This window comes from Schistocerca nitens, chromosome 5 (genome assembly GCF_023898315.1).
Source record: "Schistocerca nitens isolate TAMUIC-IGC-003100 chromosome 5, iqSchNite1.1, whole genome shotgun sequence".
Classification (NCBI taxonomy): domain Eukaryota; kingdom Metazoa; phylum Arthropoda; class Insecta; order Orthoptera; family Acrididae; genus Schistocerca; species Schistocerca nitens.
In genome coordinates, this window is record NC_064618.1 from 512,029,061 (window position 1) to 512,317,418 (window position 288,358).

General features: G+C 42.4%; 1 protein-coding gene across 1 annotated transcript; it reads right to left on the reverse strand.

Moving 5' to 3' along the window:
- Nucleotides 1–31,210: 31,210 nt before the first annotated feature.
- LOC126259598 (lon protease homolog, mitochondrial-like) lies at nucleotides 31,211–202,240 on the reverse strand. Its single transcript, XM_049956507.1, has 17 exons — nucleotides 201,771–202,240; nucleotides 159,988–160,076; nucleotides 145,401–145,564; nucleotides 121,468–121,721; nucleotides 91,329–91,520; nucleotides 89,119–89,334; nucleotides 88,809–88,897; nucleotides 68,576–68,715; nucleotides 66,287–66,408; nucleotides 54,800–54,960; nucleotides 52,820–52,925; nucleotides 52,559–52,726; nucleotides 49,734–49,823; nucleotides 32,394–32,559; nucleotides 31,861–32,066; nucleotides 31,557–31,721; nucleotides 31,211–31,465 (listed from the first exon to the last, which is right to left on the reverse strand). Exons 1-17 carry the CDS (start codon nucleotides 202,176–202,178, stop codon nucleotides 31,295–31,297), a joined length of 2,907 nt encoding a protein of 968 aa, XP_049812464.1. The 5' UTR covers nucleotides 202,179–202,240; the 3' UTR covers nucleotides 31,211–31,294.
- Between the last annotated feature and the right edge of the window lie 86,118 nt (nucleotides 202,241–288,358).

The window sequence follows — 288,358 nt, forward strand, 5'->3', positions numbered from 1 at the left end:
TCACCAAGAGACACTGTGTGCTGAAACAGTAGAGCTAGGTGGCCTAATGAAAGATGGTTTTGCTTCTGGTTTGAAAAATAAACTCAGGGACGAATTCGGGAAAGACATTTTGACTCTTCATTGTTTTGTTCACCAAGAGACACTGTGTGCTGAAACAGTAGAGCTAGGTGGCCTAATGAAAGATGTCGTGAAATGTGTGAATTTTGTGCGGCGTCACGGTATGAATCATCGTCAATTCAAAGGATTCCTGAAAGATATGGAAGCGGAATATGGGGATATACCTTACCACAGTACAGTTCGTTAGCTGAGTCGGGGAAAAGTTCTTGATGTTTTCTTTGTCATTCGTGAGGAAATATCCCTTTTTCTTGAAATGAAAGGGGAAGAAATGCGTTGTCTGAAAGATATAAAATGGATATCAGACCTGGCGTTCCTAGCTGACATAACTATGCATCTGAATAATTTAAATCTGTCATTGCAGGGCAAAGGGCAGCTAATCGTTGACATGCACGATCAGGTTAAAGCGTTCATGGAAAAGTTACGTTTATTTGAGAGGCAGATGAGTAATGGACATTTAACGTTCTTCAATCGTTTTGCTTCTTTAAAACTACCTGAAGGTACTACTTTCGGCGATTACCAAGCAAAGTTAAAGCAGCTCAACACGTCGTTTGAAACACGATTCCGAGACCTCACTAGTTTGGAAATGGACCTTAGGGTGTTCAGCACTCCTTTTTCAGTTACGACTTGTCATCGTCACTTCAATTGGAGATTATTGATTTGCAAAATTCAACTTTGTTGAAAGAGAAATACTACAACACGTTGGATTTGTCACGATGGTATCGTTCATTACAGCAAAAAACATTTCCCAAGCTTCACAACAAAGCCACTCAGATCATCTGCATGTTGGGATCTACGTATTGTTGTGAGGAGCTTTTCTCAGCAATGAAAAGAGTAAAAAGTAAGGAACGATCGTTTCTTCAGGATGCAACAATGAAGGCCATCCTCTGCATTAATGCTGCGAACACTTTGACGCCAGATATTTCCGATCTTGTAATGAAAAGAAAATGTCAAGCTAAAGAGGCCCAATAAATTTGTAAAACAGTTTTTCCTTATTTATTTCCTGAACATCGTATTTCCTGGTGTAGCATGTCACCACGTCTTAGCAGGCAAGAGTATGAGGTTCTCGATCTTGTAAGACGCAGCTGGCACATCAAAACACTTGCCTTGCCGCCTGCCTTAGCCAGCCGTGCCACGTGCCGGCCCACTTGAATGGTCACAGCGAGCGACATGGCTCCCTGGAGCAGGGAGCACTCCGCGGCTCAAAACGGAGCCGACGAGCTGGAACAGCCTGCCATACATGAACATCTTTACAAATGTTATTTTAAAGTCATTAGTCATCTCCAATGAAAAATTATCACAACAATGTTGTAAAAGACCTGCAGCATGTAAATTTCTTTCATTAGGAAAGCTTTTAATAGTGACACTAGCCCACATTGCCCCCCCCCCTCCCCCTCTCGGCCAACAACCACCACCACCACAGCTATTGATAAAAGTTTGAGTGCAATACCTCCTTGTAATCCTATTAACTTTCTACTCAGATACAATACATTACTTTTGCATTCCTGTATGTTACAATTAACAGCTTTCCTACATCATCAACTTAGCTACTTGTAGTAGCCACCAGAAAGATCGCGGGAGGCGCACATTGGCACGGCGCGTCACAGGCGGTAGTTGCCGCAAGTAGAGTCCCGTCCACCAGAGGGCACGCGAGAATTCGGACGCGAGATCTGCCGGCGTAACAACAAGAACAACAACAACAACTCCGGCAGCACGGGCCGTGCCCAGTCAGTTAACATCGGGCATGCCTAGGACACAGTCCCGGTCTACGCTAAGTGAAGTGCGACGTAACGTGAACAGTGTTACTACACAATTGGCGACGAGTAGGGTCGTTCTTTCGCGTGTTGCGTCGTTGTTCCGGTTTCGCAGATGCTTCACGGCATGGAGGATTTGGTGCGGGTTTTGGTGGCGCAGCAGACGAAGCTCATGGCCACCATGAAACAAGTGCTTCCGGCGTTGCTCTCCACGCCGTCTGCTCCGGCGCAGTTCCCTCCTCCCTTTCCCCCGTATGACGGGACGGCGGAGGATTGGGACGCATATGAACATCGCCTTCGGCAGCATTTCCAGGCGTTTCATGTTGCCGATGCGGAGGTATGTCGTGCTCTCTTCTTGTCTTGGATATCTCCCTCGCTGTATCAAGTTTTGCGGCAGCTAGTGCCATTGCAGGAACCCTCGTCCTTGTCTTTTGACGCATTGTGTTCATTGCTGTCTTCATATTATCGCCGCCGCACGCATGTTGTGGCGGCTAGGGTCGAGTTCTATCAATGCAAGAAACAGCCCCATCAGTCTTACCGGGCGTGGGCCGCTACCCTGCACGGTCTTAGTCGCAAGTGTCATTTTGTCACGGAGCAGTCGCGAGAGTCGTATGCCCACGTTATGGTACGCGACGTCATTGTTCGTTCGGCCCCTGATAAGGAGGTCCGGCAACGGGCCCTGCAGTTAGAAGACCCTTCCCTCGAGGAAGTCCTGTCCATTGCTCAATCGTATGAAGTCTCTCACGCAGCAGGTCAACAGCTGGAAGCGTGGTGCGACGTCGCGGAGGTTCAGGGCGGCGCGGCCGCGTCCACTGTGTCCGGGGTGGACGACGTGCGAGCGGTACAATCCGGCCGTTACGACCGCTCCCGCCCGGCGCGTAAACAGAATTCCGGCCGCCGGCCCCTGTTGCCATCCTGTGCGTCGTGCTATATACATCATGATCGGTCAGAGTGCCCCCGGCGTTGGGCCGTTTGTCGTAAATGTAATAAAAAAGGTCACATTGCTAAAGTTTGCCGCTCAGCCTCGAAAGAATCGAAGGAAGCAAGTACAGAGGACATGGACGTTGACATTCAGGAAGTTTTATCGAGGTGTCGGTTCGGTCGCGCCGGTTACAACTGCAAGTAGATACGGGCACGGCAGTTTCGTTGTTGAATGCACAAACTTATTCTGACCTTGGATCGCCCCCGTTGGCGCCAGTTTACCGGCGTCTACGCGGTTATGGTAAACAGTTCATTCCCCTACTGGGTCAATTCACTACCGACGCGACTTACAAATCAGTCACTCGGCCTAGTACTTTTATTGTTGTCAGTGATGCGAGCTCCGCTAACCTTTTTGGCCTGGATGCCTTTCAAGCTTTCGGTTTTTCTATTGCTGACACCATACAGTTGGTCTCCGAAGACGTTCCCTATCACTCATTGGAATCTTTGATCTCAGACTTTCCAGATATTTTTGAGGAGGGCCTGGGACGTGTTTCCGATTTTGAAGCTCACTTAACGTTGAAGGCGTCGGCTCGCCCGCGTTTTCTACGCGCGAGGCAGATCCCCCTGGCTCTCCGCCCTCAGGTAAGGGAAGAGCTAGACTGGCTGACAGCCCTAGGGGTCGTTCTTCCCGTTTCTTCCAGTGAGTGGGCTTCGCCCCTCGTTATTGTCAAGAAGCCCTCGGGAAACTTACGTCTTTGTGGCGATTTCAAGGCCACCATTAATTCCCAGTTGGTGGTGGACACCTATCCTTTGCCTCGTGCTGATGAATTGTTCTCCGCCGTAGCGGGAGGCCAATATTTTTCGAAAATCGATCTTTCGGAGGCTTATCATCAGATACCACTTGATGAGGACTCCAAACGACTGGCGGTCGTCAACACCCCGTTTGGCCTTTACCAATACCAGCGGTTGGCTTTTGGAATATCCAGTGCCCCGGCGATATTCCAGCGTTATCTTGAGCATGTCACGTCGACAATCCCTCATTGTATTAATTACCTGGATGACATAATTGTCACAGGCCGCAGCATGAAGGAACACTTGCACAACCTTCGCACCCTCTTTCTCAAATTCAGGTCTGTGGGCTTGCGTTGCAACCTGCATAAGTCAACCTTCTTCCAACCGTCCATTGAGTATGTGGGCTACACCATATCTCGGCATGGCATCCAGCCACTAGGAAGTTTGGTCCAAGGTATCGTCAACCTTCCTCGGCCCACTTCGCTGAAAGAGTTACAAGCTTTTTTAGGCAAGATAGCCTATTACCACCGGTTCATTCCCAGGGCTTCCACTATAGCCCAGCCCCTGTACTGCCTTCTGCACAAGGGTGTTCCTTTTGATTGGTCGCCTGCATGCGAGCGAGCGTTCACCTCGTTGAAGGGCCTCCTCACTTCAGCCCCTTGTTTGGCTCCTTTTGATCCCCATAAGCCGTTGGTCCTGGCTACAGATGCTTCACAGTATGGGTGGGGGCGGTCCTGGCCCATCGCAATGCAGATGGTTCCGAGCAACCACTGGCGTTTGCGTCTAAAACGCTTAGTCCCGCGCAGGCCCATTACTCCCAGGTGGAAAAAGAGGCTTTGGCCATTGTCTACGCTGTTACCAAGTTTCACCCTTTCTTGTATGGCACGAAGTTTCAGTTAATCACTGACCATAAGCCGTTAATATCGTTATTTGGCCCCGCCTCTCAGATTCCGGATAGGGCGGCCCACAGACTACAGTGCTGGGCCTTGTTCCTCTCTAAGTACCATTATGACATTCATTTTCGCCCTACAGGACAGCATGCCAATGCCGACGCTCTTTCCCGTCTTCCGGTGGGCCCGGATCCTACGTTCGAACGAGAGGAGATTATGTGTTTTCATTTGGATGTGGCGTCCCGCCAAGCAGTTGATGGCTTCCCGATCACTAGTTCTCGAGTCGCCAGGGAAACGGCGGCTGACCCGGTTCTCCGGCAAGTAGTTCGCCTCATTCAGCAGGGGTGGTCCTCCCGCCCTCTGGGCCGGGCCTCGGACCCTCTTCGTAATTATTTTCTTCTACGAGACTGCCTCTCGGTCTTGGAAGGAGTTCTCCTTCTGGCTACCGATGATACAGCTCCTCGCGTGGTTGTTCCTGCAGGTTTACGAAGGGAGGTCCTCACGTTATTACATGCGGGGCACTGGGGTGTTTCCCGTACTAAAACCTTGGCTCGCAGACATGTGTACTGGCCCGGTATTGACAGAGAAATTGAGCACTTAGTGGCCGCCTGTTCCCAGTGTGCGAGCCAACAAGCATCTCCCAAGGCGGCGTTCTCTTCATGGCCGCCGGCAACCCAAGCATGGGAACGTGTTCACATCGATTTTGCAGGCCTGTTTCTCAATGGCTTTTGGCTCATTGTCATTGATGCTTATTCCCGATTCCCATATGTGGTTCGCTGCTCCTCAACCACTTCAGAAGTTGCAATCCAGGCACTAGCAAAAATCTTTTCTGTGGAAGGTCTGCCAATCACCCTGGTCTCAGACAATGGACCGCAGTTTATTTCGCAGACCTTCCAGGATTTTTGTAGGTGCTTCGGTATTCGGCACATTTGCTCTCCCCCCTTCCATCCACAATCGAATGGGGAAGCCGAGCGCATGGTGCGCACATTTAAGACGCAGATGAAAAAGTATGTGCACGAATTTCCTGCAGAGGAAGCCTTGACGTTTTTCTTGACGGCATACCGGACCACACCAATGGGCGAACGCAGCCCCGCAGAGCTCCTCCGTGGGCGTCAACCTAGGACTCTGATGCACCTCCTCCGGCCTGGTCCTCGCCAGTCTTCACAAAACGGAGTACTTGGCTTTCCACTAGGTATGTCGGTCTGGGCCCGTGGGTTTGGTCGCAATCCACGTTGGATGTCAGCGGTGGTCCTGCGCCGAAATGGCCGCCGGCTCTATACCTTGCAGGCGGGGGATCGGGTGGTACGTCGTCATCAAAATCAGCTACGTCCACGTTCGGGCACCCACCCTCCGACCTCTCGGACGCCGGCTTCCCCATTGCCATCACCTGCATTGGTTTCACAGGGGACGTTACCTCCTCTCCCCGCTGTGACTCTGCCGCACTGCGATGGTTCTCAGCCTTGGCAGCCTCCAGTAGCTCCAGCACCGGCATCGCCATCATTCGAGATGCCCCAGCGAGAGCCGGCCCCCCTAGCAGGCCCTGTTTCTCAGGGGGCTAGTTCACCTGTGGTCGTCCCTTCCCCGTCGTCCCCACCACTGGGTCTTGCCCCTCCCGAGGTGGAACAGGATCCGGAGTTAGACAGCTTGTCACCCGTTCTGTCCCGAGCTCCGGTTGGGGGATGACGGGGGCCTCTTCGTGTGGGTCACTTCCAGCCGTATTCGAAGGTTCCGGCTCGAGGATTGGCAGATCCCCTCGACTCCGGCCATCCAATGGATGTGGAGGTCATCGCTCCTGCCCGACGCTCCACCTTCCGACGCAGTGGATCACAGTGGCTTCACCCCCCGAAGGAGGAGGAGTGTAGTAGCCACCAGAAAGATCGCGGGAGGCGCACATTGGCACGGCGCGTCACAGGCGGTAGTTGCCGCAAGTAGAGTCCTGTCCACCAGAGGGCACGCGAGAATTCGGACGCGAGCTCTGCCGGCGTAACAACAACAACAACTCCGGCAGCACGGACCGTGCCCAGTCAGTTAACATCGGGCATGCCTAGGACACAGTCCCGGTCTACGCTAAGTGAAGTGTGACGTAACGTGAACAGTGTTACTACACTACTACTTACAGAAATTTGTTTGTGAATGTGACTTTTGTAAGTTTCCTCTTTTTCTTCCAAACATTGTTTAGTCTGTGCAATCTTTACTTTCAGGTTTTGGTTTTCCTGTTTCACGACATTATTAATGGTTTCCAAATTTTTCTCTATCTCTTTTGACAAATTTAATTCTTCATTTTTGATTTTACAATCTATTACACCCACATGAGCACTGAGTTGTCCATGTCCTGGACTCTACAGTAACTTTCAGCTCATTAATCTCATTGACTCATTTCCATAATCTGATTATTGTTGTTTAGTATCTCTCTCTTTAGCTCAGTTATGACTTATGTAAGTCTTTAATCAATTTTGACATTTTTGTCATCCAATTCACTTTTGAGTTTGCTTTTTGTGACTCCGAGTTTCATTTTTTACTTTGCTTTTGAATACTCTATGTTACTGCTAACCTCTTCTAGTTTTTCTTCTATTTCGAAACTTAACTCATCTTTCATTTGAGTGAACATTCTAATAAACTGTTTAAACATATCATCATTTACTCCTAAAAACAGACTGCCAGTCGTCATATTTCCACTTGTCGAGGACCCACGAAGCTCTGATCAAATCCTGAAACAATCATGCTGGGTCCATTTAATGTACCACTGTCCATTTCAGTTATCATGTTGCTGGTGTCCATGTCAGAATTATTGTCTTTAATTATTATTTAAAATTCCTGGTGGACATTACCTGGAATAGTTTCTCATTAAAAAAAATCAGATTCACACAAACATAATCTGCTTGTAATATGGCTAACAAGGACTCAAAATTAAATGTGCAAAACTCAAGTAACAAACTCTATTTTACAGGTGTATGTAATGAAGAATTAAGTTTTAACAATGTAGAATACACATTTTAGTTGAAATTGTCAGTAGACATCTGATATTTTGCTGTTGTCTTCAACTTATACTGGGGTGTCATCTGCAGATCACTGGCTTGAATAATCAATAGCATCACTGTAACAATGAAAACAATCCATTTTTGTCAATGTAATGTAACTGGATAGATAAAAAATATACACACCAAGCGGCGGCAGAACACACACACAAAAAATCACTTCTTTGCACAGAACAATCACTTCTTTGCACAGAACAAAATATAAATTCATGTAATTTTGAAAAGAAATGATAAAAATATGAGATATACTTACATGGACCCTAAGCAAATTTTGATACACATACAAGCATGGCTGCCTCTATAGCTCTTGCTTGTATAGCTACTAATAACATTCTTGAATGATTTACATTGTTGATTTTACAAAATAAATATGTTTACAGTTACAAGTAGACAATTTACACAGTGTCACATACATTAATTGGATTAGATTCAGTTTTTGTTCCATAGACCCAAAAAATGAGATGATTCTCATGGGTGTGGAACACGTCAGAAAGTATAACATAAAACATTTGAATATAATACTTACTACCCTGATCATTTGTCAGAAGATCATCAAAATAGCTGAATACAATTAGTTACAGATAGTTTCATGTTGCATGGATCATTTTGTGCCAAATTTTGTATCAATGTTGAACAACTCATTTTACATTCTCATCAGAAATTAACTTGTAAACATGGCTACATGCTGAAAATACATCATTTTTCCCCCAGATTTTATTTTGCTGTCTGTTAGACTTTTATAGCGCAGGGTAAATGATCAAAAATTTTAGTTGCAGCAGTGTGCACTCCTTCCTGTGCTAAAGACACTCTTAATATGGAGTAATGAATGTCATCTTTACTTCAAGTATTGTAATTATGTACTTCCAGTACTGTAATTATGTACTTGCAGTATTGTAATTATGTACGCCACTCTTTCTCTTGAACTTTAGTGGACTCTTTACAACAATAATAATCATGAGAATAAGATTAGAATAATCATAGCATGCACAGAGGCACTCAAAAAATCATTCTTCCTGCCCTCCATATGCCAATGAACAGGAAGAAACCCTAATAACTGGTACAATGGGATGTACCCTCTGCCATGCACTTCGTGGTGGTTTGTCGAGTATAGATGTAGGTGTAGATGTAGAACTTCACGAGGGAATAAATATTATGAAGCAGTAGTCACAACGCCCAACTCCTTAAACAGATGCTTACAAGTTGATTGTGGGTGAGCACCATATGTTATTCTCATACCACATTTTTGAGTCATGAAAGATTAGTTACCCCAGAACATTATGCCATACGACATTATTGAATGAAAATATGCAACAATTACAGCAGGAAGTCACTCACCATGCTGTACATGGACAGCTTAGTTCAACTTTATGAGCAACAATGCAGTACCTGATTAGGTTGTAGAAAGTGCAGAAGGAGCTGCCACCCAAGGGTCACACAAGCAAAATTTATTCCTGTGTGATCACACAGCAATAGTAGAAGTTAGGACAGACAATGCACAACTTTCCATATTGGTTCTTTCCTGGTTGTGATTGGACGTCAGGGTTCTGGTGTTTCACCAATCATGTTTATCCATTAAGGAGGGGGACTCTCAAAAAGTTTGTACAGACCAGGACAGGGGAAATATTTCTAATACTGGAGAACAGGGATAGGCATATGGTAATGACAGCACTGCCAGAGGAACAGGATTACAATCTGCCCAACCCCAGCTACCCAAACTGGCTTGGACACATGTGCAGTTCAGTTGTACCTAAACAAAACAAATGCCCAGAATTGTCTGTGTGACATTCAGGAGCCTCAACCCTACTTCCAGCAAATGGAATAGCACTGGATCTCTTCCATGTATATCATCATAGTGGCAGTACTGATTGCTATGAATTGCTCATGGGGGCAAAGAGACTGGAAGTGTATAGTAATGTGTTACTAATCATTGGGACAGCTTGCGATAAAATCAACATTCCACCTGTTTACGGGGATCATCAGACTGAACATAACATGGCCACAGCTCTACTGACCAGGGAAACCAATGGATGTGTTCCCAGCACACACTTTGACCTATCTCAATAACACTGAATCGTGACATAATCCTCTCCCTCAAACAGCCCATAGGCACACAAGAAGGGTGTATCTCAGTACACCAGATGTTTCAGCATGTTGTAAAAAAACACAATTAATTTGACAAAGAAGAGAGGTATAATGCGAAAAGCATAATCAACAGTGCCTGTCGAAAGTTTTTCTTTTACACAAGCACCATGTGGGGCTTAACGATAGGTACTGCTTTCAATCTTCTGCAACATGAAGCAGGGATAAGTAACTTTGAAAGTTTTCTTCTTATTAATGATAATTACCTCTTCTCTCTTGTAGAATGACGATACCAATGACGATGCAGTAATCATCTTCTTGAAGATTATTCCTGTGCATCCAAAAATTTGGTGTATTGGTTCATGATGCACAGGAGGAGAACAGGTGTACTTGAAGTTCATAGAAATAAAACACTTTTTAACCATGAGCTAGCTACTTTGTATTCATTAGGTACATATAGAACAAAATACATCTGTACACTACAGCAGACAAAAATACAATAGCTATTTTACAAGCATTAAAACAAGAGAGGTATTGTTAAAAAAGTTGAAGGTACAGTGTTTTTAATTTTCCCGCCACCTTCTCAGATTACACTAATGCAACATAATATGAATTAATGCATCTTTGGCACATTCACCTGGCACCTATATGAATTAATACATTTTGATTTCTATTCAGGTGAACCTTATAGGTACCTACACAAATGCCCTCCTACTGTATACTGACATGTTCCATATCACTGGATGACAGTATTCAGTAGTGGTGCAATACAACATCTTCAATTTTCTATTTTTAAACATTTTAAATTATGATTTATGGCTCATGTGAGTAGGAAAGACCTTCATTGGTGGGCTGATTTTTAATTTGTTCTTTGCCAGGATGTGTTGCTTGGTTTGTTGTTTAAAGGGACTAAACTACTAAGGTAACCTGTCCCTTTTTCTATAAACACACCCATCTCCATTCGCCAGCTATTCTACAACAGACTAAAACCTCTGGCCTAAAGCTTAGGCTGAAGTCCAGACACATCTCAAAACGAAGTTGAACAGACAATCCACAACGAAGAGGAAGAGTAAAAATTGTGGGTAGGGTGAGGGCATGAGAGACAAGGCCAGGCGTCTACTCTTAGATTGGGTGATAAAAGCCCCCCTCTCGAATAAAACTTAAAACTAGATCAGCCATTGTCACCTGACACCATAGGTCGTGTGTCAGGAAGGCTGAAAGTTCACCTCAGTGTGGCTAAATTGGGACAGTCCAACAAGATGTGGACTACTATCAGCGCCGGATTAGCCGAGCGGTCTACGTCGCTGCAGTCATGGACTGTGTGACTGGTCCTGGCGGAGGTTCGAGTTCTCCCTCGGGCATGGGTGTGTGTGTTTGTCCTTAGGATAATTTAAGTTAAGTAGTGTGTAAGCTTAGGGACTGATGACCTTAGCAGTTAAGTCCCATAAGATTTCACACAAATTTGACTACTATCAATCGAGAACTGCAGTGGCACTGCAGTGGGTCCTCATGTTGGAAGAGATGACCATGAGTCAGCCAAGTATGGCTGATGAGAAAACAGCAAAGGACAATGGAGTTCCTGTGGGTGACCTCCACATATTTGTTGTCTTCTTTATAGCACATAATTTATTGGGTATAATTAGGGCGTGCCATTCGGTATTTCAGACCCCAAAAACTTTATGCCGTAATACCGATTGGAGATCAGTTTCCGGTGCACCGATCTCCAGAGTCAGTTTACAGGTAGCCTGTTTGGCCAGCCTGTCAGTAAGTTCATTTCCTGGGATTCCAATATGACCTGGGGTCAAGATGAAGGCTACTAAATGTCCACATTGTTCAAGGGCATAAATAGACTCCTGGATAGTCATTACCAAAGCATGGTGAGGGTAGCATTGATCAAGAGTTTGTAGGCTGCTTAAGAAGTCATTACAGATGAGGAAGGACTCACTGGTGCAGGAGCAGATATGCCAAGAGTGCTAGGGAGGGCTACCAACTCTGCAGTGAAAACACTGCAGTCATCCAGCAAGGAGCACTGTTCAGAACGTCCAGCTTAAGCATAAGCAAAGCCAGTGTGCCCATCTACCATCAAGGTATCAGTATAGACTATATCTGAGCCCTCGAGTGCACCAAGAAAAGAGAAGAATTGACAGCGGAGGGCCTCAGGATGACCTGAGTCTTTTGAGCATTGTGCTAGGTCTAGACAAAAGTATGGACAATAGAGGTGTACATAAGTGGACCTGGATGAAAGGGTGGTAGAGGGAAAAACTCAAGTTCAGAAAGAAGGTACCGAATGTGGTCTGCTATCATAATTCCTGACCCGGGCCAGCATCATGGGAGATGGATTACCCTGTTTGGGAAGATGAGGTAGTAATTCGGATGCTCAGGTGAACTAAGAACATGTACGGCATAATTAACAAGCAGTTGTTGGCACCTGATCCACAAAGGGAGGACCCCAGCCTCCAAGAGTAGGCTGTTGACAGGGCTAGTCCGGAAAGTTCCTGTCACAAGCCAAACCCCACAAATGTGCATTGGGTCCAGTATCTGCAGTGCTGAGGATGATTCTGAACTGTAAGCCAGACTTCCAAAATCAAGGCAGGATTGTATCAGAGCTTTATGGAGCTGCAGAAGAGTAGAGTGATCTGCTGTCCAGCTAGTGTTACTTGGACAGTAAAGAGTGTTAAGATGCTGCCAGAGCTGTTGCTTAAGGTGATGAAGGTGGGGAAGCCAAGTTAGATGAGCACTGAAGACCAGACTTGAAAAGCAATAAGTTTCCACTATGTTAAGTAGTCGGTCATGGAGGTAAATTTCTGAATATGGGGGGACAGTACAACAGTGACAGAAATTCATGATGCAAGTCTTGGCAACTGAAAACTGAAAGCCGTGAATGAGGGCCAATGATTGACCCTTTCTTATGGCTCCCAGCAGCCAGTGTTCAGAAACACCAATACTTGAGGTGCAAAAGTGAATGCAAAAATTTACAGCGTGTAGGGAAAGTGATACTGAGGACCCCACAGCTGCTGCTAGACTGTTAATGGCAACTAAAATGAGAGGAACACTCAATACAGAGCCCTGCGGGACCCCATTCTCTTGGATATGGGCAGAACTGCAGAAAAAACCAACTTGAACTCGGAAAGTATGGAGCAGCAAAAAATTCTGTATGCAGATCAAGAACAGGCCCCGGAGACCCCACTTGTGTCATGTAGTGAGAATGTGATGTCTCCATGTTGTGTCATAAGCCTTTTTTAAGTATAAAAAAAACAACAACAACAATGTAGTGTTGAAGGGCTGTATGGATTCCAGACTGTACCAAACTATCAGTGGTGGAGCAGCCTTGGTGAAATCCACCCTGGGATGGAGTCAGAAGGCCCCACGACTCAAGGAGCCAACACAGCTGCCAGATCACCATGCATTCAAGCAACTTACACAGAACATTGGTGATATTAATGGGGCAGTAGCTGGCCATCTCTAGGGGTTTCTTATCAGGTTTCAGCACCGGGACAATGACACTTTCCCACCATTGTAACAGGAACTCGCCCTCGCTCCAGATGCAGTTGAAGATGGCAAGGACATGGCACTGGTAATCCACTGAAGGATGTTTAAGCATTTGATAGTGAATACTGTCCAGACCGGGAGTTGTATCAGGGCAATGGGCAAGGGTACTGAGGAAATTCCCACCCACTGAATGGAGTATTGTACGGCTCAAGGTGGCATGTAGTAGAAGATAAGAGAGTTCATTCCAAAGATATGAAAGGCAAGCTGATAATTCTCAGGCACATAAGTTTGAGCACAATGTGCAGTAAATGTTCTGCGATTGAGTCTGGGTCTGTATAGATAGCTCCATTCATTGAAATCCCAGGTACACCTGCAGGGGCCTGGAATCCATAAAGACATCTGATATTTGTCCAAACATGAGGAGAGGTACGTGATCCAATGGTTGAAATGTACCGTTCCCAGCACTCCTGCTTCTGCCTCTTTATTAGTTGGTGGGCTCAGGCACAGAGCCGTTTAAAGGTAATGAGGTGCTCCAGTGATGAATGCCACTAATGATAGTGGGCATCCTGCTTGAGAGCTCTAATGACCTCAGCGATTTCTGGCGACCAGCATGGCACTATCTTCCATTTGGGGGGGTGGGGGGTGGGGGGGGGGATATCCTGAGGGACAGGGGATTGTCAAGTCAGCAACAGAAACAATGGTCATAGCTGTGTTTCGGACCACCACACTGATATTGTCATGTGGTAGCAGAGATGAAAGCAAACCAGTCAGCCATGTTAAGAGCCCATCTGGGCAGGCGGCAAGGGGAGTGATGCTGGCTGGGGTAGAGAAAGTGATCACTTTCACACAGGTCATCATGAACTCTCTAGCAAATAGATGGAAGAAGACCAGGACTGCAGACTGAAAGATCAATGGCTGAGTAGGTGCCATGTGTCACACTGAAATGTGTGGAGCACCAGTACTTAAAAAGACTAAGATTGAGTTGTGTCAGTAGATTTTCAACATCTTTGCCACAGCCAGTGCTCATAGTTTCACCCCACAATGGTTATGGACATTGAAATCACCCAAAACTAGGAAAGGTGGAGGGAGTTGAGAAACCAGTGCAGCCAATACAGATTGAGGTACTTCACGATTTGGGGGAAGGTAGACATTACATACGGTAATATTCTGTGTTGCCATTACCCTGACAGCCACAGCCTCTAAAACTGTTTGGAGAGATTCGCTATACACAGAGTCAAAGATATGTATACATATTCCAACAGACACCCTGTCATAGTCAGTATGGTTCTTGTAATATCCTCCGACAGCTACGAAAGGTGGGGTTCCGCATTGCTGGAAACCAAGTTTCCTGAGGTGCAGTGCAGAAAGCAGGTGAAGTGCTTATGAGTTGCCATAGATCAGCCACATGGTGGAAAAAAAACCTCCACAATTCCACTGGAGGATTAAGCTTTCAGTGTACTGGGAGGGCGTGAAGGGACTAAGGAGGCAGCTTATACCATAGGGTCACCTGCTGTCATGTGTCGAGTGCTTGTGGTCTCAGGCAATACTAGGATCTCCATCTCATCCTCCCACAGGAAGTGGTGGTGTGAAGGCCACCGGGATCTCTTTATTCTTTACGGTTTTCTTCTTGCTGTCCTCTTGCTTCTCTTTTGGTTTCTGTGGCTGGGAGGGCTTCTCTGAGTCTGTCTAAGGAACAGACGATTAACGTGAAGCCCTACAATAGCAGTTGATGGCTCCTTCAGCCTCTGGCTGGTGTCTGGCTTCACAGCAGCAGAAGCCTTGGAAGGTAGTATCCCGAGGAACCCCTTCCTTGCGAGAGGAGCCACAGAAGGTTGTTACTTCTCTGCCTGATGGGTGGGGACCGATGTCCCTAATAGCGGGGAGGAGGTGGGGAGGGGGGGATAGTGGCGTTGCTTCCAAACTACATGTTAGGGTGGTAGCAACAGGTGGAGGAGTGCTGCCAGCCATGAAGTGGACAGACATAGTCTGGTGGCCCTAAGGGCCCACTATATAAGGCACAGCTGGCAGGTTTACCGTCATCATAGCTACAGCATATGATATCACGTACATAGGTTTTAGGTGGTCAAATTTCTTTTTCGCTTCTGTATAGGTCGATCTGTCCTGGGTCTCATATTCCATTATTGCCATCCTTTCTGAAGAACACTGCAGTCTGGCAAACAGGGGGAATGGTGCTCTTTCCAGTTGATGCAAATGGGAGGAGGGGTACAATTCATTGCAATGCAAGAAAAGATCTCTATGGACTATAATCCCCTGGACCATGTTTAAGCTCTTATGGGGGGTGATGGAAACTGGGATATGCATGTGACTGTGTAGGGGATGCAGTTTTTATCAAAACTGACCCATTCAGCATTTTGGACATTCCGCCACTTCCCGAAACTTATCCTCTAAGTGCTCTACAAAAAACAAAGGCTTTGTTGTTAAAAAGGATTCCCCATCAGACCTGGCACAAACTATTGAGGAGAATATGTTTGTCCATGATCTTTAGCCCTGCGTCACTTCCGTGGTGTAGTCAGGAAAGGGAATGATTTGGGATCATATCTGTCAGCATTGTACCCACCTTTTCCTCACTTAAGAGACTGCAGGGGCCATTCGATCAGATTAGGGTCTGTAACACTCAGCATAATGTTTACAGATGTCTGCAAAATAATCAGGAGAAAGGGAAACTAATATGGCCTGGTGCAGGTGAAAAAACAATTGCTGCAGCTGAAAATGCAAACTATAAGCATCACACAAAAAAGGAGGGACTACAGAATATGCTCTCAAAATGCAGCCCCAACATGTAAGTCAACAAAAGACAGTTATATAAAAGTACTATATCAGAATATTCAATACGTTGGTAACAAGAAACTAGAAGCAGAAGTAGTCTTTAAGTGAAATACAACCAGACATAGTATGTACCAGTGAACATGGTCTAACTGAAACCCTGACAGCTAACACAACAATAAAGGACTATATCTTATCAAATTACTTCTGTAGATGTAAACATAAAGGTGGTGGAGTTTCTATATAGCCTATATTAAAACAGGAAAGCCCATAAATACTGCAAACAGTAAAGTTGTCAGATTACCAATAGCTAGAGAAGACTATGAAATTACTGATGACTTTAGATTGTTTTGTATGTACACCAAGAGTCAAGATTAAAATCTTTCTGAAAAAATAGCCAACTTACAAAGAATGAATATGAAGAAACACATTGTTATATGTGGAGACTTCAATATTGATATGGGTCAAGAATCAAAATAAAGACAAGATTTTGAAGAATTGTTAATACAATACAATATGGAGGCAATAATATCTGCACCAACAAGAGTGATTTCTCAAAGTCGGACAGTTATTGACAACAGCTTTACTAATATTAGTAGAAATAACTATGAGTCACATGTAGTCAAAACAGAAACATCTGAATGTCACAGACAGCTGGTCAGCTTCTGCAGAAGTAAGAACATAATATCTGAACCAAAACAAACAATCAAAGAAATCAGGAACACCAGTGAACAAAATATTAACATCTTTAAAACAGTATTAAGCTGAGAAACCTGGAATGAAGCCCTACAGATGCGGAATGTAAATGAAAAATGTGATTAATTTATTACAACAGATAAACACCATTTTAATGTAGCATTCCCCAAAGTAGAGAGACAAGAAAAGATGCAGGATCAGACAAAGTGGATTACCAATGAAATAACGGAACTTCAAAGGAAGCTGCAGGATCTGAGACAGAGGGGTAAAAAAAGTTGAAAATTATAAAATGCTACAAAAGTATAGAAAAATAAAATGATAGGCAAAATCAAGAGCAATTAATGCTAGAAATAAGACAAAGGCAACTTGGAATGCAATTAATGATGAAAGACAGGAAAAAGCTGGACCAAACAAAGAAACGGATATCATGTCAATAAAAACAAACAACACAATGGTTAGAGGTGGTACAGATATACATAACATACTCAGTGATAACTATATAAATGTGGTAGAGAACTTAAAACTGGAAAGAATTAGTACACAAAAAAGGGCTACCAAGTTATCACAAAAAGCAAGCAGAACCATATTCTTGAAACCAGTCACAGAAGATGAACTGAGGAAAATTATACAGAAACTGAAGTCCAAGAAATCAGCTGGTGATGACGAAATATCAAATCATGTAATAAAGCAAGTAAGTGAGCAAATAATGTCACCATTGCCGGGCATAGCAAGCAGCTCTCTCGGAGATGGAATTTTTCCAGAAAAACTGAATACAAGCCGGGTGGTACCAGTGTACAAGAAAGGAGATAAGGATGACCCCAACAACTACAGGCCAGTTTTACTGATATCAGGTTTCTCAAAAATCCTCGAAATGCTTATGTATAATAGATTAGTTCATTACCTGGACAAATACAACATTCTCATACCATCACAGCACGGTTTCAGAAAGAGTACATCTACGGAATCAGCAACTGCCAGTCTGACAGAATACGTTATACGGTCCTTAGATGAAAAACAAGTTGTATCTGCAATGTTTTTGGATCTCTCCAAAGCAGCTGATACTATTGCCATGAAGTACTGATAGGAAAATTTGAAAACTATGGTATTCCAGGGCAAGCAGGGAAGTGTATAGAACCACACCTATGCAACAGGAAGCAATATGTGTCAATAGGGGATGCATTATCAGTCAGAAACCAAAACCATCAAATATGGAGTGCCGCAGGGATCGGTATTGGGGCCATTGCTGTTTTATCTGTTTGTTCATTGCATAGGTGTCGAAGAGAAAGGGGAGAAAATATTGTATACAGATGACATGACAATACTGAACAATGACCAAACTGTGGCACAGCTTGAGAGAAGAGCCTACATATCTCCAAACACCACAGCCAATGGCCCCTGGAAAATAGACTTATTATAAACCTAAAAAAGTGTTCAGAAATAAAGAGAATGCTGTGCACCTGGGTTTAGTGGTAGATAAAATGAGACTAGAAGAAGCAGAATCCACTAGATTCTTAGGTATTACTGTGAATAACAAACTGAAATGGAAACAAAATTTTAATTCTGTCTATAAGAAACTCTGCTCCGTCATATTTATAATGAGGCAGCTTGCACAGTATGCAAACAGCTTCTGTGCACAGTATACCATGCACTCTTCGGATCACACCTGCAGTATGGAGTGGTATAGGGGGAAACTCATTCAAGAAATGAAAAGGGTGTTCACATTACAACAACAAAAAAGCAGCCAGAATCATATTAAGAAGAAAGACTTCTGAAACATGCAGAAACTGCCTCAAAAGACTAGGCATCTTAACTTTTCCCTTCTTGTACATACATGAAACTATACTATGTCACAGAAGATAGTGCAGAGTGGACTACAAATGCTAGTGAACACGCCCGCAACACATGGAGGAAGAATGGCATACGAAGCATATACCACTGACTGACAATGCTTGAAAAAGGACGCCAACATTCAGGTATCAAATTACTAAAAAGTCTGCCTAAAAAACTGCGTGACAATGTATGCAACACTAAGTTTTCAAAGAACTATCGGTGGAAAAGGAATTTTACAGTGTTGAGGAACACTGCTCACATTTAATCTGTAAGTACTGTTCACTATAATCAATGATGTTAGAACAGTTAGGAAGTACATGATAATGAACGATTTTGTATTTTTGACATGTCCTAATTACATGCACATTCACTGTACACCATGAAATCCTACAGGATCAAATATAATTCTACTCTATTATCAATCATTTATAATATACGGAAAACAGTGCATTATGTCACAGAGTATCTCACGCAAAAAAGGAACTTTTTCTTATAGCAGAACACATTTTAAAACAAATTTAGTTTATTATTAATATTTGCATTAACTGATATCTCACTTTCAACTGAAACTTTAGCCACACACAGATGTATGGGCTAGTGCATTTTTATGTGGAGAGCTTAAGTGTTCTCATAATCCACCAGAACATTGGTATGCACACAGAAATGTGTATCATATAATATAATGCACACACACTGAAATAGTTGCCTTCAGGAGGATGACATGGTTAAGGATGGATCAATACCTCCTGAAATGCTGTAAAAGGCTTAATAGTTTTCTGTTTTGTAAGAAACACAGCTGGCACTGACTACATGTTCTATGATATTTCCTGTGTACTTTGTAGCATAGCAAGCTGGGACCACCTAAACCTGGTATCATTTCACTCTTATTATGAATTTATTTTTATATTCATTTTTCACCTTGCACTGAAGTACCTGTGAAGCATATTTGTAGTGTGTAACTTAATTTATCAAAATGTTGGACAGACTTCACTTCACTTAAATACATTATCCGGATTTCCCATTTCAATGTGCTGATTCCAGTAGTGTATGTAGTTTTCTTGGAAACATTGATAATTAAACAATAATGTCATGTAGAAGAAGGTGTAATTAGATGAATGACAAACACTAACTTCACTTAGTGAAGGTTTATTCAGCACTTGCACATACAAGAGCATGGAGCGAACTGCCTCCGGCCAGAACACATACGGTATATATACAGCTAAAGAACATTCCAGTGCAGTGATTCTTGACATTTGTGGATACTTCTAGAATGTACTCAAACCGAATATAGAAATTAAAATCGGACAGTCCAGGTGAGTTCTACGACACTGCTCCCTCCTTAAGAGATCAGCATCTCGGTGTTATGTTGTCCTAGTCCAGGAATGAGTCATCAGTCCTGCATACTCCGACTTCCGAACTGATGCTCACCCTGGTAGTAATCTTCTTAGAACTTCTTTTGCCGCTATGCTCTTCGTCACCTTTCTACTTGTTGCCTGTCGCTGGATCTTCTAATTTACCCAAGGTGGCAGGATCCTTGCACGGTTTCATTCGAAGTATGTGGACCGTATATCTGATCTTTCGTCATCTTGCGTCGGGGTCGAAATCTTCAACTTCATAAGTAACATCAGACAACTGTCTTACAACCTTTTAAGGTCCAAAGTAGCACCTGAGGAAATTCTGAGAGAGACCAACCTTCTGAACAGGAGTGAAGATCCAGCCGAGGTCACCAGGCTGGTAGACAACAGGTTGGTGGCTCACGTCATACCTTCAGCGATTGTTTTCTTGAGTTTGCAGCATGCAGAGTTGAGCTAACTGCCGAGCTTCCTCAGCTCTGGTTAACAACTGGCCGATGTAGCCGTCGTCCATGTCATCAAGATGTAAGGGAAACACATCGTCGTAGTCTCCTCACACCCATGCACCAGGAAAAATGTCATAAATCCTGTGGTGTCTTGTTTGGCGGTGTTGTAGGCAAACGTCAAGAAAGGTAGCACCTCATCCCAGCTGCTCTGCTCAACACTGACAAACATTGATAGCATGTCGGCCAAGGTCTTATTAAGGCATTCAGTAAGCCTGTTAGTTTGTGGATGCTAGGCAGTCATAATGTGATGAGTAATGTTTGCACAGATGGTTTATCTCTGTCACAAGATTTGATTGAAAAACTTTCCCTCAATCTGTAATTAACGACCTTGGGGCATCGTGTTTTAATACAACGTCTTCCATGAGAATATGGCTACCTCAGATGTTCGGCTATTTTCACGGCTTTTGTAATGACATAGCGTGTCAGATAATCAGTGCAAACAATAATCCATCTATTGCCACTAGCAGACATTGGAAATCGTCTGAGGAGGTCAATCCCAACACGGTGAAAAGGCGTTTCGGCTGGTGGAATTGGTATGACTCGGCCAGGTGATTTCTGAGGAACTGCCTTTCTCCTCTGGCACTATCTACAGTGCGACACATAGTGACAGCCACTCCTAAATAAACCTGGCCAGAATCTCTTGGAGATTCTATCGTATGTCTTAATAAATCCTAAATGTCCGGCCTCAGGTGTGTCATGGAATTTCTGTAGAACATCTAAGCACATGTGTTTAGGAATCACTGGTAGCCACCTCTTTCCAAACGGATTGAAGTTTTTCTAGCAAAGTAATCCATTAACTGCCTTAAATTGCCCTTTCACATCCTCTGACCGATTTAAGGCAAGCATAATTTGAGGTATCTTGATGTCCTGCTTCTGCTCAGCAGAGAGATCCTGGAGTGCAGCGAGACAGTCACTATCTTCATCGAAGTCTTGAGGGTCTTGCACAGGGTTTATTGAGAGACGGTCGCCAACTTGTTGTTTTCTTCTACTTTTGTACACTATGGTAATGTCATACTCTTGAAGACATAATGGCCACCTGGCGAGTCGTCTTGTTGAATCCTTAAGACATGTCAACCAACAAAGTGAATGATGGTCTGTAACAACTGTGAATGGCCTTCCATAGAGATACTGTCGAAATTTTCACATGGCCCAGATCACAGCAAGACATTCTCTTTCTGTAGTTGAGTAGTTTCTCTCTGCTTTTGCAAGTGTCCTAAAAGCATAGGATATAACCTTCTCTTTTCCATCCGAAATTTGCACCAGAACAGCACCAATCCCATACCCACTGGCACCTGTGTGGTGCTCTCTCATCATACAGACCAAGTACAGGATCAGTCATTAGAGCTTTTCGCAGCACATCGAAAGAATCTTGTTGAGCACCACCCTAGATAAATTGAGCATCAGCTTTTAACAACTCTTGGAGTGGCCTGGCTTTGTTACGAAAGTCTTTGATAAAACGACGGTAATAAGAACATAATCCGAGGAAGCTGCTCACATCTCTAATACTTTTAGGAATAGGAAATTCCGTTACAGATCTCACCTTTTCTTGGTCAGGCCGCACACATTCGTTTGACACAAAGTGTCCAAGTATTTTGATTTATTTTGTTTCAAAAGAGACACTTTCTTGGATTAAGTTTCAGTCTGCCTTGTTGGAGACACTTAAGAATGGCCCTCAGTCTTTTTGTGTGTTCATCAAATGTCTCTGAGAACACTATAATATCATCTAAATAACAAAGAAACATTGTTCACTTCAGGTGACATAGAAGATTAGCCATCACCGTTCAAAAGTTGCTGGTGCTTTATACAAACAAAACAGCATTACCTTACTCATACAGGCCCTCAGGGGTGAATGAATGCAGTTTTCTCATGATCAGCCTCAGTAGTTCGATTTGTCAGTATCCCAAGTACATGTCCATGGTTGAGAAAAACTTAGCCCCCTTCAACAATCTAGTGTATCGTCAATTCGTGGAAGAGGGTAAAGATTCTTTTTAGTTATCTTATTAAGCTTCCTGTAATCAACACACAAGTGCCAACTGGCATCCTTCTTGACGAGGACCACTGGTGATGACCATGGGCTCTGCGAAGGCTGAATGATGTCATTCTTCATCATTTTCTCTACATCGTCGCGAATTATTCGAAGTTCTGTTGCTGACACACGGTATGCTCTCTGGCTTATTCGTTGATGGTCTCCAGTGCTAATCCAGTGCTTCACCGTCGATTTGTCTAATTTGCTCTTTACCTGTGGATTGAAGCATTCAGAGAACTCTTGAAGAATGGCAAGTAGCTTCTTCTGTTGTTCTTTAGTGAGATCTAGTGATAGTCGAACTAGGTCTTGTCTCTTAGTGGTAGCGCTAATTTTGCCCACAGACTTGGCATGGGAGGTTTCTGTGATGCTCAGCTCTTCTTCAATTAACGACTCAGTGTTTGCTACACACATGCGTCTTGGAAGGATCTGCGGTTCTCGGCGACAGTTAACTATGCACAATTCGCTGAATCCGTTCTTAAATGAGATGACAGGGGCTGGGATGACTAAGTTATACTCCAGTGGTATGCTTCTCTTACATTCTACTACAAGATCCATGGTTTGATGCATGGCATGACATGTGACAATAACCTTTCTAGCACTGACTGCAGGAATGATCAGTTCATCCAGCACACATAGTCTCCACACACTCGGATGTCCAACTTCCTGTCCACAGTATCTCATCTCGTCTAGCATAATCTTCGAGTGACCACAATCTATAATTGCCTGAGAAGCTTTCAAAAAGTCCCAGCTGAGAATGACGTCATGACTAAACTCTTGTAAGATGATGAATTCTAAGGGCTGTGTATGGCCACTTATACCCACACAAATGACATATCTTCCTGTAGGTTTTACGTATTTCCCATTAGCCACTTTCAGCAGAGATGTTTTGCTGTCAACGAATACCGTTTTATGCAACTGGCGACGGTATGTCTCCAAAATGGCTGAATATGATCCTCCAGAGTCCAAAAGAGCTTGGTCTGGTCAGCCATCCATGAGGATATCGACATAGTTTCCTATCATTTTTGTAGTGATCAACGGCGGAGGATTTCTCTCTTTGGTGGCCTCACCTCCAAGGAAGGTCGCACCCTTAGTTTTCCCGGTTGCGCCGGCTGGAGCTTCTAAATGGCGATGGAGAACTTGATCGACGTGTTGGGGAGCATCCTCTCCAGCCACTAGCTTGTGGTGATGGTGACCTATGACGTCCTGCACCCACATCTTCCTGTTCATCTTCGTTGTCCCGGAGTTGGCGTCGGCTAAGATCAGTCTGCTGTCTTCTGGCGTGGGCGTCATCAAATATCCGTCGCCTTTCTTGACAAGAGTGCACCACATGTCCTGGTCATCCACATTGGAAACATACTGGTTGCTTATCCTGAGTCTACCAGACATCAGTCTTCCTTGGTGCCCAAACAGTTTCGTCACGTGGCATTGTAGGAACATAACTTTTTCTGGGGCCTGACTTTTACCGTTTTAAAGGGAAATGATGGACGAGAGATTGGGTTCAATGTCTGTTCCATTTCTCCCTTATGACCTCTTGAAGCATCTCAGTTTTTTGCTTGCTGTGCAAATCCAAGTGCTGCAAGAACTTCCTCTCTCAGTATCTGACGAACAGTTGTGAAATCAGTTGCTTCCTCCACCACAGAGATCTATACGACGTTTGGAAGCCATTCAAACTTCTTGCGTGCAGTTCTTTTTTGATGCATTGTCTCGATATACTGTCACCATTTTATGAAGTCGTCTGCTGTCGAAACCTCCTTCAGGAGTAGGGCTTGATACATGTCCTCAGCAATACCCTTCATGAGATGTGCAACCTTATCTTCCTCCTTCGTTCTAGGCTCCACAATTTTACACAGCTCCAAGACATCTTGAATGTAGGATGCTGTAGTTTCTCCCGGACGCAGTGCCCTGCACTTATTAATCTTCAGCCTTGCACTTCTGTCATTGTGTGTTGCTGAAATACTTGCACAGTTCCACCTGGAATACTTCCCAGCTCGTGAACTTCTCCTCGTTGTTCTCATACCATTGCTTGGCAGTGCCCTCCAAGTAGAAAAATAGGCAAACACAAGGTGTCATCCCATTTGTTAAATTAGGCTATACGCTCATGTATCTTCAGCCACTTGTTTGGATCTTGGACATTGTCACCAAAGAACCCAGAAGGATGTCTCATGTGGCAGCACACAATTGCTTTCATCATAATGTCCTCTTCTTCTTGTGTCTCCAGTAGATCGCGATCTGTTGAATATGGCTCGAACTCAGGTTTCTCACCACGTAAACGGCGGCTCTGTCGTGGCCTGACGGGAGCCACTGTCGTCGATAATGTGCGCTATCACAAGTTCCAATACCCAGTGTCTCCCTCAGAATAATGTTACGTACAAGAAGGTATAATTAGATGAATGACGAACACTAACTTCACTTAACAAAGGTTTATTCAGCACTTGCACATACAAGAGAATGGAACGAACTGCCTCCGGCCAGAACACATACGGTATATATAAAGCTACAGAACATTTCAGTACAATGATTCTTGATATTTGTGGATACTTCTAGAATGTACTCGAACCGAATATAGAAATTAAAATTGTACATTCCAGGTGAGTTTTGAACTCACGACCCTCCATGCAACAGTTTAGTATCATAACCACTACACCACGGGGCTACTCAACTACTTCTGCGACAATATGATAAGATTAGATTAGTACTTGTTCCATAGATCATGAATACGACACTTCGTAATGATGTGGAATGTGTCAGGTTAATAAAAGGTGTTTATACAAGATATTACATTACACAAAATATTACATGACACTTAATATTTATTTATTTATTTTTTGTTGGGGGTTGGGGAAATTACCCACTTGCTATATCCAAAAATTCATGTAATGAGTAGAAGGAGTTGCCATTAAGACATTCTTTTAATTTCCTTTTAAATGCTATATGGCTATCTGTCACACTTTTGATGCTATTAGGTAAGTGACCAAAGACTTTTGTGGCAGCATAATTTACCCCCTTCTGAGCTAAAGTTAGATTTAACCTTGAGAAGTGAAGATCATCCTTTCCCCTAGTGTTGTAGCCATGTACACTGCTATTACTTTTGAATTCGTTCAGATTGTTAATAACAAATTTCATAAGTGAATATATATATTGTGAGGCTACAGTGAAGATTTCTAGCTCTTTAAATAAGTGTCTGCAGGATGATCTTGGATGAGCTCTAGCAATTATTCTGATTACACACTTTTGTGCAATGAAAACTCTTTTACTCAATGATGAGTTACCTCAGAATATGCCATACGAAAGCAAAGAATGAACATAGGCATGGTAAGCTAATTTACTGAGATGTATATCGCCAAAATTTGCAATGACCCTAATAGCATAAGCAGCTGAACTCAAACATTTCAGCAGATCTTCAGTGTGTTTTTTCCAGTTCAACCCCTCATCAACGCATACACCTAGAAATTTTGAATATTCTACCTTAGCTACCGATTTCTGATCAAAGTCTATATTTATTAATGGTGTCATTCCATTTACTGCGTGGAACTACTTATAATGTGTTTTGTCAAAGTTTAATGAGAGACCATTTGCAGAGAACCACTTAATGATTTTCTGAAAAACATCGTTTACAATTTCATCAGTTAATTTTTGTCTGTTGGGTGAGATAGTTATACTTGTATCATCGGCAAAAAGTACCAGCTTTGCATTTTCGTGAAAATAGAATGGCAAGTCATTAATGTATATTAAGAACAGCAGAGGACCCAAGACCGAAACTTGCGGCACCCCATTCTTGATTGATCCCCAGTTTGAGAAATCACCAGTTATTATGTGAACTGCTTACTTCAATTTTCTGCACTCTTCCAGTTAGGTATGATTTAAACCATTTGAGCACTGTCCCATTCATACCACAGTACTTGAGCTTATCTAGAAGTATTCCATGATTTATACAATCAAAAGCCTTTGAGAGATTACAAAAAATCCCAACGGGTGACTTCCGGTTACTCAGAGCATTTAATATTTCATTAGTGAAAGTACATATAGCATTTTCCATTGAAAAACCTTTCTGTAAACCAAACTTTATTTTTACAAAGGTGTGAAGCTACTCTACAATACTTTACTTTTTTCAAGAATTTTGGATAAGGCAGTCAGAAGAGAGACTGGGCGGTAGTTGTTGACATCAGACGTATCCCTTTTTTTATGCAGTGGTTTAACAATGGCATACTTCTGTCTATCTGGGAAAATACCCTGCTTCAGAGAGCTATTACATATGTGGCTAAGAATCCCACTTATCTCTTGGGAACAAGCTTTTATTATCCTGCTGGAAATGCCATCCATTCCAAGTGAGCTTTTATTCTTGAGAGAGTTTATCATCTTCCTAATTTCAGAAGCAGAGGTGGGTGGAATTTCAGTTGTATCGAATGGTGTGGGTAAGGTGTCTTCCATTAACTGCCTTGCTTCTTCTAATGAACATTTAGATCCTATTTTCTCTACAACATTTAAAAAATGATTATTCAAAATGTTTTCGACTTCCAGCTTGTTCTTTGCCAAGTTTCCTCTCGCTTTGATGGTAATGTCGTCATCCTGTCTCACTTGAAATAATATTCAAAATTGTTTTGATTTTGTTATCAGAGGTATTAATCTCATACATGATGCACATGCTTCTGGACTTGTTAATGACCTTTCTTAATGTAGCACAGTATTGTTTATAATATTTGGCTGTTTCTGGGTCATTACTCTTTCTTGTTGTTAGATACAGTTCCCTTTTGTGGTTACAAGATATTTTTATTCCTTTAGTAAGCCAAGGTTTTTTTGCATGGTTTCTTATAATTAGATTTAACTACTTTCTTGGGGAAACAGTTTTCAAATTCTCTTACAAGTGTATCATGAAATAAGTTATAGTTTAAATTAGCATCGGGTTCCTTGTACACCTCATCCCAGTCTAACTGCTGAAGATTTTCTCTGAAATTTCTAATTCTTGAGTCATTAATTGAACGCACAACTTTGGAGGGTAGTTTTGAATTACTTAATTGAGCTATGTCAGATACTGTAACCAGCTGAGCACCATGATCAGAAAGGCCATTCTCAACAGGACAAGAATTTATGTTTTTAAACTTATCTTGGTCTATAAAAGTGTTATTTATCAATGTACTACTGTTCTTTACTACCCGAGTAGGAAAATTAATGACAGATGTCAAATTGAAAGAACTGAGCAAGACTTCCAGTTCATTCTTCCTATTACACTCTTTCAGTGAATCAACACTTAAGTCCCCACAAATAATAATTTGATTTCCCCTATCTGACAGATAACACAACAAGGCATCCAAGTTTTCCCAGGAATAAATGAAAGTTTCCTGAAGAGGACCTATACACTGTTACAATTATAAAAGAGCCCTCCTTCAGTTTAAGTTGACAGGCACATGCTTCTATATGTTGCTCTAGCCAAAACTTTTTTGTATCTAAGCTTTTCACACAGTGATAACTTTTGACATACATGGCAACTCCTCCTCTCACCTTATTCTCTCTACTCATATATGCACCTAGTTTATAACCACTGATATTTACCTTTTCCATATCCGACACAATATGATGCTCAGACAAGCATAGTATATCTATTACATTATCAGATTCAATGTCATCTAAACAAACCAGGAGCTCATCTACTTTATTCTCCAATCCCAGAATATTTTGGTGAAAAATGGTAACATTATTTTTTACTTTACTTTTGTGAGAATCTACTTTTTTCTTTAATCCACCAATATTTTGGTTAAATATGGTAACATCATTATTTACTTTCCTGTTGTGAGAATCTTGTGAATTTTGGACCTCTTTAGCACCTGCCTGCCTGAACTTCTCATTGGACACTGATAATTAGTCTAAAAAAGAGGTACATCCATGAGTACTAGTGTCCCCCCTTATGGATTTCGCTAACAACCCTGCCAGTTTACCCTTCCCTTTCCTATTGAGACGTAGGCCATGCCTTGTGAAATCCCCCCTATCAATAGCCTCGACAGGAACCAATCCAATGTCTGACAGAGTGGCCGCCCTACGCAACTGATCCAACTCCATATTTACCCTCGTGACAGAGTGGTTCAACTGGGGCTGATCATGCCGCACGTCTCACTGCAACACAACGCAGTAGATTTGGGTCAGCTGATATGTAATTTTGGGAATGTTGACGCCATTCATTAGAAATTCTGGCAGCCCACCCTTGGAGTACTGAATTTCAGTTTCTGTGAAACTAGTTGCATTACTGGGTAATTAATGCTACAAGTTCAAAAGCAACTAGATTTTCCACCGAAGACTGATCCACTGTACTTACAGATTCCAGAATTTCCTACTGTACTTTTATTGCCTGATTTTTCTGAGTCAGATGACACTTTTCACAAATTCATTCAGTCATTACAAAATTGCATAACTTTGCATCAATAATCATAAATCTCAGCTGGTGCTTTTACTCATAAATTGATTACTCCCAATGCAGATGTAGGGCAAAAATAGTTTCTCAATCTTTTATATTTTCCTAAAGCACTTCATATTTTGTAAACCAAGCTAATGTCATAACATACAGTTCACACAAATTAGTAAATCTAACCTAGCTGATTTTCCAACCAAATGTGGTTTCTGAAATCACAATATGTTCACACACTTTATAAGGCCAGCCTCACCCCACTCTTCAATGTGCAGGTACCTACCATCATGCCCACATCTCAGAGTCCGTGTTCAGCTAACACATGATAAACATATACATGTAAAGAGTCCGCATACCACTCTTAACAAGTTAACATGTCCGTGAAAGTCTGCAAATAGAAAACACATGAGGAACATCTAAACAAAAGTTCAGGAATGCATGGCTTGCCTGAATTACATTAGTCTGTTCCAAGGCTGTGCTCATGCATTACTCAAGTGACATCACATAGAGAAGTCTATTGCCACCATCCATATTCCCAGTTTTCTGAGTGACTCAATTACGATTTTCACTAGTAACTTGTGGCATTGTTTATGCATTTCTCTTTTGAACCAATGTGTGAATGATTTGGACTCTGACCACGTACTGGGACAGCGTAAATATTCATTCCATTGAGTTGTGTGTCTTTTACTATTTAATATAGCCACTGTTTTCATAAACTGAAGCCACTGTTGTGTGTTTATTGTGTTGAAGGCTGCATGCAAATGGACTGGCCCCATGCTGCAAGTGAAAATGTAGTCAATACAAAAACCTCAGGGCCAATACAACTCGGCATAAAAATGACCCAGTAATTGGGTATGCGAGCATGATTTAACCACTGTATCTCCCCATATGACGTAATTGGGTGTAGATGAAGACATAAGTGAGTTGGTGTGACATTGATATGACATGTCGACCTACATGCAAGTCAATGTGGTGTTGCGTGGCTGTTGGTTGACAGCTGCCACTTTTTATATCTGTATCTCTGACCGTGAGAGTGACACTAAGAGCACTTTAAACCTGTCTCTCATTCCTTGTGTCCTGGCTGATCGCTCTCCAGGTAAATCTGCTATTGAGCTGTCAACACAGCTCTACTATTCTAGCCACAGAGGTCACTTGCTGGCTCCCAATACACATGCACTGTCTACTATCAGCACTAATTAAACTATATAGAGGCAGCATCCAGAAATGTGGGAGTAAGACATTGGGAAATAGCATGTGACTCTCTAAGCAAGACCTAGCATGAAAATCTTCTGAAAGGATGTTCTGTGCGATTTTCAGAACCATCACAGAATTAATCTGAGTGAACTCAGCATGAACTCAGAAACATCTTCAAAAGCTTTGAATGAACTGTCCAGAATCAGGATGAAAGTTTCAATAACCACACAATGATCTCTGAATCAGAGTTTCACAGCCTGAACTCAAAATCACCACAAACATCTCTAATCATGTCCAAACCACCCTCTCAACTGCTCTTCAAATCACCTCCAAATTTCCCCAGAACGATCACAGACTGTCCAAGTTCAGCAGATCTGCTTTTCTTCCCTCCACTCTTGTCCTCTGTGGGTCTGAATTTCCTGTCTTATCCTTTTGCCACTGCTGGGTTCAATTTGGAAAGAATAATCAACAGTGAGTACTCCCTTGTGTTAGTATTGGATACAGGCTGCCAACCTTTCCGATCTAGTTTTTAAAAGGGTGTCCACCTCCGTAGCATAGCGGTAGCGTTACCGAATACCACGCAGGGGGCCTGGGTTTGATTCCCAGCAGGGGACTGGGTGTTGAGTGTCTTTCATCATCATTGACTCGCAAGTCGCCGAAGTGGTGTCAACTAAAAAGGACTTGCAATACGGCAGCTGAACTCACTCGAATGAGCCTCCTGGCCAACAATGCCATACGATCATTTCCATTTTCCATTTGAAAAGGGTGGCAGCCAGCGTAGAGGACTGGAATTCAGGTGATGTTCTCACACTCTCTCCCAGAGTCTACCACTGTTCATGGCCAGTTCCCTAGCAGTTTACACACTGGATTTTCTTAGGAAGACTACTGAGAATGCCTCCAGGTGTTTTTCTGTATTCGTGAGCCACCGAGAAGGCTGTAGCTTTACAAGATACCCATTTGTCCACAGTGGAAAGGCCTCTAAGGCCACTCAATCCTTGGAATTTGCTGTTGTGCCTCAGCTGCCAGTCAGTCTTTAAATGGGACACTCCACTCAGCACAAAGCATAATGCCTGTAATAAACAATAACTGCCCATCTTTTTTTGGCTTTCAGAAAAGTTTTACAATAACAAAGCACAGCTTAACTGGAACCCTCTGTCCAAAGCATTAGGATGCAAAGGATTACAATATATGTGCAACACTGAAAAAAAGGTTAAGATTTGTTGACTATTCCTTTTATATATACTCATGACTGGAGTATCCAGTTCTTCATTTATTATTCCAACTTCTCACAAAATTAATTAAAAATATGCTAAAATGTTTCCCATTAAACATTTCATATATAAAAAACACTCAGTTTCTTTGTATATAAACAAAAAATAACATTTTATTTCACATATATTACAGTATATATATGTATAAAGAGTTATGCACAATACATTCATACAGAGGCTGTACTGGCATTTGCCTCTGGAAAAACAATTGGAAAAACATCCTTATAATGATTTACAAAATGAACTTCAAGTCCATCAGTTATATATTTGGCAAGGTCGTTGAAGTCTTTCTTATTTTCATCTGGCAGGATAATACATTTCACCCCTGCCCTTTTTGCCTGTAATGAGAAATTAAACAAGTATTCAGTTTTTATTTACCACCCATCTCACAAAAAATCTTATTGTTGAGGTAATGCTTCAGATACATACCGCAATGGTTTTCTCTTTAATGCCACCAACTGGCAAGATTTTGCCTGTGAGAGACACTTCGCCTGTCATAGCTACATCCTGTCGAACAGGAGTATTTTTTGCTAAGGAGATCAATGCTGTGACAATTGTACAGCCCGCACTTGGTCCATCTTTTGGTGTTGCTCCCTGCAAACAAATATATACTAAAACGCTGAAATTTTAAGATATCATTCAGTATAAGATGTAACAGATAACTACTACCAGTCCAAAACAGAAAATGTCCCCTTCTCAGTGAGTAACTTAAAGACACTCTGAAAATACTCACTTCTGGTACATGAAGATGTAGGTGACTTGAATTGAGGAACTTTTTAGCTGCTTCATCATTTGCAACAAAATGTCGTGCAACGGTCAGGGCAATGCGAGCTGATTCTTTCATGACATCTCCCAAGTGACCAGTTAGTTCCAATGATCCCTCACCATCAGAGTCTGGTGGCCTACGTGTCATAGTCTCAATGAACAATGTCGATCCCCCTGAAATACAATTACATGATAACAGACATGTGCAGACTCAGAATCTCTCTCAATCTCTCTCAATCTCTCTCTCTCTCTCTCTCTCTCTCTCTCTCTCTCTCTCTCAAATTGATATTATGTCCATCTACAACTGACTGAAATGATGCAAAATATTGGTTAATCAGGACTGAATGCATTTCAAATAAGAACTACGGTTATTAATGTTATCATTTTGTGTGTATTTGTTATGGTACATATAATACACCATAAAATAATGAAGATTGTATCGAAGTGCCTGATAGGATAGGGAAACTGTTGAAATAAGAAATGTATTATGCAGCTACATACCCATTGCTGTCCATGCCAGACCCATGACTACACCTGGAGGTGTGACATCATATAAACGATCATGAGTGAACACAGGTTTACCGACAAATTCTGCTAAGTTCTCTGGTGTAACCTTCACTTTTTCTGCTTCCTTCCTGACAATCTTGAATGCTACTTTGCGAAGAACCTGTTAATAATTTACTTAAATGTAGATGTTAAAAGCAAATGGATACAAATAAGAAATTAAGACACACAATTAGTGGAAAAAGTACTTCTTTACGTCTCTCACACATGACCCACAACAAAATTTTCTTTTTAAAATGACAATGTAAGCATTTCTAAAAAATGACACTTGCTCCCATGAGACAAGGAAAAATTATCAAGGGTTAAAATCTGTCTACAAGTCATAATAGATAGAATACGAACTCAAACAGGCCACATATCAGGTAAACTGGCTATGGCCTTCTTTAAAATATCATCCCAATGATTCCTTGTATGCTTTCAACAAGCAATGGAAAACCTATATTGGGACAGTTCATCTGAGATTTGAACTACTCTCAGTCTGAATGCTGGCCCAGTGTCTCAACCATTGTGTCATCTTATTTGGTTACACAAGAAAGAATCTTGTTGTTAGTCTATGTGTGAAACAGTAACTATTAATGTGCAGCTTAATGTAAAGAGCTTTACATACTGAAAAAGCTTACTATATTTCACAATACAAACATCATTAGGAAATTATGAAGAGAATGGCATTATAGCCAAATTATGCAAGACATTCAGTTTAAGAGAAGCCTAAAGGATTTATTGGTGGCCAACTCCTTCTACTCCATTGATGAATTTCTTAGTAAAACCAACTGATTTGTATATAAGTACAACATAACTTCTGCACAATTTCAGTGCAGTAATGTGTTCATTGAAAATTTGTGTGTGTGTGTGTGTGTGTGTGTGTGTGTGTGTGTGTGTGTTAGTATAATCTAACTTCTGCACCATTTCAGTGCAGTAATGTGTTCATTGTAAATAAGTATTACAGTAGTTGTATTACCTTATAAATAAATAAAAAACTTTTTTATTTTAAATTCAGTGCATTAGTATTTGTAAAATTACTCTTAGTGTTCATTAAAAAATGACGATCATTCCACTTGGGACCTGTGGAATGGTACATTAGCTTATTTGTTTTAATTGTAAATATTTGTCATGTATTGTTGTTTTTCTGACATGTTCCACATCCTGGAGGACCTCCTCACTATGGATCAATTGGAATGAAGTAAATCTAATCTAATCTAATCTAATCTAATATGTACCACAAAACGTCATAGTTACACCTGAGAAACAAACAGGAAAGGAAGTAATAACACACACACTAGTAGACTTACAATTGGAGTGCTGTCACATATTACACATCTACACACCAATGCCCGGCAAAGTACAACAACCACTAACCAGTACTTTTGTTTCACAACACTTTGTCACAGACTATCATTTCCATAACATTTATTCAGAGTGTAATGTATATGATCCACATTTCTGTGTGAATATACCATTAGTAACTTTAAATCGGATGCTTAGTTTATTCATAAAATTCTAATGCAGTACACAAAATCAGACAGTGGAAAACAACAATATGAAAGGTCAGATGGCTTCTCACCATACAGAGGAGGCACTGTGTCACAGACAGGCACAATGAAAAAATCTGAAAGATATTACAGTAGTAGTGCAAAACACACTGTCTCAGAGAGCTAGAGCCTTACAGCTGACAACTGGGGTCTAGCACCCTGACACAGGCCTTTTGCATCAGTCATGCTTGTGAGAGCACAAACTCTTGGAGACAGGGAATCTCACAAGAAATAAAATTTGTTGGCTACTCATTATTAAATTTGTCAAATATTCTCACTCAAGAAGTGTGTCTGGCTAATCGGTCATCAGCAAAGGCAGCTGAACCCGCATACCAAATGTCAACAACGCATCTAACTGGTAAAGTCAGTTCAGCTACGTCTGTCTGTATTATGACGTTATGAGTGTGAGCTGCACTAACTTCCTTGTTTGTTAACTGTGGTGGTGGTGTGTTATGTAGTAATTATGAATGTTTGATAATCAAAGTTATTAATTTTGCCTCACAGAGTATGGAAATACACTGTGACAGTTAACAGAGGGTGTATACGTGGGCAAGGAAAAAATATTTCCCGGATTTCTCAGTTAAAAATACACTTTCTCCTGGGTCAGTTAAGTGACATTATACTTTCCCTTGGAACTGGAAACCCTTTGAATGGTTATGGTTTTATATACCGGCATAGAATTTCCTGGCGCTTTAGAAAACAAAACTCATGGGGGAAAAAAAAAACACGTTTTGGAAAGATCTTTGATGTGCAGTAACATGTACGCTGCTTATTTTCGTACTAAGAAAGTATAAATTCGAATTCGACCAATCACATGTTACTTTCTGAAGCACTGAAATAGAGACTGCGATGTACTTTTGCATGCCAGTCATAGCTCATGTCACGTGATCTCGCCAGTTGATGACAGCAGATATTCAGAGCATAGGACATGTGATGTAGTCAGCCAATTGTGACATCTCTGTTAAGTAGCGCGAACACACAAACAGCAAAAGCTAATGGTAATTAATATACATAGTGGTGCTACAAGAAAAGCACAGCTTTCGCATATAATATTGGTCTCTTAAGATTAATAAGTTACAAGAGAAGCTAAACTTTCACATATAATGTTCATCTTTTTTGCGTGAGTTACACTTTAGAGATATCACACAAATGTGTCAGTAAAATTTTTAATAACAACATAAATGTCTGATCTTCTGGGCTCAAAATTCTTCTAAATGGCTCATCATCAAAGAGTTGTTTTTTTAAATGAGAGTCAAAATGCTCTGAGATTAATAAATTCATCATACATTCTCCCACATAGTTCATTTTGTGCAAAGGGAAGAATACTTTGCTAGCAACAATTTTCAAACCACCATTCCAAATATTTTCCAGCAACCTGTTAGCAATAGGTTTGTTTTAGCAGTCACCAGAGAGTGCCAAATAACAGGCGTAACCGCGCTCGTGCAGCTACGATGACATAGGAAGCCCATATGTTCGTATGTGTAAAACATTAAAAGATCTTACATTATGTCATAAGAGAAATAAGACATCAGAGGATACTCCATGGGCATCAGAATTTCATGAACCGTACTAAAGTGCACATTTGCATGTCCAGATTCCCAATGAAGTAGGCCTCGACCTGATATTAAGCTTTTCAGTGCGGTTTTCTGGATGCAAATTTTCTTGGAGTACCAATACTGTATTATCTCATGTTTGACTCTTTATTAAGGCATAATGCCATAAGTACCAGAAGATGAAAACGTGCACTTGAGATGCAGCGAACAGTTGAAACTAGCCAATAGTGTGGAATTAAACAGTTCGTTTCAAATAAATTGACTCTCTCGCGGAAAAGATTAATAAAAGCCAAATTTCTTAACTTGATGTTTTGTGTAACATAAAATGAAATACAGAATACATAAAACCAGTAAAGACAAGAGACACACAAGACAGTACACATTTCATCAAACCTTAGGTCCTAGCATTTTTTTTCTCTGTTATGTTGTTACAGCTTTCTGCGAAAGAATCTATAAATTCTACAAAGTTCGTCAAACGTTTAGCTACACGAAAAATCAAAATGTCGTCGTCTAATACCAAAAAAGCTGTTAATACAAATAGTATCCAAGACTGGTGTGGTTTCTCTACCTGATTAAGTCTATTTTGTCACTGTCTGATGGATAAAACAAAATAGGCCTTTCTAATATTGCAGCAATTGTAACACACACCAAATAAACATGACTTTTGGCACAAAAGGTCGTTTTTATACCATGACAGAACATAATTCACAAAGTACCAACATCAAACGGCTACTGGGCCTACTACAATCAAAAAGCTTTATGTTAGGAAGCAGTTTCACATTTCATTCATACGCTCCAGTTTCTCAGGCATGAGATCGTAAAGTAGTAGTACAAAATTTTCATATAAATTTGGAATCGTCATGTTCATTCATAATTTGTGAGATGTCCCTGTTTCTTCTCCTTCCTCGTTCTAACAAACAATCTTGTCGTCACTAATTCTGTAACTATTCCTGTCATTGTCAAAACTTATTCTCCAGTTAACTTCACTAACCCTGCCACAATCACCAGTTTAGTTCTCCCACAATTACTCTCCGGTTCGCACAACACATTTTCCGTGCTACTCCCAGAATAAAACTTAAGTGGCTGCTGGCCAGGGACTGTACAACTGGACCTTACTAGTGTAGTGACGTGTCCAAAAATTTTCTGTCAAAATTTCATTGTCTTGGATACATCGAGAAAATAATACATAATCTTTCTTACCTATTATTCCTGTTAGTCGTTTATTTCCACTCTAGTAGTCTGAATTTATGGATTTCGCTAGTAATTACAACAACGATGACAATTCACAAACTCAGTCAAGCATATAAACAAAAAGCGACTGGCATTCATACGTTCGGTTTTATTCCGCTCAGCTCATATAGCCCCATCCCTCTTTGTGGGCAGGAAAGTTTATTTCTAGATGGGATGAGGATTCCCCTGTCAGAGACATCACGTACACTATGCAAGCATTCAAAAATGTTTAAAAACCAACAGGGATGGGTTTAAAATCATATGAATAATCGATAGACCAACATGCGCTGGATGCTAGGAGCTTTGTGAAACAAGGTTTTTTCCTCAAGAATACGAATTAACCCCCTTCCAAAGATCCGGGCCCACTGCGCATGCGTGAATCTGGCAGCTTTGGCGCACCAGTAAAATTTTTCGAGGTAGCATCTGGCTGCTTGCTGCTACTACTTCATAGCCAATGATCACATTTCTGTAGGCAGAAGCGAGAAAAGGTACTAGTCATATGCAACTCAACTGTGCATAGGCATGACCCTTCTTGTAAGTGATCCAACGAATCTAATGTAAACAGTTGTGACGTCACACTCATCAGAGGCAATTTGTTGTTATGAAGCACTGCATAGTATTCTTAAAGCCTTTGACACAGTTTACTGTTGGCAGATGCTTGTTTGAGCACTGAGTTTTGTTACTGTATATTGCGAATTTCCTTTGAAATTTAAGTTTTGTTTTCGGTTTTTCTCTCATTCATGTTTTATTGCTGCAGTCTGCAGTAGCGGGATATAGTAATATCCTTTGTTAGAGTATCAGTTGTTAGCAGTCAAAATTACAAAAATTGAACTGAAAACTCAGACAATGAAAAATTCCCGGAATTCTAAAAAATTCCTGGGTTTTTCCCGGGTCTCCCAATTGTCCCAGGTCGTATACAGCCTGTAATAATATTATGGGGTCAGTGGTAAGTTAATTATGAATCTATTATTGATGTGATTGTGTGCCCATGGTGATGAGAGACATGGAGGTGAGTGTGTAAGAGTGGTTTAAAACTTCTAGTGCACAATTCAGTACCAATATAAAGGAGCTAATGCTAGTATCCAAGCTTAGGTTGGAGAGATATAAGCCAAACAAAACAGTAAAAAAGCTAATATAGGCACTATAAATGCTAGCATAAAATTTCTTGGCGTGAATTTGCAGTTACGATAGTGTGTACATGCAATAACTTAAGATTAAGTGTTGCATAACGAAATACAAGAGATTAACAATAAAAGATCATCATTACAAACTGCTCTGTCTACTTAAAAGAGGACTTACAGCCAGACAATGTAACCTGGTAAGAAACGAAGTCAATGAACAATTCAGGAATATAAATAATGACCTGAAACAGATTAAGATTTTGTGAAACGGGAATTTCCTGATGTTCATGGGCAGATATCATACACAGAAGTCCACTTAAATATTTTAGAATATGGGAAAGATTCTGATGTCACTATACTCGCAGGATCCACTCTTGCAAGTTTGGAGGGGCAGGTTAATGATTTAATAGAACAAGCAGTACAGGAAAAGATACAATCATGTCAGTACATATTATTCCACTGGGGAGAAAGACTGAAGGGCGAAATTCAGAAACTCTGGAACTAACTAAAAAAATAAAATAAAATAAAATAAAAGTTTAAGAAAATGAGAGCGAATGTAGACTGGTATTCTTAACAGAACTGATAGAGGAATTACAACTGGGAGGAGGCACTTATTTATCAAAACAGTTTCCAATGTTTAAACTGGGCGGTGATGTTCATACAACTTATTTTTCAAGAGTATTTTCCAAGTTTCTTCCTAACTGGTGGGATGATTCAAAGAAAGTCGATTTTGCACTCAGTTATTTGGAAGGGGTTGCAACCAAATGGGAAACTGCTGACTCAGAAGAATTTTCTTCCTGGGACAACTTTCAGGAATAATTCAAAAAGAAATATCAGTAAAAAGTACACAAGAAAAGTAAAAACGGAAATTTCAGATATTTAAGTAAAATTAAAAGAAAAAAAGGCATGTTTGAAGTGGAGTGTCAATGGCTTTGTGCATATATTAAACAAACTGAAATGTGATCAACTGATATGTCCAGAAAAGCTCTCTGGGGTGCATTTTCAATGCCATTTGCATGTAGGAATAATATTAAAGTGCCTTAGATCTCAGGAGAGTCTATGTTTATATGGACTAGAGGGAGCAGTGACTGTTGTTGCTGAATTATCTACTACATTACTTCATTTCTGATTTTCCATGTGGCAGTTTCTTTTCCTCCAAAAAAATGGTTCAAATCGCTCTGAGCACTATGTGACTTAACTTCTGTGGTCATCAGTCGCCTAGAACTTAGAACTAATTAAACATAACTAACCTAAGGACATCACACACATCCATGCCCGAGGCAGGATTTGAACCTGCGACCATAGCGGTCGCTCGGCTCCAGACTGTAGCGCCTAGAACCGCACGGCCACTCCAGCCGGCTTCTTTTCCTCCTCCCATCCTATTTTCTATAAATGAGTTTCCTTTGGACTGTCCTATTACATAGATATTATCTAGCATCAGTGAAACACAAAGGATAAATACTATGTGAGTGGCAATGTGTTCCTGAGTCATAATGAAGAGGACTCAGTAAAGCTATTGTGACTAATTTACATGACCTATATCATGAAGGATAACCCAGAAATTTTGATTAAATGTGTTATAATTGACATTTCTTATGTTTACAGAACCTGCTCTAGATATTGGTATCACATAAAGGGGATTACAAAAGTATCTCTCCTCTTCAAAAGGTAACAGGAGAGATGATGTGATCTAATGGTATATTAATCGACTGTCATCTCCACTGCAGGTAAATGTTGCAGGCAGGATATAAAAATAAAAACCTGTCCCAAACTAAGCTTAGAGGCATAAACATTCAATTATTAAAATCCTGGGATATTGGATCCTTTTACATACAACATATATTGCAAAGGTTAAGTATACCACATTAAACAAATAATGTAAAAACTTTGTGAGCAGATGGCATGCAAACTATGGCTGTTAGTGATGTCACATTGAACGGGGTAAGAGAGATTGGTAGTACCCCCACGAAGTATGATGATTTGAGGTGCTAACAGATAGCTTTAGTTTCTAATGCCTAATGCAACTCAAATAGGGCCATCTGAAACAGCAGCATCTTAGTAAATTTATAATAAAAGTGGTTGGTAGTTACGTATGAACCTTTGTACATAAATTGAAGTAATAGTCAAGTGTATGGATGGACAAATAGATGGAAGACCCACAACACAATGGAGAATGTAACGACATATATCACTGTAGAAATTAAGTATTATTTGAGAATATCTTTCTTTGACGGTTACTATAAAAGGAGAATACCATTCATTTTTGAAGCTTACTCCAAAGTTGTAATGTAGATTACTTTACCTGAGCTTGAAGCTGGATTTTCAATATTGGCCTAAGTATCTGAGCTTTAGAAGGGAATTGTAGGGTGACAAACAATCAGTAGATAATGTTCAGTCGAATCAACAAAAAAGGATAAGAGTTGTTCTACACATGTAACGTCTCTGGGTAAGTGGCAGTGCAGCAACAAACTAAGGTATTAGATACCTCTGAATGTTCTACAATGTCTTGGAGGAGGAGGAGATTAGTGTTTTACGTCCAGTCAACAACAAGGTCATTAGAGATGGGTCACAAGCTCAGATTAGGGAAGGAAGGGGAAGGAAATAGGACATGATGTTTTGCTGTTTGTCAAAGGAACCATCCCGGCATATGCCTTAAGTGATTTTGGGAAATCCAGGAAAACCTAAATCAGAATGGTTGGAGCTGGGTTTGAACCGTCATCCTCCCAAATGCAAATGCAGTGTGCTAACCATTGCGCCAGCCCACTCAGTCTGCAGTGTTTAGCAAAAACATCTAGTAAAAAAGTAGGCCAACAATACTGCACCATTGGATTTTTTTATGGTGCTTTGTGCAGGTGTAATACACAAATATACTTTTGCATATTTTGTAGTAGACTGCATATTTTTCACAGGGTTAACAGTAAGCTTGTTTTCTAAGAAATTTACGCTAGGGATTTTTGTACCTTTTGTGATTGAATAAGGATAATGGTTGGGCTGATACGACTTTTGTAGTGGACGTGACTGTAACTATGACTAAGGAGGTAGAGGTCCAGTAAGAGGTAAAGCTTGTAAGTCAGAATTTTCCCAGACATTAACTTAGTGAGCAGTACAGAGGCTATCACTGCACCACTACTCTCTCCACAAAATATCAATAGTAGGGCATCAAAGATAATTTCCAGGGCCTGTGGAGGCGAATTCGGATAGTCTGTTCTGTAGAATCGGCATATATCTTTATCCTCCAGGCCTCCCGGTGAACTACCTCTAAGGAAGGGGTCTTTGGGGTGGTGTGTGGGATGGGTATCTGTCTTTGGAGTATGGATTCTTGTCTTCTTTGGTTCCCAAGTTCCTAGTTCTCTTTTTTCCTTTCTGTCTTTTCTAACTGGAGTACCATGACTATCATCTCTCTTTCCATATGCAATAGTTTCCATCACAAACATCCTTCAGTTACCCGTTTAAGTAAAACCTGTTTTCATAGGACCATCAGAGTGTAGCATGCACCCATAACCTCCTGACAATGTAGATAAAAGATTACATAAGCAATAATAACTGATCATTACATCACATACAAGTAGACAGGGCCCGGTTATAAATAATTATCCTCAATATATTACTGAATTAGAAATTCTCTTGCTGACTAGTCCTTGAATAGAGAAAAATTGACAAAAAGCATAAATAATTTATGACTGAAACATTTAAATACAATTTACCTCATGAAATGCAATGCACAATGAGGAATTAATTACTTTGAAAAAAAGTTTAAGTAACTGTGTGCACAGTTGAGTGCATGAGCAGAATTCGAATAAGTGATAAGATGATGGAGTTAAATCCATATAAAATACCTAGGCAACTTGTTTGCCGTTCTTCTGGGTGAGTAGTTCAAGCAGATAACATCAAAAGAAATGAAGTACAATCAGTTCCTAGTCACTGACTGCAGTGACTATAGCTTCAGATGTGGATGACAGTTCATAAGGAAGGACTAAATGACTAATGAAGGCACTGAGGTACATTCAACCCAAGTTACTCAGTGGAAAATATAACACAGGGATTAATGAATATCAGTCTATGTTGCAATAGTAAAGGATTTCATAAAATAAATACTGTAAAAGAACATTTAATATCTCAAAAGTGAAATTTGTATATGGTTCCACTTATGCAACTATTCAATGTTAGAAAATAAAAAGTTTGTTAGAACTCAATACTCAAGAAAATCCTTTGTTTATTTAGATGACAGAAATGTCATGACATTATTTGTCTCAGTGGGAGGATATGAAGTGTAAATATCACTTCAAGGAAAGTGATGTGGTATACCACGACTGATGTCCGTGACTTTTGGGAGTATGTTTTCGTGTTGGTTATGTATGCCATTTTGATTGGTATTCTATGGGGAGAATTTTTGTATTTCTTACATGCATCTTAATGAGTTGGAATGGACACAGCTTATCTACCAGTCAGGGCGATGTGGATAGTTATCTGTGTACTGTGGCACTTGCTGTTAGGAAGTTTACTCCATACCACCGCCATCTCGCCTAGGAAGTGCACTGAGGGTCCATGGAAGAGAGGATCGTGACATCAGCATTGTCACGGTAGACGTGCTGAGTCTAAAGAGTTTGTCCAATAGTCTTATGGGTTACATGGAATGTCACGACATGCTTTTTACATTACAACCTGTAAATAATGTATAAATGAAATGTTCTTATGTGCGTAACAACAAGAGGCAATATATGCATACATGTCAAAGAAGAGTTTAGTGTCATTTCATAAAAGTGCAGCTAGCACAGATGAAGTTGCAGTGGTGACAAAGTCTGAAGATACACAGAAGACATACTGGTAAATTCTGACAGTGAATCATACACCATGTCAGAAATTAATTAACAACAGTGACCAAATATATAATTTGCAAATTATATACCAAAAATAACATGGCACATTTCAACCAATAATAGCAAAACCTCATAACTGTGTGTCAAGATCACAACAGCTTATGCGCGCGATTTTCCTCACTCAACAGCGACCACTGGCCACCCATCGACAGGTGCCTTGATGCCTGGACAGATGACTGCAGCATGGCAGACTTCAGTACATTTCTGCTCTCACATTGTCAGCATTAAAGTGTTTCTTACTATAGTTTTAAATTGTTTCTTCTTGTAGTTTGATTTTCTGCGCAAAATAACTCTGATAAATTGAGTAAACACTGTGCAGTTACACAAGGCATGTAGATTGCTAAATAAGTATTTATCACGTGTCATTTCCCTACTTAGAGTTATAGTACTTGTCACGCAATAGATTTTGCATACTTCAGTCTTATGAAAGTTGTTTAAGTGTTATAAAATTGTTGTAAGTGGAATAACACTTGGGATATAATGTCTGCTTTGGGTTTAATGCAGGTAGCAGAAGCAGCTGGATACATTTTCATCATGGGGGGGGGGATGCTATTGGACAAATCAGGTCAGAAAAGGATTATCCTGTGTCAAGGATTGTTCTGACATGAATGAATTTCCATGTTTAGAAAATCCTGATAATTGGCAAGTGTAAAGAACTATGACATTTTCGTTCAATAAGTGAGATGCAGAGGTTGGGGTGTAGAAGTACTGCATGCCCTGGGGTATTTATTACTAAATTTTTGCTTGAATGTCATCAGTTCACTCACTGAACATTGCTATGCAATACTGTTATTCATGACAAGTTCTAATGCCTTTATGTTAATTTTTTAAAGAGGAATTAATGACTGAGCCCTAACAAAAGACATGTCCTCGAGGAAAGGGCAGTGTGAACACCTAATATTTGTTTGTTAGTTTGTATATAGCTGGTTTTCTCTAGCAAATACAGAAGAAGATAATCTACAAACTGGGAGAATTTACTGTGCAGACATGAAATGTGGACTGCAATCCATAAATGGAAGAGGAATAAGGGAATAAAAGTGTAGATGAGGAAGAATTATCACAGTGGAAGACTACACCTTTGTTCATGAATAACACCAATAAAATATAATGTTAAATGCACTTATAATACTTGTAATTATACTTGGAGAGCAAGAATATGACTAATATAATATTATGAAAGTGAAGTCCACCTTATTACAAGGTCACCTTGTATTAGAAAGTAGGCAGTTCCACACCTAAGCTTCTTTATATGGAAGCCATATACAGGGTGTTTCAAAAATGACCGGTATATTTGAAACGGCAATAAAACCTAAACGAGCAGCGATAGAAATACACCGTTTGTTGCAATATGCTTGGGACAACAGTACATTTTCAGGCGGACAAACTTTCGAAATTACAGTAGTTACAATTTTCAACAACAGATGGCGCTGCAAGTGATGTGAAAGATATAGAAGACAACGCAGTCTGTGGGTGCGCCATTCTGTACGTCGTCTTTCTGCTGTAAGCGTGTGCTGTTCACAACGTGCACGTGTGCTGGAGACAACATGGTTTATTCCTTAGAACAGAGTATTTTTCTGGTGTTGGAATTCCACCGCCTAGAACACAGTGTTGTTGCAACAAGACGAAGTTTTCAACGGAGGTTTAATGTAACCAAAGGACCGAAAAGCGATACAATAAAGGATCTGTTTGAAAAATTTCAACGGACTGGGAACGTGACGGATGAACGTGCTGGAAAGGTAGGGCGACCGCGTACGGCAACCACAGAGGGCAACGCGCAGCTAGTGCAGCAGGTGATCCAACAGCGGCCTCGGGTTTCCGTTCGCCGTGTTGCAGCTGCGGTCCAAATGACGCCAACGTCCACGTATCGTCTCATGCGCCAGAGTTTACACCTCAATCCATACAAAATTCAAACGGGGCAACCCCTCAGCGCCGCTACCATTGCTGCACGAGAGACATTCGCTAACGATATAGTGCACGGGATTGATGACGGCGATATGCATGTGGGCAGCATTTGGTTTACTGACGAAGCTTATTTTTACCTGGACGGCTTCGTCAATAAACAGAACTGGCGCATATGGGGAACCGAAAAGCCCCATGTTGCAGTCCCATCGTCCCTGCATCCTCAAAAAGTACTGGTCTGGGCCGCCATTTCTTCCAAAGGAATTATTGGCCCATTTTTCAGATCAGAAACGATTACTGCATCACGCTATCTGGACATTCTTCGTGAATTTGTGGCGGTACAAACTGCCTTAGACGACACTGCGAACACCTCGTGGTTTATGCAAGATGGTGCCCGGCCACATCGCACGGCCGACGTCTTTAATTTCCTGAATGAATATTTCGATGATCGTGTGATTGCTTTGGGCTATCCGAAACATACAGGAGGCGGCGTGGATTGGCCTCCCTATTCGCCAGACATGAACCCCTGTGACTTCTTTCTGTGAGGGCACTTGAAAGACCAGGTGCACCGCCAGAATCCAGAAACAATTGAACAGCTGAAGCAGTACATCTCATCTGCATGTGAAGCCATTCCGCCAGACACGTTGTCAAAGGATTCGGGTAATTTCATTCAGAGACTACGCCATATTATTGCTACGCATGGTGGATATGTGGAAAATATCATACTATAGAGTTTCCCAGACCGCAGCGCCATCTGTTGTTGAAAATTGTAACTACTGTAATTTCGAAAGTTTGTCTGCCTGAAAATGTACTGTTGTCCCAAGCATATTGTAACAAACGGTGTATTTCTATCGCTGCTTGTTTAGTTTTTATTGCCGTTTCAAATATACCGGTCATTTTTGAAACACCCTGTATGAACTGGCTGGGTCAGATGAAGATTTCAAGTTGGTTGAGATGCTGGTTAATTTTGGACATTACTAGTGTCACCTCAACGCTTCAGACTCTTGGTGACATTCCACTGCTCAGTGAACCCAGTGACTGAGAATTAATGTTCACCCATGACTAATTTTGGCTGATTTCGTTCTACCAAATATTGTGTATGCCAACATCACACTCAAAAGTTCTGGTTCAATACTCGCTCCCATCTCCACTAGTCTGCCTTGATTTAAAGCCAAAACAGCCTACCATTTTGACTAACATATGTTAGTCAAAATGGTAGGCTGTTTTGGCTATGTTTCCACACCCCCCATGAACCATGGACCTTGCCGTTGGTGGAGAGGCTTGCGTGCCTCAGCGATACAGATGGCCGTAACGTAGGTGCAACCACAACGGAGGGGTATCTGTTGAGAGGCCAGACAAACATGTGGTTCCTGAAGAGGGGCAGCAGCCTTTTCAGTAGTTGCAGGGGCAACAGTCTGGATGATTGACTGATCTGGCCTTGTAACATTAACCAAAACGGCCTTGCTGTGCTGGTACTGCGAACGGCTGAAAGCAAGGGGAAACTACAGCCGTAATTTTTCCCAAGGACATGCAGCTTTACTGTATGATTAAATGATGATGGCGTCCTCTTGGGTAAAATATTCCGGAGGTAAAATAGTCCCCCATTCGGATCTCCGGGCGGGGACTACTCCAGAGGACGTCGTTATCAGGAGAAAGAAAACTGGCGTTCTATGGATCGGAGCATGGAATGTCAGATCCCTTAATCGGGCAAGTAGGTTAGAAAATTTAAAAAGGGAAATGGATAGGTTAAAGTTAGATATAGTGGGAATTAGTGAAGTTCGGTGGCAGGAGGAACAAGACTTTTGGTCAGGTGATTACAGGGTTATAAATACAAAATCAAATAGAGGTAATGCAGGAGTAGGTTTAATAATGAATAAAAAAAATGAGTGCGGGTTAGCTACTACAAACAGCATAGTGAACGCATTATTCTGGCCAAGATAGACACAAAGCCCATGCCTACTACAGTAGTACAAGTTTCTATGCCAACTAGCTCTGCAGATGATGAAGAAATTGATGAAATGTATGACGAGATAAAAGAAATTATTCAGGTAGTGAAGGGAGACGAAAATTTAATAGTCATGGGTGACTGGAATTCGAGAAGGAAACATAGTAGGTGAATACGGATTGGGGGGAAGAAATGAAAGAGGAAGCCACCTTGTAGAATTTTGCACAGAGCATAACTTAATCATAGCTAACACTTGGTTCAAGAATCATAAAAGAAGGTTGTATACCTGGAAGAATCCTGGAGATACTAAAAGGTATCAGATAGATTATATAATGGTAAGACAGAGATTTAGGAACCAGGTTTTAAATTGTAAGACATTTCCAGGGGCAGATATGGATTCTGACCACAATCTCTTGGTTATGAAATTCAGATTGAAACTGAAGAAACTGCAAAAAGGTGGGAATTTAAGGAGATGGGACCTGGATAAACTGAAAGAACGAGAGGTTGTAGAGAGTTTCAGGGAGAGCATAAGGGAACAATTGACAGGAATGGGGGAAAGAAATACAGTAGAAGAAGAATGGGTAGCTCTGAGGGATGAAGTAGTGAAGGCAGCAGAGGATCAAGTAGGTAAAAAGACGAGGGCTAATAGAAATCCTTGGGTAACAGAAGAAATATTGAATTTAATTGATGAAAGGAGAAAATATAAAAATGCAGTAAATGGAGCAGGCAAAAAGGAATACACACATCTCAAAAATTAGATCGACAGGAAGTGCAAAATGGCTAAGCAGGGATGGCTAGAGGACAAATGTAAGGATGTAGAGGCTTGTCTCACTAGGGGTAAGATAGATTCTGCCTACAGGAAAATTAGAGAGACCTTTGGAGAAAAGAGAACCACTTGTATGAATATCAAGAGTTCAGATGGAAACGCAGTTCTAAGCAAAGAAGGGACAGCAGAAAGGTGGAAGGAGTATATAGAGGGTCTATACAGGGGTGATGTTCTTGAGGACAATATCATGGAAATGGAAGAGGATGTAGATGAAGATGGAATGGGAGATATGATACTGCGTGAAGAGTTTGACAGAGCACTGAAAGACCTGAGTCGAAACAAGGCCCCGGGAGTAGACAACATTCCATTAGAACTACTGATGGCCTTGGGAGAGCCAGTCATGACAAAACTCTACCATCTGGTGAGCAAGATGTATGAGACAGGTGAAATACCCTCAGACTTCAAGAAGAATATAATAATTCCAATCCCAAAGAAAGCAGGTGTTGACAGATGTGAAAATTACCGAACTATCAGTTTAATAAGTCACAGCTGCAAAATACTAACGCGAATTCTTTACAGACGAATGGAAAAACTGGTAGAAGCCAACCTCGGGGAAGATTAGTTTGGTTTCCGTAGGAATGTTGGAACACGTGAGGCAATACTAACCTTACGACTTATCTTAGAAGAAAGATTAAGAAAAGGCAAACCCATGTTTCTAGCATTTGTAGACTTAGAGAAAGCTTTTGACAATGTTGACTGGAATACTCTCTTTCACATTCTAAAGGTGGCAGGGGTAAAATACAGGGAGCGAAAGGCTATTTACAATTTGTACAGAAACCAGATGGCAGTTATAAGAGTCGAGGGGCATGAAAGGGAAGCAGTGGTTGGGAAGGGAATGGCAGTTATAAGAGTCGAGGGCCATGAAAGGGAAGCAGTGGTTGGGAAGGGAGTGAGACAGGGTTGTAGCCTCTCCCCGATGTTATTCAATCTGTATATTGAGCAAGCAGTAAAGGAAATAAAAGAAAAATTCGGAGTAGGTATTAAAATTCATGGAGAAGAAGTAAAAACTTTGAGGTTCGCCGATGACATTGTAATTCTGTCAGAGACAGCAAAGGACTTGGAAGAGCAGCTGAACGGAATGGACAGTGTCTTGAAAGGAGGATATAAGATGAACATCAACAAAAGCAAAACGAGGATAATGGAATGTAGTCAAATTAAATCGGGTGATGCTGAGGGAATTAGATTACGAAATGAGACACTTAAAGTAGTAAAGGAGTTTTGCTATTTAGGGAGTAAAATAACTGATGATGGTCAAAGTAGAGAGGATATAAAATGTAGACGGGCAATGGCAAGGAAATCGTTTCTGAAGAAGAGAAATTTGTTAACATCGAGTATAGATTTAAGTGTCAGGAAGTCGTTTCTTAAAGTATTTGTATGGAGTGTAGCCATGTATGAAAGTGAAACATGGACGGTTACTAGTATGGACAAGAAGAGAATAGAAGCTTTCGAAATGTGGTGCTACAGAAGAATGCTGAAGATAAGGTGGGTAGATCACGTAACTAATGAGGAGGTACTGAATAGGATTGGGGAGAAGAGAAGTTTGTGGCACAACTTGACTAGAAGAAGGGATCGGTTGGTAGGACATGTTTTGAGGCATCAAGGATTACAAATTTAGCATTGGAGGGCAGCGTGGAGGGTAAAAATCGTAGAGGGAGACCAAGAGATGAATACACTAAGCAGATTCAGAAGGATGTAGGTTGCAGTAGGTACTGGGAGATGAAGAAGCTTGCACAGGATAGAGTAGCATGGAGAGCTGCATCAAACCAGTCTCAGGACTGAAGACCACAACAACAACATGTTTCCACAAAGGTACCAATAATCAAGTCTACATATGTATTGAATGTGCCCTGCAGAACAGTCTGCTTCACCACAGTAACAAACAAAACATACAGAACATTCAGGAACAGTGTGGTCACCTCACAAAGATACTATTTTGGATGGTTGGTGTTTTTATTATTCTGACAAGTATCCATGTATTGAAGCTTTCTGATTAATTAAAACTGTGTGCCACACTGACACTCCCACCTAAACATTTGCTTTCATAGCCAACAACCTTATTTATTTGGAGGTTTCTGAGATGAGAAAGGCTACTTTGATGTCATCATGATTCGGCACGAGGTTCAAATTTCAAGAGAAAGGGTACTTTGGAGGTGGCTCTCCAATGTAATGTGCTCCCTACAAAACTGACCTCCAGTTAAACGGTTAAGTAGCTATCACTTACATGCATTAATGTTCTACGTTCCTGAAAACAAGAATCACACATGGGAAAACTTAAGTAGCAAAATATACTCACTCACCTTCTCAATGTACTTCTGCAAATTCCGCACACCGCTCTCTCTACAGTACGATTTTATTAAAGTATTAAGTGAACTGTCTTCAAGAGTTATCTGAAACATAGATGCTTTAAATTAATGTTGACCCAGTTACATGTTCTATAGGCAATTTGTGTAACAAATCATAGTCATATAGAAGAGTGTGAGAGACAGATGAATCTGTGCCTGCACAACAAGGCGAAGAGACAGAGTAGGGAGAGGGCGGGGGTAAAATAGAGAATGGTTGAGGTGTAAACGGAGATAGGCAGTGGGGAGAGAAAGAGGATAAGGGTGGATAGGCAGTGGGGAGAGAGGAAGGGCAAGAGGGGGGAGAGGGATAGAAAATTTCCACATGTGAAGGGGGGGGGGGTGAGGAAGAATGGTGGGAGACGGCAGTACAAGATCTGGACAGGAATAGAGTGGTAGGAATGACAACAGAAGAGAAAAGGGAAAAGGTAAGATGGGACAAAGGAAACAGGTTAGCAGAGGTTTACGCCAGGGGGATTGCGAGAATGTAGGATATGCTGGAGAGACAATTCCCACCTGCCTATTTCAGATAAATTTGTGCTGGAAGGGAGTATCCAGATGGCATACATAGTGAAGTATCTATTAAAGCCATCTATGTAGTGGTGTGCAGCATGTTCAGCAACTGGATAGTCAAATTCATGGTCGGCCACCATTTGGCAGTGCCCATTCGTGTGAGTAGACATTAGGTTAGCTGTCATGCCCATATAGAATACTGCACACCAATTGCTGCATAGCTTATATATAACACGGCTGCTTTCACACTTGGTCCTGCCTTTTAAAGAGTTGAAAATGCCTCAGACTAGGTTGCGGTAGGAGGTGGTAGGTGGGTGTATGGGACAAGTCTTGCACTTCGGTCATGCACTAGGGAATGATCCATTGGGTGTAGGATTGGGTGCAAGCAAGACTGGAAAAGGGACAGACAAGGATATCTACTTTGGGTGACATGGGTAGTATTTTTAGTAGGATATAACTCACCTCATGGCATGACGAGAGGTGGTTGAAATCCTAATGAAGGGTGTGGTTGAGCTTTTCCTGGCCAGAGTGATACTGGGTCATCAGAGAAGTGGTGGTCAGTGACTGTTTGACAGGATTACCGGTGTCAGAGGAGAAGACTACATGGGACAGATGGGTAGGCTATTGGCTGTCAATAAAGGAACTGACAACGTTATTAGCATATTTGACAACTCCTGCTTTCTACTGCAGATATGGCACCCACAGGGGAGAGGCTGTAAGGAAGAGACTTTCTGACATGGAACAGGTGACGGCTGTCAAAGTGGAGGTATTGTTGGTGATTGATGTGCTGATATGAACAGGCGTATTTATGGAGCCATCTCAAAGGTGAGATTAACATTTAGGAAGCTGCCTCATTGAGTTGACAAGGACCAGGTGAAGTGGATTTGGGAGTGCATGTTGAGGGTATGGAGGAAAGTGAGGTTGTCCTCACAATGATACAAAGTCATGAAAATGTTATCAATGAATCTGAACCAGAAAAAGGGGTTTTAGTTTTGACTGGACATAGGAAGTATTCCTCCAGATGGCTCACAACTAACTTGGTAAAGGATGATACCATGCGAATACCCACAGCAGCAGCACGGATTTGACCTTCAAAAGTGAAGTAATTGAAGTGGTGGGACAGGAGGATTATGAAAGAGATGGTGGTTTGGTATCAGGATGACACTGGGAAAGGTTCCATGGCCATAAGGTCACGGGCATGGCGTTGGTGTATAAGGACATCACGTGCACAGTGACCATCAAGGAGTCAGGTGGTAATGGGACAGAAATAAGTGAGAAAATGTGTAAAGGAAGTGAGCAGTGTCTTGGATGTAAGAGGGGAGATTACAGACAATAGTTTGGAAGTGTTGATCAACAACGGCAAAAGTTTGTTCTGTGGGTGTATTGTAACGAGCCACAGTGGGATGACCAGTAGGGGAAATTGTCTGGTTGGGTTTGTGCAGTGAGGAGTATATAAAAGCTAGGAGTCCAAGAGGTTCCTTGTGTGAGGAGGGAGATGGTTTCAGGTGTCAGGATTTAGGAGGGACCTAAGGCCTTGAGGAGTGGTCAAGTTGGGCTTCTGGGATGGGATCACATTTGTAAGGTTTACATACAGAGGTGTCAAGAACTTGGTGGAGATCCTCATTCACACAGTCACCACAATTCATGACCACAGTGGGGATATTTAGGAAAAGATGGTGAGGCCAGATTAGTAGTGAGGAACTCCTGAAAGGTTATCAGGTGGTGACTAGGCAGAAGAGGAGGAGGATCACAGATGGAGGGAGGTTGAACTGTTTTAAACAGGTTCTATTTGGTGTTTTGGCTGGCTATTATTAGTGGAGTGCATGGCAAAGACCTGTGTCCCCTGCAGACAACACATAAAGGAATGAGAGCATTGTACAAGTCCAGCATAGCTGCACTTAAATTTTGGGCTAAATGTGAGACCTTTAGAAAGTACTGAGATGTCTGCAAAGGTCAGGGTTTTGACAGAAAGGTTGACGACAGCATTTTACTTTTCTTTAACCCACATACAGCTATAATGAGTGATTCTACAGTACACAATGAACTAACTGTATATGCTCCTTAGCTTGCTATTTTCTTATTGTAGATGCTGTTGCTTGGTATTCTATTGTGTGGACTGAACGGCATTCTTCATTAAAATGAGCATTTATACGAGATTTATGGGTCATACTATTTTGTTAATATAGCAGATTATATGATTTAAACATATCACAAACTTATTATTTCACACAGTAGTAATTACACCTAATCTGAGTAAAAGTAAACCATACCTGGTCCTGAGTTAGACCACACTCTGCCATTGCTTGGGGAACAAGATATTGTTTTGATATAGCAAGCTTCTCTTCAGCGACATAACCTGACATATCTATCATTTCCATTCGATCTCTCAATGGCTCTGGAATTGTTTCTGTAACATTGGCTGTGCAAATAAAAAGCACCTGAAATATAATTGGCAGAAAAGTAAATTTCATAAATGTGCTCACCATAATACAAGCGTATTTTTCTAGATAATGCTAATTCATGTGAATTACCTTTGAAAGATCTACAGGAACATCTAGATAATGATCTAAGAAATTGTGATTTTGTTCTGGATCCAATACTTCCAGCAATGCCGAGGTGGGATCTCCTTGATAACCCCTAAAAATCAAATCACAAATGTCTTATTATTTTTTGAGTTCACATAACAAGATATTATGTTATTAAGCTATATAAATGTCAATGGCTGACCCTTGGATAAATAGATGTATGAGTACTAGGTGATGCAGCAGAACAGAGTTAGTTCTACAACTTAAAAGCAAGGAAGAAGAAAAACACCGGGCTGCAGCAACTCCAAGCATTTCCCGCAAAACATTCAGTTTAGTAAATGACAATTTTTGAGTCTTGGTAACCTTTTACTTATTTTTTCAGTACTTCACAAAATGACTTAATGTAAACAAGCTATGTAAGTTTTGCAAGCAGAAGGAATGAAATTTATGAAAATAAAACTATGTCCTACCAATACTCTTCTTAAATGATAACTTCAGTTAATCTGTCCCATCCATCTCTCTAAGCCAATCCTCTTTTTCCCTTGTTGCTCACTTACAATACACTGTGTATGGAGTTACATAATTATAGTACCGTATCAGACATGACCAGGAGATGCTGGCAGACCAGCCGAGGGCATCAATGGTGAGATGCCGAGAAACATGGAAAGACAACAACAGTGGTGAACAGACAATGAAGATAACACGGCAGAATGGTAAGTCAAGAGAAAGAACCAAATAGAGAGCCTAGGCTTAGCAATATCAGGAGCCAAACACCAATGAGTGCAAATATCAATACAAGAGCATAGTCAGAACATGACAGATGTCTGGGACCCTGGGCAGCTAGCTTTACAGCACAGCCACGAGCAGCGATGGGCTGGCACGAGAGCGGGGCCAACGTGTAACGCTGAGACGGTGACAGCAGTGCTTGAAAATTTTAGGAGCATTAGGAGCACCACCTACTGGTTGTCATCTAAGCCTGTGTTTTCTAGCAGGCTTTCAAGCCCATTGGGCCTGGAAATTGGAATAATAAATGGTAAAAGCCATAAAATTGAGTTTTGCTGCAAGGACTGGACAACATAAGTATCATGAGAATTCTCTTCCATAATGCTCTTCACAAGCACAAATAAACCATCAGCTATTGGGGAAACGTCAGCATGCATGCACACACGCAGCCCCCCCCTCCTCCCCCCACCCGCATATGCACAAACAAGCGCGCGCGCACGCACACGTGCGCACACACCACACACACACACACACACACACACACACACACACACACACACACACACACACAAAAGAAATGACTCAACTCACTAAATTACACAAACATGATTGTGGGCTGACTAACAAATTCAGCATATTAAGTAAAATCAAAACAGTAGTTAGATGGCTACATACATGAGTCTGTATTGCACTGTGCACTGTACAGAAATTCCCAGACAGATTTAAACTCTGTGTCAGATTGGTACTCAAACTCAGAGCTTTGTCTCACAGCCACTATACTAACAAATTGGACTAGGCCTATCCACACTCAACTCGTGACCCATCCTCACAACTTCCTTTCTGACAGGAAGTTCCAAAATAGTGCACATAAAATAATCATTCTGCAAACAAGCCCTAGGCAAGGGCTAAGCCTGTTCTTCACGACATCCTTCCTTCCAGAAGTGTTGCTCAAAGAAGCTCTTGAGAACAACTATTGTGAAACCTGGAAAGTAGCAGAAAGGTACTGACAAAATTGAAAATGAGAGACTGAGGTGGGAGTTGTGCTTGTAAGCTCACGTGGTACCAACATTGACTGTGAAAGGTAAGGTCCAAGAAGTCTGATGGTAAGCTCCTTACTGAAGCTGGGATGTTCCCCCACTAAATGAATGGCAGAACTAAGCCTTTATCTTTACCTCACAAACTGATCTCGTGCTACTTTTTTGCTTTTTTAAATTTCACATGTCTTAGAATTTAACAGTGGTCATATTATAGACTAGAGCTTACTTGCCAATCTTGTCCACTTCATCTATCAGTATGAGAGGATTCTCTGTCTTTGTTTTCTTCAAGCACTGAATCAGCTTTCCTGGCATAGCACCTACATAGGTTCTTCTGTGTCCTTTAATCTCAGCAAAATCAGTCATACCTCCAACACTGAATCTAAAATACTGTGAACAAGAAAGAATTAAATGATACAAATTATAACACTGTAACAACAATTACCTGAGAACACATGAAACAAGACACACAACTACTGACATTATCCTTCAACAACAACAAAGTTCTGCTTCTTATATTTAAGCTTTTGAATGAAGTCCTTCTTTTGATACAGAAAACACACAAACATTCACAAATGGTCACTGTCTCTGGGCACTGAGGCCCGACACATGGAGACCTGACAATAATATACTGTACATAGGGATAAAACTAAGCTTGCAGAGCTACTGATGTGAGTGAAACACATTGTTTGCGTAAGTGTGTATCATCAGTTTCGACTTATAACAATGAGATGTAAACACAAAAAATATTAACAAACTATGGGTTGGTCAGTAGATTGAAAGATGTATGTTGGGAATAATTATAAAATACAGGAAAACAAATAAAGGATTTAAACACACTGGATCAGATAACCTAATTATTACTGTAATGAAAATGAAATGGAGGTGGACAGGACAAACACAAATGAGAATGGATGGTCGATGGAAGATTTTTTCTGAATTTTGAGACTTGAGCAAATGGAAGATGAACAGACAACATTAGGAAACACGTAGGAGTAGCATGGATGTCAACAGCGGAAGCCCATAATGGGTAGAAAAGTCAGGGGGAGGCCTGTATTTAGCAATGGGTGTCACGTGGTGGTGGTGGTGGTGGTGGTGGTGGTGGCGGTGGTGGTGGTGGTGTTATTGATGACACAGGAACATGAAAATTTCATTTAAATGTTAACACAAAAAATTGGTAGTTTTCAACAAATATATACAAAAACTTGGCATTCTTCTTGTAGTTGTGTAAATAACTCCTGCATCTATGGCAGTTACAGAATACTACTGGCTTTTTGTTTCTCCTTATGTAACGTTCGACGCTTCTCACAATTTGTCACAATGAGGTAAATTTGGCTAGCACAATGAGGTTAATTTGGTTAGTATCCAATGTCACAGTAATAAACATAAGCCTGGCATATTACGTGTGTAACTAAACCATACTGCTGTGAATAAATTTATTAGTGTGAACAGCTGCAGGCCAACACTTAAATTCATACTCTGCACACCAGACACAGAGCACATCCCAACATATCAGGACTTTTTACCATACCATTCATGTATGGAGAGCAGCAAGAATGATTTTCCAAATGCCTCTGTGTGCACTGTAATTGTCTAGTCTTGAATCTGGTAGATTAAAACTGTGTGTGCCAGACTGGGACTTGAATCTGGAACAAGTTTGGAAGGTAGGAAATGAGGTACAGGCAGGAGTAGAGCTGTGAGGGGGGTGGGGGATAGCTCAGTTAGTAGAGCACTTGCCTGCACTAAGCAAAGATCCCACATTCAAGTCTTGGTCTGGCAAATAGTTTAGATTTGCCAGAAAGCTGCAAATTGGTGCAGAGAGGAAATTGATTCTGAAGATTGTCTAATTTTGTCTTCATGATCCCTATGGGAGCGATACATAGGGGGCTGTGATATATTCCTAGATTCATCACTTAAATTTGATCTCCAAACTTTGTTTGTAGTATTGCACACAACAGTTTGTGCGTATCTTCCAGTGTCTGTCAGTTCAGTTTCTTCAGCGCCTCCCTGACATTCTCCCATTGATCAAACAATAGACCTATTTATAACAGGTCCCACGCTTTTGAACAATATTCTTTGGAGGGTCAAACGATTGGTTTCTAAGCAAACTCCTTTGTAGATCAACTGCATCTCCCTACTATTCTACCAAAAAACTGAAATCCCCAACTTGCTTTACCCACGACTGAGTCTTTGTGATCATTGCATTTCATACCTCTCCAAATTGTTACACTGTGGTATGAGTTGACTGATTCCAATCGTGTCTCACCTATATTGTTATTGAACACTATTACTTTTTTTCATTTTGTAATAAGAACAATTTTATGTTTCTGAATGTTTGAAGAAAGGTACCATATTCTGAAATCTTATCAAGATCCATCAGAATATTTGTGGAGCTTTTTTCAGACAATCCTTCTCATCAACTGCATGAAGTCTGAGTTTATTGTCAACATTCTTTGCAACGTCTTAATGTACAACATGGAAACCAAGGATCCGAATACACTTTTCTGAGCCACATCAGTTATTACTTCTGCATCTGAAAATGCCAGTTTATCCAAGGTAACATGCTGTGACCTCCCTACCAAAATTCAGTCACAAATGTAATTTGACATCCCACACGATCATACTTATCATAATAAGTGTCGGTGTGGTGCCAATTACAAGGTTTTTCAAAAGTCAAGAAACACTGCAGCTACCAAACACCTTGATTCCTGGCTTTCAGAATGTGCATACTGGGCTTCCCATGAGTGCTGTTTTCAGAATCCATGCTGTTTGGTATGGAGGTGGTCATTCTGTTTGAGATACTTCATTTTGTCTGAGCTCAATATGTTTTCAAAGATTCTACAACAAATGGGTGTCAAAGACAATGGATAGTAGTTCTGTGTCTTACTTCTGCTACCCTTATTGTAGACATTTCTATTAGGTCAAATACCTTTCCCCTCACGATTGGTATTTCGAACTGCCTGTTCTAGGCAGTTGCCAGAAGACACATTTAATAATGTTTCTCAGGACACCTTGTTACATCAATCACTTACAAAAACGTAATTTTCTCAGCTGCTTGTTGGATGATTAAATTCACCTCTGATAATGGCAGTATGTCTGAGGAACTTACATACTACAGAACTGAGGTCTTCTCTTAATTTTTCAGTCCAGCTGTCAATAGGAGGATCCATAGAATAAGTTAATGTTCACCCTTGATACTGAGTCTTGCCCAAACAATCTAGCAAGCAGCTTCAATTTTGAGTATCTTGTCTACTTCGATTAATACATTACCACCATTTCTCATCACACTATCCTTTTGATATACACTTAAATTTTAATTTCATTTGGAGTAGGAGAGGGGGCGTGGGGAGAGGGGAAGGGGGCACCTACAATCAAACATCAATCACTCACAGGAACAGAATGTTAGCATTAAGTAACCACTTCCTGTTGTTTACATGGTAGCACCTAAACTCAATGACAACTGAACAGAGCATCAACTACATCTAGCTTTCCTGCTGAGGATGTTTAAAGGCTGAGTGTCATGACTTTTGCGACAATTTGATGGTTATCACTTGACCACTCTTGCTATGTTTGGTTTTGTTTTCAGCAGTTCTAATGTCACTGGTAATTTATTTTATTATGGACAAGCTGTATCTCAATCAAAAATAGTTTGAAGGTAGTTTCTATATTCTTGCATCAACTAAGAATAAGCTTTCATTTTGTAATACAGATAGTGTACAGCTATTTTTATAATACAGTGAAGGCAGCAGTACAATCTCTCACAAGTTAACACCCCCCCCCCCCCCCCACACACACACACATACATGCATATGCAAACAGCACCATTATAATATATATCTGTTTGAATAGCTTAAAGTGCAGCACACTGGCTTCTGAGACCACACGCTGAGCCAGGCTTACTGTATTTACTCAAATCTAAGCCGCACCTGAAAAATGAGACTCGAAATCAAGGAAAAAAAATTTCCCGAATCTAAGCCACACCTGAAATTTGAGACTCGAAATTCAAGGGGAGAGAAAAGTTTTAGACCACACCTCCAAATCAAAACAAAGTTGGTCCATTGTAACATGAGACACAATTTAGGTCGAATGGATGAAGATACAGCTGCAGTAGTTCGAGTCATAAGCTTAGCAGTTAAGCTTTCCACGTACCCATTGCTATGTGTCAGGTGCTCCGTCTGTATTTATACGGGTATCCTTCCTTTTTCATGTGCTTCATCTGGTTTGAATCGATTGCTTATTTTGCTTTGATCTGATAAGTGCTGTTCTCTTTGTTATAGGTGTTTACATCACTCTAAGCTGAAAATGCATTATTGTACTGTGTTATGCATTGTTTGTCACATTCTGATAATGAGTGTTTACAACCTGTTGTCGTTAGCGGCATGGCTTGCTTTTGTGTGCGCTACTGCCATTTAAAAAGAGAGAGAGAGAGAGAGAGAGAGAGAGAGAGAGAGAGAGAGAGGAATTGTCTCATTAGCGAAACAATGGCAAGAGACTGTTGCTTTCTTTGATAATGATCAACAAGAACCAAATAATAGACTGCGTATGATAGATGTCATGATCGAGAGTTTCATTTGTGATGGTATCACTAATCAGCATAAGAATAATACGAATATAAACATGACATAATATGTATATTCTTCCACGTTTGCTGTTGTCTCACTCTAGTTTCGTAGTTTATTAGACACACAGGATTTAAATGAGATAGCAGCAAACACGAAAAAATACATGGCATAATGTTTACATTCTTATTATTCTTATGGTGAAGAGAATACTGCATGTGATTCATGATTCATAAAAGTTCCTATTAGCAACCATCTCTTGTCACATGTAGGAAAAAATTCAGAACGTAGAGTTGGCCACATTGACAAATATCCCAAACAGTCTTGCCAGTCAGATTTTCGTAGTAGATTTTTAGTTATGACTTCAAATGCAGAGTGTGTTGTTGTTGTCCTTAGTCCGTAGACTTGTTTGATGCAGCTCTCCACGCTTTTCTATCCTGTGCAATGCAGAGTAGCAACACTTATAAAATAAGAATGAAAATAACTCAGAAATTAAACGTTGAAATTCAAAACAAAATTTTATTAGGTTTGTAATACATCTTATAAGAAATGTTTAAAATATCAGTCATGATTCTGAATCACCATCACTCGATTGTTTGTTGCTCATTTCTTCATGCAGAGCATCGTCCTCCATACCATCTAGTGCATCGGATATCGAACGTATTTTAAATGCTTGTTGCACAATCTGATTAGGAACACACTACCATGCATCATAAATTAATCCATTCCAGCACCATGTCCTCCAAAAACCACCCAGTTTCGTTTGCTCATACAATTACAGTTTTTGGAAACACTTCCGATTTTGGCGTCAACCGTATAATTTGATGGCATGTCAAAATATAGGGGAGTTTGGCCGGCATTTCCTATATGACCATGAAGGTATTGCTTTTCTGTGCGCTGCCTAATTATGAAGTGCTGAAATTCCACAAGTTTTTCTTAATAATTTTTTGGCAGCTTCAAGTTCACCTCCAAAGTGAAAAACCCCAGCGCTTCATAAACAGATCAATCCAGCTGCGACTAGCCTTAAAATTTTCGATTTTTTTTGCTCTCTAGCAATTTCATGTGCCTTAATTTTTAAAATTTCGGCATTCACAGGCAGGAATTTCTGACGCTCTTCCTTAACAAATTCATTTAAAATCACTTCTAGTGCATGGTATCTGCCACACTTTGGCCCACTAAATGCTTTCCTGCTACTTCAACATTCAAATAATTTCTCTCTCTGCAGTTGCCATCACCTGACGTTGCTCTCAGCAATCCCGTATCACAGACCTGCAGCACGATTGGAACTTTGTTCCGCAAAAGAAACAACTCCCCTCTTGAATTTGGCACTACAATGAAAGCGCTTCATTATGGTTCACTAACACCTACAAGCACTTTACAAAATTCCACGAAGCAATAGGTGCCGCTACGTGAAATCTTAATGAGCCCCAGCGTATCAACTCATGCAACAATCCTAAAGCCTTGTGCATTTTTGGTATTTTAGACTAAAGAAATTTAGTTTTGTTGCTACAAATATTTGAAAGGCTGCTACATTTGAAGATGAACAATACGGAATTTCTAATTACTTTGTTGGTTAATGTATGAAAATGTGGTGGTCGAAACTCGGGACAGAGAAAAAAAGCTTGTCTTCTCCCTATTTTTTAAATTTATTTACTGATGCAGAGGTTTTGGCGCCAGTATTTATTCTTGTGCCTGCAAAGCATGCCTGTGTAGTGTACATATATTCGATGGCAGAAGTTAGCTGTGGCGGCACCTACCAACATTTTTCAGAACTTCCGCTTACTTTGCACTCGATTATAAGCTGCAGGCAGTGTTTTGGATTACAAACACTGGAAACAAAGTGTGGCTCAGATCCGAGTAAATACATTAGACTGAATCTGCCCAAAGGTTTGACAGCTGTTGGTCGGCTGCAAATGCCCCTCTGAGTGTGGTTTTTTGGCAGGTTTTCACTTGTTTGGGCAAATTCTGGAATGGTCCCCAATTGCTGTCTCAGAAATACACTACAAAAACATTTAAAAATGTGATAACACACAGAACAAAATTTACAAGATGCACAGACAGATGGCACACATGGCACTGCTCCCCCCTTGGGTTAACTGATAAAGTTAAAATCAAATAAATGTACCAATTGTAATTCTACAATAGGAAACAACTCGGAAGCAAACTAATCGAAACTGCACAAACAATTGGTGGAAAGAAGAATGTGAACAAGCAATCCAATCTCGACAGAAAGCACACAGCAATTGGAACAGCACAAAGACTGAGCAGAATTACAAAATATTCTTGGCAGTGAGGAAAGAAACAGCCCAATTAATCAGAAAGACCAAAAGGAAATTCGAAAAGGACCAGCTACTTGAAATTGAGAAAGACTTCGGAAGAAACAACACGCAAAATTTTTACAAGAATTTCAAAGCAAAACTCACAGGATATCAGCCACAAAATCTTTGCTTCAAGAAAGGAAATGGGCAATTTGCACTGAACAATCACAAAAATTGCAAAGGACTTGCAAGATATTTTGAAAAACTGCTGAACTGCCCATAACCAACACAAAGATTTCTGCCTCAGGAACCTGAATCCACAAACCCAAACTCATAATCACCGGATGTAGAGAAAAACACCAAACAGATCAAACATCTTAAAAACAATAAAGCTGCAGGTGAAGATGGAATTGTAGCAGAAATCCTCAAATCAGCAGGCCCAAATACTATAAAAGAAAGCACCGAAATAATACAAGATATTTGGCAATCAGAACGAATTCCAGATGACTGGAAAAAAGCATTAATTTATCCTCTACACAAAAAAGGAGATAGATTGGATGTAAACAACTGTAGGGGAATCTCATTGATATCAGTAGCTTACAAAATTCTATCCCAATGCCTTCTCGATAGAGCAAAACAACTAGAACATAAAATTGGAGAATTTAGGCAGGATTCAAACCAGGTCGTTCAAGTCCAGAGCAAATTCTGAACTTAAAACTAATCTTAAGGCATCAGAGAATAAGTGGCAAAGATGTAGTCTGCACATTTGCTGACTTTGAAAAAGTTTACGACACAGTTGATTGTCAATCATTATTCCAAATATTAAAAGAACAGGGTTTAGATCTGAAAACACTTGCAATCATACAACAGACATTGACAGACACAAAATCTAAAGTCAAATTTATGGGGGAAATCTAAGAACCTTTCAGATAAAAACAGGAGTAAGACAAGGAGATGGACTCTCTCCACTACTGTTCAACTGCGTCCTTGAAAAGGTGATACAGGAATGGCCCAAACTGAAATCAGTCCTCAAGATTGACCAACCAATTACTCTCAGCAGAGGAAAATTAACAGTAGATTGCTTAGCATTTGCAGACAATCTAGCCCCCTTAACTCGCGATGTTTCAACAGCCACAAAACAGATGGAACTCCTGAAAGAAACTGTGGAAAAAGTCGGCCTGCAAGTATCTTTTGAACAAGTATCTTTATGACTTGCAACAAACAAGCACCAAAATTCATGGAGACAAAATTTTGCAAAATTAAACGAATCCCACAATTTAAATATCTCGATGAAACGATTCAGGAAAATGGAATAGAAATGAAAGCCATGAAGTCAGATGCCAAAAGATGGAAACTGCTTATCGACTCACTCAAGATATCTACAAGAAAAAATGTGTCTCCAAGAACACAAAACTATGACATTACAATACCGTCATAAAACCAGAATGCCTATATGGATCAGAGACACTAATTTTAAACAGGAAAACAGACATAGAAAACATTCTGAAAAAGGAATGGAAGATCATAAGAAAAATTTTAGACCCAAAACTTGTAGACGAACAGTATCGGCTTAGAGGCAAACACGAAATCAAACAATACTCTAATATTCACAGCAACATTAGAAAATGCAGATTAAGATTCTATGGACACATCAAAAGAATGAATCCGGACAGTCTTACAAAGCAAATACTTGAATTCTATGAAAACACGAGTAAATCTAAAACAGATCCAATGAAATGGATTGGTGAAATCAAAACGGATCTGAAACGGGGAATTACACCAGAGAATATCAAAAACAGGGTAATCTTCAGCTCCAAAATTCACAAGTGGCAAGTTGACCAAGAGGAGAAACCAAAGAAGAAGACTGGAACAACGTGGTCTCAAGAAAGAAAAGAAGCCCACAGCAAAAGAACGAAAAAAGTATGGACACAAAGAAAGGCAAATGTACGCCACTAAGTACTCTGCGTAGCCCTAATGGGCTCGCATATATATATACAACATGCCTACAAATGTTCTGTTATTCAAACAATGGAAAATCCAGGATGGAATGTAACAATATTTCGACTGTCAGATCACACACACACACACACACACACACACACACACACAGTGGCTGCAGCTGTCTTCAGCTGCCAGAGGCTGCATTCGTGTGTGTGTGTGTGTGTGTGTGTGTGTGTGTGTGTGTGTGTGTGATCTGACAGTCGAAAGCTTATATTATGACAGTCTTTTTTGTTGTGCCGATCTGAGACTCAGCATCTCCACTGTTTGGTGAGTGGCAACTTTCCTTTTCATAGTAATGTAGTGTTTTTCCTTTACTTATCAACAAATTTGTCATTCTTCCACTGACATAGCCATTGCTATTTACAACTCAACTGAAGAGAGTGTATTTTCCTCTGCAAGTGACAGCAACAATAATGGATTTTGGGAATAGTGAAACGCGAATTCAAACTGAGTCCACAAAAAAAAAGTCTCTAATGCAGTTTTCAATTACCTTAAGTAAATATCTGAATCTCAAACACATGGTGTAAATAAACAATGAGTTAAATTATAACATACCATCTAATAAAGACAACACAACACCAAAACTATCTAAGCAAGTGTTTCTTCCCCCCCCCCCCCCCCCCTTTCTGCCCCAACTTGTAGTTCACGAACTCCCACGGAGTTTGCAGAATATTTCAAGTGGTTCATCAAAACTCTTTTCCATAATGGCAGTTTTCGAGGTTAGGCCTGTTACTCTTTTCCTTAGTTTCTGTGGCATTGTAATAATAATAATAATAATAATAATAATAATAACAATAATAATAATAATTACATTAAGCTTGGATTTTCATATGTACGTGACAGGGACTGCGAAAGACAACAGTGTGTTGTTTGTGGTGACATTCTTGCTACCAGTAGTCAGAAACTTTCTCTTCTTAAACACCATTTATAAACTGAACACCCCACCCATGTAAACAAATATTCTGATTTTTTTAAATACAAAAAGCTAATGAGCAGAAATAGAGTTTAAGTACTTTTGTATCCAATTCAAACAGTGACAATAAGAATGTTCTTGAAGCGTCTTATCGTGTTAGTTACAGAATTGTTATGACTGAAAACCCCATTCAATAGCTGAAGTTATGGTGTTGCTATGTATAAATAATGTAGTACAATGAACTCTTGGAAAATATTTCACAAAGAAGTCAATATGATGCCACTGTCCGACAATACAATCAACCTCCAGATTAAATAGATGTTAAATTATGTTGAAAATAAAATTTTGGAAAGAGTCTGTGTCTGTTCTTTTGCTGTTCAACTTGACACGTCAACTGATATTGCCAATTTAATAATTTTGTTACTTTTTTTCTGTTATATTCACGGGGAGTCTGTAGAAGAGGAGGTACTATTCTGCAGACGATTAAAAGAAAGAACTATGGGAGGAGATATATTTAAGTTAACCGACAAATACTTTGACAAAAATTCAATAGAAAGGATTCGCTGTGCACGTATTTGTTCAGAGGGTGCAAAATCTATGGCAGGGTGCTACGCCAGCTGTGTTGCCAAAGTGAAACTGGTAGTGCCAAATGCTTCTTAGACACACTGTTCCATTCATAGACATGCTCTTGTTTCTAAACACACGCATAATGGTTCGAAATCTGTGCTGGACGATGCAGTGAAAATAATTAATTTTATTAAGGCTCGCCCTACAAATTCCTACATCTACGCAGTTCTTTGCGAGGAAATGCAATGCATTTATAAGTGTTTATTGTGTCACACTGAAGTTAGGTGGCTATCTCAAAGTAGAACTATTTCCAGACTGTGTGAACTTAAAGACGAAGTTTACATTTTTCTCACCAGCCACACCTATTACAACTCTAAGTACAAGGAAGGTGAAATCTGGATTCAGGCTTTAGCTTTTTTGGAAGACATTTTCTCAAAACTTAACGGTTTAAATTTACGTCTCCACAGCTCACATATACACATTTATGCTGCGCACGACATTATCAAATCATTAATTAAAAAACTTAATTTTTGGGAAATGTATTTCAATAGGAATCAAACTACATGTTTTGATACCCTTCATAACTTCCTCGAGGACAATCATCTTTCTTTGGACAAAAATGCCAAGAACACGATTAAAGAAGATTTGAAGAGACTCAGGAAAAAACTTAAGAGAATATTTCCCTGCTATGTCCAATAACAACAACTGGATTCACAATCCCTTTGAAGAGTCAACAGTTTTAGAATACACATTAAGCGTAAATGAAAAAGAGCAACCTCTTGAAATTTCCACTGGTTTTCAGTTACAAAAAAGTTTGTCATTAATTGCTTTTTGGTTACGTTTAAAGGAGCTCCCAGTATTAGCAAATAAAGCCATAATGGCTTTATTACCCTTTTCATCCACAGCTATGCGAACAGTTGTTTTCTTCACATTTCTATTTAAAAAATAAATACAGAAACAGACTTTGTGCTGGAAGTGATTTGAGACTTTATTTAACTTCTGCGATTCCTGACTTCAGGCACAACCTTCTCACCGAATTCCAAAGAAGAGGCGAGTAGTTCTAATGGAAACCAGGCCCACATGTTGCATAACTTTTAAGCTGTAACTTTAAGTTAAGGTTTTAAATTAATTTAAGATTATTAAATCTTTTGCTCGGAACTGAATTTTATGAATGTCTACTGTATGTATATTTAAAGGCCAGTGGTTCACCCAACACAGATCGTTGTAGAAGGAATTCGCGAGTCGAAAAAGGTTGGGAACCGCTGCAATAAGGCTTTTTTCAGGGGCCAATCACATTTACAAACTACAACGTTCTTTTACAACCAAGCTGGAAAGGTAAGTGAATTTGGTAAACTGTGAAGCTGCTGTTTCAGGTACAATTAGTATTATTAATAACACTGTAAGAAATAATTACATACCTCCCTGTTGAGAGCACGTGCTATTGAGCGTGCTATGCTTGTTTTTCCCACGCCAGGAGGTCCATGGAAACACAAGATTTTGCCTTGTGTTGATCCTTTGAGCTGGCTTACAGCAATAAATTCTGTCAAATAAAGAACACCAAACATCAGAGATCTATAAAACACACACACACACAATTAGCTTGCAATAGATAGTGTATGGCACATTAGGGTCATTTCATACAAAATATAGATGTATATGTTTTATTAAGTACTGGGAAAAAATTGAGTCTTCATAAAGAAGAAATCACCTTGTTTAAGAACAGAACATTTGGCACTGTGCGACAAGGTACAAGAGAGTGAGAGGGGCAAGCCATGTCGCTAGATGTCTTGTGTACATTGCAACTGAATAACAGGCTTTCTCATTCTTACATACAGTCTATGATCAGCATTTCAAAACCTATGCAGCTATGCATTACAATTAACCCATTATGAGAGTTCAGTCTTCTGTTAATTACGTGTTCTTACAACTTTAAATCATTTGTATGAATGCATACCTAATAAAGGAGAACTTAAAAATGTGTCCACATGGCTGCACGCCTGTGTTCCTCCACGTGAGTAATTAGGTCACCGCCGAGTCCCTCGACAGCCAGCTCAACTTTAGCTTTCAGACAGATCACCAGCCACATAGTGAAACTATGCCAAGGGCACCAACAGTGCCGTCTTGGCTGTCACCAGACTCCCAGGCAATGCTGTGCAACCACTGATCTGGAAAACCCTGCTATCACTGCTAATCGCCTCTACCAACAATTAGGACATCGTCCTTGTGTGCACTGGCAACATAACTGCCACATAAGGTAATTTCAATTGTATTATTTAATCACCACAGAACGTCACTTCCGTTGTATTTTTCAATCATCACAAAAGCACACTTGCAGTTTTACAGCATGCATGAACTTTTTCCTCAAACTGTACTCAATTGAGTTCATGTTCAATTAACTGTGTTGCTTCAAGTACGCCAATCTATCACTGCCTTAATCCACCACGCAGCAGGACACTTAAAAAAGCAAGGCACTCTAAGATGTGCTTAATGTCTTAGACCTGGTCACATTCAAAAAGAACATTGTATTCATCATTGAGGTCCCAATCTTGGTAAGCTGGTCTTCATTAGTATCACAATTGCTCACTGAGAGTCTTTCTTCATTTTAGTTGTGGTACAACAAATGTCTCCTCTGATCAATAAATGGCATGCCTTTCGTGAAGGGGATGTCTGGATTTCCCATTGTATTTTATGAGCTGGTCAGTGCACTGTGGAAGCAGAAGTGTTTGTTGGTTTGTACAGGTTGTAGGGATATGGTGTCTCCTTGTAATCAGCTACTACACAGCACAATGTCTACTTTCTTCACATGGGCAGATCTTTTCCAGATTGGGCAGGCATATTTGACTTCAGAGAAACACAAGCCATTGGTTTTCATTTTATCTTCTGCGCATCAATTTTTTTAGTATCCTTTTTCTTGCTACAGCATTTGGCTGTACATTCATTCATAATGATCCTTGTTTTTGATACCTATCTAAGATAAGGTTCAGATACTTCGATGAATGTGCACGCTTTACTTGGATGAATATGCATGCTTCACCCGCTGGTATTGCCATTACAAGTTAAGTCTTTGTAATACTGATCTTTAGGACAGATACAAGACATATACAACAGTCTCTGAAGGATTTGTCTCAGTGCATTATCCCCATCATATGTTAGCAAATTTACAACCATAATGCTGGATGTGTATGAATGCATACCTAATCAGAGGACTCAGAAATGTGAACATGTAGCAACAACATAGAGAGAGACACAAGTTACTAAGGCACAGCATAAAAATCATAGATGTCATGCAAATTTTTTACACCCTTTAGTTTGCACAAGACAGTACTAATCCAAAATGTAATCGAGGCTCTATGAATAACAGGAGATAAACATAGTAACATGCTTTACCTAATTGTAGAATGTATATACCATAAAACAAATACTTGTTATGTGACTAGCCAACATTGTAAAAAATTAACTTCTACTACAGCAGTCATGGGCATCCTACAGCAGGTTTTAAAAATTACACATCAGAAGAACCAATCACATAAACACATACTTAATATACAACAACTATTTTCCAAGATCCCACTGCTGGGCAAGTAAAGCTATTTCTTGTTTGTGAGTCCTTCTGATGCAGAGTAACAAGCCTCCCTGCTGTGAGTAAACCCTTCTAATTATTCCTTTTACTATAAATTAAACTACTTTCATAGAGAATCTGAACTCACCAAGCACTCTCTTCTTCACATCTTCCATACCATAGTGATCTTCATCCAAGATTTCCATTGCTCTTTCTATGTCCAAGTTTTCATCACTTGTTAAACCCCAGGGAAGGCATGTAAGCCAGTCCAAATAATTTCTCGTTACACTGAAACAGATATTGCAACAATAATAATAAATTATAGCATACAATGCACAAAACAGAATTATCCATAAAATAGTCACTGTTGTGGAAGAGTTGTTGAACCACTTCCCATCACACTTGCCACACCATATGAATTTGTAATTATACGATTGCTTAAGTGTAGTTCTCCATTGGTATTACTCCTTTTTCACATCTTGTCCAAATAACACATTTTTTTTTCTCCTCTTCATCACCAAATACCTAATTACACAAGTGAAAATCAAGCTTTGCTCTTTTCGAGCTCAATCTGTTTACCTTAAGCTCGAAATTTACAAAAAGATAGGGGAGCAGAAAGATGTGTTGTTAATGTTTCATCTGCTGCAATGTAAAAATTAGTTACCCTTGTTCCTTCATTTCCTACATTTATTTCAAACAGAGTTTGCATATGTCTTGTCATACATAGGGAATGTTTGGTGGTCTTTCTATTTCCATTAGTTACTGATAAAATTATGATCAAATGGCTGACATTGCACAGCCAATATCAGTCAACATGTTGATCTCCAATCTTACCACTTAGTTTCCACAATAGGAATTATCAGCTCTTTAATTCCTACCTGTTCTTCGTAGCACAAATCTTGTAATACTTTGTCAGGGATGTTGTCTGTTAAAGTCTGTCCAGTATGGTTTTATTCGTCTTCATGACCCTTTCTGATCCAAGTAATGGTCAAAGCACCCATTTGTTTATTTCCAGCTCTCTCAAATACTCTTTCATATCTTCCTTCTTGCTACCATATTTGGTGTAACAGCTGGTCTCTCTCGACTGAATCCCCAGGATGGATTTCTCTCTTACTGGTGCAGCTGCTTCTCCCCTGCTTATTATCTTTTCATCCATAATTTATTGTGGGAGCACATCATGTTGGAAATAATGATCTTCACTATTTCATGACCCCAAATATTTCCCATCATTCATAGTACTTTTGGTCTAACAGCTTCGCTCATGATTGGCTGATTCAATTTTACTCGCAGTAAACATACGTTTCAGTATCTCAACATATAATCATAGCCAGTTCTTCTGCAACTGCTAATTGTGGAGCCAAACTCTTACTCTTTATCTTCTACTTGGTCCTCAGATATGAGTTTTTGTCCCAGTATTTACACACCCCTTTGATGTGATACTGGTATGTGGATTTGACCCTGTATTCAATAATGCTGAATTCTCTGCCCATTGTTTGGTTGAAATCCATTACCAAAACAAGAAAACGTCTTTGAATGCTAGACAGCTATTCCGATTTTATGTAGTTAGGACAGCCCGTGCACCCGATTCTTCCTGCAAGTATCCATTGACAGAATTCATCTTATCTTTTTCAGTTCACCAATACAGGAAGACATAATAAAACTGTAAAGCATTCTCTGAGTAAATGCTACCTGATGACTTTATTTGCCAGAACTGTAACACACTAAGAAAACTATCATCGGAATTACCCCCCCCCCCCCAATTCTGCTTCCCTCATCTCCGCATATCTTTTAGCAAAATCTTCCACATGCCTTGCTACTTAAATGCTTATTTTCAGGATATTGCTCTGTCATATCTTGGATTTTGGAAATCGGTGTCATTAGTATATATTCTGGAGCCACAGTTGGCAACTGGCCCTCCAAAATTTATTTGAAAGTATAAATTACTCAAGCAAATTACTTAAAAAATATTTTCTTGTGTATAACAATTCATTTGAGCTCCACCATTATCATTTTATAGTATTTTGCAAGTAGTTGTGTGACTGATTTGAGTTGTTAATGGTTAGTATGTAGATTAAATACATAGTTGCTACATTTTGTAGCACAGGAAAGATGGGGACAGAAGGGAGCTTGCTGGCAAATCAACACAGCATGTTGTGTTGATCCACATAAAAGCTCTTGGCACCCAAAGAATTTTATGGAATGAAGTAGTAAATTTTATAAATCGATCTCTGACTCTGGCAACCTATGAATCCTCTTTTAATCCTAGCACACAACTTTAACAAAAGCCTAATGTCACTTTATTAAACTTTGATGTGAAATTCCAATTTTATCTTCTGGACACGCATACAATGTGGCAGCCTGTAATATGGAAGCAACTCTTTGCAGTGCACCGACATACACTTTGACATGGAAGCAATTCGTTTATTATGCAATGGCATGCACTCTGTGGCAGGTGGCAGTATTTTTATAAAGAGCAAAATAACAGGGTAACAATTATTGAACTATACGAAATAAAATTGTCATAACCTCCAAACGGTTTGCAGTAGGATGTTCAAACTGGGCGGTTTGCTGCAGGGCATGATGGGAGTTAGTATGCGAATTATGGTACGGTTTAGCGATGAAGCCTACTTTTATTTGGATAGTTTCACCAATAACCATAATTGGCACATTTGGGGGACTGAGAATCCGCATTCCGCGATCAAGAAGTCTCTTCACACTCAACGGGTGACAGTGTAGTGTGCAATGTCCAGTCACAGAATAATCAGTGTGATATTCCTTGATGGCACAGTGACTGCCAAACAGTACGTAACAGTTTTGGAAAATGATTTTATCCCCATTACCCAAAGTAACCTTGATTTCGCCAAGATGTGGTTCATGCAAGATGGAGCTCGACCCCATCGAAGCAGGAGAGTGTTTGATGTCCTGAGGAGCACTTTGGAGGTGGTTTTCTGGTTCTGGGGTACCCAGAGGCCACTGGCATGGATCTCGATTGGCTGCCATATTCTACAGATATGAACACATGCGACTCCTATATTAAAGACAAGGTGTACATCAATAACCCCAGAATCATTGCAGAGCTGAAAAGAGCCATTCATCAACAGCATCGATGTTCCAACACTTCAGTGGGTCATGCAGAATTTCAATATTCATCTGTGCCACATCGTCGCCAATGATTGCAGGCATATTGAACATGTCATAACCCAACACTGTAGTTTGTAACTAATTTATTTATTTTCACACAGTTCAATAACTATCATCCTGTAAATACAATACACAAACTTTATCGTCACTTCGTTACAGTTGTTGCGATCTTGTACAGAGCTGTTCTCAAACTGTTTTGTTATTGTCAAGGCTTATAACGTTTTTTTGCATCTAGATGACTGCTAAAAAGTGTAAAGTTGATAGTGACACTAAGAAGTTTTTGACTGAATGGACTGAACAATATTGTTTTATGTCACCTGATAGGCCTCAAACTGTTCCAGTTTGCCTCATATGTAACAAAACTGTCGCTTGTGTTGAAGTGCCAATTTAAAGTGACATTATGAAAAAACTCATCACCAGTGTCATCAAAATTTTCCTCCGAGTATTTAAGCTTATCCAGAGAAACTTCAGACATATTTAGCTTCTTAAAAAATAAAACTGGCTTTACTAAACTGCTATATGAACAGGCAAGAAAAATCTACTGAAGCAGTGTTGCATGCGTATTGGATGCTTAATGAACACCGGATGCCATTTTCAGAATCTGAGTTATTATGTTGGAAGTGGCCGCGATAGTTTTAGGAGCACCGCAATTCGAAGTATTCCATTGTCGGCAAGAAGGAATCCAAGAAGAACCAAAATTTTGGCTGCTGACAATAAAAGTAATTTGCTCAACTTCTGCAGACAGTTCCCTGCTATGCCATACCACTTGATGAATGATGTGACGTCACTGAAGACGAACAAATTCTACTTTCAAATGATTCTTGGTTATTGAAAGTAAAGCATTTAGGGAAGAACTATTAGCAATATTGCTGACTTGCGGAGAAGATTCATTCAAGGCTTCTGTTGACTTTGACAAAATCAAATATTAGTTATCATAAAATGGTGTCACTTTCAACTGACAGTGCCCCAATGATCGGCAAAGAAAAGGGCCTGAAAAACAGAATCAAGGATAAGAATGCTGAGCTGCTATCTTACCAGAGCATTATTCACCAGGAAACCCTTTGTGGAAAACTTAGTGGCACTCTAAAAGAAGTAATGGACAGCTCGATAGAGGTGATTAATTTTATAAGGTCTCATTCTGCTCTTCATCACAGACAGTTCAAAGAGTTTCAAGAGTTCATATCTGAGTGTGATTCAGTCATTCTTTCTTACTGCAGAACAACAGCGTTTATTAGTGACTGCACATTTTTGGCAAATAAAAAAATAAAGTTGCTGCAATTCTTAAAATCACCTCCTGAAGTTTCTCCAGTGGTAGAAAGGACTGATGTGGTTGTGAGGTTCTTCTACCTTTTCAACAATTTACTCCAAATGGAGATAATAGAATTGCAGGAACACATTTCCTCGCAAACATATAAAATTTCATCTGCCAAAGAATTTTGGAGTAAACATGTCCCAGAACAATACGGAAATTGCAACAAATTACCCATTTGCCTGGCTACTATGTTAATGAAACTTCATTTTCAAAAACGAATTTTTTGAAGAACCAATATTGCTCCCTCAAAATTAATATCCGCGCCCCTTCTAGACACTCTCCACATAAGCTGCTCCCTGTGTAAATATAAATTTCAAAATCTGGTTTAAGACTGTACATAAATACAATTCCACCAATCTAGTACATTTCACATTATCTCATAAGTGAAAAAAAGATTATTTTTTGATAAAATATTTCGAATGTATCCAGACAACAAACTAAAATTATTTGCAAACCCCTTTTCTAGAGCATTGCACCTACTTCCTAAGGTATCTTAAACTGATTTACACATTACTAGGCCTATTTAACTTCCTAATTTTCCTTTGTCCCAGATTTTTCCGTCAAGGCATTGTACTTCCGCAACATGCTGTTCTGTCTGAGCTAAAAAGTCATCTGTCATCTTCTGCTAACTTTGCTTCTGTTACTGCAATTGCCACTTTAATTTCAACATCTTTATATCTTTACTCCATAAACCTACGTGAGGGGTGCTGGAGAGGATACTTTACATTGTACTATTGGTTCCATTTGTGTATGGCACAGAGAAAGAGTGACTGCTTAAATGCCTCTGTCCTTGTTGCAATTAAAATGCAGTCTTCCATGTGCAGTAGGGGCATGCAGCCGTTGCACAAACTTGCATGGGAGTGCTCAAATGAGGCAAAGTCATACAAGTATCTAATTTCTATGCACATCAGGGTGACCATGTGCAGGCACCATAGTTTCCTCATTTCAGGTAGGGAGACTTGTGATACAATTGTGTGCCTGACTGCAGGGTTTTTGAAGAAAAGAAACTTATTAACATCGAGTATAGATTTAAGTGTTAGGAAGTCGTTTCTGAAAGTATATGTATGGAGTGTAGCCATGTACGGAAGTGAAACATGGATAATAAATAGTTTAGACAAGAAGAAAATAGAAGCTTTTGAAATGTTGTGCTACAGAAGAATGCTGAAGATTAGATGGGTAGATCATATAACTAATGAGGAGGTATTAAACAGAATTGAAGACAAGAGAAATTTGTGATGTACCTTGACTAGAAGAAGGGGTCGGTCGGTAGGGCATATTCTGAGGCATCAAGGGATCACCAATTTAGTATTGGAGGGCAGCGTGGAGGGTAAAAATTTTAGAGGGAGAACGAGAGATGAATACACTAAGCAGATTCAGAAGGATGTAGGTTGCAGTAAGTACTGGGAGATGAAGAAGCTTGCACAGGATAGAGTAGCATGGAGAGCTGCATCAAACCAGTCTCAGGACTGAAGACCACAACGACAACAACAACATGGAAACACTTTCATTTACTTCCGTATTCTCTCAAACTTCCAAAAACGTTTTGACACACTTTCTTTGTGTAATCAAGCCATCAACAACCCACAAAGAAGAAGAATAAATGTGTTGTAAAAATCAAAATATGCTGACCAGTTCATTAAAAGAGCTTAGAAAGTCATTCCTGGCCAGAGGCAGTAGGCTGCTTATTTCAGCACTGGAAGTGGCTAACCAATATTTGTACTCAACGACAGATGCTGGCTCTGCCGTTCTTGTGACACGCAATTGCGGCCTACAGGACTAGCTACCCATAGCTTACAGGTTAGCAATGTGGCGATATTCCAGAAGAGCCAAATATGGTTGTCATCATACACTAACCGCATGATCAGCCATGCACAGTGCAGCATCATCGAACCTTCCAGAGGGGTAACGTGCAAAAGAAGCCATATAAAGGGGCCCTCCTACCCTACTGGGGAGTGTGCAGTATTAGCAATGAGTGGATGATGCAATCTCCACGACACTCACCAGCAGGAACCAGACTTAGGATATTTCATATGCCTCGGTCAATGTGGGACACACAGTAGACTTAGCGAACGAAGAGTCAGTCGGTTATACATGGTCTTTATAAATTGGGAAGAGTGTTAGGGATACTTCCACAATATGTACTTACATCTATGCTTAGATATTTCCACCCTGTTTCCTAAGTAGTCCCACCAAGGTCCATACCTGCACCACTCAAATTTTGCTTTTTAGTCGTGGTTGGGATATCAATAGGCAGCCCACCATAACCTCATCGAATTCATTGACCAAGGTAAGGTCCCCTGTCACACACATCGTCTTTCTTACTCCCTCTCCGGATATATCAGATGATTTTCTGAGTATACTGATGGAGAGGTTTGTGATTAAATCATCATCTAGAAACCATGAAATAACAGTTTCGTTACAATTTTATGAACAATTCTGTAAATTATACACTCTTGGGCCCTTGGAAGTTCCATTGTTACCATCTCCCCACTACCATTCCGTGACATGCCATATCACTGTGTGATAACCTGAAGTATATAAGAAATCCTCATAGAAATATGCTTTGAACTGTTGCCACTGGTATTAATATCAATAAACTTTGATAGCAAAAACATATCATGTTTCAAGCTGGATGCTCTTCACATTATGGTCACTGTTAACTTGAAGCATGACACTGCAAGGAAGTTGGTTAAGACTACTTTGTAGTAAAATCTCTAAAACAGAACTGAAGTGTGAATAATCAATCAGGATTCATATTTACATTTTTTAAAACTAAAAATCCCCCCTTTTGCTTTTGTGCAAACAATGAATTAACAGCTATGTGACAAATTCTCATGTTAGTTTGCATTCATAAACGTGCAATGGGAAATTGATCTGGAGCTTGAGGACACACCGCCAACAATAGATTCACAATGTCGGTGAGAACATTGAAGGGAGCCATTATTGAGAAGTGAACATTACAGTAATTCAATGCAATTCTTCACCTTTCCTTATGTGACTCTAAAAACAATTGTTTCCAAAGCAAAATCAAAGGGATTTGTAACAAAATGACTTAGGCTGCAGTTATAATGGAGTGGCACAGCACGATCCAAGCAGCACAGTACAGTGAGCAGAGCAGTGCTGAAGAAAGAAACCAGTGCTGAGAAGTGCGCTTTATTATAGTGGCGCTGCAAGTAGAGTGGCATGGAGCAGAGCAGCACGGAGTGGTTTCTGAGGGTGGTGACCACAGCATTTGAGTGACTATGTGTGGTGTCACCGCCAGACACCACACTTGCTAGGTGGTAGCTTAAATCGGCCGCGGTCCATTAGTACATGTCGGACCCGCGTGTCGCCACTGTGTGATCGCAGACCCAGCGCCACCACATGGCAGGTCTCGAGAGACGTACTAGCACTCGCCCCAGTTGTACGACGACGTTGCTAGCGACTACACTGACGAAGCCTTTCTCTCATTTGCCGAGAGACAGTTAGAATAGCCTTCAGCTAAGTTAATGGCTACGACCTAGCAAGGCGCCATTAACCATTTGTAACGTTGCATGTACCTCAAGATAGAGTCTCACTTGTATCATCCAGAATGCTGTATACCAAAGGACAATATAAAAGTTAAGTGTTCTAGTAGCTACGTTCTTTTCTTTATCACATTCATTACAAATCCTGTTCCAGACTTAACGCCAGACGGCGTGAGTTGACGCGTGCCCTTTCGGCTACTTCACTGTGGACTGGCTGCCTTAACAGTCCACTACATTGGCGACGCGGATTAATCAGGATCTTGTTCTTTCTCATTGCTTACATTTCCTTGTGTCATGGCTTCGCCACATTCTCCAGATGTACTGTCCGAATTTTATCGCTTTATCAGCAGACGCAGGCGTTATTGGATGCCCTTGGCCAGCTCGTCCAGGGTCAACGTGCGCTGCAAAACGATGCGGCCGCCGCCGCTTCATCGCTACCGCAGCCACACCATGCTGTTGCACCCCCGTTTCGTAGCTTTGTGGCAGCCAACGAAACCTGGACAGAATGGTCCCGACAATTTGGATTTCATCTCGCCGCCTACAGAATTCAAGGTAATGAGCGGCAGCCGTTTTTGCTTTCGTGTGTAGGTGTGTCCACCTACCGTGTGATAGTGAAATTGTTTCCCCGGCGCGACGTAGCAACTCTATCCTATGAAGAAATTTTATCTGCTTTAGATGCCTATTTCAAAGAAACAGTAAATGTCGTTGCAAAAAGGTATGCGTTCTTTCGTACAAAACGTACGGCCGGTCAAACTAATAGAGAGTGGGTTGCAACTTTGCAAGGACTTACTAGGGAGTGTGCATTTGAATGTGACTGTGGACTCCCTTATTCAGATACTATGGTGCGTGATGCAATAGCACAGAACGTTTCTGATGTTCGCATACGGGAACAGATTTTGAAACTAGTTAATCCCTCCCTTCAACAAGTGATAGACATTTTAGATCGGCAAGACACACTTGACTTTGCTTAGGAATCATTTGAAACTTCGCCAGCCGTGTGTCACATTAACCGGCCCGCCGGGCCCGCTGCACGGAACGCTAACCTGCCCTCGCGCACGTCCGCGCAGCCACGTGTCCCGCGAAAGCAAGCAAATGCAGTGAAATCATGCCCGCGGTGTGCAACTAGACATTCGCGTGAGAATTGCCCGTCACGCCAAGCTATTTGCTTTTTCTGTAATAAGAAGGGACATGTTCAAAGTGTTTGCCGGAAAAAGCTCAGATCAGACACTCACAACCATTCCAGGCCCTTTGCTTCGCGCCGGAATCGAACCAAGGACACTCAGGCTCGTGGACCCTCGCCCATGGACATTCATGTAGTTAGTGCCACTCCGCCCAGTGTTCCTCTTGCTAACAGTGACTGTGTTCGTCCCACAAAGAGTGTGCGTCGACGTCGACGCAAATCCCGTCACGTCGCACGTGATTCTGTACCAGTGTCTGTTCACGTTGCACAAAACAGTCGCTCTTGTCAACAGCAGGACAATAAACTTTTTGTAGGTTTGGACTTTGCCGGACAAGTGATACCATTCCAGTTCGATACCGGAGCTGCAGTTTCATTGCTCAATCACGCCACGTACAAACAACTGGGCGCACCTCCGTTGCGTGCAGCAAATGTTCAGCTCACGAGTTATTCCGGACAAGCTATCCCTGTGTTAGGACAGTGCACTCTTCTTGCTACATAAAAGGAACAAACAAAACTTGTGTCTTTTTACGTTCTTCGTTCTTCTTCGGCAGTGAACTTGTTTGTTTTGGATTTATTTCAGTTGTTTAACTTGTCTATAGTAAATCAGGTCCTATCAGTGAACCAGACTGTGCCTTCAGCCGGTGTTTCTAGTCTATGTGAAGACTTTGCAGACATTTTTGCACCGGGCCTTGGTTGCGCTAAGAACTATGCAGCACGTTTGGAACTAAAAGTAAATGCGCAACCGAAATTTTTCAGAGCGCGCAATGTTCCCCACGCATTGCGTGATGAGGTCGCAAGAGCTTTACGCGATTTAGAATCACAAGGTGTAATTGAACGTGTGCAGGCTTCTCTCTGGGCCTCACCCTTAGTAATTTTGCCTGTTGCTGAGGATAAAGCATTCGATTCTTCCGAACTTGCTTGCATGTTCATTGATGCGGAAACCGATGACGTGGTCGAATCGTTTCCGATTGATTTTCGTCGTGTAGCTACAGCCACAGCTGCTGACCCTGTCCTTGCTACTGTTTTGCGTTTTGTTGCTACGCAACGGCCCTTGTCAAAGTCACGGATCGAGGATCCGTTGGTTCGCCGATTTTTTGCTCACAAGGAGAGACTTTTTGTACGACGTGGTGTTTTGTTGTTGCGTTCTGATAATGATCAGTCTCGGGTCGTGGTCCCACGTTCGTTACAGTCCTCTGTCTTAAAGCTTCTCCACCAAGGACATTGGGGTATAGTGCGAACGAAACAACTTGCTCGTCAGCACTGTACTTGGTTCGGAATCGATGCTGCGATTACGAATATGTGCTGTTCTTGCATGGCGTGTGCCGAACAACAATCCGCACCGCCGCAGAAATTCTTTGCTTGGCCGAAAGCCACTTCCCCTTGGCAACGCTTGCACATAGATTTTGCCGGTCCATTCTGGAATGCTCGATGGTTGGTTGTGGTCGATTCCTTCAGTAATTTTCCTTTTGTTGTCCGGCTGTCTTCCACGACGTCATCTGCCACCATACAAGCGTTATCTGCTATTTTTTGCATTGAAGGTCTTCCACAGACTATTGTTTCCGACAATGGCCCACAATTCCTGTCTGCACAATTTCAGTCATTCTGCAAGGCCAATGGTATTCAACATCTGACATCCGCGCCGTTTTCGCCTCAGTCAAACGGTGCCGCTGAACGTTTGGTCCGGACTTTCAAGTCACAGATGTTGAAGTTGAAAGAGTCGCATTCTCGGGAGGACGCATTGTTGCTCTTTTTGTCCTCGTATCGCTCTCAGCCCCGCGATGGTCGCTCGCCGGCTGGTCCACGGTCGTCCTCATCGAACCTTGATGTCTTTGCTGCATCCGCCGCATCAGGTTCCTGTGCAGCGGCAGACTCCTGCTTTTGCTCCTGGCGACGTTGTCTATTATCGCCACTATCGCGGTTCACGGCGTTGGCTCGCAGGGCGCATTCTTCGCTGCCTCGGCCGCGCGATGTATTTGGTTTTGGGGGCCTCTGGTGAGGTGCGTCGGCATCTCAATCAGCTGCGCCTCTGTCGTCGCCTGGGTTCTGCCGCTCCCCGTCTGCTTTCAGCGACGGTGCCGTCCAGTCAGCGCCCTGGGGACTCATCTACTGGCTCGCCTCATCCCCAGGTGTTACCGACGATGCCTTCCATTTTGCCCCATGGCGACGCGCCGCTGCCGCCGCCGCCTGTTCTCCCGCCGGCGCCGCCCGCAGTGGGCGCTTCGCTGCAGCCGCCCAGTGCCTCCCTGGGTCACGCGCCGCCGATCGCTTCCCGTGACCAGCTGTCCTTCGACATGGAACTCTTGCCCGCTCCGGCCCAGATGTCGTCATCGCGCGTCGGATCCCCCGACGCAATGGAGGTCGACCCTTCGGCCCCTCCTGTCTCATTACGGGCGCATACACCGCATGTTGACGTGCACCCTGGACTAGGTTTTCAGGCGTTTCCTAGCTCCCCTCGGACCGAATGGCCGGGTGCGGGTGGCACAGCCTCGCCTGTTGTTAGGCTCCCCACCTCATCGCATACGTCAACATGGGGTCCTCCCCACGGCGGGCGGAAGCCTTATCACACAACCGTTCGCCGATTTGCGGGGGAGGAATGTGGTGTCACCGCCAGACACCACACTTGCTAGGTGGTAGCTTAACCCTAGCATTACCAACGGGGGGGGGGGGGGGGGGGGGGGGCCTCCTAGGCCCACTGACTCAGTTTTTCTATGTTGTATCCACACCCTTTGATATATGAACTTGAAAGCAAAGGTAATTGTTCGTTATTGAATGTACTATTGAGTCATTACAGAATTTCGGAATAAAAATGTAATTAAAATTCATTTACTTGATTTAATTCTCTGTGGGCCTTAGAAGCCCACCCGTTGGTAATAGCAAGGAAAGATTTACGAGGTTGAGTCTCTCGATTCAAATTCTTACCATGAAACGAATTTTGGCATTGTTGCCTTCAGACATATTATTATGAAGCGGACCATTGTTATTTTCAGTGTTTCTGCTGCTGTTGAACCAGCAACATGAGTAGACATCGTTTACATGATAGTTCCATTGAAAGAGTGCTAGAAGAAGTTTTGAACGAATCAGATTTAGAGGAAAGTGAAGTGGATGATGATGTGGAAGAAATTAGAACTGATTCATCGTCTGAGAATGAAGATGAGGTTGAAGCCAATCCACCAGATGATAATGATACGGAATGTGATAAATTCATTGCAAAAAGTGGACGAGAGTATATTACGAAGCCATCTCGACAATATCGGCATTCTGTACAAAATATAGTGCGAGAAAGAATGGGGCTAGGACAACAAGGAAGAATTGCGTCTCCGAAAGAGGCTATAGAGCTCTTTTTTACACCTCAAATTATGAATCTAATAAAACTACACTCAAATGAAGAGGCTTCTCGACTAGGTATTCAGCACACAGATGAAGATGAGTTATTTTGTTATATAGGACTCTTGCTAATCATGGGTTCAAATCATGACAATAAGATACCTGTCCAAGATTTATGGTCTTTGCTTCAGGGCCGACAAGTGTACTATGGATCAATGAGTTGGACCCGATTTTTCGAATTGACTAAAATATTGAGGTTTGATGATAAGAACACAAGAGAAATTCGTCGCCAGACTGACAAGTTTGCTCCAATGAGGGAAATTTTTGAAAGCTTCAATTCTTCAAATGGTTCAAATGGCTCTGAGCACTATGGAACTCAACTGCTGAGGTCATTAGTCCCCTAGAACTTAGAACTAGTTAAACCTAACTAACCTAAGGACATCACAAACATCCATGCCCGAGGCAGGATTCGAACCTGCGACCGTAGCGGTCTTGCGGTTCCAGACTGCAGCGCCTTCAATTCTTCACTTCCATTGTATTTCATTGCTGGTCTACATACAACAGTGGATGAGATGTTGTCTTTGTTCCGTGGTCGCTGTCCATTCAAGGTGTTTCTAAAAGAAAAACCTGGATATTACGGCATTCTAATTCGAATGCTGTCTGATTCTGAGACTAGATATGTGATCAGCATGGACATCTATACAGGCAAGTCAGGAAATACACAGCATTCAAATGGACCGATGGAAATTGTAAAGAGACTAATAAAACCTATTGAAAAATCAGGCTGTAATGTTACCACAGATCGGTACTATACTTCAGTGGAGCTTGCTGAGACTCTATGGAATGATTTTCACCTCACACTTGTTGGCACCCTACAGTCTAACAGACGACACATACCTGAAGAGCTGAAGACTACAACTGGCCGCAGTTTACACTCTTCCATCTTTGCTTATACTGACCCTCAGACACAGAGGCCACCAGTTACTCTTGCATCAACACTAGTCCGCGAGAAGCCAAAACGACTGCTGGTGATGCTTTCAACTTATCACTCAGAAGGGGTTTTGAATGAAGACTCAAAAAAGACTAACATAAATCTTTTTTATAATTCTACAAAGGGAGGCGTGGACACCATAGACCAGATGGCAAGACACTACAGCACAAAGAGAGGAACAAGAAGATGGCCTTTGTCCCTCTTCTACACACTCATTGACATAGCAGCAATAAATGCATATTCACTCTTCCTCCTCAACTTTCCGAATTGGAAAAAGAATTTGCTAAACCGCAGAAGAGTTTTTATCACTAACTTAGGTCTCGAACTAATAAGATCTCAAGTAGATAAACGGGCACAAAATTTGTATGGACTTCAGAAGCCAGTAATAATGGCAATGGAAAGCATCACACAACGGAAGCTCAGCTGCTCTGTAGAACCATCATCCTCAACAGCAGAACCAGGAACACGTGGACGGTGCCACCTATGCTGCCAAGAAGCTGCATCTAAAAAGATCAAGTACAACAAGCTGGTAAAGTCAACTGTTACCTGCTCTCAGTGCCACAAACACGTCTGTGGGAAACACTGCAGGAAGACAGTGTTGTGTGAAAAATGCGTTGCAGAATGAGACAGTAAATTTTGTTTGCTTCATGTAGTGTATCGAATTAAAAAAGTAGTTTTTATAAGAAAACACTATTTTGAAACATTATTCCAAAAAATATATAAACTGAATCTCGTGATTTGTTCATTTTATTCCTATTATAATAACATCTTTTATTATCCAGTATACAAAAACAATGTCTAAGCATTTTGAATTGTTATTAGAGGTATCAGAAGTAAATAAACTTGATTTATGATAAAATAAATTGTGGTATTCTTTATGGGCCTTTGAGGCCCCCCCGTTGGTATTACATGTAACAAAAAATACGTTGGTAATGCTAGGGTTAAATCGGCCGCGGTCCATTAGTACATGTCGGACCCGCGTGTCGCCACTGTGTGATCGCAGACCCAGCGCCACCACATGGCAGGTCTCGAGAGACGTACTAGCACTCGCCCCAGTTGTACGACGACGTTGCTAGCGACTACACTGACAAAGCCTTTCTCTCATTTGCCGAGAGACAGTTAGAATAGCCTTCAGCTAAGTTAATGGCTACGACCTAGCAAGGCGCCATTAACCATTTGTAACGTTGCATGTACCTCAAGATAGAGTCTCACTTGTATCATCCAGAATGCTGTATACCAAAGGACAATATAAAAGTTAAGTGTTCTAGTAGCTACGTTCTTTTCTTTATCACATTCATTACAAATCCTGTTCCAGACTTAACGCCAGACGGCATGAGTTGACGCGTGCCCTTTCGGCTACTTCACTGTGGACTGGCTGCCTTAACAGTCCACTACACTATGGCTGTGTTTTGGCAATGCTGGCTGTGTTCAGCTGCTGCTGCAGGTTGCAGTCAGTACTGTTCCTGGCACTTGTGTTTCTTTAGTTGTACTGCTGAGAAAATGGTATCAGCGGAAGCTTCGATACCAGCTGTTTTTACTCAGTGTCCTTTAAGGGATCAGTGAAACAACTATCATCACAACCAATGCATTTTAGACAAGTTATGTGATGAGGTGGCAACAGAATCACAGCCTGTAAGAACAGAATACATTTCATTATTATCTTGTTTATCTCACTGTCTTACAACGAGATGTGATGATAAAGGTGAAGTAGCATAGCTGATAAATACATCAAAATCATGTTTTATTATGTGATGGAAAGTTATCATAACAGTCTCATTTGGACAACATCATCTGAAGGTCCATTAAAGCTTCATCCTGTCTGATACGTGTCTTACACAGTGTCTACTGTATGTTTCTCATTGACACTCGGGGATCCTTGCAGGTCAATGACAATGTTGTGGAGAACATGCATATTTCACAATATCATCAGTAAATTCTGGTGAAGTTTCTATTGACTTAATTAATTTTTGTGATCTGGAAAAGCATTTATTGAAATATTCATTCCATGGATCGAAAATCCATCGACATCTGAAATTTGATAGAATCCCTCAACTGTGGATATGCCTCACCTGCGATGAATACAAAAGGCAACACGCCAGAAGTCTTTTGTAGAGGACAGTCTGGCAGTATTTTAACTTCCCCTTCTTCCATCAAGCGAAATACACTAGAAGAATAAAATCTACAACCTTTGCTTTCTTCTTCATATCCCCCAATATCACCACCTGTATTTGGAAAATTCTGTACATTATATAAATCATTTAAAGTATTTAGAAAATCATCTCCTGAAGGCACCCACATGTGGAGTGGCTGGAGGTAATCCCACAACACTTTCATAGATGACTCCACAATTCTTACAACGGTTATGAATCCTGTTGTGAATGTCACAAACTACCTCTGGTTTGTAGGAACCTATAACAATTCTCATTTCATCAGCTTTGATTGTCATTAAATATTACATTATGTTAGTGGAAAAAAATCTTTAGTTACTTGAATATTAGTCATATATGGAAGTTTCGCCTGTTAATAATACTACCAAATACTCTCCTCATCACATACCATCATTTGCCACAATCTTGTTTCAATATCTCCAACAGTTTAAGACATACGAGGAATGTTACGAATATCTGACTTTTTTTGTTGGTGCGTGAGTTCAGGATAAAGTGCTTTACATATGATCCATTTTCTCGAGACGGGTGATAGATACTGATATCATTCTAAGTTTGAAAAATAATTCAGTATGTTGGCTAAATTTCATATGTAGAAATATATGACCCACCATGCACCAAATGCAAGTTCATGGTGACCTCTATTTTTCAATGCAAACTTTCCAAATTCTTTCAGTTGTTTTCATAATCACGAATATCACAATATCTATGGCCATTAACAAACTGACACTCAGTTCATCATGAAGCTGACACATGAGAATCAAACTCTTTTACCGAGTAGTTCCTTTAAAATCATTTGAGAAAGCTTACAGATCAGTTGGCTTGCATATTTGCCATCCATGCAGTGAAGCGAACCTGCTGGCTGCCGCGCCGCTTCCTGGCTCAACTATAACTGGGTGTGAAGCACCAAGCACATGACCAATGCATAGTCCCACCCTTCTCTTTTGCGCCACTCCACTATAATCCAGAACTTACTAGTGAACTTCATCAATTTGACCTCATATTTTCTTGAGAAAAGAACATATGAGCTAGATATCAACCCTTGCAATCAATCTCACAGGAAAATTCGGGCCATTATGCAGATACTACGCAGGTATGGCCCTCTCAATGTACAGCTTTTAAACATTTGTACGCTCGTGATGTTAGTGAACCAACAAGCTGTTGTGCGACTCCTCCAAGAGCATTATGAAAAGACAGCTAAACTGAAACATTAAATGTCAAAGAACTGGAAATCTTAAAAGCCATGAGCAGTAAAGATCAATGTTTGCAGTAATTGGATAAAATTCTATACATGGCAAATGAAAGCACATGACACTTTCTTTAATCGTTTCCATACGTCTTTCAACTTCATTGCAGAAATCGTAGAAAATTACACAGATGAAGAAAATAATGGGTTGACGTTTGGTGCACGTGTACAAGAGGATAACAACGGCAATGATGAAGCTGCCATTTCACAACCATTACATTCATTAAACACTTTCACTGCTTCAACGGAGCTGGGCCATGCAATCAAGCACATCAGTGATGGTGGAGGCTGTTTTGATGATGTAAAATCATCAAATATCTCTTTGCATGTATCTATAACACAGGAATATATGCAACGGGCCATTGACTTTTAGAAAAGGGGACTCTATCTTTCAAGGTCATCAAGAAGAGCTTTAAATTATTAAAATAGAGAAGGGATCTGTATGTTTGGAATAATGATGTTGAGAACAATGGTATGCATCACTGAAAGCTTGGAAAAGTGTATACAATCTGTCTAGATATATTTAACAATGTGAACAGCGATAAGTTCATGATCCGCAACGTTGACGTACAGTGTTCAAGAAGCAGTGGAGGTGGACCTAAATAATTTCAAGGCATCTGCAGGGTGGGTTTATGCCTTCAACAAGAAATATGGTATTTTATCACGAAAGAATAACCCTTGTTACAACAACAAAAAAGCTATCTAAAGAAATAGCCATAATTACTGCCTGTGAAAAATTTGTCACCAACACCAGAATTGTTACAGAACCAGTCAGTAAACAGAATGTTTACAATATTGATCAGAGTGGGTTTAATTTAGAAATGATGTCAGGTCAAACTCTTGTGAAAAAAGGGACAAAAGATGTTATAACAATCCTTCAGTCAATCAATAACATGACTCATAGCTACACAATAATGCCAACAATATCTGCAGATGGACACTTGCAGTCACCTCTGTTTTTATTTTAAAGGAGCCTACCAGATCATTTGATCCGAGTGTCAAATAAAATTTGTTTTGCAGACAATATTGTAGTTGTTGCCTATCTTCTGGAAAAGTAAACAAGGAACAGTCACAGAAGTGGTGACAAGAGATGTTTATAAAATAACCTGAGACAACAACAGATCAATTTGAATAATGGACTCTTTTTCTGGTCACAGAAGTTTGTCAGTGTATGAAGACACAGTGTACAAGACACGACCATTTCTATATTGACAATACCACCAGGTGGCAGAAGATTTGGCCAACCGCTAGACATATTTGGTTCCCACATGTTCAAGGCATTTGCCCGGATGTTTAGCATTTCTGGATGTCTGTGTAACCTTCGGTCAGCATAACACCATCCTACAAATACAGTCACTTCTTCACAGGCAGTTATGCACACCGTTATTTAGGTCAGTCTTCCAGTACACATAGTACTGAAGTGACTACACCAGTGACTGGCCAAAATACTGTGAACATCTAGTGAAATACTGTTTTGACACAGGTATTATGTCAAAGTGTGCAATTTCTAATGTGTAGCTGGTGTCAAAAATCCCTTTGCTTTGAACACTTTTATATTGCAATTCATAATTGCAGTGGTAATGAATGAGAAGGTTTTTCAACATGTAGTGTAGTGTAATTTAATTTTGAATTTCATTGATGCTTGTTATCTTCTTTGATACTAGCTGATACTATTAAAATGGAGTACATTTGTGAGAGTTATACTATATGTGCCGCATTTCATCTTATTCCAACCTCCACTTCCCTAGCTCTTCACATTTCACATTTTGGGGAGCTCGCTGTTGTCACTTCACTTCACTTCACTTCAGAGCACTGCGCGTTTGGGCATTACACAGCCGCAATGAAGTGGGGTGCTTGACAAACAACCAGAGCACGCAAATGTTAAAAGATGTACATTGAGGGCGCCATAACAGCACAGTATCAGCATAATGCCCTGAATTTTTGCTTAAGATTGGTTGTAGAGGTTGATATCTAGCTCGTGTTTTTTCTCAAGACAATACTAGGTACAGTCGATGAAGTTCCCTTGTTAGTATATTTTGTTCTGTCAGTGAACAGTTGAACTGCCCAGCATCTCTGAGAATCCCCTGTGTCTTTTGAATTTTCCAATAAATAAAATTTCCCCGAGAATTCCTTACTTTCCATGTTTCGCAGGTAAGTCATCACACTGTTTTAACTTATTGGGATGTACATATTCCTAAACATGTACGGAGGCTATCAACAAAAGTAAGCCGGGTTTAAAGTACCAGTATTCTTGACACCAATATTTTGAAGCAATTTCCCACAGTATCAGCCAGCCGCCTTGTCGCAGTGGTAACATCATACCCTGTCAGATCACTGAAGTTAAGTGCTGTTGGACTTGGCTAGCACTTGGACAGGTGACCGTCCAGTTTACTGAGTGCCGTTGGCAAGCACGGAGTGCACTCAAGCCTTTTAAGGTAAACTGAGGAGCTACTTTATTGAGAAGTAGTGGCTCTGCTCTCATAAACTGACAACGACCAGGAGAGTGGTGTGCTGATCACATGCCCCTCCATATCTGTATCCAGTGACGCCTATAGGTTGAGGACAACATGGGAATCGGCAAGTACTGTTGGGCTTTCCGAGGCCTGTTCAGATGGAGTACAGTTTAGTTCCCACAATCTCATATTAATCAAAAGTAACACCTCTTTACACACAAACCAGAGTCTTTATTAGTAATTAAAACAATTTTACGAATTTGGGATGACAGTAACACTCACTATTATCATCATTTAATGCCATCAGTAACATATGTGATTTCTCTACAAACAGGCACTTTTCTCCATATTGTCTGTTGTTCAGCCTCTCCCTTCTGCTAAGTGTTTACACTTTATTACTCTGCAAAATACCTGTGGTATCTTCTACTTTTTCTTAAAACCACTGGTGATGCACCTACACCAATCATTCATCTCTCACCTGTCACGTTTGATCACTGTGTAACTCTGCATTTCTATATTTATAAACTGTGTAAGGTCACATGAATTGACATGGTAGCTTGTGGTAGTTTGACACTTTTGATGTGATGGCAGCAATGCAGTAGTGGTTTTCATAGCAGTAAATTGAAAGTTTGTACAAAATAAATACATAAATACTTGTAATCTTCAGTTCATTTCTGTTCATATCACATATGTATACTAGCACACTCAATGTTAATATAGAGCAAATGGTATACAGAATACACAATCCATTCAATGACATACACTCTAAGACATGCAACTTCATTATGGTGCACCAATCTTGAGAAAGGAATAAGACAACAGTTTTCCTAGTCATCATTATATTGTTTTTCAGTAGTGTTCTTGGAGAGTCCCTAAACAAACGAGCCAGATTGAAAACTGAGCATAGGCCACATGAATACCATAACAGACTTTGATGCAACGACTCCTTGACCAGTCACTTAACTGCACTGAATAGTATTAAAGTGAATTACAGATGACTTGTACTTGAGGAATGTACAAAATAAAACTTCACCAATTGCAAAAAAGGAATAACTGTACATACTTGAATTCTGATGAGTGGCCTTCAAGCAGTGAGAGTTTATGCAGTTCTTCATTCAGAACATCCATCACAGGCTTCGGCACTGTTTTATCCTGTTATTTGAAAAATAAATGCAATGTTGCTAAACAAATTTCAAAAGCTTTTAATATAATGCTTTCCAATTATTTGTAATTAAATTCTACTTAAGAGTAAATCAAAGCAACACTGTCTAGAGCCAATGGGGATAAAACACAACATTAAGGAAATATGGAACAACAGAGAATCAATTATTATCCACTAAACAGCAATAAAGATGATGACCTCCCACAGTTACCTTAATTCTCTCCCTAAATTTGTCTTCAATGGCATCTTTATCATCTTTTTCAAGGCCAAGTTCCTTCTTTATTATCTTCAGTTGTTCATGAAGGATGTATTTACGATGTTGCTGTTTCACTTTCTCCTCTACTTCACGGCCTATCTTTTGCTGCAGTTTACTCAACTCAAATTCCTTCTTCAGCAGAGCAAGTGACAGCATAAGGCGCTTGGGTATCTGTATGCAAAAAACAGATGTAAAGGTACATTGTAAATGTGATTTAGTAAGGTACTGCTGCATTTCCCTAACAAGAAAGTACTTATTAACTACAAAACAGGTCTGATAATTTTGGTTTTCAATTTTTATCAAAACCTAATGCAACACACACCATGAATGCACATAATAATGGAAAAAATAATGTGAAGTAATGGATGTTGTCTAATATTACAGAGATGTATACATGATTTTATCACCAATTTCACTTTTAGTAGATGAATGAGCTCAGGAACAACTGTCTTTCCTACTTCTGTACAAAGTAATCTTCTTACCATAACACAAGATTAATGTACATTGATTTTAATTTTGCGAACAGGTAAGAAAGGTACTTGTTAGAGAGTATGGCACACAGAAACAAACTCACCCAATGCAACGTAATGAACTCAGAAACATCTCACCTGGTAGAACAGCAACAACTTTATACACCTCAGAGTGCATAACAGTAAGTGCCAATAACATTATCACTATAATTATCAAGTGAACATTTAAAGATTTTTTATGCAGTATGGTTTACCCATTTAGTTTACATTTTCTCATACTCTGAAATACACTGCTAGAAAAAAAAAGAATAGTACATCTGGATAGACAGTGTAGATTTGATCTGATGGTGTCATATGCCATCTGTGTGATAATAGATGTACTGATAAAAGGTTTCAATGCCATCCACCTACAGATAGCACAGTCGCGTAGCTACCAGAGTGCCATCTGTGTCTACCCTTTAAAAGGGATGCTCACAGCCAGAAAGCTCAGTGTGGTGCAAAGGTGTTAAGCAAGCAAGCTACAATGCCACGGATGCACTCGTGCTTCCTGCAGCCAACTAAGCGGGTTTTAAAGGGGTCAAACTGTGGCCCTCCGAGTGGTGGGCTGGTCCTTTTGGGGAACTGCCATAGATGTTTTACATGATACATTAGTTGTATAATGAGGCTGGTATCAGGGGCCACATGAACACTCTCACACCTGTAGAAGAGATTCTGGATGGCCATGCAGCACAGACGCCTGCCATGATCGTCTTATTGTAAAGACAGCAGTGACAGATCATACAGCTATCACAGCACTGATCAAACAGCTTGTGAGCCCAGACATGTCAACATAAACTATTGCGAAATGGTTATTAGCAATGGGACTATGTGCACACTCATCTCTAGCCTGTCTTCCATTCGTGCCACAGCATCGATGCACACAGCTCAACTGGCACTTGGAAGATGGAATGGTCTGCCATTGCCTTCAGCGATGAAAGCAGATTCTGCCTGCATGCAAGTGATGGTCATTTGTGCATACGACGTAGACTTGGTGAGTACTGTCTTGTAAAGTGCATTCATCCAAAACACACTGGCCCCACCCCAAGCCTTAATGGTCTGGGGTGTGATAAGCTACAGCTCTCTTATACCTTCGGTGTTTCTGAAGGTAATGCTAACCAGCACTCAGTATAACATATTCCAGGACAGTATTTGCCATCTGTACAACTGACTGGATGCCAGAGTCAGCACTCGCACTGTCGCATGGGGCAGGCTACACTGCATAGTAATATGGGTGTTGCAGCATGGGTCAATACCTGGTACCGCAGACCCAATTGTGCTATTGATCTGTAAATGTAATCATTTCATGTACTCCATATGTATTGTTGAAACAATAAATCTCGAGTGAACTAAGGGTGTACTTTTTTTTTTCGGCAGTGTAGTTCAGTTGTTCTTTACTATGAAGTTGTGTTTCTGCGGCATTAAATGGGAACTTTGTAAACCTAAGGTGTCTGAAAAATTCTTTCCTTCCTTGAATAATTTTGTTACATGGGTATGAGAGTACTGCAGTGAACAGTTAAGATACAGAAAGCAAAGGAAGAGAGAAGATTCAAAAGAATCTATTGTAGTCTGGTAGATAGCAGAATGTAACAACTTGCACTATAGCATGGTTTAGTACATACAGGAGACAACAGAAAATGTACAGAATATAGTACTCACATCCATTTCTGACAGAACTTCTTGAAGCTCCTGAGGCTCAGCACCTGTCAAAGCTGCACCCAGATCTGATAGATACACTGGATTGTCAACCACACGTTCACCTTGGTGAAGCATTTGTTGCAGTGCATCACGGTAAAGATGATTCAAATTAATGAGGTCGCGAATTGTTTTTATCAGCTCTTGTGTCAAAGCCTGTTAAAAGAAGATGATGATTTCTGAGTAAAAGCCATTTCTATATTAGTAATCCTTAGCAACTTAAATGAATTCAAAATATGGGAAGTCCACAATGGAGTAACAACGATATAAAAAGGTTAGATTGCTACTCACCATACACAGGAGACACTGAATCACATTTAAGCACAATGAGAAAGACTGTTAAAAATTTAAGCTTTTGGACAAATGTCCTCCTTCCAAAATAGACGACGACGATGATGATTTTAGGTGAGGAGCACTCAACATCATGGTCATCAGTGCCCTGATGAGAAGTCGGCATGTCAATCTTGTGGGTGGTGATGAAGGCTGTCCCCACATGAGGAGCAGTTTATAATGCATTGAAGTCTTCCTCCTCTCCTCACCAATTACCAAAATAAAAAACATACACATTCGCACAAGCACTACTTGCAGACCGCAGTCATGCCCCAGAACCAGAGACAGGGGCCGTGTGTGTGTGTGTGTGTGTGTGTGTGTGTGTGTGTGTGTGTGTGTGTGTGTGTGTGTGTTTTCTACTCAGAAGAAGTAGTTTTTTGACCAAAAGCTGCCCGTCTGACTCAAAGCCTCCTCTATGTGGTAAGTAGCAGTATGTCCTTCTCATATTATTGTTAAATGAATTCAATAATTTAATATTTCTAGTAACTTTGGATAAGGAACATTTTATAATGACAATTTATCTAAGACATAAAAACAAAACAAAGAAACTAAATTTCATATCTTAATAACAACTATACTAAGCAATAATATGTATATTATGAATGTAAAGTTAACCATTTTAGCACAGGAGAACAGGTAACTAAACTTAGCTAACAAATATTAACAAATATTATTATTCTTATACAAATGGTAGATATATCAAAGTACTTTCAGATTTTCTCAGGCGTTCAGAAACTCATTAGAGCACCCCCACCCCCCCAGAATGATGGACTAGTGTAACTGTTAGATCAACTCAAGCTGACCTAATACTGAAGTTCCGGTTCTGTTTCAACAGCACAGAGCTTTACGAGGCAACTAGGAATGATAAAGTTCCTCAACCTTTGGACTAATTTACACAGCTAATTACACAGTGTAACAATAGCCGCAAAACCAAAATATGTGGTTGTTATGTAGTTCAGTGCTATGATGACAATGGTGAAAAGCACTGTTCGCTATCATCTAAAACTTCTGGAAATGCAATTTTATCTGCACTCGGCTGCATTATTTACACTGTCGCAGCACTTATTACATTCTGTTATTTTAGGAATATTATTACTTAGTGGTGGGAGTAGAGATGGTAGTGGGAGACAGCCACTAGGGGTAGATAAAGGGAAGTTGCAGTTGTCTCAGTCGATTAACTATTGACTATCTCACTATATAATCACACAGTAACAATTCTTGACCTGTACATCCGCTGACGTGAAGAATACTCAGTGATGTCTATGACGTGTGTTAATTCACTAAGTCTTTTCTGTTATGTGTATGACGAGTTTACAACTCTCAAATATGTTCCACTTCACTTCAACCATTGTCAGAAAGGTGTATAGGTTGTATTTTGAATCAAAGGTAGATGAGGGTAAGTGCTGGGCACCACAGAACTGTTGCTCATGTTGCTCCTGCTATTTAAGACGCTGGCTGCATGGAAATCACCCGTCTATGCCATTTGCCATACCACATTAGCGGAGGGAACCTAGAGACATAGCAGATAGCTACTTTGGTTAACGAAAGTAAAAAGAAACTCAAGTAAATCAAAATGGCAATTTCTTATGCAAATTTGGAATCTGTAATTTGCCCAGTTCCACATTCTGATTCTCTCCCAGTTTCAAAACCACCAATGGAATGGTCACTGGAATATGAAACAAACGAAGGTAGTGACAAACCAACAGATCATGAAGATCTTGTGTACATGCCATCTGCAGTGTGGCTACAACCACAGCCATTGTCGTAAGCAGAACTGAATGATTTTTTAAGAGGTCTAAATCTTTCAAAGAAGCATGCAGAATTATTTGGTTCTCGTCTTCAAGAAGAGAACTTGTAACAATCAAACACTAATATTACATTCCGTAAACGACAGCTTGGTTGTTCCACTTTTTTCTCAACAACAGAGATTTTGGTATACTGTAATGACATAAACGGGCTGCTTACAAAATTTGGGATGACCCACAATCCAGAACAATGGGGTCTATTTTTACAGGTTCCTGAAAGAGCAGTTATAAAGCTGTTCTCTTACACAACACAAACAGTTAAAGGAAACCTATGAGAATGTGAGGCTACTCCTGAAGTGCACTGGCTGTTCGAATCAGAAAGGGAAAATATGTGGCAATCTCAAAGTTCTGGGACTACTACTGCGAATGCAGACTGGTTACGCAAAATACAGCTGATTCTTGTGTTACTGGATAGTAGGGCAAGGAAAGACCATTATGTAGTCAAAGAGGGGCCTTTGACAGAAATTTTCAATCCTGCTGGAAAAAAAAAAAAAAAATGTTGCATGAACCCCCTGCTGACAAAGACAGTGTGCTGTTACTGTCACTCCATCTGAAATTGGGCTTCATCAAGAATTTTGTGAAAGTAATGGGCAAAGATGGGGGCAAAGATGGCTAAGGTTTTCAGTTTTTACTATCTAAGTTTCCTGCAATAAGCACTGCAAAAAATTAACAAGGGATTTTCAATGGGCCACAGACCAATGGCTCGATGAAAGATGATATTTTTGAACAGCTGCTGACAAATAATGAGGAGTTAGTTTGGCTACCTTTTAAAGATGTATGCTACAATTTCTTGGCAAATGTAATGTCTGAGAATTAGAGGGAACACACGCTAGACTGTTAAGGTTATGGAGTGCTACATGCCTCTGAAATTACATTTCCTTCATTCCCATTTGGATTTCTTTCCACTTAATCTTGGAGATGTGAGTGACAAACAAGGTGAATGATTTCACCAAGATATTGCTGCTAAGGAAAGATGATATAAGGGAAGATGGTTACTAAACTTTTGGTGGATTAGCAAAGGACTCTCCTACAAAAAGTTTCACCATCCACCCATAAACAGAAAGTTTCCAGGAAAAAGTTCTAAATCACAAGAACATTTCAAGACTTATTCAGCTTTCTTGCACTATTTTCTTTTTATTTTATGTTTTGTAATACAAAAATTACTTTTGTTGCATGATCTGTATATTAATCGACTACAGATACCTCCTGTACTGTTACTGAGTAGTTTCCAAGTTTCTTGAAAGTGGTACATGCGGCACATCTTCACCAGAAAAATTGGTATGTGGTGGAACACTTCTGATTTTATTTTTGCAATCAGTGTATGTGATTTAGTAAAGAACACATACTCTCATCTTGTGGTAAGACACAAAGTTCAAATTTGTTGCAGCGTGTCATAAGAGGATCTTTAAATTGACAAAGACTCTGAGACAATGTGAAAATTTACATTCTGCACATACACAGGGCATCCCAGAGATAAAAGAAGCAATTGGGGCCAGAAATCATTCTCAGACAACTGAGTATTGAAACTCAAACCTTTGAATTTACAGTCGCACACTTTTCCACAAAGACATATGTTGTTGTTGCTGTGGTCTTCAGTCCTGAGACTGGTTTGATGCAGCTCTCCATGATACTCTATCCTGTGCAAGTTTCTTCATCTCCCAGTACCTACTGCAACCTACATCCTTCTGAATCTGCTTAGTGTATTCATCTCTTGGTCTCCCTCTACGATTTTTACCCACCATGCTGCACTCCAGTACTAAATTGGTGATCCCTTGATGCCTCAGAACACGTCCTACCAACCGATCCCTTCTTCTAGTCAAGTTGTGCCACAAACTCCTCTTCTCCCCAATTCTATTCAATACCTCCTCATTAGTCATGTGATCTACCCATCTAATATTCAGCATTCTTCTGTTGCACCACATTTTGAAAGCTTCTATTCTCTTCTTGTCCAAACTATTTATCGCCCACGTTTCACTTCCATACATGGCTACACTCCATACAAATACTTTCAGAAACGACTTCCTAACACTTAAATCTATACTTGATGTTAACAAATTTCTCTTCTTCGAAAATGCTTTCTTTGCCATTGCCAGTCTACATTTTATATCCTCTCTACTTCGACCAACATCAGTTATTTTGCTCCCCAAATAGCGAAACTCCTTTACTACTCTAAGTGTCTCATTTCCTGATCTAATTCCCTCAGCATCACCTGACTTAATTCGACTACATTCCATTATCCTCGTTTTGCTTTTGTTGATGTTCATCTTATATCCTCCTTTCAAGACACTGTCCATTCCATTCAACTGCTCTTCCAAGTCCTTTGCTGTTTCTGACAGAATTACAATGTCATCGGCGAACCTCAAAGTTTTTATTTCTTCTCCATGGATTTTAATACCTACTCCGAACTTTTCTTTTGTTTCCTTTACTGCTTACTCAATATACAGATTGAATAGCATCGGGGAGAGGATACAACCCTGTCTCACTTCCTTCCCAACCACTGCTTCCCTTTCATGTCCCTCGGCTGTTATAACTGCCATCTGGTTTCTGTACAAATTGTAAATAGCCTTTCGCTCCCTGTATTTTACCCCTGCCACCTTCAGAATTTGAGAGAGAGTATTCCAGTCACCATTGTCAAAAGCTTTCTCTAAGTCTACAAACGCTAGAAACGTAGGTTTGCCTTTCCTTAATCTTTCTTCTAAGATAAGTCGTAGGGTCAGTATTCCCTCACGTGTTCCAACATTTCTACGGAATCCAAACTGATCTTCCCCGAGGTCGGCTTCTACCAGTTTTTCCATTCGTCTGTAAAGAATTCGCGTTAGTATTTTGCGGCTGTGACTTATTAAACTGATAGTTCGGTAATTTTCACATTTGTCAACGCCTGCTTTCTTTGGTGTTGGAATTATTATATTCTTCTTGAAGTCTGAGGGAATTTCGCCTGTCTCATACATCTTGCTCACCAGATGGTAGAGTTTTGTCACGACTGGCTCTCCCAAGGCTGTCAGTAGTTCTAATGGAATGTTGTCTACCCCCAGGGCCTTGTTTCGACTTAGGTCTTTCAGTACTCTGCCAAACTCTTCACGCAGTATCATATCTCCCATTTCATCTTCATCTACATCCTCTTCCATTTCCATGATATTGTCCTCAAGAACATCACCCCTGTATAGACCCTCTATATACTCCTTCCACCTTTCTGCTGTCCCTTCTTTGCTTAGAACTGCGTTTCCATCTGAACTCTTGATATTCATACAAGTGGTTCTCTTTTCACCAAAGGTCTCTCTAATTTTCCTGTAGGCAGTATCTATCTTACCCCTCGTCAGGTAAGCCTCTACATCCTGACATTTGTCCTCTAGCCATCCTTGCTTAGCCATTTTGCACTTCCTGTCGATCTCATTTTAGAGACGTTTGTATTCCTTTTTGCCTGCTTCACTTACTGCATTTTTGTATTTTCTCCTTTCATCAATTAAATTCAGTATCTCTTCTGTTACCCAAGGATTTCTACTAGCCCTCGTCTTTTTACCTATTTGATCCTCTGCTGCCTACACTATTCCATTCCTCAAAGCTACCCATTCTTCTTCTACTGTATTTCTTTCCCCCATTCCTGTCAATTGTTCCCTTATGCTCTCCCTGAAACTCTGTACAACCTCTGGTTTAGTCAGTTCATCCAGGTCCCATCTCCTTAAATTCCCACCTTTTTGCAGTTTCTTCAGTTTTAATCTACAGGTCATAACCAATAGATTGTGGTCGGAGTCCACATCTGCCCCTGGAAATGTCTTACAATTTAAAACCTGGTTCCTAAATCTCTGTCTTACCATTATATAATCTATCTGATACCTGTCAGTATCTCCAGGATTCTTCCATGTATACAAACCTTCTTTCATGATTCTTGAACCAAGTGTTAGCTATGATTAAGTTATGCTCAGTGCAAAATTCTACCAGGCGGCTTCCTCTTTCATTTCTTAGCCCCAATCCATATTCACCTACTACGTTTCCTTCTCTTCCTTTTCCTACCGTCAAATTCCAGTCACCCATGACTATTAAATTTTCGTCTCCCTTCACTACCTGAATAATGTCTTTTATCTCATCATACATTTCATCTATTTCTTCATCATCTGCAGAGCTAGTTGGAATATAAACTTGTACTACTGTAGTAGGCATGGGCTTCGTGTCTATCTTGGCCACAATAATGCGTTCACTATGCTGTTTGTAGTAGCTTACCCGCACTCATTTTTTTATTCATTATTAAACCTACTCCTGCATTTCCCCTATTTGATTTTGTATTTATAACCCTGTATTCACCTGACCAAAAGTCTTGTTCCTCCACCGAACTTCACTAATTCCCACTATATCTAACTTTAACCTATCCATTTACCTTTTTAAATTTTCTAACCTACCTGCCCGATTAAGGGATCTGACATTCCACGCTCCAATCCGTAGAACGCCAGTTTTCTTTCTCCTGATAACGACGTCCTCCTGAGTAGTCCCTGCCCGGAGTTCCGAATGGGGGACTATTTTACCTCCGGAATATTTTACCCAAGAGGATGCCATCATCATTTAATCATACAGTAAAGCTGCATGCCCTCGGGAAAAATTACGGCTGTATTTTCCCCTTGCTTTCAGCCGTTCGCAGTACCAGCACAGCAAGGCCGTTTTGGTTAGTGTTACAAGGCCAGATCAGTCAATCATCCAGACTGTTGCCCCTGCAACTACTGAAAAGGCTGCTGCCGCTCTTCAGGAACCACACGTTTGTCTGGCCTCTCAACAGATACCCCTCCGTTGTGGTTGCACCTACGGTACGGCTATCTGTATCGCTGAGGCATGCAAGCCTCCCCATCAATGGCAAGGTCTATGGTTCATGGGGAGAATGTAACAATATGTTTAGAGAAAAGACACCATAGAAACTCCTGTTCCTTCCAATAGTTTGCTTGAAACTGACATACGAAGTACCGTATTATTTATTGTAGCTCTGTATTCTTAACATCCCACGTGCTTTAATGGCAGCCAGGATGCTGCACAATGCCTCTGTGTTCAGGCTAAGGAAAACTCATTAAAAAAATCTACTATTGTAGACATACACATTTTCATTAATTGTTTCATTAGTAATTAAACATACTAGTAAGAGCATGGTATACTCTACAGATAATATCACATTTTCAATTAGGAAAATGTTTTGGTCATATCTCATGAACTGAGAGGATTTCTTTTGTAATTACCCTCATATGTGGATGAAGTGCATCATAGGCACTTACGTAAAATCTAAAACTTCCAGTTTTCTGTACAATCAGACTTGGTAGCCTAAATATATCACCATAGTACAGAAAAGTTAACTTCTTAGCACTTTCCAAGTTGTAATTGGAGTACATATAGCTTGAAGCCAAGTGCCTCATCTAACTAAATCACTTGTTAATGGTAACACCTTGAAAAGTTGTAGGGCTATATGTTAGTCCCTGCACAAAAACAGATTCTCGTCTTGACACCAGGGTGAGTCCATTCCTTTGTTCTGGAGGGGTAGTTGACTCAGTTGCATGTTGCCTGCTGAGCTGTGTGCTTCTTCTGCCAGTCAGTTGTGAATTGTGTGTCACCCGCTGACTAGTGTACTTCGCACATTCTTGCTGCTTCTACACAGAATGGCATCACAGTCTCCAAGCGCAGGACATGGATGGAAAGTGATTCATAGTAACAAACGGGAGAAAGTGTGCACAAAATTTATGTCAGAGGAGACAAATGACGGAGTAAAAATCCCATTAAAAAGTATGCTAGAGAGGGTGACAACAGCCACTGTCGTTTCTCGTCACACACCTAAAGAGAATAAAGAAAGAGACAGCTACAGATACTTCGCATGACTTCGCTAATCCTGGAAAGATGTGGAAGAGAGAGAGAGAGCTTTATATTACGTTAGTTTTGATCACACAAAAACAGTGCCCGACATTAAAACCACTAATTCTGTCAATCAGAGAAAATACCACATTTAAAGGAGACAGTTTATCATTACAATCCTATTACATGAGATGGGCTTCCGAAGGTATTATTATTTTGTTCCTATTTTGTTGAGATGTTTAAATGTTCATATAATTCACATCGTACGAAGGCCAGAGTCTGGCCAGAGTAGCGGGAGGTAGCTCAATCCTGTATGTGTGGGGTATGCTTGCTTGTGTGAACATGTGCATTTTCTTTTCTGAAGAAGGCTTTGGCCGAGAGCTAACACACAACAGTCTTTTCATCCTGCCTGCAATTTGACATGTCATCTTTACAGTAAGTAGTAATCTACCCCATTCATAATATTGTTGATATTCCAACCTGGACTTTGCACTGTTTCATTTCACATTGTACAGCATTTACCAGGTGGAAGAGGGCATCAGATAACAGGCAGCTACTAGCTGAATGTTTAGATATACAATGTAATTGCTTTGACTTCTTTAAGTAGGAAATTATCGTAAAGAGGGCACATCCATCATATACAGGGTGTTACAAAAAGGTACAGCCAAACTTTCAGGAAACATTCCTCACACACAAATAAAGAAAAGATGTTAGGTGGACACGTGTCCTTAAACGCTTAATTTCAATGTTAGAGCTCATTTTAGTTTCATCAGTATGTACTGTACTTCCTCGATTCACTGCCATGATTTCATACGGGATACTCTACCTGTGCTGCTACAACATGTGCCTTTACAAGTACGACACAACATGTGGTTCATGCACGATGGAGCTCCTGCACATTTCAGTCGAAGTGTTCGTACGCTTCTCAACAACAGATTCAGTGACCGATGGATTGTTAGGGGCAGACCAATTCCATGGCCTCCATGCTCTCCTGACCTCAACCCTCTTGACTTTCATTTATGGGGGCATTTGAAAGCTCTTGTCTACGCAACCCTGGTCCCAAATGTAGAGACTCGTCGTGCTCGTATTGTGGACGGCTGTGATACAATACGCCATTCTCCAGGGCTGCATCAGCGCATCAGGGACTCCATGCGACGGAGGGTGGATGCACGTATCCTCGCTAACGGAGGACAGTTTGAACATTTCCTGTAACAAAATGTTTGAAGTCACGCTGGTACGTTCTGTTGCTGTGTGTTTCCATTCCATGATTAATGTGATTTGAAGAGAAGTAATAAAATGAGCTCTAATATGGAAAGTAAGCGTTTCTGGACACATGTCCACATAACATATTTTCTTTCTTTGTGTGTGAGGAATGTTTCCTGAAAGTTTGGTCGTACCTTTTTGTAACACCCTGTATATCAAAAGATATGTCATAGTGTTCACACTAGATTCAAAAAGTTGTCAGATGGATCAAGTGACAAAATAAACAAACCTCTTGCAAAAGGACATCTCGTTGTAGTACACACAGGTAATAGGCATATCATGTGAATGTATAGTTGTGCACAATGCAATAAATTTATTCACAGCTGAAAATGAGTAAATGGTCCACCCTACAGGAGGTATTCTGGTTTTGTTCCAAATGTGCTTTTAACATTCAAGTTGGGGAGTAAAATGAAGGATTACCATGAAGAGATAAATGTTGCAAATTTTTCAAGGTAACTATTAGAGACATTACATTCACTTCAAATGCCTGCATAAAGCAGTATTGCAGCTCTACTCAATTACTGTCTTTTTTTGTATTAGGTGTCTGGAACAGAAATTAATACGAAACTATCCAAGCAACTCCATTATTGTACTTAAAAATGTGAGTTATCTCAATACGCTAGAAGAAAACACACAAACAATGTACAAATAGAAAGCTGACATGCCAAAATGGTTAAATTCTCATAATATTAAATTTTATCAATGAAACACAAAAATTGAGTTATGTGCCTTAATAAAATGCGTCAAGCTGAAAATGCGTTAACTGTAGCAAGCCTTTGGCACTTGGACATTCTGTTCTCCGACTGACACAACATTACCCAGAATTAAATGCAACAGGATTGATATAAGCACAAGTAAAAAACTGGGTTACTGTCAAGAATGTTACTTTTAAGCTCGACAATGTCTGGAGGCTAGCCAAGGAAAAATTTGCCTCTTGTCACTGAGTTACAGTGAGAAGCAGTTTGCAGACACCTCAAAGGCATCAAAAAGAAATATACCGAGCATGAAAAATTAATGGCAAAATAAAAGTTGTTATTGATCTTCATTCTAGTGAATCCTTTGACACCTATGATGATAATGAGTTTCAATCCTTACTTTCTGACAACAGTGTGTTATCAGAAGGTCAGTAATTAATGCTCTACCTTTGCTTTATTTTAAATTGTCAGTGTTGCCTTTGAAACTTCATCCACTACATTTTTTTCTATTTATGTTTTCAGTCCAAGCTGCAGGAGATGGTGGTCATGTGTGCATGAGATGTGCTTGCTTATAAAAATTGTATAGCAGATTACGGTAAAAAGGAGAAGGTGAATACAAAGTGAAACTACTGGCAAAAACAGAAAGAGAAAATAAGACGACAGAAAAGATTTCGAAATGCAACAGTGACAATAACAAACGTAATTGTTGGGTTCAAATTACTGATATCAATATAATAGAGGGAAACATTCCACGTGGGAAAAATATATGTAAAAACAAAGATGATGTGACTTACCGAACGAAAGCGCTGGCAGGTCGATAGACACACAAACAAATACAAACACACACACAAAATTCAAGCTTTCGCAACAAACTGTTGCCTCATCAGGAAAGAGGGGAAGGAGAGGGAAAGACGAAAGGATGTGGGTTTTAAGGGAGAGGGTAAGGAGTCATTCCAATCCCGGGAGCGGAAAGACTTACCTTAGGGGGAAAAAAGGACAGGTATACACTCGCACACACGCACATATCCATCCACACATATACAGACACAATCAGACATATTTAAAGACAAAGGGTTTGGGCAGAGATGTCAGTTGAGGCGGAAGTGAAGAGGCAAAGATGATGTTGAATGACAGGTGAGGTATGAGTGGCGGCAACTTGAAATTAGCGGAGATTGAGGCCTGGTGGGTAACGGGAAGAGAGGATATATTGAAGAGCAAGTTCCCATCTCCGGAGTTCGGATAGGTTGGTGTTGGTGGGAAGTATCCAGATAACCCGGACGGTGTAACACTGTGCCAAGATGTGCTGGCCGTGCACCAAGGCATGTTTAGCCACAGGGTGATCCTCATTACCAACAAACACTGTCTGCCTGTGTCCATTCATGCGAATGGACAGTTTTTTGCTGGTCATTCCCACATAGAATGCATCACAGTGTAGGCAGGTCAGTTGGTAAATCACGTGGGTGCTTTCACATGTGGCTCTGCCTTTGATCGTGTACACCTTCCGGGTTACAGGACTGGAGTAGGTGGTGGTGGTGGGAGTGTGCATGGGACAGGTTTTACACCGGGGGCGGTTACAAGATAGGAGCCAGAGGGTAGGGAAGGTGGTTTGGGGATTTCATAGGGATGAACTAACAGGTTACGAAGGTTAGGTGGACGGCGGAAAGACACTCTTGGTGGAGTGGGGAGGATTTCATGAAGGATGGATCTCATTTCAGGGCAGGATTTGAGGAAGTCGTATCCCTGCTGGAGAGCCACATTCAGAGTCTGGTCCAGTCCCGGAAAGTATCCTGTCACAAGTGGGGCACTTTTGTGGTTCTTCTGTGGGGGATTCTGGGTTCGAGGGGATGAGGAAGTGGCTCTGGTTATTTGCTTCTGTACCAGGTCGGGAGGGTAGTTGCGAGATGCGAAAGCTGTTGTCAGGTTGTTGGTGTAATGGTTCAGGGATTCCGGACTGGAGCAGATTCGTTTGCCACGAAGACCTAGGCTGTAGGCAAGGGACCATTTGATGTGGAATGGGTGGCAGCTGTCATAATGCAGGTACTGTTGCTTGTTGGTGGGTCTGATGTGGACGGACGTGTGAAGCTGGCCACTGGACAGGTGGAGGTCAACGTCAAGGAAAGTGGCATGGGATTTGGAGTAGGACCAGGTGAATCTGATGGAACCAAAGGAATTGAGGTTGGAGAGGAAATTCTGAAGTTCTTCTTCACTGTGACTCCAGATCATGAAGATGTCATCAATAAATCTGTACCAAACTTTGGGTTGGCAGGCCTGGGTAACCAAGAAGGCTTCCTCTAAGCGACCCATGAATAGGTTGGCGTACGAGGGGGCCATCCTGGTACCCATGGCTGTTCCCTTTAATTGTTGGTATGTCTGGCCTTCAAAAGTGAAGAAGTTGTGGGTCAAGATGAAGCTGGCTAAGGTGATGAGGAAAGAGGTTTTAGGTAGGGTGGCAGGTGATCGGCGTGAAAGGAAGTGCTCCATCGCAGCGAGGCCCTGGACGTGCGGAATATTTGTGTATAAGGAAGTGGCATCAATTGTTACAAGGATGGTTTCCAGGGGTAACAGATTGGGTAAGGATTCCAGGTGTTCGAGAAAGTGGTTGGTGTCTTTGATGAAGGATGGGAGACTGCATGTAATGGGTTGAAGGTGTTGATCTACGTAGGCAGAGATACGTTCTGTGGGGGCTTGGTAACCAGCTACAATGGGGCGGCCGGGATGATTGGGTTTGTGGATTTTAGGAAGAAGGTAGGGGTGCGGGGTGTGTGTGTTTGTGTGTCTATCGACCTGCCAGCGCTTTCGTTCGGTAAGTCACATCATCTTTGTTTTATATATATATATATATATATGTGTGTGTGTGTGTGTGTGTGTGTGTGTGTGTTTTCTTACTGAAAAAGGCTTTGGCCAAAAGTTAAATGTGTAACAATCTTTCCGTTATGGCTGTCTGCAACTCAATGCATCATCTTTAGAGTGGGTAGCAACCTATCCTTTTCCTAATATTTTTATTTTTTGAGATATCCTTCTTGCAGTGTTCATTTGGACTTTTATTTTCCTTTGATTGACCCTTATTTTTTTATTTGCAGTACTTGAGTCAGATATTGTTGATTTTGAATTTTTGTATTTGCCACATTATTAGTTGTATAGACATAATCTGCAAGTACATTCATTTCCCAACTCTTCAGCTGTAGCATAGAAGTTCTATAAGATAGGTGAAAGTGTGAAGGCTTCAGCTGTAGAACTACACTTCCCTACAGCACTGTGCTATCCATAAGAGAGGCCCCATCACTACTATTGTCCCTCCCCTATCACACTGCCTGCACAGTAATTTTGAATGCACTCTACCCTCCAAGTAATTTTAACAATGGCATTGTGTAAACTGGAAATTATAACACTCACCTCAGGATACAGATATCTTAACTCTTCTACAACTCTCTGTGCAGCACATGCTGGACAAATTATATGCTTTAATTTGGGATAGAAAATAGTAAGCACTTTTCCTGCTTTCTTCAAGCAGGCAGCAACATCTGTGGCCAAAATGAAAAAGTGTTTTCATTTCCTTTATCAGAGCACAAAATACCACAGTATTTGGTATACCAGTGAAAGTAATCAATTTTTGAAAATATATTGTAATTGTATAGATAAAGAATCTACTCACCAAGTGGCTGCAGGAGAACACACATATAAAACGTATTACTGTATGTAAACTTTTGAAGACAGTGGCTCCTTTTGCTGGCAAAAAGGGTTGAAGAAAAAGAAAGAGGGGTGAAGGAAAAGTTCTGGTGAGGTTCAGGAAAAGGGATAGAGTTCGGAAAAGTCGACCAGAAACCTGGGTCAGGGAAAGGCTCTTTCCACTCCTTCAACCTTTCTGCTGGAAGGAGCCACTGGCTCCAAAAGCTTGCATACTGTAATACCTTTTATATGTGTGTCGTCCTGCCGCCACTTGGTGAGTAGATTTTTTATCTATCCAATTATATTTTCAAATTTCAACAACAATATTGATAAAAATTTTTAATACTGAAATAGGTTCTCTTTCTCTACCACACCCGTGTCCCTAGACTGTGCTGGTTGGACACACAGCGCTGGAATTGCATTTCAGCTGGAGGACTAGGGTGGGGTGGAAGTAGTGTCGGGTAATGTGGGTAGAGGGGGGGAAAGGTGGGAGGCAGGAAGCGTGGTTGGGGGTGAGTAGCTAGCAGCTCGAAGGAGACAGCAGGTTTTCGGGCTAGGAATGTGGGAGGGAGAAATGGCATGACACTCAGGCTACAATAAGATGCACAATCACTAGAGCCAGATCACTGCGGCCCACAATGAAGGTGGTGTGGAAGTGGATTGGGAGGGGTTGACAGGACAGAGCAAGGAGGAACTGTTGCTTGACGAAAGATCCTTCCCACCCCTCCTAAAGTAGTATGCCATCATCCACCAACCTACGCAATATCCCAATCCATCTCCATGCTACTCCCACTCCCAACCCATTGCCAGCGGCAAGATCATAGCCTTGGGGAAGACCAAGGTGCGAAAGCTGTCCTATCCACCCAACCGGCACTTCCTACTGCAGTTCTGTCATATGCTTAGCCTACCACATCAGAGGTAGAGTCCCCTGTGAAAGCAGCCATGTTATATACGAACTCTGCCACAGACACTACACAGCTTTTAATGTTGGTGTGACAAACCACGAGCTGTCCACCAGAATGAATGGCCACTGCCAAGCTATTGCCAAGAACAACGTTGACCACCCAGTGGCACAACATGCAGTTGAACACAACATGCTCGATTTCAATGTCTGCTCCACAATCCAGGCTATATGGATCCTCCCCTCCACCACTAGCTTTTCAGAACTACCCAGATGGGAGCCATCTTTGCAACACAGCCTTTGCTCCCATAACACTCTTGGCATCAATGTCTGATAGCTTGCTATACCCATACCCTACACCCAATAGTTTTTCTTTTCTCTATCCTGTCACAACCTCCCAATCCCCATCAACTTGATCATGAGCTGCACCCCACCGGCTCTGGTATGTGTCCATCACATATCTTGTGCGTGCACCTGTAACCCTTTCCTCCCACATTCCTACCCAGCAAACCTGCTGCCTCCCTCAGAGTTGCTAGTTACTAATCCTCAACCCCTCTTCCTGCTTCCCGCCTATCTTCCCCTCTAACCAACATATCCGAAACAAACCCTACCCTTCAAAGTGCAATCCTGGCATTGTGTGTTCAGATGGCACGATGTAAGGACATGTGTGTGTGTCTACAAGTGTATGCCTGCGTGTGTGTACGTATTGGTACTCGTAACTCAACAAAGGACTTATTCCGAAGGCGAGTAAGTTTTCTTCCTCATTTGTGTATCCCTGTTGATGACTCAATGAGTTGAGTGGTCTGTCACAACTTTTCTTACTATAATTATGTATATCTATGAAATGCACCATGCACAATTCTGGCAACAAGCACACAGCTGTTTTGCACCAGCTAGCTACTAAGAATTATAAGGTATTCCAGGTTCACTCCCATTCAACATTTCAGTGACAACATTACAAATTTATCTTCCAGGGCTCTCCTCATTGGAAATGTACCAGCGTGTTGTCCTCTGTCCTCTAAATGCCTGTTCTCCTGCAGAGAATTACCGGCCCTACTTGGAGGAGGAGTTGGCTGTATACATGTTGCTAGGGTCTTGGGTTGTTGTTTGAAGTCCACAGCGTAAGTTCGATTTGTCTGGTGGCAGAGACTGGTGCTAAAGACTAATTCATCTCTTCTTCAACATTCTGTATTACCTCCTCACGCGGGGCCGGCCGGGGTGGCCGAGCAGTTCTAGGTGCTACAGTCTGGAACTGCGAGACCGCTACGGTCGCAGGTTCGAATCCTGCCTCGGGCATGGATGTGTGTGATGTCCCTAGGTTAGTTAGGTTTAAGTAGTTCTAAGTTCTAGGGGACTGATGACCTTAGAAATTAAGTCCCATAGTGCTCAGAGCCATTTGAACCTCTTCACGCATGGTGTTGACACTCAAGGCTGCCGTCTCTTGCTTACTCTGTCCGACAGTACTGGCTGCGTAAAATGTTCCATGTCTTCTCTTCCTAGCTATTGTATGAGAGGCAAGGTATTTGTGGTGTTCCACAGTTGCCATAAAGTCTCCCATTCAGGAGTATCACATACTTCTTTCATCCAACTCTTTTCTGTTGCAGTTCCTCAATGCGCTAGCACCACTTGACCAATTCCTCTGTCACTGTGACATCCTTTAACGGTAGAGTTTGGTACATGTCTTCTGTGACACCTTCCATCAGGTGTGACTTTTGTCAGTTTCTGTCACATTCAGATTTACACTGAGGCATGTGGCCAAAATATTCTGTATGTAAGATTGTATCATTTCCCCATGACATTGTAACCAGTTCTTCAATTATTCTTCCGCTAAGCGGACTTGCTGCTGATTGCCATCAAACATTTTCTTCAATTCGGCATGGAATTTATCCCAACTATTGTGCTTCTCTTCATTCTTCTCTACACACTGCTTGGCTCTGGCACCCAAGTAAAAGTACATGATTTGCCAAATAATCTCACCCCACCTATATTGTATTTGGTGACTCGGCTGTACACTTTCAGCCATTTCATCAGATCCGGGCAGCGTATCTGATGTGCAGTTGCTTTGTTGTTGTTCTGGAACCCATTGGGACTGCTATACATGGACCTTTGGAACGATGTACTGCTTGTATTGCAGTACTTGACCATGCAGGCAATAGCTTTTATATTATATTAACAGAATCTTCCGTCGGTTCTTGGTAGAACAACATTATAATAATAAATGAAAAGCACCAGTTTGCTTTTGTTCTACAACATTACTTTTATTGCTAACCGGTTTTCGGCTTACAAGGCCATCTTCAGACATGGAGCCACACTGATGCAGATATTTTGAAGTACCTGAAACCTTCACCAAACAGTGCCACATTGCAATCACACTTGAGCCCAAATCTGAAAACACGGTCACTGAAAGTGTATTTGCTATGAACATCAATGTACAACTAGAACACAACAGAACTCCTGGACGGAGAGAGAATCTATTTATACAAACATCATCAAACATTCCAGAATGTACAAACATTACAAACGTAAGATATTTCAAGAAGCTTCCAGAAATAACAGTTGATGCTCAGGTTTTAACTGACACCCCACAGCACATCAAACAGTGCGCTAAACACCACACCACAATACAGCATGTACTACATCTTACGGCAGCATATTTGAAAATTGGCACATGTGGTTGTAGTAAGTCATCTCACGAACTCTAAGATATGACTGTAGTACTGTGATCACTAACAAAGTGGGCGAAGCTCTGAACACCTACATCAATTTGAGGCCTCACCACACAAGGAGAAAACTACTCTCTCCAACTATGTTCCTGTCATTGTACATGCACAAACTTTCTCCTTAAATGAATCAGAATCATTCTGCAAACCATAACAAGCATTCTTTAAAAAGAGTGCACTTTTTCATTCAATCATGGTCTAATATCAATGTTGCCAGATCCATAATACACAGGTCCATACATTCTCTGTTATGAGTGGACATACCGCCAACTGTCTTGAAATTCCCACCATCCGCTTCAGTGTCTGATACAGTTTACTGATGCAACAAATGAGGCAGCTGCAAACTCAGCAAATAATTGTCTTACCCACATAAATGTATTCCATCATGTAAATATTTGCCCCTATTGTGGAATGATCACTTGCTCTACCTTAATTGGTCTTTACCAAATATTTCCCATATCAACAATCTGTTGAAAAGGTTATGAAATGAAACTTTGCTGTAAATTCTTGCTGAACTGTAGTGTGTATCTAACTTGGTCCAAGGTGTCCACCATTTCTAACTAGCAGACAGGGGTAAAATGGCATGGTTGTGACATTATATGAGGGCCATTGCAAAAGTCATGGCAATTTTTTTTCTCTCGAAAATGGTATCAAATTTAAAAAATTCTGAAATATGCAAATGGAAGGTTAGTTCATATGTAAACATTACATGTAGGATGATGGGTGAAAACACACACACACACACACACACACACCACAATAAAGATATAGCATGAGAAAAAACACGAAACAAATTTTGTCATTTCAAATGTATTTTACTATCAACTGCAATAGTACGCAGCACTATTTTACTCTGAATTGCAACAGTACACAATAGTACAGGGTAGGAACATGAACCTGTGACAACTTGCGAGTCCCTCGACACAGTCTCCCAATGAATCCATCACATACCGCCAATGCCGTGGAAGATGCGAAATACCCATGACCTCACCAAGAGCAAATCTTTGTATCTCACACGTCACTGCTGCGGCAATGTCTTCACTTGTTCGAAAGCATGTTCCATGCAATGGCTCTTTCAGTTTTCATATGAGGTCTTAATTGCGAGGTGCTAAGTCTGGTGAATATGGTGGATGCTCCAGTACTTCATATCACCAATGCATGAGCAAATTCCATACACATGCTGCTGTATGGGCTCTCACATTGTCCTGAAGAACCAACACATCATGTAGAAGTTCAACACATTTCTCCTCAATAGTCCATCATCATAGGTGTCATTGCAGGAAAGTTCGATAGTAGTGCAGTGGATTAACAGTTTGTTCATGTGGTACAAAATTACACAAAATCACTCGTCTAATGTTATATGCTATGATGACCATTAACTTAGAAGGAGAGGGATTGCAATGAAATTCCTGCCTGCGTGGTGAACCTGGACGACTCCATTCCGCGGACAAGTGTTTCAGTTCTGTCCCATAGGTCCTGCTCCAGAATTCATCTATGAGGACAATTCCCACATGCTTATTGTCTCCCTCCTTCCTGTAACACACTAGATGCACATGACAAAATTCATAATGTGTTCAGTTCTCCATTTCATGCATGAAGCATCCAGTTTGCACCAACTTTACACATGTGTAGCTCGTTGCATAAAATCCTGTAGATTTGTTGTCTTCTCAATACCAATTCCTGAAGCATCCATCTTCTGTCTTCTCCAAGCATTGGGCAATCTGGGTATGAGCAGAGTCATACGCACACTGACAGGTGACCCAGATCAATGCATGTCGGCCATTGCAACTCTGTTATGTCTGAGTGCATGTACCTACTGATCACCCATTTAATACAGTAAAGCAGCATTTCCTACCACTTCCACAAGCTCCTTTGTGGCATTGTCAGGCATTCCTACCACTTCCACAAGCTCCTTTGTGGCATTGTCAGGCATTTCTTCCATGGTGAACTGCAGTCTCTACCTAAGAGAGCTGTTCAAGTCAGGTAACATCCCCTCTGAATGGGTGCTCAACTCACACTATGGTCTCTCTTCACACTTCATCCTCCTGGAAAGGACAATCATTCGGTGTCATGTCACGTTACTGTCGATTCTTGGCAAGTCTCCTGGTCCCATGGAATGCACAGAGTTTGTAATGTACTATTGTGTACTGTTACAACTGACTGTAAAACACATCTGTAATGACAAACTTTTATGTCTTTTTTTTTTCCTCATGCTATAGCCTTATGACATTGTCAGAGTTCATCCATCCCCCTACATGTAATTTTAACACATGAACTAACCTGCCATTTGCATATTTCAGAATTTTTAAATTTGTTACCATTTTCAAGACAAAAAATAGTTGCCATGAATCTTGTATAGTTGGCATACAGATTTGTATTTAACAGAAGTAGCTTTCACCATTCAGCTCAGAAGAGTTTTGCTGAACACCTTTATACACAGAGCCAGAAGTATTTATAGACCACCTTGGTTCCGAGATTAATCATCTTAAGATGGTGTTCAGAAGAAATGGGTATTCTTCTCCGTGACATCAGATCAATGCTGATGAGAAAACTAAGACACAACACCATCCAAACGAGCCAAGAGGACCAACACACAGAGTAGCTCCAATTCTACAGTGCAACCACTAGCAAGATAGGTAGTGAAACTTCCTGGCAGATTAAAACTGTGTGCCCGACCGAGACTCTAACTCGGGACCTTTGCCTTTCGCGGGCAAGTGGCCATGGATACCTCCTCTCAGGGTTACGTTCAAATTAAAGAAAGAAGGTAGGAGTACCATCTGTGCAATACATTTTGCAAGTAGAATACTCACTGAATGCAAACAGGCATAATCTGTAACACATTTCTGGAAGCTTCAGCGGTCATATGGGCCTTTAGGAAATTTGAATATTACCTATGGAGAAAGCACATGAGGCATTGTCATCCCGCCTAACTTGTAAATAGCTCTATGTACACGTGGCGTAGTGGTGTTACTTTCTACAAGAATTTAGTTTTGAGATTATTTACATAGACGGGAAAAAAAATGTCATCATGGACACCCTTTCATGTTTTCCACAAGGGCTTAGCGAGTTCACAGAACTCTTGAATCAACATGCAACTTTTTAGTCCTACTCATGCATGATGGCACGCACTGTCCATATAACCTAAAAATGTGTAAGAACATGAGCTTATTGCAAGATGATGATCTTCTGTGGAAGGTAGTTAAACAAAAATTTCAACAAAGCAATAATGGTAGAATGCATAATGAAATATTATTTCACCAACATACCCCACAATCTTCTACATGGTGTGTAGACAATTTCATCAATTACACCAATCCTGCTTGGGGACATTATGGTATATACAAGTGCACCAATAAAATTGTAAATTATTGCTATTTTCTTAACATTTGGTATTGGGTTCAGTGGGTTTTAATGTTGAGTGTTATCAGCCAGAAAAGCTTTCAAATCAGTCTTGTCCGAATGAATTACACCCCATTATTCCAACCAAACTGTTAGAACAGGTATCTTTCGATGCCAAAGGGCCATTGCCACAGCATAAGGAAGGAGTGAAGTACATCATTGCTCTAAACAATGGTTTCACAAAATATCGCCAGGTGTATGCCACAAAGACTGAACCTTGGCCCTCATTATCAGGAGAACATCAGAGGATCATTTGCCTAGAATTGGCAACAGACAACGTTTCAAATTTTATGTGTGACAAATGGAATAAATTTTTAAAGGTTCAGTAGATAAAACATATCGTGATATCCTGTTTCCATCCTGAGGCAAGCCCAATGGAATGAAAGTTTAAAAACAGACACAGTGAATGTTGGGGAGGCAATCAGGTGAAGTTATGGCAGTCTGACAATAAAGTTGAATGCAAACTGAACCAAAGTGTCCTTATGTCGCAAGCCTATCATGAAATCAAAACTAAGACCCCGAGTCACTAATCACACCTAAGATTTACTTCAGAAGAAATAAATAAAATAGTAATGTGAAGAGACTGAACATGCTTGCTTATACTGTGTGTTGTGGCCAATGACCCTTCACTGTGGCACACTAGTAGTATAGACCTTTAGTATACTTAATACATTTGAGCAAGATACCACTCTTTTTAAACATGTATTGAAAGTAATGAACCTCCATGATGGACAGCTGGTTGGTTAATTAGGGGGTGGGGACTAAACAGAAAGGTCATCGGTCCCATCAGATTAGGGAAGGATGGGGAAAGCAGTCGGTCGTGCTCTTTCAAAAGAACCATCCTGGCATTTGCCTGAAGCGATTTAGGGAAACCATGGAAAACCTAAATCAGGATGGTCGCCGGATGTGACGTAATATCTGGTTCGTGGGGTGCCCAACTGTGCGGTCATCAGCACCTGTACAAAGTCCCAATGTTTACACAGTCCAGTTTGTTTCACAGTACAATCCAGCCACTGTTACGAAATGATAATGATGATGATGATGAGGAGGAGGAGGAGGAGGAGGACAACATAAACACCCAGTCCCAGGCAGAGAAAATCCCCAACCCAGCCGGGAATCTAACCCGGGACCTCGTGATCCCAGAGGCAGCAATGCTAGCCACTAGATCACGAGCTGCGGACGCTTCTGTGCTCCCGAATGCGAGTCCAGTGTGCTAACCACTAAGCCACCTCACTTGGTGAGGTGGACAGACCTTTTTTATGTATGTATAAGAAAAACCTGGACAACAAACCTCATAATGTAAATGCACATTATCCACACGTATTAGTGGCTTAACTAGAACTACAAGGTACCGAGTACTTCACAACAAAAATAAACTTTCTTTTTTTAATGAGAAACTCATAACTTGTGATGTAAAGTTATCCACATGGTTCAACGACAAAGACAAAATGTACACTGCGAACATAATACAAGCTCACATTGAATTATAATGTGTCATAAACGCAACACAATGCAATATAAGATTATGAAAACTAAGCGTGCTGAGTATCTAATGCCTATAGAAGCTAATATAATCCTCTGCTATAACAAGTAGAAGTCTATTTCCTTGGTAGAAAATTGCATGTATCTTCTTGCTTGTAGTATTGGACTTAGCTCTCAAGTAGGTAGTACAAGTGGACTATTCTCCTCCAAGGTTTTGAGATTCAGTTATAAACTGATCAGACCTCTTCCAAAATGCTTGCTATTTGCACACAGTGTAATGAACCGGAGTATGGGTTGTGATCTCTACTTGAAAGAGAATGAAGTTTCTAAGTATTACTCGACCAACATGTTAGCTTACTCGGTGTGTGTTGACAAAGTATACATAATGAAGTACATGGTAGACATTGTGTACCCACTAAAGAATTGTGAAGAGCAGAGCCAAAATGATGCCGCCAATAAACATTTACCAATCAGAGACAAGTGTGGTGAGTAATGGTTAAAATGTTGCGCGACAAAGGTGTATTGATAAAGTGACCTTAAGTCATATCAATTATGTTAAAATATCACATGAGGACATGGGCAATATTTTCTTGGAAGTAGTGAAGGATGCAGTATTAGGCACTGGATGATGTGAAAAGTTTGGCACAAGTACAGAGTAGCTTATGAAATGAGAGCAACATTAAATGTAATAATTCAAGGTACTGTGTAAACTTAATGGTGAGTATGTGGAGCCTGCGAAGTATGCTATACTTGTGCAAGAACACTGCTGAGTGACATGTGCTCTTCATGGGTACTCAGAAGCAATGAAAGGAGTGTAAAGAAGATTGCATAGTGTATTACTTGACTATATGAGTGCCGGATCTCTCATGTCTTGTACCTCCTCAACTTTCACTGCAAGACTGTTGGGGTCATCATAGTCTCCCAGGAGGGTAATGGCATTGAATACAAATCACTGTGCTTGTGCCTGCTTTATGTGATAATGTAAAATCAGACAATAACTCTCAACAAGCCAAACAATGGTATCGGTCATCTACTGCATCCAATAACTGTAACAACCTTGTAGCATGAATGGATTACAGTATGGGGACAAATAGCTAAAACAGACAGTGACACTTCGGTGTCACACACTGATAACCAACAGAAAAAGAATAAATAAAGACTAGTCATTAACAGGAAACTACCTGTAAGATTTGCAATATTACGTGTAATTAAGATTTTCTTATTTAAGAGAGATTTATAAACCTTGTGTTTATGTTTGTACCTTCCACTTCACTCAAGGCCAAAATAAAAGTAACAACACTTGTATCTCGATCCTCATAGAATGTAAATGTGCTGCAGAAATCAATAAAGATTTGAACCTAAACACAGTGCAACACCAAACAAAATGCAAATAATGATATCAAATTAACTTAACACCTATTAACCTATGCTAGATACTTGCCTCACACAGTGTGGAAAGCAAACTGATACTAGACTACTGGCTGCTGTAACCATTCATTAACAAATTCCTGTTTCCAGTAGCCAGTGGGGACAAATGAAATAGAACAAATATGTAGGGAGCATGTAAAGGTAACAAATTTTGCATGTATGCTCATCTAACTGTATTATTTATTTTTCCTTTATCACTTAATCACTTCAATGATAATACAGTGGTATAGATAATGATACATATGAATGTGCGCCTCTAAATTCTGACGAGGCTCTCTTTGGGGAAAATGTGAAAAAAATACCTTTAAACTTTATTTATCTACTGATCCACTAAAACACGCTGGAGAAAAAGGCATAAAGGCAGCTGCCAATGCATCATCAATCATGGTGCAAAAATATAAATCACTTCTATAAATGACCTGCTCTGTACAGAGATTGTAGGAATTTATTACTTTAATGAACAGTTTTAATGAAAATGTATTTTTTCTTCTTCTCTTTATGTGTAGTGCAATTTCATGACTGAAACAGCAATAATGCAACCCACATACCTACAAAAATTCAAATTTCTTTCAATCAAAAACTTAATATAATAAAAATTATTATTTTCTTTTCAAAAATTACACACCAATGCCTCTTATTATCTTTGCATTATCCGCTAATTTAAGGTAGAGAAACCCATGCACTGGTGACAGTAATTTATATTGATGATCCAGCTCATTCCTTTCCATCATTAGCTGACAAAATTTCAGTATATATTGTTATCAGTGTCTGTTAAATTTAAATTTAGTGCTGTTCTTATTGCTCTCTAGTCATATAACTCAAAGTCTGTGTTCACTTTCTATTTCATTTCATGATCTCTACGATGTCTAATTGTAGCATCTCTCTCTCTTTCTCAATTATCATGTTCCTGTCCAACAGACATAAATTTTTATTATTTAAATTTTACAAAAAGACCACTTTTTCATCGCTCACCTTTCGCTGATGTGGTAACAAGCAAGTGGTTCATGCCAGAATAGTCCAACCTATTATCAACAAAATCAACCAATCAACTCACGCTCTAGGTCATCTGACTTGTGAGATGAAGTGCTCTCAGAGTCACGACCACAGAGAACAGACATCTCTTATGGTTTCCTCCAAGATTCATCTGAGGCCAATGAAGTTACAAACCTCCCGCCCCTCTTCCACTACACCTGGCAATCCTCACTACAAGAAAATAAACTGATATGATTTATTTTTTCTGAACATGAATGTAGTAACACTGTTCACATTTACGTCGCACTTCACTTAGCGTAGACCGGGACTGTGTCCTAGGCATGCCCGATGTTGACTGACTGGGCACGGCCCGTGCTGCTGGAGTTGTTGTTGTTGTTCTTGTTGTTACGCCGGCAGAGGTCGCGTCCGAATTTTCGCGTGCCCTCTGGTGGACGGGACTCTACTTGCGGCAACTACCGCCACTGACGCGCCGTGCCAATGTGCGCCTCCCGCGATCTTTCTGGTGGCTACTACACTCCTCCTCCTTCGGGGGGTGAAGCCACTGTGATCCACTGCGTCGGAAGGTGGAGCGTCGGGCAGGAGCGATGACTTCCACATCCATTGGATGGCCGGAGTCGAGGGGATCTGCCAACCCTCGAGCTGGAACCTTCGAATACGGCTGGAAGTGACCCACACGAAGAGGCCCCCGTCGTCCCACAACCGGAGCTCGGGACAGAACGGGTGACAAGCTGTCGAACTCCGGATCCCGTTCCACCTCGGGAGGGGCAAGACCCAGTGGTGGGGACGAAGCGGAAGGGACAAACACAGGTGAACTAGACCCCTGAGAAACCGAACCTGCCAGGGGGGCCGGCTCTCGCTGGGGCATCTCGAAAAAATGGCGATGCCGGTGCTGGAGCAACTGGAGGCTGCCAAGGTTGAGAACCATCGCAGTGCGGCAGAGTCACAGTGGGGAGAGGAGGTAACGTCCCCTGTGAAACCAATACAGGTGCCGGCAATGGGGAAGCCGGTGTCCGAGAGGTCGGAGGGTGGGTGCCCGAACGTGGACGTAGCTGATTTTGGTGACGACGTACCACCCGATCCCCCACCTGCAAGGTATAGAGCCGGCGGCCATTTCGGCGCAGGACCACCGCCGGTATCCAACGTGGATTGCGACCAAACCCACGGGCCCAGACCGACATACCCAGTGGAAAGCCAGGTACTTCGTTTTGTGAAGACTGGCGAGGACCAGGCCGGAGGAGGTGCAGCAGAGTCCTAGGTTGACGCCCATGGAGGAGCTCTGCGGGGCTGCGGTCGCCCATTGGTGTGGTCCGGTAGGCCGTCAAGAAAAACGTCAAGGCTTCCTCTGCAGGAAATTCGTGCACATACTTTTTCATCTGCGTCTTAAATGTGCGCACCATGCGCTCGGCTTCCCCATTCGATTGTGGATGGAAGGGGGGAGAGCAAACGTGCCGAATACCGAAGCGCCTACAAAAATCCTGGAAGGTCTGCGAAATAAACTGCGGTCCATTGTCTGAGACCAGGGTGATTGGCGGACCTTCCACAGAAAAGATTTTTGCTAGTGCCTGGATTGCAACTTCGGAAGTGGTTGAGGAGCAGCGAACCACATATGGGAATCGGGAATAAGCATCAATGACAATGAGCCAAAAGCCATTGAGAAACGGGCCCGCAAAATCGATGTGAACACGTTCCCATGCTTGGGTTGCCGGCGGCCATGAAGAGAACGCTGCCCTGGGAGATGCTTGTTGGCTCGCACACTGGGAACAGGCGGCCACCAAGTGCTCAATTTCTCTGCCAATACCGGGCCAGTACACATGTCTGCGAGCCAAGGTTTTAGTACGGGAAACACCCAGTGCCCTGCATGTAATAACGTGAGGACCTCCCTTCGTAAACCTGCAGGAACAACCACGCGAGGAGCTGTATCATCGGTAGCCAGAAGGAGAACTCCTTCCAAGACCGAGAGGCGGTCTCGTAGAAGAAAATAATTACGAAGAGGGTCCGAGGCCCGGCCCGGAGGGCGGGAGGACCACCCCTGCTGAATGAGGCGAACTACTTGCCGGAGAACCGGGTCAGCCGCCGTTTCCCTGGCGACTTGAGAACTAGTGATCGGAAAGCTATCAACTGCTTGGCGGGATGCCACATCCAAATGAAAACACATAATCTCCTCTCGATCGAACGTAGGATCCGGGCCCACCGGAAGACGGGAAAGAGCGTCGGCGTTGGCATGCTGTCCTGTAGGGCGAAAATGAATGTCATAATGGTACTTAGAGAGGAACAAGGCCCAGCGCTGTAGTCTGTGGGCCGCCCTATCTGGAATCAGAGGCGGGGCCAAATAACGATATTAACGGCTTATGGTCAGTGATTAACTGAAACTTCGTGCCGTACAAGAAAGGGTGCAACTTTGTAACAGCGTAGACTATGGCCAACACCTCTTTTTCCACCTGGGAGTAATGGGCCTGCGCAGGACTAAGCGTTTTAGACGCAAACGCCAGTGGTTGCTCGGAACCGTCTGCGTTGCGATGGGCCAGGATCGCCCCCACCCCATACTGCGAAGCATCTGTAGCCAGGACCAACGGCTTACGGGGATCAAAAGTAGCCAAACAAGGGGCTGAAGTGAGGAGGCCCTTCAACGAGGCGAACGCTCGCTCGCATGCAGGCGACCAATCAAAAGGAACATCCTTGTGCAGAAGGCAGTACAGGGGGTGGGCTATAGTGGAAGCCCTGGGAATGAACCGGTGGTAATAGGCTATCTTGCCTAAAAAAGCTTGTAACTCTTTCAGCGAAGTGGGCCGAGGAAGGTTGACGATACCTTGGACCAAACTTCCTAGTGGCTGGATGCCATGCCGAGATATGGTGTAGCCCACATACTCAATGGACGGTTGGAAGAAGGTTGACTTATGCAGGTTGCAACGCAAGCCCACAGACCTGAATTTGAGAAAGAGGGTGCGAAGGTTGTGCAAGTGTTCCTTCGTGCTGCGGCCTGCGACAATTATGTCATCCAGGTAATTAATACAATGAGGGATTGTCGACGTGACATGCTCAAGATAACGCTGGAATATCGCCGGGGCGCTGGATATTCCAAAAGCCAACCGCTGGTATTGGTAAAGGCCAAACGGGGTGTTGACGACCGCCAGCTGTTTGGAGTCCTCATCAAGAGGTATCTGATGATAAGCCTCCGACAGATCGATTTTCGAAAAATATTGGCCACCCGCCACGGCGGAGAACAATTCATCAGCACGAGGCAAAGGATAGGTGTCCACCACCAATTGGGAATTAATGGTGGCCTTGAAATCGCCACAAAGACGTAAGTTGCCTGAGGGCTTCTTGACAATAACGAGGGGTGAAGCCCACTCACTGGAAGAAACGGGAAGAACGACCCCTAGGGCTGTCAGCCGGTCTAGCTCTTCCTTTACCTGAGGGCGGAGAGCCAAGGGGATCTGTCTCGCGCGTAGAAAACGCGGGCGAGCCGACGCCTTCAACGTTAAGTGAGCTTCAAAATCGGAAACACGCCCCAGGCCCTCCTCAAAAATATCTGGAAAATCTGAGATCAAAGATTCCAATGAGTGATAGGGAACGTCTTCGGAGACCAACTGTATGGTGTCAGCAATAGAAAAACCGAAAGCTTGAAAGGCATCCAGGCCAAAAAGGTTAGCGGAGCTCGCATCACTGACAACAATAAAAGTAATAGGCCGAGTGACTGATTTGTAAGTCACGTCGGTAGTGAATTGACCCAGTAGGGGAATGAACTGTTTACCATAACCGCGTAGACGCCGGTAAACTGGCGCCAACGGGGGCGATCCAAGGTCGGAATAAGTTTGTGCATTCAACAACGAAACTGCCGCGCCCGTGTCTACCTGCAGCTGTAACCGGCGCGACCGAACCGACACCTCGATAAAGAGTTTGTGGGCCGATGCGTCGGGAGCCTGGCCCGATGAAACTTCCTGAATGTCAACGTCCATGTCCGCTGTACTGGCTTCCTTCGATGCTTTTGAGGCTGAGCGGCAAACTTTAGCAATGTGACCTTTTTTATTACATTTGCGACAAACGGCCCAACGCTGGGGGCACTCTGACCGATCGTAATGTATATAGCACGACGCACAGGACGGCAACAGGGGCCGGCGGCCGGAATTCTGTTTACGCGCCGTGCGGGAGCGGCCGTAACGGCCGGATTGTACCGCTCGCACGTCGTCCACCCCGGACACAGTGGACGCGGCCGCGCCACCCTGAACCTCCGCGATGTCGCACCACGCTTCCAGCTGTTGACCTGCCGCGTGAGAGACTTCATACGATTGAGCAATGGACAGAACTTCCTCGAGGGAAGGGTCTTCTAACTGCAGGGCCCGTTGCCGGACCTCCCTATCAGGGGCCGAACGAACAATGACGTCGCGTACCATAACGTGGGCATACGACTCGCGACTGCTCCGTGACAAAATGACACTTGCGACTAAGACCGTGCAGGGTAGCGGCCCACGCCCGGTAAGACTGATGGGGCTGTTTCTTGCATTGATAGAACTCGACTCTAGCCGCCACAACATGCGTGCGGCGGCGATAATATGAAGACAGCAACGAACACAATGCGTCAAAAGACAAGGACGAGGGTTCCTGCAACGGCGCTAGCTGCCGCAAAACATGATACAGCGAGGGAGATATCCAAGACAAGAAGAGAGCACGACATACCTCCGCATCGGCAACATGAAACGCCTGGAAATGCTGCCGAAGGCGATGTTCATAGGCGTCCCAATCCTCCGCCGTCTCGTCATACGGGGGAAAGGGAGGAGGGAACTGCGCCGGAGCCGACGGCGTGGAGAGCAACGCCGGAAGCACTTGTTTCATGGTGGCCATGAGTTCCGTCTGCTGCGCAACCAAAACTCGCACCAACTCCTCCATGCCGTGGAGAAACTGCGAAACCGGAACGACGACGCAACACGCGAAAGAACGATCCCATCCTCGTCGCCAATTGTGTAGTAACACTGTTCACGTTTACGTCGCACTTCACTTAGCGTAGACCGGGACTGTGTCCTAGGCATGCCCGATGTTGACTGACTGGGCACGGCCCGTGCTGCTGGAGTTGTTCTTGTTGTTACGCCGGCAGAGGTCGCGTCCGAATTTTCGCGTGCCCTCTGGTGGACGGGACTCTACTTGCGGCAACTACCGCCACTGACGCGCCGTGCCAATGTGCGCCTCCCGCGATCTTTCTGGTGGCTACTACAATGAATACATTATTCTCAAGCCCACATCACTTATAAATCCTAACTACATCCCTGACCTGAACACCGAGCGAGTGTTCAAGGAAGAGTAGGCACTTACATATTATACAACACAGTCCAGACATGTGGGTGACTTATGTTCCAAACTTTAGCAATGAGATGTTACATTAAATGAGTGTGGGAACCTCACTACAACACAACCATGTTGGAAATTTGTGGTGGTTATGCTTACCGTGCAATACAAAACACAACTAACAGTGGGGCCTATGGATAACATTTTACACATACATCAATTTCCAAAACGTTTTGGGGAAAAAAACAATAAAAAATATCTAATCTGAAATCATTAACATATTCCAATGTGATACCTTAGAATTAAATCATATTTCTATTATGCCCATACCTTGACCTCTTCTGTTTGGCGAAACTTCTCATGAGTTACATTTTCAACCTCCACCATAAGTATGGGTTTTGCCTGCTGCTTTTCATCCTCTGCAGCCTGAGCACGTGTATCTGCAGTTCCTGCTGGTGGTGGTGATGGTTGCTGTTGCTGTGATGATGGGTGTGATGATTCAGTAGCAACTATCTGTTCTTCCTCAACATTATTATTCTTCTTCTTACGGCGTTTGCGACGCCGGCGATCTACATCTGTCTCATCTAAAATTAAATTGCACTATCAGACTGAAATATCATTTAGGCTAAAAAATTACAGTTAATTCTATTGCCACCTTATTCACTAAAATATTTAGATACATCATCTTTAAGTTGTATTCCCCTACCGTTCCCCCTCATCTGTATGTAATTATTTGCGAATGTGACTTTCTGGAGCTGAAGTAAGTGGACTCTGAAGATTATATTTTAGCTCAAAAGCTGACGATACTCTACAATGCAGTAACTGCAACATTGTATGGACAATAAACAACCCCCCCCCCCAAAAAAAAAGAGGGGGGGGGAGAGGGAGAGAGGGAAGAGAGAAGGAGACAGAGAGAGAGAGAGAGAGAGAGAGAGTGTGTGTGTGTGTGTGTGTGTGTGTGTGTGTGTGTGTGTGTGTGTGTGCGGGGGCGCGCGCACAAAACAGAACGCACAGGCTACTGGATCTTTCACAACTTTCCCCAATACATTGAAATAGAGAGATGAAAAAGGAAAAATATGAAAGAACGGGAAAGAGGCTTCTGCATCCTTTCTTTTTACATTAACTTTCTACTGCTGCCCCCAATTTTTGTTTTGTATATGCTGCTACCTTCAGTTTGTCCTTTCCTTATCTCACTGACTGTTATCACAGTCTTTTTATCTTTTTTTATTTTTTGTGATTTCAAAACAAATTTTCTGAGTTTTCCACACTGAATGTCATTTGGTGGATTCCACATGTACTCCTCAAGCTACCGTATTATGCGTGAAGGAGGGCACCTTGTACCATTACTACACTTTGATTAAAATTGCTTTGTGGTTGACAGATTGCAGTGGCAGGATGCACTGTTGCCTATGTGCAATCAGCTCGCTTCAAAAGGCACTGAAAACAGACAACACAGTGAGCACGACACTCAAGAAAGAATTACAATTGGATGGTGGTTGCCCCTATTGCTCGACTCACTGAAACGTCACACGCAAAATAATTTTAATTGGAGTATGGTCACTCTCTTTTCTGTTACATTCACAAATGTAGCAAGAGAAAACTTACTAGCTGCCATCTTATAAACCCTGAATTCTCTTATCTTAGCTTTGTGGTCCTTATGTGAGATGTATATTGGTGACAACAGATTAAGTCTGTAAACTGTCACAAATGCCAATTCTCTAAACTTTGCCAATAGTGTTCCACAAATGAATGTCTTCCTTCTTCCAGAGATTCCCATATGATTTCACAGAGCATTTCTGTAATACTCCTGTACTGAACGAACTCATCAGTAACCAATCTAGCAGCTAGACTCTGAACTGATTTTAACCTTTTACTTTAAATTCCCCAATTATGTACCCATTTTGTAGTGGCTCTTGACAGTGCTTCTTGCATGGTATCTCATGTTCCGCATCAACCTGTTGTCCTTATGACAGTTGGTTGATTTCCTTTTATGTGATATCTTCGGCAGTAGTGACAATTCATGAGCTTATTCTCTCTGATTACTTTGCAGTGTGAGTGCAATCTTCAATTAACAAACGAAGTCTCTTCTGATTCACTCCTGTAACAAGGTATCTGACACGAGGAATTATAACAACAAAGGTTTTCTTTTTACCAGTAAGTAATCAGAGAAAATGGGTCAATGAACTGTCACTATTAATGAAGATTTCACATAAAAGTAAGCAAACAAGTATTTATATAGATAATAGCCCAAAAGGACCAGGACTACACTGAACACTGCCAAAACTGTGCGGTTGTGCAATGCAAAATTTAATCCAAATAATAACTAGTGTAGCAGACTGTTCTCATTTAGAAAATTTGTTTCTATAGTGACCCACACAACTCCAGTCATATTGAATGTTTACAGTTATGTGCATGAAACAAGATACATACACAAACCACTGCAGCATTTTTTTAAACCTCCTCTTGTTTCATGCAGATATCTGTAAATGTCCAGTGCGAAGAGAGTGTTATTCAGCTACTTCTGTCTCTCCCTCGTGAAACAGAGTGTACAATGAGCATTTAGTATTGATCTGAATGGTTGTGCACATGCAGGGAGTGCTTTCTAGTTACTGAAATAATTACAATGACATAAAGGAAACACACAAAAGTGTTCTTCAAAGAAGCAATAATGAAGGTTTTCTGTGTGCACCGAATTCTTTACAGATAGCCTGAAGCAGAAACTGTTTTCCTGTATGGTACAAGCTACAGTATAACCAGTTGGCAGGAGATATATATATATGTGTGTGTGTGTGTGTGTGTGTGTGTGTGTGTGTGTGTGTGTGTACATCACCACGCCTTCCTCCTTTTTCATAAACATCAGTCCATTTCTGACTATTACTTCACAACTATGCAAAATACTAAGTTGAAATTCCACAGTGCAAACAAGTTTTGTGATAGCAGGCAGGTTGACATACTTCACATAGATCTGCAAAAGATCAGAAAAATTGCTACAATGAGTGTAAAAATTGTTTTTCTGTGTCACTGCAATATCAGGTGTGAGGGCTGAGAACCATGATAAGGTTAATTGCCCTTCTTTTGTTAATAGTCTTTGAACAAAATTTTAAAAAAGTGTTCATGCCTATACAAGCAGCCACAAGTTTCTCCAGTTTCATAAAGTTTTAAGGATTCTATCTTTAACACTGTGCTGTATGTATTCTTCCATTGTACAACCAATCAACCAAATATTTCAACAACAGGAGTCTAATCCAAAGATGCTAATTTTACAGGTGAAATGGAGTACTAAATTGTGACAGTTCCTAGAACACCGTAAAGTGAGGGAAAAAACTATGTTATATGGTTAAAAAAAACTATTCTCGTAGTGTACTCGTTAATTACACCCTTTGTACTTCTAGCATATGACAAAATCAAAGATGTCTGCCTACAAGCTGGGACAGTTACTACTAAAAGTCTATCCACAGGGCTTTATCATAAAACAATGGTATGCCTATATATGGCACCTTCACCAAAATGTGAAACTGACAGCAGTGAGATTTCTGGTATAAATCTAAGAATACATGAAAAGGATAGGCTCATGCGAATGAAGTGGTGTTTTTGTTGCAATGGACGAAAAGCTCAAATTCACTAAAAAGATACTGCATACTGCATTTTTTTGGGCAATATCAGACTCAAAACTGAACATAAACTTACAACTGCATCTCTTTATTGATCACTAGACTCACTCCCATATGTAAATAAAAAGTTAACAGAAAATCTCAGCTCACTAGCACATACAATGAAACTGTTATGAGTGATCATGAGATGGTTATAGCAACAATGATTACCAAAGTATGAAGAGTATCTACAATAAGTTGTAAGATTTACATGTTAAGTAAACTGCATAAAGAAGCAGTAGTATTTGATCTGAATACAGGAACTTGAGATAGCAAATACTGCGCAATAGATGTAAAACAAAACATAAGAGTATAGATGTACAGACGCTAAATGAAATTTTTTTGGAAGTGTAAAGCATGAAACCTTTAATAACTACTGCAACAGAACTTTATCAGGAGACCTAACACAAAATGCAAAGAAATTCTAATCTTACATAAAGGCAATCACTGGCATCAAAGTTGGCACAGACACTAAAGTATGGCACAGGAACTGAATCTGAGGGTATCAAATTGAAAGCATAAATATTGAAACCCCACCCCCCTTTTTTTTTTGCATCAATGCAAAGATGTATTATTTAGTCCTAGTGTCAGTGGTATCGGGAAATTACTAAAACTGATAAAGTTACAGGGTTCAATGGAACACCTAAAGAACTTGATCCTGAAGTAGACCATCATTTAACCATAGATTAGATTAGATTAATACTAGTTCCATGGATCATGAATACGATATTTCGTAATGATGTGCAACGAGTCAAATACATGACCTAATTAAGTTAATTTAACAACATACTTAAGTTAATATAACAAATTTTTCATTTTTTGTGTTTTTATTTTTATTTTTTTTATTTTTTTAACATTTTTTTGTTTTTTGTTTTTAATTTATATCTAAAAATTCCTCTATGGAGTAGAAGGAGTTGTCATTCAGAAATTCTTTTAATTTCTTCTTAAATACTTGTTGGTTATCTGTCAGACTTTTGATACTATTTGGTAAGTGACCAAAGACTTTAGTGCCAGTATAATTCACCCCTTTCTGAGCCAAAGTTAGATTTAATCTTGACTAGTGAAGATCATCCTTTCTCCTAGTATTGTAGTTATGCACACTGCTATTACTTTTGAATTGGGTTTGGTTGTTAGTAACAAATTTCATAAGAGAGTATATATAATGAGAAGCTACTGTGAATATCCCTAGATCCTTAAATAAATGTCTGCAGGATGATCTTGGGTGGACTCTAGCTATTATAATGATTACACACTTTTGTGCAATAAATACTTTATTCCTCAGTGATGAATTACCCCAAAACATGATGCCATATGAAAGCAATGAGTGAAAATAGGCGTAGTAAGCTAATTTACTAAGATGTTTATCACCAAAATTTGCAATGACCCTTATTGCATAAGTAGCTGAACTCAAACGTTTCAGCAGATCATCAATGTGTTTCTTCCAATTTAATCTCTCATCAATGGACACACCTAAAAATTTGGAATATTCTACCTTAGCTATATGCTTCTGATTAATGTCTATATTTACTAATGGCGTCATACCATTCACTGTACGGAACTGTATGTACTGTGTCTTATCAAAATTCAGTGAGACTCCATTTACAAGGAACCACTTAGTAATTTCCTGAAAGACAGTATTGACAATTTCATCAGTTAATTCTTGTTTGTCAGGTGTGATTTACTATATTTGTATCATCAGTAAAGAGAACTAACTTTGCCTCTTCATCAATATAGAATGGCAAGTCATTAATATATATTAAGAACAACAAAGGACCCAAGACTGACCCTTGTGGAACCCCATTCTTGATAGTTCCCCAGTTTGAGGAATGTGCTGATCTTTGCATATTATGAGAACTACTTATTTCAACTTTCTGCACTCTTCCAGTTAGGTACGAATTAAACCATTTGTGCACTGTCCCACTCATGCCACAATACTTGAGCTTGTCTAGCAGAATTTCATGATTTACACAATCAAAAGCCTTTGAGAGATCACAAAAAATCCCAATGGGTGGTGTTCGGTTATTCAGATCATTCAAAATTTGATTGGTGAAAGCATATATGGCATTTTCTGTTGAAGAACCTTTCTGGAAACCAAACTGACATTTTGTTAGTACTTCATTGTTACAGATATGTGAAAATACTCTTGAATACATTCCTTTCTCAAAAATTTTGGATAAAGCTGTTAGAAGGGAGATTGGACGGTAATTGTTGACATCAGATCTATCCACCTTTTTATGCAAAGGTATAACAATAGCATCTTTCAGTCTATCAGGGAAAATGCCCTGTTCCAGAGAGCTATTACACAGGTGGCTGAGAATCTTACTTATCTGTTGAGAACAAGCTTTTAGTATTTTGCTGGAAATGCCATCAATTCCGTGTGAGTTTTTGCTTTTAAGCAAGTTTATTATTTTCCTAATTTCAGAGGGAGAAGTGGGTGAGATTTCAATTGTATCAAATTGCATAGGTATGGCCTCTTCCATTAACAGCCTAGCATCTTCTAATGAACACTTGGATCCTACTATATCCACAACATTTAGAAAATGATTATTAAAAATATTTTCAACTTCTGACTTTTTGTTCGTAAAGTTTTCATTCAATTTGATGGTAATACTGTCTTCCTCTGCTCTTGGTTGACCTGTTTCTCTTTTAATAATATTCCAAATTGTTTTAATTTTATTATCAGAGTTGCTGATTTCAGACATGATACACATACTTCTAGATTTTTTAATAACTTTTCTTAATATAACACAGTAGTTTTTATAATGTTTGATAGTTTCTGGGTCACTACTCTTTCTTGCTGTCAGGTACATTTCCCTTTTCCGGTTACAAGATATTTTTATACCCTTAGTAAGCCATGATTTGTTACAAGGTTTCTTACGAGTATATTTAACTATTTTCTTGGGGAAGCAGTTTTAAAATGCATTTACAAAAATGTCATGAAATAAATTATATTTTTAATTGGCATCAGGTTCACGGTACACCTCATCCCAGTCTAACTGCTGTAGGCTTTCCCTGAAATTTGCAATTGTTAAATCGTTGACTGAACGTACTACTTTGGAGGACTGTTTAGTATTGCTGAATGGAGCTGTCATATATTGTAACTAGCTGTGCACCATGATCAGAAAGACCATTCTCAACAGGCTGAGCATTTATTTGGTTAAACTTATCTTGGTCTATAAAGAAGTTATCTATCAGTGAGCTGCTATCCTTTACCACCCGAGTAGGAAAATCAATAACGGGTGTCAAATTGAAAGAACCGAGTAATACTTCAAGGTCATTTTTCCTATTACCCTCTTTCAGAGAATCTACATTGAAGTCCCCACAAATAATAAATTGCTTCCCCCTGTCTGACAGATAGCACAACAAGGAGTCCAAATTTTTCAGAAATAGATGAAAATTTCCTGATGGGGACCTATATACAGTTACAATTATAAATGTGCCTTTATTTAATTTAAGCTCACAGGCACATGCTTCTATATGTTTCTCTACACAAAACTTTTTTGTTTCTATACTTTTTGCACAGTGATAACTTTTGACATATATGGCAACTCCTCCTTTCTCCATATTTTCTCTCATTACATGTGCAGAGAGCTTATATCCACTTACATTTACCTTATCCATATCAGTAACAATGTGATGCTCAGACAGGCATAGTATATCTATTTCATCCTCAGCTTCTAAATCTTCTAAACAAACCAGAAGCTCATCTATTTTATTCTTTAAACTCCCAATGAAATATACTTACATTATTTTTAATTATACTTTTATGAGAACCTTTCCTTATTCTAACATTTGCAGTACTCTCCTGTCTGGGTTTCTCATTGTGCTTAGGCCTAGTTGCTAATGTATTGCAGATCCCTCTCAAAGGAAACACTGTGACCAATAGGTGGGAGAACGCAACCGTCACTCCTGTCTACAAGAATGGTAGCAGAAGGGATCCCAAAACTAATATCTAAATCACTGACATCCATCTATTGTAAAATCTTAGATCATCATCTGATCTCAAACATAGTGAGTTATTATGAATATAATAATTTCCTCCTTGCCATCCAGTAGGGATAGTGGAAGTAACAGTCATGTGAATTTTTTTTTCCTCTCATGACAGAAACATATATAGATGCACAGTTAGCATGTCATACAGTCTTTGACCAAAACTTGACCTCTTCCAGTCCCTTTTCTGTTGCTTGATGGAGGTCTTCTTCAATACCGGAGCTGCGCACAGGTGACACTGAAGCATGTGCTGGATGGTCTGGACTTCTCCACAATCACATTTAATATTGTCTTCGGTTATGTACACCCATCCTGCCAGATAAAATCTTGATCTACCCACTCCTGATCTCAGCCTATTCAAAGATTTCCAGGTCATCCATTTCACGTCATGCCTTGGAGGCAGAGATTCAGAAACTTTTTTTCAACCAAAGGGAAGGGAAGTCTTATCCCTCCAAAGCTGCACCCTGCTGTTTTCAGCAGTGGTAGTAAGTACCTTTGATGTTCTAAGGAAACTCTTCCTTGACTTCAATCACTGCGAATGCAACTTATGCCCGTACAGAGGATGGGTTTTTTCTTGTTCCACTTTCTTTCATTCTTTATTCACCACAATTTCTCTTTGAATGGGAGATGGTGCTATTCCTGCAAGATGGTAAATCCATTCATCAGGAATAGATTTCAAACCACCTGTTATAATTCTGCAGGCGTCATTAAGACCTACCTATGTCTACCTGTTTGCCACGTGATGAATTCTACCAAACAGAACAAGCATACTCTGCTGCAGAATACGGTAATGCAAGTGCAGAGGTTCAAATGGTTTCAGGTTCAGCCCCACTGCGATCTGGCCAATTTTATTAACAGATTGTTCCTGGCGAAAACCTTCAACTTGCAATTCATGCAGTGTCTCTTGAAAGCAAGAGATCTGTCCAGTGTCACTCCCAGGTATTTTGGATTGTAGAAATGTTGTAACTCAACTCCTGAACATATTATCATCAGCCTATTTCTCAAATGCAGAGGAGACACTTGAGTCTTCGAGGGGTTTGGTTTAAGCTGATTTGTGCCATAGTATCTTGATAGGTTTTCAAGGGCACTCTTGACGGTGTTCTCCACTGAGTCAAAATGTGAGCTCTGAGTGGCAAGAGCAAGGTCATCATCATCCCAGAAACTCCTGGTGTTGGGGGCAATAGGTCCGTTGTTTGTATACATGTCGAATACGACTGGAGCCAACACGCTTCCTTGGGGGAAGACTGTTTTTCTGTAGTCTTCATTGGCTGTGTTGCCCTTGAATGTCATTCAAGAACCTGCTATTTTGCAGAACTGCTATGATGAACCCAGTTAGGCTAAAATCCTTGGTCATTTGTATACCTGGAGTAGTAGTAGCCAGTGGTTGACAGTGTCGTAGGCTGCTAATAAGTCAACAAATACCACCCCTGTCACCTTATGAGCTTCAAACCTATCTTCTATGAACTGCATAAGATTCAGCAGTTGTCCAGTGCAGATTTTACCAGGACAAAATCCAGCTTGTTGAGGTATTATCAGAGGGCCAACTACAAGAGGCTATTTAAGATCATTCTTCCAGAAGTTTGTATACATGACAGAGTAATGAAACTGGTCTAAAAATAAACTCACAATTTCCTCACATGACATCCTGAAATCTAAGGATCAAGGCATTCATTCAAGGAAATGCAGTATTTCTTGACTACTGAAAAACATCTGACTCTGTATCACATCAACACTTACTAACAAAAGTATGGCCATACAGAGTATCAAAAGATATTTGTGAAAATGAAATTTGTGAATAGACTGAGCATTTCTTTGTAGGGATGATGCAGCCTGTTATTTTGGATGGAGACTCATTGAAAAATGTAGAAGTAACTTCAGGAGAGTGTGTCGGGTTCCTTGCTGTTCATATTGTAAATTAGTGACCTGACACACAACGGTAATAGAAATGACACAGTTATCTAAAAGCCAGTTACTAACCGAAAAGAGTTGCATGATAATCAGTCAGATCTTGATAAGATTTCAGAGCGATACAATATGGGAACTAGCTTTAAATGTTCAAAAATATTAAATGTGCACATCACAAAGAAAAGTATTATCCTATGACTACAATATCGGTGACTCACAACTGGAATCAATTTGGTATCCCGGCCAATGATTTCAAAATCCTGCCAAAGGAATTGGAATTTGACTGTGGCCGCTAGACAGCATTGTTTCATCTCCTAGCATTCATCTCGCTGATGTGGTGCTGGCTGGAGAGCCATGCGCCTCTTTTCAGCCACTCTGTGTTCATGCACATACTATATAACCAGCGACAACATGGTTGTGCCTTCAATTGTGTATTTGATGCACTCTCACTCATATCATTCTCACTGCACACCATCGGTTTGGTCTCAGATTTTGCTATGTCTCAGGTTTTTGCTCTTTGATTACTCATTTGACCTTTTGTTATTCTGCTGTGCAGTCTCCACAGCCCATTTTCCTCTTGTTTTTGCCCACCCACATTTCCGCCTTTTAATAATCCCAAAGAGGATTGGGGCACTTAATTTACAGTGGCTGAAACAGCAGTTCACTACTTTTCAGGTCCCTGATGACTCTCTCCAACAGTTGCTCTTCCTTTCTTGAGCTTCCCCAGAGGCAAGAGTTGTCTACCCTCTCAATCCAGTCGCACTCACAGTCTACGAAATGTGCAATGACTCGAACTTTATAAATATCACCAGTCAGTAGAATCGCTCCCAGGTTGCTGGTTTACAAGGACTGAGTCACTACCGCAATTTCACTTGTGCGAGCCCAGCTTCCAAAACCTCATATACCAACTTTAATTCGGGAAGTCATGGTCCAACTGGCTCCCGATTTTGTAGTATGCATGGCAGTCCTCAAGCTGGACAATCCTTCCTTGAACAATATTTTTAAAATTGCACAGGCAGCGAATGAGCAGCTCATGTGACCCTTGGGTGGGTGGGTGGATGGGTGGGGAATCACTTACTAGACGGCGGCACTGTGACCATCAGTTTCTGATATAATGATCACCTCTGAAGAACAGCCAGTCACACTCCGGGTGGCATGGACTGCAGGGGTCTTCCGTCATGTCCATACTACTTCACATCACAAATACGAGCGGTCTGTCTGAGTAGCTGGTCGCACTGAACCTGTTGAGGGAAAGATCGGCATCTCCAAAATATTTATCATAAGCTGTTGGGGCAAGGGGACACCATTCCCCACATGCATCATGTGACACTGCATGAACTTCAGGTACTTCTTCCCCAGAGCTCTCATTACTGACCAGAACCCACTATTCTGGCTGCCCTCACATCTTCCAGACTGGGCTGCAAAACAGCTCTAGTGTTGGGCACTCTTCCTCAGCTCCTACAGTTATACCATTAAATACAAGCACAAAGCATAAAACGCTAATGCAGATGCTCTATCTCGCCTACCTGTGTGTCCAGTAGGAAATCTCATGTTTCCATGCAGATGCGGAATAGCAACACACCTTACACGAATTTCCCATTATGACTGCTTACACTGCAGCATACACGCACCTTGACTGTTTCTTATAGCACATCATGCACTATGTACTCCATAGGTGGCCCATATATTTTTTGAAGAATGCCAAGCTGGAGTTTCAGGCATGGGCACACCTCTCCTACCATCTGTCGGTCATCACTGACGTTCTCCTGCTTGACTCTGAGGTAGATATAGTGTCATCATCCTGACCGCCCTGTGGTCTCAAGTTTTTACAACTCCTGTGTAGTTCACTCTTCCACAGATGAGGCAGAGTATGTGGTGTGGGCATTTAAACAGTAAACGCTAAAAACTGCGGGAAACACCACCACCACCACCACCACCACCACCACCACCACCACCACAGCTGCACTAACAATATTCTTGAGCACATACCGGACCACTGTCGTCCATGAACGTAGTCCAGTGGAGATGCTCCATGGGTGGTAGATGTATACTCTCCTTCACCTCCTAGCCCCACAACCCTAGGAACACTTGACCAGACATGCTGGAAGCTATCCATTGGGCACAGCAGTTTGGGCATGCTCATGGGGAGCTTGATGGGTGGAATAGGCTGTGGTGGTTACCACCCATGGGTGGTGCCTTATGACAGTTGTTACAGATAACAGTTTGTTGCTTGACATAGGCAGACAGGAACATATTTTAATCAGTAAAGTGATGACAGTGATTGTAACACAGATATGACATTCAGCATTGATTATGGTTTTATCAATTGAGGACAGCTGAGAGCTTTGCCTAGCCACATCAACTGTTATGCTGCAGCATTCTGTAACTACTCCCTATATTATATGATATAGCAAGTATAGAACCGAAAGATGCAACTCAAAAGCTGTGAAATCGACTGTGTATGTCTCTAATTGACTTAAATAAACACAGCTACAATGAACTACTGGACTTTTCATTCACTTTTATATTTTTATAATTTTAACACCTACATTTCAACACCTGTTTACTGTATGAATTGTCAATCAATCACAATAACAGTTGACACTCCAAGGGGTTTGGATAGCTGTCCAACCAACTCCACCTATGCCCTCCACCTGCATCACCTTTGGTGGCTGTAGTGGACCTGGAATGCCCACATTTGCCAATTCCACAACTGCATGTGTATAAATTGCACTCCAGGGCTCCAGATGGAGGCACAGAGCCTCCGCAACCTTGGCCACTGTTGCCTAAACTGCCACAACCCAGTACTTTGCCAGATGATTCCGGTTCCTCACACCAGCCGGAAGAACTTAAGTGGCAGGACACCAATCATGCCACCAGCCCACCTTCTGAAGCATCATTCAGAATGCTTCTAGCCCTATGCATCTGTTTCAAGTTTCCCAGCTGGTGACCTCGAAAGCCTGCTGGAGGGAATGGAACTCTACTGCGGCCACCAGACAGGGCCATGCCTCTCTTGCCCACCACTCAGTGCTCGTGAACGTAATACAAAGCTATCGGCATTGCAACTCTTGTCTCCACTCATGTATCCGCTGCACTCTCATGTCTTTTTCCTTGCACACCATTGGTTTGGTCTGTTATTCTGCCATGACATCTCCGTTGTCCAGTTTCATCTCGTTGTTGTCCTCCCTGTGCACACTCGCCACACCAGTGCTGACGACCCTGGCCAGTCAGTCCAGCCTCGGAAGGTTCTCTGGTCATCCCCGACATTCTGTGGAGTCTCTATCACAATAGTCAACTCATACAAATGCCTAGGTGTAACAACAAATAAGGATATGGAATGGAATGATTCCATAAGCTCAGTTGCAGGTACAGTAGATGGCAGACTTCAGCACATTGGTAGGATACTGGGAAAATGCAATCAGTCTACAAAGGGGAATGCTTACAACATATTTATGCAACCCACCTTAGAATAATGTTTAAGTCTATGTGAGAACCACACAAAATATGTGAAACATGAGATCTAAACATGTACGAAGGAGCGCAGTACAAATTGTTGCCAGAATGTATCACTCACAGAAGAGTGCCACGGAAGTGCTGAAGAAACTGAACTGGTAGACACTAGTGGATAAATATCAACTACAGCAAGGAACCCTGCTTCCTAATTTTTCAAGAACCAGCATAAAATATGGAAATAAGGAATATACTAAAACACCTTACGTATCACTTCTGTAGGGACCTTGAACACATGGGTAGATTAATTACAGTTCACAAAGAGGCATCTAAGCAAATATTCTTTCCAATCTCCATTAGTGAATGAAGTGGGAGGAAAACTAGATACACAGTAGAATGGGATTACTATCTGCCATGCAATTTACAGTAGTTTACAGACTACAGATGTATGTGTAGGTGGTTGATTAAGGAGAAAAGAATAAATTATTACAAAGTTATGGTTAAAACATAAATCCTGTGTACCAACTCGATAACTTAATCATATACATAGAGGAAATTGGGTCTCTTTTCCCCTCTCACTTAACTTCATATTTTGTGAATACACACGATGTAGAACATTATGAAAATGATAAATAAATGATGTGAGATGGAAGGTGGAAAGGTGTGAGAAGAAGGAGAAGCGGAAAGGAGAAAGGAAGGGAGAAGAGAGGAAGAGGCAGAAGGTGAAAAAGGAAGGGAGGAGAGAGGGAAAGGCAGAAGGGCAGAATAGAAAGGGAGGAAGGGAGGAGAGAGGGAAAGGCAGAAGGGCAGAATAGAAAGGGAGGGAGGGGTAGAGAGAGGGTGGCAGGGGAGAGAGAGAGAGAGAGGGTGGCAGGGGAGAGAGAGAGAGAGAGAGGGTGGCAGGGGAGAGAGAGAGAGAGAGGGTGGCAGGGGAGAGAGAGAGAGAGAGGGTGGCAGGGGAGAGAGAGAGAGAGAGGGTGGCAGGGGAGAGAGAGAGAGAGAGAGGGTGGCAGGGGAGAGAGAGAGAGAGAGAGGGTGGCAGGGGAGAGAGAGAGAGAGAGAGAGGGTGGCAGGGGAGAGAGAGAGAGAGAGAGGGTGGCAGGGGAGAGAGAGAGAGAGAGAGGGTGGCAGGGGAGAGAGAGAGAGAGAGAGGGTGGCAGGGGAGAGAGAGAGAGAGAGAGGGTGGCAGGGGAGAGAGAGAGAGAGAGAGGGTGGCAGGGAGAGAGAGAGAGAGAGAGAGGGTGGCAGGGGAGAGAGAGAGAGAGAGAGGGTGGCAGGGGAGAGAGAGAGAGAGAGAGAGGGTGGCAGGGGAGAGAGAGAGAGAGAGAGGGTGGCAGGGGGAGAGAGAGAGAGAGGAGGGTGGCAGGGGAGAGAGAGAGAGAGAGAGGGTGGCAGGGGAGAGAGAGAGAGAGAGGGTGGCAGGGGAGAGAGAGAGAGAGAGAGGGTGGCAGGGGAGAGAGAGAGAGAGAGAGGGTGGCAGGGGAGAGAGAGAGAGAGAGAGGGTGGCAGGGGAGAGAGAGAGAGAGAGGGGATGGCAGGGGAGAGAGAGAGAGAGAGGGTGGCAGGGGAGGAGAGAGAGAGAGAGGGGTGGCAGGGGAGAGAGAGAGAGAGAGGGTGGCAGGGGAGAGAGAGAGAGAGAGGGTGGCAGGGGAGAGAGAGAGAGAGAGGGTGGCAGGGGAGAGAGAGAGAGAGAGGGTGGCAGGGGAGAGAGAGAGAGAGAGAGGGTGGCAGGGGAGAGAGAGAGAGAGAGAGGGTGGCGGGGAGAGAGAGAGAGAGAGAGAGAGGGTGGTGGCAGGGGAGAGAGAGAGAGAGAGAGAGGGTGGCAGGGGGGAGAGAGAGAGAGAGAGAGGGTGGCAGGGGAGAGAGAGAGAGAGAGGGTGGCAGGGGAGAGAGAGAGAGAGAGGGTGGCAGGGGAGAGAGAGAGAGAGAGGGTGGCAGGGGAGAGAGAGAGAGAGAGGTGGCAGGGGGGAGAGAGAGAGAGAGGGTGGCAGGGGGGAGAGAGAGAGAGGGTGGGCAGGGGGAGAGAGAGAGAGAGGGTGCCAGGGGGGAGAGAGAGAGAGAGGGTGCCAGGGGGGAGAGAGAGAGAGAGGGTGCCAGGGGGGAGAGAGAGAGAGAGGGGTGCCAGGGGGGAGAGAGAGAGAGAGGGTGCCAGGGGGGAGAGAGAGAGAGGGTGCCAGGGGGAGAGAGAGAGAGGGTGCCAGGGGGGGGAGAGAGAGAGAGGGTGCCAGGGGGGGAGAGAGAGAGAGGGTGCCAGGGGGGGAGAGAGAGAGAGGGTGCCAGGGGGGGAGAGAGAGAGAGGGTGCCAGGGGGGAGAGAGAGAGAGGGTGCCAGGGGGGAGAGAGAGAGAGGGTGCCAGGGGGGAGAGAGAGAGAGGGTGCCAGGGGGGAGAGAGAGAGAGGGTGCCAGGGGGGAGAGAGAGAGAGGGTGCCAGGGGGGAGAGAGAGAGAGGGTGCCAGGGGGGAGAGAGAGAGAGGGTGCCAGGGGAGAGAGAGAGAGGGTGCCAGGGGGAGATAGGGCGGCAGGGGGGGAGAGAGGGCGGCAGGGGGGGAGAGAGGGCGGCAGGGGGGGAGAGAGGGCGGCAGGGGGGAGAGAGGGCGGCAGGGGGGGAGAGAGGGCGGCAGGGGGGGAGAGAGGGCGGCAGGGGGGAGAGAGGGCGGCAGGGGGGGAGAGAGGGCGGCAGGGGGCAGAGAGGGCGGCAGGGGGGAGAGAGGGCGGCAGGGGGGAGAGAGGGCGGCAGGGGGGGAGAGAGGGCGGCAGGGGGGGAGAGAGGGCGGCAGGGGGGGAGAGAGGGCGGCAGGGGGGGAGAGAGGGCGGCAGGGGGGGAGAGAGGGCGGCAGGGGGGAGAGAGGGCGGCAGGGGGGAGAGAGGGCGGCAGGGGGGAGAGAGGGCGGCAGGGGGGAGAGAGGGCGGCAGGGGGGGAGAGAGGGCGGCAGGGGGGGAGAGAGGGCGGCAGGGGGGAGAGAGGGCGGCAGGGGGGAGAGAGGGCGGCAGGGGGGAGAGAGGGCGGCAGGGGGGAGAGAGGGCGGCAGGGGGGAGAGAGGGCGGCAGGGGGGGAGACAGAGAGAGAGAGGGCGGCAGGGGGGAGACAGAGAGAAAGAGGGCGGCAGGGGGGAGACAGAGAGAAAGAGGGCGGCAGGGGGGAGACAGAGAGAAAGAGGGCGGCAGGGGGGAGACAGAGAGAAAGAGGGCGGCAGGGGGGAGACAGAGAGAAAGAGGGCGGCAGGGGGGGAGACAGAGAGAAAGAGGGCGGCAGGGGGGGAGACAGAGAGAAAGAGGGCGGCAGGGGGGGAGACAGAGAGAAAGAGGGCGGCAGGGGGGGAGACAGAGAGAGAGGGCGGCAGGGGGGGGAGAGAGAGAGAGAGAGAGAGAGAGAGAGAGAGAGAGAGAGAGAGAGAGAGAGAGAGAGAGAGAGAGAGAGGGTGGCTGGGGGGGGAGAGGGCGGCAGGGGGGGAGAGAGGGCGGCAGGGGGGGAGAGAGGGCGGCAGGGGGGGAGAGGGCGGCAGGGGGGGAGAGAGGGCGGCAGGGGGGGAGAGGGCGGCAGGGGGGGAGAGGGCGGCAGGGGGGAGAGGGCGGCAGGGGGGAGAGGGCGGCAGGGGGGGGAGAGAGGGCGGCAGGGGGGGAGAGAGGGCGGCAGGGGGGGAGAGAGGGCGGCAGGGGGGGAGAGAGGGCGGCAGGGGGGGAGAGAGGGCGGCAGGGGGGAGAGAGGGCGGCAGGGGGGGAGAGAGGGCGGCAGGGGGGGAGAGAGGGCGGCAGGGGGGAGAGAGGGCGGCAGGGGGGGAGAGAGGGCGGCAGGGGGGGAGAGAGGGCGGCAGGGGGGAGAGAGGGCGGCAGGGGGGGAGAGAGGGCGGCAGGGGGGGAGAGAGGGCGGCAGGGGGGGAGAGAGGGCGGCAGGGGGGGAGAGAGGGCGGCAGGGGGGGAGAGAGGGCGGCAGGGGGGAGAGAGGGCGGCAGGGGGGGAGAGAGGGCGGCAGGGGGGGGAGAGAGGGCGGCAGGGGGGGAGAGAGGGCGGCAGGGGGGGAGAGAGGGCGGCAGGGGGGGGAGAGAGGGCGGCAGGGGGGGAGAGAGGGCGGCAGGGGGGGAGAGAGGGCGGCAGGGGGGGAGAGAGGGCGGCAGGGGGGGAGAGAGGGCGGCAGGGGGGGAGAGAGGGCGGCAGGGGGGGAGAGAGGGCGGCAGGGGGGGAGAGAGGGCGGCAGGGGGGAGAGAGGGCGGCAGGGGGGGAGAGAGGGCGGCAGGGGGGGAGAGAGGGCGGCAGGGGGGGAGAGAGGGCGGCAGGGGGGGAGAGAGGGCGGCAGGGGGGGAGAGAGGGCGGCAGGGGGGAGAGAGGGCGGCAGGGGGGGAGAGAGGGCGGCAGGGGGGGAGAGAGGGCGGCAGGGGGGAGAGAGGGCGGCAGGGGGGAGAGAGGGCGGCAGGGGGGAGAGAGGGCGGCAGGGGGGAGAGTGGGCGGCAGGGGGGAGAGTGGGCGGCAGGGGGGAGAGAGGGCGGCAGGGGGGAGAGTGGGCGGCAGGGGGGAGAGTGGGCGGCAGGGGGGAGAGAGGGCGGCAGGGGGGAGAGAGGGCGGCAGGGGGGAGAGAGGGTGGCAGGGGGGAGAGAGGGCGGCAGGGGGGAGAGAGGGCGGCAGGGGGGAGAGAGGGCGGCAGGGGGGAGAGAGGGCGGCAGGGGGGAGAGAGGGCGGCAGGGGGGGAGAGAGGGCGGCAGGGGGGGAGAGAGGGCGGCAGGGGGGAGAGAGGGCGGCAGGGGGGGAGAGAGGGCGGCAGGGGGAGAGAGGGCGGCAGGGGGGAGAGAGGGCGGCAGGGGGGAGAGAGGGCGGCAGGGGGGAGAGAGGGCGGCAGGGGGGAGAGAGGGCGGCAGGGGGGAGAGAGGGCGGCAGGGGGGAGAGAGGGCGGCAGGGGGGAGAGAGGGCGGCAGGGGGGAGAGAGGGCGGCAGGGGGGAGAGAGGGCGGCAGGGGGGAGAGAGGGCGGCAGGGGGGAGAGAGGGCGGCAGGGGGGGAGAGAGGGCGGCAGGGGGGAGAGAGGGCGGCAGGGGGGAGAGAGGGCGGCAGGGGGAGAGAGGGCGGCAGGGGGAGAGAGCGCGGCAGGGGGGAGAGAGGCGGCAGGGGGGAGGGGCAGGGGGGGAGAGAGAGAGAGACAGACAGGGCGGCAGCGGGTGAGAGAGGAGAGGGGGGAGGGGGCAGGGGGGGAGAGGTCGTCTGGGGGGAGAGAGGGCGGCAGGGGGGGAGAGAGGGCGGCAGGGGGGGAGAGAGGGCGGCAGGGGGGAGAGAGGGGCGGCAGGGGGGAGAGAGGGCGGCAGGGGGGGAGAGAGGGCGGCAGGGGGGGGAGAGAGGGCGGCAGGGGGGAGAGAGGGCGGCAGGGGGGGAGAGAGGGCGGCAGGGGGGGAGAGAGGGCGGCAGGGGGGGAGAGAGGGCGGCAGGGGGGGGAGAGAGGGCGGCAGGGGGGGAGAGAGGGCGGCAGGGGGGGAGAGAGGGCGGCAGGGGGGGAGAGAGGGCGGCAGGGGGGAGAGAGGGCGGCAGGGGGGGAGAGAGGGCGGCAGGGGGGGAGAGAGGGCGGCAGGGGGGGAGAGAGGGCGGCAGGGGGGGAGAGAGGGCGGCAGGGGGGGAGAGAGGGCGGCAGGGGGGGAGAGAGGGCGGCAGGGGGGGAGAGAGGGCGGCAGGGGGGGAGAGAGGGCGGCAGGGGGGGAGAGAGGGCGGCAGGGGGGGAGAGAGGGCGGCAGGGGGGGAGAGAGGGCGGCAGGGGGGGAGAGAGGGCGGCAGGGGCGGAGAGAGGGCGGCAGGGGGGGAGAGAGGGCGGCAGGGGGGGAGAGAGGGCGGCAGGGGGGGAGAGAGGGTGGCAGGGGGGGAGAGAGGGCGGCAGGGGGGGAGAGAGGGCGGCAGGGGGGGAGAGAGGGCGGCAGGGGGGAGAGAGGGCGGCAGGGGGGAGAGAGGGCGGCAGGGGTGAGAGAGGGCGGCAGGGGGGAGAGAGGGCGGCAGGGGGGGAGAGAGGGCGGCAGGGGGGGAGAGAGGGTGGCAGGGGGGAGAGAGGGCGGCAGGGGGGAGAGAGGGGCGGCAGGGGGGAGAGAGGGCGGCAGGGGGGGAGAGAGGGCGGCAGGGGGGAGAGAGGGCGGCAGGGGGGAGAGAGGGCGGCAGGGGGGGAGAGAGGGCGGCAGGGGGGGAGAGAGGGCGGCAGGGGGGAGAGAGGGCGGCAGGGGGGAGAGAGGGCGGCAGGGGCGGAGAGAGGGCGGCAGGGGGGGAGAGAGGGCGGCAGGGGGGAGAGAGGGCGGCAGGGGGGAGAGAGGGCGGCAGGGGGGAGAGGGCGGCAGGGGGGAGAGAGGGCGGCAGGGGGGAGAGTGGGCGGCAGGGGGGGAGAGAGGGCGGCAGGGGGGGAGAGAGGGCGGCAGGGGGGGAGGAGATGGCGGCAGGGGGGAGAGAGGGCGGCAGGGGGGGAGAGAGGGCGGCAGGGGGGGAGAGAGGGCGGCAGGGGGAGAGAGAGGGCGGCAGGGGGAGAGAGAGGGCGGCAGGGGGAGAGAGAGGGCGGCAGGGGGAGAGAGAGTGCGGCAGGGGGAGAGAGAGGGCGGCAGGGGGAGAGAGAGGGCGGCAGGGGGATAGAGAGGGCGGCAGGGGGGAGACAGCGAGAGGGCGGTAGGGAGGGAGGGAGGGAGGGAGGGAGGGAGGGAGGGAGAGAGAGAGAGAGGTGGCGGTAGGGAGAGGCATAGAGAGGGAGAGAGAGGGAGAGAGAGGGGGGGGAGGGAGGGATGCAGGGAGGGAGGGAGGAGAGGGGGGCCGGTGGGAGAGGGGGAGCGGGGAGAGGGGTGGGAGAGGGGGAGCAGAGTATGAGTGGGGAACGGAGGGATAGGGGGATAGGGGCAAGCGGTGGTATAGGGGGGAGCGGGGGGATAGGGGGGAGAGGGGCGAGCGGGGGGGATAGGGGGAGAGGGGCGAGCGGGGGGGATAGGGGGGAGGGGCGAGCGGGGGATAGGGGGGAGGGGCGAGCGGGGGGATAGGGGGGAGGGGCGAGCGGGGGGATAGGGGGGAGGGGCGAGCGGGGGGATAGGGGGGAGGGGCGAACCGGGATAGGGCGGAGGGGCGAGTGGGGATGGAGGGGAGAGCGAGTGGGGAAGGGCCAAGCAGGGGGATAGGGGGAAAGGGGTGAGTGGCGGGAGAGGGGGTATAGGGGGAGAGCGGGATGGGGGGGAGCGGGGGTTGCGGGGAGAGCGGGGGTTGTGGGGAGAGCGGGGGTAGTGGGGGAGCAGGGGTAGCGGGGGAGCAGGGGTAGCGGGAGGAGAGTGGGAGAGGGGGGATGGGGGGAGCAGGTGTAGTGGTGGGAGCGGGTGTAGTGGGGGGAGCGGGGGAGAGGGAGAGCAGGGGGGAGAGGGGTGAGCAGGGGGGAGAGGGGGAGCGGGGGAGAGGAGCAGGGGAGAGTGTGAGCAGGGGGAGTGGGGAGAGGTGGGAGAGTGGGTAGTGGTGGGAGAGAGGGGAGAGTGGGGTATGGTGGGAGAGGGGTAGTGGTGGGAGTGGGGTAGTGGTGGGAGAGGGGTGGAGAGGTGGGAGAGGGCGGAGAGGTGGGAGAGGGGGAGTGGTGGAGAGGGGGGATAGGGGGTGAGGGTGGAGAGGGTGGAGGGGGAGAGTGGGTGGAGAGGGTGGAGGGGGAGAGTGGGTGGAGAGGGTGGAGGGGGAGAGTGGGTGGAGAGGGTGGAGGGGGAGAGTGGGTGTGGAGAGGGGGGAGCAAGGGGAGAGTGGGTGGAGAGGGGGGAGCAAGGGGAGAGGGGGGAGCAAGGGGAGAGGGGGGAGCAAGGGGAGAGGGGGGAGCAAGGGGAGAGGGGGGAGCAAGGGGAGAGGGGGGAGCAAGGGGAGAGGGGGGAGCAAGGGGAGAGGGGGGAGCAAGGGGAGAGTGGGTGGAGAGGGGGGAGCATGGGGAGAGGGGGGAGCGGGGGAGGGGGGAGCGAGGGGAGAGGGGGAGCGTGGGGAGAGGGGGGAGCGAGGGGAGAGGGGGAGCGCGGGGAGAGGGGGGAGCAAGGGGAGAGGGGGGAGCAAGGGAGAGGGGGAGCAGGGGGAGAGGGGGAGCAGGGGGAGAGGGGGAGCAGGGGGAGAGGGGGAGCAGGGGGAGAGGGGGAGCAGGGGGAGAGGGTGAGCAGGGTGAGCAAGGGAGAGGGGGGAGTGGTGGGTGAGGGGGCAGTGGTGGGAGAGGGGGGTGTGGGAGAGAGGGGTAGTGGTGGGAGAGGGGGTAGTGGTGGGAGAGGGGGTAGTGGTGGGACAGGGGTGGAGAGGGGGGAGTGGTGGGAGAGGGTGGAGAGGGGGGAGAGGCGGGTGGGGGAGAGTGGGTGGAGCAGGGGGAAGCGGGGGGGAGCAGGGTGGCGGGGGGAGCAGGGTGGCGGGGGGAGCAGGGGGGGTGCAGGGGGAGGGGGGAGCAGGGGAAGGGGGCAGCAGGGTGTGCAGGGGGGAGGGGGGAGCAGGGGGGAGGAGGGAGCGAGGGCGAGAGTAAATTTTAGATGTGATATTGAAATGAAATTCCAAATCAGAAATAAATGCTATGAAAGGTCTTACTGTTTTAATGGCTTCATTTGTGACTCATTATGACTATCCTAGGTCCCCCTCCCAGCACAGTTGTGCTTCATGGATTTACGGTTATATCTCATAAAAGCCTGAAATTATTGAAATCAAGATCCTATTAAAAGTTGCAGGACACAAAATTCTGCATTCAATGATACCACACACATATTTCTTAGACCAGCCATTCAAATACTATTGCTCATCAAACTTTACATATATATGAAACATTTTCATTTTAACTTCTGATTTCTGGTATCTCATCGAAACCTTTTTTGGACTACCTATTTCTATAGGACTCCACCTTAAAGTTGGGTCAACTCACACTGACTGTGTAGGTTGTGGAGAAGAATAGGGACTGCTTTCGTTGCAGTTTACAGTTATGAGCCAGCACTCATCCCCTCTCTCTATTTGATGAAGTTGCAATGAGGAAGACTCCCAAGTCAGTCTTATATGACTTGTTCACACCACTGAATGAGGTAAATCTGGAAGGAGCAGCTTCTGTCATCTATGGTGGACTTCTTCTCCACTGTGCTGTGTGAAGAAATGGTGAAACATTCCAAGCAATCCCAACCAAACACACTGACTACCCAAAATGACATTACTACCGAAGTGCAACAAGTGTGGTGTTTCATGCCTTAAATATGCTGAGTGCCTCTGACAAAGCAAAAGACACACTACTCCTGAGGTCATCTTTAGCAAGTTAATGGTGGTGACCATGACTCAGGAGCAATTATTTTCCAATGACAGAAATAAAGCGCGTCTCATTAACCATCAGCAAACACACATTTCTCAAAACCTGAAAGAGGAGTGACCCCATCAAAATTATTTGGTCTCAACAGCTTCAAACTGGCAGACAACATCAGAAGACCACGCATATTCCTCCACGCCAGAAGTGGATTTGACACAACTTCATCACTCTTCAGGCAGGGCAAGAAGAAGGTGGTCATGCTGTTGGTCAACAATAAATATCCTTTAGAAGAAATCAAAATGGCACTCAAGCTAAAGCTATTGCTGAAGCTGATGTGCAATTTTTAACAACTCTATGTGGAGGCAGGGTAGGAGATACTGTAGATAAATTGTGATTTGAACTATTTGCCAAAGCCCTTGTGAAATCCGAATTCAACCTATTTAACCTGGCATCCCTAACACCAAATTCTGAAGCAGCCCTGCCAACATTGACAACTTACCTACAAGTACAAATGTGGTTAGGACACCACATGGATCTGCTCCTCTGGGGATGTGAGACTTCAGAGTTTGGTCTTGACCCCGTTCATACCCCTACAATTTTCTGCAAATGCAACAAGGGATGTGCAGGTGGTTGTAGATGTTGACAGACTGGGATAAGTGTGCACTGATTTGTGCCAACTGTAATGGGAACTCCTGCACTAATTCCCTCCAACCAGACGAAACTGATGAACCAGATGTTGACAAAGATGTAGACGGCATATATGGAGCGACAAAAATCACAGATTTTGAGGAGCAGAGTGATGGGATAATGGACACCGAATCGGAAATTACAAACTTTGAGAAGCCAAACGACCCAACAACAGTGAAATACTGACGTCTGTGAAATTTGTGTGCCAACCTATTTTTTCACTTTTTCATCTTCTTACCTTTAACTACAATTTTTGTTATTATGAAATATAATCATCACCAATTGATTTCAAGAATTGGGTTTCTTATCTTGCCTCCATCTTCATATCAGTTAACTGAATCTCATCATATTCTATATGATACCTTTTTTAATATTATCTTTTTATATATTCTATAATTTTAATATTTTATTGTATTACTATATTTACTAAGTTCAAGACAAGTACAATGGAATGTTACAGTACAATGTTAAAAGTGTAAATAACACTTATTGAAGAACTGCAATCTAAACAGGCTTCACTGTTGTTGAGAAATAATCAAATTTTAAAGTGGAGCTGTAGGTAAACAGGTGGTCCAAAAAATTCACTTTTGTCTCATCAAATGCATAATTTATTCTTCTATAACTCTTGTATGGACTGCTTTATTGATAGATGGGTTGATTTAGATGATACTACCAAAACGCAAAAGTTAAAATTAAAAAAAAAAAATCATGAATATGAAAAGCACTAATAAGGCAACGGGTGGCCCAAAAAATATGCGTCTGGTCTCACTGCCAGCAGAATTTAATGCTCTACAACTTCTAATAGGACCATGTTTTCAACATTTTGAGTCTTTTGTGAGATATAACCATAACACTGCAAAAATACCCCTTTCGAGGACACATTTCCAACCCCCACGACCTAAGCACAACTCTGCTGGGAGGGGGGAGGAAGCCTAGGATAGTCATAATGTATTGGGCCATAAATGAAGGCATTAAAATGGTAAAACCTTTTGTTGCAATTATTTCTAATTTGTCTACTTTTTTGGTTTTGCACTAATGGTTGTTAAAGTAGAAGGGTGCTGTTTACAGAAAAATGTTCGGATTCCATAATGATTTAACTTGTAGATGAGGGTCACTAATTTTATTACAGCATGAAACAGAGTGAAAAATATAGAGATGATGATAGGAAAAAAATGGGAGGAAGAGAACTGCTTCGCCTACTCTATTCTCAAGCAACAAGAAAATTAATGGTAATAATTTCAGTCCACATATGGGTGAAAGCTAACAACAGAAGAAGTGAACGAGTCAACATAATACAAGACTGCCAGACTAGCAAAATGAAAAGTCAAATAAGAAGACATTATAGCTTGTTGAATATAGAGGCAAGCCATCTCACCCTGTGATTCCACCTCATCAATAAGTGGGCCCAGAAGTCTTATACGACGATGGGCCATCACAACAAGTCTCAATTTGTCACCAAGATCTTGCATCTCATATATTTGTGCAAATGTCCCAATGCGATAGACATCCGAGACATTAGTGACAACATCTGATGTGTTTCTGGAACAAAATGTGAAAGAGATGTTAACATTTTACAAATATTCATAATGCAGTAGATACAATGAAAGAAACATTTGCAGGCACATATAACTTTTCTTTCCTGGTATCAGTGTAATAGAACTTTAACAAGAAGCACTCATTATTAACAAAAATTCTACGGTAATACTTTGTTAATATGCTCCTTTATAAGTCACTCCTCCAAAGCCAAAAATAGTCCCTAAGAGGTTATGTGAAGTGCTTCCCATTTACTGTGCTGCTTTCCCACATAAGAAGCTCTGATACTCTCCATCAGCAGTGAGTATCAAATACTACAAAGGAAAGCTTACGAGTTGTGGCGTAGTTCTGAAACGTTTTCAGCGATCCAGGAAAATATGTAACTGTGTATCTATTCATGTGCAGTATGTACACTTAAATGGTGCTCTTTACACACCACAGCTTTATTTGTTTGAAAAAGCCAAATTACTAATGATTTTTACTGTACCTTCACATGTAGCATGATATGTATAACACAACATATTTCTACTCAGGTCTGAAGATAATCATTACTGACCCAATTAATCATCTGACAACATTATGCCATGCCTGCTCCACCTGTTCACGTAGTACTGTAAGAGTTGTTGGTTGACGAGTCACTTCATCCCACTGTAATCCACACTGTGTAGGTACATGGCAAATGAACCCCCAGATATGGTAAACTTAAAATTTATTTAAAAATGAAACAGCAATAAAGATATAATCAAAAGACTGACTATAAGTGTCGGCAAAGACATTAGTTATGAACGCACAGTAAAGCACAGACAAATGACCGTAAAACATCATTCACTTTTTTGTGCATGATTTTGTTTTACTCTCTTGCATGTAGAAGTTTTGTTAAGCCATACTGCTCAGAGTATGATGGGCTACGAGTGTATTATATCATATGTGTTTCTGAATAAGAGAGGACTTAATAACAGTATTAAGTATTTTTATTCAAATGAATTAGAACCAAGTTAAGAAGAATTCCTTCATATTTTATATCATCTTAAGAGGCACTGGTTTTCCCTGGAGTTGGCTGCCTGCATCTATAATTGAAATGGAGGAAAAGAAGTCCACAATCATATTGTCGTAAAATTAACAGAAGGAGAAGCTTTCAGTAGATGAGAAATATAATTAAATTATATATACAGTGAAGGACACAGAAAAAAGAAATGACGCAAGGTAAAGTGAATGAACAATAGCACAATTTCGTACACGTGGAACATTTCATAATAATGCAGTTGTAGTAATATTCTCTTTTTATTGTAAGTAAAATGACAATTACCAATCAAATTTCCTTTTATTCTTTCCTTTTAATTAATTTTTTATTATTATAATACAACTGATGTCCTAAGTGCCACAACTTCAGGACACAGGTTGTAAGTAGGGTTCGCTAACTACTGTTATAGTAAGAAATTTCTATGACATTGTTATTAGTCATAAAAACTAATTGTCTGTATTTTCTGTTTGCATGAATCACAATGGGGAGCAAGTAAAGCAAAAAAGCAAAAACTGAGGAGAAATTTTGGAAAGAAGTAAGAAGCGGTCCCGGGTTATGTAAAATTTTCCATAGTAAACTGTTTTGTTCAGCGCAGAAAAGGTGGGATTGCTATGCAAGTTGCTTGCATGGTTATGCTTGGTAGTGCATCTTTTGATGTAGATAGAAACCTTTTCCTCATTATTCCCTTATTGAATTTTATTGTGGAAAATTTACAAAAATTTTTCAGTGTGATACGTGTTGTCAGTAAAACAAAAAATTGCAACACAATAGTTTGCATGTCATAGTAGACGTAAAACAGGCTTTGACATCACGTAAATTACGATTATCAAGTGTAATCATTAGCATATGGAATTTTTCCATTTTTTGTGAAAGTTTTATTTTTGCATATTAATACAACATAGCAGAAAAATATATGTCCACTGTTGATAACAACAGCGAAAACGTATTCAGCCAAGATGGCATAGAACTTCGCAATTGAACAACTGAAGTTCGGGCGTCATGAATGCCTACCACAGAAAGTTTAAGTAGGTCAGAGATGAGTGTCGCAGGTTTGATAAATGATGCTCGACAGCAGAATAACTTTGACGACACAATGTTTACAATTGAAGAGACAATGTCACGCATCTCCCAGGGCGATATACTGCTCATGAATGAAACATAGGAGAGATACAAATATGACTCTTGACAACACGTTACACACACCATTTGTTCACAACACAAACATTAACTTGGAAAGAACAGCTGACAGCAACCACAATGGTACAACTGTCACACTGCTATGGCAGTTGTTATATAACATAAACACGAAATTAGATAATATGAACACCAATTTCAGTGATATGAAACAAGATATGAGCACGGTGAAACAGCAACAAAACACTGTTACACAAGATCTAAATACAATGAAACAAGAACAAAAACAAGTATTCAAGGATTTGCAAAACACAGTCTCTCAGAAGTTCAATGACTTAGCCAAAAATTTTCGCACTGAAATCGACAAAAAATTGAATGATATGAAAAAACAAGTAAAGCATGAAGTACTTTCTGAAGCTAACAGTAACATTACGGAGTTAAAACAGAAGGTAGATTCTTTTAATGATCATCATGATCTAGTAGAGCAAAAGATAAAGAAAATCGCAGACGCGAACACAAACACTGAAACCACGCAGAACCAGTTGTGTTCGACAGTAAAAAAATGTAACCACTGTAGTTAACAAACTAAACGAAGACTATGAAGATGTACCTCTAGCTGTGGAAGAGCTTACTTTAAGGGTAGCAACATTAGAAGTTGACTAAACATGTGCTAAGAAGGAGAGAGAGAACACCTGAGGTAGGTACATTAGATAAGAGTAATAACATTGCAGAGAAGTTAGTAACCAATTGTAAGTTACACGCAGATGTAGTAGAAAAAGCTACTCAGAAAAAAGAAAATGAAATAGTTAATAAGGTAAACATTAACCTACAAGCTGCAGAAGATAAGATCCACAATCTTTTAGAAGAAAATATTACCGGATCTCAAAATATGTACATAAATAATACACAGGCTACAGTGAACAAATCACAACCCGTCGGTATTTATCCATAAATTGTCACAAGTTCTACAGCAGGTAGCAGTGACAGTTGTAGAATGCAAAACACAAACATTCTTAGCCACCTTGACATGTCCAAGGATTTTTGTCTATGCACACATGCCTCATCTCAGGGGCTGGGGCCATGCTTGTTCCACATGCGAGAAGTAGAAGGTAAAGAAGTCCCCAAGGTCATCAGTTTTGCTAGTTAAACATTATCAGAAGCAGAAAGATATTACTCTGTCTCAGAATTGGAAAGTTTAGCTGTACTACACAATAATTCAATTTCAAGATCATTTATATTAAAGGAAGTCAAAATGTTATTGCAGATGCCTTGTCTAGGTTACCACAATGTTTAGATTAATGTAGTGAATTGACACAGCAAGATGCAGAAATCAAAACGTTATTAATGCAAGGTACAACAAAACAGTATGAAGTGAATGAAAATTATACAACAGAAAGATCGCGTACATGGGTGTTTTGTTTCATAGGAAACACGAAAAATCTGATCAATGGTGTGTGTGTGTGTGTGTGTGTGTGTGTGTGTGTGTATTCCTGAAGATTATATCAACAAATTTATAAGACAAGCACATGAAGTATGGGGACATTACGGGGTAGGAAAATGTACCGAAAAAATTGCAACACTTTGTCATTTTCCAAATTTGAGAAGTGAAGTCATACAGGTATTAAGAAAGTGTACAATATGTCAAAAATCAAAACAGTCCAATGTTTCAAAATATACCGAACTACACCCAATATTCACAAAAAAATCCTCTAGATATAGTATCCCTGGAGATAGCTGGTCCATATCCAAGAAGTAAAGGAGGTGTAAGATACATAGTGGCACTATATGATATTTTCTCGAAACAGATCAAAATGTATGCCATTAAAAATGCAACAGCCACAAATATGAGAAAAAGAATTGAAGAAAACTATTTGAAAAGAACATGTAAACCAAAGGTACTACTAACTGATAATGTTTTGTATTTCATTGGGTGAAAGTGGAAACAATTTATGACCTCACAGGGCATAAAACATATTAGAGAGCTTTTTCAACCGGGAAGCAAGTCCCATAGAACAAGTCTTTAAAGAATTTAACTGGTTTATTAGGACATACACCCCTCACAAACATACCCCATGGGTAGCATATATGATTCCTTTCATGCAAGTTGTCAATAACTTTCCACATTCTTCAGCAGGTTTCACACTTGACGAATTGATGTTCCATACCATGTCAACCTACAGTGTGGGGGCAATTGTGTAGGTACATGGCGAAAGAACCCCTGGATATGGTAAAGTTAAAATTTATTTAAAAATGAAACAGCAGTAAAGATACAATCAAAGACCGACTATAAGCATTGGCAAAGACATTAGTTATGAATGCACAGAAAAGCGCAGACAAATGACCTTAAAACATCATTAACTTTTTTGTGCACGATTTTGTTTCACTCTCTCGTATGTAGAAGTTTTGTTAAGCCATACTGCTCCCAGTATGACGGACTACGAGTATTTTGTATTATATGTGTTTCTGAATAAGAGAAGACTTAATAACAGTATTAAGTATTTTTATTAATGTGAAATAGAACCAAGATAAGAAGAATTACTTCATATTCTATATCATCTTGAGAGGCACTGCTTTTCCCTGGAGTCGGCTACCTGCATCTACAATTGAAATGGACAAAAAGAAGTCCACGGTCATATTGTCGTAAAATTAACAGTAGAAGCAGCCTTCAGTAGATGAGAATTATATATAGTTAGTGATGGACACACAAAAAAGAAACAATGCAAAGTAAAGTGAAAAAACAATGGCACAATTTCATACACGCAGAACATTTCATAATAATGCAGTTGTACTAATATTCTCTTTTTATTGGAAGCGAAAGGACAAATACGAATCAATTCCGTTAATTTTTTTCCTTTAATTATCTTTCTTTATTATAACACAACACATGCTCAATTGGAGACACATCCAAAGATTGTGATGCCCAGGGAAGTTGCTGCACATTCTGCAGAGCATGCTGTGTTTCACGGGCAGTGTGTGGATGAGCATTATCCTGTTGGAACAACACATCACCTTCCTGTTGCAAGAACGGGTCTAACAACACTCTGCACATACTGAGTGCTGGTTTGAATCCACTCCAGAAACACCAAAGTCGAATAAGAGTTGTAGCTTATTGAACCCCAGACCATACAGGCCTAGGGCAGGGCCAGTGTGTCTCTGATGAGTGCATTTTACGAGACAGTGTTCACCATGTCTATGTCTTATGTGCAAATGACTATCACTTGCATGCAGGCGGAAACTGCTTTCATCACTGAAGACCATGGCACGCCAATTCCATCTTCCAAGTGATCATCTTACCGCACCAGTTGAGCCATGCGTGTTGAAGCTGTGGTGTGAGTGGAAGATGGGCTAGAGGTGTGCATGGCTAGAGATGTGCCTGCCTATAGTCCCACTGCTAATAACAGTTTCACAAGTTTCATGTTAACACGTTTGGGCTCTAAAGTCCTCTTATCTGTACTGTGGCAGCTGTACAATCAGCCACTACTGCCTTACAATGTCATGACCCTGGTGGGCATCCGGGCTGCGTGGATGTCCAGAACCTCACCTACAGATGAGAGAATGTTCATGTGACCACTGATAATAGCACTGTTGCAAAAACTGGTACAACACATCCAACTCGTGTGACAATTCTCCAGAAGGTCCATCCCGCCACTCAGAAGGCCACAATTTGACTCCTTCCAAACTCACTCAGATGGCTGAAGAAAGCAGAAGTGTGTCTCCATAGCATGGACGCCTGCTTGTTTCACACGATTGCATCACACTCACCCTTCTGGTTGTGAGCATTCCCTGTTAAAGGGCAGCTATGCCACTGCGCTAACTGTTGGCAGACGAAGTTGAAAACATTATCAGTACATCTACTATCCCCCTGGGGGTATATGCCATTATCGGATCAAAATCATCATCATCTTTCCACGTGAACTATTTTTCTCAGTAGTGTATTTAACAGACCAGTAAGGAATTAGGGCTGCTTTCAAAATTCATGGCTGACAAGTCCTACACAATCCAAAATTTAATTTGTCTTGGTGTGAAAATCAGTAAATAGGTATTGGTGTTAGTTATTCACATAAATCCATACAGGTAAGAGAAACTGTCATCATCATAGCTCCAAATCCTTGTTGCTTAAAAAATGTGAGTTAACTGCCATTCGAAAAGACAAACCATCAGCAAAATCTGAAGTCCCAGAGCCTCCTGGGGACACCAAATTTCATTTCAGTTGTGTGCATTGCCACAAAGACTGACATAATTGAAAACTGTTTCTGTAAAGTCAAAGTTTTTAAGGACAGTTTATCAATTACTGAGTAAAGCGACATTAGTCTATTGAACTAATTGTATAAATATTCTCTCATGGACATGTGGTGGGGGAAAATGTCCGTCTTAATGAACCGGACGATGAAGACACACACCTCCCCCCCCCCCCCCCTCTCTCTCTCTCTCTCTCTCTTTGCCTCTGCATGGTTACAGTGCCCTAGCCTCTCTCTCTCTCTCTCTCTGCCCTGCATGATTACAGTGCCCTAGCTGACTATATCAGCACCCAGTTGTGCTGCAGCGATGGCACCATGTACTGGGCTGAGACAATGTTGCCGTGCATGTGTGGTGTATTCTGTATTCTATTCTACTTCGTTCTGAAGAAGTACACTGTTCAAAAACTCGGTAACATTTTCAGTCTTGTTTATGCGCCTATTTACCACTCAACACCTCAACAACACAATGAGTCGTTGCACTTTTCTCCTCCCATTATTTGTGCAATACTTGAAATACTTCATGTAGTTGCATATTTATGTTACTTATTAAAGAAGATGCCTCTATGATGCCACAAATCACTTTCCTCTTAGCTGTTTTCCAGTTTCATAAGTAATTCTGCCATGGAGACTTGAAGAGAATTTTACTGAAATGTTACTGTACTTAATATGCAGTGTTACTTAACATGCATTTATTATTAGACACCATCATTACTGAGCACAATAATCTAAAATACTGCCAAGGATAAGCAAATCAGGCAGATATGTTCACAGATTTAAATCATCTGACAAACATTTTTCGTTAATTAAAAGAATTATAATGATTTCCATAGCTATAAGTTTAGTTTTATACAGTAAAGTGTAGAAGGGAAAATGTGCTAATTGCCCTAGACCCCTGGTTCCGCCGATAAATATCAGCTGCTCAACTTATGACCCATAGAAGTACATGTTGCCACAGCAAACACAGCATGTTAACTGATTCACTCATGAAATTTATGTAATGAAATGAAAAGTAAATTAATTTAATTAACTTATGCCAATGAATAACTATTCTCAGCTAGTTTAGGTAGTTTCCAGGCAGTCTTGGAAGTTTTTGAAAACCTCAGCTTCTTCCTAATTTAACACTCGTGAGAAAACAGCAATTCACATAATGAAGAATCAGATTAGGAATGATCTTTGCAGCATTCAACATTCGATATTTCAACACCAATGTGATCCAAACTATTCAAACATTCATAAAAAATGTTGCCCCATAAACTGTCCTCATGGAGTTTTACTGAGGTGATATTTTCCACCTGGGTAAGAACAATGCCTTCTGATGGGTACGTGAGCAATGGCTTTCCTGTAGAACAATTGTAAATGCCTTCTGATTGGTATGTTAGCAATGGTTTTCCTGTAGAACAACCATAATCTCTAACAGACATAGGTAAAGAGAGTGGCATGTCAAACAAACTCCCACATAGAAGGCACAAACACTTTGGACATCTTGTGACTCTTCTTGCCTGGTGCACCACATAACCTGCCAGATACTAAACTAAACTTTCTTTTGCTGAAGAGCTTTCAAGACTCTACAGTATATATGCTGTGGATTGGGTGAGCCACTTTGAAGTTATACGGAACACAGCATTTTTTAAATTATGTCTTCCAGTTACAGAACTCTGTTCTTTTACTGCGAATATCCAGCTAATGTCCACATCTGTCTTACGTATTACGTCAATGAGAATTCATGTTTATTTTCACAGTTTCCATCAAAAGATAATGAAAGTGTAACAGGAATGCAAACACACAGTAACAGTAACATGTGCAAGCTAGTCTACTACTGATGGATGATTATTGCAGCTCAGAGACCTTACAATCCGAAATGACGTTCAAGTGGATACTGATTAAATTTTGCTTTCAAGATATAGCTGAAACTTTTTTTTCACAAGTATTCAGATATTCCAAATGCACTTTCAATGGTTATGCTTAGAGATCGGAGAGTTCTTTCAGAAGCAAAGCTGTAATTTTTATCAGCAAAAGTGCTTCTCCATCTGTGAGCCTATGAGTTTTTGTGCAAAGCAAACTTACGAAACGAAGAGATAAGTGAGTCCACTAAGTTGTTCATACATCTAGTGAATGATTCCACTCATTCACTGCCTCTGAATGCTATCACATCAATATCCATGAAGAATTTTTCGCCATGGACTACTGAGTTACTGAATAACTTTACAGCTAACCTTACAATCATTTGTTGACATGATGTCATATCCACGTGGGTGGAAGTTAACTTGGGGTGAATTTTTAATCTGGCAAATCTAGGGCATTACCTTGTTCATACACACTGCAATAAAAATTATAGATGATTATCTCATTGTTAAATAATATGTTAGCTTTATCACAAAAATTATTTCTTATGCACTTTATTACATGAATAGCTTCTGAAAATGCCCAAATTCTTCTAGTTTCATAAACTGGATTTGATATAGAGCAAGCATTTTTATTCCACCTATTCCTAGACATTGCCACATCTTTTTATTCAATTGACTGTCATCAGGGGTGAATGCAATAATTCTTGTTCTGGCTTGCTCCAGCTGGATAATTATTTGAATCAGCATCTGCGACACAACATCGCTAGGAACTGCATTGTGACTTGCATACATGGCAACAGGGTGGATCCAGCAGAGGAACAAACAAATAGCAGAGCATGACTGCACATTTATTCTTACAATCATCTGGAGAATATTGCCCTAAATTTATGAAACCATCAACTTTCAATGAAGTGTTATGCAATTCTTCTTGGCGCTTAAAAAACCTTCACCAAATTTAGGAGATTTGTTTTGCAAGGAAGTGGCAACAATCCATGCTTCAAACAATGTCTGTATCCTTTGGGTGATTTAATTTTTAAGATCATTCTGTCCAGAAGAAAATCACTACCATATTGGATACACTTGTTGTTTTTCAATTGACAATTCTTATAGTAGTGTCTACTATGTTTTTCTCTCTCATATTGAGTTTAGAATGATTTAGAAGATCTGACTGAGCCATCTTACGCTTTTTGTCTGAGAGCTGTCTTCACAGAAGATTTATTTTGACATTTGCTGTTCTTAATTTATTATGTAATAGTACAACTTCCCCATTCTTAAACTCCACTGTTCTTTTTCATTAACTTACTGCTGCATGTGGTACTGATTCATTCTGCATTTTGTCCATTTTCCTGGACAGAAGAAACACTGAGGGACAACATATGTTCTTGCTCAACGTTTTCTTCGCTGCAGCTTTTCTTTTGTGGGTGTTTAGATAGATATTTTTGTAAATTATGGAAATGAATGGACTCAGCAGCCGGAGACTGTGTGTGTGTGTGTGTGTGTGTGTGTGTGTGTGTGTGTGTGTTTAGGTGTCCAATTCTGATTAAGGTGTGTTTTGCCGAAAGCTCTGTTTGACAGTCTTTTTGTAGTGCCTATCTGAGACTCAGCACCTCTTCTTTATGGTGAGCAACAACTGTTGTTGTTGTGGTCTTCAGTCCTGAGACTGGTTTGATGCAGCTCTCCATGCTACCCTATCCTGTGCAAGCTTCTTCATCTCCCAGTACTTACTGCAACCCCCATCCTTCTGAATCTGCTTAGTGTATTCATCTCTTGGTCTCCATTCACGATTTTTACCCTCCACGCTGCCCTCCAATGCTAAATTTGTGATCCCTTGATGCCTCAGAACATGTCCTACTAACCGGTCCCTTCTTTTTGTCAAGTTGTGCCACATACTCTTCTTCTCTCCAATTCTATTCAATACCTCCTCATTAGTTATGTGATCTACCCATCTAATCTTCAGCATTCTCCTGTAGCACCACATTTCGAAAGCTTCTATTCTCTTCTTGTCCAAACTATTTATCATCCATGTTTCACTTCCATACATGGCTACACTCCATACAAATACTTTCAGAAACGATTTCCTGACACTTAAATCTATACTCGATGTTAACAAAAACACTTTCCTCGTCATTGCCAGTCTACATTTTATATCTTCTCTACTTCGACCATCATCAATTATTTTACTCCCTAAATACCAAAACTCCTTTACTACTTTAAGTGTCTCATTTCCTAATCTAATTCCCTCAGCATCACCCGATTTAATTTGACTACATTCCATTATCCTCGTTTTGCTTTTGTTGATGTTCATCTTATATCCTCCTTTCAAGACACTGTCCATTCCGTTCAGCTGCTCTTCCAAGTCCTTTGCTGTCTCTGACAGAATTACAATGTCATCGGCGAACCTCAAAGTTTTTATTTATTCTCCATGGATTTTAATACCTACTCCGAATTTTTCTTTTGTTTCCTTTACTGCTTGCTCAATATACAGATTGAATAACATCGGGGAGAGGCTACAACCCTGTCTCACTCCCTTCCCAACCACTGCTTCCCTTTCATACCCCTCGACTCTTATGACTGCCATCTGGTTTCTGTACAAATTGTAAATAGCCTTTCGCTCCCTGTATTTTACCCCTGCCACCTTCAGAATTTGAAAGAGAGCATTCCAGTCGACATTGTCAAAAGCTTTCTCTAAGTCTACAAATGCAAGAAACATAGGTTTGCCTTTCCTTAATCTTTCTTCTAAGATAAGTCGTAAGGTTAGTATTGCCTCATGTGTTCCAATATTTCTACGGAATCCAAACTGATCTTCCCCGAGGTCGGCTTCTACCAGGTTTTCCATTCGTCTGTAAAGAATTCGCATTAGTATTTTGCAGCCGTGACTTATTAAACTGATAGTTCGATAATTTTCTCATCTGTCAACACCTGCTTTCTTTGGGATTGGAATTATTATATTCTTCTTGAAGTCTGAAAGTATTTCGCCTGTCTCATACATCTTGCTCACCAGGTGGTAGAGTTTTGTCAGGACTGGCTCTCCCAAGGCCATCAGTAGTTCTAATGGAATGTTGTCTACTCCCGGGGCCTTCTTTCTGCTCAGGTCTTCCAGTGCTCTGTCGAACTCTTCGTGCAGTATCGTATCTCCCATTTCATCTTCATCTACATCCTCTTCCATTTCCATAATATTGTCCTCAAGTACAGTATATATCTTACCCCTAGTAAGATAAGCGTCTACATCCTTACATTTGTCCTCTAGCCATCCCTGCTTAGCCATTTTGCACTTCCTGTCGATCTCATTTTTGAGACGTCTGTATTCCTTTTTGCCTGCTTCATTTACTGCATTTTTATATTTTCTCCTTTCATCAATTAAATTCAATATTTCTTCTGTTACCCAAGGAGTTCTACTAGCCCTCGTCTTTTTACCTACTTGATTCTCTGCTGCCTTCACTACTTCATCCCTCAGAGCTACCCATTCTTCTTCTACTGTACTTCTTTTCTCCATTCCTGTAAACTGTTCCCTTATGCTCTCCCTGAAACTCTGTACAACCCCTGGTTTCTTTAAGTTTATCCAGGTCCCATCTCCTTAAATTCCCACCTTTTTGCAGTTTCTTCAGTTTTAATCTACAGTTCATAACCAATAGATTGTGGTCAGAGTCCACATCTGCCCCTGGAAATGTCTTACAATTTAAAACCTGGTTCCTAAATCTCTGTCTTACCATTATATAATCTATCCTTTTCATAATATTGAAATAAATGAGGAACCACTCCTGGTTCTACAGACCACCTTTGTATCAGAATTGTAACTTATTTACTGTCAATGACAAACAAGTTTGCTTTTGTGACAAGTCCAAAATTCTACTTCTTGTTTTGGAGTTCTAAAGAAATGTTTACCTTTACTTTCTCTGTAGTTAGATCTGCAGGCTGGAACAAAACACATGTGCAATTTTTGTTGTTGTTGTTGCTGCTGCTGTTGTTATTGTTCTTCTTCTTTAAAGAAGAGTAACTGTAATGCCTAACATCACTTTATTGTTGCAGCTTTGAACTCTGCAACATTCACTTCTAACACCATAAACAAACTCACAAAATATAGCAAAACACACTTTCCGATTCAATAAAATCACAGCTTGTGTCCCAAGCCATAGTGCTGTTCGTAGTACAAGGACATACCACCTGTCACACACTACCTTTGTAAAGTGTGTGGAGTCAGAACACTTACTGTTATACCCGCTTTGTACGGTGGCACACAAAGTATTCCATGCACGAGAAAATGTATGTCTGGTAAAAGCTTTTATGGGCTTATTGTACAATTCTGCTGAAATATGTGTGCTCAGTGCATCACAATTTTTTCTTACATTAAATGTTAGTGAATCTCTTGTATATAAACAACACAATCTTGCAGGATATCTAATGCCAATACCTATAAAAGATTTCCATACACTTACCAGCACATCACCAAATAAAATTAACTTTCAAAGCTGACGACCATCAAGAACAGAGATGCTATACAACTATGCCCCCATTACTCAGTTCGAAGTCTTTCTCTTTCTCTTTGAAGAAGAAACTTGAGACAGAAAGAATGGAAATGTGAAGAAACAAAGGTGGTTATTCAAAGGATAATTCTCTCAAGTATATTCTGCTCCAACCACATGCAGAGAAAACAATTGTGTTTCTAATGTCCTGAATTTACTATCTTATTTTTGTGGTGAACGACCCCCGATTGTGATTCCTTATAGATTGGAGAAGCGAACCCATCCACTATATTGGAATCTGGCTGTGGAGTAGGTAATGCATTGATGTAATTTTTATGTAATAGGAAACTGAAAAATAACATACTAAGTGAAATCTTTTACCGATAATTACTAGTTACTGAGAAGCTGCATGTCACTATAGGGAAAATACTTATCCAACACTTACACTTACTGATAATCACTGGTAACTAAGAAGCTGTACATCACCATAGAAAAAAATACTTGCACAACACTTACACAAGACAGTCAAAACATGTACACAAAGTTGTTCAGTCTTTTTCTTCTTCTTATTCCATCTGACCAATGTAGAACACCTCCAATTAATGACTATCTCTACATATTAGAGGTCTACTGTCCACAGCAATAACAGCTTCGTATTTCTACTGGCCACTATCTTCTTAGGAACAGTTAATTGACAATAGGAAAAAGTTAATCAGTTTTTGACAAAAAATGAACTCCTTCATCACACTGGTCTTTACCCTACTGTAAGACAAGGTAGCCACTGCCCACCTTGTAAAATCTTTTATGCTAATGAGATAACTACAGTCATACCCAGTCAGACACTCATATGTTGCACAAAATGTCTATGAACACCTTTCTTAGTCACGTGAAAGAGATGTCAACAAGTTCTTCATGCAAGGACTTCAAACATATCACAATTTTGAAATGTGTGGGTCTGACTGACAGAAAAAGATAACTGTTGTCAACAGAATGTCAATGTATTTCAGCTTCATTTTCTAGTATCATGGAAGAGATGAGGAATAAACATGATTTTCAGGTGTAGTTCAGGGTATCCATCACCACAGAGGAGAATGGGAGGATCACTGTAAATTACACATATCTACTATTTACTTTTTCATTTACTCTTGGGCTCCAAATAGTAAAAGCTTTGTGCCAGGCATGGTGGAGGAAAGAAATGCACACTGTCTCATGGTGGTGTTCAGATGATCCAGAAACATTACTTTCATAGAACTAGTTCACCTGTCAAGTAATGTGGAACCAGTTATGTGCATATTACATAGATATACGGTCAGGTAGTTCTCTACATGAATAGTACAGCAGTGACATTTGTCTGTTTTGGAATCACTGATACCACCTTGGCACATGTGAATGCAAGTCTCACAATGCACATCAGAAGCAAGACAATTACTTTCAATCCTGCAATATTTCCACTACAAAAAGCAAACTGCGCTACTCTCCTATATTTCTGATTCTCAATAAAGTAATAAACACAATACACACTAAGAACTTATACACTTGGTCATCGTCTTTCCAAAACCACTAGTATCAATAGCAAATACCATTATACTAACTATTGATTTTAACCATTGTTGTGTATGATAAATCTTTATTGTTTAACTGTCCTGAATATAAGAGAGGTAATACATGCAGAGCGCAAGTAGCTGTAATAATGCTTATAAACTAAACAACAGTGAAAACAAGTAACACTCACTCATCATTGATTTTCAGAAAAACACCTGCATATGGCTGATTCCATTTGACCTTTTTCCTAATCAGGTCAACAAGTTGTGGGTTTGATATCTGAAAGCAAAAGAGAAGAAGAAATACTTATACATCTTTCATTATGATTAAAGTAACAGTGAATGCAGCATCAGGATACAGATATAATAAAATCAAACAATGGAAAGACAAGGATGGAATAACAACAATATTATTAAAAGAATAGATTGCTACTCACCATAGAGAGGAAAAGTTGGGTCGCAGACAAGCACAATAAAAATACTGGTACACTTTTAAGCTTTCAGCCAAAAGGCTTTCTTCTGAAATAGAAAGAACACACACAAATTCCACAACCACAACTCACACACATAAGATCACTGTCTGACTGCTGTGGACAGACTGTGGACTGCAACTGCGCATGATGGGAGCAGCAATGTTGTGGGGGTAAGGAGGAGGTGTGGGGTGGGAAAGGGAGAGGAAGGGATAGCAGGGTAGGGGGTGGGGGAAGGTGTAGTGCTGCATGCAAGGGCATAGTGGGGACATAGGGACAGGGTAGAGCTGCTAGGTGCAGTCAGGAGGCCTGGGGGGCGGAGGGGGTGGGAGGGGGAATGGGAGTGAAAAAAGAGAGAAGAAGGTGAGAAGGGAAGGCTAGTGGGTGCATTGGCAGAATAGAATGCTGTGTAGTAGTGCTGAAGTGAGAGCAGGGAAGGGGATAGGTAGGAGGAGGACGGTTGACGCCAGAAGGGCTACAAGAACATGTGATACAGAGCAGGGAGAGCTCCCACCTGGGCAATTTACAAAAGACAGAGTTGGTAGGAAGGATCCAGATGGCGCTGGTTGTGAAGCTCTCACCAGCTGTCTCCTGGCTGCAGTTTTTGGGTGGCCATTCACATGGACAGCCAACTTGTCAGTTTTCATGCCCCTGTACCTCCCACATAGCCACCATCCGGTCACAAAGGAGCACTCCTCTCGTGATTCAGCACAATCCAGGACTGCAGCAACTGAATCACATTCTCCACCAGGGTATCAGCTGCCTCCTGCCATGTCCTGAAATGAGGAGTATCCTACCCACTATACTTCTCACCACTCCCACAATGGTCCACCAGATGTATGCAATATCCTTCTTCATTCTTACTCCTCTCCTGTTCCCAATCCCTTGCCTCATGGCTCATATATCTGCAACAGATCTATATGCAAGATGGTGGTGGTGGGTTTAAGGTTGAAAGGGACCAAATTGCATGGTCATCGGTCCCTTTGGGTGGCCATTCACATGCACAGCCAACTTGTCAGTTTTCATGCCCCTGTAACTCCCACATAACCACCATCCGGTCACAAAGGAGCACTCCTCTCGTGATTCAGCACAATCCAGGACTGCAGCAACTGAATCACATTCTCCACCAGGGTATCAGCTGCCTCCTGCCATGTCCTGAAATGAGGAGTATCCTACCCACTATACTTCTCACCACTCCCACAATGGTCCACCAGATGTATGCAATATCCTTCTTCATTCTTACTCCTCTCCTGTTCCCAATCCCTTGCCTCATGGCTCATATATCTGAAACAGATCTATATGCAAGATGGTGGTGGTGGGTTTAAGGTTGAAAGGGACCAAATTGCATGGTCATCGGTCCCTTGTTCCACTGCACCAAGTCCATGGGTTAAAATGGAAAACATACAAGAGACACCGCAGGAGGTCGAGAGGGACAAAAAAAAATAAAAAACAAATCTGAACACCACAGGGACAATAGAAGACAAGAAGAGCACAGAATTACAAAAAACAGGCAGAAGAGCTTAAAACAAAAGAGCAGATAACCCGGGTTGGCTGATCACGAGGATAAAAAAAGATGAGCCAGCCACTCTGCAACACATTAAAATCCCTGACCTAACAGGTCTAGGATAGAAAGCACGGGGAGACAAAAAACAGGACGTAAAACTTAAACTGAAGAATAAAAACCAGCGTCACATATAAAATGTAAAACCAATTTAGCCATGGAGGCATTGTCTCCTAAAATAGAAGGAAGGGTGGCAGGGAGATTAAAATTCTGCCTTCGAGTGGCGAGATGTGGACAGTCCACCAAAAGGTGGGCCACTGTTAAACGGGAGCCACAGTGACAACATGGTGGGGCCTCACGCCAGAGAAGATAGCCATGTGTTAGCCAAGTGTGGCCAATGTGAAGGCGGCAGAGGACCACAGAGTCCCTGCGAGAAGCCCGCAGAGAAGACTTCCACTCATTTGTGCTCCCCTTGATGGCACGGAGTTTATTGGGTGTAACTAAGATGCGCCATTCAGCATCCCAAATCCCGAGAACTTTGCGGCACAACACTGAACAGAGGTCAGGTTCGGGTATGCCAATCGCCAGAAGCGGCTTACCAGTGGCCTGTTTGGCCAGGCTGTCAACAAGCTCATTTCCTGGGATTCCGATATGCCCCGAGGTCCATACAAAGACTACTGACCGACCAGATCGTTTGAGGACATAAACTGACTCCTGAATGGAAACTATAAGAGGATGGCATGGGTAGTACTGATCAATGGCCTGTAAACCACTCAGCGAATCACTGCATACCATATAGGACACACGGGGGCAGAAACGAATATGCTCAAGGGCACGAGAGATGGCCACCAGCTCGGTAGTGAAGACATTGCAGCCATCCGGCAAGGAGCGCTGTTTGATGTGGGCTGAGTGAGCATAGGCAAAGCCTACGCGACCATCAACCAGGGAGCCGTCAGTATAGATGACTTCAGAACCCTGGGATTCGTCAACGATGGACAAGAAGTGACTGTGGCGTGCCTCAGGAGGAACAGAAGAGTCCTTACGAAAGCGCAATAGGTCCAGCCGCAGTTTCGGCGAAGGCATACACCATGGAGGCATTTGTGTATGGACCCGCACAAGACGCTGGAAAGGTAAGGACTCGAGTTCCACCAGTAGGGAACGAACAAGTACAGCGATCATTATCCCTGACTGGGGCCGCCATTCCGGGAGAGGAGCCACAGTGCTCGGGAACAAAAGACGGTAGGTAGTTCGGTTGCTGAGGAGAGCTATGGACGTGAGCTGCATAGTGGGCGAGCAGTTGGCGGTACCTGATGTGCAATGGAGGGACTCCAGCCTCCACTAGGATACTAGCCACTGGACTCGTTCGAAAAGCGCCCTTCACTAGACGGACCCCGCAGCGGTGCACAGGATCAAGCAGCTTTATTGCCAAGGGCGCTGATGAACCATATACAACACTGCCATAGTCGAGTCGCGACTGAACTAGGGCTGTGTAGAGCCGCAGCAATGTAGAGCGATCTGCCCCCCCAAGCGGTGTTGCTCAGGCAGTGGAGGGCGTTAAGATGCCGCCAGCACTTTTGCTTAAGCTTACAAATGTGTGGGAGCCACGTTAGTCGGGCGTCGAAAACCAGTCCTAAAAAGCGATACGTTTCAACTACCTGTAGCAGATGGCCATCAAGGAAAAGGACAGGATCAGGGTGGACTGTCCGTCACCGACAGAAGTGCAAAACGCAGGTCTTGTCGGCAGAGAAGTGAAACCCATGGTCGAGAGCCCATGACTGTGCTTTCTGAATGGCTCCCTGTAGTAGGCGTTCAGTAACACCAATGGCTGAAGAACTAAAATAAAGGCAAAAATCGTCAGCGTATAAGGAGGGCAACACTGACGGCCCTACAGCTGCTGCTAGGCAATTTATAGCAACCAAAAACAGTGGAACGCTTAATACAGAGCCCTGCAGGACCCCATTCCCTTGGACATGGGAGGAGCTAAAGGAGCCTCCTACTTGAACACTGAAGGTACGGAGGGAGAGAAAGTTTTGTATAAAAATCGGGAGCGAGCCACGAAGGCCCCACTTATGCAGCGTCGCAAGGATGTGGTGGCGCCAGGTAGTGTCGTAGGTCTTCCGTAAATCAAAAAAGACAGCGATCAGATGTTGGCGACTGGAAAATGCCGTGCGGGTGGCAGACTCAAGGCACACCAAATTATCTGTCGTTGAGCGGAATCCACCCGGAGATGGAGCCAGAAGGCCCCGCGACTCCAGGAGCCAATACAACCTCCGGCTCACCATTTATTCGTTCAAGTAGTTTGCAGAGAACGTTGGTGAGGCTAATGGGGCGGTAGCTGTCCACCTCCAGTGGGTTCTTGCCAGGTTTCAAAATGGGAATTATGGTGCTTTCCCGCCATTGCGACAGGAACTCACCCCCAACCCAGATATGGTTGTTAAGGTCTAGGAGGCGTCGCTGACAGTACACCGAGAGGTGTTTGAGCATCTGACAGTGGATACAATCTGGCCCGGGAGCCATATCAGAGCAAGCAGCTAGGGCACTTTGGACTTCCCACTCACTGAATGGAACATTGTACGATTCAGGGTGGTGCGTGTGAAATGAAAGGCTCTGACGTTCCAACCGGTCTTTCATGGAGTGGAAGGCCAGTGGGTAATTCGCGGAAGTGGAACTCTGAGCAAAATGCTCTGCTAAGTGGTTTGCAATTGAGTCGGAGTCAGTAAAAAATGCTCCATTCAGTGAAAGCACAGGGACGCTGACAGGGGTCCGACAGCCATAGAGGCACCTAATCTTGGTCCAAACCTGCGATGGAAGGATGTGGAGGCCAATGGTGGAGACATACCTTTCCCAGCACTCCTGCTCTTGTTGGCAAATGATGCAGTGGGCCCACACATGGAGTCGTTTAAAGGCGATGAGGTGTTCCAATGAGGGATGCCGTTTGTGACGCTGGAGCACCCACCTGCGACCTTTAATCGCCTCAGCAATCTCAGGTGACCACCAAGGCACAGTCCTCCGCCAAGGGGACCCAGAAGAATAGGGAATGGCAGATTCTGAGGCAGTAACAATGCCAGTGGTGACGGAGTGAACCACCGCATCAATGGCGTCATTGGAGAGAGGCTCAATAGTGGCAATGGAGGAGAACAAGTCCCAGTCAGCCTTATTCACAGCCCATTTGCAGGTGCGCCCAGAAGAGGGACACTGTGGCAGTGACAGAAAGATCAGAAAGTGGTCACTACCGCACAAGTCATCGTGCACACACTGTTGGACAGACGGTAAGAGGCTAGGGCTGCAAATCTAAAGGTCAATGGCTGAGTACGTGCCATGCGACACACTGAAATGTGTGAAGGCACTATCATTTTAAAGGGAAAGGTCGAGCTGTGCCAATACACACTCAATGGTGGCGCCACGGCTTGTTGCCACTGATCCACCCCACAGAGGGTTATGGGCCTTGAAGTCGCCCAGTAACAGAAAAGGGGGTGGCAATTGGGCTATCAGCACAGCCAGGACATGCTGTGGGACATCACCATCTGGTGGAAGATACAGACTGCAGACAGTAACAGCCTGAGGTGTCCACACCCGAGCAGCAACAACCTCTAAAGGTGTTTGTAGAGGGACACACTCGCTGTGAAGGGAGTGAAGGACGTAGATGCAGATACCACCAGATACCCGTTCATAAGCTGCCCGGTTCCTATAATAACCCCGATAGCCACGGAGGGCAGGGGTTCACATTGCCGGAAACCAAGTTTCTTGAAGAGCAATGCAGAGGAAAGGGTGAAGGCTGAGAAGTTGTCGAAGCTCAGCAAGGTAGTGGAAAAAACCACTGCAGTATCACTGGAGGATGACATTGTCCACGGCTGAGAAAGGCGTGAAGGGACTAGGGTGGCAGATTACGCCGCTGGGTCACCTGCTGCTACCGATGGAGTAACCGCGCGAGTGACATCCATTGCGTCCGAGGGTCTGGCGAGATCGAGGACCTCAGCGGATGCCAGAATCTCTACCTCATCCTCAGACGCTGAGCTTGTAGGAAGCGGTGGGCTGGGTGCCACCTCAGTGTCTGGATTCTTGGGAGCCTTCTTCTTTTTCCGCATTTCGCACCGTGCCTTCAGTGGTTCTGGCTGGGAGGTCTTCACTGTGGCAGTCTCAGGGATGGACGAGAGCCGTGAAGCCCTACAACCAGCGACCTGCGGTTGCTTCAGTCATTGGCGGGTGTCCACTTTTCCACTCGTCAGAACCTGGGAACGGATGGCCCCAAGGGACCCCTTCCTGGTGAGAGGAGCCGAAGAAGACTTACGCTTCTCCGGCTGGGAAGTGGGAAGTGATGTCCCCAATGGTTGTGGGGGTGTTGCTCCTGAAGTAGATGGAGCAGGAGAGACAGGGAGTGACGTGCCCCCACCATCAAGGGGGCAGGTAGATTCTGACGGATCAGAGCGCCAACTGTACACAACGAAGCGGGAGACGGTAGAACCGTTGTCGCAGTGGCGGCGTAGGTGGATGTCATTGGTACAGGATGGAGTCTCTCATATTTCCGCTTAGCCTCAGTGTCGGTCAGGCAGTCCAGAGTCTTATATTCCATTATCTTCCATCCTTTCTGGAAAATCCTGCAGTCCGGAGAGCAAGGGGAATGGTGTTCTCCGCAGTTAATACAGATGGGAGGCGGGGCACATGGAGTATTGGGATGCGAAGGACGTCCACAATCTCGACGCGTGACACCAAAAGTACAGCGGGATGACATAAGCCCAAATTTCCAGCACTTACAACACCGCATGGCTTCACATCACAGTGGTAGACCATCACCTTGACCTTTTCGGGTAAGGCATCATCCTCGAAGGCCAAGATGAAGCACCGGTGGCTACCTGATTATCCCTCAGACCCCGATGGACGCGCTGGACGAAGTGAACACCTCGTCGTTCTAGGTTGGCACGCAGTTCATCGTCTGACTGCAAAAGGAGATCCCCGTGGAAGATAAGACCCTGGACCATGTTTAAACTCTTATGGGGCATGATGGTAACTGAAACATCCCCCAACTTGTCGCAAGAGAGCAACCTCCGTGACTGGTCAGAGGATGCTGTTTTGATTAGAACTGACCCAGAGCGCATTTTGGACAAGCCCTCCACCTCCCCGAACTTGTCCTCTAAATGCTCCACAAAAAACAGAGGCTTCATCAACATAAATGATTCACCATCAACTCATGTACAGACAAGGTACCGGGGTGAATAAACTTCACTGCCTTCTTTAGCCATACGTTCCACCCATGGAGAGGCCAGACCTCAATCGCTTAGAGACTGCTGTTGGAGGCCCACCAGCGAGAGATGATGTACCACGCTTCATTGCGGGTCATCCGCCCTGATCCCACGCACTCCGACCAGACGCTCTCCCCAGGGGCACCACCCAGTCACAGCAAAGACCACCTGGCAGGATGGCCTTTGCCAGGAGTCCTGATACCCCAGAGAGAAAGGCATCTACTCCTCGGCAAATGTGGGGAGGTAGCAGCTCAGGCATCAGCAGTGTGATCCCTGTGTAGTCAGGGGGCTACCACCAAGAGGGTACAAGACGACCCCACCACAACGGACTGGCTACTGTGCTGGATTTCGCATGTTGAATAGCCATTTGTATCATGAGGTCAAAGATGGAAGCGCACAGTGGAGGGAATGTATGCTACCCAGAGCACACCACAGCCGAAGTGGCCTGAAGCTCGGTGCAAGTCCAACTCCATGACGACATCAAGTGTGCCAGGTCTGAGGGCAAGATGGATTTGCAATACACCACGTAAGGTGTCCTTCCCCAAATGGTACACACTAACAGAGAATTTTGAAAAGGGTAGGTCAAACCCCTAAGAGGACCAGCACATTAAGGCCGAAATGTTGGAGACTCCTTTTAGTTGCCTCTTACGACAGGCAGGAATACCACAGGTTTATTCTAACCCCCGAACCCGCAGGGTATATGCAAGACCTACCCCACACATCCTGCCACCACCACCTACTCCATCCCAGTTACAAGCATCACCTATTCCGTCAAAGGTAGGGCTAGCTGTTAAAGCAGTCACATGATCTACAAACTACGCTGCAACCGCTGTGCTGTATTCCATGTGGCCGAGACAACCAGCAAGCTGTTTGTCAACATGAATGGCCACTGACAAACTATGGCCAATGGACATCTGGACCACCCAGTTGCTGAACATGTTGCACAACACAATGAAATTCTTCAATGTCTGCTTCACAGCCTGTGCAATCTTGATCCTTCCTACCGACACTAGCTTTTTTCTGAATTGTGCTTTCACGTAACCCCCCTGGCCCCAAACCTTTGTCTCTCTTTTACCCCCTCCTGTACTTCTCTACTTTTCTGCTCCCATTCTCCCCCACCCAATACCTCTCGGCTGTCACTAGCAGCCCTACTCTGTCCCCATCAGATCCCTGCACAATCCCACAAGCAGCACCACACCTTCCCCCATTCCTGTCTTACTATCCCTCCTCTTCCCTGCCCCATGCCTCCCTCTACCCCTCCCACCCACACCAGATGCTGCTCCCATCAGGTGCAGCTGCATTCCACAGTCCGACCACAGAGGCCGAAGCAGTGGTCATGTGAGCATGAATCATGCTTGGGTTAAGTGTGAATGTGTGTGTGTGTGTGTGTGTGTGTGTGATACATTTTGCACCTTCCATGAACCAGTCTTTAATATTGAACCCTGTTCCCCATCAATGTAAAAACTTGTATATTTCTATTGTTGCAGTTTTCTATCAAGGTATTCATCTCTATCGCAGGAAAATGCAAAAATAACTGCTAAGCTGGAGAAAACACCATCTCTTTCTAAAAAGAAAGATGTATAATAGCATAGGCACATGAGTACAACATCACAACAAAAGACTTTATCTGCTCTGACAAACTGTTTCAACTGAAGCACCCTACAATCTGATTTGGTCAGCCCAACAAAGTCTGATGCAGCTCCTGAGTTTGTCACTCAGCTCTTGGTTTCTATGGAGAACACCTGAATGCACGAGTCGTGCCCCCTGTGTTACCAAAACAGAAAATAATCTGCAATGCATTGATGGTACTGCTGGAAGCATGTAATATGAGAAAAAGAACAATGTGCACTATAGAAAGATTATTAAAATGAACACAGTTAATTTGTATGACATTACTGAAAAGAATGGGTATTTATATTTTCACAATAATCTGAGAATTACATTGGTATACTTAGACCAAAATAGCTTTGTGAGTGAATTGCAGTGGTGGAGGGTGGGGCAGGTTAGTATTACCGGCATGCAGCTAACCGCACTTGCAAAAGCTCTGAATGCACTTACAGAAGAGGCAATACTGCGATCACATGGTTGGCAGCTGGGCCCTACCCCTCAGCTTGATGAAATGTCAATCACATAGTTATTTAAAACGAAATATGTATTTGGTCACTCTGTTGACTGTGAAGTGAAACAGTGTCACGAAAGGTGTAGTTATTGATGATGAAAGACTGGTTGGTTCTTAGCTATTGGAAGAGCTTATGCAGATCTAAAATACAGCATTGCAATTTCTCCATAGTTACTTTCAGAAAAAATCCCTGCAACATGTGAATCTACAAGCAAAGCCTTGAAGAGCTACATTCACTTAAAACGTCCTAGCAGATTACAACTGTGTGCTGGACTGAGACTCGGACTCGGGACCTTTGCCTTTTGCGGGCAAGTGCTCTACCAACTGAGCTACCCAAGCATGACATGCGCCCCATCCTCACAGCTTCACTTCTGCCAGTATCTCGTCTCCTACCTTCCAAACTTTACAGAAGCTCTCCTGCGAACCTTGCAGAACTAGCACTCCTGAAAGAAAGGATATTGCGGAGACATGGCTTAGCCACAGCCTGGGGGATGTTTCCAGAATGAGACTTTCACTCTGCAGTGGAGTGTGCGCTGATATGAAAGCCATGTCTCCACAATATCCTTTCTTTCAGGAGTGCTAGTTCTGCAAGGTTCGCAGGAGAGCTTCTGTAAAGTTTGGAAGGTAGGAGACGAGGTACTGGCAGAAGTGAAGCTGTGAGGATGGGGCGTGAGTCGTGCTTGGATAGCTCAGTTGGTAGAGCACTTGCCCGCGAAAGGTAAAGGTCCCGAGTTCGAGTCTCGGTCCAGCACACAGTTTTAATCTGCCAGGAAGTTTCATGTCAGCACACACTCCGCTGCAGAGTGAAAGTCTCATTCTGGATACATTCACTTAACTTGGTTAGTTACTTAACTGGTTATATGTTCCATTGAAGAGGCACTCTGAAACCAAAATGATTTATTCAATGTGAAAAGATTTCACCATACACTCTTAAAGACAAAAAATTCTTCAACTGGGTAGAAATTGTGCCGGACCTCTTGATATTGTCCTTCTGGTTCATTTGTAATAAAGTACTGGTTGGTCTAATAAAATTTTCTGTACCATCTGTCAGCTTTGACCCCATGATGTAGAGGTGCCATGTTGCGTGATGTCATGACAGTGCAGTGTATTTGAATCTGAGTGTTTTTGTCAAGGGCATACTTGTGTATGAGGTAGAGCTGTCTGATGTTACATGTTTTTGTTTCAAAGGTGGTTGATAGGCACGTTGGTGAGTTATTTGACATTTGGATTGCTGTGTGTGAGGTCAACATTGGACGTGTTTGTCCCACTTTACTAGTGAATTATTTTATGCTGGGAGTTGTGGCTAATGGATTTGTACTTCTGTTTGGAATTAGTAGTGCCATGTGTGGTTTATAGTTGGAGACAGGGCCAATTTAAGGCCCAAGTGACACAAGTGGTGGCTTGCAGCATCATAATTTGTAACAAAAAGCAACACAGGTGAAAGTATATGATAACAAAAGTGGAAATGTTCCAGATAATACAGATCCACAAACAAACCTTCTGCAACATAACTGTAACTGCATCATTACAAGTCTCCACTACCTTCAGTATAAATGTACTTGGACTGCTTTTCGATCTAGTCTTCATCTAACTGGGCTCAAATTACACTGAAGACTAACCTTAACAAGACATATAATACTACTTCAGCACTACCTATGCAGTGTGTTTCAAACACTCCCGGATCTTCTGGTACGTATTGGCAAGACTGTGCAATTCACTGCTCCTGCTCTTCAACTGTCAGTGGGAGTGCTGTATATTTCACTGTTGAAATGACTCCTGGCGGAAAAAATCCAGAGGGTGAGGTCAGGTGGCCTCAGAGGCCTACTCAATCTTTCCATCTTGGACCATATTGGCATGTTGGATGCCATATAATTTCAGCAGCAAAATATGCCTTTGCTGCATCATGCATGTACCACATTCCCCAATGTTGTTCTAGGTAATGCAGGTGCTGGTGAAGTCTGATGCCAATTAGGTGATGTCTTTTAAATACATTTGTATGAAATGCAACAAAGCTACGTACTGAAATCAGTGCTCACTGTTAGCTGTACATTTGAAAATATCTCATTTGCAGACTCATCTTTGCTGGAACATTTTGCTTTCTTATCTTATATTTTCATGCTTATCTGTTTTTACTATTAATTTTATTGTGACCTTTATTGATGAATAAACCCATGTTGCCCAGACCTCGGAGAAAAATATTTTTCATCTCAAACCATTTCAGTGATGGCAGTGTCAGTTTAATATATGACTGATGAAGTGTTCCATTTTAATCTACGGAAAGTTCTGGATGAGAATTACTAGTTTTTAGGAATAAAGAAGACAACCCACTGAAAGGCAGAAGTGCGGCATCGTCGATAGGTGTACAAACAAAAGGTACAGAGCTTTGCCAGCTTTCAGAATGAAATTCCTTTTTCAAGTGTCGAGGAAAAACCTGCACGTGTGCGTGCATCAATAACCCCCCCTCCCCCCCCCCCCCCCCCCACACACACACACACACACACACACACACACACACCTGTTCCCTACATTGTACTCAGTCGACTGAGTAGTCATAATCAGATAAAATACACTTAGGAAAGCTCTTACAAGTGAGCAATACAAGAAAAAGCACAAATCCCATGTTCAATTACCATTAGGCATATTTGCAAAAGATGTTATTTTGAGACTTAGCATGGCAGACTGGCAGACAGCACAAAATAATTGCTTAATGGCAACTGCACATGAGATTGGACATTTTTCTTGTATTGCTCACTTGTAGGAGCTATCCTAAGCATATTTTAATTCATGATGATTACTCGAAATGTGCCATAAATAAAGATTTTAGCAATGAAGACGTTTCCATGGAATTAATAAGTGTCAGTTTAAATTGGTGCTACTCAACAGTAATTGAAACTAGATCAACACAAGAAAAGTGTGAATGCTACCACTGATTTATTGCATAGGATTGCTGTATTTATGACATGAATAAAAACCCAATGGAAGGTATATATTCATTACCCAGTATGTGAGGTGTTATTCATTACCCAATATATGAGGTGTCAGGTTTGTGGAGGTGAAATGAAACTGACCAAAGCTGCTATGTCTCAGACAAGGGACCAGAACATGTGATGTTGTCACCAGGATGATGTGTGGCGGTCTATATGGAGGGGTTCCTGGTTCGAGAATTCTAGGTTGGTAATTCATGAAATTGATTTAATCACTTACTACTTTTGCTGTCGGTAGTCCACTGAGTTTTGTGCTCATGAGATGGACATCAGTAACCATGCCATTTTGAAATGGTTTTCATTTAGTAGGGAAGTTTGCTCATAATTTATTAAGTATAGGAGGAAGTTGGTTAGGCTGGGGGCTGTAGTATAAATAAATAAATATTCATTTGGGAAAAGAAAGTTTGGTACTGGTAAATCTCTGGTGGGTCTGTGGGTGAGGAGGGCTGTTGTGTCAGGCACTCGGTGTTCAGATGTCATTTTAAGGGTGGTGGGGAGAAGGGCAAAACCAGTATTCATGGATTTGATTTGGGCATTTATTGAGGAGTGTTCTTCGAGAGTTTCAAGTGAATTTTCTTCTTATAGGGATTTTGGGAGCAGGAGAGGATGAGCATTTAGTGGTCAATCACAGCATAGAGTTTGAAGGGGCTGTTACAAATACAATATGGGGATATTAGATGATGATGAATTTGGATGTGGAGTGCTCAACATTCAGGGTCATTGCCACCCTGATGAAAAATCAGTATGCCATTCTTGTGGGGGGAGGAGGGAGGGGGCGAAGGCTGTCCCCATGTGCAGATTTGTTTATAATGCATTAAAGTCCGCCTCCCCTCCCCAGCACTTTGAGATGTGGTCTGACAGTTCACAAAATTTCAGAATATGTGTAACACTGGTGTCAGTGTCAGTGAGGGTGGTAGGCAGATCTCTAGCCAAATTGAGGACTGCCCTGATATCAGTATATAAAACAAACACAGCCAAAATATGCTGAACTGAAAGTGCCACACCACAAACTTCACAGATCGGTGAATTCTCCTGCTGGAGCAGGAAACCACATCTTAAAGGGCTATGCCCTATGCACAGTCTGGCGAGCAACATTGTTTGTTAAGGTTGGCACGAAGTTCGTCATGGACGTGTGGTCAATTTTGGTGATCACATTTTATTTTATGCCACCTCCAACAATTCAGTTTTTGTCAAATAATAAATGATGGCGTCCTGTGGGACAGCACTGCAACACACACCACCATCTTGACATGCTTCTTTAACTGCTACATCAGTTTCCCATATCACAATGCGTCCAGGTACCCAGCCAAGGTGTTGGAACTGGTGTACAGAGTCATGGATAAGCTGAATCAAGTGGTTAAGCAGATACACTTGCTGGACCACTTGTATCACATTGAGCAAGTCAGAACACACAAGAAATCTTGTACTGTGATTCCTGTAAATCCACTGCAGTGCTGTCGTAATGCCATATAATTCTGCATCACAATTTATAATTGTTCTGGAAGGTGGACTTTGAAGACCCTATCAAGGAGAACAGCTGAGCAATGGAGGGCATTCTCTTGCTGGTATCTATGCGCATAAACAATAATAAAACTGAGGTATGTAATTAAAATGGAAGAAAACAGGGTTGTAATTAAACATTAACTGCAAGTACCAGTTTTCTAGTACAGCGTTAAGCTTAAAATCACCTTGAGCATCTGATGATGCTAAGACAGCAATTTGTTCCATCCCTTGCTGTGTTTTTGGAGGTCTGTTATTTCCAGAACCTGAGACAGTCAATAGCATGTATCCTGAATGGCTTGGTCATGTGAAGCAAATTCACACACACACACACACACACACACACACACACACACATTCTGGTCTGGGCTGGTCCAAAAGGCTCCAGTCAATACCCAAACGACTTCATGGTGATCCATAAATGACACTGCTGTAATCTAACCATGAGCTGGAAATGTCCTAAAAAACTGCTGGAGGCAGTACCTGTGAGCTCCCCACACCTTTCCTCAAAATCATTTCAAAATATTCAATGATTTGAAGCCCTTTGTTAGTAGATCTTTCAGGTGCTGGAGTCATGTTAATTTCAAGTCAAATAGTAGATCCAAAAAGCACATTTTGCCCTTAATATGTAAAATATTGTCCCCCACTGTGAGCAAAGTTAAAATTGACACACTTATTCTTTTCTGTTGCTAACCTAAATCCAGTTGCATTGGTCTGAGCCAGTCTCCTGAAAGCCAGCTGTAGTTGCTCCTTGTCATAGTAAGATCAGAGGAAGAGTAGAAGGTTGAGGAGTCATCCATAAACAAACAGCATTTAACAGGGCTCGTGACAACAAAGAAGATACCACTTGCGATTGTGAATAGTACGACACTGAGTACACTGCATTGGGGACCCCATTCACCAGAACATAGCCATCACACAATATCCAGAGTGTCAGTCCTCAAGGAAGGATTGGATAAGAAGTGGCAGATGTCCACATAGTCCCCATTCATGAAGTTAGTGAAGGATCTTGTACCTCCAAGGGAGTCATACACTTTTTCTAGGTCAAAGAACACACCAACCAAATGGTTTTGATGTATGAAGGCATCCTGAATCGCAGTCTCCAGTAGAATTAACTGCACTGGGCCTGGCATAGATGATCTGAGATGTCAGACAGGGAGCAGCTGACCGTGTGCTTTAGAGTAAGGGGTACACTCAAGTAACTGTCAGTATGATTCTTGCCTAGTTTCCATAATGTAATTAATGTAGCCTCTTCCAAGTCATAGGGTGCTGTCCATCAAGCCAGATTTGATTGAAACAAGACAGTTTATCTTTGGCTCTAGGTTATTGATTATGGTGCATGTCACAATGAATCAGATCCTGTCCTGGAGCATCATCTCCACTCACAGACAGAGCCGAGTCCAATTCCCACAAGGAGAGTGGAAGACCATAGACCAGTTCATTTAATGAGAAGAAGTGGTCTTATGAAACATGGGGAATGCAGAAGTTTATCAGGATGACACAGTGACAATAAAAAAGTGACAAGTTAAAACCTGAGCCATGTCTCTATGGGCATCCACCAACACCCCATTTCTCAACAAGGCCCTGTGGGGAGGTGTACTGTCTTTGCCTGAAATCTGCCTTACTGAGACTGAAACTTGCACAGTGGAAGTGGTCCAATAATGAAAGTCGCAAATTCCTTCCAGAAGTTTCTCTTCTATTCTTTAATAACTCACCTCTCTTGTGCTACAGACCTCAAGTTGGAGGGTGTTTAAATTTCCACAAAGTTGCGCACCTAGCTCTGACTGCTGAGCGACATTCGTCATTCCGCCAAGGGACAGGCCAACATCTGAGATGGATGTTAAACTGAGGAACAAAATCTGAAGCAGCTTGTCGTATCACTTAGGTGATGTGGTTCGTCATACCCTGGGCCTAATACTATTGTTGAAAGAGGTCTGTTCACTGTATCACAACCAGACTGCCATTTGACCTATCCATCTTCAAGGCCCTTTGACCCATCCATCTTCAAGGTTTCCTCTTGACCAATGTCTGAATCAGCAGGCGAAACTACAAGAGAAAGTGATCACCGGAATGCAAATCAGAAGCCACTTCCCACTGAAATAAGACTGCAATAACTGGGGAGAAGAAACAAAGGTGAGTGGTTGAAGATAATCCTGAAGCTGTAGAAAAGTATCATCTGACCATGTTTCAAAAGGTAGATACAGTTGAACTTTCTTATAAAGACATCAGATTTAACAGCAACTTGGCTATAACACTGTTATTTCTGTGGTACAGCCATATTCCTCATAAGGAACATACTTCTCACCCTTTCTTAATAAGACAAATGTGTACACATGTACCTCATATATAACGTCATTTTCAGCCTCAGTTAGTAACAAGATTTTCCAAGAATCAATATACTGTATTAGTTTGTTGTTGCAATATGATGACCTGGCATATTCTTCTCTCTGTTCTTCCAGCACATTTGTTACCCCAGCACATTCATATTAAAGTAGTGATAACAATCACAGCACTCGGTAACAGTACACAGGATGTCTGTTTCTATAACAATTTGTTACAATTTAGAACAGCATGGCTGGTCGAAGAAAAAGCGAAAGTGGTTCATGAAATCGACGATGGAGCTAAAAAGGTTGATGTGTGTCGTCAACTTGGCCTCAAATTCCACTGTCCAAACGATTTGGAAAAACAAGTATGAAATTGTTCTTGTGTTTGAAGAAAATGGACCTAAAATTAATTGGTTACAAAAAGCTAAATGGAGTGGCATGGATGAAGCACAGCTTAAATGATTTAAGGAACAGAGAAGTACCAATGTACCCATTAGTGGACCTTTCTTATGGTGAAAGCAGAAGAATTTGCCAAGACATTAAAAGATGAATTTGTATGCAGTAGTGGCTGGATTGACAGATTCAAGCAATGTCACAGCATTACTTTTAGAAAAGTGAGCAGTGAGGTCAATAGTGTGAATACTGAAGTAATCCAACAACGGATCACTACCGTGTGGCCTACAGTTTGTGAAGGATATGCATATTATGACATTTTTAATGCAGACAAGACCTGCATGAATGTGAAAAGCATGTTGGTGGCCAGTTATCCAAAGAACGATTAACAGTTCTGGTTTGTGCTAACACAAATAGAACTGAGAAGAAAAAATTGCTCGTGGTAGGTAAATAAAAAAAATCCTAGGTGTTTTAAGCATGTAAAAAAAAATCAGCCAATGCTCTACAATTATAATAAAAAGTCCTGGATGGTCTCCAAACTAGTTGAAGCTGAAATAAGGCACTGGGGGTGGGAGCTTGGAAAATATGAAGTTTGCTTTTCTTCCTGCAAATATGATAAGCTTTTTCCAGCTCATGGACCAAGGAGTAATTAGGAGTCTGAAATGCCACTATCATAAGCTCATATTAGTGAAAATGATACAATAAGACAAAAAGTATTCATTGCACAAAAGTGTGTAATCACAATAATAGCTGGAGCCCACCCAATATCACCTTGCAGACATTTATTTAAGGAACTCTGGATATTTACAGCACCTTCACAATACATATATTCACTTATGAAATTTGTTATTAATAACCCATTCCAATTCCAAAATAATAGCAAAGTGCATAGTTACAACACTAGAAGAAAGGATGATCTTCAGTATTGTGCGTCAAGTCTGACTTTGGCACAGAAATGGGTGAATTATGTTGGCACAAAAATCTTTGGTCATTTGCCAAATAGCATTAAAAGTCTGACAGACAGCCAACCAACATTTAAAAACAAATTCTGAATGACAACTCCTTCTACTCAACAGATGAATTTTTAGATATGAAGTAAATCAGGAACTGTAAAAAAAAGTGATATGAAAATTTAGATTAAACTGGCATGTTCCACATAATTATGAAATGCCGTATTCATGATCTATGCAACAGGTATTAATATAAAGTAATGCATTGAGAAAATGTAAGATTGTTCCATTACAAGATGGGGAAATACAGAAGCGTCCGATCCCACCCGTCTTCTTTGACCCATGACATCACAAATATGGCAGAAACGACCATAAACCACGATTCCAATATGGCGCATATAAAGTCGGTACGTTCACATTATGAGGACGAAAATACATCAAAAAACACACACACTTTCCACAAAAAGCCTAATGACACTAACGGGACAAGCGCGGGAAATGGGGTGTTTTTGGGTGGGGGAAACTAAATATAAACAAATTTAGATACCCACCCCCATACAAAACCACACAAAACGACGAAAAAAACCGACATCAGAAAACTCCCCAAATACTACTAAACACAATATCATCTGGAATCGGACACTTCCCTTGACCTATATAGCTCAACAGCAGCTCCTGATCCCATAAATTAGGATCAAACACTTCCCTTGGCCTATATAGCTCAAAAACATCTCCCAATACCAATATCAACATACACAGCCACACATTGGGATCATATCCATTCCTGAACAAAAACCGATTAATTTTACTAAAATTACCACACAATGTACAGCAAACAACACTAAATTAACCTTCACACAAAATCGTTAACTCACTGAAACGAATTCCACTACAAACACAGCCGACACTAACAATTCTGGATAATGAGCAAAAGCAAACTGAGTCCATTACACCACACGAACAAAAACCCTGAAATACCACCAGAGAGCACAACAAACCACAACACGACGACATCTACAAACACGCCACACTAACAAACCAAACTCCGCGCCGTCATGACGTCACACACGACAACACCCTTACGTCACGGGTCAAAGCCGACGCATGGGATCTGACGCTTCTATCGACCCCATGATGGATGCGATAAGATGCACACGGACAGGTCACAGCCCAAACCATCAAGAATCACAACTGAAGAAATAAATGCCACCAAAACTGAAGATATGTTCAATGATGCTGATGATCTGCCACTGTCCACACCCTACCAGGGATCAACTGTGATATTCTAAATCAGCGCGACTATGAAACATATGCAACAATAGATGATAATCTTGTTACAACCAAAGCACAAACTGAAGATGAAATTGCAAATGAAGTGAAGAATCACAGCCAAAGTTACCCTGAAGTGAGCAAGGCAGACAAAGAAGAAGGGGCAAAAGAAATAAATAAAGTGATACTTAAGAAGCTATTAGAATTGTGAACATGTTCTATGCAGTTAGGAGACGGAGCAGTGAAATTTCAAATGAAATAATGAACACAGAACATAATTTAGAAAGTGTGTATTGGGCAAATATACAGAAAAGCAAAATAAACCATTACTTCACCCCTACGTAAAGAAGTTTTGTGTATACTCGAGATACTGTTGTATATACTGTATTCATGTAAGCTTGACATTGAATACTGTATGTAAAATAAAACAGGGCTAAGCTGATTTCTTCTTTTGCATTTGCCTGAAAATATGAATCTCAGTTACAATGACACTCATTTACAACAACATAATTTTCGAGGTCCTTTGAATGTGTTATAGCCAGCTTCCACCGTATTCTCTGAAAGGATAAAGCATACGATAACTCAACCACTGGAGCAAGACCCAGGTAAGCTCAACAGCACACTGTGTGCATTGGTCTTTCACAAGGACGAATGGGTGGGGGAGTGCACAGAAGAGTTCTCTCAGTGCATCTGCATCCAATGGATCTTGAAGTGGAAGGTTAATTGGTGTGGAAACTTCCACTGCATCTGCTCATATGACTGTGGTAAGAGGGAGAGGAGAGGAACAGCATCTGTTATTGATGAAAACAGTCACTCCTCCCATAGCCCTATCTCCAGTAACATCATCTTTCCTGTAGAAGCAGTGGCACTTAATGAAGATGTGTCAGTGACTTTAAAATGAGTTTCTAGAAAGCAGAGAAGTATTTCCTGGGCCAGGAGCTATAATTCCACCAAATGCAATCGGTATCCATTTAAGTTCCACTGCAACAGGAAAGTCCCATCTCCTATTGTGGTCTGGGTTTGTGTGGAGGCATCTCACTTGGTGACCGGCTTCTTCAGGGCGAATGTAAAAGAAGTAGCAAACACCATAAGCTGAAAAGTTTGAAAGCTTCTTTAGCTTCACCATAGGGTACGATTAGAAATTCATTTAACACCTTATAAGCAGCCAGCAATACCTTACAACCCGTTGTGAATATAGAAAGAGGAGAGCTGAGAGGAGCTGCAAGGTTACCTCTGTTCTCGTGATTACAATGAAAGTATTATGCCAGACTAGTGTCCTGTTACTTCTGAGACTACTTCCTGGGCTGACTGACCAACCGAGCTCTCTGTTGGAGAGCGTAGGTGCTACCAGACAGTACACCCACCCAATCAAGACCAGATGTGAATTTAGTTTGTTACAAAGAGATCTCATGAGCTGATAGGGAAACAAATGTTGACCCAGACATGGCCCTGCATGCCAGAACAATAACTTATACAAACTGGGGTAGCAGGTGCCCCAGAGGTTGCCCACTAGAGACTGTTTTACCTCAACAGCCATTCACCTAATCAGCACCTAGTATATCTTGAGGTTGAAGGGATTTTTCTAGCGGTGTATACGTTCCTTGCAATCCAGGCAGTGAAGCCAAGGCCTTTGTTCTCCAAAGCACACAACATTCCTCTGCCACACCTTATGACGGTCCGTGAGGTATGACCAGAATTTACAGCAGAAGAGTTCCAGCAGTATTGGCCATCCTCAGATCAGGAAACCCAAGGTCTGCATACACATGACCAACCATTGGTAGGAGGGCTTCTTGGAAGAACACAGCCTTTTCTGTCTTTAGTTGTGGGACACACATTGTCACGCCCTGCTGGTGAGGCTTGTCCGACTTGGGTGACCCTGCCAGTACCTATGCTACTGCCAGTATAGCCCTTAACATCACTGAGGCACACAAGCCTTCTCACCCGAGACTAAACATGCGTACAATAAGGCAGTGTTACCCAGGTGGCTGAGGGATGTTGCATTCTTTATTTCTCCAGCACAGCTTGTTACTGCAAAACTGTTGCCCTTGAAATAAACACATGCCCTGTAATGCCACTGGTGCTAAGTCTTTGTGGGTGATCAGATGAATACTAAAGTGTCTGACTTGCAGAGTGCATCAGCAACCTGTAACAGACCTTCCACAAAGCCCCTGGAAGATGTCACTAAATTTAATGCTCTGAATCACATCTGCACCCATCCCCAGCAAGACCAATGAGCACATCTGTTATTTACAGTGCTGAAGAGGAGCCAGCTTTATTTCCAGATTAGCAAGCACTGTTTCCCATATGTAACACAGTAAGTTTTCTGCTAGGGTCATTCCATCCCAAGTTATCACATTCTGCAAAAGATCCCCACTCTTCCATTTTTTATTTTGTTTAAATTTACCATGCATACCAATAAGCACCATAGAAATGAACTCACACAAAATCAGCTCATAATACCCAACACGTTGGAAACTGTTGCCCTATATTTGAAAAGCTCTTCGACAAGGGAGCAAAGAAAGCGAGCAAACCCTGAAGTTTGAGCCTTTCTTAATACAAGGGAACACTACCAGGACCCCCCCCCCCCCCCCATGAACCATGGACCTTGCCGTTTGTGGGGAGGCTTGCGTGCCTCAGCGTTACAGATGGCCGTAACGTAGGTGCAACCACAACGGAGGGGTATCTGTTGAGAGGCCAGACAAACATGTGGTTCCTGAAGAGGGGCAGCAGCCTTTTCAGTAGTTGCAGGGGCAACAGTCTGGATGATTGACTGATCTGGCCTTGTAACATTAACCAAAATGGCCTTGCTGTGCTGGTACTGCGAACGGCTGAAAGCAAGGGGAAACTACAGCCGTAATTTTTCCCGAGGACATGCAGCTTTACTGTATGATTAAATGATGATGGCGTCCTCTTGGGTAAAATATTCCGGAGGTAAAATAGTCCCCCATTCGGATCTCCGGGCGGGGACTACTCAAAGAGGACGTCGTTATCAGGAGAAAGAAAACTGGAATTTCTACGGATCGGAGTGTGGAATGTCAGATCCCTTAATCGGGCAGGTAGGTTAGAAAATTTAAAAAGGGAAATGGATAGGTTAAAGTTAGATATAGTGGGAATTAGTGAAGTTCGGTGGCAGGACGAACAAGACTTTTGGTCAGGTGATTACAGGGTTATAAATACAAAATCAAGTAGGGGTAATGCAGGAGTAGGTTTAATAATGAATAAAAAAATGAGTGCGGGTAAGCTACTACAAACAGTATAGTGAACGCATTATTGTGGCCAAGATAGACACAAAGCCTATGCCTACTACAGTAGTACAAGTTTATATGCCAACTAGCTCTGCAGATGATGAAGAAATTGATGAAATGTATGACGAGATAAAAGACATTATTCGGTAGTGAAGGGAGACGAAAATTTAATGGTCATGGGTGACTGGAATTCGAGAGTAGGAAAAGGGAGAGAAGGAAACATAGTAGGTGAATATGGATTGGGGCTAAGAAATGAAAGAGGAAGCCGCCTTGTAGAATTTTGCACAGAGCATAACTTAATCATAGCTAACACTTGGTTCAAGAATCATAAAAGAAGGTTGTATACCTGGAAGAATCCTGGAGATACTAAAAGGTATCAGATAGATTATATAATGGTAAGACAGAGATTTAGGAACCAGGTTTTAAATTGTAAGACATTTCCAGGGGCAGACATGGATTCTGACCACAATCTCTTGGTTATGAAATTCAGATTGAAACTGAAGAAACTGCAAAAAGGTGGGAATTTAAGGAGATGGGACCTGGATAAACTGAAAGAACCAGAGGTTGTAGAGAGTTTCAGGGATAGCATAAGGGAACAATTGACAAGAATGGGGGAAAGAAATACAGTAGAAGAAGAATGGGTAGCTCCGAGGAATGAAGTAGTGAAGGCAGCAGAGGATCAAGTAGGTAAAAAGACGAGGGCTAATAGAAATCCTTGGGTAACAGAAGAAATATTGAATTTAATTGATGAAAGGAGAAAATATAAAAATGAAGTAAATGAAGCAGGCAAAAAGGAATACAAACGTCTCAAAAATGAGATCGACAGGAAGTGCAAAATGGCTAAGCAGGGATGGCTAGAGGACAAATGTAAGGATGTAGAGGCTTGTCTCACTAGGGGTAAGATAGATTCTGCCTACAGGAAAATTAAAGAGACCTTTGGAGAAAAGAGAACCACTTGTATGAATATCAAGAGCTCATATGGCAACCCAGTTCTAAGCAAAGAAGGGAAGGCAGAAAGGTGGAAGGAGTATATAGAGGGTTTATACAAGGGCGATGTACTTGAGGACAATATTATGGAAACGGAAGAGGATGTAGATGAAGATGAAATGGGAGATAAGATACTGCGTGAAGAGTTTGACAGAGCACTGAAAGACCTGAGTCGAAACAAGGCCCCGGGAGTAGACAACATTCCATTAGAACTACTGATGGCCTTGGGAGAGCCAGTCATGACAAAACTCTACCATCTGGTGAGCAAGATGTATGAGACAGGCGAAATACCCACAGACTTCAAGAAGAATATAATAATTCCAATCCCATAGAAAGCAGGTGTTGACAGATGTGAAAATTACCGAACTATCAGTTTAATAAGTCACAGCTGCAAAATACTAACGCGAATTCTTTACAGACGAATGGAAAAACTGGTAGAAGCGGACCTCGGGGAAGATCAGTTTGGATTCCGTAGAAATGTTGGAACACGTGAGGCAATACTAACCTTACGACTTATCTTAGAAGAAAGATTAAGAAAAGGCAAACCTACGTTTCTAGCATTTGTAGACTTAGAGAAAGCTTTTGACAACGTTAACTGGAATACTCTCTTTCAAATTCTGAAGGTGGCAGGGGTAAAATACAGGGAGCGAAAGGCTATTTACAATTTGTACAGAAACCAGATGGCAGTTATAAGAGTCGAGGGGCAAGAAAGGGAAGCAGTGGTTGGGAAAGGAGTGAGACAGGGTTGTAGCCTCTCCCCGATGTTATTCAATCTGTATATTGAGCAAGCAGTAAATGAAACAAAAGAAAAATTTGGAGTAGGTATTAAAATTCATGGAGAAGAAGTAAAAACTTTGAGGTTCGCCGATGACATTGTAATTCTGTCAGAGACAGCAAAGGACTTGGAAGAGCAGTTGAACGGAATGGACTGTGTCTTGAAAGGAGGATATAAGATGAACATCAACAAAAGCAAAACGAGGATAATGGAATATAGTCGAATTAAATCTGGTGATGCTGAGGGGATCAGATTAGGAAATGAGACACTTAAAGTAGTAAAGGAGTTTTGCTATTTAGGGAGCAAAATAACTGATGATGGTTGAAGTAGAGAGGATATCAAATGTAGACTGGCAATGGCAAGGAAATCGTTCCTGAAGAAGAGAAATTTGTTAACATCGAGTATAGATTTAAGTGTCAGGAAGTTGTTTCTGAATGTATTTGTATGGAGTGTAGCCATGTATGGAAGTGAAACATGGACGATAACCAGTTTGGACAAGAAGAGAATAGAAGCTTTCGAAATGTGGTGCTACAGAAGAATGCTGAAGATAAGGTGGGTAGATCACGTAACTAATGAGGAGGTATTGAATAGGATTGGGGAGAAGAGAAGTTTGTGGCACAACTTGACTAGAAGAAGGGATCGGTTGGTAGGACATGTTTTGAGGCATCAAGGGATCACAAATTTAGCATTGGAGGGCAGCGTGGAGGGTAAAAATCGTAGAGGGAGACCAAGAGATGAATACACTAAGCAGATTCAGAAGGATGTAGGTTGCAGTAGGTACTGGGAGATGAAGAAGCTTGCACAGGATAGAGTAGCATGGAGAGCTGCATCAAACCAGTCTCAGGACTGAAGAAAAAATGGCTCTGAGCACTATGGGACTCAACTGCTGTGGTCATAAGTCCCCTAGAACTTAGAACTACTTAAACCTAACTAACCTAAGGACAGCACACAACACCCAGCCATCACGAGGCAGAGAAAATCCCTGACCCCGCCGGGAATCGAACCCGGGAACCCGGGCGTGGGAAGCGAGAACGCTACCGCACGACCACGAGATGCGGGCAGGACTGAAGACCACAACAACAACAACAACAACTACTACCAGGAACCCCTAGTTTTCTGATCCTGTACAACTTTTGGCCCTGAATCTGAAAAACACAGTATGGAAGTGTGTAAAACACTTTGTGAGACAAAATATCAAAAAATCTGCAAAGAAAATATTTCGAATTTTTTTGCCTTCTTTGGAGATGGATATCTGTGGAAGAAAAAACGCAAAAGAAGTACAATTTGGCACACATATTAACAGCACCTGGGGCAGGACTGTCAATACATTTTCTCGTCTAAGCACTTATTGGGGATTGTACTCAATCATAAACATTGTGCCAAATATAAAACTGCACAAAGTGAGCCAATTTCTGGTGCAAATATGGCAAAAGCATCACTTCACTAGTTGTTCTTTCCCACAACACTGTAACGAGTTTACTTTTCTCCACTAGAAACTTCTTGTTGTATCTTAGAGTCAACTCAACAAAGGGTTCCTCCCTTTGCTGAGTCAACTCTAAGAACTACTGACAAAAATTGTGCGCAACATCTTACAGTTTCCTAAGTGCAAGTGCCAGGTTATGCAATAGTGGTGATTGGTAAACTGACGCCATAAAATAAGTGACAAAAAAAAGCTACAAAGAGAACTATTTGCAAATGGCCATACTTTAGATCGAACTCACAAAAATCATCAATTTTTGCCAGTGGATTTAAATGGCATTCAAGTTACTCAGGTTTCAAGTAATACAACTTCTTAAGTGGCCTCTGTTTATCAGTCAGCTGACACCAATGTGGCTTTCATGTCAGTTTTAAGCCTTATTCCTGGCAAATACATTGCATGTAACTATGACAATCACAGATGGATTGGGAACATATGTAAAGTTGATACTGAAGAAAATGATGCCTTGGTCAAATTGACCCACCCTTTTGGTCCACCTTGCTCACTCTATTGGTCTGAAAGAGAAGACAAATGTTGGATTACTGAACTAGAGCCTTCAGCAACTAGAACAGGATGTCAGTATAATTTTCTAAAAGCCATATTCACCGGTACTGAAGAAAAATTTAATGCCATGAAACAGTAATTTTAAATAGCACCAACTTGGGAACCAACATGAAGAGACCCACATATCGGCTTGGGAACCATGGTAATAGACCCAACTGAGACTTTGGAACATTGATGAAGAAACCAATAAAGACAGCTTGGGAACCAAGGCTAGAAACCCAACGACGGCTTTAAAACTTCGTTGGTTCGCCGTTTGATTTGGGGAGTAAAGGGACCAAACTATTGCGTCATCAGTTCCTTTTTCCTCATCCGAACGCATCTCGGGTTAAAACCATTCCCAAAAGAAATCTGGGAAAGTAAAATGGCATAAAACTAACTGGGATACACACAGAAAGAGAAAACGAAAGAGGCATGTCAAACAGGGAGAATCTGCACAAAAAGGAACAAAGGAATAGGAGGTATATTAAAAGAATATAGCAGACAGCAAGTACTGGCTGATCGGAAGAATAAACAAGGATGAGCCAGCCACTCTGCAACACACTAAAATATCCAGCCTAAAAGAAAAGAGGAACACAGATAGGGAAAAGATGAAGACCAAGCTGAACAAACAGCAAAGAAAGAGGGAGGAAGAGTTAAAATAGAGGGAGGGTGGAGGTCTGGGAGAGAAGGCCAGATGTCCATCCATAGATTGTGTGATAAAAAGCCCCCTCACGAATAAAACATAAAACTGAATCAGCTGTTGATGCATTGTCTCCCAATACTATTGGCAGTGTAGGAGGAAGGTGAAAAGTCCACCACAGAGCAGCTAAAATTGGGCAGTCCAACAAGATATGGACGACAGTCATGTGGGAACCACTGTGACGCTGAGGTGGGTCCTCATGACAGAGGAGGTGACCATGAGTCAGCCAAGTATGGCCAATGTAGAGCTGACGAAGCAAAACAGAGTCTCTTTGATAACATGTAGTTTATTTGGTGTACTGAGGATGCCCAATTCAGTATTCCAGATCCCAAAAACTTTACAGCGCAAGACCAATCAGAGATCAGTCTCCGTTGTGCTAACCTCCAGAGCTGGTTTACCAGTAGCCTGTTTGGACAGACTGTGAGACAGTTCACTGCCTGGGATCCTGACATGTCCTGGGGTCCAAATGAAGGACACTGAACGTCCGCTGTGCCCAAGGGTGTAAAGAGTCTCATGGATAATCATTACCAAAGGATGACAAGGGAAGCACTTGTTGACAGCTTGTAGGCTGCTTAAGGAGTCACTACAGATGATGAAGGACTCACCTGAGATGGCTACCAACTCTGCAGTGAAAACACTACAGCCATTTGGCAAGGAGCGCTGTTCAGTATGTCCAATATGAGCATAAGCGAAGCCAACATGACCATTGTCCATCTCGTCATCAGTGTAGACTATATCTGAGCCCTGGAACTCGCTGAAAATATAGTGGCGGAGGACCTCAGATGGAATTGAGCCTTTTGGGTCTTGCGATAGGCTCAGACAAGCCGTGGTCGAGGCATGGACCATGGAGGTGAACCACAGGAAGGCCAGTAGGGAGGAAGCGTCGAGCGGGGTTAGGTTAGGTTAGTGTTGTTTTAACGTCTCGTCGACAACGAGGTCATTAGAGACGGAGCGCAAGCTCGGGTTAGGGAAGGATGGGGAAGGAAATCGGCCGTGCCCTTTCAAAGGAACCATCCCGGCATTTGCCTGAAACGATTTAGGGAAATCATGGAAAACCTAAATCAGGATGGCTGGAGACGGGATTGAACCGTCGTCCTCCCGAATGCGAGTCCACTGTGCTAACCACTGCGCCACCTCGCTCGGTCGTCGAGCGGGGTAAGAAACAACTGGACAAAGACATCAATTGGAATCCCTGATCTGGGCCACTGTTGCAGGAGATGGTAATTTTGCTGGCAAGGCAAACTATGAGTGTAGGCAGTATAATTTGGAAGCAGTTGTTCTCGTCTGATCTGCAATGGAGGAATGCAATCTTCCAAGAGGAGGCTGTTCACTGTGCTCCTTTGGGAAGCTCCCGTCACAAGTTGAACTCCACAGTGGTGTCCCACAGCCACAACACTGAGGATGATGCAGAACCATACACCAGGCTTCCATTGTCAAGATGGGACTGCACAAGAGCTTTGTACAGCAGCAGCAGTGTAGGGACATCAGCCCCCCAGTCGGTGTGGCTCAGGCATCTAATAATATTAAGATGCCGCCAGAACTTTTCCTTAAGTTGATGAAGATGAGGAAGCCAAGTTAAGTGGGTGTCAAAGACCAGTCCCAAAAATCAGCAAGTTTCCACTACATTAAGTAGTTCGTCATCAAGGTAAAGTTCGGGATATGGGTGGACAGAATGATGATGACAGAAATGCATGGTGCAAGACTTGACGGCTGAAAACTGAAAGCCTTGAGTGAGGGCCCATGACTGCACCTTTTGTATGGCTCCTTGCAGTCTACATCAAGCCACACCAATAAAAGAGGAGCAGAAGGAAATATAAAAATTGTCATCTTATAAGAAGGGGGATACGAAGGACCCCACTGCTGCTGTGAGACCATTAATGGCATTTACAAAGAGTGGGACATTCAGTACAAAGCCCTGTAGGACCCCATTCTTTTGGATGTGGGGCGAACTGTGTGAAGCAGCAACTCAAACTCTGAAAGTCTGGAGAGACAAAAAAGTTCTGTATAAAAATCGGGAGCGGGCCCCAGAGACTCCACTCAGGCAGAGTAACAAGGATATGGTTTCACCAAGTGGTATCGTAGGCTTTCATCAGATAAAAAAAAGATGGCAATAAGGTTTTGATGCCTGGAAAAGGCAGCAAGTAATTTGCTGGCAGGTGTTTAATCATTCGGGAATGGATGTAATCTGGTCCAGGGGGTGTGTCATGACAATCGGCAAGGGCACCGAGATATATCCACTCACTGAAGGGAGCATTATATAGCTCAGTATGGTGTAGAGCAAAAGATAGGTGTTGTCATTCCACCTGCTATTTTGGGAGATGAAAGGCAGGGCAGTAATTCTCAAATGCACAGGTGTGAGCATAATGCTCGGCATAGAGGGAAACATTCCACATGGGAAAAATATATCTAAAAACAATGATGATGTGACTTACCAAACGAAAGCGCTGGCATGTCGATAGACACACAAACAAACACAAACACACACACAAAATTCAAGCTTTCGCAACCAACGGTTGCTTCATCAGGAAAGAGGGAAGGAGAGGGAAAGACGAAAGGATGTGGGTTTTAAGGGAGAGGGTAAGGAGTCATTCCAATCCCGAGAGCGGAAAGACTTACCTTAGGGGGAAAAAAGGACAGGTATACACTCGCACACACACACATATCCATCCGCACATACACAGACACAAGCAGACATTTGTAAAGGCAAAAAGTTTAGGCAGAGATGTCAGTCAAGGCGGAAGTACAGAGGCAAAGATGTTGTTGAATGACATGTAAGGTATGAGCCGCGGCAATTTGAAATTAGCGGACATTGAGGCCTGGTGGGTAACGAGAAGAGAGGATATACTGAAGGGCAAGTTCCCATCTCCAGAGTTCTGACAGGTTGGTGTTAGTGGGAAGTATCCAGATAACCCGGACGGTGTAACACTGTGCCAAGATGTGCTTGCCGTGCACCAAGGCATGTTTAGCCACAGGGTGATCCTCATTACCAACGAACACTGTCTGCCTGTGTCCATTCATGCGAATGGACAGTTTGTTGCTCCCAACACTCCTACTTCCATTGTTTGATGAGTTGACAGACCTGGACACAGAGCCATTTGAAGGCAATAAGAAGCTCCAGGGACGGGTGACACTTACAAGTTGGAGGGCCCGCCTACGGTCTGCAATGACCACAGCGATTTCCAACCACCTTCAAGGCACTGACTTCCCCTGGAGACAACCTGAGGAACAAGGAATTGTCAATTCAGCTGTGGAATCAATGGTATTAGTGATGGTCTGGATCACCCAACTGATGTTGCCATGCAATGGAGATTCAATGGTGGTAGTGGAGGTGAAAGCGTCCCAGTCAGCCTTGCTGAGAGCCTATCTGGGCAAGCATCCAGGTGAGTGACGCTGGGAGAGGGACAGATTGAGTGGAAAATGGTCACTACCACACAAGTCATCATGAGCTCTCCAGTTGATAGATGGCGGAAGGCCAGGACTCCAAATGGAGAAATCAATGGCCAAGAATGTGCCATGTGCCACACTTAAGTGGGGGCACCTGTATTTAGGAGGTAAATGTAGAGTTGATTTAGTAGATTGACATCTTTCCAATGGCCAGTAATCCTGGTTTTGCCCCACAAAGGGTTAAGGGCACTAAAATTACCCAGAAGTAGGAAAGGTGGGCGGAGTTGGGAAATTACAGCAGCCAATACAGGGTGTGGTACCTCACCATCTGGAGAAAGGTAGATGTTGCAGATGGTAATGTTCAGCTTTGTCCTCACACTGACAGCCACAGTTTCTAAATGTGTTTAAAAGGGCATAGGTGTGCTATATATATACAGCAGTATAGACTCCATCTGATATCTTGTTACAGTCAGTACGATTTTTGTAATACTCCTGTCACGAAAACTAGGGGTCGGCTTTGCCAGAAACCAAGCTTCTTGAAATGCAATTCAAAAAAGAGGTGTAAAGCTTAAAAGTTGTTGTAACTCAGCCAGGTGGAGAAAAAACCACCACAGCTCTACTGAAGAATGACACTTTCTGTAGTCGGGGAAAGCATGAAGTGACCAAGGGGGCAGATTATGCCTCAGGATCACTTGCTGCCACAGGTTGAGTATTTGTATCCATTTACATTGCAGCTGAGGTGCTGGCAACATCCAGGTCCTCAAGGACACTAAAATCTGGACCTTGTTCTCAGATGCAGGACTGGTAGGGATTGGTGGTGTTCGGGCCACCAGAATTTCCTGTTTCTAGCAGACTTTTTCGTCGTCTGTTTCTTCTCTCACTTCTCTTTAGGGGCTTCCTGGAAGGACTTCTCTGAAGTAGCTTCAGGCACTGAGGAAGACTGTGAAGCCCTTTGTCCAGCAGCTTGTGGCTCCTTCAGCCACTGGCGAGTGTCCATTTTTGCACTGGTGGAGACCTTGGAAGGGAGAGTTCCAAGAGACCTCTTCCGTGCGAAAGGAGCCAGAGGAGGCTCAAATGGTTCAAATGGCTCTGAGCACTATGGGACTCAACTGCTGTGGTCATAAGTACCCTAGAACTTAGAACTACTTAAACCTAACTAACCCAAGGACAGCACACAACACCCAGCCATCACGAGGCAGAGAAAATCCCTGACCCCGCCGGGAATCGAACCCGGGAACCCGGGCGTGGGAAGCGAGAACGCTACCGCATGACCACGAGATGCGGGCCCAGAGGAGGCTGTCACTTCTCCGGCTGGGGGAAGGGGACCAATGTCCCCGGCATTTGGGGGGGGGGGGGAAGGGGGGTTAATGCTCCAAAAGTAGGAGCTCTGGGAGAAATGGAAGAAGAGGTGCACCAACCACCAAGGGGGCAGATGTATTCGGGCAGCCCTGAGGGCCCACTGTACGAGGCAGAGATGTGGGAACACTACCGTTGCCAGTGAGGGTGGTGATGATGTAGCTGCAGCACATGAAGATGTCAAGTGAATGGGGTGCAATCGTTTATATTTCCGTTTAACCTCTTGATAAGTCAGCTGGTCCAAGATCTTGTACTCCATAATTTTCTCCTCCTTTCTGAGTACAGTGCAGTCCAGTGAGCAGGGGGGTGTGGTTCTCTCCACAGTTGACACTGAGTATTCGGGTGCAGCGGACGTCCACAGTCTCTATATTTGGCGCTGAAATTGCATCAGGAGGACATGTGCCTGAATGTCCAGGACTTAAGGGGATACGGAATCACCTATCCCCGCAATGTTAATATATGCCTACTATAGGGAACATTTTCTCACAAACTACTGGAGACAGAGAGGTAAAAATTTTACTGTATGTGCATTCATATGTTACAACAATACTGAAACAACAGTTTATTGTCAAAGTATTTTCTTACAGAGATATTGTACATTTATTTTTAAGTAAATTTTTTCCATCGCTTTTTACTAGACTATCACCCCTAAGTCTTTTGTAAATCAAGTAATTAAAAAATCGTTGTTTCAGTATGTAATAGGGACCTATGTCACTACGCCATAAAAATTTCAGACTTCTAGGTTGACCAGTACCTGAGATAATGTTCCTAGATGAAGTAAAAAGTAAACTTACGGGAAACGGAGAAAGAAGATTAAAACATTCCTGATCCGTAGCTAATACCCCCTTCACAGTCTTCATAATCATCTTCAAGTCTTCTTTTGGCACCCCTCTGCACCTGTCTTGCTTTTTTCACTAATGTCTTGATTATATTATCAGCATGCCTTAGTCTGTGCTGATCTAAAAAGAACATAGCACGTACCGTACGGGAACCAACACACATACCCAACTTTTGAAGGACCTGGCATTTAGTTATATTTCCAAGATTGAAGGTTGCCACAGCATCATACACACCAAAATGTAGTGTATTAATTCCGACAAACACTGTTTTTGGGAGACGATGCCATATCACACTATTCAAGCACTCGTTGGGGTTCTGCGTTTTTCCGTGAAGACATTTCATCAGAAGACTTCTGTCAGCCAGATCTCTGAAAATGGGCTTTATTTCTGCCATGATGGCTGATGGTAGACTGTGGTGGTGAATGTATTTCTCTCCTGTTGTTAGTCCCCTATTGTACTTACACCAGCTGTTTTCACCTTTGGGGCACAAACCATGTTGTGGATGCTCATCCGTGGATGCGGTGTGGAAATATAAAGCCCATATAGCTCTCCTCATTTCTTCAAGATTGCCTGTATTTTGCCTGATTGCAAGGCCATAGCAGTTCTGAATGTGGTCTATTATGGAATCAGTCAATCTTCCTCTGCCATCCAAGGTTTTCCCATCATCTAGTTTTTTCCCTTTCATAACTGATTTTAACCTTCTCAGCCTGGCACCCATTCTCTTCTGCACATGTCCTATACATTCAAGTTTGCTTATATTTACACTGTTCCCATATGGTTTGCTTTCCAAAACTTCTTTGAATGCTTTAGAGTCACCATCTCCCAGATATTTGACATAGCGAACATTATACCACTGTGAAGAGCGATGAAAAATTTTCTTCACCCCAGCAACCTCCATGCCACCACTACTACCATAATAATTAGCAATACAGTCATCACTGTGTTCATTTTTCAGCCTGCCTGTGCACCTACAGTATTTAGACATTATTGCAACATCAATAACCTTGCCAGTATCAACACTAGTTGCTGTTACAACACCATTGTTGGAGGTGTGGCCCCTTTTCTGCCACGTGCCATCAAACGCCACTGTGAGGTCACGACTGCCGTCATTTTCTTCCACTGCTTCTTCCACAGCAACCTGCATTGACTTCTGTGCTACATCTTCAACTGCAGATCCTAGTACATAATTGTAAGCTTCAAACTTTGAAGGTGCACTTGGAAGATTTAGAACACCACATAGCATATCACCAGCTGCTTTGCCCTTACCAATTGCTCGCAATCCATAAACTAACCTAATATTTACACTATAAAGTTCAGTTTTCTTGTATCCATTATTTACAGTTACTGAAACCGAACTTGGAAACTTACAGCTGCAGTTACAAACACTGCATATTAAATTAAACTGGGCAGCCAGGCCAACATGGGATTCTACTTTCAGAGAAACGTTTCCATGACATTTTTTGCAGCACAAACTGTTTTCAAGAGCTTCACACAATATATTCGTATCAATGAGTTCAAAAACTTCATTCCCTCTATCAAGTAAATTATATTTCTCTTCCAAATCTCTTAGTTTTTTTATGAGAAGCACTGTTTTCATTTGGTGTAAGTTCGTTCGGCAAATCAGTAATAAGTGGATTCACATTTTCCAACAGTGATGATGATGAACTGCTTTGCTTTGCTAATGAATCATTATTTCTTTTCTTTTGCCAGTTCACACGCTTTTTAAATACTTTTGCTTTAGCTCTAGGCATTTTCACTGCGAAAAATGAAGCACTAAATACGAAATAACTCAATAACAACTACTTTCTTATATCACACTGTTTACAAAACAGTCCCGCCACAAAGTCAAAGAGTAACTTGAGGAAACCAGAGAGAAACATTTTCGGGCAACTAGTGTATAAATAGTCGCTGGAAACCGGGATATTTGAATTCATGTCACTTTAAAGGTACTGCCAAAAAGTTCATGGTCAGCCACGAGAGACGTGTATAACTAAAGCGCAATACCCGATCTCACAAATATATAAAAATAAAATAGTTATAATTGTAGTAGAGCTATGTATGATACGTCATTTTAAAGAGGAAACATGGCAGAATATAATACGCCAATAAAAAAAATTCGATTTTTTAACCCAAAATCCGATTCCGTATCCCCTTAAGGCATCTCATAGTGGGAGGTACATATGGTTTTACATATCACCCTCAAAGGTCAAGATGAAGGCACTGGTGGCAATCCTATTATCTGTTGGTCCCCTATAGATGTGCCAGATGAAGTGAACACCTTGGGGTTCTAAATTGCCTTGTAGCTCGACACTGGACTGCAAGAGAAGGTCGCAATGGAAAATAATACCCTGGACCATGCTGAGGCTCTTATAGGGAGTGGCAGAAACTTGTCACAGGCAAGCAACACCTGGGACTGGGTTGAGGCTGCTGTCTGAATCAAGACCGACCCATTTCTCATTTTGTACAGCACAGCCATTTCCTCAAACTTGTGCTCCAGGTTATCAACAAAAAATAGAAGCTTTGCAGCCACAAAGCAAGAAATGACTTGGTCCGCTTCATTGCAGGTCATCCGCCCTGATGCCATCCACTCTGATCAGGGCTCTCCCCACGGGCACCACCCAGCCACAGTAAAGGCAACATGGTGCGATGGCTGTTGCCAGGAGTCCTGATGCCCCAAGAAGACAGTCATTTACTACTTGGCACATGTGGGGAGTTTGCAGGTCAGGCATCAGCAGTGCAATCCCTGTGTTAGTAGAGGGCTACAACCAAGAGGATATATGACGGCCCAACCATGGCAGACTGGCTATTGTACTGGATACTACGTGCATGGAAATCCCATACTATCACAGGGACAAAAGAGGGCAGTGGACAATCGATGGAGAGTATGCACCCCCTAAGGTGTCCTCACTTAAATAGCTGGAATATGGGAGGAGCTATAGTGCCATGACAATATTAGGCGCAGAAGATCGTAAGACACGAGGGATATATAGTGTACCACGTAAGGCGTCCTTTCCCAAATGGCCCGCACTTCACAAAAATTTGGAAAGATGGAGATCAAACCCAGAAAGGGGCCCAAATCTCAGTAAGCCAAAAGGTTGGAGACTCCTTTTAGTCGCCTATCATGACAGGCAGGAAAACCTCGGGTATATTCTAACACCCGAACCCGCAAGGGGATTGGAATGTTGATGAAGAAATCAACAAACTCAGTTTGGGAACAAAGGCTAGAAACCTAAATGCAGATTTCGAACATCAATAAAGAAACCAACAAAGACGGCTTAGGAATCGTGGCAAGAAACCCAACTGAGGCTTTATAGCCTCAACAAAGAAACCAGCAAGCATGGCCATCTACACATAACAAGAGAAGTAATATTTGCTAACATCATGTCCATCTTGCCTCTGTACATGGTCACTGTAGGATAGGGACACACACTGATGAAACTAATGATTTTGAACTCTGAGTCATCATCAAATTTCCATGGTTTTTATGCCTAGTTGAAACACCAGCACTAATCAACCAGTTGTCATTCTACCTTGCCTTGAAGTTATGAGCTCAGCAACCGGTATCGTGTTGTAATCATAATGTATTACACATGACATTTGTTAAAGTTCAACCTAAAATTTGCCTTTGCTGAACAGGCTGTAGGATGTTGCCAGTGCAGAAAACTGTGCTCTTGACAATGGTGCCAGGAATCAGAATCTCTGAAATGATCCTTCTGCAATATTTACATCTGACCTTGGCTCATTCATTGTAATTTTAAATCTGACACCATGTTTGTGTTGAGCATAATCAAAAACAATTGGCTAAGCAGGAAGATATGCTAACAGAATCATGTCCCAGGCATTATCAACAAATGTGCCAAGTTGTAGGCTAGTTCCTTTGCATTTTTTCCTCCCTGAGATATTTGACCCCAAAGAGTGTCACAAAATCTGTGGACTTTTCTCTGTAGGTTTTTTGTGTCACTTTAACGCATTCTGTTGGCTCAAAAAATGCTTTACATTCTGTCACACTGTATTTTTATGATTCACAGCTCAAAGTTATCCAGGACCTGAAAGTAATAAGTTTCCGACTTGCTTTTGCCTTATACTAAAAGAGCTTCAAACACAGGGTTTTGTTCGTTTTCACACAGATTCATCAAAAAGCCATCCAACAAGCAGGCCACTATTTCTCATATACTCAAGTTCATGATTTGAAATTTTGCATAGATAAATTTTTAGGATGGATCTACATCCACAGCAAATTTCAGGAAAGTTGAAGCTCAAGGAGCAGGAGGCTCATGATCACTGGAATGACCCATTAGCAAGCCAACCCAGCCTGATCTACACCTCTATATAAAAAACTGTTACCATCTTGCCCTGAATAGTGACATGAAGACCTGGATCTACAGGGCACACACATCGTCAGAGGAAGAGTGCTTGGCCTCTGAATTTCAGTGCAATTTTCCTACAAAAGTCCACTGTCAAAATTGCAAGTGGATTTCATCCCATCAGCATCATCAACAGAGACATTGTGACATCCAGGAACCAACGCTTAAGTGACGCACATGACACTGCGTGTTTAGTGTTAGTGAGTGTGGAGAGAAATTAAAGACAGTGCAGCACATATGCAAAAAAAAAAAAAAAGGAAAAAAGGAAAAAGAAAAAAAAAAAGAAAAGTAATTAAAGAGCACCATGTTTATTTAACATGAGATAGGAACTAAATTAAAGAATAACGTAATTATGTGTCTTGTTTTTCAATCACACCATCGGAAACAAAAACAGAAATTTCCAATGATGATTTAAAAAGACTCTCCATTTCTTTTCAAGAGTCAGTAATTTGTGATTTGTCATTTTATGTTACAGATCTTAAGAAATGAATTCAATAGAAAAGGGTTTGAAATCTACTTTCAATAACGCATAAGTGGTTTGAAGTACATTTTCTCCTTGTGTTTCTATTTTCAGTGGGACTATTAAAGTTTACCTACCCCCATGAACCATGGACCTTGCCATTGGTGGGGAGGCTTGCGTGCCTCAGGAATACAGATGGCTGTACCGTAGGTGCAACCACAACGGAGGGGTATCTGTTGAGAGGCCAGACAAACATGTGGTTCCTGAAGAGGGGCAGCAGCCTTTTCAGTAGTTGCAGGGGCAACAGTCTGGATGATTGACTGATCTGGCCATGTAACACTAACCAAAACGGCCTTGCTGTGCTGGTACTGCGAACGGCTGAAAGCAAGGGGAAACTACAGCCGTAATTTTTCCCGAGGACATGCAGCTTTACTGTATGATTAAATGATGATGGCGTCCTCTTGGGTAAAATATTCCGGAGGTAAAATAGTCCCCCATTCGGATCTCCGGGTGGGGACTACTCAAAGAGGACGATGTTATCAGGAGAAAGAAAAATGGCGTTCTACAGATCGGAGTGTGGAATGTCAGATCCCTTAATCGGGCAGGTAGGTTAGAAAATTTAAAAAGGGAAATGGATAGGTTAAAGTTAGATATAGTGGGAATTAGTGAAGTTCGGTGGCAGGACGAACAAGACTTTTGGTCAGGTGAATACAGGCTATAAATACAAAATCAAATAGGGGTAATGCAGGAGTAGGTTTAATAATGAATAAAAAAATAGAAGTGCGGGTAAGCTACTAACAACAGCATAGTGAACGCATTATTGTGGCCAAGATAGACACGTAGCCCATGCCTACTACCCTAGTACAAATTTATATGCCAAGTAGCTCTGCAGATGATGAAGAAATTGATGAAATGTATGATGAGATAAAAGACATTATTCAGGTAGTGAAAGGAGACGAAAATTTAATATTCACGGGTGACTGGAATTCGAGAGTAGGAAAAGGGAGAGAAGGAAACATAGTGGGTGAATACGGATTGGGGGAGAGAAATGAAAGAGGAAGCCATCTGGTAGAATTTTGAACAGAGCATAGCTTAATCATAGCTAACACTTGGTTCAAGAATCATAAAAGAAGGCTGTATACATGGAAGAATCCTGGAGATACTAGAAGGAATCAGACAGATTATATAATGGTAAGACAAAGATTTAGGAACCAGTTTTAAATTGTAAGACATTTCCAGGGGGAAATGTGGACTCTGACCCCAATCTATTAGTTATGAACTGTAGATTAAAACTGAATAAACTGCAAAAAGGTGGGAATTTACGGAGATCGGACCTGGGTAAACTGACTAAACGGGGGGAAAGAAATACAGTGGAAGAAGAATGGGTAGCTCTGAGGTAAAACGTCCAGGGCTAGTAGAAATCCTTGGGTAACAGAAGAAATATTGAATTTAATTGATGAAAGGAGAAAATATAAAAACGCGGTAAATGAAGCAGGCAAAAAGGAATACAAACGTCTCTAAAATGAGATCGACAGGAAGTGCAAAATGGCTAAGCAGGGATGGATAGAGGACAAATGTAAGGATGTAGAGGCTTATCTCACTAGGGGTAAGATAGATACTGCCTACAGGAAAATTAAAGAGACCTTTGGAGAAAAGAGAGCCACTTGTTTGAATATCAAGAGCTCACATGGAAACCCAGTTCTAAGCAAAGAAGGGAAAGCAGAAAGGTGGAAGGAGTATTTAGAGGGTCTATACAAGGGCGATGTGCTTGAGGACAGTATTATGGAAATGGAAGAGGATGTCGATGAAGATGAAATGTGAGATATGATACTACGTGAAGAGTTTGACAGAGCACTGAAAGACCTGAGTCGAAACAACGCCCCGAGAGTAGACAACATTCCATTAGAACTACTGACGGCCTTGGGAGAGCCAGTCATGACAAAACTCTACCATCTGGCGAGCAAGATGTATGAGAGAGGTGAAATACCCTCAGACTTCAAGAAGAATATAATAATTCCAATCCCAAAGAAAGCAGGTGTTGACAGATGTGAAAATTACCGAACTATCAGTTTATTAAGTCCCAGCTGCAAAATACTAATGCGAATTCTTTACAGACGAATGGAAAAACTGGTAGAAGCCGACCTCAGCGAGGATCAGTTTGGATTCCGCAGAAATATTGGAGCACGTGAGGCAATACTGACCCTATGACTTATCTTAGAAAATAGATTAAGGAAAGGCAAACCTACATTTCTAGCATTTGTAGACTTAGAGAAAGGTTTTGACAATGTTGACTAGAATACTCTCTTTCAAATTCTAAAGGTGGCAGGGGTAAAATACAGGGAGCGAAAGGCTATTTACAATTTGTACAGAAACCAGATGGCAGTTATAAGAGTCGAGGGGCACGAAAGGGAAGCAGTGGTTGGGAAGGGAGCGAGACAGGGTTGTAGCCTGTCCCCGACGTTGTTCAATCTGTATATTGAGCAAGCAGGAAAGGAAACAAATGAAAAATTTGGAGTAGGAATTAAAATCCATGGAGAAGAAATAAAAACTTTGAGGTTTGCCAATGACATTGTAATTCTGTCAGAGACAGCAAAGGAACTGGAAGAGCTGTTGAACGGAATGGACAGTGTCTGGAAAGGAGGATATAAGACGAATATCAACAAAAGCAAAATGAGGATAATGGAATGTAGTCGAATTAAGTCGGGTGATGCTGAAGGAATTAGATTAGGAAATGAGACACTTAAAGTAGTAAAGGAGTTTTGCTATTTGGTGAGCAAAATAACTGATGTTGGTCGAAGTAGAGAGGATATAAAATGTAGACTGGCAATGGCAAGGAAATCGTTTCTGAAGAAGAGAAATTTGTTAACATTGAGTATTGATATAAGTGTTAGGAAGTCGTTTCTGAAAGTATTTGTATGGAGTGTAGCCATGTATGGAAGTGAAACATGAACGATAAATAGTTTGGACAAGAAGAGAATAGAAGCTTTTGAAATGTGGTGCTACAGAAGAATGCTGAAGATTAGATGGGTAGATCACATAACTAATGAGGAGGTACTGAATAGGATTGGGGAGAAGAGGAGTTTGTGGCACAACTTGACAAGAAGAAGGGACGGGTTGGTAGGACATGTTCTGAGGCATCAAGGGATCACAAATTTAGCATTGGAGGGCAGCGTGGAGGGTAAAAATCGTAGAGGGGGCCCAAGAGATGAATACACTAAGCAGATTCAGAAGGATGTAGGTTGCAGTAGGTACTGGGAGATGAAGAAGCTCGCACAGGATAGGGTAGCATGGAGAGCTGCATCAAACCAGTCTCAGGACTGAAGACAACAACAACAAAATTAAAGTTTAAAAAGAGGCATAACAGAATATGTGAAGGTGTGTATCTAAATCTTCCTAAAAATCTAAAAGTGTGTGTGTGTGTGTGTGTGTGTGTGTGTGTGTAAGAGAGATGCCAGCTACCTCACAGCTTCGGCATTTATATAGCACAAGCAAACTGAAAAATTTTTCATGTTCTGGTATGGGCATTTAGTCTCCACCAACTCATGTTAACAGTGCAAACAAGAGCTCTCTACGGTGAGTATTTTAATATTTTTAAGTAAGAGACTGAATATAAAAATTGAAAGTAATGAACATAATGAACATGCTGCACTAATAGACACATTATTAAACTTGGAAGTCTTCCACATTACAAATGTGACCTAACAAAGGAAAGAAAAGACATATAGTTAGCAACCACAGCTAAAACAATCTTGTAAACAATGCTGTTAACACACTGGCAACTATATGTACCACATATGAAAATAAATGACACTCGCAATCTCATGATAAAACAACTGACAGGAAGGAGACAAACTCAACAATCTGCAGACACCAAAAATGTGACGCATAAAGTGTAATGGTGTGACAATGTTACGGGACAGTAAGAAGAACAAAAAAAATTAAAGCTTACTAATGGTGCCACGTGCTCTGTAAAGGACAAAACCACATAAAGCATGAGAGACTTGACAATGGAGGGATGAAGCATATAATTATCATGTCATCATGCTTCCTGTCATTCTAAAAGGTAACAAACTTGTAGAGAGGGGTTAGGCCTTCATAAAACCAACTAAAATAAATGGTATGAGACATCACACTACTAATTAGTGACACAGTTTAAATAAAAAACATAAGGCATTTAAAAAAGAAAGCACCATGCCAAAACCAGACATAATGAGAACCAGTTATATCCTTCTAATATCTGGCAGCATATAAGGTAGGCCTAAGACAGCATGAACTAGAATGACCATTAAGTAAAACTGTAAACAAAACTATAATTCAATGCACATCAATACAAGATTTCATTTATGACCTAATGACACTACCAGTATGACACTTGTAACCTGATTTGTTCCACATAATATCAACAGAAAATACTCATGCCAGAAATAAATAAACAGAGAGATGTTTCAAGTGAAAAGCAAGCCTGAACAATGTACTAGTACATAATCTTCCAACGACAAGGAAAATAATGTAATTTATAATATTGGAAGAATCTCTTGCTTTTAGTGAAGCGGGGAAAACACATTTTGCAGGTATTATAACGCAACTTAAATTAGATTCATAAGTAAAATATCATAGTCCATCGAGAAAAGGGCATGGAAATTTCCTAGCAAGAATTTCCTTATAATTAACCACAGGAACTGGGATAGCACATATTCAATAAAAACATTATTCTCTTGTATATTGCAATGACAAAGACTGTACTGACGGGTGTTCAACATATGTTCTATACACAAAATGAGGGTGAACACTGTGTCATACGACGGATGATTAAAAAACCTCACACTAACAATGGTAGCTACCAACACGCATAGCTTCCAGTGGCTATAATTCTTAATAAGCAACACATCTGCATTAAGGGTGACTAATGCAGCTCAGTTACGAAAGCGCACCATGATCCAACAGAAAAAACATCTGCCATAATAGGCCTATTTTACAGTCAACGCGGAATGTGGTGTTCACCGTTTCTAAAGAGTTACGGATGCTTCGATTGCAAAACTCACCATTGTGCTTGACATTAACGCACTGCTGTGTCATTCATAAGTTTATGCGTCTCACCTCCACAATCTTGATGAAACGTGGGAAGAGCGGCGTCCTGTTGACAGCTATTAAAGGCACGTTTGGCCACACCTCCGGGACAGCAACAGTCGTCGGCAAAGGGCGCGGAGTGGGTTGGTCATCATCACTTCCACTACCACTTCTGTACGAGGAGTCATTCGGTGGTTTATTGTCATGATCACTCGACGCTTCAGAATATCTTGGAATGCTTGAGTGAAGACATCGCACGCCCGGCGTATCATACTTTATAGTCCTAGTATAGAAACTCCGTGGTGTTACTGTTCCTAAAACTTCAATGTACCTTCTCCTAACTTTCAAAAGCGTCAATTGATTTGCTTCATGAGTCAACAGATGCACCTTTCGATTGCTACACAATAAAAGCATACGTAGACCGACTTTTGAAAACATGATTCTCCACTACCTGCCGATTGTTTCATCACCCAACTACATCTCTGACAACAACTTACCAAAGATCTCACAGCCAATCATCGAAGATGTACCAAATTCCTATCGTAAATATACTTTATATCTTTCATCCACGAATACTTTGTAACATAAACATACTGAACTGAAATTATAATAAGAATATGTCTTAGAGTTCGACATCAATACAGGGCTATTACAAATGATTGAAGCGATTTCATAAATTCACTGTAGCTCCATTCATTGACATATGGTCACGACACACTACAGATACGTAGAAAAACGCATAAAGTTTTGTTCGCCTGAAGCCGCAGTTCAGGTTTCTGCCGCCAGAGCGCTCGAGAGCGCAGTGAGACAAAATGGCGACAGGAGCCGAGAAAGCGTACGTTGTGCTTGAAATGCACTCACATCAGTCAGTCATAACAGTGCAACGACACTTCAGGACGAAGTTCAACAAAGATCCACCAACTGCTAACTCCATTCGACGATGGTATGCGCAGTTTAAAGCTTCTGGATGCCTCTGTAAGGGCCGTGCAGTGAGCGAAGAAACGGTTGAACGCGTGTGGGCAAGTTTCACGCGTAGCCCGCGGAAGTCGACGAATAAAGCAAACGGGGAGCTAAACGTACCACAGCCGACGGTTTGGAAAATCTTAAGGAAAAGGCTAAAGCAGAAGCTTTACCGTTTACAATTGCTACAAGCCCTGACTCCCGATGACAAAGTCAAATGCTTTGAATTTTCGGCGCGGTTGCAACAGCTCATGGAAGAGGATGCGTTCAGTGCGAAACTTGTTTTCAGTGATGAAGCAACATTTTTTCTTAATGGTGAAGTGAACAGACACAATGTGCGAATCTGGGCGGTAGAGAATCCTCACGCATTCGAGCAGGAAATTCGTAATTCAACAGAAGTTAACGTGTTTTATGCAATCTCACGGTTTAAAGTTTACGGCCCCTTTTTCTTCTGCGAAAAAAACGTTACAGGACATGTGTATCTGGACATGCTGGAAAATTGGCTCATGCCACAACTGGAGACCGACAGCGCCGACTTCATCTTTCAACAGGATGGTGCTCCACCGCACTTCCATCATGATGTTCGGCATTTCTTAAACAGGAGATTGGAAAACCGATGGATCGGTCGTGGTGGAGATAATGATCAGCAATTCATATCATGGCCTCCACGCTCTCCCGACTTAACCCCATGCGATTTCTTTCTGTGGGGTTATGTGAAAGATTCAGTGTTTAAACCTCCTCTACCAAGAAACGTGCCAGAACTGCGAGCTCGGATCAACAATGCTTTCAAACTCATTGATGGGGACATGCTGCGCCGAGTGTGGGAGGAACTTGATTAATGGCTTGATGTCTGCCGAATGACTAAAGGGGCACATATCGAACATTTGTGAATGCCTAAAAAAACTTTTTGAGTTTTTGTAGGTGTGTGCAAAGCATTGTGAAAATATCTCAAATAATAAAGTTATTGTAGAGCTGTGAAATCGCTTCAATCATTTGTAATAACCCTGTACAACAAATCACACAATTGCGTAAACCCCAATTCACACTGGCGGTCACTGCATTGTTAGCTGCAACAGGCAGAAGATGAGCGTTGTTGATGCCACACATTTTAGCAATTTTCACCGAGCTACATGCATGCTGTCCACCCCGGCGGCTGAGTGGTCAGCGTGACGGAATGTCAATCCTAAGGGCCCTGGTTCGATTCCCAGTTGGGTAAGAGATTTTCTCCGCTCAGGGACTGGGTGTTGTGTTGTCCTAATCATCATCATTTCATTCCCATCGACGCACAATTCGCCGAAGTGGCGTCAAATCGAAAGTCGTGCACCCCGCGAACGGTCTGCCCAACAGGAGGCCCTAACAAAGTAGAAGCAAGATAGAGACGAATCTTCCAGACCACGATTGGCCACAAGCCTGGAAGAATGTCTCGGAAAGAGCCATACCTCCAGAAGCTAGAGACACGTGGTACAAAGTTGTACACAAGGCCATACCCACGAACGAGCGTCGAGCACGCATCAGTATGCGCGAGTAGTCGAACTCCGAAGAGTGCTACCAGATAGACTCTCTGGAACACCGCTTCACATGTCGGACAAACCAGGAGATACAGGAGACTACAGAAGAATGGTGGCACACATGAACAGGGCAGACCACCGAACTATAGAAGTTACAGCTCTCACGGTCCCTGCTGCAAAAAGTTTCCCACGACCCAAGCGCATCGCGACCATCTGGACGTTAGCGATGACAGCGCATGCTATAAGCACAAAAAAGCAAACGGACGCAGTGCAGTTCCTCACAGATCTCTGAGAGGAGCACAAGTGGGCCAGGCAGAAAAGCAACTACCGCCAGATGTACCAGAGCTATCTGCAGATCGCGCTGGACGCCGCCTTCAAGGACGCCCCCCGTCCCCACACTCCGCGACCGACGCCGCCGCCGCCTCCACAGCCGCCACACCACCCTCTCCACTAACCACTCACGCCCTCGTCGTTGCTGCCAGAGATACCCTCCCACCCTCCAACACTCCTGCAAATGCATCTACAAAGTGTGTACATGTGTAAAATGTGTGCTGCGCATATACAGTGTTTCCCCAAGTGAAATAGTGCGACACAAAATAATTCCATCACCCCACTGGAAAAAAGTGTTAATGACACAAGAAAAGATCTGATTATGCTCAGTTATATTGCACATCAAGTTAAAGCACCAACAAATCAGAGAAACATCACATGCCACAACGAAGGTGTTTATGTAAGTAATTTACCAAACAAGCAACTCACTGAAACCCAGATCAATAATCACATATAAGTTTTTTTTTTAATTTGTTTGTGGCCCTATACAAATATTAAGAGTTGCAAAGATTCCTTTTTTATCGTATGTCAATGTGCTCCCCTCTCTCTCTCTCTCTCTCTCTCTCTCTCTCTCTCTCTCTCTCTCTCTCTCTCTGTCTGTCCCCCCACCCCCTCTCTTTTTCTCTCAACCACCATTCATGACTAGCTCTCACTAAATCACATATGGCACCTTCCTGTTTTATATGCTTACTCATATTTATAGTTATTTTGTCTTGTTCATTGTTCATTAGATGTATGTCATAGTCAGTAAGCTAAAATCACAAACAATGCTTAAGAAATGCCACCTTATGGCGCCAGATCAGTTCTCTCCCTAATTATAGCAATTTTGCAATGACAGCATTAACAGACTCCAAATGTCAAAACAAAACAAAAACTGAAAGAAAAAGTCTATGCCCCATCGCCATAGACACCTACAGAATTGTAACTAAAATAAAAATCACAGAACATTTATGAATCAATTACCAAGCGAACAAAACGTAACAAAATAGTTTATTTGAATGCCAAATTCGTGTATCAGAAAGCAACCACAGCGAAAGCAAAAGAAAAAGACTCTCAAACGATATGGAAAATGTACACAAGAAACTTAGAAGAGATATTTTCATCTGCACAAATGTATTGTTAACTTGTAAATAAAAGTTTATTACATTACAAAAAAAAGTCGCATAACATTTCAATTTACATTTAACTCATGCTGCATTGTTCTTCTTTGGCACACCAGTGTAGGACTGTTTACAGAATCAGCTAAGTGAATTTTCCTTTGTGTGGGAACGGGTGTACAAGAACCATGTGCCGATTTGAAGTTCTAGATTCACCTATTTTACTGATTGCATCGTTTCTGTATAATCTTTCATTGAGTGTATCAATACCCATTTGTATTTAATATATTGCGAAATTTAGCACATTGGCGACTGCTGCAGTAAACTCATACTGTTATCGTCGATTATACGCTTAAACGTAATTGTGCTCTTTTAAAATTTTTGAGAAGAGAAGACCTACCCTCATTCAAAACAATCTTTCTCTAATTTCATTGTTCAATTACATGATAATTTTTTTATTAATTTCCAGACACTTAAAAAACTATGATTTTGGAAGTTACCAGTACGAATGGCCTGGATACGTAATTTATTGAGTAGCAGATCAATGTTTGTGGTTCACAGTTCTGACAGGAATGCATCAGCTCTGAATTTCATTGTATAGTAACTCAAATAAACGTGAATTTTTGAGAATTTTCGAAAGCTGCCATTGTCCTTTGCATAATCCACGAGCAGTTTGTAGTAAATCGGCGTTTTTGATTTAGTTACAGTACCAGATATTGTAACTGACATATTGTGCTACATCTGGTTTTCCCTTAAAGATAAGTAGCCCTATATATTATCTACATCTGTCGTAAATAACTTTGTATTCGAGTTTGCAAACAACTATAATGAACCTAAAAAAGTTTTAGGAAACCAGTAATTTTTACCACAGATTTTCGTGTTACCTTAATAGGAATCTCATTTTGTGTTTGCTTCTATTCTTATAGGCAATTAGCAACTTTGTAGCGCAACAGACTAAAATACAATCAGCAGACTTAATTTAAAGTTATTTTTTCGCTGCCTTGTAATACATTACACCAGCCAAAACGCAGCTCCACTGTGAATACTGTTTTCGAACATGTGATAAATTGCTTGAAGTTCATAAGCAGCTGGAAATCGCCCTAACTACTGTCAAACGATTGGCAGCTGCTGAGAACTGGCGTGTTGGAAGAGCTCCCAAGAATCGTGTACCTGTGGTACTGGTACCAGAGGTACCACAAGTGCTATACTCTCATGTGGATCCTATCTCCTCTGCAAAAAGTACGGGATCTGTCATTACCCGTCCACTTTACTGCGAATGGCGTATCAGTGGTAGATCTACGCATGTTGTATAGGGTGGACGGGAACCAGAGAGGACTCAGGTTGTTGTACCGATCCCTCTAACCAACAAGTTTGAGGTGTTCTCTCTCACTGAAACTGAATCTGAGATAGTGGGACCCACTTCACCTGTTTTGTCCAGGATCAAGAGGAGGCAAGCGTAAAAGTTTAGAGGTCTATTATTCACCAGCAGTTAAAACATATGGTGAATGATGGTACCCCTCAGGGAAACAGCAAGGGACAGGAAAGGATGTCAGGTGTACTCAGTGTGTATGGCTGCGGCCTCATTCAACTTGTTGAAGAGACAATTCCAACAGCCATCGAGAGAACTGGGTGCAACGACTGCAGATTTTGGCGCACGTTGGAACAAATGATCTTGGTCATCTGGGCTCTGGGATCATACTTGGCTCATTCCAGCGACTGGCAGAGAAGGTTGAGAAGACCAGCCTTGCACATGGAGTTACAACAAAGCTCACAGTTTGCAGCATTGTCCCCAGAACTGATTGTGGCTCTTTGCTTCTGAGTCGAATGGAATGGCTAAACGATAGACTTTGAAGCTTCTGTAACAAACTAGGTTTTGACTTACTGGACTTGCACCGTAGGGTTGGGAACTATAGGGTCCCCACATCACAGGCTGCTGCTCAGGTAGCGAACTGCGTGTGGAGAGTACACAAGGTTTTTTTTTTAGATTATGGGACTCTCCATCCAATCCAGTTAAACACAGAAGTATCAGTGTAAGATCGAAAGAAATGCCTCCCACAGGTAAAAGCATTAAAATCCTAATGGAAAACCTAAGAAGCATTCGCAACAAAGAGCCATAGTTTGAAGTGCTCATGAAAAGAAATGGAGCTCACATAATACTAGGTACAGAAACCACAAATTGATAGCAGTGAGGTTTTGGGGAAAAATTAAAGTGCATATCGAAAGGATAGGCAAATGGGCAATTGAGTTGGTGTATTTGTCACAGTAGGCTAGAGACACTCAAATACACTGAGTTAGAAACTGAAGCTGCATGTAAGATTGTTTGGGCAAGACTCAGTATGAGAGGTGGGCATAAAATGATAATTGGAGTATTCTATCGCCCCTCAGACTTGTCTCCTGATGTAACCGAAAACTTTAGAGAAAACTTCAGTTCAATTGTTTGTAATTTCCTCAATTATACTGTCATCATGGGTAGTGACTTTAATTGTCCACCAATTAATTGGGAAAATTACAGTTTTTTTAGTGTTGGGTATGATCCTGTGTGACATTAGCGAATGCCTTCTCTGAAAACTACAGATAGATTAGAATTCCACCTATGGTGAAACTGTATCAGATCTTGTGGCATTGACAAACTTGATCTCTTTGAAGATGTCCACATCGAAACTGGTCTCAGTGACCATGGTGCAATTATACGATTGTGACAACAATAATGACCAAAGTACAAATGACAACTAAACCAAGCAGAATTATGTATATACATATATATATATATATATATATATATATATATATATATATAAAGTCAGTAGCGTCATATCTCAATGAGATACTTGAAACTTTCAGTGCAGGGCAGGAGCATATTAAGGAACTATGGCTCAAGTTTGAAAAAATAGTTGACAGTGCACTGGATAGTAATGTATCCAGAAGAACAGTCTGTAAAGGAAGAGAAACTCCACAATATACAGTCACTGTAAAGAAACTTCTACAAAAACAGATTTTACTGCATAGTAGGTGAAAAACAAAGTGTAGGACTATAGCTAGAGATATGCTAACTCAAACGCATTTGGCTGTCAAGAGCCCAATATGAGATGCCTTCAACGACTACCAGAGCAGACTATTGTCAAATGACCTTTCACAGAACCCAAAGAAATTCTGGCCATATGTAAAGGATGTTAGTGGCACTAAAGCTAGTGTCCAGTCCATAGCGAATGAGACAGGAACAGAAATTGAGGGAAGCAAAGCAAAAGCTGAAATGCTCAACTCCAGTTCCAAATATTCCTTTACAGAATTGCTCCAATTTAATCCCCATTCCACTGAAAAGATTAATGAAGTAAGTGTTAGTGTCAATGGTGTTGAGAAACAGCTGAAATCATTAAAATGGAACAAAGCTCCAGGGCTCAATGGAAGAAAAACAAAAAGCTACCCAGTTCTTTGAAAAAAAGCAAATGTCAGAACTGTGTACAAGAAGTGACCCACAAAACTACCGGCAAATGTCCTTGACATCAATTAGTTGTAGAACCTTAGAACATATTCTGAGCTCAGACATAATAAGGCACCTTAAATGCTTATTTGACACTACAATAGTGAAGCCATAGTCACAATAGACAATTTTTTTCTTTTTTTTTTAATCTGAGTACTGTGACTATGGCTATTGTAGTGTCAAATAAACATTTAACTTGTATTTTGGTCACAATCCTTACAAAAATTATGTCAGAATATAAAATAATAACGTACCTTGAACAGAATGTCCTCCTCAAAGCCAACCAACATAAATTCCACAAACATCAATCATGTGAAACCCAATTTTCAGTTTTCTCTCATGACATACTGCAAGCATGAAATCCATGTCAGATTCTGTACTGAACTTGCGACTTAGTTAGCCCCTCTTCCAACTACAACCTGTCATAGATCCCTTGAACAAAAAAAACTACCCAGTTCTTGGAAAAAAGCACGTCACAACTGTGTACAAGGAGTGACCCACAAAACTACCGTCCAATATCCTTACATCGATTTGTTGTAATTCTGAGCTCAAACATAACAAGGTACCTTAAATGTTTATTTGACACTACAACTGTGAAGCCATAGTCACAATACCCAATTTTTTTCTTTTTTTAAAATTTGTGTACTGTGATTAGGACTATTGTAGTGTCAAATAAATATTTAACTTATATTTTTGTCACAATTCTTACAACAATTACGTCAGAATATAAAATAATAATGTACCTTGAACAGAACGCCCTCCTCAACACCAACAAGCATAGATTCCAAAAACATCAATCAAGTGAAAAGCAATTTGGACTTTTCTTACAGGACATAATGAAAGCATTGGGTCAAGGTAGTCAGGTAGATGCAGCATACCTTGATTTCCAAAACGCATTTGACTCAGTACCCAACTATGTGGTATCATGTGAAATTTGTGACTAAATGAAGGACGTTTTGGTAGGGAGGACACAGCATGTTATCTTGGATGGAGAGTCATCGCCAGATGTAGAAGTAATTTTGGGCTTACCCCAGGGAAGTGTGTTGGGGTCCTTGCTGTTCGTGTTGTATATTAATGACCTTGCAGACAATATTAATAGTGATGCTGGGCTTTTTTAGATGACGAAAGAAACAGCACAAATATTCAGTCAGATCTTGATAAGATTTCAAAGTGGTGCAAATATTGGCAACTTGTTTTAAATGTTCAGAAATGTAGAACTGTGCCTTCCACAAAATGGCAGAAACATAGTATCCTATGACTACAGTATCAATGAGTCACTGTTGGAATCGGCCAACTAATACAAATACTTGGGTGTAACACTCTACAGGGATATGAAATGGAATGATTGCTTAAGCACAGTAGTGGGTAAAGCAGATGGTAGACTTCAGTTTGTTGGTAGAATAAAGGGGAAATGCAATTAGTCTACAAAGGAGACTGCTTACAAATCACTCATTAAAGCCATCCTAGAATATTGCTCAATAGAGTGGGACCTGTACCAAATAGGACTAACAGAGGATACTGAACGTATACAAAGAAGAGCAACACAAATGATCACAGATTTGTTTAATCTGTGGTAGAGTGCCACAGAGTTACTGAAGGTACTGAATTGGCAGACTCTTGAAGATAGATGTAAACTATCTCAAGAAAGTCTATTAACGAAGTTTCAAGAACCACTTTAAATGGTGTCTCTAGGAATATGTTAAAATCCCCTATGTATTGCTCACATAGGGATCGTGAGAATAAGATTAGAATAATTACTGCATGCACAGAGGCATTCAAACAGTCATTCTTCCTGTGCTCCATACGTGAATGGGACAGGAAGAAACCCTAGTAACTGGTACAATGGGATTTACCCTCTGCCATGCACCTCACGGTGGTTTTCAGAGTAAAGATTTAAATGTAGATGTAGAAGTCGCGTCAAAACATTCCACAATGCTTTTCAAATGGCGGCATTCACACAGATCGCCAACGAACTGCCACAGCACATCACGTCACGTGAAGGCTTCTCCGGAAGAAGGTTTTGACGGAGTCTTCGTTTACTTAGCGAGCTGGAAGTTAACCTATTTTCGCTATGGTCACTTGTGGGTATTGCAGGCTGTGAAACAGTCATAAAACGTTACAGATGTACAATTTTTGAAAAAGTAATCTCTCTGACATCCGCTTGAGGCCGGTCAACACAGACATTATTGGCTTCCATCATTTATACACTGACAAGTGTGTTGTAAATATGTGCTTATAGCTGGAGCAGTGATATTAATGAAGACTCTTTTGTCACGCATCATTTCAGGTTCGCATACTTGTATTAACTTCCCTATGGCGATAACTACAGTGGTAACCCTGGAGTACAGCAAATGTTGTTAGTTTTTCGTCTATGAAGTACATATAGTAATGCTACACTACACCCAACAATGCAGCAACCACGAGGACAACACAGTGTGAGACAAATCATGCAAAATATGAATCGTCAATGCGATGATTTTCAAGTGGTAAGAGGCCAGTCTAAAAAGTGAAAGTGTAACTCTGGCATGTTGTGTGACCACCACTGTCGGCGGTATCTATTAATGTGAACAATACTCACAACAACAGCTCCTATTCAGTATCGGTGATTTTACACAAAACAGTCACAGAGTATAGCAACAACAAGACTTTATTCTTGTTCTGCATCCTGTTTCACATGACAGACATTCGCGCATGTTATCAGTTCCATCTGCACCAGTCAATGGATATGAAAGCCCATTCCCTATTAATTACCAAGACCAACCAGCTGGGTGTGAAATGTTTACCATAGCTACTACTGTGCTGGTAACACCTCGCGAGTTCTCTCCACCGAGCTTGTGCCCAGGAAGTGGGGACGTGATAGCTATGGATTAATTTCAGACATGGATCGGCCCACAAACTACCAGTCTACCAGCTCAATACGCAGCCAGGTGATTCCACATTGCTGAAAAGATCCTACAAAGCTACGGCATTAAAGATGACACAACAGGATTTGCAGCATTATTGATCAACATCATCAAGCAAGTTTATTTCATAAGTGACGTCATGAGCGCACCACATCGAAAAACAAACATCTGCTCCAGCTGTACCCGCACCCACGCGTCAGGACGACGAATAGCACTCCTGTTTTGCCCGCCCACGCCTTCTACCACAGCGCTTACAGGATTACATTCTGGACTGAGTGAAGTCGACTTGCTTTTCCCCCACTCAACTGAAATCCATATTGGGGGGCGGGGGCGGGATGCGAGGTGGTCTGTGGTAACTGCAGTCTGCGAAGTGGGTGATAAATGTTGCAAATGGGCAACCTCTGACAAAGTAACCTCTCTGATGTATTCCTGGGGAGGGTTAACACATACATTCTTTGCTTCCAACAGTCTGACTCTGACTACTGAATTGTAAATATGTGCTTTCAGCTTGTGCAGTCTTACTAGTAATAAAGCGCTGTTCATCAACCATCATTTTGGGTTTGTGTATTTCTATTAACTTCCCTACGATGACAACTACATGCTCATGTTATAGTACAGTGTATTTAACCCTTGTGTCCTCTCAGTTGTTATTTTAGTATTGTTCTCTGTTTTCGTAGCAAATTGCAAAATTTCCATGACGATTTGGATATTTCTCGCACTGAAGGCCGATTCATCCTGAGAGAACGTCACGTCAAAATATTTAACATACATTTCAAAAGGCAACAGCCACACAATCTGTCAATGGACCGTCACGTCATGTCCTGTTAGGGCTCCTTGAGAAGAAAGTATGACGGTTAAGCTGTCTACTAACATCTAAAGTTAACCTGTTTTCGCCGAGCTTGCTCATGTCATAGTAGTTTATTTTGTGCTTTTGTGAGTTGGATTTCTTTTTTCTCACTGCAGACGAATTCATACGACCATCACGTCACATCACATCCCGATATAGAAGAAAGTTTTAACAGTGACCTCGTCTGCCAACATTAGAGGTTAACACATTTTCACCGCACTCACTCGTATCACAGTAGTGGATTTTCCACTTCTTTTTCTTCCTAATCATTAATTTATTATTCTGTTTTGTTTTGCGGTAAACTGCATACGTTCCATAACATTTACATATCTTTTTCCATTGAATGTTCTTCCACAAGCGAGGTAAGACATCTGAAAGCGAGAACAGAGCTGACATCCATAGTATATGTAAGTAAAAACGTAAGTTGATGAAGCGATGTTCATTAGATATTTATTTTTTATATATTTTTGTGTTCTGTAGAACAAGATAGCGAGTGACTCCAACGATATGGAACATGTCAAATTGTATAGAGTTAAAATATAACTTACATGATAATAACGACGTAATGGAAAATAAATGTCATTTACAGAAGAGCACCGAATTAATGGAAAACCGTGTTTCACTGAGGGAGGTAGACTAATACATAAGGGATCAAAGTTATGGTAAACATTAAAATAAATAATTATATGAATATATGGAGTAATAAACTACTTTTTGAGGCAAATTAAGATTTTTTAGTTTAATATGCAGAATGTTTTTGTTTCTTGTGTTGTAGTTTTGACATCTTCTACTGTCTTTGTAGAGAGAAGAGCTACTATAGACAAAACTGAACAAAAAAATAATACACTGTGAGGCGATGGTAAGGATCTCCAACCTTCAAAACACGTACCTGCAAAAATGTTTATGCTGGACACGGTTCCATATTCTAATGGCTTTTTGTGCAGTGAAAATCTTTTTGTGAGAGGTTGGTACCTCCACAGTATAATTGCATAAGATATTAATGAATGAAAGTAGTTAACGTAGGAAGCCTCAATGGTATATGCTTCAGCCACTAAAGGGATAATTCAGACCGAACATTTTCTGAGCTGATTCTTTTAGGAACATGAAGAATGTGCATAGACCAATTGTATTTCCTGTCTATGAAAGAGGCCAGAAATTTTGTATCATCAACCTTATGTAGCGACAGATCTCTACACTTTATATAAATTTCTTCAAGTTTTCTTTGTGAGATGTGAAATCACATATAATGGGTTTTACCTGCATTGAGTGAGATACCATTTGAAGAAAACCAGTTTAATATTCCAGTGAAAACTTTGTTCACAGTTAATTCAATGCTATTTTCTGACAATCTGTCAATGAGAATAGTGACATCATCTGCGAAAAGGGAGATTTGCTATTTGTATTAGAACAAAGTAAGAGGTCATTAATGAAAATAAGAAATAGCAGTGAACCTAAAATAAAGCATTGTGGCACACCAGAAGTTAATGTGCCCCACTCAGATGATGCACGTTTTCCATATAAGCCCTTCAGCATTACAGACTGCTTCTGATACTTAAGTTATGACTGAAGCCACGAACTGACAGTAGCTGTTAAACCATAATATTCTGCCGTTTTAAAAGAATTTGATGGTTTACACAGCCAAAGGCTTTCGAGGGATCACGAAAACTACCTACTGGTGACATTTTTTTGTTAATGGCTCCCAAAATCTGATTGTTAAAAGTGGCTACTGCTTGTTTGGTAGGAAGACCAGCACAAATTGACTTTTGTTAAGGATATTGTGGAGGTTTAGGTGATCGACAGCCATTCTCTGCAGAAGTTTTTCAAAAATTTTTGAAAATAAGAGTTAAAAGGGAGATTGGGAAATAGTTTGTGACAGTTGTTTTATCACCTTTTTTTTGAAAGCTACATCACTACAGGCAGTTTTAATTTATCAGAGACAATTCATTCCTGCAGAGATGTACTGAATTTGTTATACGAGACTTGAATTACATATTTATAACAATATTTCAATATTTTTCTTCAAATATTGTCCACACCAACATACTTTTTATTTTTTATTGACTTAACTACTCTTTCAGTCTCATTTAAAGTAACATGTGACAGAGAAATCTGCACTGTTCTGTTGCTAATAGTTTTCTGTAGAAGAGGTGTTGTTTCATCTTCAGATCCTCTACAGCCTGCTTCTCTGCTGTAGTCAAAAATGCTTGTTTAATATCTCTGCAACCATTTCAGGTTTCTGTATAACATTGTTACGCTTTTTTAGTTTCTATGTGTGTCCTGCTTCCTGTTTTTCTGCTAGTTTCCCTCTTTATCCCATCTTGAATGGTATTCATTTTGTTTTCTAATTTAACAGTTTCTGGTTTTATGCACATACTCTTACATTTATTTACTTTTTTAAGGTGTTACAGTGAAGTTTGTAGTGCTTCTGTATCTTTGGGTCATGGCAAGTTCTGATAGCATTATATAGCATCCTCTTTGTTGTTCAGGATGTTTTCATTCCTGCAGTGAGCTATGTTTTCTTGTTCGTCCCTACAGGGCTGTTTCTTATTATTTTTTGAGAAAGGTAGTTTCGAAAAGCAACATGAATTCATTTAAAAACCTATTATACTTTTTATTTATATCAGTTTTGTTGAAAACTGGACTCCAGTCTACCTCTTGCGGACTGCAATTGAAATTTTTAAGAGTCTCACCATTTATTATCCTAAAATATTTCCAAGAATTCACAGAACCGTTGCACAGATTGATATCAGTGAGTGTAAGCAATTGAATATCATGGTCAGAAAGGCCATTAACACCTGGACATACACTGACACTGTTGAATCTCAACGTATCTATAAAGAAATTGTCAACCAGACTCTGACAGCTATTAGTACCCTCGTTGGAAAAATCTACTATATCGCCAGGTTAAAAGGATCCACTAGATGTTCTAAATCTACTTTAACAGTGTTCTCATTTGGAAAATTGACACTGAAATCACCTGCAATTATTAAGTTTTTGGACTTTGACACCAGTTGAATAAAAGAGTATCTGGCCACCTCAGGAATACATTCACGTTTCCTGCAGGAGATCTATAAAGTGTTAACACAACAACTGACAAATCATTTGTACTAATTTCTACTCCACAAATTTCTGTATGCTGCTCCATACATTGGCTATTTATTTCTAAAACCGTATATGATTTCCTTTTTTATATATATAAATTAAAACAACACCTTTCCCCAAGATAGTTCTACAACAGTGCCTTGCTAGACAGTAATTAATCAACTTCATCATTTAGACTTCATCTCTCTATGACGTTCACGAAAACATTATGTATGAACTTTATTAATAACATCAACAACCTCTATGTTCTTGGACTTCATCTAACTTGTTCGTTAGCCTCCTTGTGTTTTGATAATATAAACTTAGTTTTTCATTATTTATACAGTTTTCCTTATAGCTACTATGGTTTTTGTCTAATTTAATTTCAATGATAACAAGAGATCTGTGGTCTGCCTTGTCAACACAATAACATAACATTTGAAGTAAAAAGAGTCAGCTCTAATTAAGGAGAAAAATACAATTGTTTGTGAATTTACTAGTTCTACAAGAAAAAACATAATGGATAAGGTAAGTGAGATCTACTTATACCCTTATATCTGCCACTTGATAATATAAATTGAAAAATTATTTCACACTGCAGCTAATGCAACTAATGAGAAGTCACAGCCTGGGGATTTCTGTAGTGGCACTATGAACTATCATTCACACAGGATGTCATAAATTCTATGTAGTTCACAACTTTCAACATGATGTCAACCGAAATCATATGAGCTGATATTAATGTTATAATGCAGGTTATAGGATTAGACTTGTGACAAGAGACAAATACAAGGAAGGCACAACCCAAATGTTAAGCCAGGTTAATACATGCTTCTAATGTGGCGCTACAGTTTGTGACTTGTGGTAGTGTCATTGTGAGCTACCATTCATACAAGATGTCACAAATTCTACATAGTTGCACAGTTTTCAATATGGCGTCAATTGAAATAATATGGGTGGGTACAAAGGTTATGGTGCAGGTGATCTTAGAGCTGTGACGATTGTTAAATACAAGGAAGACGAAACCCAAATGTGGGATCCGAAAATAGATTTCGCACAATGATAAATTAGGGAAACTAACACATTTATAAAACAAATAGCACTCAGAGAAGAAAATGCTGTTGCAATGGCAGACTAACCAACAGCTGGCTTGTAGATATCATTGGCAGACATGCCACTCTTCCATGACTTTAGAATCTTATTCTATTCATTGATATAGGCATTTCGTATAACTAACTTTTAGGTTAACAGCTGCCACATCACACTCTAGAACTATTTCCTCCATATAATCCACAATTTATGCAAGGCTTGATCTCACAAATTACCAAGCTTATATGACTCGCTTTTCTGGTTATATATATTAAGTTTCTTTACTCATTCAAAAATCTTTTAAGACTGTAGGATCTATCATATGTTTGCAAATATTACACACACACACACACACACACACACACACACACACACACACACACACACATACACACACAGCACTGCTGCAAAAAATCAAACATAGGTTGCTGTTCTTGTTGTGCCAGAAGCTGCAAAAGTGTACCTGCTGATAACTGTTTTGACTTTTTTCAGTAACACAACGAATACATATTGAAATCGAATCGGGTATAGCAGCAATTACTCCATGATAATTAGGACTAAGTGAATGTGTTTAGAAATACAGCCACCAGGGAGTGGCAGTGGAAGGAAAGCAGTGTCATTAAGGACAACAAAGTTGAACTTTTGTAGTTTGACAAATGTTGCATCCCCTAAGTTGTGCCACTGAAAACTGGGAGTTCACACTTGCAATTTCGTTACAACTGCAGTATGCCACTAACTGTGATGACACTTTTGTTGTGTGTGTGACCCCAGCTTTACATGCTAGTGGATATGCTCCTTAACAGGAGTGAATGCGTCGAAAATAGGTTAACTTCCGATTTTAGTAGATGATAGAATCATCAAAACTTTCTTCCCAAGGTATCTTGACGTGACGTGATGTGATGTGCTGGCACATTGACAGCCTGAGTGAATGCCCCCATTTGAAACGCCTTGTGAAATGTTTGAAAGTGATGTGACATGACATAACATGACATGACTTGATGTGACATGATGGTGGGTGTACATTGGCCTTTACATGTAGCTTAGTTAGTTATTTGCAGATTTCGTGTATCGTACCTTGGATCATCTGCTATGGTAGGTAGGAGTCTGTTTTACAATTGTAACATATCTTATCACCAGCAGTAACATGCTGAGTATTTATATGATACGTTAAGCTTTACTTTTATGTACATACACTGATTTATTCATAGCCATGTTCAATGTGTCTCTCTCCCTCACTTAAACACACACACAAATGTACATACACACAATAATACTATTACACATTCCTAATTTTTTCTGTAGAGTAGAAGTCGTCGTCAATCAGGTATGCTTTCAGTACATGTTTCAAGTTAATCTAATCATCAATTAAATTCTTTACATCACTGACCAGTTAGTCAAAGATATATCTTATGCTTTTCTGTGCCATACTAAAGCTAAGTGATTAATAGTACAAATCATTTATCCTCCTTGTTTAATAATTATTAATGTTACAGTTGTTTTCAAACTATGAGTGATTGTTGGCAACAAACTTCATAATCTAGTAAATGTGTCATAAGGCTTTTATCAGTATGGCTAAATGTCTATAAATTGTACTGGAGTGGACATCCTACATCCACCTTATTACATGCTTGTGTACAAAAAAACACTATTTTCCTCAATGACGATCTACCCAATAAAATAGTGCCATAAGACAATAGCGAATGAAAATAGTAGTAGTCAATAATATTTTGTTTCATTTATTCATTAACCCTCATGCATCGTTTATTATGGCTTAAATCATTATGAGGTTTTCTTTCTCCTTTCGTTACACTTACATATGGAACTGCTCTCTGCTAAACAGTTGCTTCCATAAAACATCATATTCCATGATGTTTCTTATAACTGGGGTTGTTCCCAAGAGACTATAAAATTTACATCACTTATAATCACCAGCAGGTGTTTTCATATGACGAATATCTTTCATCTGCATATAGAGTTATGGTACCTCAGATAATTGCATGTCAAAATATTGCTGAACATCTTCGTCGCCAAGCACAACAGTAGTGTGCAGAAAAATAAAGCCCAATCCACATTGAACATCAATCAAACAGAAGGCGATATCTCTGTCAAAATGTGATGTATACACACTACATGAAACATCAAAACAATGTCATTTTACTTAACTCAGTAGGGAACAGTGAAAATGAGGTTATGAGTTACCATCGAAGATATAAGAAGTCGGAATATCTAAATCCACCTGTATACTCTGCAAACGACTATGAAGTGCGTAGCAGAAAGGTATGTCCATTGTACCAGTTATTAAAGCTTTTCCCCCATATCATTCTCGTATGGAGCACAGGAAGCATGATAGCTTAAATAGCTCTGTGCATACTGCAATTAATCTAATCTCGTCTTCATGATCTCTGTGGGAGCGATGTGTAGAGGGTTCTAACAAATTTCTGTTTAATGTATCTAAATATGATGAGGGAAGGAAGAGTCGTATTTTTTTCATTTTGTTTTGAGGATAAACGTTATCTACATTTAGTTATTCTTTACTAGCTTCTTCTGTCTGTGATGAGAGGTTCAGAGACCCGGTTGTGCCGAGAAGACATAACAGTGCTCGGTAATAAAAATACTTTTGTGGAAAATATAATTGCCGATGTTGTTAAAGCATAAGTTTTTACTTATTTCTCTGTGAAACTATAAAGTAAGAATTACTAGTGTACTACAGTCGCGCAACAGTGGAACATATAATCACCTCAGACCACTGAATCCAGGCTGAACGAAAAAACGTTGGTCAGATCACAATTAGCTCACAGGAACTTAAATACTACGAAATGCAGAGGTAAAAGCCGATCCTCTCCATTTTCAAGTCCATAGGCACCAATATTCATTCAGAAAGGGTAATATATGTAAATGTTAACACTGTGAGTACAAAGAGGCATTCAAAAAACTATTATCTAATCAACACAAAAAATTTATGAGAAAAAGAACACCCCAAAATTAGGAAACGACACTTCATTTGAGGCCAGAGGCATGAATGAGATGTTACAAATTTGAAAACATATGTTTATAATTATGTTTAATGATCTCAACCAAAATTTTACAAATATGTCGAGCAAGTTTGATCAAAAATTTGAAGATTCGAGGGTTGGAACTTCAATAGTGTTAACTATTTATTTCCAGCCTGTACAAAATAGATACGTGTTCCAAAGTTTTGCTGACCTTCAAGGTAGTCACCAGCATTGTGTATAACCCGTTTACAGCATGTGGAAGTCGTAGGATGCTCTTAGCAGTGCCAGTTGTGTCGACAGTTCGATTGGTCCTCATGAGTTCAACTCGATTTTTAAATTGAAGGAAGCACTTCACGGCTTTTGCCTCAGAACTGCTACAAATTCGTCAGGCAATAGACCGCGCCCCCCGAACTGTCAACACAACTGGGACTGCTATGAGTATCCTATGACTTCCACATGCTGGCAACGGATTATACACTATGTTGGTGACTACTTTGAAGGTTAGTAAAACTTTGAAACACGAATCTATTTTGTACAAGCTGTAAATAAATAGTTGCCACTATTAAAGTTCCAACCCTCGTATAAGGAACAGTTCTAGCCAAAAATTTTCAACATTTTAAAAAAAGCACATGGCAAGCTAACTCAGGACGTAGATACAATTCAGGCAGAGGTTTTAGAGTTACAATCAATCTTTAATGAACTTCTTGATGAAATGAAGAAAGTATCAGAAGATGTAGTACCTATAAAACTAGAACAAAAACGCATTGACAAAGACATACGGAAGTTGAATGACCACACGAATCTTGAGGAGTTTGACAGCAAATCCACACGAGCTGAAAATTTTGTACTGCTGCATCAAACCTATGTATCTGATATCGAAAAACTGATAGACAAACAAGAATATAAAAAAGTTTGGAAAGTAGGAGACAAGGCACTGGCAGAAGTAAAGCTGTGAGGACGGGGCGTGAGTCATGCTTGGGTAGCTCAGATGGTAGAGCACTTGCCCATGAAAGGTAAAGGTCCCGAGTTCGAGTCTGGGTCCAGCACACAGTTTTAATCTGTCAGGAAGTTTCATATCAGCGCACACTCCGCTACACAGTGAAAATCGCATTCTGGAAGAAAGTAAAATCTTTACTAAGGTAGACATGGACACTAAAGATGCTGTACAGCATATTTGTTCTGCATTGGCTACTGACAGAGATAGTGCAAATGAAACTGTGAATACCAGAAACATGCAGGAGAACATACTAAATAAAAGAGAAAATACATTTTCACATCTGTAATTTCACAATGCCAATGAAAAGGGTTTTGGCGCATATAATGAACTACTGATGCCAGTGAGAAACCAAATAAATTAGCCCCCTTGCTACACATGTCGTTATCGCACTCATTGGGAACAGGACCCTTTCTTTCATCAATGTTGGTCACTGAAAGCTCATTAAAATATTGTCAGTTTCGGGCTTTTTCCACAGAGAGAAAACAGATTCAACCTGTAATTGTTATAAGAGAATTCCACACTGCACTGTTGTGTAACTGGACCAAATCATAAAAAATGCACTGTATGACGAAATTCACTCAAGGAGATAATACAGATGCACTGTCAAATGTCCAAAACAATGAAAACCATCAGCCCAGTAACGACAACAACCACATTTGACACCTAGAAACGTCGCTGCCAGATAACAGGCAGAGAAACTTCGGTTATTGGAGAAACAATGGTTATCAAGTGAGAGACGGGTATGGGTATGAACCAAGGTACTAGTACTCACTAAATCCAAACAACTGAGACTGATATAATGATTGGTGAGGCGCTACAGATTATAGGAGGCCAAATAGTGTGAACTGCAATGAGTACAGACCAGTAACGGTTGGGCCCAGACAAGGTAAAGAAACCAGGCAAGGAGAACCGGGTTTATGTAATAACCAAGACACAAATTGCCATAACACTGGACATATAGTGCATATAGGCAAGGTGGTTGACAATAATGGTGCTATACTGATGCCACTATTGGAAAACAACAACTGGCTGCATTAAGCCCTCTGACGACGATCGAAAGGGAAAGTGGGTGTATGCATTTATAAAACATGTATTTTTTATGTTATACTAAAGACCAAGATGCAAGATATGAGTTATACGCAGGCAAGGTACTGAGTGACGAAAATGCCGTTGAAGTAATACAGGTGACAATAAATGCCAAAGTAGCTAATAGTTTAGTACCTATTGTATTCAACACTGGTGCTTCGTCCAATGTAATATCAATGAGTTTATTTAATGAGATCAAGAAGTGTATTCCATACCAGCCTTATATGTTCAAAGTTGTGAACTTCTGACCCCATGGGAAGAAAGTCAAGAGAAATAAAATTACAAACATGCATATCTGTCACCATTAAGGAGGTTACAATTGAATTTACATTTCTTGTGGTGGAAGAATTAATAGTTAACTGTACTCTCAGAATGGTTTCTTTTGTCAGTTTGAAGTAAAGATAGATTTGGGTACTGCAAGTGCTATTTCCAGTTGGGTAAATGTGTGACTTCAGTGAAAGTATTAAATCAAAAAAAGGTCATAACAAAAACAAAACAACCAAGATTAGCAATTTTTTACCCTGAAGTATTTTTTATAAATTGTCAGTGTAGTGACTAGTCAATGGCTACACATGTGCGCATGCAAGTGGTGTGATATAAGATAAAGGAAACTTCCTACCTATCTCAGACACAAAAAGGAGAATTATATACATTACTTTTACAAAATATGCAAGTGACCAAAAAATGTCCTGGGTTTATCAAAGATTATGTTTATATAATGGATGTTTACTCACACAAAAGATTTTATCATTCATCATATGTGACACCATGATCGATAAAGGAAGCAGTGAGAAAAGAAATCGAAAGGTTGGTAAATTGGAAGATCATAGAGACCTCAAAAGGGAAATAAATAAAGTCGTTGGGTCAGTTAGGATAAGGCCTGATGAGTAACTTATAAATTTTCGTGCAGTTAGGAAATTAACAATCATAGGCCTGATGTATTCATATTGGCAGATATCAATAAATCCTGACAGCAGGAAATAAACTGTGTTTATTTCTTTTCGCTAGAAGTTATCAATTCCATGTTTTATTCTTTGGGATGAACAACAGAGCTGGTGTATTCATAACAACATTGGACACAGCACCGCACCAAGAGCAGCTAAGTAGGGTGGTGGTGTATGTAAATGATTTATTGCTCAAGACTGCCTCGTGGGAAACGCATGTGGAATTACTAAACAAAGTGTTGGAGAAATTTCTTATGTTTGATATTACTACAAACCTACAAAAATATGAGGTTCAACTATAGGAAATCAAATTATTAGGTCACTTCATCTCTCCAGCGGGAATACTACCAGATTCAGGAAAAATTAATGTCGTCAAACACTTTCCAGCATCTCAAAACAAGAAACAACTGAAAGCAGGCTTGGGGTTAACATCAGTTTTAGGGAAATTCGTACTGGACCAACTACTGGACAGTGACATGTTGCTAAATTTATTAAGAAAGAAGAACACATCGTTATTGACAAAAAAACGTCAGGAGGATTCTGATGCTATTAAGGAAGCTTCAGCAAAATGTTTTATTGTGCCACCTGGATGTGAGTAAAGAACTCTGTTGAAGTCCAGATGCTACAAAACAAGGAGTGGGGGTGTGTCTGTTTTAGATCAGAGAAGCTGAAGGGAAACGAACAGTATGTGTAATTAGTTCTGTGAGTCGAACCCTTATAGAATGCGAGAAATTGTATTCAGTGACCAAGCTCAAAGCACAGGCAGAGGTTTGGGAATTCAGAAAATTCCAGTGTTATCTATGGGGGAAGCTGTGCCGACACTGATAGCACAGCTTCGGCCACGCAACCAACCGCGGGCAGACAGCGGGGAGATGGTACCTGCGCCCACCGAAAAGCCGTGATTACTAATGAGGGCAGCTGACCCGTGCAGCACAGCTCCAATGCGACGCGCTGTACCGACGCAGCACCTGCCGCCGACAACAGTATATGACGAACAATAACAAAGAATGGTGAGACGATTCATTCCATCCTCCTTCCCCTTAATAACTGGTTTGTGTCCACACCCAATCAAATCAGCCCTGAGGTTTGTAACTTTGTTTATGTTTATGTAAACAGCACAAAAATAAATACATTTCTTTCATGTTTTGATCACATAAAGAATCTTTTATACTCATACATGAACCCCTTAATCTTGGACCCTTTTTGTGTGATTTCATTGAATTATTGGTATCAATTAATTGTTGGCTCCTAACATGGGGCAATCTCATCGGTAATCTACTCGTCATTTCACATCGGACAGCAGAGAGAAGAATTCACAGTTCACTACATGTTTGGTGCCCAACATGGGGAAACCGGTATCCGATGTCAGAAAATAATTTCTCGAGTTTGCTGCAATGTGTACATAATACACCATACAGATTTAGTTAAACTGCATTATTTTTTCTACGTTTTTTGATAAAATACTTTTCTTAGTAGCGGAATCATAGCATCTATTGACATACCTTTTTTAGATGTGTTGGTGGAGTGAAAACCGGATGGACGACTGGGCCATTCTGTGTACAGGAAGCTAACGCATACAGACCTATATCTGCATAGCCACAGCTTCCATCATCTGCCACAGAAGAGAGCTATGCTGAATACTTTAGTACACAGCAGTGTTCGATTTGTGCTTTCACCAGTGGGGGGGGGGGGATGTCTTAGGGGGTTAGTATAGTTATATATGTTACTAGCTTGGACCGTGGCGTTACCCATGGTTAAACAGTTATTTATAAATAGATGTTAATGCCGAAACTCACTATTCACGCGTAAGCACGATCAGAAAAACCATCCCTTGTTATATCTTTAAAAGTACATTATAGGTAAAGCCTATTTACAAAATCATCTACATACAGGTATACGAGGGGAATCCAAAAAGTAAATGTACATTTGTGAAAATCTGTACTTATTCTGATGATAGAAAACTGAAACATGCGTTATTTTTCTACGTAACCTCCCTCGACTACAATGCAGTTTTTCCGACATTTTACGAGTTTTTTTTTTATTTCATCAGAAAATACGTTTATCGGTTGCATCTGTAACCAATTTTGCACCGCAGCAATGACGTCTTCATCACTTTCAAATCTTCTTCCCTGTAGTGCTTCCGTTAAGGGTCCAAACATGTGAAAATCGCTTGGAACCAGGTCTGGACTGTATGGTGGATGTCCCAGCACCTCGAATCTCAACTCCTTTATTGCGTCGGCTGTCCGTTTGGCAGAATGTGCGCGAGCGTTATCTTTCTGCAGGATGACACCTCTTCACAGTTTTCCACGACGTTTGGATCTGATTGCAGGTTTTAGTTTCGTATGCAACACATCGCATCCACCATACAATACAGACCTGGCTCTAAAGCCTCGTTTACGCTGGGGCGACGTCTTGCAACATTGTGGCATGCTACGGAAATGTTGCGTGCGTCGGCTTGTCGTTTAGTTCTAAATGTTTTGAAATGCTTACCTACTACATAACACTTTTTCAAAATTAATAAGCAAACATATTAATAGTATTAATAGTGAACTTTCAGTGTTAGGCTCCACAAATTTAAATTATATGTGAAGTTTTACTCCAGTGCGTGGGAAATAAACATCCCAGGGTGGGATGCATAAACTAAAACCAGAGTAGGGTATGGTCTGGTGCAGAGGGGGGGAAATCCCCCCCATCCTCCCCTGCAAATCGCACACTGGACTACACAGAGCCAGGACTATTTCCGACAAGGACCACCTCGATCCCGAGATTAACCATTTGACGACTGTTCTCAAGAGGAATAGTTATTCTGCCGGTGAAATTAAATCAGTATTGTCTAAGAAAGAAAGACACGATGCCATCCATAAACAAGAAGAGGACCAACACATAGCGCGGCTTCCATTTTGCGGTGCTACAACAAGCAAGTAGGCAGAGTCCTAAAGAGGCAAGGAATAAAACCAGTTTTCAGACCACTTAGGAAAATTAAGGAAATGTTGAGACCAGTCAAAGATAGTCTCGGCTTAAGGGTGCCGGGAATTGATAGTATTCCTTGCGGATGCGGCAAGAATTACATGGGCCAGTCTGTAAGAACCGTTGCCGACCGTTGCATCGAGCACCACCGCCACCTCAAATACAGGTGTTTGGAAAAATCAGCGGTGCCTCCTTTTTTTTTTTCCTTTATTGAGTTTCGATTTCCCCCAAAGGGTGGCGGGCTGGCAGCAGCTCAGTACGCCGCTCTTCAGCCTACAGAATTTGTTTTAAAAAGATGAAGATAATAAGTAATAAAAATAGGCGATAAAATCAGTGACTTAAATGGTAAAATGGCGGAAAATCAGGGAACTTAAAACATAAAACAATGGGTTGATGATGCTAATAAAATACATAAGAAGCAGATAGGTAAAGGAATAGACGTACAATTAAAAAAAAAACACGGCGTCAGTCTGGTTTCTGTTCGCATGAGATATAAAATTTACACCCAGAGACAGCATGGTTTCTGTTCGCAACACTTTGGAAAGACAAACAACACTGAACATTCACTTGAACACTGCACTAAAAAATTTTTCACAAATATGATATACCACAGCTGAGGGCAGATGGGGGGGGGGGGGGGGAACCTGAACAGACGACAGGAAAGGAAAGGAGGAAAGGAGAGGAAAAAATGAAGTGGGGGGGGGGGACAGGAGCTGATGGAGGATGAGAACCAATAAGAGAGGGGGGTGGGCGCTGGGCAGACGTGACAGGGAGTGGGGAACGCAAAAGGACTTGGGGAGAGGGCAGAAGGGAGGCAGGCAGAGGTTAGGTGGGGAGAAAACAGGATGGAAGGGGGAGAAGACCGAGCCCAGAGACAGGACAGGAAAGGAGGTGGGTGAGGATCAGGGTTGATAGGAGGGAAAAATGGAGGGAGAGAGGGTACCATCCAGGAGGGGGAGTTGATGGAAGCCACCTTGGGAAAGGAGATGAAGGGTGTAGAGATAGAGGGTAGGGGGGACACAACAGTAAAGGCATGGCAGGGGGCGGGGATTGGAGAGGAGAGGAGCAACCAGGGTATGAGGCGGATCAAGGTGGTGGGAGGTGTAGAGTATGCGGATAAGTTCGAGGAATAGGAGCAGATGGGGGAAAGGAATGAGGTTGTAGAGGATCCGCGTGGGGGACGGGAGGTGTATATGGAAAGCAAGGTGGAGTGCATGGCGCTCGAGGATCTGGAGGGACTTATAGAGTTTGGGGGGGGGCGATATACAGGTGGGACTGGCATAACAGAGGATGGGACGAATTAAGGATTTGTAGGTGTGGAGGACGGTAGAGGGGTGCAACGCCCATGTCCAGCCAGAGAGGATTTTGAGGAGTCAGAGGCGGTTGTGGGCTTTGGATTGGATGGAGCGGAGATGAGGGATCCAGATTAGGTGACGGTCAATGGTGAGGCCAAGGTAGGTGAGGATGGGGGAGAGGCGGACAGGATGGGCGCAGATGGTAAGGGAGAAATCCAGGAGCCGGAAAGAGAGTGTGGTACGACCTACGATGATTGCCTCGCTCTTGGAAGGATTGATTTTCAGGAGCCACTGGTTACACCATGCGGCAAAAAGGTGAAGGTGATTCTGGAGAAGGCGTTGGGACCGTTGTAGGGTAGGAGTGAGGGCAAGGAAAGCGGTGTCATCGGCATACTGCAGGAGGTGTACTGGTGGGGGGGTTGGGGCATATCTGCCGTGTACAGGAGGTAGAGGAGAGGGGAGAGGACAGAGCCCTGGGGCTGACCTGCAGTGGAGAAGAAGGTGTGGGTATCAGCATTATGGATGGTAACATAGGAGGGGCAGCAGGAGAGGAAGGAGGCCATCAGACGGATGTAGTTGACAGGAAGGGCGTAGGTTTGGAGTTTAAACAGGAGACCGGGATGCCAGAACGGTCGTAGGCCTTTTCGAGGTCGAGGGGTTAAGCTGGAGGGAGAGAAGTTGGTCATCGGCAGAGAAGGAAGGTCGAAAACCACATTGGGTGTTGAGGAGGAGGTGGTTTTGGCGGAGGTGGCGATGGATGCGCCGGATAAGAATGGAAGCGGTGGCTGAACATAGCCTGCTTAACAAGCATAAGATTTTATTTGAAGAAACGAGAGTAACAGCCCACACATTGAATTACTGGGACTCTGTGATCCGGGAAGCAGTAGAAATTAGACTTAGCGATAATAACTTTAACAGAGACAACGGCTGTGCACTTAGCAACACCTGGAAGAGTCCACTGGATAAATAAAAATCGCAGAGGAAAACTTCCCACACTTTACCTACTGATTCAAGGGATGGCGCTACAAGCAACTTGGGATAGAAACTACATCTATGGAAGTAGATGGCACCACTTCACTAAGCGCCATATCGCTGTTGCTATGGCGTCCTATGCATATAAAAGTGGGAACCTCGCTAGTTTACGACAGTCAGTTTTAGCCCTGAGGACGACCATGGAGGTAGTGGTCGAAAGTTTGGAGTTTTATCCTGAATTGACGCGGCATGTATACCGAGAGACTTTTATGCAATGAACAATGAAATTCGGTTTTATCTGCTAAGGTGTGAACAATTTTTTTCAAACCTTAATGGTCGGAAGTTCTGTATGGCAGCATCTCAATAGAAATCATTTGTGCATAAAGAGAAACAAGTCCTTTTTTTGCTTTTGAACTGGCGTCATGCAACTGACTTCTGTTAAAATAATTTTTTATAGAGCTTCTCGATTTTTTGGTTGCACTTCTTGCACTTGTTCTAGCTGACAAGTTGATCCCTCACCTTTCAATCTATTGATACTAATCCATGGTTCTCAATTTTTTTCTTTTTTAATGGTCTCTTAAATTGGTCGTGTTCCCTGAATATGCACAATATAGACAGCGAAGGACCTGGAAGAGCAACTGAACGGAATGGACAGTGTCTTGAAAGGGGGATATAAGATGAACATCAACAAAAGCAAAGTGGGGATAATAGAATGTAGTTGAATTAAATTGGGTGATGCTGAGGATATTAGATTAGGAAATGAGACGCTTAAAGTAGTAAATGAGTTTTGCTATTTGGAGAGCAAAATAACTGATGATGGTTGAAGTAGAGAGGATATAAAAAAATGTAGACTGGCAACAGCACGGAAAGCGTTTTTGAAGAAAAAAATTTGTTAACATCGAGTACAAATTTCAGTGTCAGGAAGTCGTTTCTGAAAGTATTTGTATGGAGTGTGGCCATGTATGGAAGTGAAACGTGGACGATAAGTAGTTTGGACAAGAAGAGAATAGAAGCTTTCGAAATGTGTTGCTACAGAAGAATTCTGAAGATTAGATGGGTAGATCACATAACTAATGAGGAGGTATTGACTAGAATTGGGGAGAAGAGAAATTTGTGGCACACCTTGACTAGAAGAAGGGATTGCTTGGTAGGACATATTCTGAGGCATCAAGGGATCACCAATTCAGTATTGGAGGGCAGCGTGGAGGGTAAAAATTGTAGAGGGAGACCGAGAGATGAATACACTAAGCAGATTCAGAAGGATGTAGGTTGCAGTAGGTACTGGGAGATGAAGAAGCTTGCACAGGATAGAGTAGCATGGAGAGCTGCATGAAACCAGTCTCTGGACTGAAGGCCACAACACAACAATACTCTTTACTGCAGATGGTACACCTCGCAAATTGACAATTTGAGGCGTCGCAACTAGGGCGCGATCGGTAATTTGTCTATTAAAGCTTTCTTGTGTGAATGTATGTGGGTCCAGTGTAAGCAGTCAGAATCTTATACGATCTGCAACGGGTGAGCTGTGTCCTGCAGACGTGCGTCATGACCATATGGCGTGACTGCAGCGTGAGAAAGTGGCGGAGAGGTGCTTACAGAGTAGTTACATTCTCTGAAAATATAAACATTAATAACTGATCTAGAAATAGCCTGGGGAACTTCATATTAGGTACATAACGTTCTGTTGTGTAAAGTAACAATCTGTCAAAATCTGAAGTGAATAACTCTCATAATTTGGAAGTTACAAAAAACAAGAAGTCAGTAAAAAACGTAATTATCTGACACTTAAAAAATATAAATTGTTCACCAACTGTGCCTATTTCAAAAGATATGATAACACCTTCAGTGTTCAGATTCAAATTTGAGAAGTTCTCATTTTAGAAAACTTTTCGTAATTTTGCCTTAGTAATAACTTTAAGAATTTCCAGTAGGTATTTATGTTTTGCGTTAGGGTGAGTGTGAAAGAGAGTACTTGTGTGAGTGTATGTGGGACATCCAACAATATTAAATTTTCAGTATGTAATTCTCTATAGGAACTTGCAAGTGTTCCAGCTTTGTATCGTGGGAACGAATGCACCAGTGGTTCCCCTACTAGTGGATGACAGATGTCCAAGCATGTTTGAATACACTCCTGGAAATTGAAATAAGAACACCGTGAATTCATTGTCCCAGGAAGGGGAAACTTTATTGACACATTCCTGGGGTCAGATACATCACATGATCACACTGACAGGACCACAGGCACATAGACACAGGCAACAGAGCATGCACAATGTCGGCACTAGTACAGTGTATATCCACCTTTCGCAGCAATGCAGGCTGCTATTCTCCCATGGAGACGATCGTAGAGATGCTGGATGTAGTCCTGTGGAACGGCTTGCCATGCCATTTCCACCTGGCGCCTCAGTTGGACCAGCGTTCGTGCTGGACGTGCAGACCGCGTGAGACGACGCTTCATCCAGTCCCAAACATGCTCAATGGGGGACAGATCCGGAGATCTTGCTGGCCAGGGTAGTTGACTTACACCTTCTAGAGCACGTTGGGTGGCACGGGATACATGCGGACGTGCATTGTCCTGTTGGAACAGCAAGTTCCCTTGCCAGTCCAGGAATGGTAGAACGATGGGTTCGATGACGGTTTGGATGTACCGTGCACTATTCAGTGTCCCCTCGACGGTCACCAGTGGTGTACGGCCAGTGTAGGAGATCGCTCCCCACACCATGATGCCGGGTGCTGGCCCTGTGTGCCTCGGTCGTATGCAGTCCTGATTGTGGCGCTCACCTGCACGGCGCCAAACACGCATACGACCATCATTGGCACCAAGGCAGAAGCGACTCTCATCGCTGAAGACGACACGTCTCCATTCGTCCCTCCATTCACGCCTGTCGCGACACCACTGGAGGCGGGCTGCACGATGTTGGGGCGTGAGCGGAAGACGGCCTAACGGTGTGCGGGACCGTAGCCCAGCTTCATGGAGACGGTTGCGAATGGTCCTCGCCGATACCCCAGGAGCAACAGTGTCCCTAATTTGCTGGGAAGTGGCGGTGCGGTCCCCTACGGCACTGCGTAGGATCCTACGGTCTTGGCTTGCATCCGTGCGTCGCTGCGGTCCGGTCCCAGGTCGACGGGCACGTGCACCTTCCGCCGACCACTGGCGACAACATCGATGTACTGTGGAGACCTCACGCCCCACGTGTTGAGCAATTCGGCGGTACGTCCACCCGGCCTCCCGCATGCCCACTATACGCCCTCGCTCAAAGTCCGTCAACTGCACATACGGTTCACGTCCACGCTGTCGCGGCATGCTACCAGTGTTAAAGACTGCGATGGAGCTCCGTATGCCACGGCAAACTGGCTGACACTGACGGCGGCGGTGCACAAATGCTGCGCAGCTAGCGCCATTCGACGGCCAACACCGCGCTTCCTGGTGTGTCCGCTGTGCCGTGCGTGTGATCATTGCTTGTACAGCCCTCTCGCAGTGTCCGGAGCAAGTATGGTGGGTCTGACACACCGGTGTCAATGTGTTCTTTTTTCCATTTCCAGGAGTGTATTTAAGAGACAGCCTGAACTTTTGCGACTATATATTTAAATTCCAGACGTAAAGTACAGCTTAAAGTTTATTTCATTTTATTTGTTTAACAAGAGAGTTTTGAGTAGCTTATTTCAATGACGTCAATGAGCTGAGAGCAGTGGTTGGTACTTGCTAGATTTTGGCGCGAGCCGCGGTCTGAAAGTCAGTTCTGATTGGCCGTAATTCTGTACAGCCAATAAGAATTGAGGCGGTTTGCCACCTAACGCAGGAGATAGAGGTGCTTGTAGAGACAGAGAGAGAAGAAGGAAGTGGCGGACTAGCTTTCGAAGGAGCCGGTCATGCTGAAAGTGTCCGAACGCATTATGTGTAAAATGAAGTGATATTGTGACTTCCGCGTTTCGGTACAGTGATAAAGGTAGCTGGTGTTTACCATTAACTATTTCTGAAATTTTAAGAGTCGAGAGATATTTTGTTCTGGAGAAAATCGCGAGTGTAAGCTTTGAACTAAAAGTGAAGCGGTACAAAGTAATTTTTTTTTACTGAGTATTTATGGCGTGCAAAAACTTTATTTAAAGACAACCACTGAATGTCGAGTGCAAAAGTAAATAGCAGTTTAAAGACTGTGCAGTCAGGAGTTACGTGTGCAGATCTGTGCAGCAGTATCGAGGTAGGTGGAAAATTTATGTTGCAGAACCGCCGTCGATGTGCGAAAGAGCGCGATACGTCGCAAATTATCCCCCACTTTCTTAAAAAAAATCCACATAAATGATTGGTTTTTACGATTTATCTTTAAAACAATAACAAAAAATTCTATTTATGCATTTCTCACATGACCAGTCTGCGAGAGCCAGGGTTTCCTCGGCCAACACAGACTATCGATGGCGAGTGAAAAGTACTCATCGCTTCATGTCCTCATCATTTGGAACACTTTGTTGCGACTGTGCTCTTTGTCTCGCAGGTGGCAACGACATGGGTTGAACAGTTGTGGCACTATAATTGCTTGAAAAAATAATGCTTTTGTTGTGTGGCGTTTAAACAACGAGATGAGTGACGAAGAAGCCATTGTTGGCACATTGAGGTAACCTCATACGATACCCTGAAAAGCTAGAAGCTTTAGGGACAGCAATTCTTCCTCGTGACACTTTAAAAATTATTAATCAGGTCGCAGAACGCTGTAAACTCGAAAAAATAAAAATACTGATTCACTAATTCATCCATTTCACAAGTTTGAAACAAGAGGTTTCAACATTACTGGGAAAGAGCTTACGAAATACCTAGAGGATTAGGAGTTTTTGTAAAAATATTACAGGGTATTCACCCTCAGCTCTTGGTAAGAAGAGCTTTGTCTCACATCCACTGAAACATTGACACATCACCCGAATTACTTATAAATATGCACTGCAATATGGCGAAAACCGATAGCATGTAAATACAGCTGTATATTTAAATGATTATATCCAGCCACCATACAAATACAAAACTTGACAATCAACAGGTTGTGATTTTACTATATTCATTTTTGTGGGAACTGGTGCATGCTTGAAGGAACAAGCTCCGTTAATCAAATGCAACGCAGACAGCCAACATATGAATGATACCTGCACTTCTACAAAAGAAGAAGTGAAACAGAAGCATTAGGATTGCGTTGATGTTTTGTATTTTCGAATAACCTTGTACATTAACATATACAATTTGAGAGAGTTGTAAGTACAAGGACTCAGAAACAGAAAAGGAAAATAGGAACCATAATAATGGTATTTATTTTGAAATGCGTTATACAATACAGTCACAAACGCTCAACAAATCTTTAAAATGTCATTTTTCGTCTACTAACTGCATTGTATTTAAAAATACTTCATACAGTACAATCACAATTTCTGAAAAAAGTCTGCCTGCTTAACTGACTGGTAACGTGCTTGCCTCCCATGCAGCGGGCCCGGGTTCCATTCCTGGCCATGTTGGAGAATTTCTCCGCTCGTGGACTGGGTGTTGCGTTGTCCTCATTATCATTTCATCCTCATCACCGGCACATGAGTCACCCAATGTGGCGTCGACTGCAATAAGACCCTCACTTGGCAGCCGGACTTTCCTGGACGGGTCCTTCCTGGCCAACAATGCCATAGAATCATTTCATTTTTTTGCTCAACAAATCTTCAAAATGTCATTTTCCTCTAGCAACTGCTATGTATTACAACAGCCTTATTTACATCTGTATTCCTTGTTGCAAGTAAGTACACTCACATATTTAAAGATGATAGTCTGTTAATGCGCATTCGTGAAGCCATGCTATTTACGTGTCTAGTTTTTACCATAAGCATCTGATCGATACGAGAACGCGCGACGATCAGCTGTCTGTCACCACAAAAAAAAAAAAAAGTCCTCTCACTCTCCCCTCCCCCAAAGGGGCAATCTATCAATAATGTACTTTTGTAAACAGCATAGACTGGCTAAGGCGCCACCATATTTGTTGTTGATTAAATACTTCCATACAATCTACTTTCCCTCTGCACTCAACATGTCATGGAGCTAACAGGATCCGACAACTTTTCACGCGCCAACTAAAGAAGAATTTCATTATAAACGATATGACAATCGATAGTTAAGCCACACAATCGGTAGCAATGATATTGCAGATACCATCGATTAATCGATAGTTTACAGATGTTCCGTAACACTATCGAGCAGTGTTGGACGCAAGCACCGGTGCACTACTGACTCAGCGAGCGGTGAGTACAGCGATGCTTAGCGGAGTGGTGCGACTTTGTATTTTTTTCTTAACATAGAAAATGAGCGCGGAAATTAAACGAGGTTTGTAGAGGAATGAGAGGATGTCAAGAAAAAGGGAAGGAAAAGAAAAACTAGTCAGTGGTGAGCAAGGGCGTACCCAGGATCTGAACTAGGGGGGGCCAAGTCATACTAGTCTCAGGAAACAAGGACTCGAGACAACATACAGCACTTTTTATTAAATAAAACAGTAAACCAGTGAAAAACTGCTTTTAATAAACATTTTAAATACAAGAATGCACTTGTACAATCCGAGAAAACATGCAGCATTTCTTATTAAATAAAACAATAAACTAGTGAAAAACTGCGAATATCTTCTAGGGGGGGGGGGGCAGCTCCCCCCCCCCCCCTGCCCCTCGCTGGGTACGCCCATGGTGGTGAGTATAGAACCACAGAGCCTGAAACAGATCTTATAAGTTTAATTTGAACGGTATTTTAGCCTGTAGTGGATTGTAGTGGCAAAAATGTTAATTTTGTTTGCTGTCCAACTTGCAGTGAAATTTACGCTCTTGCTAAGAGATCAAGTGGCACTTCGCATATCTCTCGCCATCCATGAGCGTGTTATAAACAAGGGTCTTGTGTGGACGAGAAACACCTTCCTAAACCTGCACAGTTGATAAATGTCAAGTAATGCATGGCCATGTGTGCTCGAGATCTAAGATTATACGTAATTATAGGTAATGAAGGGTTTTTTGGGTCTTGTTCAGACGTTAGTCGACATTGGAGCGACTTACAGAAGAGTATCTGCAGAGACTATTACAGCTCATCCCGCAACCGGATCGTGGAGCATGGCAGAAAGCCTAAGAGATATAATTATGCCTGAGGTAATTGCTTATACAACAATAGGTGAAAATTCGGCAGGTACAGACATGTGGACATGCAGCGCAAGAATAAACCATTCTATTGTTTCATATCTTGTTGACTGGACTCTCAGCTCTCGTGTTTTCTTTACAACCCAGTTTCCACATGAAGCAAAAACGGATGATAACATTCTAAGACAACTGTGAGACGTTTTGTGCCTCTTGGTTTTCCCGAACCTGCTTTGAAAGGCATGCATTCTACGACTGATCAAGGTGCCAACCGTTTCGCTGAACTGCGCAATTATTCACGATTGAATATTCCCGCCATATGCTAAAAACAATGTTGCGAAATGGTTTTAATGTGGAGTACATATGCTGCAATTGTCCACAAATTCATGGACTTTTGACTGTGGTTTTCTTAACGCTCTTGATAGAACACTGAAACAGTCCAACGATACTCGCGTATCGTTATTAGAATCGATAGAAAGCCGATATTCAGCTTTGTGCGAAAAGCTCTCTGAAAAGGGCGAAATAGCTCGAATTGAAGGAATTGTTATCAAGCTCATGAACAACTAATTTCTCTTCGCACGTTATGTCTATTACTGTTAACTCTTATACTTTATCGTTTTTTTATAGTTATTAAAACACGAGGGTTTTTGTAACCCTTCAAGGAGGCGTCCAAAAAATAGAACTGGAAAAATCACCTACACTGCATCTTTTGTTACCATGGAAGATGACATTATTACGTCATTTGAAACAGGCGCCCAGGACAGAGAAGCCTCTGAAATTGTACTTTTACGTAAACGCCTCAAAATGTACTTAGACGAAAAGTTGATCGTCCAGAGATGCCATGAGTTAATAACTCTTTTTTCTGGCCAGCATTTCGACATTTAAAAATGATATCTGAAGAGAAGAAGCGTGAAGTCATTGCAGAGGTAAGACTATGTTAATAGTTCCCCAATGGCCAGTTCCAAAAGGAACTGACGACGTTCAGTCGAAACCAAGATCGGTCAGAGAATCGAATATAGGCCTCATACGTTCAGAGTCGATGTTCCCTCGCCTAAAGATGGTAGAATACATGAGAATAATCAGATCGTCCGATCGAATTTGTCAGCAACATTGGCGGAGCTCTGAAATGGAATGAAATACACTGGTGTCCAAAATTAAAGCAACAAACCATTATTCCCCCGTCCTGTGACTAATTCACGAGATGGTAATACAAACTGATGTCCGTACGATCTTGTTCTGCACGGAAGATTGCATTCCGGTCAACGGACAACCATGCTAACGATGACACCAGGGCACCTATGAAACGACATAGTGTTTGCCGGGCAGCCCACATCCACAATCGCTGGGTACACAGTCACAGACGGTGCAGTATGGCACAGAGAAGATGCCTATTAGACAATCTGAGGTGGAGGGCCATAGAAAGAATGGAAGCAGGACAGTGGCAAACTGATATGACCCGATGGCTTAGTGTGAATCGTTCTGTTGTTTCTCGGATGTGGCGACAGTGTATAGAGAGCGAAACTGTATCCCAAAGACCAGGGCAGGGCGGACCACGTGTGACTCCAGAAGAGAGGACGGTCATTTGGCTGTAAGGGCATGACAGTATCGCCTTAGTACTGCACAGCAATTCGCATATGAGCTCGCAGCATCTACTGGGCGTGTTGTAGCGAGGCAAACGGTGTGCAGAATGCTTCGGCAGAGTCGCTTTTACTGTCGGAAACGTGCTGTATGTCTATCTCTGCCGCTTCTTCGAAGAAGACAGGGTCTAGAGTGGATTCATCAACATGACACTTGGGCGGTCGAACAGTGGGCCAGTTTTCATAGATGAATCTCGATTTGGTCGTCAGAGTGATTCTCGATGGATACGCATCTGGAGGGAACGTGGAACACGATTTTGGGACTCAAACATTGTGGAAAGAGACCGTTTTCGAAGATGATCTCTAATGGTGTGGGCAGGGGTTATGTTTATCATTCGAACCCTTAGTCACGAAACAGTACGGATGAATCGGCAAAACTGGTGTCAGGTATCATGACGAGACCTTGGGACCTCATTTGCGGTTGTTGCGAGGTGATGTGGGCCCTGACTTCATATTGATGGACAATGATGCTCGATCTTATAGACGACTGGTGGTTATTGTTTCCTTGGAAACGGAAGATATTGCACTCTTGGTGTGGCCTGTACGCTCTCCCGATTTGAATCCCATAGAGCATGTCTGGCAAGCACTAGGAAGACGGCTTGCATCATGTCAGTATCCACCAATCACTCTCCAAGACTACGAGCAGCTCTTCAGGAAGAATGGGCGTTATTGCCTCAACATGAGACTGATGACGTAATTCACAGCTTGCCCCATCGTTGACAGGCCTGTATTGATGCCAGAGGGGGTCACACCCCATTAACCAATTGTTATGATGTGTCTGCAAATCCGTTAAGTTGGAAAAAAACGAAGAACATATTTGTCTACCATTATGCATGTTGCAGCTCTGAATTCTACTTTACTAACAGCTGTTTATGTTTTGTGGCAACATAAAAGCAATGTTGCAAAATTTCCGTCTGTTGCTTTAATTTTGGACACCAGTTCAAATACTTTCAACAAAAGAACATTTGGTTTTATTGTCGATAAACTTTACATTCAGAGCAGGGCTCACATTGGCGTGGATCTGCAAGACAATGTATTAAGAGGAGTTGGAACATCCTATCCCGACAATGTCAAATTTAGTGATTTGACTTCCCTATATTTCAGGAACCATTGTAGCCATTGACATGAAACTTTTGCAGGGCATTAAACTGTATGTTCTGAGTCTACTGAACTACAATAATTGCATTTCAGCCACTTCTTTCGGAAATACAATTTTTTAATTTCACAGTTATAATCTTGTGTAATTTTTGAATGTTATCCTAAATAATTTTAATTATACATAACATTATGTTCTTCTTTTAGTTCAGTGGACTCAGAATATGTATGTTATTACTCCCTGAAAAACTGAATATTCTACTCGAATGGTTTCTGAGATTTAGGGAAAAATGCAACAGAAAATGTAAATGGAACAGCGTCTAAAGTTTCAAAAGACTGTGACTCACTTAATATATGCTTAATTTTTTTATTTTCAGTCACTCAGGAGCACACTAAACCATACTGTATATCATCCTTTTGATCTTTTTCCGAGTTTTTTCTTCTTTTCTTCTTTCTGGGCTCCTTAGTGGCCAACTGTGCTGCATACTTTCCTTTATCAATGCGAACCTTGTCCATCTGTTCAAAATCTCTGCTGCAGTTTGCTACAGGATTAATTCCCATATGCTGTAGCATTTTCACCCTACCTATGTTGCCATAATTAAAAGCAATAGCAGCATCACTGACTACCCACTTTGGTGTCTTCATTCCAATAAAAACATTTTTTGGTAAGCGAGTCCATATAAGATTATTGAACGACTCATTGGGATTTTTGACACTTCTTCAGTAATTCAGGATTTGCCAGGTCTCTGTAAACAGGTTTTATGATATTTATCACTGCTGCTGGGATGAAATGTTTATGGCTGTATGAACTGTTTGAGCACTGTGCATTGCAGTAATTGCACCATGAATCAGGTCCAGGAGGGCAAAGGTGGTGTACCGGTTTTTCATCATCTGACAGTCTGTGGAAGAAGGTAGCCCATACAGCCTGCTTCTTTTTCAACAAATCGTTAGTGTTATTTCTAATGGCCATCCCATAATACTGCTGTAGTTCATCAATCTTTTTGTCTGTCAGCCTGCCTCTTATGGTTTTACCATCAGAAAGTCTCTCAAACTTTGTTTCAACTGGTACCCATCCTCTTCTGAACATGACCTTTATAACACAGCAATCCACAACCCTCTATAGAAAAAAATACCGATTTTATTAGATCTTAAAGTAAAGCACATAAATAATTTTACATTTTCGACTGGTGTTGATTATATTTTAAAAAATTTGCAATTTTCTGAATCAAACTGTATATAAATATACGTATATAGTTTTATTCAGAATATATATATTATAAATTCTATATATCTTATACTATATATTATAAATTCTATGTATCTTATAAATTCACATGGGAAGTATTTTTTATACATATATATATATATATATATATATATATATATATATATATATATATATATATATAAAACACAAATTCACATGAAAAGTATTTTTTTTTATTTTTTAAATTAACATTTTCAACTGGTGTTGATTATATTTAAGAAAATTTGCAATTTTGTGAATAAAATTATATATATATATATATATATATATACCCCCATATGAATTTTAAGTGATATATATATATATATATAATTTTATTCGGAAAATTGTAAATTTTCTTAAATATAATCAACACCAGTTGAAAATGTTAATTTAAAAAATAAAATAATATACTTTTGATATATATACTTTTCATATAAATACTCATATAAATACTTTTCATATATATATATATATATATATATATATATATATATATATACTCCTGGAAATGGAAAAAAAGAACACATTGACACCGGTGTGTCAGACCCACCATACTTGCTCCGGACACTGCGAGAGGGCTGTACAAGCAATGATCACACGCACGGCACAGCGGACACACCAGGAAGCGCGGTGTTGGCCGTCGAATGGCGCTAGCTGCGCAGCATTTGTGCACCGCCGCCGTCAGTGTCAGCCAGTTTGCCGTGGCATACGGAGCTCCATCGCAGTCTTTAACACTGGTAGCATGCCGCGACAGCGTGGACGTGAACCGTATGTGCAGTTGACGTACTTTGAGCGAGGGCGTATAGTGGGCATGCGGGAGGCCGGGTGGACGTACCGCCGAATTGCTCAACACGTGGGGCGTGAGGTCTCCACAGCACATCGATGTTGTCGCCAGTGGTCGGCGGAAGGTGCACGTGCCCGTCGACCTGGGACCGGACCGCAGCGACGCACGGATGCACGCCAAGACCGTAGGATCCTACGCAGTGCCGTAGGGGACCGCACCGCCACTTCCCAGTAAATTAGGGACACTGTTGCTCCTGGGGTATCGGCGAGGACCATTCGCAACCGTCTCCATGAAGCTGGGCTACGGTCCTGCACACCGTTAGGCCGTCTTCCGCTCACGCCCCAACATCGTGCAGCCCGCCTCCAGTGGTGTCGCGACAGGCGTGAATGGAGGGACGAATGGAGACGTGTCGTCTTCAGCGATGAGAGTCGCTTCTGCCTTGGTGCCAATGATGGTCGTATGCGTGTTTGGCGCCGTGCAGGTGAGCGCCACAATCAGGACTGCATACGACCGAGGCACACAGGGCCAACACCCGACATCATGGTGTTGGGAGCGATCTCCTACACTGGCCGTACACCACTGGTGATCGTCGAGGGGACACTGAATAGTGCACGGTACATCCAAACCGTCATCGAACCCATCGTTCTACCATTCCTAGACCGGCAAGGGAACTTGCTGTTCCAACAGGACAATGCACGTCCGCATGTATCCCGTGCCACCCAACGTGCTCTAGAAGGTGTAAGTCAACTACCCTGGCCAGCAAGATCTCCGGATCTGTCCCCCATTGAGCATGTTTGGGACTGGATGAAGCATCGTCTCACGCGGTCTGCACGTCCAACACGAACGCTGGTCCAACTGAGGCGCCAGGTGGAAATGGCATGGCAAGCCGTTCCACAGCACTACATCCAGCATCTCTACGATCGTCTCCATGGGAGAATAGCAGCCTGCATTGCTGCGAAAGGTGGATATACACTGTACTAGTGCCGACATTGTGCATGCTCTGTTGCCTGTGTCTATGTGCCTGTGGTTCTGTCAGTGTGATCATGTGATGTATCTGACCCCAGGAATGTATCAGTAAAGTTTCCCCTTCCTGGGACAATGAATTCACGGTGTTCTTATTTCAATTTCCAGGAGTGTATATATATAAAGTGAGTCACAGTCTTTTGAAACTTTAGAAGCTGTTGCATTTACATTTTCTGTTGCATTTTTCCCTAAATCTCAGAAACCATTCGAGTAGAATATTCAGTTTTTCAGGGAGTAATAACATACATATTCTGAGTCCACTGAACTAAAAGAAGAACATAATATAAATTCATATGAAAAGTATTTTATTTTATTTTTTAAATATAATCAACACTGGATGTATATTTCATTATCTCGTATGAGAAAAAAATTTTGCTGTTCTAACTCCCTTTAAAGAACTTCATATTTTTCCAATTGGGTAAAAAACATTATGGTGAAGGAGTCATGTACAAGCCACAAAGAGGCAATTCTTTCATTAACTTCTGCAAAATCTCCATTATCAAAAAAAGTGAAGAAGTTTGCTTTGTGGATAGATGTCGATGAGAGTCTTACTCCAATAGATGAGTTGGAGTGATACTTAAATCAAAACTGTAAAATGGAAGAAAGTGTGGCTTCTTATTGGAAAACGAGTGGGAAAAATTTTCTAACTCAAGAAGATTGTCAAAAAATATAGTGTAGACAAGCATCTAGCTCTGTTTATGAAAGTAATTTTAGTTCTGCCGACTTTATTCTCAACACAACACTTTCACACCCAGACAATGTTTATGCTTTTCTTTCTATTTATAGTTGCTCTGTCTGAGACAATTGGGTGAAAAAGTATGCTGAAACCTTTTTCGGACATTGAGTTTCGTTGCATGTAGTTGTGGAGAAGTTTTCGTTTATTGCACATTTTGTTGCATATCTTTGATGTACGTACACCGTTTTTCAAATTAGGTTTGAATTTTTGAGATGAAATAAAACTCAGACCATTTCTGACTTATTATTGAGCAGGAGTGGCAATAATGGCCCTTTATTTCAGTCTCAATTTATCATGATTTAAATATAATGCGTAGAAAAATGTATCAATTTACTCACAATTGTCTCGATCGCAATTATTGCTGAGTTTCTGGTAGTACCCTCGGGAATGCGTCCAATTTAACTGTCCAAATCTTCAGAGAAGAAAGAGAGAGACTTTCTATTAATATTAAAACGCAGGAAAATCTTGCATCAGTGACATTATTAGGTAACGATATTAGATTTCGTCTACGCCTAGGAAATTTGTAATTGATTTGTTGGTATTCTTTTTGTGTGTCACAGCCTTAATCTCACAATCTCACAGCCTTTTCGAAATGTGGCTAAAACACTGACCGTGTGGTACTACTGAAATCATTTCACATGTGCATGATAAGAGCCGCAGAAATAAATAATTATCTTATGGGGTCATATTTGAAAGCATATTACGAGATGGCACTGCTCGTATAGTAATGCAGTGATGTCGAGATGTAATGACATTTGTTCACTGCCGTATTCAGTGTTGGAGAGGTAAAGCCGAAGTGCGGAACTCCAATAGAGTTAGGGGGTCGAAATGAATCGTAAGATTGCTCCGTATTTCTCATCCCCAGCGAATAAAATGATTAAGCTGTTTGAGGGCGATGATGAAAATGGTTCTCGAAAGGAAGACACCTGGTTACAAACAGCAAAATTAAGGAACAGAAGCAATAGAAATATGACAGTGGTATTCTGATGCGATTTGAAACCTGGTCTATCAGACCAAGTTCATCTGCAAGGTACGTTTTTTAAACTTAATTCTAGATACATATAATGCTGGATCATACTGGTGAAAAAACAGCACACCTGGAAATACGGCGTCCATTTTGATCCGATGATGGCATATGCTAACTTAGGGATAGTAGAGGTATTGGTAATGGTTTCAACGTCGTCCCCCAAGAGACAGCATAGTGACATATGCGACATCTGTGTCTACCCTTTAGTAAGGAATGCTCACAGCCAGAAGGCCCAGTGTGGTGCAAACGTGTGAAGCAAGCAGGCAGTCATGCCACAGAGACGCACTCGCGATTCCTACAGCCAACTTAGCATATTTCAAAGGGGTCAAATTGTGGCCTTCCGAGTGGCGGGATCGTCCTTTCAGAGAAATGCCACACGAATTGAACGTGTAGCGTCAGTGGTGCAGCGTTGCTGGTACCAGTAGTCACGTGAACTCTCTCATATCTGTAGACGGGGTTCTGGACGTCCACGCAGCACAGGCTCCCCTTAGTATCATCGTATTATAAGGGCAGCAGTGGCAGATCGTACAGCTATCGCAGTACAGGTAAGAAGGCTTGTGAGCCCAGGCATGTCAACACGAACTGTTGTAAACCGGTTATTAGCAGTGAGACTACAGACATGGATACCTCTAACAACCCATTTTCCACTCACACCACAGCATCAAAGTGCACGGCTCGTTTTATGTCGCCAGTGGATCACTTGGAAGATGGAATGGCGATGAAAGCAGATTCTGGCTGCACACAAATGATGGTCGTGTACAATGTAGACCTGAAGAGCACTTTCTCATAGAGTGCATTCACTCAAGACACTCTGCCTCCCCCCCCCCCCCCCCCGCCCCCTCATCCCCCATGAGCTTTATGGTCTGCGGTGTGGTAGCCTACAGCTCTTGTTCACCTTTGGTTTTTCTTGAGTAGATGGTGACCAGCACTCAGTAGATGTAGAATGTTGTTAGAGCCCTGATGTGTTGTTCCAACCGCGTGACCGCTACGGTCGCAGGTTCGAATCCTGCCTCGGGCATGGATGTGTGTGTTGTCCTTAGGTTAGTTAGCTTTAAGTAGTTCTAAGTTCCAGGGGACTTATGACCTCAGCAATTGAGTCCCATAGTGCTCAGAGCCATTTGAACCATTTGTTGTTCCAACTGGATAATGCTCACCCAAACATTGCCCATCAAATTCAATATGCTCTGTAAAATGTGCAGCAACTTTCCAAGTCAGCACGATCTCTTAAATTGTCCCACAAGTGTGGGATGTGATGGTAGGAGAAGTGACTCATGTGACTCGTCAAGCAACAACCCTTACTGAGCTAAGTGAAAAGGTAGAGCAGGCGTGGCATAACCTATCCCAGGACAGTATTCGGTATTCGTACGATTGAATGGATGTCAGCGACATCGCCTGCATTGCCGCCTGTGGAGGCTACACCACATACTATTATGGGTGTTTCACCATGGATGATAGCTGATACCTCAGAACCGCTTGTACTATTGAACTGCACATGTAATAATTTCATGTTCTCCTTATGCACTGTTGCAACAATACATCTTGAGTGAATTTGAAACCTCTGTAAAGGTCTACTAATTTTTTTCCAGCAGCCTATTTGCTTAGTTTAAGATATGCATTAAAAGTTTGGTATAATTTCCTACAGATATAATTCGTAAACATTAGACAATGGCAACAGATCACATAGAGTACCATTTAACTTTTTTCCAGAAAATGAGTAATATATTTGAAAGTTTCAATTGTAATGAGTCATCATCAGAACTAAAAATACAGTATCTTGTTACGAAAGTAACACAAAGTCGTCATCAAACACTCACTCCGATCGTTTAAAATACATCTAACATTGCGAGCAAGACATATGTAAACAAAAAAATCTTTTGATGAGGGTAGGTGGCATTAGAGTGGGAAGCACATGCCATCTAGTAACATTTGGCATGTCACGAGTCGTGGGTACCCCCTCTGCAGTGCATTATGTCCGTCTAGCATTGCCTGCACTGTAACGTCCTGGGCTAGGTGGGCTGAGGCAACCCAGGACCATGGGCCGGTAGGAGGTCGCATCGATTGCGGCGGGTCGGGTATAGAAGCTCACAGGCTCGGAGTGCTGTGGAGAGGGCCACTCTGTACTACTGTGAAACAGATCTGTCACGATTATTGTTGTCTTTCTTTGAATTCGTTCAATATTTCCTGTTAGTTCTAAAAATGTGTGTGAAATCTTATGGGACTTAACTGCTAGGGTCATCAGTGCCGAAGCTTACACACTACTTAACCTAAATTATCCTAAGGACAAACACACACACACACACACACACATGCCTGAGGGAGGACTCGAACTTCCGCCGGGACCAGCCGTCCCGTTAGTTCTATTTGGTATGTGTGGTGGCATACGCTGTTGCCAGCACACTGGTCAGCAAGATGTAGCAAGTAGATCGATAGCAGGCGTTGGATCAAGCGCGCCTACCAGGAGAGAGGCCAAAAACAGGCTCGCAAGTACGTGCCGCCAATGCCCTCTTGACCTCACATATTTAGATCCCCACCGTGGACGAGAGGGCTCAGTCTCAAGCAGTCTCAGCCCCAGTCTCAGTCTCAAACACGGTCGCTAGCTCAGTCACTGGCGCACTAACTCGCATCTTAGTTTGGCATATGTCATTCGTCACTTAGTGAAACTTGTACAGTACTTCACCAGCAGTGAGGCTAACATGGACTATTACGGAAGAGTTTATACTCCAACACATGGATTCTCTTACAGATAAGTAGCTTCCTGTTCATGTAATAAAGAACACTATTAATACATTTGTGCAGTTGCGTTATAGAAAGAGGATACAGTCACCAAACAACATCCTCTTCCTTGATTCCTATGGTGCAAGACCCTACAGTGGTAACGAGGACACAAAAGACGGCCACTAAATTTTGTCATTATACTTCTTGTGTCGTTTTCTTCCTTGATTGTCCCAGGTTTGTTCTAAACTTTTTAAAATGTCCCGTTTTTACTGAAATTGGTATGGACGCCCAAATCTAAGGTAAAATATAGTTATAAGAGGGGCTAACTGAGTCACAATTCAGTTAAGAATCCCATAGCGATTCCTTTGGGTTCAAATGGCTCTGAGCACTATGGGACTTAACATCTATGGTCATCAGTCCCCTAGAACTTAGAACTACTTAAACCTAACTAACCTAAGGACATCACACAACACCCAGTCATCACGAGGCAGAGAAAATCCGCCGGAAATCGAACCCGGGAACCCGGGCGCGGGAAGCGAGAACGCTACCGCACGAACACGAGCTGTGAACGATTCCTTTGGGTCCTGGAGCGTTGTCCAGTTTTAACGATTTCAATTGTTTCTCAATGTCACTGTCACTAATATCTATTTCACTCATCTTTTCGGCGGTATAAGAATTAAATTGGTGCAATACTCCTTCGTTTCCCTCTGATAATGAACATTTGACAATGAAATTATAAGCATTTCTGCTTTTGCTTTGTTACCCTCAGTTTCAGTTCCTGTCTCGTCTATGGGCGTCTGATTACTAAGCATTAACTTCAGCGCCAGTAACAGCCTTTACATACAACCAGAAATTTTGGGAGTTTTGAGAAAGGTCTTTCAACAGTTTTCTTTTGTGGTACTTGTTGAAGGCTTCACATTTCTTGAGGCATTTCGTTTAGCACCTCGAGCGATCTATCTCGCTATCTTTGTTTTACAGCTATTATGTAGTAGTCTACGTTTCTTTAGAAGTTTCTTATAGTGACAGTATACTACAAAGGGACACTCCCATCATTAACTGTTCTATTAGGTACATACCTATCAAGAACATGGTCAAATATTCCTTTAAACTCGAGCCATAGTTCCCCTATATGCTTCTGTCCTGAGTTAAAAGCTTCAAATTCCTCATTGAATATGACACTACTGCTTCTTTATACAGTTCACCGAACATACAGATATTTCTACTTGTTTTAGTTACTCTTTTTTACTTTGATAATCATTGTTGCTACAAATGCCCTGTGCTCACAGATATCAGTGTTTTGTCTTGGTGTGAGGTTTCCTCATGAAGGTGCAGCAGCGATTGGTCACTGTAGCCAAAGGTAAGAATTTCTATCTGGCCGTCGACACAATGGAACAGCACGATGAGAGCAGAAGTAGGGCACACTGGCAGTGACTGCCAAACCGCTCAGATGTGCCTGTAACTGTGCCTCATGATGTAGTTGTGACTCAGGAAGTCAGGACGATGGGTACACCTATAATGTCACTCCTTAAACACAACTACTACCAAAACAATAAATTAACAATTCATTCAAGACAATGTTTATAAAACAGCTATGAGACAATCAACACGTGGCCATGTTTAAGACAATACCAAAATGTCACATAGCTTGCTTCTTAAGCAAGGCAGCGAATTATAATTACTAAGACTAACTTAAAGAGATGAACCACAAAGATTTTAATAGTTAAAGGAACAATAAATTACAATCTGGAGATGATTTAAAAGTTACCAATTAATACAATTCATTCCCAAGTAAGTTTTTTAAAAAAACTTTTTTTTAAAATTATACACGAAACACATTAAGGTTTACCAAACGGGCAGTGACGCCAGGCTGCCCTGGGCAAAAGGTAACTTAACTTAAAGTGCCTGAAGCAGCAGACCAGCCATCCAAAACAACACCTAAACGCCGGGGCCCAATCGGGAGTCACTTCCCATTAGACATCACATCACAGCTTCTGTGAGCCAAAGCAAAACGTGGCGCTGCTCCCACACACGCCAACTCACAGAAAACTGGAACACAGACAGACTGCAGAAGACATGGCAAACACCAACCAAACATCAATTAATATAAGTTAAGAGATCAATAAATAACATTATAAATGAAGAAGCAATTGCTCTACTACTGAGTGAGTGCTTTGAAATAAATGCACATATATAAGTGACTCAAATTTTACAGCAATATACAAGGGACGTGTACTTGATGGCAATCAAAATACACTGAAAATCTCATACAGACAATACATAAACTTCTGGATACTGTCCGAAAAAGCCAAAAAATATAACGCGCACACCTTCGTGTTAAGGATGTTTGTGATATCCTTAGGTTAGTTTGGTTTAACTAGTTCTAAGTTCTAGGGGACTAATGACCTCAGCAGTTGAGTCCCATAGTGCTCAGAGCCAGTTTTGAACCTTCGTGTTAATCCAACCAGCAGATTTTTAAAAGGAAGTAGTAACTACTGGTCTCCATGCGGTCACACACTTTGCTGGCTGCTCTTTCTTCAACAACACGTGTATTAGCGCAACCAAGCAACACGTACACTCGCTGGACGCTGGAACGCAACTTCGGGAGGACGACGGTTCAATCCCGTCTCCAGCCATCCTGATTTAGGTTTTCCGTGATTTCGCTAAATCGTTTCAGGCAAATGCCGGGATGGTTCCTTTGAAAGGGCACGGCCGAATTCCTTCCCCATCCTTCCCTAGCCCGAGCTTGCGCTCCATCTCTGATGACCTCGCTGTCGACGGGACGTTAAACACTAACATCCTCCCTCCTCCCTGGAACGCAACTAGTTCAACAAAACGAAGGCACCAAAATTACTTACACCTCCGATGGAGAGCGTTGTTCTAGATGGTCTCTCCGAGAAAACAGGCACCAAGGCAATGCGATGAATAGCGCCCAGAGTTGACATCAGGTAGGTCCATCACAAATTCGCGACCGTCTTACGAGGTTGGCCTATCGTGCGGCTGCTAGCCGAGCACGCGTGTTTTCCTCTTTCGTCCACCCAAGCACGTCCTTGCACCCCATTGAGAGTTCAACACCAGCTGCCGCTAGCGTGAAACACCTGCGAGATCACAACAGGGGCAAAGATCCTAGTACAGCCGGGTAATCGATAGTGTCGTGCCAAAGAGCTGGTGGCCAGAAAAGGCGCACCACGACTCAGTAGTGTGAAATATACAGCCCGGTTTTACCAACCATGTATTTTTATTTTAAACCGCCTTTCCTTTGCAACGAGCATCTGTATCTGTAAAAATTGTGGAAAGAGCGAGGCAGCACAGTCCAGTGGTGGCCAACTTCTTCATGGAACAATTCGAAGCACAGGCACTGGACTCGGCGACTTGCAAACCTAAGGTGTGGTACAGGTACGTCGATGATACTTTCGTGGTGTGGAGCCATGGTGAAGAACAGCTCGGTGAATTCCTGAGACACTTGAACAGCCTCCATGCCAACATATCATTTACCATGGAAGTAGAAAAGGACAAGAAACTGCCATTTCTAGATGTGCTGGTCACAAGGGACGGCGAAAACCTGGGACACAGCGTGTATCGAAAACCGACACACACGGACCGATACCTGCACAAACTGTCAAACCACCACCCGAGCCAGAAAAGAGGTATGATCAGTACGCTCGTAACGAGAGCAGGACGAATATGTGAGCCTCAACACCTCAAACGAGAAATGGAACACCTGGAAACTGTTCTGAGGAGCAATGGGTACTCCACAAATTACATTAGAAGTGTAACAGAGCCAAACACTCGACGAAGTAAGGAACCAGAAAAAGAAATGTCGGGTACGGCCTTTCTGCCATACATTCCCAGACTGACGGACAGAATCGGCCGTATATTGCGCAAACACGGCGTAAAGACGATTTTCAAACCGACAAGGAAGATCAAAGAGTGTCTTAGATCGGCGAAGGAGAAAAGAGACCCACTTGCAATGTCGGGAATATACCGTATACCACGCACATGCGGAAAAGTTTATGTCGGAATGACTGGACGATCCATTAACACCAGGATCAAAGAGCATAAGCGACATTGCAGGTTGGGGCAGGTGGAGAAATCGGCCGTGGCAGAGCACGCACTGAATGAGACCGACCACGTAATAAAATTCGCCGACACGGAAGTTCTGGTTGTAGAGAAGCACTATCACACTCGCTTGTTCAGAGAAGCTGTAGAAATCCAAAAACACGCGAACAGTTTCAACAAGAAAGAGGAAAGCCTTAAGGTAAACGGATCCTGGCTTCCCGTACTGCAGCGAACGACCGTCGCAGGTAGCAAGAGGAGAACCGCACCGGAAATGACCGCGGAGAAGCCCTCGGACGTTGGCGCGCCAGGTACATATAGTCTGCGGCCGCGAGCTCGCCTCCAGTTCACCACCGGCAATGGAGGGTGAAGCTTTGACAATGCCAGCCACTCGTGCTGGCGAAACGTCAGAAAAATCATTAGATGAACGTCGGCCGAAGAACCCGAGACAGAAGCCAATAGGCAGTTTGTCTCTGAGATTAGCATGCATTGCAAGTTTCGCCCCCGCATCAACAGTGAGGTACGATATTAAGGTAAGGCAGTCACCGTTAAATACAAGTAACGTGGAGTATAACGACACCTAAACTCAGTTAAGAGTTAAACAATCTGGAAGACTCTCATGATGTAGACAGGGAGTCTTTTGAAGAGTTATGCTTAGACATGGAATCAAAGATAACGACATTTTTCCAGTCAAGTGTTGTGGTACCACCTCTTTCTGCTAGTTCGTTTCATTGGCAAGAAATAAAGCTCCCAGCAATATCATTGCCAAAACTCAATGGTAACATTGCAGAAACCATGCATTTTTTCGATACCCTTAAGACACTGGTTATTGCCAATGCAGCTTTAAATAAGGTCCAGCAATAACATTATTTGTTAGCATGTGTGTATGGCGAAATTTGTAAGCTGACTGAAAACTTACCGGTTACAGAAAGTAACTTCAATATTGCATGGGATTTGATTGTTCAAAAGTACAATAATTCTAAATTAACTGTTGATTTGTGTACAAAAGAACTCCTGAATCTGTCCTACATCAAAATCGAATCTGCTAAGGACTTACAGGTTTCGATCGACCAGCTAATGAGATATCTGAAGATGATTGAGGTAATCCATGTTAGCATTCCATTGCATGAGGTATTAGTAGTAGTATGGTATTCTGCCTTATGGCAGGTCTTGTCATGGGTTAAACCTCTTCCACTTTTGTCTGTCCATATCCAGTCTTTTCATTTCTGAGTATTTGCATTGGCAATAACCAGTGTCTTAAGGGTATCGAAAAAATGCATGGTTTCTGCAATGTTACCATTGAGTTTTGGCATTTGATATCTTCTATTTCCTCTTCCCCTTTATCCCTCCACCATTCCTTCTATTTCTTCCTTCAATAAACAGTCCCTCCTCAAACAATGTCCAATCCAGTTCTGTTTTCTCTTTCTGGTGACTTTCAGCATGTTTCTTTCTTCTCCAACTCTTCTTAATACTTCTTCATTCCTTACTCGGTCTTCCCATCTCACTTTTTCCATTCTTCTCCATATCAACATCTCTAGTGCCTCCAATCTCCTTTCATCTTCCTTCCTCAGTGTCCAGGTCTCTGCACCAGATAGTGGAACGCTCCAGATGTAACATTTGGCAAGTCTTTTCCTCATATCTTTGTTCAGTTTTCCATTTCCTGTGATCATCCATCTTGGTTATCATATCTGGTGTTACCTATTCTTTCTTTACTTTTTTCCTCTCCTTGACTCGAAGCATTTCCTCAGATGCCTTTTTGATCCCATTTTTAAAAGATCCCATCTTCCTTCTGTGTATTCCGTTTCCTGTCCTTTCATCATGATTTCACAATATGCATTCTCTAATTTTTCACAATTGCCTTTGTCTTTCAGTTTCTCAAAGTGGTGACTTTCAGCATGTTTCTTTCTTATCCAACTCTTCTTAATACTTCTTCATTCCTTACTCGGTCTTCCCATCTCACTTTTTCCATTCTTCTCCATATCCACATCTCTAGTGCCTCCAATCTCCTTTCATCTTCCTTCCTCAGTGCTCTCTCTTCTGTCTTTACCAGGTTCTTTTCAATTTAACTAGAACCTCAGCTATTATTAATATATGATCTGAATAAATATCTTCCCCTGGATAGCTTTTGACACTCTTTAGGCAATTTCGGTATCTTTGTTGTATCATTATGTCACTTTCACCTCACACATTCCGAGTAAATCCAATTTGTTTCTTGTCATTTCATGTTTGGCGTTTTCTAATTTCCCTTCCTGGAGAAAGGTTAATACATTCCAAGTCCCAATCCTCAATAAGTCTTCCTTCTTCTTCTCCTTCTTTCCTTTTCCATTTGCCCTAATCTCTGGAGACCTCGTTGTATTCCCCTCCCGGAGATTCGACTGAGTGGAAGCCTTACCTCCGGAATATTGTACAAAGAGGTCGATCCCATGAACGTCTAGGGAAGTAATTCCAGTGGTGGTTTCCCATTGCCTTCCAATGTCCTTCACATCCTGTTGGCTCGCTGACCCAGTTTTCCACTGGAGTTGGTTACCCAACCTTCCACTCGGTTGCTCAGCTTAACGGGGCCACCACGTGTAGGTAGGATTGTGGAGAATTGAGGTGGGAGAGGCTAAGAGAACTCTCTTGTTGAGTTCTTGTATTCTCATCTCACTCCCATTTTTACAGTCGCAAGGTTGTAGTAGCGACTCCCCCAGGTAATCTCCCAGGCCATGAGGTATTAGTGTCACACATTTTGCGGGATCACATTAGTGTGAATTTGAGGAAACACTGTGAATCTAAAACAGTGGACACCACCTTTCCCCGTCTGAAAGATTTGGTGACTTTTCTAGAAACTATTTGTCATACTTTAGAGATTATTCACTCAGACAAAATACTGCAACATTCCCAACAGCTGGCGCAAAGCATGCTAACGCGGAACGGTACAAATCTTGATGACTTTTCTCTCCACTGCTCCCAACTTTGAATCCGGGTAATTCAATGCACATACTAAGTTGGCATCCTAAGCTCAACGAGAGCGATATTGCAAGTAGGATAGACTTTGTGAACAGACAAAAGCTATCTTTTACGCTTTCTCCTGTTTCATGGACATAACTGTAATATACAAACTTTAACATTGTGTTTACAAAAGGCCATACAAAAGGTCATACAAAAGGCCACTGTAAACGTTTATCGAATGTTTCTTTCAGTTTCTGTGAGAGACGCATTAAAACAAAATAATCACACTTCATATATGTTTTTGTGAATTAGATCTAGATTTTACTTTCTAAGCATGTTTTCACGACATAGTTCGCATCTATCTTCAATTTCATGGACACAAATCATAGGCAGAAGGAGTAAGTGGCATCAGCGATGATCAAACCATAGACTTGTGACACATTTCCTCAAGAGTTGCTGACAATCGCACACCTGCTGTCTCCGCATTACTACCACACATAACATGGCCGCTCCCAGTATCAGCCCTTGAAATTTCCACCTGTAATTTCCTAAGTGTATAAGGTTAGCAGATCCATCACACAGTAAAACCGATGAGAATGATCTTCTGCTTGCGGTATCAGTATTTTTTGGTGTATTGAAGCGTAGACAACCACCCAAGCTTACAAGACACATCATTCGGTTGGACTGAGTCAGGAAGGATCCCTCCTCACTCAATCAAGTCTAATGCGCGAAAAGCACTGTCATGCCTTGCATGCAACAACAAACTTATCATTCAGTCCGAACGGTTCTGGCAGAAAGAAATAATGAAGTCAGTTTCTGTGCATATGGAAGAAGAGAGATTAGGTGAGGAGCATTTTTTAAAAAGCATTCAGAGGAAAGCAAATGGTATTTTCGTGGTGAAACTGTCAGTGAAAGTTAATCATGCAGGACTGGTGGATTCTATAAATAATGCTACAAGCTGCTCACAACGCTTAGAGAGAAGGCAGCGACGACAACCAGAAATAAAGGCACAGTGTGTTAGTTTTATGAGAGAATATGAAGACTTGGGTCAAATGGAATTGGTAACTACAGTTAAGGAGAACTGTACATACTGCATGCTGCATCATGAAGTGCATAAAGAATCAAGCAGTACTACACTACTGGCCATTAGAATTGCTACACCACGAAGATGACGTGCTACAGACGCAAATTTAACCGACAGGAAGAAGATGCTGTGATATGCAAATGATTAGCATTTCAGAGCATTCACACAAGGTTGGCACCGGTGGCGACACCTACAACGTGTTGACATCAGGAAAGTTTCCAACCGATTTATCATACACAAACAGCAGTTGACCGGCGTTGCCTGGTGAATCGTTGTTGTGATGCCTCGTGTAAGGAGGAGAAACGCGTACCATCACGTTTCCGACTTTGATAAAGGTCGGATTGCAGCCTATCGCGATTGCAATTCATCGTATCGCGACATTGCTGCTCGCGTTGGTCGAGATCCAATGACTGTTAGCAGAATATGGAATCGTTGGGTTCAGGAGGGTAATACGGAACGTCGTGCTGGATCCCAACGGCCTCGTATCACTAGCAGTCGAGATGACAGGCATCTTATCCGCATGGCTGTAACGGATCATGCAGCCACGTCTCGATCCCTGAGTCAACAGATGGGGACGTTTGCAAGACAACAACCATCTGCACGAACAGTTCGACGACGTTTGCAGCAGCATAGACTATCAGCTCGGAGACCATGGTTGCGATTACCCTTGACGCTGCATTACAGACAGGAGCGTCTGCGATGGTGTACTCAACGACGAACCTGGGCGCACAAATGCCAAAACGTCATTTTTTCGGATGAATCCACGTTCTGTTTACAGCATCATGATGGTCACATCCGTGTTTGGCGACATCGCAGTGAACACACATTGGAAGCGTGTATTCGTCATCGCCATACTGGCGTATCACCCGGCGTAATGGTATGGGGTGCCATTGGTTACAAGTCTCGGTCACCTCTTGTTCGCATTGACGGCACTTTGAACAGTGGACGTTACGTTTTATGACCCGTGGCTCTACGCTTCATTCGATCCATGAGAAACCCTACATTTCAACAGGATAATGCACGACTGTATGTTGCAGGTCCTGTACGGGCCTTTCTGGATACAGAAAATGTTCGAATGCTGCCCTGGTCAGCACATTCTCCAGATCTCTCACCAACTGAAAACGTCTGGTCAATGGTGGCCGAGCAACTGGCTCGTCACAACACGCTAGTCACTACTCTTGATGTACTGTGGTATCATGTTGAAGCTGCATGGGCAGCTGTATCTGTACACGCTATCCAAGCTCTGTTTGACTCAATGCCCTGGCGTATCGAGGGCGTTATTACGGCCAGAGGTGGTTGTTCTGCGTACTGATTTCTCAGGATCTATGCGCCCAAATTGCGTGAAAATGTAATCACATGTCAGTTCTAGTATAATATATTTATCCAATGAATACCCGTTTATCATCTGCATTTCTTCTTGGTGTAGCAATTTTAATGGCCAGTAGTGTACTAAACGTCGAGTAGTGTTTAACGCCTCAGCGAAGACATCATTGAAAGTTGACTTATATTCTATCGTGCTGTACTTCCATACACACAGGTACGCCTTCACTGCTGACATTAGAAAAATGTATAGCCAGATTGAGCTCCCGCAGGCAGAACCTCAACTCCTGTCAGAAAGCCTCAGACAACGGTATCAAATACCCAACAGATGATCTGTAATCAGACAAATAATCACAAGTGCGACATAAAAGTTTTCTGGGTATGGTACCGCGTCATAATGTAAAAAAAAAAAAAAAAAAATACTGCTGCTGGAGAAAAACCAACGTTTCGGCCACGGTTGCAGCGGCATTCTTCTGGGTCATTAGCCTTGACAACAGTCTCAGAGCTAGGCTTGTTTTCAGATGCATCATCCAGATTGTCGGAAAGGCAGCTCATTCAACAGTGTAAGCAGCATGTATGGAAACAGTAGCCAAAGGACTACCTGTCACAGCTGTAGCAGAGAGCTAAATAAAAAAAAAGATAATCTACAGCCAGGTATATTGGTTCTCCTGCAGGAAATAAACTTGCCACCTCTTGTGTGGCGGTCTCGGATCATTGTTTGTACGCACCCTGATACTGATAGTTTGGTACAAGTTGTTCCAATGCGCACAGCAACAGGAACCTATAAGCGACCTCTGTCGAAGATTTGTGTTGTTCCACAGGAAACATTGACTCTAGTGCTCATAACTATTCATTTAATACCTGAACTTACGTTTATTTTGTGCACAATCGACACGATTTCTTCAATAATTTATTTCCTTGTTTGTGTGTGCTAACTTGTACTAGGTATGACTGGTCACTGTCGCTGCAGATAAGAATTTCTATCTGGCTTTCGATGCAATAGGGTAGACAGATGAGAGCGGAAATAGGGGAGATTGGCCATGACCGTAAAGCCGCTCCGACGTACCTATGACTGTGTGTCATGATGTAGTGTTAAATATACAGTCCACTTTTACCGACCACTTACTTTTATTTGTGGACTGTGGAAAGAGCGAGACAGCACAGAATTAACTAGCGATTTGCTGCTGTGTAGAATCAGTTTTGATGTGGACATCATCAAAGAGATCTAGTGTATTTGTTGCCATTAGATGTAATATATTTCCGTCATGATTGGCTTTCTGAGCTATCTGATATAGATAGTATTCAGAGGAGCCATTTAGTAAAGTTTCACATGAAGTCTTGCCATATTCACCACTGACAAAACTGTAATTATCCCAATTTATGACTGGATGAGTAAAGTCGCCTCTAATGATGACAGTATGATTGGGCAGTTTAAGTACAAGAGAACACAGGTTTCCTTTAAAGCTTTCACTTACATCAGGAGGTGAGTCAGGTGGTCAGCAGAAGGATCCTAATATAATTTTATGCTCATCCCTTATAGTCAGTCTTACACAAACAACCCCCTACCCAGCTTCAATTTCCACCTCAGCTGACTTGGTTTCCTTGTCTATTGTGACAAATACACAAGCTCAATTTCCCTTTAGCCTCTGCTTTCCACGTGTGCTCAAATTTTCCCCAAAACTCTCACTGCTGTCATCTCTGGGTATTATCCAGCTTTCCATACTTAGTGGCATACGAGCTTCACTGCTTTTTAGGAGTGCTTCAAACTCTTGACTCATTGTAGCGAATGCTTCAACAGTTAACAGCTAGCATTTCAATACTCTCACCTGTGAGGGAGGGGGAGGGGGGACGGGGGAGGGGACTTTCTTTCAATCTTCCACTAATACTTCCCAGTCTCCTACAGATATCGTTATCTGTAGAGGATGGTGAGTTGCCTAGTCTAAAAAACCCTTGTGTGCCCCCCCTCCCCTTACAGTCAGCTACCTCTGATCCGTAGTGCACGTCTGACGCTTTTAGGGTAACCCTAGAGTTCTTAATGTTATGGCACAAGTCTAGGAAGTCACAGCCTAGCTTGTCACAGACCCTTCGAAGTCTCTGGTTCAGGCTTCCACTCGACTAAGAAACAGGGGGTCACGATTTGTACTGAGGACAATGCTGCAGATAGTGAAACGCTGTGAGCAAGGTCAATCTTCTCTACGTCCTCTGTTTATCTCTGGAATGATCCAAGAATGACCTTGAAGCCCATACGACAGGCATCATTTGCCCAGACATTCGCCACGATCTGCAGTTGGTTGCACTCTGTTATCTCAGTGGATGCTGGAATAGCCACTGCAACGTGCTGAATGAGGCTCTAGGCATACACCAGTGTGCGATTTACAGGGGGGGATGGGGGGGGGATTTCCCCCCTCTGCATCAAACCATCCCCTCCTCTGGTTTTAGTTTATGCATCCCAACCTGGGATGTTTATTTCCCACGCACTGGAGTAAAACTTTACATACAATTTAAATTTGTGGAGCCGAACACTGAAAGTTGTTAATACAGTCTTACTATTAATACTATTAATATGTTTGCTTATTAATTTTGAAAAAGTGTTATGTAGTAGGTAAGCATTTCAAACTGATAATCGTATTTTCTGATGAAATAAAAGAAACTCGTAAAACGTTGGGAAAACTGCATTGAAGTCCAGGGAGGTCACGTAGAAAAATAACGCTTGTTTCAGTTTTCTATCATCAGAATAAGTACAGCTTTTCACAAATGTGCCTTTACTTTTTGAATTCCCCCCGTATACCTGTATGTAGATGATTTTGTTAATAAGCTTTACCTATAATGTACTTTTAAAGATATAACAAGGGATGGCTTTTCTGATAGCGCTTACGCGTGAATAGTGAGTTTCGACACTAACATCTATTTATAAATAACTGTTTAACCATGGGTAACGCCACGGTCCAAGCTAGTAACATATATAATTATACTAACCCCCTAAGACATCCCCCCCACTGGTAAAAGCACAAATCGAACACTGGCATACACACTGAGTGTACATAGCGTTACTTCCCATCCCCTGCTGCCATTTCTCTAGAAGGTACCATTATTCGCCGAATGTTGATTTGCCGAATATTAATAGACTCCTACCGTTTTGTGTTTGCCTCCACTTGACGCAGGGACCAGCACATTACCAACAGCTGAAATGAGTCTCACTGATTCAGTTTCAGTTTCACTGGAAGACAACGACTCAAACTTGTTGGTTAGGAGGATGAGCGGAAAGCCTTGAGTTCTCCCTGGTTCCTGTCTGCGCTACACAGGACGTCTAGACCTACCACAGACACACCACTCAAAGACAAGTGAACGAGTAGTGACAGATACTGTTGGCTTTAACCTAAGCTTGACAATCCTCTTTTAATTTAATTTGCAGGTCTGATATGCTACAAGTATTGTCAGTCGCCTTTTAGAATTGAAGCGATTAACAGCCGAAATCAGGTATGTGTTACAGTAATAGAAAATCTTGATACAAAATTTATTGTTTCTCAGCCTATGCCCACTAATATAGTTGACGAAAGCGTTAATTTATGATAAATACAGTGAAAACACACTACTGTTGAAAGGGAAAACTAATGTGATCCGACAGTAACTGTAAATCACAAACGCCGTCTATGCACAATGAACAACACTACCAACTTAACGAAAGTTGTCGAAAATGTAAGTTTTCAAGCATCCAAAAATACACTTTCTTCACGCGAGTACGTAATAAATAGCCGAGCATTTCTAAAGTGCACAAGTTAAGTTTAAAATATACGATATACCAATAGTACTACACAATATATTACGATTCAGGAATGACTTTTGATATAGTCAGCACAACACAAGCACGGGTTTTGATACAATCAAAAAGAAGAACACTTTAAAATTATATCTCAAGATTTCGTCCTAAGTTTCCGAGGCGATTTTTCCTGATGCTCAAACGCGGAAAGTCGTCTTTTTCTTCTGCTTGGGAAGCTCCATATTTGGGCAACTGCGTGCACCTTAGTTTTTACAACAGTTCTTCCTTTCTTTGTTCTATTCTCTTCCTCTCTCTCCTTCGATCTATTTTCTTTCAGTGTAGTGGGGATATAGTAATCTGAGAAATTTTCATGGAATATTTGCTAGGGAAGTTAGTGAAATGTCAAGAGATTATGACAAGTAAATGAAATGTGGATATAAAATGATGGGAAGGTAGCGTGAGAAAAGTAAAGACCGCCAGTTACCTAAGTTAGAATAAAAATTTGACATACCACATGGAAATGTATGGAGCTGAGATGAAGCAGAAACTACTGCTTACCCATGATATTGGAAGTGACAATCGGGAATACTGATGTTTGAATAATATTGGAGTGCTTTAAGTTGAATTGGTTGAATGACACCTGAGTATGTAAGAAATGAAGCTTGGTACTGAGACGAAGACATGAGCTGCAGATAATGTACTAGGAGAGGTTTTTTAAAGAAGACGATTGTTTTATTTAACAGACAACTGAATAATCTGCAAATAACATCCGGTGGACTCAGGAAACAGCGACTGAGCAGCATAGTGCGGCAGAGTAATATTCATGTGAAGAAGTGGTCAGATTTCATGTGTTTGTTAAATTCTGGACTGATAAGCATCGAGCGGCACAATAGCGTCAAGTTTTCAGAGGCGGATGGTTGTGATGTGGTTGGTGTGAAACAGAGACTAAACAGCCATGAGTGCCAGAAACGATGGAATACGTTTTTGCCTGTCACGCCAACTTCCCTGTAAAAGCAACTGGAAAAGGAAAACTGGGTCTAGGTCATAAACAAACTTCGTAAAATGGCAAGGCAATTGGTGACTTTCAGTCATCACTGTCAAGCTAAAATTCTGAGGATTGTGAGCCTAGCAGTTGAGCAAGAGAGATACCGAGTAGGAATTAGAAAGGAAAGCAGCGGTAATGAGGAAGGAGGCGATGTCACTGCAGGGTTGTGGCGCACAGAAGTGCCTTTCCCTGCCCTATTACGAGGGTAATCCCAAAAGTAAGGTCTCCTATTTTTTTATGAGTACATAGATCTGTTTATTTCTACAATGGTTTACATCAGTTTACAGCTTGAACATGTAGCTATTTTTCGACATAATCACCATTTCTGTCGCATTTTTGTAGACGCTGTGGCAGCTTTTGTATTCGCATGTCATACCAGCTCGACGCCATGCTGAAGAAGGATGCCGCCACTGGAGTGATTGTTGCTTGGTGTCAGGTATAAAGTGGTATGCCCAGGTTCCGTCAATCGTGACAACTGAGTCCCGAAAGTTGTCCTGTTCGGCTGCAAGACGGTGAATAAATGCGCGGGAAACATCAACTCGTTGCCGCATGTGGTTCTCAGTCAGCATGCGTGGCACCCATCTTGCGCACACCTTCCGGTAGTTCAATGTTTCCGTTAAAATTCTGTGAGCGGTGCTTCGGGAAACCTCAGGAACCAACATGTAGAGATCATCTAGGGTGATCCGTCGATCTTCACGCATACTTTGCTCAACCTTCAACACTTTCTCCTCAGAAATTGACGTCTCCCTCTCTTTTGTTCGTCGTGAATTTCGGTCCGACCAGCTGCAAATTCTCTACACCACTTACGAACATTTTTGGCATCCAAGTAGGACTCACCATACACTTCCGTCAATTGGCGATGGATTTCAATCGGTGCAGTGCCCTTTGCGTTCAAAAACAGAATAACTACGCGCAATTCGCACTTGGCAGTAACATCCAAAGGGAGCTCCATTCTCAACGGCTGCCAAGCCAAGCCTGAGCGCCTCAGTGTGGCGTGCGCATGTTTACACACAGCGTGTGAAGCACTCTTCATAACAGTGTGACCAACTGTCACACAAACAGAGTTTTGTACTTATAAAAAAATAGGAGACCTAACTTTTGGGATTACCCTCGTACTCTTGTTGTATCTTGCGGAAGAGATTCGATTTCACGCCTAACAGGTCTTTCTGGTCACAGTTTTAACACTAGCACGTGAAACGCTACGGTGAAATAGAGGTTGGAGTGTTTATAGTGTGAAATTGTAGCAGTAAAAACAGTGAAGTATATTGCTGGAATAAAGTGCCCTAGGGTAATTTGGAGTGTTAGAACTATGTTTGTCTTTAGATCTAGTCTATAAGGATGGGAAATTGGTGCTGATGGATGTATGTTGACATTTTTCTTGCAGTCAGTCGTGTTAATTATTGACGTAACTTAGAATAAATTGCTAATGCATAAAAAGTTAAAGCATCAACCAGAATCTAAGACTATGAGATATAGAAATTTTTGTGTGTTAAGCGAAAGTGAGTGGGTGTAAAGTGTAGCCTTCCTACATTTGTTTAGTAGTAACAAAAAGCTGAGCTGCTTACATGCACATCCGAGTGCTGGTTTAAGACTCTCCTTGTACGAATTGCACAGGACGTCATGATTGAAAAATAACACTATTTCTGATACTAAATTGATTTGGTCATCTACTTTAAATTTAAAACTGGTAAAGGTATCTAACAATAAACCGATAACGTTAGTAGTAGTACAGGAGCACACGACTAAGAAGGTTAGTACGTGTTCGACATTTTTGTATTTAACCACCAGAGACAGTTCTCCAAGGAGAGAAATGGCCCTGCAACAGAGAGACAGGGCCCGGCATCGGACCCAGCATATGGGGGCTGGGGCAAGCCGAACCACCTGTACATGCCTTCATTCATGAAAGAAACGGTTGTGCTCAGCTGGAATCTCACGGACTAGTCAAACAGTGTCATGTCTAAAGCGAGCTTCCACAGCAGCAGGAGAGGCGCCTGCTCTGCAACCATGTATTGTGCTGATAGGCTCTTCTCCATTGCATTTGCCATACCAGCATCTGCCTGTCTCCTCATTTCATCCTTATTGATGAACATTCCATATAAGTTGTTCTGGAGTGTTTTTTACTGGGGAGAGGGTGGCCTAACCGCGCCCGTTACCCGCGAAGATGTCTCGACAGCAGGGACAGCGGGTGAAGCATGTAACACCTGGGGTGTACCATGCGACGCACCAGACTCCCCACTGCCGCTACACTCCGAGGCAGTAGCCTGAAGACGGCTGACCGCGGCCATCAACACGTTCAGCTGTTCGCGAACAGTGGCCAGCTCCTCCTGCGTCCGTACACAGCAGTCACACATCCTATCCATCCTAAGAAATCAATTTACTGCAGAGAGTTAATCAACTTTTAACTAGACTGCAAATTCATTAAAGGCGGCTGATAGTTGACTAAACTGTCGTTACTAGACACTTCTTGTAGAAAACAATGAAAATAGCACTACCTGTCTCTGGACTGTATTCAAAACAAACACGAAATCTATGGAACACTATTACTAGCACTCGACAATTAAAGCTTCCTAGAAGCAAAAACACACGGAAGAAGAAGTGACAAGTAAGAAAAATACAGTTAATACTTAAATTAACGTAGCTCGCTGCACAGCAGACGTGGCACAGACGGCAGTTACGATGACACTGACACTACTGGCACTATGGCTGACTAAAGGGACTCTCTGACTGTAGTCAAAACAAACACGAAATCTATGGAACACTATTACTAGCACTCGACAATTAGAGCTTCCTAAAAGCAAAAACACACGGAAGAAGAAGTGACAAGTAAGAAAAATACAGTTAATACTTAAATTAACGTAGCTCGCTGCACAGCAGACGTGGCACAGACGGCAGTTACGATGACACTGACACTACTGGCACTATGGCTGACTAAAGGGACTCTCTGACTGTAGTCAAAACAAACACGAAATCTATGGAACACTATTACTAGCACTCGACAATTAAAGCTTCCTAGAAGCAAAAACACACGGAAGAAGAAGTGACAAGTAAGAAAAATACAGTTAATACTTAAATTAACGTAGCTCGCTGCACAGCAGACGTGGCACAGACGGCAGTTACGATGACACTGACACTACTGGCACTATGGCTGACTAAAGGGACACTCTGACTGTAGTCAAAACAAACACGAAATCTATGGAACACTATTACTAGCACTCGACAATTAGAGCTTCCTAAAAGCAAAAACACACGGAAGAAGAAGTGACAAGTAAGAAAAATACAGTTAATACTTAAATTAACGTAGCTCGCTGCACAGCAGACGTGACACAGACGGTAGTTACGACCCCACAGTCGTTTAATGAACAAAGTAGAGCATATGGACTATCAGACCAATTGTGTGATTGGATTGAAGACTTCCTAGACAACAGAACGCAGCATGTCATTCTCAATGGAGAGAAGTCTTCCGAAGTAAGAGTGATTTTAGGTGTGCCTCAGGGGAGTGTCGTAGGACCGTTGCTATTCACAATATACGTAAATGACCTTGTGGATGACATCGGAAGTTCACTGAGGCTTTTTGCGGATGATGCTGTGGTATATCGAGAGGTTGTAACAACGGAAAATTGTACTGAAATGCTGGAGGATCTGCTGCGAATACATAGAAAGAAAGATCCCTTATCATTTAGGTACAATATAGCAGGTCAGCAACTGGAAGCAGTTAATTCCATAAATTATCTGGGAGTACGCATTAGGAGTGATTTAAAATGGAATGATCATATAAAGTTGATCGTCGGTAAAGCAGATGCCAGACTGAGATTCATTGGAAGAATCCTAAGGAAATGCAATCCGAAAACAAAGGAAGTAGGTTACAGTACGCTTGTTCGCCCACTGCTTGAATACTGCTCAGCAGTGTGGGATCCGTACCAGATAGGGTTGTTAGAAGAGATAGAGAAGATCCAACAGAGAGCAGCGCGCTTCGTTACAGGATCATTTAGTAAACGCGAAAGCGTTACGGGGATGACAGATAAACTCCAGTGGAAGACACTGCAGGAGACCCGCTCAGTAGCACGGGACGGACTTTTGTTGAAGTTTCGAGAACATACCCTCACCGAGGAGTCAAGCAGTATATTGCTCCCTCCTACATATATCTCGCGAAGAGACCATGAGGATAAAATCAGAGAGATTAGAGCCCACACAGAGGCATACCGACAATCCTTCTTTCCACGAACAATACGAGACTGGAATAGAAGGGAGAACCGATAGAGGTACTCAAGGTACCCTCCGCCACACACCGTCAGGTGGCTTGCGGAGTATGGATGTAGATGTAGATATAGATGTAGATGTATCTGCTGCCGAAGTAGTGGGAGCTGTATTGCCTAGCACCTCTCCTGTGCCGTCCCCTCTGGCCGCTATACTGCCACCTCAACTGGATCTTGACATTCAGTTTGACCCCTTAGATTGTCGTCGACTCGTGACTTCATGCTGTGGTCCTCGATGTCCATTCGTGTTACAAATTTCTTTTCTTTTGTTTATTTTCGTTTTTGACCTACGATAAACTCCTAACAGTTTTCGTAGCTGACCTCAAAACTTTACAATAGGCTTCTAACCTATCTCATAATTACTTCTGTGTAAATCCCTTTTGCTTTACAAATTTAAATTCGGATATCTCATAAGTTTCCTCATCTTTTGAGAGAAATAGTTAGAGTAGAAGGAAATGGTGTAGTTTGTGCATCCGTAGTATGTACATGCAGTTAGTATGTTTTTAATACTCAACCTTGTTAGTGTCACGCCAAGAAAATGAAAAATGTCCTTCTCCTGTGTTCTCTCCCCTGTTTGTCATTTGCACTCTTCTTGACTATCGACTCCTGCATCATAAATTCTCGACATCACAATGTTCTCATCTGAGTAACATATATGTAAATCTCAACTATTTGAATCATACCTATGAACTTATTCCAATACCTGCACATTACTGTACATTTAATATCTGAATTTATTGGCTCTCCTGTATGCATCATCCTACCCTCCTTTACTCTCCATCATCAACTCTCTGAATCAAAACTCTTCTAATGTCTACATAATAATCTCAAATCCTCTTCATATTAATTTAATGTCCTTCATCGATCAGTACAACTACACTACTGGCCATTAAAATTGCTACACCAAGAAGAAATGCAGATGATAAACGGGTATTCATTGGACAAATATATTATACTAGAACTGACATGTAATTACATTTTCACGCAATTTGAGTGCATAGATGTAATAACGGCCTTGATACGCCTGGGCATTGAGTCAAACAGAGCTTGGACCGTGTGTACAGGTACAGCTGCCCATGCAGCTTCAAAACCATACCACCGTTCATCAAGAGTAGTGACTGGCGTATTCTGACGAGCCAGTTGCTCGGCCACCATTTACCAGACGTTTTCAATTGGTGAGAGATCTTGAGAATGTGCTGACCAGGGCAGCAGTCGAACATTTTCTGTATCCAGAAAGGACCTGCAACATGCGGTCGTGCAGTATCCTGCTGAAATGTATGGTTTCGCAGGGATCGAATGACGGGTAGAGCGACGGGTCGTAACACATCTGAAATGTAACGTCCACTGTTCAAAGTGCCGTCAATGCGAACAAGAGGTGACCGAGACGTGTAACCAATGGCACCCCATACCATCACGCCGGGTGATACGCCAGTATGGCGATGACGAATATATGCTTCCAATGTGCGTTCACCGCGATGTCGCCAAACACGGATGCTGCCATCATGATGCTGTAAACAGAACGTGGATTCATCCGCAAAAATGACGTTTTGCCATTCGTGCACCCAGGTTCGTCGTTGAGTACACCATCGCAGGCGCTCCTGTCTGCGATGCAGCGTCAAGGGTAACCGCAGCCATGGTCTCCGATTTGATAGTCCATGCTGCTGCAAACGTCGTCGAACTGTTCGTGAAGATGGTTGTTGTCTTGCAAACGTCCCCATCAGTTGACTCAGGGATCGAGACGTGGCTGCACGATCCGTTACAGCCATGCGGATAAGATGCCTGTCATCTCGACTGGTAGTGATACGAGGCCGTTGTGATCCAGCACGGCGTTCCGTATTACCGTCCTGAACCCACCGATTCCATATTCTGCTAACAGTTATTGGAGCCCGGGTCCCCGGGTTCGATTCCCGGCGGGGTCAGGGATTTTCTCTGCCTCGTGATGACTGGGTGTTGTGTGATGTCCTTGGGTTAGTTAGGTTTAAGTAGTTCTAAGTTCTAGGGGACTGATGACGATAGCTGTTAAGTCCCATAGTGCTCAGAGCCATTTGAACCATTTTTGAAGTTATTGGATCTCGACCAATGCGAGCAGCAATGTCGCGATACGATAAACCGCAATCGCGAAAGGTCACAATCAGACCTTTATAAAGTCGAAAACGTGATGGTACGCATTTCTCCTCCTTACACGAGGCATCACAACAATGTTTCATCAGGCAACGCCGGTCAACTGCTGTTTGTGTATGAGAAATCGGTTGGAAACTTTCCTGATGTCAGCACGTTGTAGGTGTCGCCACCGGCGCCATCCTTGTGTGAATGCTCTGAAAAGCTAATCATTTGCATATCACAGCATCTTCTTCCTGTCGGTTAAATTTCGCGTCTGTAGCACGTCATCTTCGTGGTGTAGTAATTTTAATGACCAGTAGTGTATAATTCAGTCTTTTACGTGACCTGCCGATAAAAAATATGTAAGTCTCATATCAAATAGCAAATTATCAAGATACCTGATCTCGGTCAAACTGGTCAAACATGTGAACTTAGATTCATATAATTCTAATCCTCAGATGCCTTTAGATGGCTTATGTGGTGCATCCGTAAGGACTTTCCTGTTTTCGGGTTGACTAATTCCACAGCATTTGTATGTATAATTCTACGAATTTCTACTTCCTGATGAATGTCATATGGTAACCCTGGATCTATCATCTTCGGTTCATCTGTGCACATGTACCGTGGATGTTTATCATCTGACACCTCTCCCTCAATTTGCGTACTTAATTATATGTACTCGCTGGAAATCTTGTTCTGTCCAAGCTTCTCTCAAAGAAAAGAGTAAAATCACCTAATACTACGCTCCCTTTTGCCATGTCCGAAAGTGCTTGTTGTTGATTCAAGAAATCTGCCCCAAGAATCATCTCTATTGATAATTTTGGCACGATTATAAAATTAGGCTCTATAGTGCGTCCTTGACATAAATGCTATCCTAGTCTGCTTTTTGACGTCAGTGGAATGACCCATGATTGGTCCTTTGACTCTCACTTTTCGTGTTCTGAATACTGAATACTGGCAGTTCATTTTCACTGTTACATTGATTAAACAGCTGTTCTGGAATGGCTGTCATTTCACTTCCATTGTCAATGACTGTATTATTGATCATTGAATCTCCCACTTGAGCCCTAATTATTGGGTGTATCTCGAGTGGCACTCTTCGACCATTCTCTTTCATGAGTGCATCCTCAATCGAATCATATTCGAGACTATTGATCTTTCACTCTCAGAGAACAAACTTTGTGGTGGAGGTACATCAATCACATCTTCTGCTATATTATGGATGGCTTTCCCAGTCTTTGCTGGTGTAATTTCGCCAAACTCTTTTCTATATGCATGCACGATCGCGTCATAGTTATCTGAATTATAAACATTAACGGCGTTGCTATCCAGCGATAGCCCAACGGGGCTTCGCTGGATGGTACGTTATCCTCCTGAACTGTCTTCATTCTACTCTCTGTGTCAAACATTTGATATAAGCAATGTAATGCTTCATCGTCCTCTGTAAGTATTACTTCGATTGGTGGGCCATCTGCCTCATCATCAGTTGAGTCCCATTCAATCATGTCCCAACCTGTAACTTGTATTTCCGATCCTATTTTTTGATCTCTATTACTGATTTCTCTTCCCCTGAAGTCTATTAAACTGTTTGTTGTTAATTATACAATCGTCTGTGGGTCGAGTGCTGTCCTCCTGGTGCCCAGCTTCTACAACTACTCAATTCTTACGTTTCCCTGCGTTAGGTGGCCTAATCTCAACCTCAATCTCATGTTGTTCGTTTTTCGTTTGACCATCAGATGTGCTCGGGTTCTACATATCCTTAACTGGTTCTTGAGGGTTGTTCGAATTCGGGTAATTGTTGGTGAAACCAATTTGGTCTATTTTCACCATTTCGCCAATTCCCATTCCTGTTATTACTGTTATTTCGGAAAATGCAACTGTTGCTGCCCTTATTATTCCGACCTGAATTCCCATATCCTTGATTACGTCTATTATTACATCCTGAGTTCTGTCTATACTCATCACGACTGCCATTGTTTCCGTTTCTTGACCTCTGCCTATACTGTTGCCGCGACCGCGCGACCGCTACGGTCGCAGGTTCGAATCCTGCCTCGGGCATGGATGTGTGTGATGTCCTTAGGTTAGTTACGTTTAAGTAGTTCTACGTTCTAGGGGACTGATGACCACAGATGTTAAGTCCCATAGTGCTCAGAGCCATTTGAACCATTTTGTTGCCGCGTTAGTGGACAGTGATCGATCCCACATGATTCGTGAGCTCGCCCACGAAACCGCTTAAGCGCATCACTGTTGTTGTCCTGCTGATTTCGACGTTTTCGTTCGTCATCTTCGCTGAATACAAAGTCTAATTCATGAAGAATTCCTTTGAAGGCTTGCACATTATCTCCTCCTCTACCCACTAGTGACTGTTGATACCTTAATGGGAGTTTCATCGTGCACAATCGTATTAATTCTGCGTCACTGTACGGATTGTCTAAGCATTGGTTCTTCTCGATCATGTTCTCAAAGAACTTAACCGACTCTACTCTTTCGAATTTTCGCACATTGTTTTTTGATACAACTCATACATAGGTTGGAAATTAAATAGTGGCAACACTGCTGTAGACACACTATGCCATGGAATCAACTATTGTCGCTCATAGCACACGTTGTTGACATACCTACCTTACCTCCGAACAAATGGACTCGCATGACATGCATGGGGCAGCTCGTCATAGCGTCTCTGAAGAAGAAGAAGAGCATACTGTTGCCGCGACCGCGCGACCGCTACGGTCGCAGGTTCGAATCCTGCCTCGGGCATGGATGTGTGTGATGTCCTTAGGTTAGTTACGTTTAAGTAGTTCTACGTTCTAGGGGACTGATGACCACAGATGTTAAGTCCCATAGTGCTCAGAGCCATTTGAACCATTTTGTTGCCGCGTTAATGGACAGTGATCGATCCCATATGATTCGTGAGATCGCCCATGAAACCGCTTAAGCGCATCACTGTTGTTGTCCTGCTGATTTCGACGTTTTCGTTCGTCATCTTCGCTGAATACAAAGTCTAATTCATGAAGAATTCCTTTGAAGGCTTGCACATTATCTCCTCCTCTACCCACTAGTGACTGTTGATACCTTAATGGGAGTTTCATCGTGCACAATCGTATTAATTCTGCGTCACTGTACGGATTGTCTAAGCATTGGTTCTTCTCGATCATGTTCTCAAAGAACTTAACCGACTCTACTCTTTCGAATTTTCGCACATTGTTTTTTGATACAACTCATACATAGGTTGGAAATTAAATAGTGGCAACACTGCTGTAGACACACTATGCCATGGAATCAACTATTGTCGCTCATAGCACACGTTGTTGACATACCTACCTTACCTCCGAACAAATGGACTCGCATGACATGCATGGGGCAGCTCGTCATAGCGTCTCTGAAGAAGAAGAAGAGCATACTGTTGCCGCGACCGCGCGACCGCTACGGTCGCAGGTTCGAATCCTGCCTCGGGCATGGATGTGTGTGATGTCCTTAGGTTAGTTATGTTTAAGTAGTTCTACGTTCTGGGGGACTGATGACCACAGATGTTAAGTCCCATAGTGCTCAGAGCCATTTGAACCATTTTGTTGCCGCGTTAGTGGACAGTGATCGATCCCATATGATTCGTGAGCTCGCCCATGAAACCGCTTAAGCGCATCACTGTTGTTGTCCTGCTGATTTCGACGTTTTCGTTCGTCATCTTCGCTGAATACAAAGTCTAATTCATGAAGAATTCCTTTGAAGGCTTGCACATTATCTCCTCCTCTACCCACTAGTGACTGTTGATACCTTAATGGGAGTTTCATCGTGCACAATCGTATTAATTCTGCGTCACTGTACGGATTGTCTAAGCATTGGTTCTTCTCGATCATGTTCTCAAAGAACTTAACCGACTCTACTCTTTCGAATTCTCGCACATTGTTTTTTGATACAACTCATACATAGGTTGGAAATTAAATAGTGGCAACACTGCTGTAGACACACTATGCCATGGAATCAACTATTGTCGCTCATAGCACACGTTGTTGACATACCTACCTTACCTCCGAACAAATGGACTCGCATGACATGCATGGGGCAGCTCGTCATAGCGTCTCTGAAGAAGAAGAAGAGCATACTGTTGCCGCGACCGCGCGACCGCTACGGTCGCAGGTTCGAATCCTGCCTCGGGCATGGATGTGTGTGATGTCCTTAGGTTAGTTATGTTTAAGTAGTTCTACGTTCTGGGGGACTGATGACCACAGATGTTAAGTCCCATAGTGCTCAGAGCCATTTGAACCATTTTGTTGCCGCGTTAGTGGACAGTGATCGATCCCATATGATTCGTGAGCTCGCCCATGAAACCGCTTAAGCGCATCACTGTTGTTGTCCTGCTGATTTCGACGTTTTCGTTCGTCATCTTCGCTGAATACAAAGTCTAATTCATGAAGAATTCCTTTGAAGGCTTGCACATTATCTCCTCCTCTACCCACTAGTGACTGTTGATACCTTAATGGGAGTTTCATCGTGCACAATCGTATTAATTCTGCGTCACTGTACGGATTGTCTAAGCATTGGTTCTTCTCGATCATGTTCTCAAAGAACTTAACCGACTCTACTCTTTCGAATTTTCGCACATTGTTTTTTGATACAACTCATACATAGGTTGGAAATTAAATAGTGGCAACACTGCTGTAGAGACACTATGCCATGGAATCAACTATTGTCGCTCATAGCACACGTTGTTGACATACCTACCTTACCTCCGAATAAATGGACTCGCCCGTCCCACGTCACCAGCGTGCGCACAATCGAGGGAACCACAGTCACTTGTGAGCGAGCGGTCTAACGTAAAGGTGTCACTATGTTTTCGAAACAGGTACAACGGAGTTGGTTCGAGATTAAATGTGCCAGAGGTCGAACAGCATGACATGTCATCAAGGTCTTCAAGAGGCGTGCGGGGAATCGGCATTGCCGTACAGAACAGTGGCACGTTTGGTAAAAGCCTACAACGAAGGTCGGCAAACTGTGACAGACATGCATGGGGCAGGTCGTCATAGCGTCTCTGAAGAAGAAGAAGAGCATACTGTTGCCGCGACCGCGCGACCGCTACGGTCGCAGGTTCGAATCCTGCCTCGGGCATGGATGTGTGTGATGTCCTTAGGTTAGTTACGTTTAAGTAGTTCTACGTTCTAGGGGACTGATGACCACAGATGTTAAGTCCCATAGTGCTCAGAGCCATTTGAACCATTTTGTTGCCGCGTTAGTGGACAGTGATCGATCCCATATGATTCGTGAGCTCGCCCACGAAACCGCTTAAGCGCATACGACTAGGCTTTGCATCCTGGGCATGCGAAAAATTGCATCACGATGGGATCCGCATGACTTGACGGAAATGGATGCGTTACGATGATGCTAAGACGCACTTGGAGCGCTATGAGCGCGAAGGTGAGGCTTTTTTACGCCGTATAGCAACACTGGATGAGACATGGGCCACATCGTATAAGCCAAAACTGAAACGCCAATCCAACGTCATTATGGATCGCCGCGAAATTCGAAAGTGCGTCAGGGCCCCAGTATGGTGAAAATTATGGTTATTCTCGTGTACGACTGTGATGGTGTTATCCTAACGCATCATTTGAACCATTCCACGGCAGACAGTCAATGCACAGTATTACTGATCGTTTTTGGAGCATCACCTGCGACCAGCTTTGCGAAAGAAGCGGCGACACTTTCTGCGCAACCCACCCATTTTTTGCACGACAATGCGCGGGCGCATACAGCGCAAGCTGTGGCTGCTCTGTTCGGTCGATGGGACTGGGAAGTACTGTGCCATCCATAATACTCCCCGGACTTAAGTCCTTGTGACTTTGATTTGATTCTGAAGATGAAGGAACCAATTCGTGGCATTCGCTTCAGAACTGTTACAGAGATTCGATAGGCATTAGACCACTCCATTCGCACCATCAACAGAACGGGCTCTGCTAACGGTATACTACGCCTTCAACATCGCTGACAACGGGTTCTGCATAACGCTGGTGACTACTTTGAAGGACAGTAACAGGTACAAACATGTAACTCTTTTGTATCGGTTGTAAATAAATAATTGGCACTATTGAAGTTCAAACCCTCGTCTTTAATTCTGTTTTGTGCTTCAGGCGACTAATATCGCGACAGAAATAACTTGAACTCCTCATACGACTAACACGTCTGAGCTATTCTTCGCATGGTCGCTACAACAGCTCTGTCCATAAGTGCACAAATAAAGTCTAGTTTGTAAGATAGTGGCCAATGTTCAGGTAAACCAATCTGAAATTGATTAATAAACATTCTTGGATGTAAGGAATTTCCATCTTCTTTGTAGTGTGGAAATTTCCTTACTGTCAGGAAGCGGTCCTTGTCAAATTTTATATATGCACCATACGGTGTTGGTTCTATGCCACTCCTCCCTCCAGTCATTCCTCTGTCAAATTAGTTTGTGCACTATGCCGCCATTGGGTATTGCACATTTCCACTATCATGTAAATGAGTATCAAATCTTCGTAATGGTACGCAGTTATTTGTCTCAATTTGACCGCTATTACCTACATTCTCCGTCATTGTAACTGGTATTCTACTTTGGGACATACTTTCGATTACAGGATCTGTATCCATTCTTGCCAGTGGCGTCGGATTTTGGTATGGCATGTACGGTTCTGCATAAGATGTTGCTGGTACCTGAGTGACATGTTGCAGTACAGCATACTGTTCTGTTAAATGTTGATCAGCGTACGTCACGCACTGCACCTGACATATTGGATTTTGATGTGCTGCACGAATTCCGTCTCTACATTAGGTTCAAAATGGCTCTGAGCACTATGGGACTTAACATCTTAGGTCATCAGTCCCCTAGAACTTAGAACTACTTAAACCTAACTAACCTAATGACATCACAAACGTCCATGCCCGAGGCAGGATTCGAACCTGCGACCGTAGCAGTCGCGCGGTTCCGGACTGAAGCGCCTAGAACCGCTCGGCCACCGCGGTCGGCTCTACATTAGGTATGCTCTGTCTCTGTTCATTTGTTACGTTCATTTGGAACCTATTTATACCCACTGCGTGCAACGAAACGTTTGTTTTTTCGCCCTTTTTGTTACACTGATCATTTGTGCATTCAGATATGCCACTACACGCGCATCTTTATACGTTGTCGCGATCTTTTTGCGACTCGTTGACTGCTTCGGTTGACCTTCCTGCGACCTTCATTGTGTGCCTATTCCTATTTACCGTGGACTCAGACGTCATAATTGACTCTGAACAAACGCTGTCGTTGTCACCACGACGTTCGATACTTTGAAATAATTCGGCTCTCATCTTTGGAACTCCTCCTTGGTTTTCGATTCTATCTTCAAAATACGATTATCGAATCTCATTAACGCTGCTTTGGTAACCTTTTTTTGAACTGTCGTCTCTTCAATGACCTGCTGTGATTTCCTAGATGTATTTGACCTGAAGAGATCGACCTGTTGCTTGACCTCTTTGACACTCTGGTGAGTTTAGTCACGTAACTTCGTCATATATTTCTGTACCTCGTCAATATCTCTACGCATGTCTGTGACCTACCTCGAGATCTTCAATCCCCTCTCGTGATTCTTGTGCCTCCTTTTGAATCTGATCTTGTCCTTGTTCTAACTTTCATGTGCGTTTGTTTGTCTATTCCCCTAGGTTCTGTATGTTCAAACGTGTTTCTGCACTTAGGTTCTGCACATCCGAGTGCGTTTCTGCACTTAGGGCCTTACCTTGTTGAATCAGATATTGAAACATTTCGAACATACTTTTAGATACATTTGGATCTTTAGCGGTAGCCATTTGATTCAAGTTTTCCCTTTCCTGTCTCTCTTGTACCGATTCTTTAATCTGTGAATGGAGTGCAGGTGCACTGACACTCATTCTGTCTGTCCTATTAGTGACACTTGGTTTCTTACGGTTACACTCGGTTTGAGATAGTCCAACCTAGCATCATCTGAAATTACGTCTGTCTTGATCTGCCTTTGCACCATTTTCATCATCGATTCCATGATGTCACTGCCTTGAACTTGTCTCACTTTCGTGACGTTCATGATGTGACATTGCGGCTGCTATATCGTGCTGTTCATGCAACTGTTTCATCCCTACCTGCCTTCGATCTGTCCTATGTTCTTCCGTAATTTCCGATCTTTCTAACGCTCTCTGAACTTTGCGTTGTTACCGCGTCTGACTGCGCGTTAACATGCGATTGTACGACCTAACACGCCTCCAAACCAACATACATAGTCCTGTACGAATTCTAGTTTACAGTGCACACTTTCTCTCAGTTTAATACAAGAATTTTTTCAACGATATTTGGAACAGAATCCAGCCCACCAATAACGATGTGACAAAATCTTTGCGCCAGCCAAATACAAAAATAAAATTATTAAGTACTGCCTTTAATTGAATTCAAAACTTTTCTTCTAATTTAAGTTAATTACAAAAGAAGTTACACATTTAATGCTAAATTGCACTTCCAGATCTTACGAAGTTTGATGTTACTGAACCTCTAACTTCCAACAAGATAATGCCACACCTACTAAGTGCTGCTTCTGTACTCACTCTCTGACATTTATCAACGTAGACTTACCACTGGTAAAGATGAAATGTGCTAACAAACTTTCTTTTACAAGTCTAAACTTCAACAAGATAACACTACCTATGCCCAAATCATTAAGTATATCACTTTCAGTCCTCAAACTGACCTCTAAAAGTCTCGTGTCCTTTGTTTCTAACAATTTCACTCTGCTCAAAAGTATATTGACAGTCTGAAATTTCACCCGAAAATGTTTCCTATCACTCTCTCATCAACCACAAACGTATTCTGGCAATTTTCCACTGTGCTCATAAGTATCCAGGCAGTCTAATTTTTTAACCAAAAAGTCCGTGATAGTCTTCCTTCAACCACAAATGTATTCTGGTAATTTTTTCCTGTGCATAAAAATATCCGAACAGTCTGATTTTTGCAACAAAAACGCATTCTGGCAGGCTAATCTCTCAACCATAAACGCATCCAGGCAGGGTCGTCATTATCTAACGTAGTCCCCTGGTCGTTATGACCCTTCCTTACCACTTGCCACGCATGGAGATATCTGAGAGAAAAAAAGTTCCTGTGGATCCAGCCCCTGCAAGGTAAGGAGACCCCGGATGAAGTCACGATTAGACATCAGAATAACAGTCATCATAGATGGCCTAAAATGTTTCAGTGAGGAAGGGATAGCCTTTACTCTAGAACACACAAACAACTGTTACCTGTACTAAATCTATTTATTACAGAATCACTACACACATTGTGTTGAAGTGCATACTCGGTGATGTTGGAAAATCCTCTATAATTACGAAGATCCTAACAATGAATTCACAAACTAAATGAAATTAATCAAGATAAACATGAACACATAACAACCTTTCAAAAGCGTTCCTACATGAGGAGAGAACCAACCCCTAGCACAATTTACAATAAAATGATCACAAAACTATTTACCCTCCAAAATACTACCCTCACAACACTTCAGTATGCCCTATTGTCTATTCTATTTTAGCTGGACAATAATGTATATTTACCGATACCTTTCTCGACTTTTAGACCCTATGAACATACACGCGATACGTGGCTAGCATGGACACGAGGGAATGAGAATAAAATACGTAACACAACTCCGATCTCCAATAGAACTGAAGTGCACACGCAAGTTAGTGTCTCCATTACTGAGCACCTGAGCAAACGCGATATTTGCCGTGCTTTGTCGGAGATTGCTGAGGTCGGCAGTGGCGTATGACGAAAGCAGCGCGTCGACGCTGTGTGGACCTGTAAACCTCAATACCATTCTGGCCTTCACTATATCAGCAGTCGGAAACTGCCCTGAGTTCTCGTGAGGCGAAAAACTGTTTTTCCCTAACTAAACTATTGGCAATGTCCACTCGCTCTGGCTTAGCGACGTGTAAACCTCTGCTCTATTTAATTGTTCATGTTGGCAATGTATGAACTATTACTATCCATACTATACAAATTAGTATCACTTTACTTGAAGTAGCGCATGTATAGTATCAAAATCTTCAGCTTGATGAGTAGATTAGGTTTCTATATTTAAAATAGTATGTTAAGGGAAAAATTTATACCACCACCTTACAGTTCCAATGTTAGTTTTCACTCAGTTACTTATAATTTTAATTTTTTTCAATAAATAGATTTGCAAAAGACAGCGCAGTGAGAAAATTGTGAAGCAAGGCATTGTGATGCAAAGACTAGGAACCAACAAACTGTAGTAAAGTTTTGTATCTATCAAAGTTTTTATTTTTTATTTTTTTCAAACAACAATAGTGACCACTTCAAAGTGGTTCCCTTTGGCAGCTATACACCGGCATAGTCGTTGTTTGCAGTCTTGGTCACAGCACTGAAAGTCTTTGACAGGTAGGACCTTTAATATATCGGTCACATTCCTTTGAATGTTCTCTAGAGTCCAAAAATAACGTCCTTTTAAGAGTTTCAATTTCGGGAAAAGAAAAAGGTCACAAGGGCTCACATTAGGTGAATAGGGGGGGGGGGGGGCAGTGTAACAACAAGATTCCTTTGGAGGTCAAAAATTCCGCGCTGGAACTGGCCGCGTGACATGGGATGTCATATTGTAGTATCCACTTGTCTGTAATGTCTGGTCTCACTTGATTCGCCCTTTCCCTGAGCCTTTCAAGGTCATTTTTGTAAAACACATGGTCGACTCTTCCTGACAGACAAACTGTGTGCCGGACAGGTTCCTTGCCTTTCCTGGGCAAGTGCTCAGTCGACAGAGCACTTATCCGCAAAAGGCAAAGGTCCTGACTTAGCGTCTCGATCCAGTACACAGTTCTAATCTGACTGGAAGTTTCATATCAGCGCACACTCCGCTGCAGAGTGACAGTTTCATTCTGGAGACATCCCCCAGGCTGTGGTCAAGCCATGTCACCGCAATATCCTTTCTTCTAGGAGTGCTAGTCTTGCAAGTTTTGCAAGAAAGCTTCTGTGAAATTTGGAAGGTAAAAGACGAGGTACTGGCGGAAGTAAATGGTTTGTGAGTCATGCTTGGGTAGCTCAGTCAGTAGGGCATTTGTCTACGAAGGGCAAAGGTTCCGAGTTAGAGTCTCAATCTGGCACAAAGTTTTAATCTGCCAGGAAGTTTCACACAGTCCACTGCAAAGTGAAAAGTTCTTACATGGTTGACAGTTTGTCCTGGAGGAACATATTCTTATTCATGATACCTCTAATTTCAAAAATGCAAATCAGTATTGTATTGATCTTGGATTTGCTCATTCCACCTTTTTTCAGTCTAGGAGATATCACAGTGTGCCACTCCTCACTTTGTCTCTTTGACTTAGGATCATATTCAAAAATCCAGGAGTCACCAGCTGTGATCACATGACCGAACCATTTGTGGCCATTGCGAATCCCCTCAAGAAGAACAATGCACACGTTTCTTCGTTTGTCATTCTGCTCAGTTGTGAGGTTTTTCGGGCACCATTTAGGCACAAACATTTCCCATGTGCAAAATTTTGGTAAAAATTTGATTTATGCTGAAAGTGTTTAAGTTCAACAGGTCACACATCATTCTTATTAAACATCATTCCGATCTGACAAGTGCACGCACACGTTCGACGTTTTCGTCGGTTTTTGAAGCTGAAGGTTTCCCTAAGCGACGTTCATCTTCAACGTGTTCTCAGCCTTCCAGAAATATGTGCCAGTGAAAAACTTCTGCTGTTGATAAGGAATGTTCCCCATACGTCTGTTTGAGCTTTTCAAAGGCAGCCCTCGTAATTCTCCGAGTTTAACACAAAGCTTGTTGGCAAAACGTTGTTCTAAATTCCGATGTTCCATTTTCGTAACACACAACAAAAACACAACTTTTCTGATGGCGCTCTAAAAAATCACGTAATGGCTACACGGAGGTGAAACTCGGATTGAGCATCTGGAAGGGTTATATTGTTGCTATGCGCTTCGAAATGGTTCAAATGGCTCTGAGCACTATGGGACTCAACTGCTGAGGTCATTAGTCCCCTAGAACTTAGAACTAGTTAAACCTAACTAACCTAAGGACATCACAAACATCCATGCCCGAGGCAGGATTCGAACCTGCGACCGTATGCGCTTCGATAGGAGACGGTGTTTAGCCTTGCATGTTCCCATTTCCGTTCTACTAGTTGTACTAGATGTTCCTTAAATGATCGTAATGTTTCATTATGTTACGTATTTGACAGAATTTGGTGTTAGTAGACTTGTATTCCTTGGTGATGGCACGGATGTGGGAGCACTGTATGTTTTTACTTAAATGTTTACGTTTTGAGCTAATCCAGCAAAAGAATTTAGTCGCCAGGCAAGAAATCATTCTTTCGACATATAACATGTTGTTGTTCATGTGTGACTGTCATGTTCTGTGTTAACGTTTATGTGGACAAATTCTTGTATTTGTTGAAAGCCCTGCACATAACATTTCGTTGCATTATGCATACACCTACATGTGCAAAACTGATACATTGTAGATTTTAAAGTAATTTACAAAGGGTTTCTTGAATGGGTTGGAGTACAATTCTCTTTGGAAGAGTTTATGATTGTTTACCTAAAGAACATGATGCATATTGTCATGTGATGCGTGTTGTAGGGAAATGTTCTCTTACAGCAACATTGTTGGGTTGGTATAGTCTTGATTCAACATCCTCTTTTATTTCATTTTCAAGTTCATTTCATCTGATTCACAGCTGAATCTGCCTGTCACTGCAAAATTCAAGTAATATTTCATTCTATTTGCTTAAACTGACAATAAGAAACAGTCGTGTGTATTATAGGGATGCTAGAGTAGGGGCAATAATTCTACATTTCTCAATAGCATTCAGCTTTATAAGCCCCTGTCTGTCACAGTGGTGACCAAGAAAGAACTGTGAACAAGTATTGTTTCCTGTGTCTCTGCAGCTATCTCTATTGTCAAAGAAATCAATATAGTCTGGAGAAATTTAGTGGAAATGACTCTAAGGTTAAGTTTTACTTTATTTAAAAATAAATCTCCTGAATACCTTCAACCAGACAATTAACTGTTTTTGACTTTGCACCAGTGATGGTCCCTAATTTAGAATGAATTTAAGCAGTATTATAGAAATTTGCGAACTCGTACAATATTTTATATTCTGCTAATGTCCCTGTGAACTAGACAACTCTATTATATTCCAAAATGTCTGCAGTTTCAGACTATTCATCTCGCGCACAGCTTGTTTTACATATACTGCATTCTGAGCAAGTATTATGATATTGCAGGTTCCCAGAGACATACGTATTTTGGAGAAACAAACACTGTCATGACAGCGTTAAGATGTAATGAGGATGATGATCAGTCATCAGGCTCCCAAGAAGACAAGGCTTATGTTGAATGTCAGTCTATTTGTGCAGCAGTTCCTGGCCGTCCATAATTTGTTTCGGGTGTAGGATTTTGTGCACGAACTAAACTCTTCATTATGCCCCATAAATGTTCGAAGAGATTCACATCAGGCGATCTGGGTGGCCATATCATTCGCTCGAATTGTCGAGAATGTTCTTCAAACCAATCGCGAACAACTGTGGCCCGGTGACATGGCACATTGTCATCCATAAAAACTCCATCATTGCTTGGGAACAAGAAGCCAGGAATGGCTATAAATTGTCTCCAAGTAAACGAAGCCTACTATCAGCTCTTACCAACTGAAATCAGGACTCGTCTGACCAGGCCACGGTTTTCCTATTGTTGAGGGTCCAAGCGATGTCGTCACGAACTCAGAAGAGGCGCTGCAGGCGTTGTCATGCTGTTAGCAAAGGCACTCGCGTCGGCTGTCTACTGCCGCAGTTCATTAACACCAAATTTCGCTGCACTGTCATAACGGATATGCTCGTCATGCGTACCACTTCAGATTTCTGCATTTATTTCACGCGGTCTTGCTTGTCTGTTAGCATTGGCAACTGTATGCAAACAGTATTGCTCTCTGTCGTTAATTGAAAGCCGTTGTCCACTGCGTTGTGTGTGGTGAGAGGTAATGCCTGGAATCTGGTATTCTCGGCACACTCTTGATACTGTGGATCACAGAATACTGAAGTCCCTAACGATTTTATGTTACCAAGATGGATGCCACCTCTTCGATTTATCAGCATGATACTGCATTCCCATATGACTCAATCTATCTTATCCAACGAATCAGGAAATAAGGGTAGAAAATATTCACAAAATAGATTTTTCTTCATATACCCATAATGATATTGTTGTTGTTGTGGTCTTCAGTCCTGAGACTGGTTTGATGCAGCTCTCCATGCTACTCTATCCTGTGCAAGCTTCTTCATCTCCCAGTACCTACTGCAACCTACATCCTTCTGAATCTGCTTAGTGTATTCATCTCTTGGTCTCCCTCTACGATTTTTATCCTCCACGCTGCCCTCCAGTGCTAAATTTGTGATCCCTTGATGCCTCGAAACATGTCCTACCAACCGATCCCTTCTTCTAGTCAAGTTGTGCCACAAACTTCTCTTCTCCCCAATCCTATTCAATACCTCCTCATTAGTTACATGATCTACCCACCTTATCTTCAGCATTCTTCTGTAGCACCACATTTCAAAAGCATCTATTCTCTTTTTGTCCAAACTGGTTATCGTCCATGTTTCACTTCCATACATGGCTACACTCCATACAAATACTTTCAGAAACGACTTCCTGACACTTAAATCTATACTCGATGTTAACAAATTTCTCTTCTTCAGAAACGATTTCCTTGCCATTGCCAGTCTTCATTTTATATCCTCTCTACTTCGACCATCATCGGTTATTTTGATCCCTAAATAGCAAAACTCTTTTATTAATTTAAGTGTCTCATTTCCTAATCTAATCCCCTCAGCATCACCCGATTTAATTTGACTACATTCCATTATCCTCGTTTTGCTTTTGTTGATGTTCATCTTATATCCTCCTTTCAAGACACTGTCCATTCCGTTCAACTGCTCTTCCAAGTCCTTTGCTGTCTCTGACAGAATTACAATGTCATCGGCGAACCTCAAAGTTTTTACTTCTTCTCCATGAATTTTAATACCTACTCTGAATTTTTCTTTTGCTTCCTTTACTGCTTGCTCAATATACAGATTGAATAACATCGGGGAGAGGCTACAACCCTGTCTCACTCCTTTCCCAACCACTGCTTCCCTTTCATGCCCCTCGACTCTTATAACTGCCATCTGGTTTCTGTACAAATTGTAAATAGCCTTTCGCTCCCTGTATTTTACCCCTGCCACGTTCAGAATTTGAAAGAGGGTATTCAAGTTGACGTTGTCAAAAGCTTTCTCTAAGTCTACAAATGCTAGAAACGTAGGTTTGCCTTTTCTTAATCTTTCTTCTAAGATAAGTCGTAAGGTTAGTATTGCCTCACGTGTTCCAACATTTCTACGGAATCCAAACTGATCTTCCCCGAGGTCCGCTTCTACCAGTTTTTCCATTCGTCTGTAAAGAATTCGCGTTAGTATTTTGCAGCTGTGACTTATTAAACTGATAGTTCGGTAAGTTTCACATCTGTCAACGCCTGCTTTCTTTGGGATTGGAATTATTATATTCTTCTTGAAGTCTGTGGGTATTTCGCCTGTCTCATACATCTTGCTCACCATATGGTAGAGTTTTGTCATGACTGGCTCTCCCAAGGCCATCAGTAGTTCTAATGGAATGTTGTCTACTCCCGGGGCCTTGTTTCGACTCAGGTCTTTCAGTGCTCTGTCAAACTCTTCACGCAGTATCTTATGTCCCATTTCATCTTCATCTACATCCTCTTCCATTTCCATAATATTGTCCTCAAGTGCAACGCCCTTGTATAAACCCTCTATATACTCCTTCCACCTTTCTGCCTTCCCTTCTTTGCTTAGAACTGGGTTGCCATCTGAGCTGTTGATATTCATACAAGTGGTTCTCTTCTCTCCAAAGGTCTCTTTAATTTTCCTGTGGGCAGTATCTATCTTACCCCTAGTGAGACAAGCCTCTACATCCTTACATTTGTCCTCTAGCCATCCCTGCTTAGCCATTTTGCACTTCCTGTCGATCTCATTTTTGAGACGTTTGTATTCCTTTTTGCCTGCTTCATTTACCGCATTTTTATATTTTCTCCTTTCATCAATTAAATTCAATATTTCTTCTGTTACCCAAGGATTTCTATTAGCCCTCGTCTTTTTACCTAATTGATCCTCTGCTGCCTTCACTACTTCATCCCTCAGAGCTACCCATTCTTCTTCTACTGTATTTCTTTCCCCCATTCCTGTCAATTGTTCCCTTATGCTCTCCCTGAAACTCTCTACAACCTCTGGTTCTTTCAGTTTATCCAGGTCCCATCTCCTTAAATTCCCACCTTTTTGCAGTTTCTTCAGTTTCAATCTGCAGTTCATAACCAATAGATTGTCGTCAGAATCCACATCTGCCCCTGGAAATGTCTTACAATTTAAAACCTGGTTCCTAAATCTCTGTCTTACCATTATATAATCTATCTGATACCTTTTAGTATCTCCAGAATTCTTCCAGGTATACGACCTTCTTTTATGATTCTTGAACCAAGTGTTAGCTATGATTAAGTTATGCTCTGTGCAAAATTCTACAAGGCGGCTTCCTCTTTCATTTCTTCCCCCCAATCCATATTCACCTACTATGTTTCCTTCTCTCCCTTTTCCTACTGACAAATTCCAGCCACCCATGACTATTAAATTTTCGTCTCCCTTCACTACCTGAATAATTTCTTTTATCTCGTCATACATTTCATCAATTTCTTCATCATCTGCAGAGCTAGTTGGCATATAAACTTGTACTACTGTAGTAGGTGTGGGCTTCGTATCTATCTTGGCCCCATAATGATACGATGCCCATAATTATAAGTAATACTGGTAAAATGAAAATCAAGGAACCGGAGAAAGTCCTGTTGGTTATTAACAAAAACGCCTATACGTCTTAGATGCCTTCAACAACACTTTGTTTGCTCACAAAACTTCACATCTGAAGATGTTAATGGATTCATTACACTATTCTCATGCCTTGTACTTCTTAAATTTGACTGGCATAATTAAACAATGATAGAATGTGCTTTGAAAGCTACACTTATGGTTGTTTGGATAATGTGTAACTCTGACCAACATCTGATGAAATAAATGTGGGAAACCTCTGGAAAGCCGGCCAGGGTGGCCGAGCGGCTCTATGCGCTACGGTCGCAGGTTCGAATCCTGCCTCGGGCATGGATGTGTGTGATGTCCTTAGGTTAGTTCGGTTTAAGTAGTTCTAAGTTCTAGGAGACTGATGACCACAGAAGTTAAGTCCCATAGTGCTCAGAGCCCTTTGAAACCTCTGGAAAGAAACTTCTCTTAATAGCTTAGGACTGGATCAAGATGGATATTGTCTGTCCAGTTTGAAACGACATTCAGCCATGCCAACCGAACTGCTTAGTTCGTAATTCTACGACTGCATGTTATGCTGTGTTGCACCCCATGGTGTTTGACAATTGAGATCTTATTGACCCTGAAATTTCAGATTCTTTCCCAGTATTTACTCTTTTCACTTGGTCCATTTGGGTCCTTAGATACGTACAGAACCAACATGAGGTATAGCAATGCAATATTCTTCAGAGTCTACTATAATGTGTGTGCTTGTAAAACTGAATTTGCTCTCAGTAATCTATTAGGGGTCTTCTTTGACCACAGAGAAGTGGTAAAATACTGTTGCAATAAAGTTGTGCAACAGGAGGAGGTGGTGTCCTCATAAGAATTGGGGGGAGATGCTGCAGCCACGTTTATTTTGTGCTGGAAAAAGGGGCTGAATTGCTCACCTCTAGCATGTTGAAATAGTCTCATTCGGCAGTTCGGCAACGGTTGCGCGAGAAAGAGAAAGCGAATAGACTGGAGACTCCATTTTGACAATTTTCTGTAAAACTTCACATATGCCCTGACTACCAGGTCGTACTGCTGAAGCAACAATACTACTCAATGCAGTGGGCAATGCTGGATACATGTTTTAGTACAATCGCGGAAAATCTTATCTAGAAATGTGTGAGAAATCTGTACCCCATGTTCCGGAAGCGGGCAAATGGCCCTTTTAGCCCATCCCGCATCCCTGCCCCCTCCCCCCCTCGTGCCACCTCCCCCATAGATTCCAATAAATAATAAAAAAGTGATATTTTAATTTACAAACATATAAGACAAAATTTACACCAGTTACACAGATTAACAGAAACAGCACTTCACAAAGACGATACAATATGTATCACGCAATTACACAAAAAATTATATATTTTTGTCATATTATCTTGCACGAAGATCTAACGCCGTATCAACCGATGGCGGTGTCAGCAGTTACAGCAGCGAGAGGATTTGTGACGGCAAAAATAGCACTTTGGTTTTCTACGCTGGCGAAAAGAAAATGGCGAAGGGTTCACATGGATGCTCATCGGCCATATACGCGTGACCAGCTTGTTGTCTCCTCCTTCATCCACGACACTACCGTCCGCTGTGGCGTGCCTAAGTCGTTCCTGCAACACATACACCAGGGAGGATAAGCTTTTTCTTCCAGGATCTGTAACATTTACAAGCACTCGCCAAATTCATATAAACATTCATGTATTACACTGAAGCGCCAAAGAAACTGGTATAGGCATGCATATTCAATACAGAGATATGTAAACAGGCAGAAGACGCCGCTGCGGTCGGCAACGCCTATACAAGACAACAAGTGTCTGACGCAGTTGTTAGCCAGGTTACTGGTGCTAAAATGGCAGGCTATCAAGATTTAAGTGAGTTTGAACTTGGTGTTATAGTCGGCGCACGAGCGATGGGGCACATCATCTTCGAGGTAGCGATGAAGTGGGGATTTTCCCGTACGATCATTTCATGATTGTACCATGAGTATCAGGAATCTGGTAAAACATCAACTCTCCGACATCGCTGCGGTGGAGAAAGACCCTGCAAGAACGGAACCAACGACAACTGAAAAACATTCAACGTGAAAGAAGTGCAACCCTTCCGCAAATTGCTGCAAGTTTCAGTGTTGGGCCATCGACAAGCGTCAGCGTGCGATCCACTCAACGAAACATCATCGATATGGGCTTTCGAAGCAGAAGGCCCAGTTGTGTGCCTCGGAGACGGCACGACACAAAGCTTTACCCCTCGCCTGGGCACGTCAACACCGACATTCGACTGTTGATGACAGGAAACATGATTCCTGTTCGGATGAGTCCCGTTTCAAATTGTATCGAGAGGATGGACGTGTACGGGTATGGAGACAACCTTATGAAACCACGGATCCTGCATGTCAACAGGAGACTGTTCAGGCTGGTTGAGGCTCTGTAATGGCGTGGAGCGTGTGCAGTTGGAGTGATATGGATCCCCTGATCTAGATACGACACTGACAGATGACACTTACGTCAGCATCCTGTCTGATCCCCTGCATCCATTCATGTACATTGTGCATTCCGGCGGACTTTGGCGATTCTAGCACGACAATGCGATACCCCACACGTCCAGGATAGCTACAGAGTGGCTCCAGAAACACTTGAGCAGGCCACCAAACTCCACAGACATGAACATTATTGAGCATATCTGGGATGCCTTGCAACGTGCTGTTCAGAAAAGATCTCCACCCTCTCGTACTCTTACGAATTTATGGACAGACCTGCAGGATTCACGGTGTCAATTCCTTCCAGCACTACTCCAGACATCAGTCGAGTCCATGCCACGTCGTGTTGCGGCACTTCTGCGTGCTCATGTAGGCCCTACACAATATTAGGCAGGTGTACCAGTTTCTTTGGTTGTATGATTGTATCCAAAAGTGAAGCGTAAGCGGAAGGAGAGTCAAGCATATTTCTTTCGTGACTGATTTCTAAACCTCTGATACAGTGTACATATGTTGACACATAGAAAGTCGCACTCTTACTGTTGTGTCTGTGTTTGAAAGTTTCAAACTTTGTTTATTGGCACTATATGTAATGATAATCTTTGAATAGTACTGAAGTATAAACTCAACTTGCTTTGTAATGTGAGGCATACTGAGTATGAAAAAGGGTTACTCAGAATGTATCCCTGAATAGTCCCCAAAATTTTGTCAGTCGAGAGTATGTTGATTCAAAGCATTGTGCAAACATAACACACGACGCCATTGGACAAATGAAGTAACAAACATAGTCACATATATAGCGGAACCTCATTTGTAATATTGCTACCTGGCTGAACTCGACAGCGAGACCTTTAAAGGGTTCTGCGGATGTAAATCATTATCACATTGGCTGGTAATGGGAAAGACGAATGGATGAATAAGATTTGTTGTAAGGAATCTGAGAAAATGCTGTGTATCTGTAAAGGAAATCGCATGCAAGACGCTACTGTGGCCAATTCCAGAATTGCGTGATAACAAACTTTGAACAGTTCAGAGATGCGCTGCCAGTATCACAACTGGTCGGTAGAATCCATACGGAAATGTAACGAAAATGCCCAGAGTGTTTAAATGGGAATGCTTGGAAGTAACTCATTACAGTTCTCGCGAAGCCGTAATGGGTACATTTAGAGAACCTGTACTCGAAGATTACTATGCGACCATTCTGTTCCCACCAAAGTATACAGGGAGTTTAAAAAAAAATGTTACATATTCCAACAAGAGGCATTATTGGCCAAAACAAGTAGGAAAGTTCCTGTATCGATATGTTCAGAAACCAATACCAGTTTAGTTACGGGCTGTTTTACATGTGATGATTAAGGTGTAGTATTTATAGATGAGGCAGGAGTCACAAGAGATGGCGTAGTAAGTTGCCACATGATGCATGTCTGGACACATGCCAATCCTTGAGAAATCATGGCGATGAGGCATCAGGATCGCTTCTGCATCAGTATATGGGCAGGAACTGTCGGCGACAAACTAATAGGGCCATGCACAGTACCAAATCAGATTAACAAGTACTGTGTACCACCACTTTCTGCGCAGTCTGGTAGTGTGGCTCCCCCTTCACAGGACCTGAATCTGTTGGATTTTTTGCCGTAAAGGGTGTTCGGAAATTCCAATTACAAACTTCTAGGGATTGTAGAGAGAAGTGAGTAAATAATATTTTGAATGGGAACCCATGTCCGGAAACTTACTGTTTCTGTGCTACAACCGTGTGAAAACATGTTTGCTACCTAGGTATGCAACAGGGTAGTCATGGTGGGGTGTGATTATGTAGCATCGGCTGACGTCATTTGACGTCTTTCCTACCTCTCTGATCTGGTTCGAGCCACAATCACGTATCTGTAAGTGTTAGAGCAATATGGGAAACGTTTGCAGAATACACGACATGATCCATCTGAATGGCGAAGTTCACGAAAATGGAAGAGCAGCTCGTTGCCTTCCTCTAGATCGTTCTCCACAACGTCCGACTCCATCGCTTACTTTTCTCACAACAATTGAGAAAAAAAAATTTTTATAGTGAAAAGGGTTGTATAAGCCAAGTGTAATGAAACGAGAAAGGTTGCAAATTCCAGAAAAATTCCTACTAGTCTCAAGAGCAGTTCGAAGATAGCAGCACTGTGCAAGCGCCAGCGGGGCTGAGATGGGAAGGGATATAAGTGCCACAGCCATGGCGTATGTGCCTCAGCTACACAGTTGCTTTAGTTGGTGACTGACAGGGCGATGATTTCGGTCGTTTCACATGTGTATTTTAGAGTGTTCTTCGGTTGTGTGTTTAGTGTACGAGCCAGAAAATGGAAAAGCCTGTTTGAAAGAAGGTGATTGTTCGTAAGAGACGTGAAGCAAGAGAAAAGGGCCAGCCGTACATTAACGGTCGTGGGAAAGAGATACCTGCAAAACAGCAACCAGCAGAACAGGCAAGCTGCTCCTCTAAGTACAAGTGTAAAAACATAAGCAGTGAACAAAAACAGCTATTGTTTTTGGAGTTTTATGAAGTTGATGAAGAAAGCCAAGGAACATATTTGTTGAATCATATTCAAATGTTACCTATTGGTCGCAGACGTCATGGGAGGTACGAAAGTGCAGCAGAGAGTAGGCGGACTTGTACTTTTGCTTCTAACATCCCCGATGGTACAGAGAAAAATGTACAAGTGTGCAAAAAAAACCTTCAAAGAAATTTTTTCTGTCTGAAAGGAAATTGATTGTTTTACAAACA

What these genes read in the sequence shown, in the direction of transcription:
- LOC126259598 (XM_049956507.1), bottom strand. Translation starts at nt 202,178, where the DNA reads ATGTTTTCAAAAGTCGGTCTACGTATGCTTTTATTGTGTAGCAATCGA. An exon ending in TTTCTGAAAATCAATGATGA is followed by an intron (nt 145,565 to 159,987) that starts GTGAGTGTTACT and finishes ATTTTGTTCCAG; the next exon opens with AAACACATCAGATGTTGTCA. An exon ending in TACATCTTCATGTACCAGAA is followed by an intron (nt 31,722 to 31,860) that starts GTGAGTATTTTC and finishes ATTTGTTTGCAG; the next exon opens with GGAGCAACACCAAAAGATGG.